Below are 288,358 nucleotides of genomic sequence, written 5' to 3'. Positions count from 1 at the left end.
GTCTCTGGGCACTGCGGGGTTTCAGCAGGCAAGGGAGGAAGCTTGATGGTTGCAAAAAACAAAGCGCATAGCTCAAGAAGCTAGATGAGGCTAGATTGCTTGGTAAAATGGCTAAGTGTGAGATTAGTGAAACATATGCAAACATTGATAGGACTCCACTGTAATCACACACAGACATGTAGACCATCCAAAATACGTAAAAAATAATTTCCTTGATGCAGCAACCTTCTTGACGTGAGCGTTGAGGTGAGTGTGAAACATGTCTATGTGATGACAACCACTCATACGCACACAATTCCCTTGAAGCAAGACAACATTCCCTTTGCATGACGGACAACAACCACTATGCCCGAAAATGACATATGCTACAAAAATATGAGAACGCGGACAACTCTTTAGGATCAAGGAGGGGAGCTTGAAATCATCAGCTTACCAACAAATGACCAAGGATGATCGATCACAGGATCCAAAGTAGGCTCTGAAATTTGCATGCGAGCCAAAATTTTGGAGGGTGGTTGTAGCCGCTACAAAAGGTAGGTCTGCTTATAAGGCTATATATGAAGGAACGCTTGATCCCTTTCTTAAAAATGGTGTGTTTTGCAGGTAAATCCTCTCTGTGGATAGAGACGATACCTCTGGCCCAATGAATGGGTCTAGTAACAAACGAGACAATCTACAAGAAACTTTCCTAAATTACAATCGAAATGAGAGAAGAGGAAGGAGACCTACTTCGCTCTGATGCTATAATGCACTCCTTTGTTTAATATCTTGATCAGTTGCTCCTTGGGCTCAATCCTTGCTGCTCACAGCATTTGAGTACCTGCACAAGAGGTCGAACACATAACAAAGCATAAAAGCACAATAGGCATAATCAAATGTAATCCACTTAACAAATCAGTGGGCATTAAGATAAATGAAGAATTGACACAAGGATTTATGGGAAGTGAAGCAACAATTGTATATATTAATAAACAAAAGAGGAAGCATACAACGCAGGCCTTGATGTTAGTAGCCCTCCTTGAGTGAATTTCCTCGTCCAAGCTCAAGCTCTCCAAGCACTCCTTCTCCAAGCCAAAGTGAATAGCATGTAGGCACTATCTCAGCATAAGGGTGCAAATAATTAGAGACCAACCATTTGGGAATGGAGGAGGATGAATTTATAGGCAGGGAGAGGGAGTTAGGATATCACCAAAGATAAGGGAAGGTCCTCATCTCAAGGAGGAAGCTCATAGGGATAAGATCAAAGGGTAATATTGGGAGAATTCGACCACATCCACAACAAACATCATCCAACTCGTCGTTCTGGAAGCCTCTAGATCACGAAGCTTCTCCTCCACTTTGGGAAAAATTTCCTTTTAGGGATCAATGTGAGTATCCACGCAAATTCTGCGTTGGTAGCACGAGGCTCATATGGTGAAACCTGCCATCAACATGAGAAGGCAGTGTCACAACCACGCTGACCCAGAAATTAAGGTTTTGAGCTCATTTTTCTCAGGAAAGGCTCAAGGCAACTTTTCATTAGTTCTTCTGGGAGGATCTTGACTGCATATCAAGATGGGTACACTGCATATTTGTCAAGGTTTTGGTATTCTGGGGTATGAGATAAGGAAGTACAAGAGGTGTGACAAAATACTCTGTAACAAATGCCCCCTAAAGCATGAAGGCAGAATAGGGAGCGATGGCTGAGATGTTTTACGAGCTAGTGGAAGGACTAGAACAAACATCGTTAGGAGACCTGCAAATCAAGGGCACATATACATATACATATCTGATAACTCTGTCATATATATCAAACCTGAATCCACGGTATGGACGCAGCCACCTGGATAGAAATGACCATGTAAAAATATCCATGATATGGGCGCAACCATCCGAATGAAAAGGATCGTCTAAAATTTTAAGATCCACAGTATGGATGCAGCCACCTGATATAGAGGGATCATCAACATCATAGATATAAGATCCCACAGTATGATCACAACCATCTGTATAGAGGAAACATGTATACAATCATGAATAATACATAACTCCACATAACCTGAGTTATATCAGACAAAACTCAGGGTCTTGCACTCCATCCCAACCCGATCAAAGTACGAATTCTAACATGCGAATGAATGTGTCGAAGTTGAACATGCTAGAAAACCACCTGATTACCAACCAATGATGTGAACCGTTAACAAGCACAAGAGAAACCACCAGTAATGACAATGGCTCTCAAGGTACGACAGTACAATTCGTGAATGTGAAAATGAAGCTAAAGTCAAACACTCAAACGATAAAGATTCAGTGAGGAGATCTCACGAAAGAAGGCAAGAAAATCTTCAGCTCATGGCGAGGAAAAGATGCCTCTAGTTCAAATATTTTGACAATTTCAGGTTGGACCGAAATGTCAATGGATGAAGTAGCAGTAATATTTCCCATATTACCTTCGGATAGACCTTCGTGAACCAAAATAGGTTTCTAAAGTGGATGCGTCAGGTTATGAGAAACAAAAGTCTCAAGACACGAAGAAATCTCACTAAGACTTGGAAGAAACAAGGAACGATGATGAGCATCATTCCATAGAGTTTCATCAAGAGACATGACCTCAACAATACTCTCATCGATGGGAAATATCTCATTTAATGGATCCGGAGAATCCTGAGAACCAAGCCAAGGAGATTATGAATACGTGTCCAGGTGCACACTGAGTGTAGTATGACTTTCAGAAATAGTCGTTGAAGCCAAAATAACTTGTTGATAAGCCTGTTCCAAAGAACTTAGTGGCATAACATCACCAAAAGAATCAACCTGATCTGGAGTAGGGATGATCCATGGATCACGTGAGGTTGAGATCATGTTGACCAAGGTGACATGCGGAGGTGGGAGAGAAAAACTTCCCATTAAAGCAGAATCTTTGAAAAGACCTACCCCCACATTCTCATAGGGAATATCGGTATTTCCCACATGCGGGAAATTGCCATTTGAAGAACTAGAGGAGAAAAAGGCCAATTGATCGATGGTGACGATTTTCCCTTCATGAGGAAAACGAAGCACACGGAACAAAGATGAAACCATACAAAACATGGCATGAGTCCAACTTCGTCCAAGTAGAAGGTTGTAATTCAGATTTTCATCTACGACTTCTACTTCTAATTTGATAGTTTTCCCTTCCAAGGTGATGGGCAAACTTGTGAGAATACCATAAGAATGGGATCCTCTGCCATCAAAGGCTTCTAAGGTGTTCAGAGACTGATTGAGAGGTGGAGAGTCGATGGCTTTCCAACATGAAATAGACATGATGTAGGTGGAAGCACCCTCATCAATGACAGTCCGATGAATCATCTTCCCTTTTATAATGACTTGGATTAAAAACACAATTTGATGGGGAAGACGAGGAACATGGTTTTCTATATCAAAAGTGATCAAATTCGAATCTGCAGGATCAATTCCTCCTATAGCAGATAATAATGATTTTCGTTGCGTTGGACAAGTTTGTAGAACTTCCAAGGCAGACATCGTTGAAGGCACTTAAGCTAAGTCTTCTACAATACCGTAATGTTGAGCATCTTTAGTGTTCGGATTATAAGATGACTTCTAAAGCACACCTTTAGGAGGCAGTCGAATGAAAGATTCATTATTAGGTCTCTCGATATGAAGAGAACCAGAACTGGGTGGAGCGGAAGTAGAAGGTGTATCAGTGGCCTTTGTTTCCACGGTCTTCTTTTGAGGAGTTTGATAATATTTCAACCGAGTGGTAACATAAATAGGCACTGTTCCACTCATGTAAACCTGAGAACCTAAAGAGGCAGAGGATTGTGGTTGTTCTACCAATTGGGTTTGTTGTGATGGGAATGGCTCTTTCAATACATTTGGGGTCACTTGAGGGCCTTTCAATAAGAGACTAACCTCCACATGACGGGGACAATCTTTGGTATAGTGATCTTCCTCACAAATGAGGCATGAATTGATCCGAATTGGATCCTAAAGAACTCTCTAAGTTTTCATAACTCTGTAAAATTCATGCCAAAGTTTCAAAGTCTTACAAAGGTCGAGCTTATCAGAAATATCCTTGAACAATTGTAATTTGTTAGCAGTGTCGAGCAACGAGGACCCTCGGTCAAGCACGCAAACCGTTAGCCCATGGTAATGCGCACTGCCACGAAACAGCAAAATGGGAAGTCTTTTTGAAAAACGGGGGAGGTTTCTGATATGTGATTGGGCAAAGCCCTTAGAGAAGAAAAAGCCCCGAGCGACCCAGACCCGAAAAGTCATAAAACAATACAAAATTCGCTGATCCCGTCAAAGGCGGGTCCCACACAAAAACCGGTAGGATATCGGAAGGGATTCAAGTGGTAAGCGGTTTCGACTGAGTCCCGTTCGATACCACACACTGGGTGCCACGCGTCCGGTGGAAGAGAGAGAAAACCGCTCACATCGGACGGGTAAACGTCATGCTACTTACCCACCCGATATGGACGGAGACTGTAGGATCTGGAGGCCCCAAATTGATGGCGGAAATGCGATTTGATGGATGACCGGATTCAACGAGGTAAACAGGCCGAGTTGTATAAAGGTTTGAAGTCCGGCATGAACGATGAGTTGGCAGAGGAATCATGTTCGCGGGCATTCTGGGAGTTAAACGGAAATAACAGTAGTTCAAACATTTCCAAGAGAACTGACACTCAGTTCGTTATGAAACAAGTGGCCACCTCCCTGTAAGGCGTTACACAGTGATGATGATGCAGAACAGAGGAATTCAAACAGACAGAGGCAGGGAAACCAAAAAGCAAGGAAGCATAAATGAGCAGTCAGAAAGCAGATTGGCTTTAAAGCCACGAACTGGAAAAAACAAAGGGGAAATGGTGAGAAAAGCGAGTTAAGAAAGCTAAGAGCAGAGAACAGAGGGAAGAAGCCGAGCTGACCTGAAGGAAACATCAAGCCAAACAGAGCCAGAGAGAGTCAAAAAGTCTGTGTACTCCAAAGAAGGCTTGAGAGGTTCAAGCGAACTCCTCTGTACATGCCTGTCATTTATGAGTCTCAGATTGGGCTCATACTACTGTGACCAATACAGGTCGAGTTTCAGTAAGGAGAGTCTGTGTACTCCAGATACTTGGGGGATCCAAGTCCAGTCCTACTGATTTATATCTGTTGAGTGAGACTCAAATTGAGCTCACTGTTGTAAAAAAAACTCTGCTTTGAAAACATAATAGAGAGGCCACCACTGAAGGCTGGACCAGGAGACATAGCCCACGAGCATTGGGTGAAGTCCTTATTAAAATTGTCATGTTTTCATGTTATTTTTTCTCTAACTGCTTCAGTGTTTATGTATTTCGCAATCTTATCAATCTGTTGCATAAAGTAACATAGGTACATCCATGCACATGAGTTTGTAATACCTTTAATTCTTTGTCCTGGATAAATTCGAGATCAAGTGGTATCAGAGCTCTAGGTTACTAAGGTTAGACAAGCTTGTGCTAGATTTTATTGTTGAATGCTAACTAGATCAATGCTTAAATTAGGAGGAGAGTTGGTTGAAACTAACCCTGAAATTGGAAGAGTCTATCCTAAGAGGAAAATGTCATAAGAAAGTCCCTTGGAATCAGACCCCCAGTTCATGGATAGCTTCATGACCATGAGAGCCATGGTAGAGGAAGTGTATAGAGAATTTTAAGAAAGGAGAAGAGGAAGATTCATCAAACTCCAAACGAGATAAAGGAGCAGAAGAATCTCTCCTCCATGACCACTCTAAAGGCAAAGGGAAAGAATAAAAACTTCCCACACCTCCTAGTAGCCCTGAAAACAAAAAGAAGACATCTTTGATTAAATTAGATGTTAAATTTGATTTACCAATATATGATGGAGAGTTGAATGCAGAGAAGCTGGATAATTGGATTAGACAGATTGATGTGTATTGCAGGGTGCAGAGCATTGATTCAGACAGTAGTAAGATTCAGCTGGCCAGCCTACGCCTTGGAGGCACTGCCTTGGTATGGTGGGAAGGCAGGACACAAGCTAACATGAAGAAGCATGGTAAAATTCTTTCTGTCTAGAGTGAATTTGTTTCTACAATTAAAAAGCAATTCTACCCACCAGCTTATATGCAGCAAGCCATGATGAGCTGGCAAACTCTTCGACAATTAAAAGGGAAAAGTGTACAAAGTTACACCCAAGAATTTAGGAAAAGAGCTTTGATTCTAGGAATTTCTTTAGACTCACCTAAAACTTTGTTGAAGTATATAGGTGGTCTACACAGCTACTTAAGGCACACTATTCTCATGTTTAATCCCACTAGCATAGATGAGGTATCTGTTCAAGCTAGACATATAGAGGCTAGAGGTAAGAATGTGAACCCAAAAGTTGGGGGATCATCAAAACCCACTGCAAGCAAGAATAAGGAGAAAAGAAAACAGAAATGGAAAGAGAGAAAGACAAATACTGTACAAAAGACCAAATCTTCATGCACTCAATGTAAGAAGGATGGGCATGATGATGAACACTGCTGGATTATGCATCCGGAGCTGAAACCTAAGAAGTACGATGGCAAAAAGAAGAAGATTGTTGCAGCTATTCAAAAATATTTGTGGTAAGACTCAAGAGATGAAACAACAATTGAAGCCACAGGTATAAAAGGTAGAAATTCTGAAGCATCTACTAGTAATTTTGCACAATCTACTGATAATGAAGAAAATGAGAGGAAAATACATGAGCTTTTTCATATTAGAATTGTTTCCAAGCATCAAAAGATAGATACTTTGTTTGACAGTGGCTCACAAGTAAATTTAATTTCTGAAGCAATTGTAAAGAAGTTGGGATTACTAACCACACCTCACAAAAAGCCATACCCATTAGGTTGGTTATGTGATAAAGCACAGCTACAAGTGACTAGACAATGTAAACATAGGTTTTCTTTTGGGTCAGCATTTGTAGATGAGGTTGAGTTAGATATTGTTCCCTTGGATATATGTGGAATTGTTTTAGGAAGTCCTTACTTGTATGACAGGAAAGCTATTTTATATAGAGATGAGAACAAGTATCAACTCGTTAAAGATGGAATCGAATATATTGTAAGAGCTCATAAACTCAAGAATAATTATACTCTCATAAACTCAGGGCAGATGAAAAGAATTGTAAATTCATACAAACAATTTTTACTGATGGTTGTAAAGGAAAAGAAACCTGACAAAACTAATCTATTTGAGGGATGTAATGTTAAACAGCAAGCTGATTTAGAAAAGGTTGTTTCAGAATATGATATACTATTTCAAGAACCTAAAGTTCTACCACCCAAAAAGGAAATAGTACATGATATTAATTTACAGCGAGATGCTCCATTGCCTAACATTGGAGTGTACAAGTTGTCTGCTTTAGGGAATGCAGAAATCAAGAAGCAGGTATAGGAGCTGCTCAAGAAAGGATTCATAAGACCTAGCACATCGCCTTGTGGGTCTCCAATTGTCTTGGTGAGAAAGAAAGATGGCTCATGGAGAATATGCATTGATTACTGAGCACTGAATAAGATAATGATCAAAAATCGTTACCCCCTTCCTCGCATAGATGATTTATTAGATCAGTTGAAGGAAGTTGTTTATTTTTCCAAGTTGGACTTTCATAGTGGCTATCATCAGGTCAGAGTTGCAGAGCAAGATGCATGGAAGACTGCTTTCAAAACAAAGTAGGGATTGTATGAGTGGTTGGTTATGCCTTTTGGCTTAACTAATGCTCTTGCTACTTTCATGAGAATAATGAATGATGTACTCAGACCTTTTATTGATGATTTTTTCATTGTATATTTGGATGACATTCTTATATTTAGTAGAACATGGGAAGAACATTTAAAGCATGTCAAGCAGACTCTAGATGTTTTGAAAAAAGAGAATCTTTATGTTAAGCTCTCAAAATGTGAATTTGGCAAAACATCTTTGAATTATATGGGTCATATTGTAGGGGGTGGTGAATTGTAGATAGATCCCTCTAAGGTCGCAGTCACTGTAAACTGGCCTAAACCCAAATCTACTACTGAAGTTAGAAGCTTCCTAGGAGCAGCACAGTATTGGAGAAAGTTTATTTCTAACTTTTCCTTGATTGCAGCTCCCTTACATGCTTTAACAGGATTGAACAGGGTGTTTCAGTGGGGAGGCAAACAGCAGAAAGCCTTCGACACCTTAAAGGAAAAGATTAGTACAGCACCAGTACTAGCACTGCCCGATCTTCAAAGACCATTCGAGATTGAAACCGATGCCAGTGACTATGCCATGGGAGCAGTGTTGATGCAGCACGGTAAACCCATTTGTTATCATTCTGAGACATTTAATTCTACAGTAGTTAACTATCCCACATTAGTACAGAGTGTGAAAAAGTGGAAACATTATTTAATGGGCAAAGAGATAGTTATACATACTGATCATCAACCACTTCAATATTTTCACTCACAAACTAAGTTGCAGCAATCAAGACACTATAGGTGGATGGGTTTTCTACAACAGTTTCATCTCATCATCAGATATAAAAAGGGCATACACAATAAAGTTGCAAATATGTTGTCCAAACCAATCATAAATGCATCCACTATACTTAAGCATAATTCAGTATTGCATGAAAGCTACATTGAATAGTATGGTCAAGATATAGATTTTAAAGATGTATATGCAGTTTTAAGTCATGGCAAATAAGTAGAAGAATTGGACTATCATGTTAAGGACCAACTCTTGTATCATTTGGGAAAGTTATGCATTCCTCAAACAAAAAGAGTAAAGATAATTTGAGAAGCACACACTTCTCTAATATCAGGTCACTTTGGTATAAGTAAAACAGTTGCATAGTTGCAAAGATTTTGTTATTGGGCAAAAATGCATGCGACAGTTTCTAGATATGTAAGAGGGTGTACCATGTGTGCTAAAAGCAAGCCCAGCAATAGAAAACTAGGCTTGTACACTCCATTACCAATTCCTTCTCACCCCTAGGAAAGTATTTCCATGGACTTTGTTGGGGGACTACCTAAATCTAGAAAGGGTCATGACTATTTATATGTTATTGTGGATAGGTTCAACAAAATGTGTATTTTAATACCTTGTAACAAACAAATTACAGCTGAACAAACTGCAAAGTTGTTCTTTCAACATGTATGGGTTCATTTTGTATTACCCACTTCCATTATATCTGATCGAGATACCCGATTTGTTGGGAAATTTTGGTCGAGTTTGTGGGAATTGATGGACACCAGACTGAAGAAGAGCACAACTTTTCATCCGCAAACAGATGGCCAAACAGAGGTAGTCAACAGGACAGTGATCCAGTTGCTCAGAGGCTATTGCAGCAAGCATCCCAAGCTTTGGGATGAACATTTATGTTATGTGCAGCATGCTTACAACCGAGCTAAACATTCTTCTACACAAAGATCTCCTTTTGAGACCTATTTTGGTTTCACACCAAGGTCTCCCTTGGATTTTGTCTTTGGTAAAGACATCATGGTTAATGAACACAGTGATGTGGACAAGGAAACCAAGTTCATTGAACAAATCCAAGAGATTCACCAGGCAGTACAGGAATAGCTGGAAAAGAGCCAAGCCAAGTACAAGGCAAGGCATGATAAGCATCGGACTGAGCATAGTTTCCAAGTTGGTGATCAAGCCCTTTTGTATACCAGCAAAGACAGAATGAAAGGTGAAGGTAAGATGTTGAAGCCAATAAGGTATGGACCTTTCAAGATACTTGATAAAATTGGTGAGAATGCTTTTCGCCTTGATTTACCAACTTACATGCACATCTCAGTTGTTAATGCAGATAACTTGAGACTATTTGAACCTTCATTGATTGAAGATCCCGAAGAGCAGAGTCAATTGCCTTCTATTGATGATCTGTTGCCTGAATATCTCAATGAATTGCAGGAAGATATAGTTCTGGACAGGAAGGTGAGAACCACGCACAGAGGGGATGTTGAGTACCTCCGGATTGGGCTCAAAGGTTCAAAACCAAGCAGTGCAAAATGGATAGAAATTGGACAAGCAAGGAATTTATACCCTCACTTGATTGATGCTTAAAAACCAACTTTTGGTGGTCCAAAATATTTTTCAGTGGGAAGGCCATGATCCGAATTGGATCCTAAAGAACTCTCTAAGTTTTCATAACTCTGTAAAATTCATGCCAAAGTTTCAAAGTCTTACAAAGGTCGAGCTTATCAGAAATATCCTCGAACAGTTGTAATTTGTGAGCAGCACTGAGCAACGAGGACCCTCGGTCAAGCACGCAAACCGTTGGCCCATGGTAACGCGCGCTGCCATGAAACAGCAAAACAGGAAGTCTTTTTGAAAAACGGGGGAGGTTTCTGATATGCGATTAGAGAAGAAAAAGACCCAAGCGACCCAGACCCGAAAATTCATAAAACCGTACGAAATTCGTCGATCCCGTCAGAGGCGGGTCCCACACAAAAACCGGCAGGATATTTGAAGGGCTTCGAGTGGTAAGCAATTTCGACCGAGTCTCGCCCGATGCCACACACTGGGTGCCATGTGTCCAGCGTAAGAGAGAGAAAACCGCTCACATCGGACGTGTAAATGTCATGCTACTTACCCGCCCGATATGGACGGAGACCGTAGGATCTGGAGGATCCAGATTTATGGCGGAAATGCGATCTGATGGATGACCAAATTCAACGGGGTAAACAAGCCTAGTTGTATAAAGGTTTGAAATCCGACATGAACGAAGAGTTGGTAGAGGAATCATGTTCGTTGGAATTCTGGGAGTTAAACAGAAATAACGGCAGTTCAAACATTTCCAAGAGAACTGATGCTCAGTTCGTTATGAAACAGGTGGCCACCTCACTGTAAGGCATTACACAATGATGATGACACAGAACAGAGGAATTCAAACGGACAGAAGCAGGAGAACCAGAAAGCCAGGAAGCGAAAACGAGCATTCAGAAAGCAGATTGGCTTTAAAGCCATGAACTAGAAAAAACAAAGGGGAAGCAGTGAGAAAAGCGAGTTAAGAAAGCTAAGAGCATAGAACAGAGGGAAGAAGCCGAGATGACCTGAAGGCAACATCGAGCCAGACAGAGCCAAAGAGAGTTAGAGAGTCTGTGTACTGCAGAGAAGGCTTGAGAGGTTCAAGCGAACTCCTCTGTACATGCTTGTCATGTATGAGTCTTAGATTGGGCTCATACTACTGTGACCAATAGAGGTCCAGTTTCAGTAAGGAGAGTTTGTGTACTCTAGAGACTTGGGGGATCCAAGTCCAGTCCTACTGATTTATATCTGTTGAGTGAGACTCAAATTGAGCTCACTATTGTAAATAAAACTTTGCTTTGAAAACATAATAGAGAGGTGATCCGGATTTAAACAGGAACGCAACAAATTACAGAGATAACCATATACACAAAGATGCAGCGGAAATAATACTTCATTTCATTAATGGAAAATACTGAAATATGCTTACAACCAGAAATGGAAATAAACCAGCTAGGGCGATGGTAGCTTATCTCTGAGAAGAGATGTGGTGGCTACATGCCTCTGAACTGTGTTACAATGAGGCTCGAAGGCCTATTTATTGTTGAGAAACAATGGAAAACCCTTAACATTCCAAAACCTAACCCTAGGAGATGAAACGCCAAACTGTGGGCCCCGTTTGGGGGTAAATTGGTACATCAACTTCCCGGGGTTGTAACTTTGGCATATGATCTCCGTTTGACGTGCATGATAGCCCGTTGGAAAGATCTCTTCGAGGACTACAACGGAAAAGACGATTTTTATCAGATAAATTGTTGGCGGTGGATTTCCCAAAAAAACGTCGTTTAGGGCCTCAAAACGGCTCCAGAAGTTCAGGACCCAAAAAACTGCTAAAAATAGTAAGTTGTGCTACAATTAAGGAAACTGAAAATGCTGAGAAAGACAATGGTGGGGGTCCAGGTGGACTTGGCAGGTGGCCACCAATATCCACCTGGATCATTCCTCCCCCCTTAGGAAGCAATGGTCCCCATTGCGTTGAGCTCCTCCATGAGATGAGGAAACTTCTGCTGAACTTGTTCCCTGGTGAGCCACTTTCCCTGCTGAAGGAGTTGGCCTGCTTTGACAATTCGATACAGTTGGATATTCTGTTGGCGAGTGTTCTTGATCTGTGTGTCCATGATCCGATCAGTTGCCGCTTGTTCCATGCAATCTGGATTTAATTCTGTGGGTTTGAGCTGTTCTGCAATGTCGGATGTGTCTAGCAATGGTGGAAAGTATGGCCGAAGGCGGTCCACATTGAACACTGGGTGCAGGCCAAGGAATGGGGGAATGCTGAGCTCAAATGCATTGTCTCCCATAGCCTTAGTAATGGTGTAAGGACCATATCGGAGTGGTCTCAATTTCCGATAGGCTCCAGTAAGGCGTTCCTTTTGCAAATGCAACCAGACTTTGTCGCCCACCTGAAACTTGTGTGGCACCCGGTGTTGATCATGTCGCTGCTTGTACTTGGCATTTGATTTCTCAAGAATGTCATGGACCTGCTGGCGAATATGTTGGATGCGCTCAATGAAGCTGGTGGCCTTATCTGTTTCGGACTGGACATGAGCTGAATTCATGTGAGTAGCTGCAAGGGGCATGGCCACATCAATGGGGCATAGTGGCTGGAATCCCAAACCCACCTGAAAAGGGCTATGGTCAGTGGAGCTGTGAAGAGCTCGGTTGTAGCTATGTTGAACATAGGGGAGGCTCTTGTCCCATGTGCGTGGATGCTTTGAGTTATACATGCGCAGAATGTGCACAATCATCCTGTTGACAACCTCTGTTTGGCCATCAGTTTGAGGATGGAAGGCTGTGGACTTCGTGAGTTTGGTGTCCAGCATTGACCAGAGACTGGACCAAAATGTGCTGAGAAACCGACTATCCCGATCTGATATGATAGACTGTGGGATCCCAAAGTGTACCCACACTCGTTCAAAGAAGATTTAGCAGTGGCTTCTGCTGTGATATTCTTCCTGCAGGCCATCATAATGGCCATCTTCGAGAACCTGTCGACGACCACAAAAACACAGTCATTTCCATGCTTAGTGGAAGGAAGGCCTGACATGTAATCCATGGAGATGGATTCCCAAGGTCGACTAGGGGTAGGCAACGGGGTATAGAGGCCGTGCTTCTTAATGGTCGGTTTGGCAATGGCACAGGCAGTACATGATCAGATGTACTTCCCAACATCCTGTCGAAGATTCGGCCAATAGAAATAATTTTGCAGTACTGCCACTGTTTTCTCGACCCCGAAATGCCCAGCGGCTGTGCTTCCCAAATCATCTTGGCACGCTCGCTTGAAGGAACACAAAGGTGCCCGAGGTGGCATAATAGGGCGTCCTGGAGGTGAAAATCTGCAACATGCCGACCCTCCAAGAGTGTCTGGTATGTGTGGCCGAATTCTGGGTCGCTTTTGTAGAGAAGTGGCCAATCAGCAGTCTCGTGCCCACAAGAGTTGAGCACGGTGGTTAGCGCCATGATCGGTGGCCGACTTAGGCAATCTGCAACATTATTGGTGCTACCCTTTTTATACTTGATATTCAAGTGAAATTGTTGCAGGTATGTAGACCACTTCTGATGGCGATCATTCTGCAATTTCCCTTGGGTCTGTATGAACTGCAGAGGTCGGTGGTCTGTGTGGATGACCGTTTCCTTCCCCAAAATGTAATGCTTCCATTGTCGGCAGGCCTGTACAATGGAATACATCTCTTTATCATAAGTGGGGTACTTCCGGACTGTGTCTGAAAGTGTTTCACTGTGATATGCCACTGGATGTCCATGTTGAGTAAGGACTGCCCCAATAGCATAGTCAGAGGCATCTGTCTCGACCTCAAATGGTTGTTGTAAATCTGGTAACGCGAGCACTGGTGCTGTGCAGAGGCGATCCTTCAATTCCCTGAATGCCTTCTGTTGAGATTCAGACCAAAAGAATTTTGCTTTCGCCCCGCCCTTGGTGACTTGACTCAAGGGCCAAGAAATATGAGAAAACCCCAACACAAACCTGCGGTAGAAGTTGGCAAGACCCAGAAAGCTGTGGAGCTCTGTTAGAGTGGTTGGAGAGGGCCAATCCCGAATGACTTGGATCTTGGCTGGATCAACATGTACCCCCTGCTCATCAATGATGTATCCCAGATACTGAACCTGGGTCATGCCGAAAGTGCATTTCTCCAAATTGGCACATAGCTTGTGTTGCCGCAGTGTTTGGAGAACCTGTCGGATGTGGTGGAGGTGCTCTTCCCAACTCTGGCTGAAGATCAGAATATCATCCAAGTATACTACTACAAAGGAGTTGGTGAATGGCCGCAAGATGTCATCCATTAGCCTCATAAAGGTTGCAGGAGCATTCGTCAATCCGAAAGGCATGACCAACCATTCGAAGAGGCCCTCCTTGGATTTGAAGGCAGTCTTCCACACATCAGAGGGTTCGATTGGTTCCTGGTGATATCCTGACTTCAGATCGATCTTGCTGAAATATTTCGCCCCCTTTAGTTGGTCTAGGAGGTCATCAATCCGCGGGATCAGGTACCTATTACGGACAGTGATCTTGTTCAGCGCCCGATAGTCAATACAGAGTCTCCACGTCCCATCCTTCTTCTGTACCAACACGATCGGGCTCCCACAGGGCGATGAACTCGGACGGATGTGACCTTTCTGCAGGAGCTCCTGAATCTGCCTCTTGATTTCATCGTTCTCCAGAACGGAGCGCCGATAAATTGGTCCATTGGGTAGCGGCGCACCTGGGGTCAGATCGATGGAGTGCTTGACTTGACAGTGCAGAGGAACCCCTGCCGGGGAGGTGAAGATGTCCTCGTACTCCTCCACAACCTTGTCCATCTGTAGTTGTCGTGCAGAGGGACCCCGTTTGGAGGCCGCGGCCACTGTCTTCTTCTTTCCTTGAGGGCGTATCATCAGGAAAACAAATTTCCTGGTTTTGGAAATGATCTTACTGCATTGTTTTGCAGTAATCAAAGAGATGGCGGCAGGTGGTGCTACCTCTGGTATCCTGAACAACTTATTTCCCAATGTAATAATAACAGCACGGGGCCTTGATTCATACACAGCATGTCGCTTCCACAAGTATGGTTGTCCTAGTAATACATCACAAACTTCAAGGGGAGCAATGTCACACAATACCTCATCCTTGAAGGGCTCGATGTTGTATGGAAGGCGACACTGTTGGCTTACGCGAAGATCTCGTCCTTGGTGAAGCCACCCAATGGTGTATGGTTGTGGATGTGCTGTGGTCGGTAAGCCCAACCGCTTCACGACCTCTGCCGAAATGAGGTTCTTTTGACTCCCGCTATCAACAATGAACTGTATCGAGGAGCCCTTTACCCACATCTGGGAGTGGAAGAGACGCTCCTCCTCCTCTGGATCTTCGGGTTCATTTTTCTGGATCTTTGTGGTAGCAACAGTGGCGCTGGGATCCGCATCAATGATCTGCTTCCCTTTTTCATACCCCTTATCGGGTTCTGACTCAGAGTCGGAACATGCATCTGATTCTGAAACCTTTAGCTCAGCCACCAGTGACTGCTTGGCCCGACACTCACTTGTGTTGTGAGTGGAGCTCTTATGGAACTCGCACCATTTTCCAGTGTCCTTTCTCGGCTTTGCGGCGCTGTTCTTTGCTTGCGACTACGGCTGGTTGTCTTGGGCTGTCCCGCCTTGGCTTTGTCCTTTGTTCTGGGGTTTAGGGGCACCTTTCCCCTGCTTTGGATTCGCAGATCCAAAGTCTCGTTTCTTTTGTTTAAACTTCTGCTCGACCTTGACGGCATATCGGTATGCTGCGCCGAGCGAGGGGATGTTTAGGAATTGTATTTCTTCCTGGATGTACTTGTGCAGGCAGCCACGGTATTTGAGTATCAAATGTTGCTCTGAATCCTTGATACTCAACTTTGTGCGAAGGGTATGGAAAAGATTGGTGAACTCCGGCACGTCTTGGTCCCTTCCCAGCCGCAGCGTGGTCCACTTGATGTATTCATCCTCATAGCTTCCGACAGGGTAGTACTGCTCCTTGATGGCATCCCGGAACGAATCCCAGGTGGGTGCGACTGAAAATAGTGAGCCAGTACTTTCATCCTTCTGCTCGCAGTAGGTTTCCCACCAGTCCTTGACGTGGGGGGCTGCTTTGAGAAGAGCAAAAACAATCTTTTCCCGACTCGAAAATTCATGAACAGAAAAATAACCCTCTAGCAGATTTAACCATTTATCTACGGCATCTGCGTCTATCTGACCCTCGAATATGGGGATTTCAAAATTAACTTGTACCTTAAAGGGTGTGGCATTTCCAGAGTAGCTGCTGGAAGCCGATGCGTTGCTTCTGGGTAGCCGCTGAAGGATCTGGGCAAAGCTGTCCATCATCGCGTTCCGTTGTCGCTCGAGGGCTTCTTCGAGCAAGATTTTGATGGGATCTCCTGCCCCCTCGTCTTTCTTCTCGTCCGCCATGGGAGGCCGTCGGGATTTGCGAGGCTGGTCTTGCAAAGGTTCAACCAGTTCAAGCCCTAACTCCTTATATCCCGACCTTGTTGGGGACATGCAAAGAAAAACAGAGAAAAAGCAGACTGCTCTGATACCACTGATCCGGATTTAAACAAGAACGCAACAAATTACAGAGATAACCATATACACAAAGATGCAGCGGAAATAATACTTCATTTCATTAATGGAAAATACTGAAATATGCTTACAACCAGAAATGGAAATAAACCAGCTAAGGCGATGGTAGCTTATCTCTGAGAAGAGATGTGGTGGCTACATGCCTCTGAACTGTGTTACAATGAGGCTCGAAGGCCTATTTATTGTTGAGAAACAATGGAAAACCCTTAACATTCCAAAACCTAACCCTAGGAGATGAAACGCCAAACTGTGGGCCCCGTTTAGGGGTAAATTGGTACATCAACTTCCCGGGGTCGTAACTTTGGCATATGATCTCCGTTTGACGTGCATGATAGCCCGTTGGAAAGATCTCTTCGAGGACTACAACGAAAAAGATGATTTTTATCCGGATAATCGCTGGCGGTGGATTTCCAAAAAAACGTCGTTTAGGGCCTCAAAACGGCTCCGGAACTTCAGGACCCGAAAAACTGCTAAAAATAGTAAGTTGTGCTACAATTAAGGAAACTGAAAATGCTGAGAAAGACAATGGTGGGGGTCCAGGTGGACTTGGCAGGTGGCCACCAATATCCACCTGGATCAAGAGGCCACCACTGAAGGCTGGACTAGGAGACATAGCCCAGGAGCATTGGGTGAACTCCTTATTAAACTTGTCGTGTTTACATGTTTTCCTATTATGTTTTCTCTAACTGCTTCAATGTCTATGTATTTCGCAATCTTATCGATCCGTTGCATAAAGTAACATAGGCACATCCATGCACATGAGTATGCAATACCTTTAATTCTTTGTCCTGGATAAATTCCAGATCATGGATACTTAGGCTTACATTTGGATACATCATCAGTAGATGACTTAGGAGAATCCTGTGTCGGGGTATCAGATTTTGCTTTTCATTTACCCTTATTTTTACCTTTTGAGGTTTTGTTTGTCATGGTAGACTGAACGACATTAACCTTAGAGGTTTTACCAGGATTCAAAGAGGATTTTAAAGGAGGATTGGATGTAGTATTTGAAAAGGATTTTTGCTTCGAAGAAGCTTTATTGGAATATTGAGACACTGATCTAATGATACCATCGACAGGTGGTACATATGGATATTTAGAAGATGTTGGATTCGTAGATGGCCTCGGAGCATTAGGAAAAAGATCATATAACGTGCCAGATTGGGAATATACCAAATCTAAATATGGGCATGGGAAAATGCTTGATCTTTAGTAACAAAACCTCCCATTTCTATGTCTGCAACAATTTTGTTGACGAATGATTTGGTAAATCATTTAATTAACAACTCATCAGGTATTTCAAACGTGATAAGGCAACACCAACATCTCCATTCATGGATGTGATCAGAGATGTGGATAGCAGTATCCTGTGGAGTCTCCATTTTGTTGTGTAGGTAAATCCTCTATGTGGACAAAGACTATCCCTCTAGCCCAATGAGTGGGTCTAGAAACAAATGAGACAATCTACAAGACACTTTCCTAGATTACAATTGAAATAAGAGAAGAGGAAGGAGGCCTACCTCACTCTGATGCTATAATGCACTCCTTTATTGAAGATCTTGATCACTTGCTCCTCAGGCTCAGTCCTTGTTGTTCATAGCATTTGAATACCTGCACAAGAGACCAAAGACACGACAAGCATAAAAGTGCAACAAGCATAATCAAATGTAATCCACCTATCAGATCAAGGATCATTAAGATAAATGAAGCATTAACACAAGCATTTATGGAAAGTGAACCAACAGTTGTATATATTAATAAACAAAAGAGGAAGCGTACAACCTAGGTTTTGATGTTAGTATCCCTCCTTGAGTGAATGTCCAAGTCCAAGCTCAAGCTCTCCAACTACTCCTTCTCCAAGCCAAAGTGAATAGCATGTAGGCACTATCTCAGCATAAGGGTGCAAATAAGCAGAGACCAACCATTTGGGAATGGAAGAGGATGAATTTATAAGTAGGGAGAGGGATTTAGGATCTCACCAAAGATAGGGGAAGGTCATCATCTCAAGGAGGAAGCTCATAGGGATAAGATTAAAGGGTAATATTGGGAGAATTCGACCACATACATAATGGACATCCTCCAGCTCGAGGCATAATCTCACTCCATCTAAGTAACCTCATATCTCTCGAAGTTGGATCGTCCACCTCTATCCACTGGTAACAAAACAGAGGCACACACTCCAATAAGAATATGACTAAGATTGATCCAAAACCAAACTAATTCAAACGACCTATTTTGCACTTGGTCAGTTGTCTTTTCACGTTAACTAGCGATCCTTCGCACTAATTAAATATGGTTGGCATGAGACAATCCACTGTGTATTGGAACTGAGATTTTGTTGCCTCATGCAACTCTTGATCCCCAGCTATATGGGCCATGGTATGTAGAATAGTCCTCAGGGGTAGATTATCAATGGTTGTTATCTTAACCTTTCCACTCATAGTTGTTTCTGGTTGTTATCTTAACCTTTCCACTCATAGTTGTTTCTACATCCGACCAATGCCTTCTGATCAGTGTGGTAGTGCTCTCTCCTCCAATGCGAGCTCTGAAGAGTTGAATAATCTCTCCTCTCCTGGACAATCTAGTGATGAAATAGATGTCAGATACCTCCATTTCAAGTTCTTGATCTCCAATAATGAAGATCTCGAGACCGGAATCCCATAATCCTATGAGATACTCTAGCAACTCATTATGAATTTTTAGTCTCATGGTCTAAAAGAACTTAAGCAATCCACAGTCCCTCAAAGTGTTAATACATGATGCGTTTTGAGAAACTTGGTGGTATTCTACCTCGTGGCCTCTCTCTTTCCATTCGATGGCCATATTCATTGAAATCTCCTACAAATAATCCACAAATAATATTTAGAAGCATTTCAATGGATTAAAATTTTGAAAAAAATCGATAAAGAAAGAGGATTTCTCGTTTTATTTTTTGCTCTACGCCCAGTGCGACTGTTCGAATTATTTTTGTGCTGGCAGCGCGATGGTCTTTGGGATATGGCGTGATCACTGCAGATCCCATGATGAGACTCGCATTGATCGCCCCCGATAATAAAAACAAAAAAAACCTCCTCTTAAACAATCAAAACTTCTATGAAATGGAATAAAAATGGTACAAAAATTAGGAGAAGGGGAAGAGCTCTTACCTACAACTGATGGTTCACGAAATGGTGTCCTGGATCTGCCACACCACTTGCCAAAAGAATTAGAGAAAATACGGTAAAATGCACTCTCCAAATTACCCAAAGTGAAAAGGTAAATTGTTTTTACTTTTTGTCTATTTACAAGTTTTCAAATACATTTTTACCAATATTTTATATTTTTCTCGATATCGATGATGTTTGGTTGTCTTTGTGCAGTTACAGTATCTTTTGGTGGTAACATTGATCATTCTTGACTGATTCAACGAGTTTTGTTTTATCTCTTTTTAGGACTCATTAAAAATAAACGAAAAAGGAACCCCCCCAAGTAATCTTTAAGTTCTTTTCTGACTCTCTAAAGATGAAAATATCATCGACTACTTGTCTTTTCGAACTCGTCAAATTAAATGAATTGACATCGTCTTAGTATACTCATTGGGCTAGAGGGATTGTATCTGTTCGCAGAGAGGATTTACTTGCACAAAAAAATGGCGATCTACAAGACACTTTCCTAAATTTCAGTCGAAATGAGAGAAGAGGAAGGAAACCTACCTCGCTCTGATGCTATAATGCACTCCTTTGTTGAAGATCTTGATCACTTTCTCCTCAGGCTCAGTCCTTGTTGCTCACGACATTTGAATACCTGCACAAGAGGTCAAAGACATAACAAAGCATAAAAGTGCAACAAGCATAATCAAATGTAATCCACTCAACAGATTAAGGAGCATTAAGTTAAATGAAGCATTGACACAAACATTTATGGAAAGTGAACCAAAATTTGTATATATTAATAAACAAAAGAGGAATCATACAACCCGAGCCTTGATGTTAGTAGCCCTACTTGAGTGAATGTCCAAGTCCAAGCTCAAGCTCTCCAAGCACTCCTTCTCCAAGACAAAGTGCATAGCATGTAGGCATTATCTTAGCATAAGGGTGCAAATAATTAGAGACCAACCCTTTGGGAATGGAGGAGGATGAATTTTTAGGTAGGGAGAGGGAGTTAAGATCTCAACAAAGATAGGGGAAGGTCTTCATCTCAAGGAGGAATCTCATAGGGATAAGATCAAAGGGTAATATTGGGAGAATTCGACCACATCCACAACGAACATCATCCAACTCACTGTTCTAGAAGCCTCTAGATCACGAAGCTTCTCCTCCACTGTGGGAAAACTTGCCTTTTAGGGATCAACACAAGTATCCAGGCAAGATCCATGCTGGAAGCGCAAGGCCATATGGTGCAACCTGCCATCAACATAAGAGGGCAATGTCACAGTCGCACTGACCTAGAAATTAGGGTTTTCAACTCATTTTTCTCAGGAAAGGCTCAAGGCAACTTCTCATTAGTTCTTTCAGGAGGATCTGGACTGCATATCGGAATGGATACACTGCATAGTTGTCAAGGTTTTGGCATTCCAGGGTATAACACAGGGAAGTGTGTGACGTGTGACAAAATAATGTGTAACATGGTGTTATCACTGATGTTTGTTAGCTTGTTGCTCCACCATATTCTGGGCCATTATTAGAATATCCTTAAGAGGGAAAATAATTTCAGCCAAACTATGAGGGATTTGTCCACCTCTTGCACCTTACATAGTTCTAGTAAGTAGGATAGTACTAACAGGGGATTTTTTCCACGGACATCATCAAAGGGATTCATTTGAGTGGCACCATGATAAGTTTTATTATACCACCATTATGCTAGAGGTAACCACTAAATCCAGTCGGATTGTCTCTCTAAAGTAAAGCACCACAAATATGCTTCAAAGCACTTACTAGTAACTCTAATTTGAACATAAGTTTAGGGTTGGTATTGCAATGTTAATATTCAATTTGGTGCCTTGTATTTAAAACAATTCTTACCAAAAATTGCTATTAAAAGTGGGGTCATGGTACAACACAATAGATTGTGGCATACCATGGAGTTTAAATATATCACCATAAATACTCAAGCAAGCATAGAGGCTTTAGAGGGGTGTTATAGAATAGAAAAAGTGAACATAGCTGGAAACATGCCCAACCATAACCATGATAAATGATTTATTGCTATATTTTTTAATCTCACATTAAAGTCCACATAAATGTCAATCCCTACAACTTCCAGAATTGGTAAATTTGTAGTTCACGTAAGGGTTTCACTATATCTCCCTTATGTTGTTGGTAAATATCACATTCTACCACAAAGGTGTTGATATCCTTTTTCATTTGTTAACAGAAAAGGAACATTTGTACCTACAATATTTTTAATGAAACCCTTGTGGGAGAGGCATATAGCTTAGATAGCACCCATGATTTAAATGCGGAATGCTTGTTCAAATGAAGATGCCCTTTGTAGTGAAGCTCTTCATTTTTCTAAGTCTAGCCCTAATATGCATGGGGTGCCATTTGAAGTTGTTCGATCATGTCAACAATCTTGGGATCTATTAATGACTTGTTATGGAAATTATTCAATCAGTTTATTGTCATGAAATAGTGTGAAAAGAGAGACCCATCCTCTTCATGCTTCCTAAAGAGAACATCTATTACCATATTCTCCTTACCATTCTTATAATTTATCTGATAATCATATTCCAACATTTTTGTGACCTATTTATATTGCTTGGGGGAAGAAATATTTCTCTATAGGAATTATTTTGGGCTATGATGTTTATTTTTAATATTGAAATGTTGTCTGAGTAGGTGTGGATGCTAGCTATCCACAAAATATAATTAAGCAACCATCTCCTTTTCATTAGTATATTTTTTCCACATGGATCTCACATAGTTGTTTGCTAGTAAAGACCAATGGCCATCCCTCTTACATGCATATTGTTTTGATGCCTTTACCTAAGGGGTCACATTATTCGAAGATAAAGTCTTACTAAATTCGCGTTAGTGCTAGTACTGGGGTTATACACACAACATTCTTCAAGTCTTGGAGGTTTGTTCTATGGTGTCATTCTAATTTAAATCATTTTTTAAGAAATGTTGTGAGGGGAGGCTAATCTTACCATCGTTCCCAATGACTTTTGGTAATAACCAATGAGACCAAAATAACCTCTTAAACTTTTAATAACTCTAGGGTGAGGCTAATCCTTCATTGCTTCAATTTTCTCTGGATCCACATGAACAACATCATCAATAACAATATGGCCCAAATATTCCACATCAGAGACACCAAAGACACATTTAGACCTCTTGAAAAAGAGTCAAAAATAAATAAGTAGTTGTAAGACCTTATCCACATGTGTGACATGGACTTGCCAATATTTATTGTAGAACGAGATATCATAAAAAAAGACAAGGACAAAATGACATGAAAATGGTTAAAATGTTTTATTCATGAGAATATAGAAAGTGGAAGGTGTAATGTAAAGTCCAAGGGCATAATCAATAACTCATAATGGCCCTAATGAGTGTGAAAATCAATTTTAGGAACAACTGCCTCCTTCATTTGAGTTTGTTAATATCCCAAGTGAAATTAAAGCTTGGTGAAGAATTGGGCACCATTGAGCTCATATAAAATATCATCAATGATTGAAATGGGAAACTTATCCTTGACTATTAATTTTTTGAGGACTTAGAATTCATGATACATGCATAAAGTTCCTTCTTTCTTGAGGACCATGAAGACTAGTGACGAATAAGGGATGGTACTAGTGCATATGACATCAATGGGTAGAAACACCAGAAAAATATTTTCTATTTCATAATTTTGGGCCAATGGATGGCCATATAGGCATACATGAGGAGGGAAGCTACCTAGCATGAGTGGAATAAAATTATCATCCTCACATTGGGAGGGTGGTAATCCTTGGGGACTTAGAAAAATTAATGTTTGGCCAAAACTAACCACATGTCAGGGTAAATGGGTTGATAACGAGTCTTAAAGGCTTAAAGGGCATTGAATTGAGACACAATACATGTATGTTATTTTTAAGAGGCTTTTTCATATGATGGGAGCTAGTGATCTCTATAGATCCAGTTGTGATTTCATTGAAAGTCTAGTTATGCCGCTCTTACTAAAAAAACATGTATAACTTACAAAAACACATGGTAATGGGCCCTAATGTCTATAACCATTCATCACCCCAGACAATTTCATAACCATCAATTTTAATAGCAAACATGAGAGTTTTCAAGGAATAATCACCCATTTCAAGCCTTGTATTCTCAAAATGACCACCAAATTTCATAGAAACTCCATTAGAAATCATGATTTGGCAGTTGTTTACAACGTGGATGCAATAATGTGTTTATCATGTTACACATAGATGAATGAAGTTATGGGTGTTACCATTGTCAATTAAGATAATGACTTTGTAGTGTTTGATGTAGCCAATCAAATGGAGGGTTTAAGGAGTAGAAATGGCAATCAAAGCATGTAAGGTTATATGTGTTCCACGTCCTTTATAGTTGATAAGGGGATGTCTTCAATAAATGGGTGAAGAGTCTCTAAAGGTATAGCTTTAGCTTCATCATTAGAAATGTTCTCCATAATTTCTATAAAGAGTTTTTTCTCCTTACATTTAATGAACAAAAAAAATACTTCTCATCGTAGTTGTAGTAAAGACCCTTAAGTTGGTGCGCTAGAATTTCAACTTGGATTAATTTGTGGATCTTGAGGGGGTGGCAAGGATGGAGATGGATTGGTAGGGGGAGAAATAGTGGGACGAGAATGGGGAATAAGTGTGGTCTTTTTAATTCAAGAATTCACTACCTTTTAGGCTTCCAAGGATCTTTGAGAGGCTTCCAACCAAATAGTAGGATGAGGAATTAAGACTTGTGCACATATATCTTCTTTCATACCACTAATAAAACATTCCATGAAAAGAGTATTACACGCACCTTCAATGCAGATGGTCAGTTGCTCAAAAGTGAATATAAACTCTTTAACTATACCAATTTTTTTAAGCTTGGTTAGTCATCCTGAATAATGAGTATTTATTTCAAAGCACTCATATAGGTTTGAGACAAATTGTGCCAAGTAATAAAATCCCTATGGAATTTCTTATGCCATTTCCACCCTTTCCAATATTCAGGATCAAAATATAAGATATCCACACAAAGTTTCACTAGGTCATTTGTGATGCCATATAAACAAAAACAATGTCTTAGTTGAGTTACCTAGGTGGGGGTTAGATCCATCAAATTTGTTGAGATCCACTCTAGGAAGCCTATGACACACTTGAGTCATTGAATCACAAACATGTGGGGTAGGGTAATGCCTAGTGGGTTTGGATGATTTAACCCCTTCCTTTTACGACTGTTGGTTTAACCATTGATAACCTAAGGATTGTGAAGTAAGGATTTTACTTTGCATCACCATGAGTTTGGACATCTAATAATGGAGTGACTATAAGTTGGCTAGCTTGTCACTCATGGCATCAAGATTTTTTTGAGAATAAGAGTGGTTGTGTCCTATCTTGTATTGTAACTCATCATAAAAAGTTTTTAGAGAGGAGATTTCAATAGATAGCTCCACCCCTCAAGTGTTGGCCACATAGATTTGGGTCCATAAAAAGAAAATTATTAAAGAGTGATACTAAGGCGGTGGCAACATAGACGAGAAATATTTCAATTTTTCTATCAATATTGCAGTTATGTGTCCACTAAGATAGTTTCTTAGTAGTGGGGTAAGCATCTCCACCCAAAAAGACTTACTGCAGAGTGGTACCACAATGATTGGCTTAACACAGAAAATTATTGAGAAAGGTCACAAATTAGGGTGTGAGTAGGACCCAATTTTTTTTTTGGGCTACTCTTGTTGGAGTTATACACCTGCTTGAATATCACTACATTGATGGAATTCCCAAATTCTCAATATAGAAAATTATGTAAGTATTTCATGGATTGATAGTAGGTGGCAAGGTTTCTATGGTTGTAAGGAAAAAGGAGTGCTAGGTGTTACAGCTCTCTAATATATGTGCAGGGTCCAACAATTGTACTTGACATCTTAGAGCACCAATGAGACTTCACTGTATCCTTAGCCATACTACTTGATTACCTAGTTACCAAAGAATAACCTTCCTAAGTGATGTTCTTAATGCACTTAGATACAAGATCATCTATCAAATTATCTAAAGTTTCTTTCAAGTAAACTAGGGGAACTACTAATACACCGAAGGGCACATGGAAGTGAAATTTCATATTTAGGTGTTTTCTAAATTGGTACTACTTGAAGGGGTACGAATAGCGCTTACAAGGGTGTCCAACTAGATGAAAGTTCTTGTATTTCCTTTGTGTATTCTTCCCTTAATGCATATTTACTAGTTAAATGAGATTTCATTTTGTTATTTATAGATGTAAAAATACATCTCTAGCTTGATTTTAAAAAATGGCACAAGAAAGTGCTATGAAACCACTTGTGGTGTTTTATTAGTCAAATAAAATATTTAGAGACGGAATAACATATCATTATCCATATTCATAGTAGAAATGATAGATTTAAAAAAAGACAATTGTGAAGAACCATAATAGCACAAATAGCAATACATTTATTGATGGAAATAATTTTCGCTTACCTCATTGAGGGGCAATCTTCAGTTGAGAAAAGCTCCAATAACAATATGCTTCACAAGACATATCATTACACTATTTGTACTTCTTTATATAATTCTATCTACCTCATATGAAATTTCTAGAGAAGGAACTATTTAGTAGGTGGAATATTTTAGTAAGCCTTCTTTCAATTGTTGCTTTCACACTATATCTAGTATACAAACCTTATTTGCTAGAGATGACCTCAATACATAACAACATATCTAACTACGTAAGGGGGTTGGGGCAGGACCCTAACATATTCACTAATATAAAGAAGTATAAACTTGGCAAGAAATGATTGATTTACCTTGGACATGTGATTGATGGAAGAGAATTGAAGGTAGATCTAACAAATATTGAAGCCATCAACAAGTGGTTGACTCCTACCAGTGTAACAAAGGTAGGAATCTTTGTGGAAGAGATACATTATTTATGTAAATTGATTGCATCATTTTTAGTAATCACAACTCCACTTCATGTTAATATAACCAAGCATAGAACCTTTTTAAGCAGCAAACAATAACAAAGATGTTTTGATGATTTAGAAATATAAAATAATTAAGAATTAGTTCTAACAATGCCCAATCTATAGCCATTTAGGATTGAAACTAATGCAAGTAGGTATGACATGGGGGTAGCTCTCACGCGAGGAGGAATACCTATGTGTTATGACCATGAGTTGTTTCATGGCGCAATGTTGAAGTATCCCATGTATGATCGAGAACTCTATGCCCTTGTACAAGTAATGAAGAATTGTAAGCATTGTATTTTGAGTAAGGAGACAATTATTCACACCAATCACAAACTAGTTCAATATTTACAAGGTCAAATCGAGTTGCAACAATCCATATATTACATGTGGATGTGAATTTCTATATAATTCCTTCTAGTAATCACATACAAGAAGGGCACCACAAAAAATGTTACAAACATAATGTTAAGACTACACATGCAAATATTGCAAGTGCGGGAGCAATATTACAACTTTGACCTTTCATCATGAAGTTCCATTGGGAAAATAATATATGAATGACGTGAATTTTGAAGGTAATTTTCACCAATTGAATAAAAGAACAATTGTTAAATCAAAAGGGAATGAGTCTCATCTCAAAGATGGGTTATTTTAAAAATTGGACAAGTTGTAGATTCCAAGAGAAAAGAGAATTTAATTATTCAAGAAGCACACACTTAAAAAAAACATTGGACATTTTAGCATTTGGAAAACAATGATGAATCTATAGAGGTATGTGTGTTAGCCCAAAATGCAAGAATAGATTTCCAAATACATTCAAGGTTGTGTTGTTTGCAGCACTAGTAAAGAAAGCAATGTGAAGCTTTGGATGTAAATGCCATTACCTGACCCCAACAAAGCATGGGAGAGTATCTCCATGGAATTCATCATGAGATTTCCAATGACCAAGTGAGGGCATGATTAGTTGTTTTTGGTCATGTACTATTTCAACAAAATGTTTGTGCTCATGCCTTGCAAGAAGACCATCAAGGGCCATGAAGTAATGAAATTAGTTTTCTTTAACGAATGAATACATTTTGGTTTTCTTTGTTTGGTTGTGTTTAATTGAGTTATGGGTTTTTGGGTAGTATAGGAACTAGTGGATTCAAATTTGAAGCATTCTACAACCTTTCATCCCCAACCCAATGGGCAAATCCTAATGATTAACAAAAGTGAAACTATTGAGATAGATCACAACAAGAAACATCCAAAGACCTAGGATAAACAATTGATGGACATAAAACACTCTTATAACAAGGCACTACATTCTTCCACCCAAAAATCCCCTTTTGTAATTTGTTATGGTTAATTGGTGTCATCACCTTTTTATGTTGTTTATGGGCACCATAAGGAGAATTAGCATTAAATGCATGAGGAGGAAAATATTGTAGGTGCATCTCAAGAAGAGAAAGTGCTAGAGCATCTCAAAAAGAGTTAAGTATAAACTTCACCATGACCAACACAAAACTAATCATTAATTATGTGCTAGACACAAGGTCTAGCTCTATCCCAATAAGGAGCACATGCAAGGGGAAACCAATAAGTTGAGGTTGTTGATATATAAACAATTCTAAATCACTAAGTAGGTTAATGACAATGCATTCAAATTAAATCTATCTCTATATATGCAAATGCATTTAAGGTAAATGTGGAGACTTAGAATTTGTATGGAGTATTTCCATCGTTTAATAGGGAGAAGAAGAACATGTTATACCCACAATGGAATATCTTTCACTACACACACTTGAAGAATTAGAGGAGGACACTATGCTATGAGAGAATATTTGAAATGCTCTAAGAGACCAACACATAATTTTGTAAACTGAATTCAAAGGAAAATCTATGTAACATACATAAAATATACAAATAACAATACATGATGTTGCTATTGTTGTTGTTGATGATGATTGTGGTAATTAAATAACCAAAATGCCATAATTCACCCTTGTGACCAATCAATGATATTTATACCATCATGAGTATTTTTATAAAACATCTTTGATATTATTAAATTACACACACATGTATGTATGTACATAGGTGTTTTATTATATTTAATGAACTAGTTTGGTTCATTACATTGCTATCAAAATCCAACTCGGACTGATATTAGGGATCACTCTAGCTTGACCTTTGCCCAAATTGCATTGTTCTTACCAACAAAACCACTAGAATTTGGCCTTTTCAAAATGTTGACTAATTACTCTATTGCAAAGAAAACTTGAAGGAACATAGAGAAAAATACTAAGAGAATCAGCAAAGTAGAATTTGAATTAATATCATGTGGCAATAAAGCTTAGCCACAATTATAAATGAAAACAAAGATGGAAGTAGAAGTCGAAGGGGTATCTTAATTATTAGGGGGGCATGTTGTTCTATTAAATACAAAACTTCACATTCTAATCCAACAACTACAAAATATAGGGATGTGCCTCTTGAAAATACTATCACCAAAGCCACTTAATCTTAAAACTAATTGACAAGAAGCCACCTAAATGAAAACAATAATTATAGCTGACATTAAGCACCAAAACCCACACACTATAGAACATGTGTCAATGGCCATCATATTATATTTAACTAACTGTTGTGATTCCATTTGATGCAATCTCATCCATTGGTGTGATCTTTGAAAATGGATGCTTGGAAAATTGATGTGTCTATAAGGTTTAGAATGATTAATGTGCAGGTTGGTATAACATTTGCAAAATAATTAACCTTGGAGTTGGAAATTACTTATTTATAGTGAAAGGATTATACCACATCCAATTATTAATGTCATGCACCACATCACTAGGGTTGTACCAGTGTGTATGTGTTAGTAGTGAAAAGAATTATAGAACTTCAAATGGGAAAATAAGGAATATATTCAAAAATGAAAGAAAAGAAGAATAAGTAGCTCACTCAATTCAAATGACTTTATATCACAAACTTTATTAGAAGTGAGGTAATAAAAGGAAAAAAGGATATGACTTAAGTTGTAATCCCCCCAAAGTTTGAAATGGAGATGGAAATGTCATTAATTGAAATAATTTTATGTGTTTGCAAGGTATAATTTAGGATGAGCCCATAAACATTCCCATCGACCTCTTTATAAAAAAAACTTCAGTGATGTAAATTTGGCAAATATATTACAAATTGTAATTAAGGAAGTTAAAAAATCTCAACACCTCACAAGATTATTAATTTATATTTTCATATCAATAAATTTTCAAAAATCCAAATTCAAAGTTGTACACATGTGTAAAGTTGATGCAATTCTTGGTAACACCTGGTTAAAATCCCTAGGTACCTTTATGATGAAAATATATAGGTGGTACATAACATTTGAGTTGTTAACAAAGAAAGTTCTTATTAACCCCTGGTTAATAGCCCTAGGTACTTTTATGATGAAAATATATAGGTGGTACATAACATTTGAGTAGTTAACCAAGAAAGTAATTACTTTGTAGGGAATCAATTCACAACATTATGAGGTTCTCTTAACAATTTTAGATTATAACCAATAATAAAATGACATCGATTCATAGGAAAAATTAAGAAATTTGAACAAAGTTTATTTTTTCGTGGGGTAAACACCCACAGGGGGGTTTGAACCTTGAATCTTACAATTTACATAACACTTCATAACACAACGATCATCAATTGAGTTGCTCACCCTAGGCTGAAATTTGAACGAAGTTATTATAGAAAAAGATGAAGAAATTTCTCCATTGAGGCATTGTAGTCAAAATTGACATACATATATCAAGAAACTAAAGAATGAGAAGAAGAGACAACAAAAAAGTCTTGAATAATTTGTCAACAAAGAAATACTAATTGACAAAGAAAGAATAACATATCTAGTTGGATTAGAGAAGTTTGCTAAGGTTAAAGTGAAAATCATAAATAAGGGATCTATAAAAAATGCAATTAAATTTGAAAATTGAATGAAGACTTATCTATATTGGATAGGACATCAATGGATAAAGTGACACTCATAGATTCAGTTATACTTGTAGTTTCATTTGTCACCATTAATGATCCTAATATATCATAAGGAACTACAACTATAAAACCCCATCATCATGTTGTACCTTTGAGATAATAGTGGTCAACTATCAATGCCAGAGCATCTAAGATAATTGTTTTGGGGGCTTTGTTTTAATTTTGGAGGACCAATGAATGAAACAGATATAGAATTGAAATACTTAATCCTTTGAATAATATTAATATATCAGCAAAGGGGTGCTATAAAGATTTACACAATGAAATAGCTTTGTGTGATGGTGAGCAGAAAACACAAAAATAATATGATTATCACAAGTTCCAGACTGAAAATTAAACAATCACAAGTTTGAAAACCTTTTAAACAACGTTTCAAACGTTCAAGGCAATATACTTAAGCTTACAAAAGATGTTGATGATTTATTGATTAGAGGGAATTAATTAAACAAATAGTTCATTAATCCCTTCTCTTTATAGATTATCACTTCAGAAGTTTATAGGAATAAATTGAAATACAACTATTCCTACCTAGTTATCTCTATAAGTCATAAGCATATAAAAATATAATGAGTGATTACTGGAAAAGCTTACAGGATAACACAAACTGTGCAAAACAGAATTCAAAATCCTTTGCTTTGTATTAAAGTTCCAGAAAAACTAAGTACATCAAATGCCTAGAAATGCTTCTTCAAGGGTGCAACCAGGTTCAAAGCTAAATAGTGAGTAATAAATAACGAACAATGAACCCTTGATAACTCCAGAAGAGAGTTATTTATACAAAAACAAGAAAATATCCTAAACTGTTTAAGGATTTATTCTAGGAAAAGGAAGAATCTTCATGCAAGAAGATAGAGACAACTATTGAACTACTTCTTGCTGTCCCTGTTATTTAGGTTCTGCTGGCTTTGGTTTTTGATATTTTTCCCTTTAAGCTGCTTGTCTGTTTGATCTTTACGCTGGATGTCATGTTCACTTATGATCTTTCATCTGATACACTTTGACCTCTGTGAATATCCTTTATTGTGTCCTTTTACCTTTACTGTACATTTCAAGATTTTACTGTATATTTCAACAGTAAGTCATTTAACTTTTATGTCTTAGCATCAAGTAGTTTGGATTTTGATTGTCTCATTTGTCCTTTAACTGTATGCAGGCTTTTGAATTCATTTTCTTGTAAACCTAGAACAACAGGTTTCGTATGATCACCTGCAAAACACAACAAATTTTAAGAAAAACACAGGTTGGCAGGGAGGGCCGAAATGGCTTCATTTTGAGTCGAAAGGTCTATGGAAGGAGTTTGGAGCATTATCGGAAGGTAAACAATGGTTATATGGGTTGCAGAGTCTTAGGGTGTGTTATGACTCAGATTTTCCCTGAAGTTGTAAGAAGAGGGAAAGGGGTCCGCGGTAACCACAAACCAACTTTTAAGTACAGAATCTAGCCAATCTGTACTCAGAGAGGGCTCTCTCTTTAAGATTTAGCTTTGTTTTGGAAGATATTAGGCTAGTTATGAAATCTTGGGGGTTTTGATTGTGTTTGGTGGTGGAATTCAAGAGCAGATGGATAGAACAGAGTAGATCAGGCCATTGGGATATGGAGTCAGCTGCAGATGGCTAAACTGGATTTGGATTATTCACCAAAGGAGGGCTTCACAGGGCAAGATAGCTAAACAGGGAACAAATGGTAACTTGAAAGAATGGAATGGTTTTGAAATGGATGAAGGGCAGTTAAGAATCCTTCAACAAGTTTCAAAAGGAGGGAAAATGAATGATCACTAATAAAAAGAAGTTAAGAATTTCTTATTAAATTACCATAATGATCAAGTAAAAAGCAAAAAGCAGTTAAGAATTCCTTGCCTATGATAGTTTAAAGGAAAACATTTAGAATAAAAACGATTTTAAAACAGATTGCAATTAAGTACTTTTTGAAATAGACTTTTTCGTTTTAATATTCAGATATGAAACACAAGTGAAATATTAAACCAGAAAACAGTGACACATGAGATATAGAATACTTATTTGTCCAATCTTTGACACATGAATCCTGTAAAAAGTCCCTTGCTTTATTTCTTCATCCAGCCAGCCATACAAGAGTTGATCACCAACTTTTCTTTTCCAAAATAATAAGTCTATTGAAATGTCTAAGAATCTACCCTCAATACACCGAATGAGGGAGTATTTATACAAAAATTTACAATAAAATATCTCATAACAGAGAGAGATATAATCTAGGAAAGCTAACTATATGTTACATAAAAGTAGAGACAGATGGTCTCGAATATAGAAGATAAATGTGAAATGATGGCTTGCTATCCCTGTTTTTGTGAACGAGCTGGAGGCAGGCCCTATGATTGAGCATCTTGCTATCTTCTTTGTAATTCTGTGCTGGTTGTTTTCTTTTCATCTTCTTACTGATGCACTTTGACCTGTTCTGATACTCTTTACCTACTTGATCCTTATTCACCTTCTTTTACCAACATTGATTGTGGGAAATATTGAAAATTTACTTTTTTACCAAGGTAAATTACGAAATTTCTGTCATGTCCATCCACCATTTTTCCTGTGGTATTCTAGTTCTTTGAAGTTTCCTGAAGATTTCATCAGCCTTTGTGTATTTAACAAAATTAGGCTAAACTGGAAACAAATGCTTTAACTCATGTTCAACATAAAAAAGGCTCTCTAGACTGTCATAGAGAACTCTGCTTGTAGGTAGTGCCTTGGGTGCAGATGCATTAGCTGATGAACCAGCTTGATTATTTGCATACTGAGCCAACTTGTCGACATAGTCTATGTGTCTCATCAATTTATCATTAATTACTAAAGGACTGGGAAGTCCTTTGCTCTGCAAAATACCAAACTTCTCCATAAAATCATTAATTTCTTCTTGCATGTTCTGGCATTTCCTTTCCAAATTCTGCATCAGAGACCTTTTGGTTAATACCTTCTTGACTTCTAAAATGGTATCAGTTATGTCTTCAATGCCCAGCTCTTCTAGCTGGTACTTATCTTTTCTATTCAAAAAATTTATTAGCCTGATAGCTTCCTCAGGCTTTCCTCCTAGCTCTTCTTTAGTTCTATGGATTTCTTCAAGAGCTACTTTTACCAAATCTGTCTGTTCAAAAATTATTTGTATTGATGGCCAAGCATCATTTATGGACTGAGTGATGTTGGTCCAAAGAATATTCCTAATGTCCGTTAACGGCTTGTCAAAGGTGAGGTCCTTTCCTAGTGCTTTCACCTGCTGAGCTAGGCCTTTATTCTCCATCACCTTTTCAACAAAATTAATTTTTGAAAGATCATATTTCTGTTCTAAGGTAACAAATTGTTCTTTTACCTTCTGTAATTAAGTGACGTGGAGTTTCATCTCCTCCGTGGATTTGATTAATTCCTCTGTACTCAAAGCTGAAGTTCCTGCTGGTGTTGTTCCTATACTTGTACCTGTGATTGTTTCAACTGTGACCAAAGGGACTTTGGGTACTAGAGTTGTTGCTAGTGTTGAGGGGACTGTAGTGGAGACCACTGGTATCACATTTGGAGGCTGAGAGGTTGACTCTCCTTGCTTGCTCTTCAATGATTTTTCTAACTCTTGTTCAGTCTCCTTCAACTGTTCATTAAGCTTGAGGACTAAGTCCATAAGCTCTTCTTCATATTTCTTTTGGATCACTTCAGCAATTTGTGGATGTCTTGATGGTGGCAACTTTAACTGCCTTCTTAAGGCAGCTATGTCTTCATCTTTCTTCTTTATTAGGGCCTCTGCAACCTTTACATCCTTTGGGTTATGACTTAATCCAATAACCAACTCCTCCAATGATTTAATTCTATTATCCTTAGCCTGTGAGGAGGCTCTTTCCAGCTGTAACTGAGCAGTTTTATTATTTAGAGAATTTTCTAATCTTTGGGCCATCATGGCTTTACTAGTCAATGTTGAATACACTATTCCCCTATTTGCTTGTGTAGTTCAATCTGATCTAAGGGGTGAATTTCCTTTGCCATGACCTCAAAATCAGTTTTGAGGTAGTTTGCAATTGATTGAGGTTGTTGTACTTTAGGCTTGAAGAAGCTCATCTACATATTGCCTTCTTTGATGTCATAGGCTGACATCAACCTAGTTTGATTTGTGGGGGCCATTTTCAAATACTGATCGTAGACTTGGGCCCTCAATGGATCATTTTTAGCCTTTATTTCTTTGAATTTCTTTTTAATATCTAGGTTCTCATTTCTTGGAGGCTTGAAGGATGACCCTTCAGCACTTTGTTGCCTTTCTAGTTCTTGTCTCTGTGAGCTAGAAGGTGTCCCACCTGCTGGGAATGTATGTTGGCTATCTGCACTTTCTTTTCTTTGACTCTTCATAGTTTCTTCAAAAAATTCCTCTTCTGAATGAGGATTTAGCCTGTGCCTCTTAGCACCAGGCTGGTCTAATGGGCCACTGGTAGGGGTAACTACTTCCTTGTCTCTCTTTTTGTTCTTTTCCTCATTCAGAGGAGTTTGTAAAATTGGGGGCTCTCCCATGTTGACTTGAGTTGGGGGGGCTTGTGTTTGAGCCTGCTCCTGAGAAGTTTGAGGCTACTTTGACATGGTTGATTGCTCTGTTGCTTGAGGGCTGGTCTCTTTTTCTTTTCCCGATGATGTCTCTGTAAGTGGTGCACTGGTCTCCTGTGAGTGCCTTTGAGAGGTATCAGCTGTTGAGACACTAGTCCTTGATGCTGGCTTTTGAGAAGTCTCAAATTGCACTTGTCCAAAAGAATCTAGGTCAAGTGTCTTTTCAAGATCCTTCATTACATTTTCTATGTTGACCTGCTCACTATCTGTTTCTAATAGGGTTCCTTCTCTCCATTCATCCATATTAGCAAATCATTCTATCTCTGGAATTCTATGATGCAAGTATGGTGATAGTCTATTTTTCATCCTTCTATCATAGATGAAACTATGGGGGTCATATGGAGTCCAACTAAAACTTTTGTTTAATTTCATATGGTCTTCTAGAATTTGTTCTGATGCTTTCCATGCTTCCCTAGTGTTGTAGACAAATGGGCCTAAGTGATCCTTGATTCTGAGTTGTGCTTTCTTCTTGGCCTTAGTAAAATGAATCAAATCTGAGTTTATCATCTGTCTATAATACTTTAATGCAAACAGTCTCATTGGAACATATCTAGGTAGCTTGAATGGGGAAAGTTCACACCCATATACCCTGATCTCTGTGTGGTTCTGGTATAAATACCAATCACCCACTCTGTGTTGTTTGGAGAGCTGGAGGATCCTCTTGATATCATCACTAATCCTAGGAGGGGAAATCCCTGTCAGCAAGGTAATAGCTGGGTGGACAAACTGATCAATGAACTCATTATATGAATAAGGGCAAGCAAAAGATTTATGGAAGATGGAAGTCCAAAAGATGACAAACCTTGGATTACCCTTAGTATCAAGTTTCTTGACAGAAAATGAGAATTTTTCTGATTGATAGTAGAGGATGAGGTGATATATGAAGGTGGAATACTTGAAAACCCTTTCATTCTCTAGTCTCATGAACTGGTCATGAATTTTCTCAGCAATATATGAGGCATAATCGTACTTGATAGTAGGAGGCTGGCCAGGGGTAAAGATAGACATCAAGACTAGGGTCAATTCATCTACATATTCACTAGTGTTGAATCCCATAACTGCAGATATCATATCAACTATGATTTTGCCTATATCCATGAAGAAAACTGACATATAAGGAGGGGGATCTTTAGGCTGATACTTTTGCAATATGAAAGTCTGACAAAAGCGATTAAGTTCAGATTGGGATAATTTAGTTGATTTCTCAAGTAAATTTCCAATGGAAATGGGGGTGAGGGCCTGAATAGGATGAAATTGCAGCATCTCATTAATTGATTCAACAGTTATTGTGAAGAGGACTGTTTGGTTGGGAGACATGATTGCTCTACGGTTGGGGTCATAATTCGCATGACACAGATGGATTATGTAGGGAAAACATGTACAGAGGGGAGAAAGTACATCGGGAGGTTGGATTCCCACAGTCCCATGGCATCATAGCCATTCAAATGATTATCTCGACATTGGAAAAAGACTTTTAGATGATTTTTATCAGTGGTTAGGTCTTTTATTTGAAAATCCTTATCTGCCAGAGGCAGATAGTCTAAATCACGATGAGGGGTGGTAATGGGAGCAACGTTTAGGGCTACCGGGGTTTCCATTCTGGTTCTTATGGATTCAAAAAAGAAACTGAGGTTTTCTTTGTAAAATTGGTGAAACCAAGGATCTGGGGGACTTGAATTACAAAAGTAGTAACAAAATTATGGTGAATTTTGGTTTTTTAATTAATTTGCAGTGGAAAACAAATAGTTGCAGGGTTTTATTGTCGGGGAATTGGTAAATACTTGCTTTTGGGGACGGGCAATGGAATGCAGGTACTGGGTGTGGCTGGATGGCTCTAGGCAGATTCGACTGCAAAGTTTGAAGTTGATTGGCGGCTGAAAGCTTAAGCTGGTTGACCTCGACGTTTTGTTTGCATGGGAGTACAAGTTCGCAGAGTAAAAAAACAAAAATGATTTGTTTTGTTTTATATACAAAGTCAAGGATTGGCGGGTTTCGGGATTTGGACGGGTGACGTCGACGGGCGAGCGACATGATGTTTTGTCGTTTAATTTGGAGGTGGTAAGCGGTTTATATCGCACCGCTTATGGAGAGGGGGCGGTATTTGGCCTTGAGCCAGCGATTCCATAGAACGAATGACGTGTGGCAGAGGTACTATGCACAAAACCGCTTTGTGATCATGCGCTAATGTGCGGTCGCAAAGGGTCGCGCGATATGCACAACAGCCGTTGGCTCTTCGGGGACTTGATCGGATGACTATCGGGGATGCAAAGTGATGGGGGTTTAACGAAGGCGGGCCCGATATAATTAAGGATTATTTAATCATATCGGGGGTGACAGGATTGGTCGGGAAGGCTATTAATTAACCGTGAGGGTTAATTAATCCCTTTTTAATGTGGCGGAGGGTCAGGGCTGTTAATTAGTTATTGATTAACTAATTAATCTCTATTTAAAACGTATTATGGTTATATTTTAACCAGGGGCAGGATATATAATATTTCGGGGTTATTATATAGTTACAATAATACGGGAGCGGGTAGATCTTTATAAGGGATTTATATATTAATATGTTAGTAGTTAATATGACATAATGAAATGGAAAAGCGCTGAGTATAAAACATTTGATGTGCATATTAAAACTTAGGTTGAAGTGTTAAAAAAAAAAGTTTTATGGAAAATATTGTAATTTTCTTATGTAAAATAGGATTTTACTTAGGAAAAACTTATCAAAGGAATGAATGATTTATGAATGGATATGATGATTAATGAATGGTCTTAAGTACTTAGGCTTTATAAATTATTGGATCGAGGGTCCGGTCCCTCAAGAAGTCAAAGAAATGCTCTGAGCCCCTCTAATTTGATAGATACTTTGGCATTTAAGGGAAATTAGTGAAAATTTAGGGGAAATGAGTAGGGGGAGTTAATTATTTTGACTTTGTTTGCTTGATATGTCTTTCATGTGTTATATGCCTTTGCCTTGTGATGAAAGTAAAAGATTTACACATTTACACTTATCATTCATCATATGTTATTCTGCAACCATCATCTACCTACCCTACCTACTTAACCTAGCATTTTTACTTCTTTATTAGGGTGCACTTAGACTAGCAAACCCTTATCAAACTTTCTTTTCTTTTACATGGTAATGCCTATCTAAGTCTACACTTATTACATCCAAGGGCTCAGATTAAACTGTTGAGCTCCTTTTTCACTCTACCTATCTACTTATCTGCCAAGATTACACTGTTTGGTCAGATCTTTATTCTCTATTTCTACAACATGAAATTGAAATATGAACTAGCCAAGTTTAAACTATTTGACTATTCATGAATTGTGGCATAGATGACAAACTGCACACAATTGTTTATTATACAAAAGTGAATAGTAGTGGCATTTAGATTTGCACACTTTCCTGGTCTTTTTTTTTAGGGGTTCATTTTATTTTTTTCATTTTTTGACCAACTCTTTATTCTTTTTACCCTTTCATTTTTCTTTTAGGGTATAACCTCTTTACATTTTTTTATTTTTTACAAATATGGAAAACCTTTGCAACAAGTAAAGGTATGAACATATTACATAGCTCATCAAGTCAATCATGATATATGACACCTATTGGTATAGGGGCATAACAGGGTGGTGCAGGAGGGTTATACAGGTTTTTATCTGTAAACGAGCAAAAAAAGTGAAGGTGAGGGTTTAACGTTTAAACAGGTATACGTTCAACTTTTCAAAGTTTTGGTGCAAAGCAGAGTGAATAAGGAATACCATGTTCGGGAGTACAGTGGAGTGGTAAGCAGTCCCATCGCACCGCTTTTGTGGTGAAGGTGATTTTTAGAGGAGGTCACTCGATCTACTCCGTTGGCTGACACGTAGCATGGGGGGGTCGGCGAAAAACCACCTTATCGGGCGGGTAAGGTTCGGTCATCAGGCCAACCCGATATGGATGTGGTGCATTGGATGAGGGTGCCTTTGATCTAACGGTGGTCGAGTGATAAAGCAGCGTGAAGGAAAAAGGGAAGAGAAATGGAGGGGCCTGGTGGGTTAATTACGGGTTTAAACTCGGATTAGACAATTGGGATGATTAACGGAGGTTTAATTAACTTTATCGTCAATCAATAAGTTAATGGGTTTTGGGTGAAATACATAGTTTTATAGTTAAAACAAGGTTTCAGGATATTTACGTAAAAGGACTTAATAATTTACGAGAATGGGTATTTTAGGGATTTAATATATTAAATTAAAAGTTAATACCAATATGAGCAGCAAGGAGATATGCAGTGAAACGTGATGTGGAGGTGACGTGGGGCGGAAATCTTTGGGAGCTCACTGCGGGGGTAAAGAATGTACGAGAGCTTTCAACGAGGTTGAACCCTCGCAATGATTTCAAGCCACACGTTGTGGTCAACCATGCTAACGTCATGATCAACTGCGGGGGTTGGGCTTTAATTAACCTTCGTGCTCATTGCTTCCCCGCAGCACACCTCAATGTACTTATTAAGCTATTACTTGATCGCGCCTCTTGAACCTGCATGACCTTTAGCATATGGCAAACGACGTGGATGTAGGAGATGATGTGGACGCAGAAGGAAGGCATGGGATGAATTGGTAAGTGGGAGAGAAGGTAAACGGTTGGATGAAAACCGCGTTCAGGAGTAAGTTCAGGTGGTAAGTCGTATCGCAATTTTGAGTCCCGAAAGACTAGAATGAGGGAAAAGTTGTTTGAAAGGGCAGTTTCAGAAACTGCCCATTTCGGACCCCCTTTCCCTCCCCCCCCCCCCCCCCCAGTCGATAAACTTCGGACGGCAAATGAGCGACGAAAGGGAGTGTGGGCCGTATGATTGCGGAGGAGTGTGCGGTATGAGAGGTGAGGTGGAGGGAGTTTAACATGTATAAGCGGGTAATGAATGGTGGGGTCATGATATGATAGGTGGACGCGGCGGCTGTGGGTTCGGGTTATTTAATGAATGAAGTGATAGCATATCACACATCGCACTTTCCTCCGCCCAATGGTTCATGCAGTTATGAATGATGCGATGCGATATGGAACTTTAGGAAATAACCATTCAAACTTTCACATTTCTACCTACCCTTCTATTCCTAACATTTTTACTTACCCTTCCAGAGTGCATTTGGACTAGCAACCCAATATTTTATTTTTATAAACAATCTATCTCTATACCTTATTTCTTTTATTGGCTCAGATTAAACTACTGAGCCAATTTATTTTCTACCTATGAAAATCAATTCAAAACAAATCCAATTATGATTAAACTGTATAATTGGATAAAATAACCTAGTGTGGCATCTAAACAAACTGCACACAACTATTATTTTTCAAAATGAATTTAGAACAAAGTAGTGGCATTTAGATTTGAAACACTTTCAAAGTTGATTTCTTTTTCTTTTCTGTCAAACCTAACATTTTATTTTTTTCCTTCCTTTTTTAGGGCATCTACCCTAACATTTTTTTTTATATGGACATATTTATCAAAATATTTTCCTAACATTTTTTACTCAACATTCTTTTTGTCCATATCCTATCTTAACATTTTGTAAATACATTTTCATTTTTTGTCTAATTTATTCTAACCTATCAAAACCAAAAAATGCTACAACATTAGCTCCAACTGGGGACTACTTTCTCCTGTAGAATGCAGAGAACTTGCAGATCCATGTGCCTTCTCCTTGGGCTATGGAGTCCTTTGTTGTAAAAAATCTCACTGACAGCTTTAAAAGTAAAATAAACCAGAGTATTTACAATGAAATGTATTCCAACTTCTCAGTATTGAATAAAATGTTTGATAAACTTTCCATTTGCAGGATAAGCGGAATATAGCCTCTCAAGATTTTGCAGCACAAAAGTGTTGTTACCCTTTACTTCAACAATTGCTAAAGGTCCAAGCCATAGGTTGTCAAACTTACCATGCTTTCCCTTTTCCTCTCTCGTGGAGTCCCATCTTAGAACTAGGTCACCTTCCCTGAAGTCTCTTTCCCTGGCTCTTCTGTCAAACAGGATTTTCATCTTATTCTGATATTTCTTCAATTTATATTGAACTTCATCTCTTTTTTCATTTAGTTCAATAATCTGATTTATCCTTCTTGAAAAATCATCAGGTTCATTTGTTGAGTCCTGCAAGAACTTTAAAACTAGGAAAGCCAAATTGGTGGGAAAAATTGCATCTTTCCCATAGACTAACTGGAAAGGAGATTTCCCAGTAGATCTTTTTGGATTTATTCTGTTTTCCCATACTACATAAATTAAATGAGTGTCCCAACTCTTTTTATAATCTGCTAGGGTCTTTTTGATTACCTTCACCAAACTTTTATTTGAGGATTCTGCGAGGCCATTACCTTGAGGGTAGTATGGAGTTGAATGATGTAACAGAATCTGATATTTCTGGCAAAACTCAATCATTTTAGCACTAGAGAATGTTGTTGTGTTATCTGCGACAATTTGAGTTGGGCAACCAAACCTAGATAAGATATTTTCTTCAATGAATTTAATTACCACTGAATCAATAACATTTCTTACAGGAATTGCTTCCACCCATTTAGTGAAGTAATATGTTGCTATGAGGATCCATATGTGCTGATTACTTGAAGTGGGATGGATTTCTCCAATAAAATCTACTCCCCATTGAAGAAAAGGTGCTGAAATTATTGATGGTACTAATGGAAGAGCTGCTAGTTTTTGCTTACCAGACAAGGAACACAACCTTTGACTTTTGCCCCTATGTGCAAGAACAATGTTGGCTAATAAAATCCTTCCCTTAAAATCTTGTATGTTGTTGCTCTCCAAGCATAATTTCCTCCACAAAATGTTGTATGAAACTGATCAATGTTTCCTTCAGTTTCTGATTCTATTAAACATAATAACAAAATATCCAGTGGATCTTTCCAGTACAAATTTGCATTTATGATGCAGTACTTGACTGCTTTCAATTTAAGAGTTTTACACTGGGCTTTGGAGAATGATGTTGGGCATTCGAAATGGAGCAGAAATTTATAATGTCTTGATACCAATCTGACAATAGAAATTTGTCATCAATATGTAAAGGGATGATCTGATCTGAAGGTAAAGGTTCTTGTGGATTCTTTTCTTCATGTTGAAGAGAAGGTTCTTATGGATTCTCCCCTTCTACAATGACAGAAGGTTCTTGTGGATTCTTTCCTTGTAAAATTAGGAAAGGTTCTTGTGGATTCTTCCATTGTACTTCTAAAATAGAATTGATTCCAAGCACTTTGCAGTTGGATTCAGCTAGAAGCTTGGCTAATCCTTGGCCTTTTACTAGCTTTGTAGTTTTGATAGCTAGATCAAACTCCAGTATTTGAGTGATCCATCTACCTCTCTTCCCATCAGTGTTTGGCTGGGTTAGAACAATTTTCACAGCACTGTTAGGAACATAAGCAGTAATGGGTGAATGTAGGACATACATCCTGAAAGATTTCAGGGCTTGAATGAGGGCATAGGCTTGCTTCTCAATTATGTCATACTTAAGCTCGACATCTCTCATAACCTTACTGAAAAAGGCTATGGGCTGGTCATGGGAATCTTCATTTTTCTGTAATAAAACAACAACAAGGGTTGTTTCTAAGGCAAAAGAAAAGATACTAAATGGCTTAGTATAATCAGGGCCGGTTAAGGTGGGAGCTTCAAAGATAGCCTTTTTTATTTTTTCAAATGCATGTATGGAAGAGACAGTCCATTTGACTTCATGGTTCTTTCGGAGCATGTCAGTTATATCCTTCACAATCTTTGCATAATTTGGGCTGAATCTCCTTAAAAAATAATCTTTCCTAGAAAAGATTGAATCTCCTTCTTGTTTCTAGGTAAGGTCAATGTTTCAATGGCAGCCACTCGTTTGCAGTCAATTACTACTCCTTCCTTTGAAATTATATGGCCCAATAGTTTTCCTTCTTTAATAGAAAACAAATACTTTTTAGGGTTCAATGATATCCCAAATTTTCTACACCTGTCAAAATCCTTGATCAAGTGATTTAGATGTTTCTGATCAGATTTAGAAAAAATAGTAATGCCATCAAGATAAATAACTACAAGTTTGTTTACCTGACCCATGAAAGCTACATCCATAGCTCTCTGAAATGTTGCTCCAGCTTTTGATAAGCCAAATGGCATTCTAGTGTACATAAATGTACCCCAGGGTGTAGTGAAGGTTGTCTTTTCCCTATCTATTGGATCAACATTTACCTAATTATAACCTGAAAAACCATCAAGCATAGAAAGTCTTTGTGCTTTTGAAACCATTTTAAGTAACTGATCCATTTTGGGCAAAGGGTAATTATCCTTTAATGATGCTTTGTTCAAATTTCTAAAGTCCACACAAAGTCTTATTTCTCCATTCTTTTTCCTAAAAGGAACTAAATTTGCAACCCAATTAGAATATCTAAGAGGGAGAATGATCTGAGCATCTAGCATTTTCTTAATTTCCTTTTTTACAATTGGTAGAAGGGCTGGATTAATCCTCCTAAGCTTTTGTTGATAAGGTACTGCCTCTGGCTTCAAAGGGATCTTATGATGTATCAATGAAGTGTCATAAGTTTTTAGATCAACATAGGTCCAAGCAAAAACATCCTTATAATTTTGAAGTAACTTAAGGTATTGAGTTTTAATCTCAGGGTCTAGAAATGCACAGATTTTGATGCTTTTGACATCATCATTTGTTCCAATGTTAATTTCTTCTATGTCTTCTTCCGAAGAAATGGACTGAGGATTTCAGAGGACATCACTTTGATCAAACAATTTTTCTAAAGGTATCAAGCCTTTGGGAATGAAATTGTTAGACAATTGAATAATATCATGATCAACAATTTTTGAATTGAAATCTGAAGTATCATTCTCACTTGTATTTTCATTTATTTTGGATCTATCTTCATCAATTTGTAGAACAGAAAATTGATCTACAAGTTGCAGAAAAGATTTCAAGTGTTCATCATCTTCAAATATCTGCCAGTGTTTTAGATTGTCTGGGATAGATGGTCTATATTTGACTTGTATTTGGTAGAGTAAATTAGTCTGATCAATAATTTTAAAGGAACTAGCAGAAACAGCTAAGGCATTAGCATGAATATTCTGATCTCTTGGAATATAAGTCAAATTAAAAGCATCAAAGAAGTTTTCAACTGAATCCCATACTTCATTTCGGTAAGACCTAAGTCCGGGGCGTTTAGTCTGGCAAATATTTCTAACTTGTTTGACAATAAGTTCTGAAACAGTAAAAACACTTAAGTTTTGAACCTTTAAGCTTTTGGTTAACTGCAATCCTAAAAGGAAAGTTTCATATTCAACCACATTATTTGTAACTTCGAAGTCTAGTTTACATGATTGGGTAATGTTTCTTTTTTTGGTGATATTAAAACTACTCCAGCTCCTGATCCATCTTTTGTACAGGAGCCATCAAAAAATAGTTTCCATATATCAGTTTGATTTGGTACCAGACTTCAATTACATCTTCAATTTTAACTTGTGTTTCATGCACTTGGTTTGAAGAGAGTTGAAAGAAGCCAAAATCTTGGTCAATTCATAAATGGGATGGTTCCTTGGTTGGTCAGTCTTACAAACAATATGTACAAATCTTTCTTCCCTATATAATCTTAATTGCTCTCCCCCATAAACTGGAATACTAGCATAAGACATATCCATCTGAAGGGTTCCCCCTAATTTGGCACAGCAAGACCTAGAAAGGAGCATTCCAAATTTGGGAGGGAAATTTGTGACAACTATATCAAGTACTACACTTTTTACTGGAGTTTGGGCAAGGGTGACTACTAAATCCTTAATCAATCCCAAACAGGGTACCCTTTAAGAATCAATGGTGTACATGTCATGGTAGGATCTAGTTATGTCTAGTTTCAAATGGTCCATGATAGTTTTTGGCATGAGATTATGTGATGCTCCAGAATCAAGCATACAATTATATAACATGGAATCATTTGTCTTAAGAGTTACATAGAAAGGAGGCATTATCTCATCTATCATGTTTGAGCTAGGACCAAAAACAACTGTTGATTTTTCATCTTGCAGACAAATGATATCACCTTCAACATCAACCGAGGTATTTTGAATCCATTTGGAGACTTGACTTTTGTAACCAAGGTTTTTAGAAAGTTTTGAAAGTGGAATTGGGATCTTAACTCTTTCTAACTCTTTTTCAACATTTAATGTTGTCAAAATGTTTTTATCAGTTTGAGCAGTTTCAATTGATTGGTCTAATGGTCGAATAAGAGTTGTTTGAGTTTCAACAGCTTTGGTGCGAGGTTCGACTACTGGAGTTTCCTTAGGAGGTTTTCTAGGGCCAGGTCTAGGCCTAATGTCATATCTTTTGTTCAACTCTGCAATTAGAAATTCAGAGAAGGCATGGTATTTAGAAACCTATGAAGATTCTTGATCTTCTTGAACCTGATTTTGTTGTGAGAGAGGAATGATGACTGTTTGATTGGAAGAAGTATCCATACTATTTATATCTTCAATAATTGTCATAGTATTATCATCAGGTTGTTGGTCATCTATCAATAAAGGAGTAGGAACCTATTGATCATTGCTGGGTCTCTGAAGAATTTGTAGTGGTGGATTTCTTTTATACTAACCTTGATTTTGATTTTGGGGTCTGGTAACTATTTGTTGAATTGTCCTAGATTGAGTCTCAATCTTGGAAATTCTATTAGATAGATTTATAAGAAGATAAGTTATTTCATTTATTTTAGAATCTTCAGTTTTAATCTTTGAGGAACTAGAAGCATCTGGTGTTGATTTGAGTTTCCTTTGGGCCTTTTCCTCTTTAGCTTTCAAAGAAGTTGAAGCAACCCTGTTTGCTTGTACCTCAATAGCATTTGTTTGCATATCTTCAAGAGTTCTTGAAGTTCTCTCTCTCAGCATAACAACAAAATCATTATCAAAGGATTTAGAAAATCTAGACTTTGTTGCTGCTACAGGGGGTTTACAATTAGGGGGCATTTTATGATAAAGCTTATTGAATCTTTTGATAAAGTTTGATACAGGTTCACCAAAATTTCTTTTAAGTTCATCAAACTCAGCGAGAAAGTAAAGAGGGTCTTTTTTCACACCCCACTATTTTTTAAATATATTTGTAAGTTCTTCCCAATTTCTAATGGAGTTTGCAGGTAACTGCCTAAACCAAATTCTTACATTTCCTTCAAGTGATTGACCAAATAACCTCATGTAAACATTTTCTTGCTCAATATTCATGTTATCTGCAAATTCTAAAAAGGCTTGAAGATTGTCTTTAGCAGAAGGACCAGTTTCTCCATTATACCTGGGAAGTTATTTCAAGTATCCAGCTGGGAATGCATCGAGATTAGGAGGTAAGACTAAAGTTGCATATCTAGCCTGTACAATATGTTGGAAAGCCATAGTGATAGGTGGTGCATGAGGTGTTTGTGTGGATGAAGAAGTTGAAGAAGATGAAGAAGGGGTTGAAAAAGGTGATTGAGGGGGTGAAGAACTAGTTGGAGGTGAAGAAGGAGGGGATCTCCTGAATGATTTCAAAGGAGTCTTAATAACTAACTTATAGACTTGTGGATGAATATCCTCCTTTGTTTTAAAGAGTGGACTCGAATACACAAAGAAGGTCTCTTGAGGTTGTTCAGAAGTAGAAGCTTTAGGTTGTTTAGAAGTGAGAGGAAATGAATAAGTGGTAGGGAATATGAAATCTGCTGGTTTGTATTCTGGTAAATTAACACCCAAGTCAGACTCAGTTTTAGGTGATCCTGGTGGTAGTGAGGGTTCTGGATGAGTTTCAAATGAATGAATGAGGAATGCTAATTTAAAATCAACTCCCCTGTTTAAGAGTTCAACAACCCTAGGTGATAGGTGGGAGTAATCTGGATTGGATGGAATATTACTATAAGGATCAAATGATGGTAAATATTCAGACTGCAAGACTAAAGAGGAAGAAGAAGATGGTTGATGTCCCCTTTTAGAACTGGATTTTCTCAGATTTTTTTCAGGGTCTGATAGAGGATCAACTAAGTTACCCTCTGAACGAGATCTAGTGTGCTTATAAGGTGCCAGTTTGGGGAGTGGAGTTGCTAGGTGAAGGATTTTAACCTTTCTAGACCTTTAATCACCTTAAAGGAATAGAGTGAATGCATATCATTATCCCAAGCGAAACTTAAATGAAATTTGATTCCCCGGCAGCGGCGCCAGTTTGATGTTGTACCTCTGAGATAATAGTGGTTAGCTATTAATGCCAAAGCATCTAAGATAATTGTTTTGGGGGTTTTGTTTTAATTTTGGAGGACCAATGAATGAAACAGATATAGAATTGAAATACTTAATCCTTTGAATAATATTAATATATTAGCAAAGAGCTGCTATAAATATTTACACAATGAAATAACTTTGTGTGATGGTGAGCAGAAAATACAAAAATAATATGATTATCACAATTTCCAGACTGAAAATTAAACAATCACAAGTTTGAAAACCTTTTAAACAATGTTTCAAAGGTTCAAGGCAATATACTTAAGTTTACAAAAGATGCTAATGATTTATTGATTAGAGGGAATTAATTAAACAGATAGTTCATTAATCTATTCTCTTTATAGATTATCACTTCAAAAGTTTATAGGAATAAATTGAAATACAATTATTCCTACCTAGTTATCTCTATAAGTCATAAGCATATGAAGAAAAACATAATGAGTGATTACTGGAAAAACTTACAGGATAACACAAACTGTGCAAAACAGAATTCAGAATCCTTTGCTTTGTATTAAGGGTCCATAAAAACTAAGTACATCAGGTGTCTAGAAATGCTTCTTCAAGGGTGCAACCAGGTTCAAAGCTGAATAGTGAGTAATGACTAACGAACAATGAACCCATGATAACTCCAGAAGAGAGTTATTTATACAAAAATAAGAAAACATCCTAAACTGTTTAAGGATTTATTCTAGGAAAAGGAAGAATCTTCATGCAAGAAGATAGAGACAACTATTGAACTGCTTCTTGCTGTCCCTATTATTTAGGTTCTGCTGGCTTTGGTTTTTGATATTTTGCCTTTTAAGCTGCTTGTTTGTTTGATCTTTATGCTGGCTGTCATGTTCACTTATGATCTTTCATCTAATACACTTTGACCTCTGTGAATATCCTTTGTTGTGTCCTTTCACCTTTATTGTACAATTCAAGATTTTACTGTATATTTCAACAGTAAGTCATTTAACTTTTATGTCTCAGCATCAGGTAGTTTGGATTTTGATTTTCTCGTTTGTCCTTTAACTGTATGCAGGTTTTTGAATTCATTTTCTTGTAAACATGGAACAACAGGTTTCATATGATCACCTGCAAAACACAACAAAAGTTAAGAAAAACACAGGTTGGCAGGGAGGGCCAAAATGGCTTCATTTTGAGTTGAAAGGTCTATGGAAGGAGTTTGGAGCGTTATCAAAAGGTAAACAATGGTTATATGGGTTGCAGAGGCTTAGGGTGGTGCAGGAGGGTTATACAGGTTTTTATGTGTAAACGAGCGAAAAGACCGAAGGTGAGGGTTTAACATTTAAACGGGTAAATGTTCAACTTTTCAAAGTTTTGGCGCAAAGCAGAGTGAATAAGGAATACCACGTTCGGGAGTACACTGGAGTGGTAAGCAGTGCCATCGCACCGCTTTTGTGGTGAAGGTGGTTTTTAGAGGAGGTCACTCGATCTACTTCATTCGCTGACACATAGCATTGGGGGGTCGGCGCAAAACCACCTTATCGGGCGGGTAAGGTTCGGTCATCAGGCCAACTTGATATGGATGTGGTGCGTTGGATGAGAGCGCCTTTGATCTAACGGTGGTAAGGCGATAAAGCAACGTGAAGGAAAAAGGGAAGAGAAATGGAGGGGCTGGACGGGTTAATTACGGGTTTAAACTCAGATTAGGCGATCGGGTTGATTAACGAAGGTTTAATTAACTTTATCGTAAATCGATAAGTTAATGGGTTTTGGGTGAAATACATAGTTTTATAGTTAAAACAAGGTTTCGGGATATTTACGTAAAAGGACTTAATAATATACGAGAATTGGTATTTTAGGGATTTAATATATTAAATTAAAAGTTAATATGAATATGAGCGGAAAGGAGATATGCAGTGAAACGTGACGTGGAGGTGACGTGGGGCGAAAAGCTTTGGGAGCTCACTACAGGGGTAAAGAATGTACGGGAGCTTTCAACGAGGTTGAACCCTCGTAGTGGTTTCAAGCCACACATTGCAGTCAACCATGCTAACATCACGGTCAACCACGAGGGTTGGGCTTTAATTAACCTTCGTGCTCATTGCTTCCCCGCAACACACCTCAACGTACTTATTAAGCTATCACTTGATCACGCCTCTTGAACCTGCATGACCTTTAGCATATGGAAAACGACGTGGATGTAGGAGATGATGTGGATGCAGAAGGAAGGCGTGGGATGAAATGGTAAGTGGGAGAGAAGGTAATCGGTTGGATGAAAACCGCGTTTGGGAGTAAGTTCAGGTGGTAAGTCATTTCGCGATTTTGAGTCCCGAAAGACTAGAATGAGGGAAAAGTTGTTTGAAAGGGCGGTTTCAGAAACTGCCCATTTCGAACACCCCCCCGGTCGATAAACTTCGGACGGCGAGTGAGGGCCAAAAGGGAGTGTGGGTCGTATGATTGCGGAGGAGTGTGCAGGATGAGAGGTGAGGTGGAGGGAGTTTAACATGTATAAGCAGGGAATGAATGGTGGGGTCGCGATATGATAGGCAGGCACGGTGACTGTGGGTTCGGGTGATTTAATGGATGAAGTGATAGCATATCACACATCGCACTTTCCTCCGCCCAATGGTTCATGCAGTTATGAATGATGCGATGCAATATGGAACTTTAGGAAATAACCATTCAAACTTTCACATTTCTACCTACCCTTCTATTCGTAACATTTTTACTTATCCTTCCAGAGTGCATTTGGACTAGCAACTCAATATTTTATTTTTATAAACAATCTATCTCTATACCTTATTTCTTCTATTGGCTCAGATTAAACTGTTGAGCCAATTTATTTTCTACCTATGAAAATCAATTTAAAACAAATCCAATTATGATTAAACTGTATAATTGGATAAAATAACCTAGTGTAGCATCTAAACAAAGTGCACACAGCTATTATTTTTCAAAATGAATTTAGAACAAAGTAGTGGCATTTAGATTTGCAACACTTTCAGAGTTGATTTCTTTTTCTTTTCTGTCTAACCTAACATTTTATTTTTTGCCTTCCTTTTTTAGGACATCCACCCTAACATTTTCTTTGATATGGACATATTTATCAAAATATTTTCTTAACGTTTTTTATTCAACATTCTTTTTGTCCATATCCTATCTTAACATTTTGTAAATACATTTTCATTTTTTGTCTAATTTATTCTATCTTATCAAAACCAAAAAATGCTACAGCACATCAAACAATCACAAATTTAGTCACACATAAAAAATCAATTCACATTTCTAAATATTGGAATGCCAATTCCAATCATTTCCAAAGGTATATGATGAATTACAGTCGAAGAAGTCCTAATAAAATATCACACCATACTTTGGAAAATCAAATTAGGATGGACTAAACTTTCACAATGCAAACTTTGTGTTCATGAATTCGAAGATCATGTCATTTAATCGCTTCAACTATGACAATGTCAAAAATATAGTATCAACTGATAGTACCACAAGTGGGAACAAAGACAAAGACTTTTCCAAACTATGCTTTGAAGACAAAACAACCTTGAAGGGGAAAGCAAAGTAGCATACATAAAATGTATAAAAACATCATGTAGTAGTTAATAATAACGATAATAATAGTTAAACAAGTACTTGAGGGACACTACCTTCACCCTCATGACTATTTTAATGATATTTATATTGTTTTGAGTGGTCTTATAAGTCATTTGGGTCTAGCTCGAGTAAATGTGTGATGGAGTGTTATCCTCCCCACTAAGGTTCTATTCTTGTAAGTGACATGATAAAGCTTTAAGCTTTTATAGAATCCAATGTACCTTAGGTATCATCCTTCAAAAGAGGGGAAGTGCTTATTGGGTTTCCTTGAGAAATGTATCACATACACACAAAAAAGTGGTATTATAAAACACCACTTATATTATTCAATGACATATGCATATATAATTGTCCTATATGAATTTGTTTATTGTATCCAATTTATTTATGATATTCAGTTGATGAACTAGATTGGTTCATTACAATCTTTAATGAGAGAAAGATGGTATGAGTGGGACATAGTTGATAAAATGGTCCACCATATTCTTAATTGTACTTTGGGGGACAAAATCCCCCCCAGTGGGGAGGAATGATATGAAAATGACTGTTAATATTACATAATGACTTGATAATAGATGACTTTATGATCAAGGACAAACTCTTGAGTTCATTGAGAGATGTATTCGAAATCCACAAGTAATAGAAGGCAATGCAAATAGACAAATGGTTCATAAGATTGATCCTTCTACGCTCCACCCGAGGAAAGGCACTAATAATTGAAGATGCATACGGCAGGAACTCACCAACAATCAAGGGATGTAGAGTCACCCCTTTGCCTTTTAGACACCATATTACTAATCTATGATTTAGTGATTTAGGAGCCAAGAAAACAAGGGAAGTTTTCGAAAAGGGTGGGGATAGATCCTACCCCTTAAAAAGTGAAAGTGTTATGGGAAGAAGGCCATATCGTTCCATCCACATCACTAGATCAAACTTAGATTAGACAATTGCTATTTATGTAGGGTTCTGAGGTCCCTCACTTGAGTCTGTAGGGTTTCAACCCCACACCAATAAACTCACAACAAGCATCATGGAGGTATGGGAACCAAAACTTGGTGAACTTGCATCATGTAAAGTTGCCATGTCAAGCATGATGCATGGTTTCCTAAGTTGACGACACTCACTTGGAGATGGAGGCATATGAATACATGGAGGATGTGTGGCCCTCTACCCCATGTTAGGGAAACTCCTTACACAACAGACCCCTTGACCTTTGAAACATGTTAGCACCCTTGACAATGAATTCGTCCATTCACAAAATTCATTGTAACCACATAAATCATGCAACCACCAAAACTAATATGTCAACCAAAGAAGGGGGGGCATTTGCATTGTGTGTCATTATGTATTTTCCTCATCACTTAGCCTTATGGAGGGATAAACATAAGAGTGGTGGATACATATAGAGGGAAAAACAAGGGTTGGATGGTTCAACATTTTGGGGTTTATTTTCCCACAATTTTTTTTTGAACCATAGAGTTTTTGAAGAGGAACTTGCAAGGAGGATGGGATTGGAGAGGCTCACATGACTAACAGTTCCAAAGAGAACCAACATTGGTTGCGGAGAAGGTTAACATAAAGCATAAGAATATACGACTTATATAAACTACGAGTCATTGACACATGAGATGAAGTTTTTTAGAGCCCTTTATAATCTACATTATTTGAAAATCCATCAATAAAGGGTTAACCAAAAGTTGAAATTTTCCCACATTCGATTCCTTTGAGATATATCTTCATATCCTATTATGTGTGATTGCAATTCTTTTTGTGCTCGTTATTTTGCATTTTGAATTCACAATCACTAATATTTTTCATAGTAGTAATTAACCAAATAAGAACAAGTTATTATTATTATTTTTAATTTAATGTCCTTGATAGTGAATCGACTCGACCATAGGTTGATTATCTATGGATCAATCATATCATGCATAGCAAAAACACTGTTATACAAACTAATGAACTCACACAACTTAAAAGAACGAGAAGAAAATTAAGACGAAAGAACATAAAATTTAACTTTGACCAAATATATATAGAATCCAAGGAATTCCAAAATTGCTATTAAGGTTTTAGGAATCTCAACAGTTGATATTACATAACAATATAATGTTTGCCTAATGACCTCATAATCTCATCAAAGTGATATTACATAAAGAGTACATTGGAGCTAGCATTCAATGGAGAACAAATATTCTTATTACTCAATTAAGAACTAACTCGCATCAATTACGGTGTGAAACAGGTTGGTGGAAAAGACCTAAAGAAGCTTGGGAAGAGCGGGTGTGTACTTTTCGCACTTATGGGACAGTGGAATTGGAAAAACATTTCATTTTGGAATGTGATGCTTTCAGAGACATTAGAGACAATTACAACAATATGTTAACATCGGTTCCTTGGCATTGTCTTTTCAGTGAGGGTATTGTTAGAAGGTTGGGTCAACACATCATTACTTTGAATAATAAAAGGATTGAATTGCAAAAGACAAAAAACAAAGAAGCTATTGGTCCAATAAACTATAGCTAATCTAGCGGACATTAAAATTTCATTCATTCATAACAATATAATGTTTGCATAGTAACCTCATTGAAAGAAGTAAGTTGCATAGCAAACCACAAACCATACTAAAAACTCAAACCACAAACAATCGTAAACTCCAAGTTGTGAAATTGAGTATTGTGTAACCGTGGCGGCCCTAATGACACCAGCCAAACCCACCTCAATCATTTAGTTTATGGTTTATAATCAACATTTCACAAGCACAATGCATGTTCTCTCTAAGACAAACCCTTTGGGCCCCAACCAAGCAAAGTCTAACGACGACGTAGGAATTTAAAAATTTAATTTGACGATATTAAAATTATATGGTATACTTAATTTTAGCATGTAAATTACATGGTAGAATATGTGTAGTGGCGTTTAGTCACGCATATGAAAAAGACTATAGAGATTCCGATTCCCTCGAAAGTGTGATCTACAGTTCTTACATGTATTTTTAATATCTATGATAGATAACAGGCGACAAGGAGACAGTAACAGAGGAGGCCTTACTCTGAGCATTCTGTAAATCACTGTTTCTGGAAAACAATTAGAACAACAAATCAGAAGCTCAGGGAAAATTTTCATTAGAACAAGAAATCAGAAGCTCAGGGAAAATTTTTATCCATAACAAAAGCATGGAGGTCGGTTTCTTGGGCTTGGGAATTATGGGCAAGGCAATGGCAGTAAATCTACTCCGAAATGGCTTCAAAGTGACCGTGTGGAATAGGACAATGTCTAGGGTAATGTTTGATTTATGCGCAACTTCTTTAAATTTTCTCTGCTTTATGGATGTTAATATGGGTAGTTTTGTATTCGGATTTCGTGACAATGGTGTCATTTGCTTTGGCAATCAAGAAAGCTATCGTTTTTTAAAATAGATTGAACCCATTTTTTCTATCAAACGATAGCACTCCACACTATGTGTCACTGCTCAGAGACTGAGAGATTGGATTAGCTTGCTTGATATAGATGCACTGTAATCAATCGGATGAAGTTTATTCAGACCAAGGATATATATATGTTGCCACCAATGTCACTGAACACTTGGCCAGTTATGTGACAATAGGTGCTTGGTTTCAAATCCTTGCTAGGTGAGAAGCACTAGTTGACACTGACAGGTTTATTATAGATGCCATCCACAAATGTAGAGAAGCATCCCTTGTGGATTTCTCTGTTAGGTTTTCCTTTATATGTGTGAGTGAGAGTGAGTATTGCAGACTGGGTTCTTTAGACTTCCTGCACAGAACATCCTGCGACTCTGAAAAGGAGTTCATAGTAGTTCATCAGGTATTCTATGTTTAGGTTTTTGTTTCGGATAAACTCAGAACAAGAAGGACTGTTGGAGTCTAATAGTAGTCCTGTGAGTTCTTTTGTACTGAGATTTTATATTTAACATTCATACTGAACTTTGTTTTTCACCTGTTAGCAATTGTTGATTATGACTATGGAGACCAACGTGCTGTCACTCGTCAATTCTAGTCCAAAATACTGTTGCACCCTGCCAGCCTGTGGGCAGCTTTGCTGGATCTTTTGGAAAGGGTGATGGGGGAGTGCCATGGGTCATTGAAACTGCTATGTTTTTTTTAAAGAAATTTAGGGTCTCTGTGTTGGTATGTGCAAAATAAGTAACACGAAAAAATCTGTAACACAAAATAAGAATGAAAAGTGTTGTCAAAAACCAGAGTTTTCATTAATAAAACATTGATAGTATAAAGTAAACTCCACTAAATGTGTGTAGCGGCATAAGAGCTCCTGCTGACCTCTGAAGTCATGTTGGGAACATGGGTACCTAATTAATATGGAGCTGTGTTTGAGCTTTAAGCTTTGCGAGCTCAAAACCAATAGCCAAAACCAGAATTTTCATTAATAAAAGACAGATAGTACAAAGTAAACTCCACTAAATGTGTTTCACTGCATAAGAGATCCTGCTGACCTGTGACGTCATGTTGGGAACATGGATACCTAATAAACATGGAGTTATGTTTGAGCTTTAGGCTTTGCGAGCTCAAAACTGATAAGATAGCCTATTATTAATAGACGTATAGATGCAGAACCATAGTTGGTCCCCCCAGCTTTGAAATACCATTTGTCAGGACCAACTAAATTGTTTGGCACATCTATTACAAGGGCTATTAGTAACAACCTTAAGATACGCTTCAATATTGAACGAAGCAAATTGCATAAGGCTCAGACATAAAAAGTACCGTTTTGGATATGATTTTAAGTACTCCTGACAAACTAACGTAGAATTGTGAAGACGATTCCAATCTAAGAGGATTGTGAAGTGTTGCTGTGCCTTTTGTGATCACCCGCAACCACTTTGATGTCCTGATGTTAATTCTCTAGGCTCTGATCTAAATTTATTTGGCCTGTAGTCTAACCTTCCACTGCAAGCCTCTTCCTAAGCTCATTGTTCAAGATTAGCACTACAAGACTCTTGCCAATGCCAGTTTGTAAATCTTATCGGAGTCAACTCTGCCCATAAGTTTTCTATAAGATTTCCACTGCTGACACCCAATTGATTAATCCCTCTCTCTAGGTTTATGATAATGCATGGGACCTCAAACACTTGTGTTTCAGAATACAGAAATAAATACATTCATTTGCCCGATTGAAATTATGCGTTCTGTGAGAACAAATACAGAAGTAATAAAGAAGCAGAAATACATTCATACACATGAGGGACTGCAAGGCTGCATTTTTGGCTTTTTGGTAAGCTAACCAAATTTTATATTAATAGAGAGTATACGATAAAATACAGTCAAGGCAAATTGTGGCCACTAGGAAAACCAGGACCATAAATATCAGTGTTTTTCTTTCAAGATTGCAACGCAGAGTCCTCTAAATCTAGACCCTTCGTAATGGCATGGCCTAGATAACTGCTAATGCAACATAAAATATAATTGACTGGATTCACATAACCAAACTAGGAGGTCTAATTCCTATTTGTAAAGCTAAAAAAGGATAACAGGTGTTGCTAACCCAGCAGTGCACATGCCTGCTTCTGCTACTGCTAAGTGTCCTCCTTTTCCTCAATATCTTCATCAATCAGGGTGGGGTTGAAAACGGTAGCTTTAAACTCCTAAACAAGTTCTGCTATTTTAATTGAGTTGGGATTAACATCCTCTGGGTCTGTCACAATGCTGTCAATCTTAAAAACTGGTCTGCAGATTACTTCAGACCTTTTATCCATTAATTCCAGTTCATGAAGAATTACTTGTTGTTGTTGACCCCTCTCTTCCACAACCTGTGTTCTGAAAGATTTGTTCAGCTAGTAAAGCTCTGTCAGCTTGGAAATGTTGGTGTCTCTGGAGCGAGAGGACCCCATTTCTGGAACCCAGTCCCTGAATTCTGCCTGAACCGGATCATTGGTCATTTTTTGCCTGACCAAATTCTCTATGCAGGGGACCTCCTCCTTGACGAGATTGGTGACGCAAAGCTGATAATTGGATGCAGTAGTCATGGCATCAGCCTAGGCATGAGTAGTTCGATGAGGGAGCTGTGGGTTCAGGGTTTTCCTGCTTTCCTGGTGCCCCTTTAAGCCCCAGGTTAGCTGGATTTCAGATGAGTAATACCTTTGGGATTGAGCATGTTCGCCCAAGGACAAGTAACAAAAAATGGATGAGGGTAGGTTGCAGAGAAGGATTGAGAGAGGCCACTGGAATCGTGGGAAAGGTATCAAAGCCAGGATATCAACCACCCATCTGGAGAGGAGAACCAGAGAAGGATACCCCAGGTTGTCCAACAAATTTTCACCTAACTGTGGAGGGAGAGCCTTGCCTTCACAGGCCTGGTGGAGAGTTGAGATAGAATGAAAATTAAACCAGCCTGATATACTGAAAAGACAACGTGAAAACAAACCAGGAGTACAGAACTTTGAAGTGAGACAAGAGCAGCAGCAATGTGCAGCTTTCCTTGATTCCCCAATCTTTCTCCATATCTGCTCCCCAGGTAAACCATTAAAAATTTAGAAGCTAGAGCTTTCATTGCTGCTTCAAACATAATGCTGCGGATGGTAGGAGTAATGGTAGAATCATGCAAACTTTACTAATTGGACTTCTGCAATGAGAGCTCTTGTCCAGGCCACTGCCATATTCATAATCCACAACATGAATGAGCCCATGCAGTTGTGTTCTCAAGTGCCCTCTGGCATCTGTCCTGTCAATCCTCCCAAGCACCCCATCCGGGAGACTGCAAGACTGCATTGAATAAGCAGTGAGAATTGATATAATGTAGTTCAAATATTTTCATGCCCAATTGGAATCCCTTTGATCGTTTTTTTTAACTTGGACAAATTAGATTACCTTTGGAATTCATTGAGGGTACTGACACTGGACAGTTAACTTTGGCAACTGTGGAGAGTGCATCAATTCAGCAACAAATAAGGATACGAACTGTTGTTCTTTATCCAAATTGCAAGAAACTGAATTCATAACCATGCTTCAATTATGCTTTTTTGACACTATCACAACTGATTTATGCAAGTACATTTCAGAGTGTTTTAAAGTACAAAACATAAAACAAACATATTGCTTTAGCCTCATGAAATCCTTGCAATTATGCTTTTCTGAAGGTTCTACTTTCACATTTATTAGTTGATAATTTATATCTTATACTCAGATTATATCTTGTTGTGGACTGGGCACTTCAAAAGTAGGTAAGCTCATGTCTAACTTTGTTTCTAGTGCATAATTCACACATTCAGTTCCTACGTGCTTAAAAAGTAGCATTGACAGAATACAATGCATAACACTGAACATTTGGCCCAACTCTAGGAACAATTATCCTTCCACAAATTATTTTTTGAAGGGTAATCGTAGCTGGCATTCCCTGGTTTCTTCACTGTGTGCTGTCTATATTTTATTATTTTGGCTTTGGGACCTATACTTTGTATGCACGAGATGAGTCCATTAAAATGGATCTGTTCACCACTGGGCACCAAGTGCTAACCATTTTACTGCATTAGACCCGACACACTCTGGAATGACATGGCATGACATGAAATACAAAATTTAAGAATGTTCTCTAACAAAACCAACAGTCAATAGGACTGTAATATGACAAAGTATTGGGAATACCTAATACATCTATAAAAATAGTGATCAGCTGTATAGGAAAGTGTGTAGAACATGCCACTAGTTTCAGGAAGCATGCCTTGTAAATTCCCGCAATGCGAAAGTGGTGATTGGACACAGCATGTTGCATAAGTGGTTTCCCTGCTGTAAGGAGGTACAACATAATCATTAATTAGCATATCCTACTTGAAATATCTTACATAAAGATATATGTTAAATTTTTACTACATGATGATGATGATGATGATGGTTAACGTCCACTGAGACCAAATTGGTCTATTAGACCTATAATTTTCTTAATTTTTACTTGTCTGGCTCCTCGTCTTTCTTGGCGAGATTGGTGTTGTATCTTTCTTTTTTTTCTCTACGGTCTTCCAACTTCCTTTATCTTGCATCTCTTTCATCTCTTCTGGTTCTTCGGACATTGGTGTCTTAGCTTCGCGATCTATTGTGTTCGTTCTTTTGAAAATAGTCGGAGAAGAAGTTTGGTCTAGGAGATCTGCTTTGCTGTTAAATGAAGATTTATTTTCTGCGGTATTCGAATCCTCATAACTGTTGATTTGTTGGGGCGGGCTTTCTCCTTGCTTGTCTTGAGAGTTGTTTCTTTCTTCCCTGATTTCTTGTGACTCAGAGTTTTCTCTAGAATATTCTTCTTTGATGACAGTGTAGTGTTCTTTTTGTGCTCCTTCCCACCATGTAGATTTGTGGTGGTTTTTTCTAGCAAAATTTTTCTCAGAGGCTTTTGGGCAATTTTTGGCTAGATGCCCTGTCTCAAAGCAGGATCGACATCTGAAGAGGACACTTTCATAATCAAGTTTCTGGTTCCACACATAGTCTTTACTTGTTAGGTTTATTTCAGCTGGGAATCCGGCACTGAAGTCCATTTCCACACAGATTCGTGCATAGGTGGTTCTGGCATATTCCTCTGTTTCTGGGCACCTGCAGTAAAATTTCCCAATTGCATTTCCGATGGCTTTTAGCGAGGAGAGATTCCAAAGATGCAAGGGTAGGCTTGGCAATCTCACCCAAACTGGTGCTGAGGTTATCACTGTTGTGGAGGGATCGAATGATGGGTTCCATGGCTTCATGAATAGGCCTGATTTTTCCCAAAACCAAGGGCCGGAATCTAGAATACATTGTCTGCTTTCAGGATTTTCAAAATCTACTATGAAGAAACCCCTAGCACAGGGTAGATATTAATTTCATCAGAAATGACAGGCTTCCATACCTCCGAGATCCAATTGTGGAGTGCTATCAGCGGCGACCAAAAACCATTGAACCGGCAAATTAGGGCACTTTCGGAGAACTTCAAAGCTTCATCGAGTGAGGCCTGGACTACTTGGATAGTGGGAGCTGGGGCTTCACTGACGATATGGGCAGGAGATTGCCCTCCAGAGGCAGATGAGCCATCAGTTATTTTTGCGAAGCTCGGAGCCATATTTTACATATATCTCATCTATTTTTTCCAAGAAAAAAGGCGTACCTTATTTGTTTCGAGTAGAAAAGATAAAGTTACATTCTGAAGGTGTCTCTGACACATGGTATTGAAGAGCGTAGACCACAATATGCTACTAATATCAAAGATAATTGATTCAATAGCTTAAGTATTTTTATAATTCTAACCTCTTTAGAGTCACCATATAGGTAAGATAAGATAATTTTATTAATATCCAACAAATGATCACAACAGTTGGTCAGTGGGACTAAAGGATACATCAAGTGTGAATACAATGTGGATTGCAAAAGCAGCTCCTATATACGGATATCTAAGTATCAAAGCTAACTACACTATGCAAAATCATTTAGGAAACAAACATATTATCCCTTCTCAAGAGAGGAAAATGATCAAAACTAATCAGGAAATACTCATATAAGATCAGAAACATAGCAACCTGCCACCAGATAGTCTGCATGAATGATTGAATCTAGGCAGAAAACTGTTGATGAGTTGGAGGAAAACTACACCTTCCCTAGTTTCAGTTACTACAAGCAAATCCAGCCTGTCCATCAACTGCCTCTTTGGACAGTTTATCTGCTGGTTCATTGAGTTCCTTGAATATGCATGCAAAGAAAATGAAGCAAACCTGGATATGAAATCTGAAGCCACCAGATGAGAATGGCTAATTTTTTGATTTCCAAACATGCCGTTGAGCCAGTTCACTACCATAAGTGAATCACCATAGCTCTGGAGCTCTGTTATCCTCCTGTCTAGTGCCAGTCAAACCAGAATAGCAACAGCCAGTAATTCAGCACTGTTGTTGTTGTCCCTATCCAATCCGCATTTGAACTCTAGACAAAAATTATCGGTGGAAATAATATATCTCCAGCTCCACTTAATCCAGGATTTTCAAAAAAGCCCCATTGCTTAGTCTTGTTGATATCTAGGGCACCCACCAGCCTGGGAGCTTTAGTCTTCACTTGCTGCTCCAGTCCTCGATAAGCAAACTGGATTTTAAATAATGTGAAGAGGTGTTATAATTTGATCCTCAAATATCATTGAGTTTCTGGTGAGCCACAAAGCCCAACAGGCAGTCAGTGGAAGGACTCTATGAGCTTTCGCCAATGGATCATCCCACCACTTCTTGAATACATTCTCCACCATTTCACTCTTCCAGAAGTCACGTTCACTTGTATTACATTTATCTAATCAATGATCCAACAGATTATTTTGGTCATTCTGATGTCAATATATCCTTCATTATTGTCATAAGGCTTACAACCATAAGGCAATTACTTGGGTATTATGATTTATCAATTCCATTTAGAAAACAACAGAAAACAAAGCAAGGCTAGTCAGAGTTGTGAAGAATAATAGCTATCACATAGAAATTAAATTGAAAATTTAATCAAGTCATCAAGTGACTAAAAGCTGTCAATGGGACTGAATGATTGGCATGTACGGTTCAGCAATGTGGGAATGCCTGATGCTGTGACTCTTGGGAAAATTACCCTTAGGGTGCAATTCTGAGTTAGGGTTTTTAATAAATCATGAAAGAATTACATTTCATAACAGCAATGCAACATTCCTCAATTCATATAACAACAACGATCCTTTCAGTTAATGTACCAATGGTATAAACGATACTCGAACAGCCATATGTTCTTCAGCAAATGACTATAAATCAGGGCTAATTGACCAATAAACAACGGACCTATATAGCACAATGATCCACCAACAGGGCTACAATTTCAATTAGTTTTATGTTTACAACTAGCAGTATTTATTTATGTCACACAACGGCTGGCTTCCACAACTTTTCTAACCTCAGTTTAACCAAGACTGATCGATTTGCCGCTGTCCATGCTGCTTCTGTACCTTTGCAATTCTATAATGTGCTGCTTCTGTACCTTTGCAATTCTATAATGTCCCTAATTGCTTAGGAGGCATAAGATAGGGGTTCTGCTAGCCTAATAAAGTTCCCGTAGGCTAAGGTGAGAATTTTTTTAATAAGGGAACATGACTCGCGTAGGAAAAACATTATAAATGTTTAAGGGGTGAAAATTGGGACATAACTAACTTAGGCTAATGAAAACTCATTTTCATTTTATAAAGTGAAAGTTCCTAAAGTGAATTTATAAAATTAGAAAGGTAAAATGGCGGCAAAAATGGCCACTAAATTATAAAGGGGGAAAAGTGAAGAGTCTATCCTCATTTTAACACTTGCTATTTGAGAAAATAAGCTTTTGGAGAGTTTTCGAGAGAAACTTAGGGCTTGGGAAACCCTAGCCTCCATTGCTAGTTTCGGTGTTGAAACTATACACTCTAGTTGGTTTAAAGAGCAAAATCACTTAGATTTCACCATTGCATCTCAAAGAAGAAGAAGATTTGTAGAAGGTAATGGGGGTAAAGGTATTATCAGTTGACTTTATCCTCTAATATGGAGTATTCTATCTCATTTGACAGGCTGGAAATACCCATGAGTATAGTGAGCTCCCAAGCTTAGTTTGACAACCAAGTTCTGAATCAGTGAACCAAAGAAGGTCGTGTTCCTTTGTCTAAAAGAGGTCGAGTTTCCTTAAAAGAGGGGTTGAGTCATAGCACTGTTCACCTGTTGCTAAAGGGTTGAGTTATCTTACTATTCAGAAGGGTCGAGTCTACCATTCTCAGGGGTTGAGTTATCTTCCTTCCTTGGACCGAGATCTGCTAGTTAATCAAGAGAAATTGAGCTGGACCTTTGGAACGAGCTGTTACCTTGCTGACTATGCTATATATTCCAAGAAAAAAGCTGTATATCTGTTTAAGAGGGTAAGGCTTACCGTGGATTGTTGGACGAGTTTATTTGCTTCATTGAGTTGGACAAGATCATCGGGGAGGACATCTACAGGCAGTTTGTCTAGGTCAGCTGGGTCAATCCTCCGGGAGGGTTGCGCCCAAAGATGGCCTTTCTTGGAGTTGAGAGACGGGCTCATTATTCGACCCCAATATACGTTTCACCACTAGATGCATGCTCTTCGCATTCCTCTAGGCCACTTCATAGTAGGTTCTCATAGACTTTGGGTAGAGACGGACCACCAGATTGATAGACTAGACAAAATTTGTCAGGTATGTCATTTACAGGAAGTAGAGACCGAGGTGCACTTCATTTTTGGATGCTCTATCTACTATGAGATCAGAGAAAGGTTCCATTGCTTGTTCAAAGACTCTCAGACCCTCACAAACGTTTTTAGGTATCTTGATCAGAGATGTTTGGCCCTATATATGTAGGAGGCCCTTAGGTTCCAAGTGCATATTCTTCAGCCTCCCATCAGACTAGACCCCACATAGGGGATCACAACATTTTTTAGGGTACTACCTTCAGACAAGGGCACAAAGAGAACGATTGATACCGTTTCATATCCAGAGTCTAGACCAGTGAGGATCCGTGGGATCTCACCCTGCAACACAAGACCTCAACAACTAAACCGTCTTAGATCTATTCCTCGGAGACGGACTAGGTCCTCCAAACCTCAGCAGTGCACAAACTCCCCCAGACAACGAGTTAGTGGACAGTCCGCACCTCCCACTGACCCTTCATCAGGCCAACAAACTTTGTGGAATATTTTTCAGTGCTCTTTAGTCAGTCTTGGATGTTAGAAGAGATGGGTCTGATCCTCTTCATTAGTGCATTCCATACATTGTATCTTTTATGTTCCTGCATTCTACCTTTTATATTTATGTATTGTATTTTTTATAGGAGACTATTTGGTTCTCCCGCATTTTATGGACATCTTTGTACTCAACAGTCCCTTTGACCTACTTTGTGGTCATTAGTTGGACATGAAGATAATTATCTTATCTTATACTCCTCATTTTAGGTCGAGTTCATACAAAAAGAAGTTCTAGTTACCATCTCTTTGCGTGGTGACTGATATATATGTCAACGGGTATGAGTTCTTTGTCATCATTGTGGTTGAGCATAACTCTGGGTATAGAGCAGATTATGGGCACTTCATTGTAAATGTGATAGATTTACCTCCATATAACTGAATCTATACACCTGGTTCTTGACTTCTATACACAATGTTGTCATCTTATATGATTGTTATCAGTATAGTTGTCTCTTGTATTTGTCTTTGTTGAAGTATATATATAAATATCAGTGTGTCCTCTTTTGGAAACAATATGAGTTGTTGGTTGTTATTATCTCTTGTAATCATACATAGTGAAGAGGAAATATAAACACATGTTCTTGTCCAAGTTATATGTTATGGTCTGTGTAGGAATTTACAGGGTAAGTTCCTCAGACAGAACACCAAAGGACACCGCTCACAAACAGATCGCAGATCAATACACCAGTACTTTTGACGTGGTTAAAACCCTCAAAGAGGGAAACAGTCCACGGCCTGAGCCAACGTGGCCACTTCAGGCAATTTATTAATAAAAGAATGAAAATTTACATAAGCTTCTCTCATGAACGGTTAACTTACAAATGACCCTCCATGCTCTTTAAATAGAGATCATGGACCAATCGGGTGTTAAGCCACGGATCAAGTGTCGATAATACCGAGGAGAGAATGAACCGTCGGATCACTACTGTCGGATTGTAAGTTACAAAATGTACATAGTAAAGAAACACACTTTACCTAACTCTATACTAGACCAAGTTATACTTAACTATTTCCTATGTGTCGGAATATCCTAACATCCCCCCTTAAGAACAACTTGGGATAGGATTGAAGGATTTACAAATATGACACAATAGGAGAAGGAAGGAGGCACTAGAGCCTATCCCCCCTTAGGAACAACTTCCTGAACTCCAACCATAAATCGAAGTTTAGTGAACTTCGCCTTTGTGAGAGCCTTTGTAAAGATGTCTGCAACTTGATCATCTGTTGAACAATATTGCACTTCAAGAACATGGTCGTGGATGAGCTTTCTGATGAAGTGCATGTGCAGTTCAATGTGTTTGCTGCGCTGATGTTGGACTGGATCTTTGCATAGTTGAATGGCACTTTGATTATCACTCCAAAGTGTAGTCGGATGCTGCTACTGAAAGCCAAACTCTGACAGGATCTGACGAAGCCACAAGGCTTCCTTACTAGCTTCTATGGCACCACGATACTCTGCTTCTGCTGAAGAAAGAGAAATGGCACCTTGTTTCTTGCAAGCCCATGTAATAGGTCCTGAACCAAGAGTGAACACATAACCTGCAGTATACTTTCGATCATCAGGGTCACCAGCCCAATCGGAATCAGTGAAACCAACCAATAGAGGAGATGCTTCGGCACTGTAATGAATCCCAAACTGAACTGTACCTCGAACATAACGAAGTATTCTTTTAGCTGCTTTCCAATGACTTTCACGTGGGTTTTGCATAAAACCGAGCAACAAGACCAACAACAAAGGAAAGGTCAGGACGAGTATGGGTTAGATACAAAAGTTTTCCTACAAGTTGACGGTATAAGGTAGCATCAACTTCAGGAGAAGTACAAGTGACTGAAAGTTTGACTCCAGACTGAAAGGGAGAAGGGGCTGGCTTACAGTCTTCCATGTGAAAATGGCATAGAACATCACAAGCATACTTGGAATGGGAAAGGGAAATACCTTCCTTGGATTGAAAGACTTGAAGACCAAGAAAATAATGTAAGTGTTCTAAGTTTGTCATTTCAAACTTCCTTTTAAGGCTAGTCTTCACATGGTTTATAAGGTTGGGATCACTACCAGTCAAGATAAGATCATCAACATAAAGAACAAGAATGATAAAAGACTTGCCCACTTTCTTGGTGTAGACAGTATTGTCAGAATGACACCTAGAAAAGCCATTTTCTAAAAGAAAGTTATCCATTTTGGCATACCAAGCTCGAGGAGCTTGCTTGAGACCATAAAGGGATTTCTTAAGCCGACATACAAGGCTGGAGTCTGTTTGTATAAAGCCAATAGGTTCTTCCATATAGATTCCTTCATGCAAGTCCCCATGCAAGAAGGCGGATTTAACATCCATCTGATGGACTTCCCATTTGAAAGAGGCAGCAAGGGAAAGAACAAGGTGGATAGAGTTCATTTTGGCAACAGGGGAGAAGGTTTTAGTGTAGTCAATGCCTTCAACTTTTGAAAAACCCTTAGCAACAAGACGAGCTTTATGTTTATCAACTTTCCCATCTAGTCCATACTTGGTTCTGTAAACCCATTTGCATCTAACAAGTTTTCGTCCCTTTGGTAAAGGAACAAGATCCCATGTATCATTTGCCAATAATGAATGATATTCTTCATTCATAGCTGCTTCCCAATCTGGATGGCCTGAAGCTTCTGCAAAGGTGTCAGGATCATAATTCACTGAAGCTTGAGCCAGTAAAGAAGAGGCTCTATCAAACTGAGAACATGTACCTCGCTGATCTGTAGGATCACCGGCAAGATCTCCTGCTGCATCCCGAGTAGCATGGACCCATTTTGGAAGCTGAGGAGCTGAAGGAGGATCCTGAGAAGGTGGGGGAGGATTTTCATCCTCACTTTCATCACCTGAAGAAGAAATATTTTCAAAAGTAGAAGAGATAGGGAGAGGTGGCACATCTGCCGAACTAGGCTCGTAGGCCGATATATTTTCAGCAAACTTTACATCTCTTCTAATGATAACATTTTTGGACTTAAGTGGAATAAGTCTATATCCTTTGACATCTTCAGAATATCCAACAAAAATACATTTTTCACTCTTAGGTTCTAAAGCTTTATGTTTCTCATCTGGAATATGGGCCCATGCTTCACTTCCAAAAACACGAAAGTGACTTACATCTGGTTTGATTGAGCTCCATGCTTCTTCTGGAGTGATATTCTTTAAAACCTTAGTAGGAGTGCGATTTATTATGTAATTTGCACAGTTAATTGCTTCTGCCCAATAATTAAGACTAAGTCCTTTAGATTGAAGCATACAATTAGCCATTTCCTTTAAGGTGCGATTCTTCCTTTCAGCTACACCATTTTGTTGTGGAGTATATGGAACAGTATGTTGCATTTGAATTCCATTCTCAGTGCAAAAGTTGATGAATTTGTTGTTACCATATTCTTCGCCATTATCAGATCTTAGCTTAAGAATTTGATGTTCAGATTGTTTTTCAACAAAGGCCTTAAAGGCCAAGAACATGTTAAATACTTCACTCTTGAGTTTTAAGAAGTATACCCAAGTGCGTCTGGAGAAATCATCAATGAAAGTTAAGAAATACTTGTAGCCAGAGAATGAAACAACTAGAAGTGGACCACATAAATCACTATGCACGAGCTGTAAGGGGGTTGAGGCGTGCCAAGAGGCACGCTTTTCAAAACTGTCCCGATGATGTTTTCCAAGTACACATCCGGAACAAACACCATCTCTGCAAGATACCATTGGAAGACCTATCACCATATTTTCTTTACATAGATTCTGAAGAGAGCGATAGTTTAAGTGACCAAATCGCTCATGCCAAAGTTTGCTCACTTCATCATTATGAGAAACAAATACTGAGGGAAGATTTGATGACCCAAAGTTGTGAAACTTATACAACCTTGTAGAATCATCAGCAATGCCAGTAGCTAAAATCTGTCTAGGATCTCTTAGGTCCTTAATTACAACATCGTGAGGTGAAAATTCAACGATTTTACCTTCACCTGAATGGGTTATCTGATATACAGATAGAAGGTTGTAGGATAAGGTTGGAACACATAATACATCATTAAACTGACCATTGTCTATATGAACAGTTCCAGTCCCTACAACACTAAGAGATCTATCATCACCAACATATATATTTTTGGTGTTACAATCATTTAAAGAAGAAAACATGGCTTTGTTTTTGGCCATGTGATAAGAAGCTCCAGAATCAATGAGCCACTCATGAGAATGAGAAGAAGAAGATACATTTAGTGCATAGCCAGACCGAGATGCTTGACAACCACATGCAGAAAGTGCCATTCCTGAAGATGAAGTTGAAGTTGAAGAGTGCTCCAAATGGATGTTATGCTTCTTCATTGCTGCTTCCAAGGCTTCCATCTTCTTAAAGCATTTAGATTCTAAGTGGCCATCTCGATTACAAAAGTTGCAATGTCTATCAGTCTTCTTCCCTTTGTTTTTATTTGTCTTATCATTTTGTTGAAATGATTTTTCATTTTGAGGCTGAGATTGCTTAGGACCCTTGTTTGACTTAGGACCATTCCTTTTAGGATACAACTTCTTAGGATTCTTTGGATTTGGTTGCTGTTGGGTGGCTAACACTTTCTTAGAAGAGTTTCCAAGATTAAGAAGACCAAGGTGTAAGAGTTTTTCTTGTTCTCTTATTAAAGAATCACAAAAAGAATCAAAGGAAGGGGACTTGTAGTCTTGTCCTTGAGAAATGAAGGCTTCTCTTGTAGAATGGAAGGTGGAAACAAACACAGAGTAGGCTGGTCCCAACTTAGTAAGAATGAAATAGATAAGGTTACTATCTTCTTTCTTAACCTTAACACCTTCCAAGAGAAGTCTAAGGGTCTTGAACTTGGACAAAAAATCTTCAATGCAAGAAAAATTATTGGGGTCCAACGTAAGCAACTCATTTTCAAGTTGATGGGCTCTAAGTTCATTTTTTATTCCAAAAACTTTAGTAATCTGTTTCAATGCTTCATCAGGAGTATCAAGTTCTGCAATATGGAATCTAAGATTTGGAGAAATAAACATCCCTATCAACCCACGTGCTTGATCTTGCCTATTTTCCCATTTAGCTGCCTTATCTTCATCTTTCGGTTTGGTTTCTTGGCTTGTGGCTATTCTGTAGAGACCTTTACTTCTAAGTAAATCCACAATGTAGGACCACCATTGGAAGTAGTTGGTGCTGTCAAGAATAACTTGGCATGGACTTTCCATTTTAATAGAAACTGAAGCTATAGGTGCTGAAACTAAGTGTTCCAATGGAAAGATCTCTAAAAATTAGGCTGTTTAAAAAAAAACGGTTCTGAAAACGGTTTCCGGATGAAGAAGTTATGGCTTTTTGAAGAAAATTTGATGAAGATGTCGACGAAGTGCGGAAATGAAAAATCCGCCCCCACGAAAAGGAGACTTGAACTCAAGACCTCTACTCTCATAAATTAGCTTTGGACCAAGTGAGCTATACAAAAAGTTTGAGAGAGAGAGAGAGGGGGGGGGGGTTGAAGCTTTGGGTTGCGTGCTTGCTTTGAGAAAGCTCTTTTTCCCTACAAAACAAAAAACAAAAAACCCAACATGGATATACAACAAAAAACAAACCTTGCGGCCCGAAGTTAGCTTTAGCCGAAAACTAAATATTTTTCTCAATGATTCTGATTTTCTGAGATCACACTAAGGCGCAACGGAAAAGAGCATACGCATGAGAAAAATCATTCCTTTCTGTTTTTGATTTGCCCAGATCGCATAGAGTCGCGGGGCAAAGAGCATACGCAAAAATGGAAGGTATAGATCCGGTAATGAAAAAAGGCTAAATAAACCGAAACCGAAATAAACAGAGAGAAAATAATTGTAAACTGCAAATAAACAATGTATACCTCCAGATCTTAAAAATGACGTAGCTAGGGCTACCAGAAATCTTTTCGCGTGAAACGAAAGGGGTTCCTCATTGGAACAGATGCTCCCAACACAATAGAGCAGTCCTCTCGGCCCGAAAGCAGTCAGAAACAGTAGATCTAGGAAACGGTAGTCAGATGCAGTTCTACCGGCTTCAGATTTGGATCACCAACGGACGCGGCCCTCAAATAGCTCTGATACCATGTAGGAATTTACAGGGTAAGTTCCTCAGACAAAACACCAAAGGACACCGCTCACAAACAGATCGCAGATCAATACACCAGTACTTTTGACGTGGTTAAAACCCTCAAAGAGGGAAACAGTCCACAGCCTTAGCCAACGCGGCCACTTCAGGCAATTTATTAATAAAAGAATGAAAATTTACATAAGCTTCTCTCATGAACGGTTAACCTACAAATGACCCTCCATGCTCTTTAAATAGAGATCATGGACCAATCGGGTGTTAAGCCACAGATCAAGTGTCGATAATACCGAGGAGAGAATGAACCGTCGGATCACTACATATCGTGATTGTCGGATTATAAGTTACAAAATGTACATAGTAAAGAAACACACTTTACCTAACTCTATACTAGACCAAGTTATACTTAACTATTTCCTATGTGTCGGAATATCCTAACAGTCTGATTATTTTTGCGTCAAATATCTCTCAAATGTTGTTGTTAGGAAGTCTTTGGAACACATGTGTGGTATTGTGCATATATCATTTTAACTTAAACAAAACAAAAGTGTACCTGTTACCCACCACCTGTGGGTGACTCGTGACCCCATAGGAGAAATTTTCTCCTTGATTTGTCTTCAACTGGTAGCCAACAACCCCTGATAGCCACCGCTGTAGCCGATGTTGTGCCAGATATCTCTGCTCCTTGAGCCAGTCATATGTCCCCTCGCCCATCTGTCGAGATCATATATTTGAAGGTGGTCCATCCAGTCCTAAAGGTATGATTTGTCGTTATGTAATTGGGTGCTTATGCTTGTTTTTTTTGGGCACACTTCGGTATGGATTATTGGGTGACTTGGAAGGAGGAAGGGTTTTAACTGTAGTCTTGTTCCCTTACCTTAACTGGGGGGTTAATCCTCAACCCTAGTCCTGTGGGATCTCCCCTATTGGCTTATAACTTTAGGATGGGCACTACTTAGGAAACCCTAATTTTGGTAGTTGGGTCCTGTTTTTCCGTTCCACATTTTTCACTCCCCTCCACACATTACATGCCTTATTTCATCATTCCCCCCCTTTGGGTCCACATAACCACTGGGTCCACAAGACTCTGTTAACCCCCTTCCCTTGTCCACATGTCTGAGTTGGGCTTGGAACAATGCCCCGAAGGTTGATGCAACTAAAAAAAAAGATAAAAGCATAATATTGCCACATACAAAAGGAAATGTACCACAAAATGCAAAAGATGACCGGGACAATAAAATTTAGCACGTGGGCAAAAACCAAACATGAGCTTTGTCCCTCATCATTATGGCTATCACCCTAGTTCCTAGGGCCCCTATGAGTGCGCCTTGCATCACTAATGAATCCATGTATGTCCCAACCCCTGATGGGTGATGAATTTGCTCACCTTAAAAGGGTAATAACTGCTATATCATACACATCATGCTCTCATCCCCTGGAGCTTCGAGTAGTAAAATAAAAGAAAAATAAATAAAAGGAAAAGACAAATGAATAAAGGTGGAAAAACAAAGGCTGGGGTAACTTATGTACCACGATTGCTCCCTCCTACATTCATGTACCCAAATATGTGGACATCCCTCACCATTACCACCCTTGAGCCCATGGCATTTGGCCTTGAGACCCCTGTGTCCCCATCCACCTCTTCATTATTCACATGACACCTACCACTTGAAGGATGTATCTTGAACATGTCCTTCCCTTTACGGGACGGGAACACATAATAGGGTTGTCTATTAACCACTCCTACCTAGGGAGGTAACAAGATTACATGCTCAAAGCCCCAAATCTGGAAGGGAAACCCACTATGAAGTCCCCACTTTTGCCCTTGATTAACGAGCTTATTCACTCAATTGCACTTATTGCATCTGGAGGTGAGGAGACGCGTTGGATCTTATACAGGATTAGTAGATGGTTTCATTTTGGGCTTGGCCTCCCTATACGGGATCGAAGCTCACTAGAGGATCATATTGACACTTATAGGGGAAGCGTTGAGAGCCATGGGTTTCCATCACGTGACAGAGCATTTCTCATGCCATGGGCAGCCTCAATACCTTCAACAACTTGTTCGTTGCCCACATTATATGAGAGGTGATGCACTTGGACCAGTAATGCACCCAACCGACTTAACATTGTATACATGGTTTGGCACCTGATCTGAGACCCAAAGGAGGTTTGTCTCATCCTTGAGACATGGGAGGGCAAACACCATCTTCTATGCCCTCATTCAGAGCAGTCTATAGGCTTATTTTACACCAAGAGACCCATGAGACCACTAGAGCCACTTTGGAGCACCACATGATGTTTCACTTGGAGATCAAGGGGCCACCCCTTTGACCATCATTCCTGGAGCCCTCTTCTTCATCACGACACCTTGAGGTCTCGATTAAGCTTTCCAACGACCCTCCTACACCATTGTTTCATCATTTCGACTTCATTTTGGATGGCTTGTTGTTAAAATTGGCAACTAGGGCCAAACTCCATGTGGGTCATCTTATATATGGAAGCTGATATTTTTCTTGGATCCCTCTCATCGAGAGGTGTAGGATTGATCTAAAGATCATCCGATTCCGATAAGCAGTCATGGAGATATGAATTTATTTGTGTTATGGGACAATTCGTCAAGGTCGGCCAACAACCAAATCAACCCCACATGTGCTCAACGTTTTAGTATAAAAGGAGATGACTTGAGAGTCATTTCCATCACACACTCTTGTGATCTCTCTTCATTCTGTTTTGGGTTTGATGAAGAAGAGATCTAGAGGGAGTGCCCTAGGATATATGCTGGCCTAATGATGCCCTAACGCTGCCATAAAGAGCCCTAGACGTGGAGAAGAAAAAGGTCTTCTAGAAGCACCTACGCTGCCCTATTACAGTCAATGAAGCCAGCCCTATGGACGCTGTCCTAGAGGAGAATTATCTCATCGAAGAGAAGCACCTACGCTGCCCTAAAGGAGGTTCCTAGCCGCAGAGGAAGAAGGGTTTTATCCACAGCTAGCCGCAGTCCTAAAGGGAGATCCTAGCCGCAGTAAGGATGAGCCTTAGCCACAGAGATCAGGCCGCTATCCTAGAGAAGAACCCTTGCCCTAAACGCTGTCTAAGGGAGCTACAATGCACAGCCTAAAAGGGTCCCCTAATCCGTAGTCTATGGGACACTTCATCTGCTGTCAAGTCAAGCTCTAAAGGAGCCCTAAACGCAGGTCTGTAAATCACCTTCTATCCACTGTCAAGGAAGCCATATCCGCAGACAAGAGGAGGTTTCCTAAAGCTGTATGTTGGAGGCTCTACTGAGACCTAGAAGGAAGCCCTAATCCACATCTATTAATGATACTAATCTGCTGTTATATATGGTTCAGATGAAGCCCTAAAATGCTGTAAATGGAGGTCATTATGTTCAACCTGAAGTAGTCCTAAAGAAGCACTCATTAATAGATATGTTCACAACAAAGGTGGTTGTAAGGAAACATCCTATCACAACATTAATACATGTTTGCTGTAGGTGACTATGGGATGAAGGGAGCTGGTATAATCATGTCCTAAGGACTGTTTGATAAACCACAACCTTAATGTAAAGGAAAGGGTTGAAGTCTGCTCCTTGGAGTTGATGATTTTACTTCAGAATTGCTATGTGCTAGGCCATAGGCCATAGCATCATAGCAAGGGTTTATTAAGAACTGATCCATTGAGACTAGTGCCCTCATCAGATCAGCTTCATAGTGATAATGAAGTGCAACATAGTGATAGCATGACTGTAAGGGACAACAGTATGGTACTTGGTGCAGCAAGTACACAAAGCAGCAATGGTACAACAAGCACATAGGTGACAACATGGTGCAGCAGTGGCACAAGGTACAACTGTGCTAAACACTGGGACAACAGTCCAACATAAGGTGCAACAGTATGATGTGTACAACTCGGTCATGAAGTCCAGCATTGTGATGATGGGTGCAACTTGGTGTAGCACGGTGAGGTGCAACATGATGACGAGATGCAACACAATGATAGGTGAAGGAGTCACCTTGGAGAATCAGTTGAAGCAGCATGTCTTCAACTGATCTCATGTGTCATCTTCTTAGAGATGATCTATGCTCTTATCTAGATAAGTCAAAGTGTTGACTTCTGTTGTAAATGTACTCTCTCTCTCTCTCTCTTTGTGCTGAACTATTGAAGAACATAAAAGAAGAATTGATCAAGGGTTTCCCCACATTGGGGTTTGTCCCTGGCTAGCGCCACATCTATGCTCTTATCTAGATAAGTCAAAGTGTTGACTTCTGTTGTAAATGTACTTTCTCTCTCTCTCTCTCTGTGCTGAACTATTGAAGAACATAAAAGAAGAATTGATCAAGGGTTTCCCCACATTGGTGTTTGTCCCTGGCTAGCACCACATCTTGTGTCCTCTTGTCTTGGCTTGTCTTATGAGATTTATGTTTATCTTCTATCTGCAGTTTACTTTAATGCTGATGTGATTTCTAATCTGGAAAAAATATTGAGATAACTATGAAAATTGAAATAAATTGCTCTAAGCATAGAACATACCTAAACTTAACACTTGTTCTACACTTTATGAGCTATTTGGTGAGCTTGTCACCAAAGTTATGTTATTTTGCACATTAAGATATTTTTAGGGGCATCTTAGGCTAATTTGAACTCTTAGAGGCTCATATAAATAAAGCTAAGCCTCATTTGTATCAAACATCACCATCACACTTGGATCTATCTCTCTAGAGAATTTCACACTTTTTCTTGGTTGTCTATTGGAGATTTCTTGATGCATTTCGATATATTTGGGAGCTGAAATTTCGTTCATTTTTGGAGTGATTTTCTTGATCTTGGATTGGATATATCTCTTATTATCTTGTAAGTGGTTTTTGTTGAAGATTTTTTCATGAAATAATGTCTTATGTGTGGAATTATTGCAACTAGCTAGTTCTTTTGTGCCCTAATTGATTGAAAATCATTGTAAAGAAGGTTAGATTGTTGATTGCACATGTTACTTATTGCATGACAAGTAGATGAATGTTCCTAGTGGATTGAAACTTGTTTTTTTTCCATGTAAGTCCATAGATCTTGAGTGGGTAAATGTTAAAAAGTAGTTGCTAGGGCATTGTGTTTTAGCCTCCTTGAAGACAATTTTGGCCAAATTTTGAATCACATACACTCAATAATTCAAGGACTAGGCACTCATCAAGAAATTTGGTGGTCATCCTCCTTATCCTTCTCTTTTTCTCCTTTTTCTAAATTTCGGCCCCTACCCTAGACAACTAGCTAGGGTTGTCTGCGAATTGCATTAGAGGGCTGAACTTGCAAAACCGTTTTGATAGGCTAATGCGCTGGTGTCTCCTCTAGTGATCCTCCAAGTTTGGAGCAATTCCCAAGATGGGTTTATAAGAATACTCAAGCCTTAACTGCATCTTTGGAAGCCATTTTGAACGTCTATGGTTGGTGGTCTTCTTGAGGGTCATTTGCATTTAAAAATTTGAGAAATCAATCATTCTTGACCCTTTCATATCCTAAGCTTGACCTAGTGATCACATTGGAGGACTTCCTCCCACCCTTACTAAAAAACCCTAGGTTGTATAGGTTTCTTTCTAGGTATCTCTAGTGGAGCTAAAGTCTTATTTGAAGAATAATCATCCTACAAAGCCCTTCGAGAGGTCCTTCCTCATCTTGGAATTCTTGATCCTAGGCATACTCATTATTATTTGAATATCCCTAGCCCTAGGTCTTGGTCTTCCTCATAGGTCTTTCTTGGAGAGCCCTGAGCTTCTCTTGAAGCATTGAGCCCTAATTGAGCCTCTCCTTTGAATGGGCTTTGGAATCACATCATAACTTGTCATTGATCCTTTCATTATTGGTGATTTCCCTCATACCAGGCCATCTCCCATCAGTGCAAGTTCGTAAAGAGTAGGGGACACTGACTGAGGTGACATTGGGTCTTTGTCCCATTGTTGTCATTTGGTTTAGTAGTTGTTCCTTAGGTACCCATCCTAGGACTTGTTGTCGCCCAAATTGTACACCAAATGCGACAACGCTCAGGGTAGGGGTTGTCACTCTGATCCCTGTCCTAAATGCAGGCTAAGGGGGGTAGTCCCTATAGTTGAGACGATGAGAAACCTGCTGGCAACCAACAAGTCTAGGAGATACAACAGAATGTCCTAGCAACTTGAATTAAAATCAAGTGACAAGTAAGATTAGTAAGCACAAGATTAGATTTCTTGAGATTATGAATTGAGAGACCAATGCCTTGAAGTCAATTACTTGGACCATCAAAATTAAGATGTCAAGTTACCAAATGAACAGTTGTTGTGGGATGCAAAATCTATCCTAAATGAAGTGCTGGACCTAGGGTAAGGTGAGATGCAAGATCTTAGTTAATTTTAATTAGATGCCTAATCCAAGTGAATCCTTCCTCTCAATTATTTGAAGCTAGTCTCGAACACAAGTTGTAGAGAAAAGTCCACGAGAAGGAGACTAAGGCCTCATTAACGATACCTCCCCTGGAGTGCTAACCACCCAGATGTTGGGATATTTCGACATATAGGAAATAGTAAAGTATAACTTGGTCTAGTGTAGAGTTAGGTAAAGTGTGTTTCTTTACTATGTACTTTTGTAACTTACAATCCGACGTCGCGATATGTTTTAGACATGAAGTGATCTGACGGTTCATTCTCTCCTCGGTATTACCGACACTTGATCCGTGGCTTAACACCCGATTGGTCCATGACCTCTATTTAAAGAGCATGGAGGGTCATTTGTAGGGTGATCGTTCATGAGAGAAGCTTATGTAAATTTTATTTCTTTTATTAGTAAATTGCTTGAAGTGCCCGTGTTGGCTCAGGCCATGGACTGTTTCCCTCTTTGAGGGTTTTAACCACGTCAAGAATACTGGTGTATTGATCTGTGATTTGTTTGTGAGTGGTGTCCTTTGGTGTCTTGTAAATTCGTACACGGTATCAGAGCTATTTGAGGGCCGCATCCGTTGGTGATCCAAATCCGAAGCCGGTACAACTGCATCTTACTATTGTTTCCTAGATCTATTGTTTCTGACAGCTTTTGGGCCGAGATGAGTGCTCTATTGTGTTAGGAGCATCTGTTCCAGTGACGAACCCCTTTCGTTTCATGCGAAAAGGTTTCTGGTAGCCCTAGCTACGTCATTTTTAAAATGTGGAGGTATACAATCTTTATTTGCAGTTTTAGTTATTTATCTCTTTGTTTATTTCAGTTTATTTATCTCTCTGTTTTTTATTACCAGAGCTAACCTTTCATTTCTGCGTATGCTCTTTTCCCCGCTACTTTGTGCGATCTAGGCAAATCAGAAACAAAAAGGAATGATTTTTCTCATGCGTATGCTCTTTTCCGCCGCGCCTTAGTGTGATTTCGGAAAATCAGAAACATTGAGGAAAATATTTAGTTTCCAGTGAAAGCTAACTTCAAGCCATAAGGTTTGGTTTTTTTTGTATGTCCGTGTTGGGTTGTGTGGTTTTTTGTTTTGTAGGCAAAAAGGGTTTTTTCAAGTAGGCACGCACCCCAAAACTTCAGTGACTAAAAAAAAACCCCTTCCCCTTTTCCAAAAATTACTAACCTTTTAAACTAGTTCACTTGGTCCAAAGTTACTTTATGAGAATAGAGGTCTTGAGTTCAAGTCTTTTTTTTTGTTGAGTTATTTTTTCAAAAAACACATATAACTTATGTTTTAAAGTTACTTTATGTAAAAGTGTTCTCACCCATTATAAAAAGTGAATCACTTATAATTTTAAAGTCTTTTTATCTTTTATTTAAGTTACAATTTAGTGGGTAACTCATAAAGTACCATTGTAAAAGTGACTTTCACTTATTTATAAAAGTGGGTCACATAATTTTTTTTTGTTAAATTAAGTGAGCTAATTAGATTAAGTTTGGAAGGGGATGCGGGGGTTTAAAATATAACATTATCATTCACTTCCGCACATTCACGCACTTTGTCGGCATCTTCAACAACTTTTCTTCAAAAAGCCGTAACTTCTTCATCCAGAAGCTGTTTACAGAGTCGTTTTTTTGGAATCGGCCTAATTTTTTGAGATCTTTCCATTGGAGCACTTAGTTTTAGCATCTACAGCCTCAGTTTCTGTTAAAATGGAAAGTCCGTGCCAAGTTATTCTTGATAGCACCAACTATTTCCAATGGTGGTCCTACATTGTGGATTTACTTAAAAGTAAAGATCTTTACAGAATAGTCTTAGGCTAAGAATCCAAACGTAAAGATGAAGAAAAGGTAGCCAAATGGGAAAATAGGCAAGATCAAGTACGTGGGTTGATAGGGATGTCTATTTCTCCAAACCTTAGATTCCATATCGCAGAACTTGGTACCCCTAATGAAGCAATGAAACAACTCACTAAAGTTTTTGGAATTAAAAATGAAATTAGAGCCTATCAACTCGAAAATGAGTTGCTTACGGTGGACCCCAATAATTTTTCTTTTATTGATGATTTTTTGTCCAAGTTCAAGACCCTTAGACTTCTCTTAGAAGGTGTTAAGGTTAAGAAAGAAGATGGTAGCCTTATCTATTCCATTCTTACTAAGTTGGGACCAGCCTACTCTGTGTTTGTTTCCACCTTCCATTCTACTAGAGGAGCCTTTATTTCTCAAGAACAAGACTACAAGTCCCCCTCTTTTGATGCCTTTTGTGATTCTTTAATAAGAGAACAAGAAAAACTCTTACATCTTGGTCTTTTTAATCTTGGAAACTCTTCTAAGAAAGCCTTAGCCACCCAGCAACAACCAAGTTCAAAGAATCCTAAGAAGCAGTATCCTAAAAAGAATGGTCCTAAACCAAACAAGGGTCCTAAGCACTTTCAGTCTCAACAAAATGAAAAATGAATTCAACAAAATGATAAGGCAAATAAAAACAAAGGGAAGAAGATTGATAGATATTGCAACTTTTGTAATCGAGATGGCCACTTAGAATCCAAATGCTTTAAGAAGATGGAAGCCTTGGAAGTAGCAACGAAGAACCATAACATCCATTTGGAGCACTCTTCAACTTCAACTTCATCTTCAGGAATAACACTTTCTGCATGTGGTTGTCAAGCATCTTAGTCTTGTTATGCACTAAATGTATCTTCTTCTCATTCTCATCAGTGGCTCATTGATTTTGGAGCTTCTTATCACATGGCCAAAAACGAAGCCATTTTTCTTCCTTAAATGATTGTAACACCAAAAATATATATGTTGGTGATGATAGATCTCTTAGTGTTGTAGGGACTGGAACTATTCATCTAGACAATGGTCAATTTAATGATGTATTGTGTTCCAACTTCCAACCTTATCCTGCAACCTTTTATCTGTATATCAGATAACCCATTGAGGTGAAGGTAAAATCGTTGAATTTTCATCTCATGATGTTGTAATTAAGGACCTAAGAGATCCTAGACATATTTTAGCTACTAACATTGCTGATGATTATACAAGGTTGTATAAGTTTAACAAATTTGGGTCATCAACTCTTCCCTCGTTATTTGTTGCTCATAATGATGAAGTGAGCAAACTTTGGCATGAGCGATTTGGTCACTTAAACTATCGCTCCCTTCAAAATCTATGTAAAGAAAATATGGTGACAGCGCTTCCTATGGTATCTTGCAAAGATGGTGTTTGTTCCGGATGTGTACTTGGAAAACATCATCGGGATAGTTTTGAAAAACGTGCCTCTTGGTACACCTCAGCCCCTTTACAACTTGTGCATAGTGATTTATGTGGTCCACTGTTGTTTCATTCTCTGGCTACAAGTATTTCTTAACTTTCATTAATGATTTCTCCAGACGCACTTGGGTATACTTCTTAAAACTCAAGAGTGAAGTATTTAACATGTTCTTGGCCTTTAAGGCCGTTGTTGAGAAACAATCTGGACATCAAATTCTTAAGCTAAGATTTGATAATGGCGAAGAATATGTTAACAACAAATTCATCAACTTTTGCACTAAGCATGGAATTCAAATGCAACATACTGTTCCATATACTCTACAACAAAATGGTGTAGCTGAAAGGAAGAATCACACTTTAAAGGAAATGGCTAATTGTATGCTTCAATATAAAGGACTTAGTCTTAATTTTTGGGCAGAAGCAATTAACTGTGCAAATTACATAGTAAATCGCACTCCTACTAAGGTTTTAAAGAATATCACTCCAGAAGAAGCATGGAGCTCAATTAAACCAGATGTAAGTCACTTTCGTGTTTTTGGAAGTGAAGCATGGGCCCATATTCCTGATGAGAAACATAAAGCTTTAGAACCTAAAAGTGAAAAATGTATTTTTGTTGGATATTTTGAAGATGTCAAAGGATATAGACTTCTTTCACCTAAATACAAAAATGTTATTATTAGAAGAGATGTAAAGTTTGCCGAAAATATATCGGCCTACGAGCCTAGTTCGGCGGATGTGCCACTTCTCTCTATCCCTTCTACCTCTGAAAATATTTCTTCTTCAGATGATGACAGTGAGGATGAAAATCCTCCCCCACCTTCTCAGGGTCCTCCTTCAGCTCCTCAGCTTCCAAAATGGGTCCGTGCTACTCGGGATGCAGTAGGTTCTCTTGCAGGTGATCCTATAGTTCAACGACGTACACGTTCTTAGTTTGTTAGAACCTCTTCTTTACTGGCTCAAGCTTCAACGAATTATGATCCTGACACCTTTGCAAAAGCTTCAGGCCATCCAGATTGGGATGCAACTATGAATGAAGAATATCGTTCATTATTGGCAAATGATACATGGGATTTTGTTCCTCTCCCAAAGGGAAGAAAACTTGTTAGATGTAAATGGGTTTACAAAACCAAGTTTGGACTAGATGGAAAAGTTGATAAACATAAAGCTCGTCTTGTTGCTAAGGGCTTTTTACAAGTTGAAGGCATTGACTATACTGAAACCTTCTCCCCTGTTGCCAAAATGAGCTCTATTCGCCTTGTTCTTTCCCTTGGTGCCCCTTTCAAATGGGAAGTCCGTCAGATGGATGTTAAATCTGCCTTCTTGCATGGGGACTTGCATGAAGAAATCTATATGGAACAACCTCCTGGCTTTATACAAACAGACTCCAGCCTTGTATGTCGGCTTAAGAAATCCCTTTATGGTCTCAAGCAAGTCCCTCGAGCTTGGTATGCCAAAATGGATAGCTTTCTTTTAGATACTGGCTTTTCTAGGTGTCATTCTAACAATACTGTCTACACCAAGAAAGTGGGTAAGTCTCTTATCATTCTTGTTCTTTATGTTGATGATCTTATCCTTACTGGTAGTGATCCCAACCTTATAAACCATGTGAAGTCCAGCCTTAAAAAGCAGTTTGAAATGACAAACTTAGGATACTTGCATTATTTTCTTGGTCTTCAAGTCTTGTAATCCAAAGAAGGTATTTCCCTTTCCCAGTCCAAGTATGCCTGTGATCTTCTACGCCACTTTCACATGGAAGACTGTAAGCCAACCCCTTCTCCCTTTCAGTTTGGAGCCAAACTTTCAGTTACTTGTACTTCCCCTGAAGTTGATGCTACCTCATATTGTCAGCTTGTAGGAAAACGTTTGTATCTGACCCATACCCATCTTGTCCTTTCCTTTGTTGTTGGCGTTATTGCTCGGTTTACGCAAAACCCATATGAAAGTCATTGGAAAGCAGTTAAAAGAATACTTCGTTATGTTCGAGGTACAATTCAGTTTGGGATTCATTACAGTGCAGAAGCATCTCCTCTATTGGTTGGTTTCACTAGTTTCGATTGGGCTGGTGACCCTGATGAACGGAAATCTACTGCAGGTTATGTCTTCACTCTTGGTTCTGGACCTATTACATGGGCTTGCGAGAAACAAAGTGCCATTTCTCTTTCTTTAGCAGAAACAGAGTATCGTGGTGCCGTAGAATCTATTAAGGAAGCCCTGTGGCTTCGTCAGATCCTGTCAGAGTTTGGCTTTCAGCAGCAGCATCCGACTACACTTTGGTGTGATAATCAAAGTGCCATTCAACTATGCAAAGATCCAGTCCAACATTAACGCAACAAACACATTAAACTACACATGCACTTCATCAGAAAGCTCATTCATGACCATGTTCTTGAAGTGCAATATTGTTCAACCGATGATCAAGTTGCAGACATCTTTACAAAGGCTCTCACAGAGGCGAAGTTTACTAAACTTCGATATATGGTTGGAGTTCAGGAAGTTGTCACTAAGGGGGGATAGGCTCTAATGCCTCCTTCCTTCTCCTATTGTGTTATATTTATACATCCTTCAATCCTATCCCAAGTTGTTCTTGAGGGGGGATGTTAGAATATTCTGACACATAGGAAATAGTTAAGTATAACTTAGTCTAGTGTAGAGTTAGGTAAAGTGTGTTTATTTACTATGTACTTTTGTAACTTACAATTGACGGTCACGATATGTGACATGAAGTGATTCGACGGTTCATTCTCTCCTCAGTATTACCGACACTTGATCCGTGGCTTAACACTCGATTGGTCCATGATCTCTATTTAAAGAGCATGGAGGGTCATTTGTAGGGTGACCATTCATGAGAGAAGCTTATGAAAATTTTATTTCTTTTATTAATAAATTGCATGAAGTGGCTGCGTTGGCTCAGGCCGTGGATTGTTTCCCTTTTTGAGGGTTTTAACCACGTCAAGAATACTGGTGTATTGATCTGTGATCTGTTTGTGAGCAGTGTCCTTTGGTGTTCTATCTGAGGAACTTACCCTGTAAATTCGTACATGGTATCAGAGCTATTTGAGGGCCGCATTCGTTGGTGATCCAAATCTGAGGAACTTACCCTGTAAATTCGTTGGTGATCCAAATCTGAGGAACTTACCCTGAGGATCTCAAATTGTGTGAAGAAGGTGTTCCTATATCTCTTACAACCAAGTTTGGAGGTGAGTTTTAACAATGCACTTCTAACTTAGAATGATGATGCAAATGCTGCTAAGATTTGCTTCAATGAGATTACAAATATAAAATGCCTCAATATGACAATGTTAAGCCACTTGAAATCAAGATGCTCACAATGTTACTTCTCAACAAAAGATTACAAGATGATAATATCAAATGAATGAAGCACTTTAGAGAACACTTTGGAGATTATCCCAATGAAACAAGATTAGCAACAATGACTACTCAATGATCCAAGATGCTACTTAGAATTCCTCTTATTCATATTGTAATGATTAATAGTAAGAGAAACTTAGAGCACAATAACAAGAGCAATATCTTCTTATCACTTATATTAGAAACCATAGATATTTTCAATTTTCATTTAAGCACAATAGCAACAAGAACCAGTTGAGTAATGAGATTACTAACAGTGATATACAATGTTAAAAATGAGATCAACAAATGCAATTGACCAATTATGGATGCTAGAAAGGGAGACACAATGCAATGATGCAAGAATGTGAAGATGCAAGGTACTAACTTTATCCTCAAATCCAAAGAGAGCCTACTACAATTTCTTGACCAATATTCTTATCATTCAATGACCATTAAAAGATGCACCGGACTTAAATATAAATCAGATCAGCACACTGTCACTATGAAAACAGTGCCAAAAGTCACTTGTAAGCAAGCTAGATTAAGCCCTTGGTTAATGTATAATGCTCCTTTAGGTTCTTAGGCTTATATTAATAAGTTTTAGTGCTTCTTTAAAGTGATTATGAGATGATTATGCCATTGCTATGTTAATCTTCAGATTTGATTGCTTATGACAGTCAAGGAAAGAGAGTAAAGGGATGAGAACAAACCCTTTAGGCCTTGTTACCGCTCAATCTAGCAGGGGTCCTAGGAGAGGTTCCTATAGAGCAACTGCTAGGTCAAGGGGCAACAAGGGAAACAATGGAGCAGTAGCCCACTGTCACCTCAGCTAAAGCTCCCTGCTTAGTAGCCCATTGTCACCTCAGCTAAAGCTCCTTGCTCTTTATGGACTTTCACCGATGGGAGGAGCCCCGGTATTAGGTAAATCACTAAGATTAATGTATCAATGGTGTAGAGGTAGTGATTTCAATAGCCTATTCAAAGGAGAGACTCTATTGATGGGGTTTACTTGCTTAAGAAGCGAGGTGAATGGCTCACCAAGAAGGGCTAGAGGGAAACCTAGACCTAGGATTGAGGAGTATTTCTTGATATGAAATGCCCTAGACCTAAGAATACTAGGGGAATAGGGTCTTCTAAGTAATCCTTGTGAAATTGAAACGACAAGGTTGCAGGACCACAAAGAAACCCAAGTGGACTCTGTTACCACTCAAACTAGCAGGGGTCCTAGGAGGGGGTCCTAAAGGGCAGCTATGAGGTGAAGGGCAATAATGGAGCGATAGCCCACTGTCAACTCAGCGAAGGCTCCTTGCTCTTTACAGACTTCCACTGATGGGAGACCCGGTATAAAGAGGAATCATTAGATGAATAGGTTAATAAGAGGATGAGGAGTGATTCCCAAGGCCTATTCACAAGAGAAACTCAATTGTATGGCTTTCTTGCTTAGGAAGTGTTGACCACTACGTGTCAATGACCCATAGTAGTACAACCCCTTTTTTCGCAAAAGGGATAACACTTGATCGATATGTCTACGTCGTCCACCTATTATCATCAGCCTGATTGTCATGTTATAATATAAACCCTTTCTGCACGTGTAAATTGTAAATAATCTCAGTAGATCTGTGTCGTGTATCTAATTGCTTAGGTAAATCTAATTTTCTGGTGACGATCTACATTTCGGGAGTTTTTTTGTCTCACCGATCTATTCTCGGATGGTCCGCAGAGTTTTCCTTCAGCCTTACCCCAAAGCCGGAGTGGATTTTGTTATTGGGATCTTAGGGGAGTCCTAGTGTTCTAGATCGAGTCTCTATGTCAAAGTGATTTGGGAATAATTCTAACTATTTGATTAGGTTATTTTATTACAAATTGCTTGGTTTGCTGGATTATATTTGTGTTTGTGTTGCAGAATTTGGTAGTCTGTGAGGGTCTTTTGCAAATGGGTTTTTCCCCTTGAGATGTAAAAAATGTGAAAATCATGATGTAAAGTGTCCTGAGGGTTGGAAAAATAATTTATCCCCTCATAGGTTAATTAATTAAATTTTCTGGCCAAAATTAATTAAAATCCTAAGCCAGAAATTTAATTAATTCTAGGTCCTAGGTAAATTTAAATTCTCCGAAGGCAAAATTCGTCGATGCTTAAAAAAATTAAATTTTAAGAGGTCCAGGGACTAAGGTAAATTAATTATTTTGCTAAATTTTAAGCCCTTGGTCCCTGGGGTTAAGTCAAAGTCAAAATTTTGAGGAAATTAATTCAAAAATTTAATTTTTGAATTAATTAAAATACATTTAATTGAAAATTTCGAATTTCCTCAATAATTTAAAATTTCGATGGATGAGATTAAAAGAAATTTTGATCCTCATCAACAGTCGAGATTGCTTTGACGTGGATCACTCGAACTAGCCGTTGGAGGATTTATCTTTAAATAGGAGGTCATTTTGTCAGTCAGGATCATCCGATCTTTGAATCGTGTACTAAGCTCTCAAGCTCTCTTGTATACTTTTTTGAATTAATGCAAAAGTCTTTGGGGTTTCAACGTGCTGTAGTGTTCCTCTTCATGAATTTATGGTAACATTGTTTTAATTTCTGCTTAATATTATGTGAAAACTATCAATCAATAGGTCTCTTAGAATAATCTGAATACAGGTACCTTATTCAGTTTGTTGGATCTAGGGTAACCTTTTTAATTTTGATTGAAGTAGCAGGTATCTCTATTTCTTCAGAATTTTATTACTGTTCTATTTCTCTACTTGATTTGATGGTCGATCTAGTGTTTGCAGAAGATCTCTCAGGTTCTCATTGAGCATTTGGGGATAGTTCTCGGTTGAACTAGCCAACTCTCAACACATATTTTCTGAAGAGCCTACTTCATATAAGCCTCAAGATTTATCTAAGGATAATCTTTTTCTTGCAGGGTGTTTTTGGGCTAGTATCTCTCTAAAATTTCAAAATCTTTTAAATATTTTGTGGAAATTTTGATAGATCTGGCTATTAAGAGCCTTAGATTATCAGATCTGGGAGCGGAGTGGGACTCATACTCGTCAGATCTGTAAATTATTTGTATAGATCCGTTATTTACTTGTGTAGATCTGAAATTTTGTAACATAATTTTGAATTTTAACACTTGGGTTTTTAGGATTTTCTCTATTTTTGTACATATTGGGTATTGGGTTTTTCTCTTTTCATTTGTGCAAAAATAGATCTGAGAAATTAGCCAAGAAAATCTTCAGATCTGAGTTAGATCTAGACTCTGGAGGGCAAGGTCTGGGCTCAAAGATTGTTTGCAAGAATAGATCTGAGAAATCAACCAAGTAAATCTTCAGACTTGAGCTAGATCTAGACCCTAGAGGGCAAGATCTGGGCTCAAAGATTGTTTGCAGGAATAGATCTGAGAAATCAGCGAAGAAAATCTTCAAATCTGAGCTAGATCTAAACCCTTGAGGACAAGATCTGGGCTCAAAGATTGTTTGCAGGAATAGATCTGAGAAATCGGCCAAGTAAATCTTCAGATCTGAGATTTTTCAAGCAGATTTGGGGGTTCTGAGACAAATCTAGGCCCTGGAAGGCAATCTCTTATCCCAAATCTTTTTACAAGGTCATCCATTAAAGATTTTGCAATAAATTTGAAGATCTGAAGCAAAATATTTTATTTTATTTTTTTTAAGAACGAGGGTTTCAAGTTTTGGGGCTCCTAAGCTCATATCTGCCTTCTCCTTGCCCAACGCTAGTTCTATTGGGCCTAGTGCTAGCTCTCATTGGCCCTAGATTCCCTTGCTCTTTTTCTGATTTGAATATTTGATTTTCTGAAGCTAATCATTAGTGGGTTTTTGCAGAAAATTTGGTAAAAATTTGTGTTTCAGATATTGAATTTTTTTTGGCAACTTGGACAAGTGATCTTCAAGGCCTAGGGCCTAAGGGTTTGATCTCTAAACCATCTTTTTCCTCACTGTTTGCTACAATAGTCATATAACTTTCTAATAGTGGTGAAAAACATATCTAAGTGGTTTGAAATTAACTAAAAATTTGCTAAATACATTAATAAGCTATTTATGTTTGATGTGTATCAAGAATTTCGCTTAGATCTACATTTTGGGTCACTGTTATCTTAGAATAATTCTGTTTCTGAAGTCTGAAATATAACAGTGGAAAAATTTCATGTGGGTTAGCCTAAAATCAATTTCTAAGTTGTCTAATACATTAAGGAATTATTTTCTTGAGTTGGGCATTCATCATTGAGCTTATTTCATGTTTTAATTGTTGGCTGTAATAAGTATATTAGATCTGATATAATTCTGGAAATCACACCACAACAGGCTGAAATTTTTTGATAATTCATGTGGGCAAGTTTGTAAAAATTTCGGTAAATTTTTGGCATAAAGATACCATTGATAGCTTACTGTTTTCATTGTCATATTGCTGTTGTCATAAAGTTTTTCTTACTGCTGTCCTAAAAATTAAGTACTCTGTCATGGAATTGTGATAAAATGCATATCCTTTGTTTCATAAACAGAGTATTTTTTTGAGCATCTGTTGACATTGATATCGAATTTCATAGTTCTTTTTGTTCTCTTTGAGCTCAATTGTATCAAGAAGATTTGAAATAAGTTGGTGTTTTAACTATAGTATCTTCAAGAGTTTATTTTCTAAGTTTTCATCTAAAAAAAGGCAAGCATTTCATTGGGTAATTGAGGGCTTTTGCGGCAAAAGTGTTTTTCCATTCTCGACTCTAACTTCATCTCATCTTCCAGTGCATTTGCATATAAGTTAACTTTGCATAGATAAAATTTACTTCCAAGCATAAGCTTGGTCGATAGACAGATAGATCTCCATCCATCTTTTCTTGAGAAGCTTGTTTTAATAGTACTTAAAACAGTGACCTTGCAGTCGTCAGAGCCACAGTTCTCTGCAGCGCCGAAGGCACCGGGTATGTTAGAATTTTAGTAGAGGTATCGTTAATCACACCTTAGTGTGCTTCTCCTAATCTTCTCTCTGCTAGTTACTACGAAATCAGGCTCAACACGGAAAGGATTGAAGGGTTCACATTTAGATAGGCATTTAACTAAAATTAACCAAGATTCTTGCATCTCACATTAGTTTTAGGATCTGCATTTCATATAAAATAGTCATTCATCTAAGCAGCAGGTGCTAATCGATTACTTGGTCTTAATTTCCCTAGCAATATCGTTGACTCCATAAGGCACTGGTATCAATCGTTTAAAATCTAATCAAATCCTATAAGTCTTACTAAATCTTAATCAAGTACTTGATCGCTTCATTGTGTCTCCTGAGCCGGTTGGTTCCAAACTAGTTCTTCTTTATTCCACTTTTCCATAGGGTCTACCCCCCTTAGCTTGCTGTAAGGAGACAACTTAAAAGGAGAGATTGGGGATCAGGGTGACAACCCCCGATCTGAGCCGTTGTCACGATGCCTAGACATTCTGTGCGATAACAAGAAGCAAGGTAATAGGCTCTCTAGGAAGGGCTAGAAGGATTCCTAAGGCTAGGGTTTGGGAATGTATCCTGAAAAGATGATCCCTAAGCCTAGAAACTTTTATGGAGACTTGGTCTTTGTGTGATTTTTGTGGAGTTGGAGTTATAAAGTTGTGGGATCACACAGGACCAAGTGGACCTAAATTAGGTCAAGGAGGTGGATTTGATCACTCAAGGAGGGGCTTGACTTAATTGTGGAAGAGGATCGATGGAAAAATCTTCTTAGAATAGAATGCAATGATCCAAATGAGGTCACTAGCCAAGGGAAACCTAGGGCAAGAGACGATTCTTGGGCTAGGGCTTGCAATATCTCGAGATCCCACCGTTGGAATTTCGTGAAATTTGGAGAGCCTCTAGAGAAAACCCTAGCGCAGTAGAGGACAAGAGATCAAAGTCTTTTGATGGCTAGAATGTGAGATAATTGATGCCCTAGGTGACCTATGGAGGCTAGACCTAGAGAGAGAGAGAGAGGTGAGAGAAATAAGCTTTGAAAGTGACCACCTATGGAGGATTAGTGCCTTGTCCTTTGGGAGAGATGGATCCAAGGATATTTTAATATTTGGAGACAATTCACCATTTCAAGGAGGCCTTCAAACAACTTTGCATGGCATTAGGGCATGAGAGCAACTGCTTCAAGGGGTTTATACTTCGATTTGCAATAATTGATGACTTATCTAGATGTATTTAGCACAGATTATCTCTAGGAACATTCACCCATTTATACATGGCCCATGACATGATGAAACACTATAAAAGAGCACAATTTCCACCAATTCGTATAGAAAAACAATAAATTCCAGACTTGTATAGTGAAAATCCCAACAACATTCATGTGACAAAAGTAATTAACAAGAATAAGCATGAAAAGAGAACTTATATGTACAAAAGAGTATATCCAATCATCAAATTATGCCAATAATGAAGCTCCAAGACAAGAGAGAGAGATCTAAACATCAAAATTCTTCTATATCATCCAAACTCGTCCTCGAAAAGGGATAACGAAAATCTCACAAGAGCTAATAACCCAATCCAAATGATGATGATCAAAATGAATCATCTCACTTCTATTTATACAATCACTAAGGAGTTCGATTTGCCTAATATGGCCTAATTAATGGCCAGCAAACGACCACAAAAGTAGGACAATGGGGCTGCTAAGTACAATAGTGCCAATACATAGTGAGAGCACGGGTAGTGGCTTCTAAAGAAACAAAATGCAGAAAATAAAATACAGTGAAGTACTGCTCTAAGTAAATATAATAAAATCTGTGCCCAGTTCTAAGCTAAGGCAAACAGAGCACTGATGGCGGAAAACAGATTTAGGAGAAATGGATCCAACATCTGGAATAATGTAGGGCTGTCAGGATCTTCTAGCACTAGCTCCACTAATACCTGTGGTTGAATGGAGGAAACTTTGGATAAAATGCTGTCTAGAAGAGGCGCTGGAAGATAATCTGGACTGTGTACTATGTTGCTGCCTGGATGAGATCACCCATTGCTCACTCTTGGGTGGTCCCATCTGACTATCAGAATAGGGTTTAGAACGACATTGATGCTGAGGTCTCTGGGAAGTAGAAATAGTCCCTTGAGCTCACATTATCCCTTGGTACCCTTAGTAGAAGGGGACACTGGAAAGGAGGAGGTGATCAGCCTAGTGGATACTGGTATACAGGGTGGCCATAGAATGTGGGACTGGAATCTAAGGGTCTTCTGCATATATAAAGCTAGGCAATGTTGGTTGGAAAACCGAAAGAAGCTGCAAGGAGTCTGGACTCCTTGAATAATTGGTTGAACCACCCTTGATTCTCATAATAAATGTGGCAGAGGAAGATGAAATGCTCCTCACTCTCAACCTCTCAAAGATGGCACAAGTTGCAGATATTGTCTGACTGGTTGAGCTAGTGCTTTTCTTCACCTGAAGTATATGCAAACTCATTTTGCGCTGACCTAGAGGGATGTAGAGAGTGTGCATCTAGTGATGGCGAGTGTGGAAGTTGGACAATGAGCTCGTTCCTCTGCTCCGTGAACTGCTCTACATAAAAAGGCTATTTTTGAGCACAAATCGGTTGGTAGTGATATGAGTGTACTGCTTGTAGATGTCATTTCGAATGATCCTGTTCAATTCCTGCCTATTAGGTAGGAGTCGGCTAGGTGCATCAAGTATTTGAATGGAGGGAGCTAAACTATTATAATACCCACAGACTCCAGAAGATTTGAGACCCCTGCAAAGTGAGCTTGTATTGGGTGGCTAGCTAAATCAACGGATTCTGAAGAACAGTAGGCCATGTACGCGTACTTATCCCTATCCGTTGCTGAGTTAGCATAGCCTTGAACGCGACAATGGAGTGATATTGGACCAAAAACAATCTCAAGGCTGAAAGGGTAAGGCCCTGAACTCAGCAGGGAAGATGGGTGTGGAGATTGTCTATTGCATCTAATGAAAGCATTGATGAAGACAAGTCTGCATTGAGAGCTGAACCCTCAAGTAAGTGTATGAGCTGTTAATCATGATCTCCTCCCCTCTGAAAAGGAAATGGTAATCTGAAAAGACTCTTTTTGACTTGTTGAATATCATAGCCTTGGTTTTAGGGCAACAAAGACAGAGAAACCGATTAATCTATATTACTGCAACAAAAAAACAGTAAAATGGCCGTGTAGAATGATTAAAGAATTTATAAATATATGGAATATGATAGTTGAGGATTTCCCTTTACACTTTTTGTTATTTCAGGCTCTTAGCATTGAGTTTTACCATTTTAGTTGGCTAATTAACATATTATAATTATTCTATATTAATTTTGTTCATTTCTTCTGATTGGGTGCAGTGTGAAGAACTTGTTGAGCAAGGTGCTTCCATAGGAAGCACTCCTGCCGAAGTTGTAAAGAAGTGCAACTATACCATAGCCATCCTCTCTGATCCTCCTGCTGCCCTCTCGGTGAGAAATTTTTGGATTCCCATTGTTCATTAATTGAATTCTTTTCATGATACTACCTATTGGTTTGAATTTTCAACAGTTTGTTCTGTATTTTCATTTGAGATAATATATTTTTTGTTTAGTTTATTAATATTTGTCAATGATCTTCTCCGCAACTATTTTGCAGGTGGTTTTCGGCAAGGATGGTGTCCTAGAGCAAATGTGTACAGGAAAAGGATACATTGACATGTCAACAGTTGATACTATCACTTCAACAAAGATCAATGAGGTTTGTGTTTGTGAGGTTTATGTTTAAGTTATTATCTTGAAGTGAATATATGCTGAGAAGTTTCGTGGTTATCATATCTATGCTTATATTTTTGTACAAAGTACTAATCTTGGGTCACATAGTACAAATCCACAGCTTTGCCTGTATAAACAATTATGGCGACAATCTGAATACAGTCTATACATGTTAGAATGTGTACCTCAGATAGCCTTTTATGGGTTGGAGTCTGGACCACGTACAGCAGATCTGAGCATCTTCTGTAACCGCAGCAGTTGACCTGATCTGAGATGAGGCCGTGGCATTAAGAAGACCAGAGAGCAAAGCACTAAATTTGGCTTGCAACAGTAAGGGCGCATGAACGTATGCATGAGCTTTAGATAGGTTAAGGATAGGATAAGGTTATCCTTATCTTTAACCTCAAATTAGACTATATAGAGTGCTGAGTTTGGTTCAGTCTTAGCTTTAGCAATTTATCTATTTTGGAGTTTGATTTTATTTAGGGCACAGATGCCTAGAGAATCTGAACTCTTTATTTGGAGTGTGCTACCTCATTCTCATGCAGATCCATAGATCTAGGTATTAGATCTAATTTTGAACATCCTAGTAGGGCTTTTTTCATCTCTATAAATGAAAGGCAGGGGTATGGATCTGACAGAGCTTTTTTGTGCTCAGCAGTTAGCAGCTTAGTGTTTTGCTGTAGCAGATCTTCGTATTCAGAATTAATAAAAAACAGTGACAGGTTTTGAAAGTCAGCTATTGAGTTTTTGTAGTATTCCCTCTTGGAACAGACGCAAAGGTACCACAGTGTTTTTCTGAGTTTAATGGAATTTCTCAGTGAAGAGTTTTGTCAAACATTTTGATTGTAGACTGCTGTAGGTGCAAATTTTGTTTGTTTTGTTTTAAATAAAATATACAATAGCACAAATATGTAACCAGGCTTCAGTCAGCTACCGATAAATCATGCAACACTCAGAAATAATGCTATTCACTGATAAACATGTGCATTTTTTAACAAGCTGGCAGTAGTAGAGTCGTTATATAAACTCAGTAAAGGAAGCAGAGTCATTATATAAACTCAGTAAAGGAAATTCATAACAATAGTATGGCAGAGGAACCTTATAACTCATATGCAGCAGTGAACTCCCAATTCAATGTTCATTCCTGTTGTCGCCCAAATTGTACAAAGAATGCGACAATGCTTAGGGCAGGGGCTGTCACTCTGATCCCTGCCCTCTCGTTTAAGGTACCTCCTAATGCAGGCTAAAGAGGTAGTCCCTATGAATGAGATGATGAGAAACTTGTCAAGAATCAACAAGTCCAGGAGATACAACAGAATGGCCTAGCAACTTGAGTTAAAAATTAAGCGGCAAGTAAGATTATTAAGCACAATTTGATTAGATTCTTTAAGATTATGAATGAGAGACCAGTGCCTTAAAGTTAATTCCTTGCACAATATAGATTAATACTCCAAGTTACCGTATGAACAGCTGCTGCGGGATGCAAAATCTATCCTAAATGAAGTGCAGGACCTAGATCTAATGTGTCATGCAAGATCTTGGTTAATTTTAATTAGATGCTTAATCTAAGTGAAATCTTTCCGTTCAATTCTTTTGAAGCTAGTCTCGAACGCAAGTTGTAGGGAGAAGTCCAAGGAAGGAGGCTAAGGTTTCCTTAATGATACCTCCCATGGAGTTCTAACCACCCAAGTGCCTCCGTTCCTACAAGGGATTGCCCACAAGAGAACTGCAAGGTCACCGTGTTAACCGCAAATGAGGGCAAGACTTCTCAAATTGTGTGAAAATGGTCCTATCTAGTGTTGCAGGAACCCATCCCTTGGCCACATGTTGGGGTACAAGGGTAGCTAGTAAGAGTGTAATATCCTGTTTCAGAGATATTCCCCAAACCCCAGCAAACTCCAACCAAATACGTACAAGAGATATAGTAACCGGGAAGCTCAAAGTGATAAAAATAACAGTGGTGCAACATATAATAATGTAAACATGAAATATAAGCAGATACTCAAGAAATGCAGAGAGAAATGCTAAGCCATTTTATTATACTGAGTAATGGAATGAGTACAGGAGGTGATCAAAAAGATGGCACCTCGACTTGCACCAGGCAAGTGAAGAAATACACTCAGAACAGTAAAGGAATGGCCTCTCTCTGAACTGCGTCCTAGCTGCTGGAGAATTGTCGTGTTGTTGCTACTACTGGAAATCAAATGAGGATTTGGGGCTGTTCCCCTCCTCAGAAAATGCTGAAACTCTGGAATCAGCCTCTACTCAAGAAACCCAGAAAAACCCAGAAAGCTTTTCTGAAATAGCTGACCCCCGAAATTCGCCCCCTTGAGGATCCACGCAATCCCTCAAGGCTCTGCGCTGCCACTGAATAAAATCCCTCCAAAACTCTGCCTGAAACTCAGCCAAAATCCTCCAATATACAAGGGCTGATCCCTTGCACAATCTCCCAGCTCAAATCCTCCTCAAAACCCCCAATCCGGAACTCCCACCAGAAGAACTGTGTCCCTCTCTCTCAAGACTGCGCAGTCCCCAAATGCTCAGCTCCTCCACAATGCCAAAGATCAATCCTACTGCAAAAGACTGCTGAAAACTACCTTGCCCGAGTAGGCACTCGAAGTCCCCCGGGGCTAAGGGTGAGATCTCCGAACGGAGACACTCAATGCACTAAACAGTGCTGCAGACAGGCTAAACAACCAGCGTGCTCCAAGTCGAAATGACTAGCTCAAATGCACATAATCGAATGACAAAATGAGGAGGCTCCTCTCTCCTTTATAGCGTTGGCCCCTCTCAATCCCAAGGCCCACCTCCTCCAACGTAATCCCTCTCTTGCCACGTGTTCCTTTCCATCTGCGCAGTCCCTCCAAGTGTCTGCGTGGACCCCATCTCTGCGTGGTCCTTTGGCTCCCCTTGGCTCGCCTTTAAGTCACAACGTTGTGCTACTAGGGGGTGACTTTCTTCTAAAAGTGAGTTATGTCCCCTTTTCCTCATCTTTTTATTTATAAATAACTATAGAAGGCAAAATTGAGCAAAATCGAATATTCCAATTGGCCATGACTAATTAGGAATATTACAGTCTCCCTCCGCAAAATGTTGCTTGTCCTCAAGCAATTGAAGTGATGGATACTGCAAAATTTTCTCACTCTCCCAAGTGGCATCCTCATCCGGTAAATTCTTCCACCTCACCAAGAATTCCCGGACCGTCCTGCTCCGTAGCTGCCTCTCCTTGGTATCAATAATAGCCTCTGGCTGCAACACCAAATGCCCCTCATCATCCGTGGGTGGTAGCTCATCTGTCATTGTCACATGCTGCCCCAATGCCTTTTTCAGGTATGATACATGAAAGACGTTATGAATCTTGCTGCCTTGGGGCAGCTCCAACTCATACGCAACTTGTGCAATCCTGCGTATCACCCTGTATGGCCCATAAAAGCGGGGCTTGAGCTTCTCAGCCCCCTTCTGCTTCACTGACGACTGTCAGTATGGTTGTAATCGTAGGTAGACCAAGTCCCTTACCTCAAATTGTCTCTCCACCCGACCCCTGTCGGCATACAGCTTCTGCTGGTTCTGTGCTGTAGCCATATTATCCTTAAGAGCTCGGAGAATATCCTGACTCTCCTGGATCCAAATCTTGGCTCTTGGAGCCTTGCTAGCACCAAACATCACGTCAGCAAAAGATAAGGGATGATATCCATACAAAGCATAGAATGGTGACATACCAATGGACATGTGATGTGTAGTGTTGTAGTAGTACTCCCCCAGATGCAGCCACTTCAGCCATGCTCGCTGCTGCCCACTGACATAGTTACGCAAGTAGCCCTCCAGCCACTTGTTAACTATCTCTGTTTGCCCGTCCGTCTATGGGTGATAACTGGTACTCGGTGTCAACTCCGTCCCCACCAACTGGAAAAGCTCCTGCCAAAACCCGCCCATGAAACGGTTGTCCCTGTCACTGGTGATGGTCTTAGGAAGACCATGTAGCCTGAAGACCTCTCTGAAGAATAACTCGGCCACCTGCGCTGCTGTGTAGTGTGCGGATATGGCGAAAAAATGAGCGTACTTTGTCAGTTGGTCAACGACGACAAAGATGCAATCCTTGCCCTGTACCATGGGCAACCCTGTGATGAAGTCCATCGAGATACACTCCCATTTCCCCTCCGGAATGGGAAGAGGCTGCAATAATCCTGCGGGATGGCTCATCTCCCCCTTGTTCCTCTGGGAAACATCGCATTCCCGGACATGCTGGAGTACGTCCTCCTTGAGACCCTTCCATGAGAACCTCTCTCTAATGGCCCTGTAGGTTTTGGTAAACCCCTGATGGCCGGCCAATGGTGCGTCATGTGATGCCCGAAGTATCTTCTTCTTGAGCTGAGATCCCTCAGTCAAGAAGATCCGGTCCCTGTAGTAGATGATCTCATCGACCACCCTGTACCTGTCATCTGCCACCTGCCCATCCAGAACCTCACATGCAAATCTGTCCTTGGAGTACTCTACTAAGAGTCAAGCCCTCCTGTCTGCGTCCAAGCTCATAAGAGACAACGTGGCTGGTCTACGTGAAAGGGCATTTGCTACCACGTTGTTCTTACCCTTGACATACTCAATGTCAAAGTCATATGCTTGGATCTTACTGATCCACTTCTGCAAGCCTCTCCTGTAGTTGCTTTTGCTCCAAAAAGAACCTGAGGCTGTTGTGATCAGTCCTCACCCTGACCTTGTTACCCACTAAATACTGCCGGAACTTGGCCAGTGCATGCATGATGGCCAACATCTCCTTGTCGTATATAGAATACAACCTCTCGTGCGGAAGGAGCTTTCGGCTCTCAAAGGCTATAGGGTGACCTCCCTACATCAAAACTGCGCCGATCCCCTCTCCCGACGCATCACACTCCAAAACAAATGGCTGCGTAAAATCTGACAATGCAAGCACTGGGCAGCTGCTCATAACCTCCTTGAGCCTGTCAAAGGCTTGTTGCGCTGTATCCGACCAACTGAATGCCCCCTTCCTCGTCAGATTTGTCAGGGGTGCAACAAGCTGTGAGAAACTTTTGATGAACTTCCGGTAGTAAGTACAAATGCCAATGAATCCTCAAAGTTCTGTCACGTTCCTCGGCTCCGGCCAATCTCTGATGGCCCTGATCTTCTCCTCGTGGACCCTCACTCCGTCCACCCCTATGATGTGTCCCAAGTATAACATCTCCGTCAACCCAAACTCACATTTGGAGAGCTTGGCATAGAACTGCTGCTCCTCCAAGATGCGCAATACTGTCTCAATGTGTTGGAGATGCTCCTCCCAAGTCCTGCTGTAAATGAGGATATCATCAAAGAACACCAACACAAACTTCCTTAAGTGACCGCGGAAGATGTGATGCATGCAAGAGTGGAATGTAGCTGGGGCGTTGGTTAGCCCGAAGGGCATCACCAAAAACTCAAAGTGCCCATAGTGACACCTGAATGCAGTCTTGGGAATGTCCTGTTCCCTCACGCGAATCTGATGGTACCCAGATCTCAAATCAATCTTTGAGAAGAACCGTGCTCCTCTCAACTCATCCATCAACTCATCGATCCTGGGTATGGGGTACCTGTTCTTCAGTGTCTTCTTGTTCAGGGCCCTGTAGTCAATGCACATCCTCAATGTGCCGTCCTTCTTCTTCACCAACACCACCGAAGAAGCTAAAGGACTCGTGCTCGACCGAATGTGCCCAAGAGCCAGCAACTCCTGAATGGCCCGCTCAATCTCATCCCGATAGGCCTTGGGATGCCTATAGGGGATAGTAATCATTGCCTGTATGCCCTTCTCAAGCTCAATGGTGTGCTCAAACCCCCGGTCCGGTGGCTGTCCTGGCGGAATCTCCCCAAATACTGTGGCATACCGGTCAAGGATGGACTGTATCTCTGGGTGCACTGTCTGCCCGGTAGTCCCTGCCTTTGATGCATGCAGCTCCACTGCCCATTCTATGTCTCCCATCCGGAAGACTGCCTCCATCTGATGAGCCGAAATAGTCTGAGGCAGATATGTGTGCTGTCCTCGTATCTTCTCATACCTCCCTGTCTTCTCATCATCCCACTCCATCTCTAGGGCCTTCCAATCTGTCATGACCTTCCCTAGAGTGATAAGCCACTGAACACCCAGTGTTACGTTGGTGTTCGGATTATTGACCACGAAAAAGTGGTTAGTCAGTGTGTAGGTGCCCATCGTCGCTGATAACTCTGGAACATAACGAACACACACCATGGTCTGATCTCCTGGGACCAAGACCGAAAATCCATTGAAGCTCTCTGTTTGTATACCTCTCCGCTCAACCATCTGTGCATCGATGAAGTTGTGGGTTGCCCCACTGTCAACCAAAACTGATACTCGCTGGCCACGTACTGTCCCCCGTACGTGCAACGTCAAATACTTGGGAACTCCTCACAATGCTGCAAGGGCTCCTTCGGTAGGTGCAAAAGCTACATCACCTGCTGGTGGTGGTGGAGGCAGCAAGGGACCCTGCATGGCACGACTATCTCCTGCCTCTACATCATCCTCCTCATCCTCTTCCCCGTTGCTCTCGGAGAAGACCTCAATAAAATGTGCTTTGCCAGCAACACATCTATGCCCTGATGCCCACAGCCCCTGACAGGTAAAGCACAACCGCTTCTTCTTCAACTCCCTCCTGGCATCATCATCAATCTGTGCCCGTCTTGGATTGAACTTTGAAGGCGGAATCCTCACGTCCTTCCCCTTAGGCTGTAAAGCTTGTCTCTGGGGCTAAGGTGTCCGGGTCCTGGGTAAAGCATCTTGTAAGTCCCGGGTCCTGCTGATAGCATCCTGGAGTGTGGCTGGTCTAGTGGACCTGACTAGACCCCGAAGTGGCTTTGCTAACCCCTCAACAAACATGTAGATCCTCCGTGTCGTGGATAGATCTGGCACCATCACCGAAATCCTCAAGAAGTCTGCAATGTAGGTCTCTGGGCTCCCTGTCTGTTTGAGCCTCGTCAGCTCAACAAAGTGCTGCTCCGGATCCCTCTGGTCAAATCTCTCCATCAATCTCCTGGTGAACTCGACATATGTCGTCACTGTGGAGTGTCCGAGTGTAACCATCCCATGGAACCACCAATCCTGGGCCTCACCATCCAAATGTAATGTCGCCACCTTGATGGCCTCTGCCTCCGACATCTGGTTAAGCTGGAAATAGATGTCCAGCTTCTCCACCCAAGACCTTGCCGAACTGTTTGATGAACCATCAAACGTAGGCAAGTGGAATCTACTAGCTGTGCGGTGGGTGTCTCCATTGTGATAATGTTGGTGTCCTCTGTGATGGTCGCGAGGTCTACTATCCCGCTGGAGCTGAACAAAGTCTCTGAATGAGAGAGCATCCCTGAACTCCTGCCCATAGGCCTGGTACTCTGCAAAATAATCACCCATATGACCGGGCTCTGCCTCCTGCTAGGCTCCAGCCCCCGTATCTGCTCCTAGGAAAGTGGGCATGGTAGAGCGTGTAGGGGCATGTGAGGCCATCTGCTGAGTAGTATCATGCTGAGTGGCACCCTGCTCTAGAAAATGGTGGGATGTACCCGATCCCTCATCAACTTGGAAAACTCGTGGGTTCTCACGATGTCTAGCCTCTACTGCCGTGAATCTCTGCCCCATCACCTCGATCTGCCTTGACAGATCCTGCACTGATTTGAGGAGCATGTCCACAAATCTCTTCCCGTCCTCATCTGCCATCAGATCTTCCTTCTCTGCATCCACCATAGGCTCCTTGTGTTCTGCGTCCACCACAGGCTCCTCCTGTTCTGCGTCCACCACCGGAACACAGTCTCCCTCTCCGTAGGTGTTCTCCAACCTACGACTAGTGTCTCTGTATCTCCTACCTCTGTAACAGATGTAGGGCTTTTCCCTCGGTGTCATAGATTGCTAGCTCCATAGGCTGAGCTAGATCCACTGTAATATCCTGTTTCAGAGATATTCTCCAAACCCCAGAAAACTCCAACCAAATACGTACAAGAGATATAGTAATTGAGAAGCTCAAAGTGATAAAAATAACAGTGGTGTAACATATAATAATGTAAACATGAAATATAAGCAGATACTCAAGAAATGCAGAGTGAAATGCTAAGCCATTTTATTATATTGAGTAATGGAATGAGTACAAGAGGTGATAAGAAAGATGGCACCTCGACTTGCACCAGGCAAGTGAAGAAATACACTCAGAACAGTAAAGGAATGGCCTCTCTCTGAACTGCGTCCTAACTGCTGGAGAATTGTCGTGTTGCTGCTACTGCTGGAAATCAAATGAGGATTTGGGGTTGTTCCCCTCTTTAGAAAATGCTGAAACTCTGGAATTAGCCTCTACTCAAGAAACTCAGAAAAACCCAGAAAGCTTTTCTGAAATAGCTGACCCCCGAAATTCACCCCCTTGAGGATCCACACAATCCCTCAAGGCTCTGCGCTGCCCCTGAATAAAAACCCTCCAAAACTTTGCCTGAGACTCAGCAAAAATCCTCCAATATACAAGGGCTGATCCCTTGCATAATCTCCCAGCTCAAATCCTCCTCAAAACCCCCAATCCGGAACTCCCACCAGAAGAATTGCGTCCCTCTCTCAAGACTGCGCAGTCCCCAAATGCTCAGCTCCTCCACAACACCGAAGATCAATCCTACTGCAAAAGACTGCTGAAAACTACCTTGGCCGAGTAGGCACTCGAAGTTCCCCGGGGCTAAGGGTGAGATCTCCGAACGGAGACACTCAATGCACTAAACAATGCTGCAGACAAGTTAAACAGCCAGCGTGCTCCAAGTCGAAATGACTAGCTCAAATGCACATAATTGAATGACAAAATGAGGAGGCTCCTCTCTCCTTTATAGCGTTGGCCCCTCTCAATCCCAAGGCCCACCTCCTCCAACGTAATCCCTCTCTTGCCACGTGTTCCTTTCCATCTGCGTAGTCCCTCCAAGTGTCTGCGTGGGCCCCATCTCTGCGTGGTCCTTTGGCCCCCCTTGGCTCCCCTTTAAGTCACAACGTTGTGCTACTAGGGAGTGACTTTATTCTAAAAGTGAGTTATGTCCCCTTTTCCTCACCTTTTTATTTATAAATAACTATAGAAGGCAAAATTGAGCAAAATTGAATATTTCAATTAGCCATGGCTAATTAGGAATATTAGAAAGAGGGAAACCCACACTTGGGTATGTAATGTTTAGGAGGGAGCAATCGTGGTACATGAGGTGCCCCAACATTGATTTTTCCACCCTTCTTTATATGCCTTTTTCCTTTTATGATTTTTATTCCATTAACTGCTCGGGGCTCAAGGAGTAAGAGCATGATGTGTGAGATATAGCAATGGATATCCCCTTTTAAGGTAGCGCAGTTCATTTCCCACTAGGGGTTGGGACAATCATGGTTTCCTATATGATGAAAGAGGCTCATAGAACCTTTAGGAACTAGGGTGATGGCCATGATGATGGGGTAGAGCTCATGTATCGGCTTTTGCCCACGTGCTAAATGTGTTTGTCTCGACCATCTTTTGCATTTTGTGGTACATTTTCCTTTTGAATGTGGCCAATTATGCTTTTACTTTTCTTTTCAGCTGCATCAACCTCCGGGGCATCATTCTAGGCCTGACCCAAGGTGTGAGCAAGGGGAAGGGGAGAGGTAGCCCTATGCGGACTTAGTGGAGGAATGTGGACCTAGGTGGAAGAAATGATGAATGGAGTAATAATGAGTGGAAAGGGGGTAATATATCATTATATGTGGATGAGGGTGCGGGACCACGCAACCAAAATCAGGGTTTCCCTTGAAATATCATCCCTAAAGCCAAATGATCAGTAAAAGAGATCCGACGGGATTAGAATCCAAGGTTAATATCCAAAAGGGGTCTAGGGGACAAGAGCACATACCTAGCCCATTCTTTCTGCCGAATCCCCCCATTAATCCATGCCCAAAAGTGTCAATGATAAGCAAACTACAATACTCAATTACCAAATGTCAAGGAATACCTTTACATTTGGGAGGCCCACTTTCAAACATACGATCATAGCAGATGGGTTAGGGACCACATGGCTGGCTTAGGCGGCAAAGAAGTGGCACAACGAGCTAGTTGGTGGTTTGTAGCATAAAAACTATGCTGAAGCAAGAAAACTAATATCTTGTAGACTTGAACGTAAAAATACACAGGTATTTAATAATTATAATTTACTATATATATAAAATTGTATAAGATGATATAAGATTTACAATGAGGCCCTGCTTTTATATCTCAGCAGGTGACCTTTCGTGAATGGGCATGTCTAAAAGACACGCCTTTTCACTTAATTTAACGATTATTTAACCTAAATAATATTTAATTATTTAATATTTAAATTTATTTTATTTATCTAACTGTTATGAATTATATTCATAACATAGCCTCTCCCTTCGGAAGCTTTGTCCTCAAAGATTTAATGCTGGGGGTTTTCTTCACTTAGTGTCTGTCGTCTCGTTGTGTACAATCTGGTCATCGATTCGTCATGTAGCTTATCAATACTATTTCCTTGGATTTTTTTTTTAACTCTATATTTTTATTTATTTATAATTTGTATATATTATATAATTATCATATATATATATTATAATTATAATTTATATATATTATAATTTAAATTATAATTTATATATATTATATAATTATGATTATTAAAAACTTATTTTCGTCCCCACCACGAAGGAAGAGTCACGACCTATCAAGCATTGATGACAGCGGATCAACTGTAAAATAAAGGGAGTCACAGTTGCTTGAACTGAACGACGCTGACAGATGCTGACCGTAGCACAAACGTTCCACGCCAGAACCGCACCGCACACACACATTGTTCAGCCCATCGTACATTCTTTACGTCTGAAGGATGTGTTTAAACCAGAGCGCGGATGCCCTGGCATATCGCTTTAAATGGTTGTTCAGATCCACATAATACAAACCAAAGCGATATGTAAATCCAAATGACCATTTCAAAATCATCCATTAGCGACCAAACCAGATAACCTCGAACATCCGATCCAGCTCTTATCGCTTCGCGTAGATGTGATAAATGTTGATAATGGTACTTCACTCGCCCGGGATCGTTCATTGCTCGGGCAAGCGAGGTTGTGCCATTGTCGAAATCGGCATATCCAGTCTCAGTAATGTATACGATAGGGTTGTTATAGCGGTTCTTTGTATAATTTAGTAATTTGCTCAGTCCAATGGGATAAGATTTGAAATCATTATCACCTTCCGTTGATCCAATGAAAACTCCGTTTACTTGATAGGTTACGTTGGCGTGGGCATCAAGAATGTAGTCAGTGTGTAACAGAGAATTTGGTTGAATAGGATTGTTAATACAAAATTGCGTGATGTAGTGGTTAAAACCAATAAAGTCGAATGAGCCTTTCAGATCTTTCGCCTCTTCACTGCTAAATCTTGGCAAACCTCTTCCCACTAACCTTTGCATGGATTCAGGGTATTTCCCGGATGTCAATGGATCCAAAAACCACCCTAGTCTGAAGTTAATTGCTCTCTGGGTCGCCCTCTTATCAGACAGAGACTTTGAGAATGGCACCATCCAGTTCGCTACAAGCGCAAAGCCTATGGAACCTTTCTGTTTCTTTTGGTATTTAGTCCTATTCACAGTATCAAGCTCTGAACTTGTCACACGTGCAGAAATTTGAGAGCAAAAACAAGTCATCAAACCATCTTCCACTACTCCTTCATCAGGCACATTAAGATCAATATCTAAATGTAGACGACTCTGAATGTCACTTACACCAATAGTCACACTAATTGCAGTAATAATTGAACTGCCTTTACCCACCATCCTTGTTTTCTCGAAGGTATTCACATTCTCCATATCTTCAAGACCATGATTTTTCTCAAGAGCCACTGATGGCAGTTTTTCATTGTCAACATCTTTTTCATTGTTATGATATTGTACATCTCTTTGTTTGTCAAGATAATCCTCATCTTGATCTATATCAACTTCATCAAAGTCATCATTTAGATCATTTTTTGCGACATCTTCATCTTCAACATTAACTTGATCTAGATCATTTTCCTTGTTATCGATTTCCTTTGGACATTCTTTAACTTTTGCAAATGATTTTTCTAAATGCTGTAATGGTTCTTGAATACTAAACTGTTCAACGTAATCAAGATGTGAACATAATGGCACATTGTGCGGCGAACTACGTTTAAAGGCCCGCATGATTATATCGTGTGCCATGGCTCTGATACCACTGTAGCATAAAAACTATGCTGAAGCAAGAAAACTGATAGCTTGTAGACTTGAACATAAAAATACACACAGGTATTTAATAATAATAATTTATTATATATATAAAATTGTATAAGATGATATAAGATATACAATGAGGCCCTGCTTTTATACCTCAGCAGGTGACCTTTCGTGAATGGGCATGTCTTTTAGACATGCCTTTTCACTTAATTTAATGATTATTTAACCTAAATAATATTTAATTATTTAATATTTATATTTATTTTATTTATCTAATTGTTATGAATTATATTCATAACATGGTTGCAAGGGGCTGGTGGCTGCCAACTGAGGACCATCGTGGAGCATTTTTTTCTCCTAGGGATATCACCCACAAAATTGTGGGTAACACGCTCCAAGCCACATGCCACAGTACAAGGGTAGCTAAGATAAGGGAATCCCACATTTGGGTGTACGAGTGCAAGAGGGAGAAATCATGGCACATGAGTTATCCCAACCTTTGTTTTTCCACCCTTCTTCATATGCCTTTTGCCTTTTGTTGATTTTTCTTTTAAAACTGCTTGGGGCTTTAGGGGATGAGAGCATGATGCAAATGATATAGCAATGAATACACCCTTAAGGTTGGGCATGTCATCGCCCAGCAGGGGTTGGGACAATCATGGGTTCCTTAATGATGTGGGGGGAGGGGGGCCTAGGAACCAGGGTGATGGCCATAATGATTGGGGTAGAGCTCATGCTTTGCCTTTGCCCACATACTAAATTTGTATGTCCTGGCCATCTTTTGCATTTTATGGTACATTTCTTGTTGAGAGTGGCCAAATTATGTTTTTTACTTTGTTTTTTGCTACATCAACCTCTGGGGCATCGTTCCAGGCTCTAACCAAAGTGTGGACAAGGGGAGGGGGAGGCTAACTCCTTTTGGACCCAATGGATAAATTTGGACCCGGATGTGAAATATGTGAAAAGGGGTTATAATGAGCGGAGGGGAGTGATGTATGTGTTGGCGGGAAGCAGGACGACAAACAAAATCGGGATTTCCCATGTAATGGCACTCCTAAAGCTAGTAGCCAATAAAGGAGATCCCACAGGATTAGGATACAAGGTTAACCACCAAATTGGAGAAGGGTATAAGAGTGCAAACCGAGCCCATTCTTTCTGCTGAATCCCCCCACTAATCCATATCCAAAAGTGTCCATGATAAGTAAGCAAAAATATCGAACTACATAATGAAAGCTATACCTTCAGGGTTGGAAGGCCCACCTTCAAACATACAATCATAATAGGCGAGGGCAAGGAAGCATAATGGTTGAATTAGGTTGCAGAGAGAGATGATGGCACATCGAGCTATCTAGTGTCTTCAAGGGGTTGCTGGTTGTCAATTGAAGTTAATCTAGGAGAAAAATTCTCTTATGGGTGTCACCCATAGGGGGTGGGTAACATCTGGCTCCAACTGGGACATGGTCTCTCAATAGAGTGCACGAACATACTCAAACAGGGAGGTCATGAGAAGACCAACAATATCTTGGGACTGTTGACCTGTTACCTGCACATCAAAGACTAAGCACACGGGGCGTCATGTTTTTGAGGCGTCTCACGATCGCCCATGTTTATGTTAGGTTAATAAAATCAACAAGAAATAAAATTTAATTCTAAATCCAATTCCAATCTAAATGCACCTAATCTACCAGGAGAATATAATATGATGTTAGTTTGAATGCAAAATTAATGTGCAATGCATCCTACTCTAATATGCATATTATGTTATTTTGATGCTAGGTGTAATCATACAACTAGTGCAACTAACATATCATTAGATCAATATAAGAATTCTTGCCCATATGATTACTTATGCAACAAACCCAAAAGCCAACATAGAAATAAACACATGGAGGATGATGCGGGTTGGAGACAGGAAAATATGATATCCATATGATGTAGAAAGGAATCCTGGATGAGGGAAGGAATACCGATTTAGAGGTTCAAAGCCTTTCCAATAAGCACAAAATGGAAAAATAAATGACCAAGCTCAAGGACTCCCTATCATGATCATTTTTCATAACTCCATGCTTCGTGGTCACGTCAAGGTCATGATGGGAAGGAAAAGGGGACCTGGGACAAGGAGAGACACAACAAATGGATTGCTTGATATGATGGTCACATTGAAAAGGGGCAACGTTTTTGTGCTCACAGTCTTCAGGGGTATGACTGGGGAGAAGGGATACATCCAATGAGTGGCTCTTTCTCAACATCATACTTAGGAGGGGGAAAGGGTTCATAAATATTGGTGATGGTATGAGAAAGGGCAAAGCAAGGGCCATTGGGATCTTGGAGAGGGCAAGGGAAAGTAGGGCTCTTGTCAGGGCATTGTTGGTATCATAAATGGGGCTAGCAACATCCAACAGATCCTCCTTTTCAACGGTGCAAATAAATATGTCATTGTGGGTAGTGCGCTGAAGAAGGAAAGACCAACCACAACCTCATCTTCTTTGTCGATATCATAAATAGGGTCATTATTGAAATGATGGTTAATATCCCATTTTCCCTCATTTATGTAGAAGAAATTAGAAATGTTAGCCTCATAATGAGCTACAATATCCCTATCTTCTAACACGCTTTCTTGAATGAGTGGCCCTACTTCATCATGTTCATCCTTAAGGACTTCGATGGGGTTTTCATTCATGCCATACCCACACCCAATTCCCCAATTAGCCTTTCCAAAATCGTCTGTAGGTTCTTCATTTTCTTGGTCATCATGATTTTCCTCAAAATCATCCTTATTGGTAGGAAGGAAAGACTCTTCCTCTGGGGCTTTGTCATACATAATGAGAGAAGGACTATCCCCGAGAATCAAAGGGACACTAATAGCCTCACCCTTGAAGGTGTATCCCACATTGACATTAAGATCCCCTTCAAAATTACTTGTCCCATTACTTGAGTTATACTGATCAGACATAAAGGTGTTGCGAAATCCTAGGAGTTTGCAGTTTAAGCGATTTCCCTTATTATGACATTAACTAGTGATGTTTTCATTATTAGTATTAGATCTCTTAATTATTTTTTTATCATCAAGATTAATGCTAAGCAACAAAAGAAGAGAACGTTAGATATAGGCACGTTGCTAGGGAAAAACCCCCCTCGAGGGGAAAACCTAGTCACAAATTTTTCCTTCAGTAGATTCAAAAGATGAGATGATCAAGACCCTTACAATCTAGACTCGAGACTACCTCCATCAAGTCACCCTTCTTCCTTTCACTGTGTTAGCATCGAATGCTTGCCATTGAGTTTTCACTGAAACATCATCACTGGAATATCTCTGAGGTCATAGCAGTGATAAACTTCATTTCTGTGATGACACCGGGCCCACCATACTGTAGTTACACCAAGATAATATTGGCACTGAGACTGTATTATGTGATAGCATCAAAACGTGGGAGCACAAAACTGTGGTAGACTTAACAATCCACATTTCCTTAACTGTGATAGCATCGAGGGTATGTCTCACTGAGATCCGAACTTCTCACTATAATTAGCATCCAAACTTCTTTTTTGTGATCAACGAATTTTTTTTCTTCTGAAATTGCGAGCTCTAAGTTGATAAAATGCGAAGATCCCAGGCTGGTATATATAGTGGCTTCTCCGTCCTAAATGAGCCAACATGTATCATGAAGAGATGTGTCTTTTAATTGCGCTGACATGTGTTCTTTTGATAATAATTCTTTTGAGGTCGACTTTGAAGAGGCTGTCTTTGATGAGTAGATGACTTGATGGAGGAGTCAAACTATAAACGACTTTGACAATAATTTAACGTCTACAATGGAGGCTTGACCTATAATTGACCCAAGCATGAAACCCATGCTTTAATAAGTCAATTCAATTTAATAATAAAATTCTTTTCACTTTCCTTTGACAAATAAATTACATTTTGACTCAAGTACATTAATGAAGACCGAACCTAGTTACATTTTCCAACACTTCCTCTTAACTAGGGGGGTATTCATATTTACATATAATCACAGAGGTACATGGAAAATCTCAACACATCATCTATGAAGAAGTTTAAGCACTGCAATGCCATGGACTAGATTCCTGACCAGGGCAATCTATCCATTGGTTTCTCAACGATATAGGCACCACAATGCCACAGACTAGATTCTTGACCAGGGCAATCTATCCGAGTGGGAATAAGATGGACTCAAACTCTCAACCTCTCTAGGTATCATCAGGCTTACTTGCTAACCATCAACCTAGAAATCCAAGTGCGTGTCAGAGCTCAATGACCAATGCCACCCTTCCAAATTCGGGACCTAGACATCAACACAAAGTGCCAGCCAGATGTCCTCCCAGGCAATGCTTCACTCGCAAAGCCTTAACACCCCTTGATCCAATAGTTCAAGGATAACCAATCTCTCCCAATCAAACTCATTGGTAACCAACATGCTATCAAAACCTTCAAGAGATTCACCTGTACAAACACAACCCCAATTAATAATACTTTAATATGTACACAATCAAATATAAACCTCCAGGGTCTTCCAGACAACTTGATGTTGCTTCTCAACTTTTCATAGTAGGACTATCAACTAAATCTCTGACAGAAGATTCCTCAATCATACACTTTCCTTTCCTACTTCTCATGTAGCAACATATCGTCCGAAATTCATTCTTCAACCAAATCCAAGCTATGCCCTCCCTCTCAACCGGTGATCATCTCTTTATCCAAACTCCCTCTTAATCTTAGGGAGATCAGCTTCTTCCTTTCGTCATTGGAGAAATTTCGGAACTCGGAAATTTCAGATCTATTGCCAGATATGCCCAGAAAACATCACACATGTGAAGTCAATGGAGAGAGAAAGTGTGAGGTCAAACTTGGAGACAAAAATGCTTCTTCTTGTCTTTGTCCTTGTCTTTTTTGTCCTTCGCATAGATCAGAAGATGTCTTGTTGTGAGGTTGAATGATGCCAAGAGGAGGAGGCCAAATGACTTAAATATATGCATCTTAGGAGGCCAAATAGGTGCCACAAAGGGGTAGGGTCGACTTGACTAAGTGGAGGCCGACTTGACTTCTTTAATATCAAAAAATTTAAAATAAAAAAATTCAAATTCTTTCTTTTGAGAAAGACATGAAGAACATGTCTTGAAATACATATTTTAAGGGCTAAAATTATACAGTATGAAGATTGACCATAGCTACAAAAATCAAACATTCTAGGGGTTGCATTATAGTGTGTTGAGATGCTATCCAAAGAATACATTATTGAGAGGATTTTTGTTGTTGCTAGTGTGTATCAATTTCATGTATCGTTGAGCAGTGTTGATATGATGCTAGGTTTTGGCAATATTGATGTATTGGGAAGAGATATGGCATGTATTGCAAAGAGGTTTTTGTATATTCAGCAACATTATGACTGTGTTATGACAATCGGATAGAAGCATAGGCAATGTAGGAGTGTATTGGTGGTAGTGGTGGTTGAGCAGCATAATCATTGTAATCAGTCATATTCTTTTATCTTCTATCTTCAGGGTGGCAGGGTGGTGCTAGGGAAAGTTGGAGCTTGCAAGGGCTTGAAGCCTCCTTCCAGTTGAAGCTGGTAAATCAAGGTGTTGGAGCATCCTTTCAGTTGGAATTGATAAAACCAGGGTGTTGGAGCTTCCTTCTTGTTGGAGTTGGTAAATCATAGTGTTGGAGCATCCTTTCAGTTGGAGCTGATAAATCAGGGGGTTGGAGCCTCCTTTTAGTTGTTGCTGGAGAATTTCGGAAGTTGGAGCTTCCTGTTTAATGGCAGAAGTGTCCTCAGACACGTAATTTTATCAATCAGAAAAAAAACAATTACATATTTGATTTTGCAAGAGTTTACACCCGAACAACCAAACACTCTTGCAATGAGCTATTTATAAGCTCAATGTCCTAACTATCTCTAATTATGGATCACTTATTAAATAACAAGTGTCCATTTACAATAAATGCTATTCAAAACAACTAACTAATTAATCTCCTAAAATAGAGCCTCAGATACAACACATTTGGAGAGTCATATCTTGTTACAACAATATACTAATTCTAAATGTCTCCATTGAATAATTAAACATTCTAGAATAATAATTATTAATTTAATATCTTAAATTAATAATTATTTTATTCCAACTTTATAACCTATGATAATATTTTATTTTTGGATCATCTAACATGCCCCCCATGATCCAAAGATACATTACAACAGATACCAAGTTCATCCCTGAACTTAGTAAATTTTATTCCGCTAAGTGGTTTGGTGAAATGTCAGAGATCTGATCTTCGGAAGGACAATAAACTGGGTTGAGGACATCTCTGGCAATGGGAGATTTGATATGATGATACTTGGTGTCCACATGCTTTGTCTTTGAATGAAAAACTGGGTTCTTGGCAAGTTTGATGGCTGACTGGCTGTCAATGAATAATGATGTAGCTTCTGCCTGAGAAATGCCCAAGTCCTGCAAAATTCGGTGCAACTAAACAATTTCACATGCTACTTCCCATGCTGAAATGTATTCTGCTTCTGCTGAAGAAGTGGCCATTGTAGCTTGTTTCTTACAACTCCAAGATATTGCTGCTGACCCCATGTTCATTAAATAACTTAGATGTTGATGCTCGATCATCAATACTTCCAGCAAAGTCGGCATCGAAATATCCACCAAGTACAAAGTTTTTAGTCTTTGTGTAAAGAAGACCAAAATCTTTTGTTCCTTGGATATATCGAAGAACTCTTTTGGCTGCATTCCAGTGGTTGTCTCGTGGTTCCTGCATAGAACGTGAAAGAATATTGACTGCATAAGATAGATCAGGGCGAGTATTTGTCAAATAAATCACGCTGCCAATCAACTGTCTGTAAGTAGTACTGTCCACCCCCCGCCCCCCCCCCCCTTCACATTTTGAAAGTTTCAAGTTTTGCTCCATGGGGGTGAGAACGGGCTTGCAATCCTGCATGCCAAATCGTTGAAGAACCTCTGTTGCATACTTACTCTGAGAAATGAAAATATGATGTGGACGTTGGAAGACTTCAACTCCAAGATAGTAGTGAAGTAATCCCAAATCTGTCATCTTAAAACCTGCATGTAACTCCTTTCTCACCTGTGCAATATGATCATCATGGTTGCCAGTAATGATCAAATCATCTACATACATAACAAGAATTACCAGATATTTTCCTTGTTGTCGCACATACAAAGTATCATCAGATTTACTCGTTGAAAACCAACTTTCGTAAGGTATTCATCCATCTTTGCATGCCAAGCTCGGGGAGCTTGTTTTAATCCATATAAAGCCTTGATCAATTTGTAGACTTTATGTTCTTGCCCTTCAATTTCAAAACCTAGTGGTTGTGTCATATGCACTTCTTCCTGTAAATCCCCGTTGAGAAAAGCACTTTTGACATCCATTTGATGAACTTTCCATCCTTTCTGAGCGGCCAATGCAAGTGTTAATCGGATGGTGTTCCATTTAGCTGTAAGAGCAAAAATTTCCTCATAATCAATGCCTTCTTGCTGCGCAAAACCTTTAGCGACAAGTCGTGCTTTATACTTTTCAAGTTCTCCCTTTTGATTATACTTAATTCTGTAAACCCATTTGCATCCTATGGGTTTAACATTTTGTGGACAATCAACAAGTTTCCAAGTGTTGTTATCAATTACTGCTTGATATTCTTCAACCATAGCCTGTTGCCATTCTTTATGTTTTACTGCTTCTTTGTATGTGGAAGGTTCAGTAAAATAATTTGCTAACAAGTCAAAATTGCCTTCACTTCTATGTGACCATCTGGTGCCTGTTTTATTCTGCTCATCAGGGTTTACATCTTTCAAAAGTTGAACTGCCCATTTTGGTAGTTGATGCTCAGTTGTTTGAGATTCTGAAAAGTCTCCACCATTGTAAAGAGGATTAATATAAACTGATGTTCGTCGTTCAGGTGAAGAGTCTGGAGAATCACTGTCAGAAGAACTGCTGCTGCTTGGAGATGCGGATGAACTGCTAGAAGACCCAGATGATGTTGTTGAAGTAGATGGACTGGATGACTCATCTTCAGAGGAAGGAAAATCAAGTTCATACCAATTTGGTGAAGTTGGTTGACTTTGCATTTTTCCTTTTCTTTTACTGCCCTTAGTTTCTAACTTGTGAAGAAGATTTTCGATTTCTTCAGCACTCTTACTCTCTGTTTCATAAAAAATGACATCCCTACTCACAATGAATTTTCCATTGGTCAAAAGACGATACCCTTTCTTCTCATCAGAATAGCCAATCATTGTGCATTTCAAACTTCTTGAGTCAAGCTTAGTTCGTTTTTCTTTCGGAACTAAGGCATAACATACTGATCCAAAAACTCTAAGATGTTTAACTCGAGGTTTGAAACCAAACCAAGCTTCATAAGGTGTGATTTCGCCTAAAGAAGCAGTTGGAAATCTGTTTCCTAAGTAGACAACTGTACATATTGCTTTTGCCCAATATGTTGGACTTAACCTCTTGAAAGTTAACATGGATCTCGCCATTCCTAACAAGGTGCGATTCATTCTTTCAACTACTCCATTTTGCTGTGGAGTGTAAACATTTGTAAGATGTCGTCTTATGCCATTTTCACTGCAATAAGTTTTGAATTCATTTGAAGTGAATTCTCCCCCATTATCTATCCTGAGAGTACCTATCTTTTCTTTGACTTCATTTTCAACAAGTTGGCGAAAAATTTTAAACTTCTCAAATGCTTCTGACTTGTTCTTCAAGAAGTAAATCCAAGTCATTCTACTGAAATTGTCAATGAATAGTAAGAAATATTTGCAACCACCAAATGAAGTTTGTAGTGGTCCACAAACATCACTGTGAACTAGTTGTAGCCGCCTGTTTGCACGCCATGAACTTGTTGGAAAACTTTCTCGACTTTGTTTGCCATAAATGCAAGCTTCACATTTTGCATTTTCCTTTTTGAAAGTTGGCAGTCCCTTAACCATCCCTTGTTTCTGCAATTGAGAAAGACTCTCAAAATTTAAATGTCCATATCTTACATGCCATAGTCTTACAGGTGAAATACCTGTAGTCACTGCCCCTGCAAAATCAGAATGCCTTGGAATAACTATCCCTTTCATCCATAACAATTTTCCATCTTCATAACCTGTCATGACAGTTTTCAAGCTCTGTTTGACTAAATTAATCTTCACTAAACCATCTTCCATAATCACATGATGTCCTGCTTGTCGAATCGTGACTAAAGAGAGCAAATTTTTCTTTAAAGTTGGTACATACCATACATTGGAAATCATTTTTTCTCCAATGCCAGGGAGAAAAACTTTAACTGCTCCTTTTCCATAAGGAGTATGTTTTGTATCATCAGCAAGAAAAATGGAATTAAGTTGGCAATCTTGAAAATTCCAAAAACAAAATCACGTCGACAAGTCATGTGCTGAGTTGCCCCTGAATCCAATATCCAGGCATTTTTATAATCACTTCTACGCTGAGAAGAAAATTGTGATGCTGGCGAGGAAGTAAAAACATATTCTGAGTTATCATCATCTTGATCATTTGCAAATTGCGCTGAGTGCTGCTGAAACTTGGGAACTTTATTAAGAGATGTTCAACAATCTTCAGCATAATGGCCAACTTTGTTACATCTTCGACACACAATTTGACGTAAGTCTCTTCCTCTTCCTGAAGATTGTTCTCTGCCTCTGCTTTGACTTCTATTTTGAGATTGTCCTCTACCTTGATTATTATTTCCTTGTCCTTGAAAATTGCCTCTTCCTTGGTTGTTTCCTCTACCTTGAAAATTACTCCTTCCTGAACTGTTGCCTCTATTAAAGTTGTTTCCTCTGCTTTGGCTTCGACCTCGACTTTGTACATTATGTGCTGCTTGATTTTGATTGAAATTCCCTCTGCCTTTGCCTTGAGAACTGTCTGCTGATGATTTACTAGTGCTGGCCTCTGTGAAAAAAACATCTTCACCAACTTTCTTCTTATTCCCAAAGGTTTTATCATGTTGGGTCAACATTTCACAGAGCTCATCAAACTTCAGTTTCTCTAATTTCCCAGTGAATTGTAGAGTCTCCAAAAAATGAGTGTAGGAAGAATGAAGTCCAACAATTACAATTGTGACCATAAAGGTATCATCTATTGCTGGAAAACCAACATTAATGATTTCCTGCTTAATATTCTTAAGTCTTGAGATATATTCAAGAACATCACCTCCTTCAGTGAATTTGTGTTGCAACAATTTTAATTGTAGATCAATTTTCTTTGATTCAGGCTGAGTATCAAAGAGGTCTTTAAAAGTTTTCAAAGCAGACCATGCATCTGTAGCATTTTCTATATGGACATACATTTCATCATTAACAGAAGATTTAATAAGAGCTAAGGCTTTGACATTCTTAACTTCCCATTTTGCTAGTGTAGCTGCATCTGTGGGTTTATTCGGCTTAATATCACCATCACATATACCCTGCCATAATTCATTATAAATGAGAGTGCTTTCGATGAGGCAGTGCCATGTTTTATAGGATTTTGTGCCTTCAAGTTTGTCGGAATCAGAAAACAAATTAATCAACTTTGACATTGTAGCGTTGAAGCTTCGCACCAAGAATCAGAACAAAAATGTCAAGATGGGCAACACAACATGCAACACACCACGCAAAAACACGATCTATTGGGGCTTGGCCTTGACCCTCGTATAGTCGTTGAAACAGGAGAAAAATGACTGAACTTTGCACTTGGCTCTAGTCAATTTCTCAGATATTTACAAGGTAACTTTCAAAATTTGACTTTTACAATGATGCTCTTGCAAAAACTGGTAAAAAAATATGTAACCCCCGCTCAAAGTAAAATTACTTTGAGTTACAATGCCACACTTATCTCTCCAAAAACAAATTACAAATAAAATCTCCTTATTACTCCAAAAAATTTACTACCCTAAATATTTACAAATAACCCCTCACACCTTATTTCTCCAAAAATATTATTTTACAAATAATAGAAAATTCCTTAACTCTCCAAATTACAAATTACAAACTATATATATATAAAATAAAACCTTATCTCTCCAAATTACAAACTATAAAAAAAAACTTTATTTCTCCAAATTACAAACTATAAAAAAACCTTATTTCTCCAAATTACAAACTATAAAAAAAAAACCTTATTTCTCCAAATTACAAACTATAAAAAAAACTTTATGATTCACCTTATCCCTCCATCTTTTCTTTAAAACTCCCATTAAAAAACATAAGTGAATTTTACGTGAACTTTAAAGCATACATCATGCTTTTTTTAAAAAACCACATCCTTTGACCATTTAAAATAACTCACGGTGCATGCTTTTAGCAATCCATGCTGGCTCACACTGGCTGGCTTCTTGCTGCTGATTTCACTTTCCAACACTTTTGCTTTGACACTTCTCTCTGGCCGACTGTCTTTTTGTTTATCCACGCAGGTAATCTTCACTAATTCAACTTTAAACTTCCAAATAAAAATTCTTTAAGCCGCTGAATATCTCTTTAGGCTGTCCTCCATGCTGGTAATACAAAGTGCTGGCTGGCTGTGTGATTGGTTGGAGGGACTTTGGAGAAGATAGTTTCGGCATATGAATCTGTTCACGATTGCCGATTGAAGGAGGATGCTATTTTAGTTAAATGTAAGGCTGCTGCCAGCTATGTAGAGAAGATGGAAAACGATGTCCACAATGGCTGCAATTTTGGAGATATGCAAGAATCAAATATGGTAGAGGAATTGCGGGAAAAGAACAGTCTTTTGAGGCAACACATTGAATAGCTTGAAAGCAGTGAAATGGTCAGGGCACAACAAAAAAATGATGGGCCGTTATTCTGTTGAGTACGCTGGCTTCACGGACAAGAGCAAGAGGGCTGTCCCAACTGCACGAGGAGAGATTAAATGTCGCGGGTTCTGCTTTCAGAACTGAAGTGATTCACATTGTTTGCTTGAGATCTTCGGGGCCGAAAATGGCAGGTTCTCTGGCTCTGTCTATAGTCATTATTATCTGCGTTTGCAAATATTCCACCACAATCACAGGGCGATAGATTCCTTGGAGTAATCAGGAGCCAAAGGCCTGGAGCGTATTGTACAACAATTCTAATTATGGAAAGTCTCAGCTTAACAATGGAGTCGACCAAACATTGTAGATGCGATGGAGAATTGATTCTTTGATCTCATTTTGGGGTGGATGAAGTGGCATAATAACAAAAATTTAAGAAACAGAGGCAGATTTTTTTTTTAGTAATAATAAAAAATGCTTTTCAGATTTAACAAATCTAAAATCAATAATAAAATTTATTTTCCTTAAAAAAAACTGGACAATTTCCATACCAATCATTTGCTGAACAATTCAATGGAGTTTTCCAAAAACTTGTAGAGCTGGAATCTCCTCCTCACATCCACTGCAGCATTACTGGAGTTCCAATACCACAATAATGGCAAAAGTGTCCTCAGACACGTAATTTTATTAATCAGAAAAAAACAATTACATGTTTGATTTTGCAAGAGTTTACAGCCGAACAACCAAACACTCTTGCAATGAGCTATTTATAAGCTCAATGTCCTAACTACCTCTAATTATGGATCACTTATTAAATAACAAGTATCCATTTACAATAAATGCTATTCAAAACAACTAGCTAACTAATCTCTTAAAATAAAGCCTAAGATATGACACATTTGGAGAGTCACATCTTGTTACAACAATATACTAATTCTAAATGTCTCCATTGAATAATTAAACATTCTACAATAATAATTATTAATTTAATATCTTAAATTAATAATTATTTTATTCCAACTTTGTAACCTATGATAATATTTTATTTTTGGATCATCTAACGCTGTTGATGTAATCTTTAAGACCTATATTAAAAAGTGTTCGGTGGTTTTTATCCTGGAAGTGTTTCAACCTAAAAATTCTTGTGTACTGTCTTTGATGTTGTGCATTGTTGAATGTGTAATTAACTGTGATGTGATGCTGATTTATGCTAATGTTGTTTAATGCTCTGTTAACTAATTGAAGTGAAACACTGATTCACCCCCCTATCAGTGTTTCCAATAGACCTGTCAAATATAAGCATGGCAAAATCACTTTTGGTTTTTAAAAGATTAATAATTTCGTTTGGATTCTTGACTAATAATTTATTTGCTTGGTAAGAGTTCAAGGATTGCATTGCTTGTGTATGATGCTTTAAACCTTTTTCTTAATGTAGATCAGTCCTTCTCGTATATACATGGGGCAGAGGGGGAGGCTCTTCATGTTGACCCATAGTCCAAATGAGAAATGAAAATAACAAAAGCACTGAGAAATTTCTCTAGTTAATTCGGTCTTGTCAAATGTTTTCAGTTATCTTTCTCGCAGTGTCATCTGGCTGAATCTGATTTCTTATTTTTGCAGGCAATCATTGAAAAGGGGGGGAGATTTCTTGAGGCTCCTGTCTCAGGCAGCAAGAAGCCCGCAGAAGATGGCCAACTGATTATTCTTGCTGCTGGTGATAAGGTATAATGACACATTCTCAGGAAATTAGAGTAAATGATGTTAGAGGAAAGTGAATGTGGTTTTTATCTTCATAGTTGAATAAAGCTACCTCAAAAAATTAGAACACACACACACACAGTTCTTATAATCTAGCTAGGCAAGAAAAACATACAAGTACGCATACAGGAGGATATTGGAAAAAACAGGTGGCAAAATGGCATACCACCAAGTTGCCGATGAACCCAAGGTCAAAATCTAAAACTAATACACTGCAAACCTATGTTGCATGAAACTTCTAAGAACCCGACGTTTCGGGCCTTACCCGTACCCGAAACTCCGAAACTCTGCTTGATCGAAACTCAACCATCATGTAATCATCTATGAGAGTTAATATAAACTTGGTTTTCCTTCTGAATTGTCATCTATGGGCCTTATTCCCTTTTTACTTGCAAGATAATGTGTTATTCACTTATTTACAACTTATATGTATATATATTTATATATACATATATGAAGTTACAGTCTGCGTTTTTGCTGAAGTTTCCATTTTTGGGAGGTGACGTTGCTAAACGTAGCCGTTTCAGAAACTCCGAAACATTTTGGCATTTTGTGCAACTTAGCTGCAGACAAAAAGTCTGAATCAACTAATCTGGAACTTATTAACTAGAGAACTGCAAAACTTCCCGTTATAGGACATGCCAGGGCAAAACATGGACTCAAAGCTATGACTAACAGATTGGACAAACTTTCCCTTTACAAAAACACAGGGTGCCATATAAAGGAACAGCAGGATTATGGTTGCAGATCTGAAGCTATTGCTAAGCCGCTAAAAGCAGAGGTCTGAGATTCTAAACTTCACTTGTAGCCTTGTAGGCTGTTGTAGCCACTGAACCTGAAACTAGAAAATCAGCCTATCCAAACTGCCTTCTAGGTGTGCTGGGAAACAAACACTTCCCATAGCTAAGAACATGAAATCAAAGAAATTTTAGCAACTGTACTTTCTAACTGGGATAAGCTAAAATCCTTTCTTCTGGCAGCCAAGAATCCATCTTCACGTTTATGTTCAATGCTACTCCATGAAAAAATGGGCTATGCCGCCCAGACATCAGTGAACCACTTTATTTTCTCCATAGGTCTGTCTCGTCTCTTGACCTTGGGTCCCTCCCATAGCTCTGGGAGCCACTGGGAGTGACCTGCCAATAAAGCCACCTGCCATAGCATTCCATTACCGGCCATACCACTCCATTACCGACACAGATGCAGGTAACCTGCCATTGCCTCAAGCCAATTCTTGTCAATGCGAACTGCTGTCACCATATTTCCTTTCTTGCAAAAAGATCTCCATGCGACATGAAGGAGACTCCTAGGCTCAGCCCTTAGCCTGAACAGAGATTCTTCTCTGTTGGTCTCACTGCCAGCCTGTCATTTCCTTTATGCTTCTCAAACACTACTAGGGTTTCAGCTGGAGCTGCATGGGTCAGAGGGAGGCAGGCTCGTCTGAGTCCTCTCCTCTTCCCTCCAGTTTGCTCTTCCTCCCTCTGCCATAGGTTATATGGCGTTAATATGTACCAATTAAACTCAGCCAGCAGGTTGGAGTTGTTGTTGCAGACTGAAAATAAAAGGGTACAAGTTTCCTTCCCTTAGGATGCCAAATGATAGAAATTAAGAGGAACAAGTGAAGCAGACCTTTGCATTAGCTCCTTCATAAGCTGATTGTTGATTGTGGTGCAAGGGAAGGTAGATCAACACATTGTAACCTCCTTTATGGCCCTCCACACAATGACAAACCACACTCAAAACTCTTCACAACATTAGTAGGTTAGAGATCAATCATCAAGCTCATGAGAACATATAATAGCCATTGAAATACATATTTTAATGGCGGGAAAGAGAACCTGCAACTCTGTATTAATGGGAAAATTGGGGAAGAAGATTACATAAAAAACATTGTCACCTATGAGGAGCTGTGCAGATGGCCTTTGAGCTTTCCCTTTGGGGGGATCCTCCCCTCTTTGAGGCTCTCTCTCTAAATGGTGATGGTAGATGGAAGAAACTCTCTCCTTGGTGAATGAAATACAAGATACTCAATGCCATTCCAACGAGTGGTAATCTCAGTATGCACCTGTGCAGCATAATCTTACATTCATTGAATTCCTTCAACTCATGAGAAACCCTTGTATTTATGAATTTTTGTTGGAAAATGCCATGCATGGGAAGTGAGATGTTTTCCAAGTTTGGCCATGCAATTGCCTTTATAGCTCCAGTATTTCATCATAATTGGTAGAAGACGCAAGCTTATGATCTTTTTCCAGTTTTAAGTCTGCAAGGAGACAACTAGATCATGTAATTTGATGTGCTAGTGCTATATAGCAAGACTGTGTGAATATGAACGATTACTTGCACACCTTGCACAGAATATTTAATTGAAGAAAAACCATGCTATAAGTTTGGTCAACTAGATGATTTGATTTTGGTTCTTCATAGATAACTAAGGTATTTCTCATGTTTTAGTGTTTCCTTGTCTTCTTTGTGCTGTAAGTGGTCATAACCAATGTTGAAAAAATTGACATCAGGATAGAATCAATGAGGGACCGAAAAATGAAAAAGTTTGTTGACACCTAATCATCAGGATTGGGTGAATAACTGAAATCGATGTAAATAAATAATAGAGAATATGAATAGTCATTGGGAGATGAAATGAACAGTGTCTCCTTCATGTATATAATAAAGACCAACCTAATTGAATATCAACGAATTGTTTTTGAGGAGTTACTGCTTGGTCTGACATGGTATCAGAGCCAGTGCCATTTTTGGCTTCCCTCTGCTTTGTAACTCCCTATTCTGCCTATGTTCTGCTTTGCATACAAAACACTGCTCTTTGTCTTTTATTCATATTCATATTCACCCGCATATAAAAGCGCTGCTCCTTTGCTCTGCTCTGACATATAATACGCTGCCATGGTAAACGTTGTGGTACGCTACTGATGGTGTCAGTTGCCTGAAGCTTGCTTCATGCACAATGTACGTTTTATTCCTGCAGTGAATAGTCCGCCCTCCAAACCGTTCTGTTGGGTGAATATCACTGGACGAGCACAGTTACAGTGTCTACCTTTTCATAGACCTTTTTTTTCCAGATTTCTCAGCGCCACATTGTAGCCCCGTCTTCAACACTTTAGGGTTGTGATTTGTATCATGGGGTAAGAGTTCCATTGTGATTCGGTGGCCACGGTCTAGGCGTGTTCTTGTCCTGAATTTTTTTTTCTTGCTAGCTCCTGTATTGCGCGAGCCTGTTTGAAATAGATGATATTTGATGCATTATAGTGCATTGCATTGGTAGTAATCAAAAGGACGTCCTTCTCAAACTGTTCAAAAGACATGTGCTCCTTTTGAAAGCTTCTTCCGTATTGTACCAAAATCCATTGGGTTTTGTATGATTTCATGGTAATTTGTGAGCTCGTTGGGATCCACAGGCTTAGCAAATACACCATAAGTATCTTTTTTTGAAGCTTATCAAGGACAAATTCAAGCAATCCATTCTCTGGCATAGGTGTTTCGGTGTTGCATCTGCAACAATTTTGTTACTTCGGGATTTTGATTTTGCTTTTCTGCCTTAATACTACACCTTCTGAGAGCAGATCCCCCGGGAACAGCGTGAAACGAGTCCGTTGTGAGAGACTGTCGTGATAATAGAGCGTGATCAATGCACTTAACTATAACTGCGTGCGGTGAAGAGCGTGATAATATATATTGCCCGAGATGGTGCTGGTGGCGACGACAACGGTGGTGGGGGCAGCGGTATCAGTGCGATGTCAAGGTGTAAATGGTATCAAAACGTAAAGCATAGAATTTGAGCTTTCATGCATTTGACCACTCACTTATGAGAAAAGCATCCGTCCAAGTTTTTTTTTGACAAATTCCGATTTACATTAGAATTCAAGTTATGGTAGGTGTTCTTTAGCTTTTGAGCAATTGATATTGTTTCTCTTGAATTGCAACCATATTGTAATAAAAAAAATGGTGATATTCTATATGCATAGAATATAGTTTTGATCTTTGTATATTAAATCAAGAAGGAAGAATAAGGCTGCATTATTTTTGAAGCACATTTTCCCAGCAGAAGTATTTTTTACAGTACACAAATTTTTTTTTTTTTTTACAGTACACAAATTTTTTTTGCCAGCAGAAGTTTTTTTTTACAGTATGCATTCAATCATATCTATTGTGGGAATAGTTCTTACTGGTAAGGAGAACTATCATAAGTGGTCCCGGATGATAAAACACACCCTCATTTTCAATGAGTTGTGGAAAGGAGTGTGTGTTGGAGACAAAGACAAAGAGCTAGAACAACCTACCTCAGACAAAGAGCTCGCCATTTGGGAAAATAAGAACAGCAAAGCCTATGCATTAATTGCAGCATCTGTAAGTGAAAAGGTGAGTCGCCATATTTCGCCATTTTCAACTGCTTTCAAAGCCTTACAAAAGATGAAAGAACTCTATGACTCACATTCTGCACTTGAAGTTGTTCAACTGATGATTAAACTCTTCACTCTTGAATTACAAAATAATGATCCTCTTGCTCTTGCATTTGAAGTAAAATCTATAATGCATGATATCAAAGCCACTAAGGTTGAATTGGATATTCCTCTTATCACTTTTCTCAAGGCACTTTATCCTACTTACTCCAATTATCTTAAGGCATTGCAAGCAAATGGAAATCTCAAAGATATTACCTTTGACTCCCTTGTGAAAAAATTTGCTAAAAGAGAGAAAGCTTTTGGAAAGAAGGCAACCCCTGAATCTTTTGAAGAGGCTGTGTGCCTTGCTCATAAAGAAAAGAATCTTGCCCAAGATTCTTCCAGAGGAAGAGGTGGTCGAAGAGGAAGAGGAAGATATTTCAGAGGAGGGGGGGTAGACACTTTCAAGGAGAAAAGTCAGATTTGCACTGCATACGCTACAAAAGAAATGGATCACATGATGTCTCTACATGCAAGTTACCATGGGACAAAATTGAGCAGCAAAGAAACCAACAGAAAGGTAAAACTAATGACACAGACAAAGGTAAAGCACCTGAATCCGCTCATTATGTTGTGGCACAATGTAATATCGGAGTAAATGAAGATTTATTTAATGCTTCACTTGCTTCTTGGAAAAATGATTGGTTGCTTGATTTAGGAGCAACTTACCACATGACTCATAGAAAATATTTCTTTGAAGAATTTACTAACAATGTTGATGGAGCAGTATACTTTGCAGTCCAATAAAAAATCAAGCCATCAGGGCTTGGCACAATCAGGTTCAAATTGCTTGGTCTTCCAGACTTTCTTCTGCATCATGTTCTATATCTCCCACAGTTGAAGAGAAACTTCTTGTCCTTGGTCCACATCCGCTAGCAAGGTCACTCCATTCATATGTTTGATGGCAAGCTTGAGGTGAGAAAAGCATCTGACCACTCACTTGTCATGAGGGGAATAGAAGAAGAAAGGCTTCTCAAGCTGCAAGGTACCTTTGCTCGTGCACAACATTTCTCATACAATTCTCATTATGAAGAAGGTACACTTCCATCAAGTTTATTATGGCATGCTAGATTTGGACATTTGAACTATGACAGCCTCCGCTTGTTGAAGAAAAATGGTGTTGCTAGTTTGCCTACAATTCCTAGGAAACTTAAGCAATGTGATGCTTGCATTCTAGGAAAGCATAGCAAACAGTCTTTTCATGATTCACATTCAAGAGCACATAGAAAACTTGAACTCATTCATTCAGATTTATGTGGTCCAATGCTTGTTCCTTCTGCAAATGGAAATAAATATATGATAACATTTATTGATGACTACACTAGAATGTGTTGGGTTTATTTATTGAAGAAAAAATCTGATGCTTTTCAAACATTCAAGAGCTTTCATACATGGATTGAAAATGATACACAATCTCATATTGGCTCTATTCGCACTGATAATGGAAAAGAATACACTTCAAATGAATTTAAAAACTATTTTCGCCAACATGGGATCAAACATCAAACAACTGTGCCTTATAATCCCCAACATAACGGTGTAGCTGAAAGAATGAATAGGACAATCTTAAATATGGTGCGCTCCATGATGTTTTTCAAAAATGTAAAGTTGATGTTTTGGGCTGATGCAGTTCTATGTGCTGTATATATAAAGAATAGATGTTCATCTAATGCTATTAGAAACAAGACTCCATATGAAATGTGGCATGGGCACATTCCTTCGGTAAAGCATCTCAGGGTCTTTGGTTCCACCTGTTATGCCTTGATACCAAAGGTACATAGAAACAAACTTGGTGCAAGAAGTCGTAAGTGTATCTTCCTGGGGTATTCAAACACCTCCAAAGCATACCGTCTCTATGATGAAGTCAATAAAAAGTTTGTTGTATCTAGATATGTAATCTTTCTTGAATCATCCAAAATTGACAATGTTGTTGAGCGGCAACTTGATCGCTTGGATAGATTCGCAAATGCAAAATCATTTCAAGAATTTGATAATCAGAATCCACATCTAGAAGGGGGGATTCCTATACTAGATCAACATGTGGAATCTTCTTCTGAAGAACTCTCTCACTTACATGAAACTTCAACAACGGATGATACTTTAAGTGATGTGATAGAATTGGGAGACTCAATCTTGATTCAATCCCAACTCAATCAACGGAGCAGCCTGGACCATCTAAGAAAGGTCCCCCAAAGTGGCTGACAAAGACACTTGAAAGTGTTCATCTTGATGAGGTTGGAAAGACAGGAACTAGAAATTCAAACCGGCAAAATGGAGGTGATGTAGATGACTCTAATTCACCTGTTGATATGGATGTTTCTTATTATTGTGAATTGAATTTGTCTACAAATTTCGAACCAACTTCCTTCAAAGAAACTGCTTCTCATGATGAATGGAAAGAAGCGATGCAAAAGGAGTTTGATGCCTTGATAAAGAATGGCACTTGGAAGTTGGTTGATCCTCCATTAGGAACCAAACCAATTGGCTGCAAGTGGGTCTACAAGAACAAGTATAAAACAAATGGCTCACTTGACAAGTACAAAGCCAGGATTGTGGCAAAAGGTTTTGCACAGAAGGAAGGGGTCGATTATGAGGAAACTTTTGCCCCCACAGCAAAATGGGCTACCATCCGGACACTCTTTGCCCTAGCAACTTAGAACGGTTGGAAAGTCCATCAAATGGATGTAAAAACTGCTTTCTTGAATGGAGATCTAAAAGAGAATGTTTTTATGTCCCATCCTGAAGGATTTGCTGTGAAAGGACATGAACATAAAGTATGAAAACTTGTGAAATCATTGTATGGCCTCAAACAAGCACCGCGAGCTTGGTATGAAGAACTAACTGAGCATCTTCTGAAATTCAATTTCAAACATTATGATCTTGATGATGCAACTTTATTTGTCAAGAAAGTTGGCAAAATAGTTGTGTATCTTGTGGTATATGTAGATGATCTTTTGATGACAGGGAACAATGAAAGCTACATTGCATCCATAAAGAAGGAATTGGGGAGAGGTTTTGAAATCACTGATTTGGGCTATGTTCATTACTATCTTAGTATTGAAGTAACTCAACATCTGAAGTCCATATTTCTTTCTCAAAAGAAGTACATTGGAGATTTGTTGAATAGGTTTGGCATGACAGAATGCAATCTTCTTATTACTCCAATGGAACAAACTTAAATCTCACATCCATTGAAGGAAAAGAATTTGAGGATGCAACAAAGTATAGACAACTTGTAGGAAGTCTCACTACCACCAGACCAAACATTTCATTCGCTGTTGGAATCCTCTCCAGGTTTATGCAAAAGCCTTGTGAGGGACATTGGTCTGCTGTAAAAAGAGTTCTAAGGTACTTGAAGGGAACTCAGGACTTTGGAATCAAGTATACACAGGTGGACGACTTCAGCTTGATTGGATACTCTGATTCAGACTTCGATGGAGACAAAGAAACTGGGCTATCTACTTCAGGTTATGTTATGAGTCTTGGATAGGTGCTGTCTCCTAGAGATCACGCAAACAATCAGTTCCAGTAGATTCCACAACAGAAGCAGAATATGTGGTAGCAGCTGAGGCAACAAAAGAAATTGTGTGGCTCAGGAAAATTCTTGAAGATTTGCAGGTAAAACAAGTACAATCGACTCCACTCATGATTGACAATACCTCGGCAATAAGGCTGGCCAAGAACCCAAAGTTCCATGATCGAACGGAGCACATCAATACTAAATATCATCTGATTCGTCATCATGTTGAGGCCAAAACAATCCATCTCTGCCATTGTTCCACTAATGAGCAAATTGCAGACATCTTCACCAAAGCGCTTGGAAGAGAAAAACTTGAAAGATTCAGAACAATGCTTGGACTCACCAACATCCCTTCAGATTAAGGGGGGGAATGTTGACAACTAATCATCAGGATTGGGTGAATAACTGAAATTGATGTAAATAAATAATAGAGAATATGAATAGTCACCGGGAGATGAAATGAACAGTCTTTCCCTCATGTATATAATAAAGACCAACCTAAATGAATATCAACGAATTGTTTTTGAGGGGTTACTGCCTTGTCTGACAAAGTCATAAAAATCGACAAACATTGGCAATTTTTTTCAAAGTGACTTAAATTGCCCCATTGTTGCACAATGTCAACTTTTTGGATCAAATCATGATTTTTACGACTATATCGTGATTTTTTTGGCTGAAAAAATTGATGCCCAAAAATAATTGCGATGTTTGCAACAATGGTCATAACTAATGTTTTTGATGGAAACCCCCTCATCTGTGCAAGTAGACAAAAATGGTGTGATAACACCCTCCTAATAGAAGAAAAGTTACTATACTCACTATTGCTTCATAATCTTCATGTTATTCCTTTCCCTGGATAGATGGTTCACAAATGAAAGTTAAATAACCTATCTCACACTAAACTTTAATGGCTTCTTTCATTGCACTCTCTTTTCATATTGGTTCTATGACCTATGGTACACATGGTTCTAAAAAAGTTTATTGAGAATAGGAACATTATCTTAGTCACAATGCATCAGACCCTAATTAGATATATTATAAATCTTTTAAATATTCTATCATGTTATGATCATAGCCATCATAAGTGATTGGTTTAGATCAGAATAGATTAGTTTGAACTTTGGACTAGCCCACCCCTTCTAGGTCTTCAACGACCCACTAGATTGGATTGGCAGATAGGTTCAGTACCAAACCAATTGGTTTAATATAGAACTGGTCCACAACATGTATGGGACCTATTACTGCAAAATCTAGTAGGCCTAGTGCAAAACTTCACTAGGCAACCCAGGTCTTATGGCAACAAGAGATCAACCACCATTGTCACCTCAGTGGCACATATCCCCACAAGGGAGGCTACCCTATAGAAGATCACAAGAAATGTATTCAATGAAGGAGGGCTCAATGATGATGCAAGGTTTAATGTTTGAAGGAAAGGTATTGACAAAGCCTTGAAAGGCTGAGATCAGAGTTTCCCAAAGTTCAAGTACATTTCTCTAAGACCTTTACAATTTAGAAGAGTTGTTATAGGTTAAGGTTTGTATAATATGCATATTTAGGGCACATGATGGTATATAGTGTTGAAGAATGTAACTAGTGTTAGTCTTCATAACTGTATTTGAGTCAAGATGTAATGTATTTGTCAAAAGAAAGAAAAATAAATTTTAGTATAAAAGAAATTGACCTATTAAAGCATGGGTTTCATGCTTGGGTGAATTGTTTATAGGTCAAAGCTTCCATTGTAGGCTTCTAGGGTTTATGTCAAGTGTCCGTGTCCATATCATAATGTAATAGACCCTTCTTGGGCTTCATCTGTCAAGAAATAAATTTGTTTCTATGTGTTATAGATCTGATCTTCAAATATAATAAAAATACTGAATATGCTCTGATACCATTTGTAATAGATTTGACCTGAAAATATATGAGAAATATAAATATACCCAAGAAATAACAAGATCTGAATAGATAAACCTACACTATGTAAATTAGGTCTTCTAGGCCTCCTCCACCAAGTCGGCCTCAAATTGGATAAGTCGGCCTAATTGAGGGGCAAAATATCCTATATAAAGGCAACAACTCAACCTCATTTGGAGCACTTACTCATCAAGTTTGATCTACAATTGTTGGGGGTAGTAAAAAGTGCAAAATTCAAGGAAAAAGGTGGAAAGGGCTAGCAAAGGAGAAGGATGTCTCTATCAAGCACAAGAAGTCGAAATTCTCTCTGTCTCTCTCTCTCACATGTGAAGTTGCTAAGTTGTTGGAAGTGCCAAAATTTCTGAAGTTTCCAAGGTCAAAGTTCTAGACTGTAGCTAGGCTGAAATTTTGAAGTTGTTGGGGGCCAAAATTTTGGGTTCTTGCTAGGCTGTAGTTGCTGGACAAGAAGCGACCTACTGAAGTTTGCTAAATCATATTGGAAGGTTGACTTGACTAATTATTAATGTCTAAGGCTATCTCCTTAGACATGCCTCTTTGTTTAACTAATTATTAATTAACTAATCATTATTACATTTATTTATATATATTTTATTCATAACATTGCCTTCCTCCTCAAAAAAACTTTGTCCTCAAAGCTTGTTGATGCAAAAGGCTTGATCTCTTTTTCAGTTTCGAATGTCTTCTCGTCTCAGCACTGTCATCTTCATTGATACAAGTTGATATGATCTTCTAAGTGACAAACAAAACTGTCGCACTGAGAAGGGATCAGACCATCCTAGATTAATCTTCTGTGGAATATTTTGATCACTAGAATTTTGTAATGAATTGTCATCATAACACTGGATTGAGGTTACATCAATATTCTTTGGAACATCAGTTTGTTGTTTCTGTTCTGAATGGTCCCGATACATAGCTTGGTTGAGTTGTCTACTCTCATGATTTGGATGTCGATAGGGAACTTTTTTGGTTTGACTTTCCCTTATTAGGTGTGTGGAATTTTTTTGATTTCCTTCTGGTACTACGGTTGTTGAGTTACGTACACAATCTTCGTTTGGAATTTTCATCATTTGGATTGTAACATGTGAGAGTGTTTTTCCTTCAACTAATTGATCCTCTTCTTGAGTTTTGCTATTGACTGGTTCGGTATTTATTTCTTTATCTTCAACTGGTGATGTTACAATTGGCGACTTTGATGCTTCCTCTTGAATACAATGTTCTAACTTGTCTTTTAACGACTTATTGTCCTTCTTAAGCTTTTTAATTTGTGTTAGTAATTTTTCGCTATGATCCTTAAGTCGCAAGATTTCTTCATTTCTATCAGCAATGATTTTTTCAATTTCATTTTGCATATTTTGTACTACTTTTTTATCTTCTTGAAAAATTACTTTTGAAATATCTTGGATGTCTTCTGGTGTTACTGAATTTGGCTTCACGGTGACATCCTGTAGTGTTATTTTTTTTCTTTTTGTAAGAAAATGTCAAAAACTTCTTTTTCGTATTCAGGATGAAGGCACCAAGCGTTTCCGTCTAGGGTGAACCTAAAATAATGTCACTTTGATCGCTCCATAGGGTTTGAATTGAGAATTGTGATATGAATGTATAATTTGCAACGTTTAATTGTAAATTGGTTATGTCATATATTTTGTTGTTAAAATAGTCAAATTTTTCATTTATATTTGACTCGGGAATCACTAATTGGTTTGCGATTTTAAGTTTTATATAATTTTTATTTTCGGCTGTCGAGATAGCGATAGTAACATCATTTTCCGTAATAGACCCTTTAATTCTAAATAGCACTGAGGCATAGTTATATTTAGTTTCTGGAAATCTTCCTTCCTTCGATTCTGAATTAGATTCCATTTTTATTTTTAATCAGTAATAAACCTTCAAACTTATTATTCCTTAAAACCTTAGTATTGAATCCTTAACAATTTCCCCTTTATCTTTCTTTAGTCAAATGTATAAACTTTATAACCCCTTATATATTATTTTCCTTGTATAACCTTTTATATCTCTTATAAAAATATCCTTCTTGATATATATATATATATATATAGCATTTTATATCTCTTATAAAAATATCCTTCTTTATATATATATATATATATATATTCCCACTTTAAAAAAGTTAATTTAGCTTCAACATTTAAATAAATTGTTCCTTATATTTATTATAATGCTTTTAAAAAATACTCTTCCTTTGTTATAACTTGTTATCCTTATGTCTCTTTATAGTTCTAGATTTAACCTTTTATATACTTTAATATGTGGATCTTTTAAGTAACATTCTATAATAATACTGACCTTGTACTTATATATATTTTCAATAATTTTATGATTTGAACTTTTCTTTAAAACACCCCTTTATAATATAAAACTTCTCTTTATATATCTTTTATTTATAATCTTTTCTTTTTCTTTTTGAAAAGTTACAACCCTAGTGAAATGTGTTGTGGAAAAACTAAGAGGGGGGGTGAATCAGTATTTCTTTTCAATTGTTATTTTTACCAGTTAAGTCATTTATATTTAGAGCATAGAAATAAATAACAGGAATAAATGCTTTTATTAATATAATCTTTGCAATAAATCAAGTACAATGTATTTAGGGCTTCAACCAGTGGCCAAGCACCAACTTGGACTTTTTGCGAGGCTCCAACCTCCAGAGCACCAACCTTGTCTTGTCAAGGCACCAACCTTGGATTTAGGAGCACCAATTCCCAAGACACCAATCCTTCCAGTTCTGAGGCACCAACCCCAAGGGCTCCAACCCTCTGCTGTAAGTTGTCTGGATTCGTTTAGTAGTAATTATCTGCTCCCAGCCCTGCTGGAACTACGACTTACTTCTGTCCTCTTGCTTCTTCCACGTCTACCCGACCTTCGGCTTCATCTGTTTCTTCCAGTTCTCCTCATTTGAACTTTTCTTGTTCTCTGTTATATATCTTTGATACCACTGACCTTTGGCTTCCTTTTCGCTTGCTTGATCTTCAGCTTCCTCTGTCTCTTCGAGTTCACTAATACTCAAAGGACACGTTCATTCGGAAGAGAGGCCATATTGGAGATCCCACGTGCCACATCATTCCTTTAATCGCAATCGCAGCTTCCGGAGGTCTTTTACAAGTCGTGCCCATAACATACTCTGTCCTCCGATATCAACATCATCGATCTTCATATTTCTACATAGTTAAAAAACATATAATGGGTGGTCCCACCAGCCACACCATCACCTTAATCATAATCGCAGTTTTTCGGAGGTTTGCACATAACACAGTGATTCCACTACTGCTGACGGAGCGGATGCGATGCGATCTTAAGCAATTTTTAATAAACCTGTCGGGTCCACAACCTTATCGCAATCGGCAGTAATCCATCGTTACATTTCTTCAAGTCTTGCGACATATGACAGATGCGATATTTCTTTAGGAGGTATTGTAATGGTGCAGCGGGTCCGCATATATATCGCAATCGACCGATTTAACATGTCATCCTTTTTGAACTTTGCGATTCAACGGATGCGATCTTACCTTAGGGCTGTTAGTATAACCTGTTCGGGTCCGCATGTATTATCACAATCGCAGTTTTAGTGTGACATTCCTTTAAGACTTGCGATGTGAAGGTTCCGATACACGTGGATGCGATATTATAATAGGGTGGTTTATAATGGAGCGATCGGGTCCACACCTTCTATCACAGTCAGGGGATTCAATGTGACAAGCCTTTCATAACTTGCGATGCGGTATTCCAATAGGCTTCTTTTGATAACTCAACCGGGTCCACAACTTTATCACAAACGATGGTTTGCGAGACTTCGACTGGCATATGGATTAAAACCGCCCTTAACCCCCACAGTTGACCGTGATCTCAGGGTTGACTATGAGATCGACGGTTACGATTGAGTGCGGGACTTCATGAGTGCGGGACTTGAGTCATACTTTCCTACCCCCGCTCTTTCTATCGCTGTTGCTCCTGTTGGATCTTTACTCGTTGCGTGTTCCTCTTTGCTCCTTCTGATGAATTCTTCCTATCGGTTCTTCTTGGGCATATATTACATGCGATACTCCCGATATGGCTCCTCCGATGTTAACTCTTCTGATACTCTGCACTACTTTGATATTCTCTGTTAGCTCCTCCGTTAACACTGTTTATGCACCTTCGCCGATGTGTTCCTCTTTGCTTCTCGTGGCTTCCAATGACCTCTTCCGATGGCTTCCCTGATGGCTTTGCTCCTTGGCTTCTTGCTCCTGTTTCTTCACGGATCTACTCTGCTTCTCCTTGGCTTCATATCATCATTTAGTATCCTAGAATATTGCCATATTGACATTAATGACAATCTAGATCAACAATCTCCCCCTTTGTCATTGATGGCAATATTCTTCTTCTCTCCCCCTTTGACATCAGTGGCAAAGGAGTGCATAAGAACTCCCCCTGTCGAACTGCTCCCCTTGTCATGCAACATCTTTATGAATCAACTTAAAGTGATGCTAAAGAAATAACCCCCATCTTTTGACGAAGATGTTCAAATGCTTCTCGCGGAAGGGTTTTTGTGAAAATATCAGCTATCTGCTCCTTAGTATTGATATATTCCAAGATGATGTTTTGTTCAGCTACTTGTTCACGAAGGAAATGATACTTGATTGGTATATGTTTGGTCCTTGAGTGCATCACTAGGTTTTTGCTGAGGCTGATATCACTTGTGTTATCACAATAGATGGTGATTGGTTGATTTGTACCTATGTTGACATCTTTCAGAGCTTCCTTCATCCATAATATTTGAGTACAACAATCTGCGACAACTATATACTCGACTTCAGCTGTAGATAGTGAAATGGATGTCTGTTTTTTGCTGAGCCAAGATACTAGACAGTCTCCCAGGAAGAATGCATTTCCACTAGTACTTTTTCGATCATCGACACTTCCGGCCCAATCAGCATCGGTGTATGCAGTCACAGTAAGAGTTGAGCTCTTAGGATACCAAAGACCGAAATCAGGAGTTCCTTTCAAGTATCTAAGAATTCTTTTTACAACCAACAAATGGGATTGTTTAAGAGCTGATTGAAATCTTCCCACCATTCTTACTGCTTGCATAATGTCGGGTCTCGTAGCAGTTAAGTATAGAAGGGCTCCAATTGTTGACCTGTAATTAGTTGCATCTACTGGAGGAGAATCATCATCTTTGCTTAATTTGCAATCTGTGGTCATAGGTGTGCTCATGGGTGTACAGTCTTCCATTCCATATCTTTTAAGCATGTCTTTAAGATATTTGGCTTGAGATATGAACATGCCTGCCGTGGTTTGAGATACTTGTAGTCCAAGGAAGTAAGATAGCTCTCCTATCATTGACATCTCGAACTCTTTTGACATATTTTGAGCAAACTCATGGCTCATCTCATCATTATTACTAGCAAAAATCAAATCATCAACATAGACTAGTGTGACTAGTAACTTATCCTCATTCGCCTTTATTTAGAGATTACTTCCTGCCACCCCCTTCTTGAAGCCTTGTTGTTGTAGATTAAACCCTTCTGGTTGCTCCATGTAGACTTCTTCCTTGAGTTCCCCATTCAGAAATGTTGATTTTACGTCCATTTGATAGATTTTAAATCCTTTTTAGCAAGAAAATGCCAAGAACATCTTGATAACTTCGATACGAGCTATCGCTGCAAAGGTTACTTCAAAGTCAATTCCTTCAATTTGTGAATAGCCTTTACAAACAAGCCTTGCCTTATTTCTGATGATTTGTCCATCTTCATTCATTTTGTTTTTGAACACCCACTTGGTTCCAATTATAATTTTACCCTTTGGACGAGGTACTAGCTCCCATGTCTCATTCTTCTCGATTTGAGACATTTATTCTTCCATGGCCTTTACCCAATAAGGATCCTTACTTGCTTGAGTAAATGTTTCTGGTTCTATCATGGATAGAAGAGAAACATCATTTTTCTTTGGTGTACTTGTCATCCTTCTTCGGGTTTGCATCCCTTCATCTATATTGCCAATAATCTGCTCTTCTGGGTGATGTTTTTGGAGAAACTTCATCTTTGAAGGGGTTTGAGATGGTTCTTTTTCCTTGTGTTTTTCTTGATCTTTTTCTTCTTTTTCAGGTTCTTCTTCAATGAGAGGGTCAACTTCATGTTCTTCAATTTCTTTTTCTGGAAGGTCTTCATCAATCTTCACATCAATGCTTTCCACTATTTTCCGTAGTCGATTATTGTAGCACTTGTAGGCTTTGCTCCTTGTAGAATATCCAAGGAATATCCCTTCGTCAACCCGAGAATCAAATTTTCTTGGTGAGCCATCATTGATTTTTATGAAGCACTTGCTTCCAAAAATCTTGAAGTATTTTACTGAAGCAGGTGAAGTATTTTACTGAAGCAGGTCTTCCTTTCCATAATTCATAAGGAGTCTTCTCATTATTTGGTCTTAGTTGAGTTCGATTCAAGGTATAGATAGCTGTCCCGACTGCTTCTCTCCAGAATTTTGGCTGCAAGTCAGCTGCTATTAACATTGTTCTTGCCATTTCTTGAACTGTTCAGTTTCTTCTTTCAACTACCCCATTTTGCTTGGGTGTTCTGGCAGCAGAGAGTTCTCTTTCAATTCCATGTACTTTACAGAATTCATCAAATTCTTTTGATGTGAATTCTCCCCCTCTATCTGTTCTGAGACATTTAATCTTAGAGTCCTTTTCATTTTCTACAAGAGCTTTAAGATTCTTAAAACACTCAAATGCTTTGGATTTATATTTTATGAAATATACCCACATCATTCTAGTATAGTCATCAACAAACAAAGCAAAGTACCTTTCTCCTTGGAGTGCTGAGTTCTAGTTGGTCCACATAAATCAGCATGGATGATCTCCAAAGGCTTTGATGTAGAAAACTCATTGGTCTTGTGGCTGGTTCTGGTTTCTTTCCATGTTGACATGGACTACATACTCCTTGATTTGGCTTGAATAACTTTGGGATGTCTTGTACTGCATTAATCTTGTTGATATTGATCAAGTTATCGAAGCTTGTATGTCCAAGTCGCTTGTGCCACAGCCAACTTTCGTTTGTTTGACTTAAGTAACATTTTTGGACAAGTGTGAGGCAAGTATTGGATTTCACCAAGCCCATTTATCACATGATTCGGTTTGCAGATACAGACAAAGCAGTGATTGGCGAGGTGTATGAGCAGATGGATACCATGTTGGGGCAAATAAAAGATATTGTTCATAACAGAGATCCCGACTTGTACAAACTGATTCATGATTGTGTGTGTGAACGGTGGAATAGACTTAATATTCCACTACATTGCTTGGCGTATATCCTTACGCCAAAATACTACTCTACATCTTGGTTGGGCCAACCTGCACCTGGGGGTGGGATTAGGACCAAACCCCATTTAGATGCAGAGGTAACTAGTGGATATTTGCAAGAATTAGAAAAGTTGATACCTGACAGGGAGGAATGTGCAGCTGTGCGCCTTGAAATAGGCAAATAATTCAGTGGCACTGGTTTGTTTGGTATCTTCCATGCAATGGAAGACAGAGACATATTTGATGCTCTCACATGGTGGGAAACATATGGCGGCCATGGACTTTTGCCAAAATTGGCAAAAAAAGTTCTATCACAGGTTGTGAATACCAGTGTTGTTAAAATCGCGACTTTATCACTATCCCGCTTAAATCGCGATTTTTATCCCAAAAAATCGCGGGCTTTTTTTTATAACGATTTTTTTCCGAAAAAAATCGCGATTTTTATTGAAAAAAGTGCCGAGGCGCGGGGCAGCGGGCTTTAAGTTATGAAAATCGATTTTTTATTAAAAAATTGAAAAAAAATGAAAAAAAATGAAAATTTTTGTGCCAAACGCTTTTTTCCCGCTTTTGCCGATTTTTTCCGCTTTTTTCCCGGCGCCAATTTAATCCTGATCGCGCTTTTAACAACATTGGTGAATACTTCTTCTACAGAGAGGTGTTGGAGCACCTACAGCTTCATACACAATGTGAAAAGAAACAGACTCAATGAAAATCGAGCAGAAAGCTTGGTTTATGTGCACTACAACTTGAGGTTGTTGAGTCATTACTGTGATCGGGCTTATGAGGATCCCACATATAAAATTTGGGACAATCACCCAGAGGATGACAATTTGGAGGATGGTATAGTGCATCTTGAAGAACTGGAAGAGGAACTTATAAGGGATGAAGATGAAGCGGCTGTAGCTGCAGTAGCCATGCCACCTCCACCTCCACCATCCAGTAGCAGTGCTCGAGGTCCGAGTCTTGTTCCTTTGCTGTCGCCACCTCCATCTACATCCTCACGTGGAGGGCATGTGCCTTCTAGTTTTGGTCGTCGGTCTGTGCGAGAGACTCTTAGAAGACCACCACGACCTGCTTATACTCCTGGAGAATCTCGTGGCAAGGGCCACTGTAGATTTACAGTTTACTTGTCTTTTCTAGTTTCTATTAGTTTTCATAACTGTTGAGTCTTGAGTCCTTGACTCTTGACTCTTGACTCTTTCATATCATAATGATATTTTTTGTAAACAATATATGACTGTGACAATGAAAATTTGAAGTTTGAAGTTGGCAATTATAACTCATTGGTAATGATTGTGAATTATGAATATGATGCTTCGTGAAAGACTAAAGTTGTTTCATTTCATTTCATTATTCATGTTTCATTTTATAACATTTCATTTCATGTTAACAGTTAGAAGTTAGGACTTAGAAATATCTAAGATATTACTTCTTGTAATGGTTAAACTTAGCTTACAAGTACAACTTTGGTGACCAATGATGATAAATGTTATATATTGAATTTTCAATTTTGAAAGCTTGAAGTTGAAACTTTAAGATTGAATTTGATGAATCATGATTCACGAGACTCAATATGTTGCAGTTGTAATATGTATTTTACTAACTTGTGGACATGGTTGATGAAGATTATAATTTCTAGATGATTGATGTGATATGATTCAATGATCAACCTATGTTTTTTATATCTAATTCATCATTTTACATGTTTTTGTTGACATATATGTATCAAAAATAAAAAAATAAAAAATATATATATATATATATATTTTTTTAAAAATCGCTCCTAGATTCACTCCCAAACCGGGAGCTTCTGAAAATGGTCGCTCCCGCTCCCGTTTTCACTCCCGCTCCCCGCTCCTACTCCCGCTCCCAAGTAACATTGGTTCCAGGCATCTGTGCGGGCTATGGAGTAAACCAGTGTGCATGCGCTTTGTTGCTAAGAGGTAAGTGTGCATATCTGCGCACTGTGCCTAAAGTAAAAGTGCGCACAACGGGGAAATTCAAGAAAAAATAAAAATAAACCAAATCCAGCCCAAAATCCAAATTTCTAAACTTTCCAGACACTCAAGTAAGGCTTGTGTAGTAGGTTGAAAAGATCAAACAAGGAAAAAGATAGAGATTGAAACGATTCCCCAGTGGAGTCACCAATTTGTTATGTGGACAAATCCCTCTTGCGGACAAGAGTGATCTCCCTAGACTTCAAAGAACCCTAGTAACAAACACATAGTAACTGCTACCTTTCTCTAAGTTCTGATTGTTTGAAAGCAAATAGAATGAAAGAGGCCTCTTATCGGTTTAATGAACTAATTGATGAAGTCCCTCAAAGCTTTCGATCACTCACTCTTTGATGCTCTAAATGTCCTCTCGTTGCTCCTAACAACTTCTCCGCAATGTCCTGAAAGAGATCTGCAAAGACAGAGACAAACAAGAGATCAAAGTATACAACATATAATCAAAGAGATAAATGAATTAATTAACCAATTATACATGTGAACTGATCAATTATACAACCAAAACTCATGTAGGTGATCAAGGAATCCTACAAATTAAATCAATGAAGATGTAACTGAGAAAGAACAATTGCTTATATTCATAAAACTGGAGAAAAGCCTTACAACCATGTAGCCTTGATGTAGCAAGCCCCTTTTGCAATCTCCAACCCTCTCCCTTGCAAGAAAAGCCTTCCAACCTAATCTCAATAGCATAAACCTACTTCCAACAATGCTCTCCCAATTCTTAGACCTGTAGTGGCTTTATATGCCAAGAATGGGAAGTTATGGATCCATTCTCCAAGGGATGAGATCCACTATTAGTGGGATAGAGGTACCACAAAGGAAGGGGAGTTACTCCATGATGGGAGGGATCAACACTGAATAGGCATTCATTCGAAGCTTGTTGGTTGGAATAGATGCTACAACAATGCTACTAGACTTCAAGTCATGTTCACAAGTCATAGTGGAAGACAGTGCATACTCATACGCAGATAATAATGATCTTCGCTGCATATGCGTAGGAATCAACTAGGTAACTGCGAACATAGCCAAAATCAGGGTTTTGTACCATAGGATCTAGAAATTCCACTTTCTTTGGGATAATTTAGTTTCAAACTTTGCAGGGTAATATTCGGAACACGTGTGGATAGTGAGAGATCCAAATCGATGGTCATTTGCCTCACGCGACAAATTGACGTGTAACAGTGGGAGTAGTCATAGGTTTGGAATCCATCATAACGAATCTTTGTAAAATATTGATTATATATTTTCCTTGACCCAAATATATTTCTCCAGGTTTCTGCCAGACTTCCAAACCCAAGTAGTTGTGCATAAGTCCTAGATATTTCTTTTCGAATTCAGCTGCTAGCATCTTCTTGCATTCTTGTATTCTACGCTCCACACCTATTATAAAGAAATCATCTACATAAAGTAGTATAATGACTGGTTCATTGTTCACTACCTTGATCTAGAGATTTGGATTTGCAAAACTTTTGACTAACCCAATTCTTAAGAGATATGCATCCATCCTTGTATACCGTGCCCTATGAGCTTGCTTTAAGCTATATAGAACTTTCTTAAGTCTGCAACCATGTGTGGCCTTGCTATTTATTTCAAGGCCTTCCATTTGTTCAATGTATACTTCTTCATCAATGGTCCAATTCAAAAATGTTGTTTTTACGTCCATTTGATGAATATTCCATCCCATTGTAGTAGCTAACGAAACCAACGATCTTATAGTAGTATATCTAGCAGTAGGTGCAAAGGCTTTTCATAGTCTATACCTTGCTTTTGAGAGAAGCCCCTTGCAACAAATCTAGCTTTCAATTTATCTATACTTCCATCAATAGCATGTTTTATTTTGTAAATCCATTTTGAAGTGACAACTGATTTGTTACATGGCCTAGGAATGATTTCCCAGACTCCATTCTTCATGATGGATTGATATTCTTCTTGCATTGCCTTCCTCCATTTTTCTTGATGAGCAACTTCAAATGTAGTCGGTTCAGATTCCATCAATTTTGTCATGTATGTTGCATATCCTAGATATCTTTTTGGTCTTTTTCTTTCTCTAAAAGTTCCTTTAGCAGCTCCATGTCCTTCGACATCTTCAAGAGTAGATTTTAACCAATTTGGCCTCTTCCTTGTTTCGGGTATGATCATAGGTTGAATCGGCTCACTTGGTCCTTCATCTTCTTCTTCTTGGTTTGGAGTTGTCTTATCATGATGTTTTTCTTCTTCAAATAATGGTGTATCTTTGTCATCGGAATCAATTGGAATATCCTTGGATCTTTTGTAGGCACGATTCCCTACAAAAGATCCCTGCACGTATATAACATCCCTGCACGTATATCCTTGGATCTTTTGTAGGCACGTATATAACATCCCTGCTTACTTCAATTTGTCTTCCTTCCTTAATGTAGATTCTATATGCCTTTGAAGAAAGACTGTAGCCAATGAAGATCCCTTTAATGCTTGTAGAATCTAGTTTCTTTCGCTTGTCCTTTGGAACATGGATGTATGCGGGACACCCAAAGATTCGAAGATGGTCCACACATGGCTTCTTCCCTGTGAATGCTTCTTCAGGTGTCATATTCTCAAGGATTTTATGAGGACTTCTATTTTGTATAGATAGTGCTATCATAATTGCTTCATCCCATAAAAACTTTTGAAGGTCTTGATCAAATATCATAGTTCGTATGCATTCTTCAATTGTACTATTTTTCATTTCTGCAACTCCATTTTGTTCGGGATTGTATGATCCAGGAGGATCCTTGAAATGCTCAAAATTTTATAGTCTCAGATGCTCATGAAACTAGCGCCAAGTCAAAGAGCTCGTCGCGCTGATTTCGGTGGTATATTCGGTTTGCAAAATGGCCTTCGTATGAGGGAGAAAATGCGTTTTGAAGTTTTTCTCCACCAGGCAAAAAATGGGCCTTTGCAGGCCAAGTGGCAGTCTCAGAACATGACACGTGGCAGGTCAAAGTCAAAAATGCAGGTCAAACTACAAGGTCGGGGTCGAACTCGCGACCTTGATCTCAACACCACAAAATATTACCATAATCCCACGACTTTGTTTTATTAATCCAATGGTGGTTTCTTATATTTAAGTTTCATTGTGTTTGATGTGGTAAGGGTTGGCGGAGCCTGCCAAACTGGCGGCCCCGCCAAACCCATGGATTATTTTGGCACCGCTCCAAATATGTTACTGACGCTACCAAACAACATACCAATCGGCGCGCAGTTCAAACCATATGCCAACCTTCGGATATGGCGCGGATTCCAAAGCCTAAGTTTAAACTATATGCTATATATGTCAATACATATAGCCGCCGGTTCAACATTGCTAACCATATTATATCATTGGTTGAAGGGTTATTGCGGGCATTGTATTGTTATGTTAAAACGTCGGTTAGAATTATATGTTAAAAAATGTGCCACAGGTCGATAATTGTAGCCGCTGAGTTTAATGTCAAAACGGTCACATGCCACGGGTTGAAGTTTGATATCGTCGCCAGTCTGTCCATACCCGCCGACCTATGGTTGTAACTTTGTTAAAACAAATATATGATATATATGGTGCATGGTTGTAACATAGTTATAACCATTTGCTATGTATTACAACGTTGTTACAACGTTTTTCTATGTATTGACAGTCTGATCTCGAGAGGCCCGCGGGTTTGACCCCGGGACCTCCCATGGGCAGTATAAAAGAATTACCAATGCACCAGAGCGCATAGATTTGAAAGGTGTGTCAGTGGATTTGTTGTTATTTGTGTCTGTAATATGCCTTTTGAGCATAACTTGGCCAATATCGAGCCTTTTTGAGATTTGTAAGTTGCATTGGGACGCTGAGGTCGAGGCCTATCTTCTGACAGTAGCCATTGATGCCTGCGTGCACAGTCCAAAATGGTGAAATTTGATGTAACGAGACTTTATGAGCATTTTCAATACAACGAACGCCCATTGGAAGCGGACCCAGAGATGTAGTCTAGGAGGGATGAACTCCGTCATCAAATATTTTGTGTTTGCTTCTTATTTCTGTTGTTCATGCTTAATTTCAGATTTCAAATTCATGTTTAAGGCACTTAAAAATCAATTTCCTCATTTATTCACATAAAAACAACCTTAGTTAATATTTGGTGAAAATTTTCAAATAGTCAATTCTGCTCTTTTCAGATCTATTTTGGTATCAAAGAGAGGTTGATCATGTATAAGCAGGATATTTGCCAATGTGAATGTTGACTAGATCCAGGTTGCGACATGGAGAAGGGAAACTTGAGAAGATAAATCCAGAGATTGGAAAGAGGAAAGTCTCTCAAAAGTAGAAGATGGGAGAGCCAAATGAAGAAGAAGCTCCTGAAACAAAGGTTGTTGGAGGGGAGCAATATCAACAAATGTTTCTTAATATGCAAAGGATGATTGCAGAACTTTATGAAGACAAGAAGACTAGAGATGCAACTTCGTCTTCTAAAGGAACGAAAGATAAAAAGGGCAAGGAAAAAGCTGATGGTAATGAACCTTCTCCTCCATATTCATCTTCTTCTTCTTCCATATTCTCTTATCATTCATGTTTAGATTCAGACTCACAAAAGAAGCGAAAGAAATCTTTTTTTTTGAAGCTTGATGTTAAGTTTTAATTGCCAATATATGATGGTGAAATGAATCCTAAAAAGTGAGATAACTAGATTGTTAAAGTTGGCAACTAGGGCCAAAATCCATGTGGTTCATCTTATTTATGGCAGCTGATATTTTTATTGGATCCCTCTCATCGAGAGGTGTAGGATTGATCTAAAGATCATCCGATTCCGATAAATGTTTATGAAGTTATGTTATAAAACAAATTGTCATGTCGGCCAACAACGTGAGAAGGTTCAGAAGCCCAATAGTCATGTCTATTCATCATCTACGTTTTAGTATAAATAGGAGAGAATTTGAAGTCATTAGAGACACACTCTTTATGTGATCTCCTCTCCACGTCTTGGGTTTTTGGAGAAGGAGAGACACTAAAGAGTACGCTGGCCTAGTATGATGCCCTAGCTGTAGCACGATGCCCTAGACGCAGTGAATCTAACCGCAGAGAGGATGATGCCCTAGTCGCAGCCAAATGGAGAGCACTAGCCGCAAATTGAAGGAGATCTATCTGCTGTCTTGGGGAGCTGCAATACGCAGTCTAAAGAAGCCCTAATCCGTGGACTAAAGGAGGCCCTAACTGCCGTTGAGAGGAGCCTAATCCACAACATGGAGGAGGGCCTTATATGCAGGTCAAGAGGAGACTTAAACACAAGTCCTAGCCGTCTAAATGAAATCCCTAACTTGCTGTTCTAAGCCACAGTCATAAAGGGGTCCATCTACAACTATAGGAGGCATTACACAGTTTGAGGTAATGTGAACTATACGCTGACCTTATACATAGTCATACGCTGTCCTAAATAAGATTATACATCATTGCAAGGAGAAGCTCAATACGCTACCTTAATACGCTATATAATGAAGCTCTAAAAGAGCCCTAACTGTTGTCAAGAGGAAGATATAATCTCACAATTATACGCTGCTTATGGGGACATATATACGCAGGTCATGGAGACAGTTATACACTGTTCATGAAGACATATATACATAGGTCGTGGAGACAATTATACGCTATTCATGGTGACTAAGTGCTATCATAGAAGAACTTTAGACAGCATGGACTTGACAGTGGTGCAGCCTCAAGGACAAGCTATTCAAGAGGCAAGAGGTTTGCACTAACAGTGTTGGAACCTCTCTTGGATCAATGAGAACAACTCAGTGATATTTTGGTACAACACTGAGATGATGGGCATGTTTGTAAAGGGCAACATAATGATGTAAAGGGTAGCATGATCAGTAATGAGACTGCATGATGCAGCATAATGGGCATGTTAAGTAAGGAGCAACATGATGATGAATAGGGTTGCATGATGATGGAAGATGCAGCATAATGGGCAGCATGATGATGAGAGCAGATGAGAGCAGCTCAGTCATCAAGGTCCAGCACTGTGATGGTACAACATGGTGCTACACGGTAAGGTGCAACAAATGGACGAAATGCAACACTACTAGGTGAAGCCGTCACCTTGGAGAATCAGTTGAAGCAGAATGTCTTCAATTGATCACATGTATCATCGTTATTGGAGATGATCTATGCTCAGATCTATGCAGAGCCAACAAAGCTGAGCAAAGCTGAGCAGAGCAGTGCAGGGCACTGATGGCAGAGATAGTGCAGTTGGACATATGGATCAACGGATGGAGTTCTCCCTAGTTGAGAGGGAGTGTTAAAATTGGCAACTAGGGCCAAACTCCATGTGGGTCATCTTATTTATGGCAGCTGATATTTTTATTGGATCCCTCTCATCGAGAGGTGTAGGATTGATCTTATGATCATTCGATTCCGATAAGTATTTATGAAGTTATGAATTTATTTATGTTATAAAACAAATTGTCAAGTCGGCCAGCAACTTGAGTAGCCTCAGAAGCCCAATAGTCGTGTCTATTTATCATATATGTTCTAGTATAAATAGGAGAGAATTTGAAGTCATTAGAGACACACTCTTTATGTGATCTCCTCTCCATGTCTTGGGATTTTGGAGAAGGGGAGATACTAAAGAGTACACTGGCCTAGTATGATGCCCTAGCTGCAGCACGATGCCCTAGCCGCAGTGAATCTAACCACAGAGAGGATGATGCCCTAGCCACAACCAAATGGAGAGCACTAGCCGCAAATTGAAGGAGATCTATCTGCTGTCTTGGGGAGCTGCAATACGCAGTCTAAAGAAGCCCTAATCTGTGGACTAAAGGAGGCACTAACTGCCGTTGAAAGGAGCCTAATCCATAGCACGGAGGAGGGCCTTATACACAGGTCAAGAGGAGACTTAAACACAAGTCCTAGCCATCTAAATAAAATCCCTAACTCGCTGTTCTAAGCCGCAGTCATAAAGGGGTACATCTACAACTATAGGAGGCATTACACAATTTGAGATAATGTGAACTATACGCTGACCTTATACATAGTCATACGATGTCCTAAATAAGATTATACATCGTTGCAAGGAGAGGCTTAATACGCTATATAATGAAGCTCTAAAAGAGCCCTAATTGCTGTCAAGAGGAAGATATAATCTCACAGTTATACGTTGCTCACGGGGACATATATACGCAGGTCATGGAGACAGTTATACGCTGTTCATGAAGACATATATACGCAGGTCATGGAGACAGTTATACGCTGTTCATGAAGACATATATACGCAGGTCATGGAGACAGTTATACGCTATTCATGGTGACTAAGTGTTGTCATAGAAGAACTTTAGACAACATGGACTTGACAGTGGTGCAGCCTCAAGGACAAGCTATTCAAGAGGCAAGAGGGTTGCACTAATAGTGTTGGAACCTCTCTTGGATCAATGAGAACAACTCAGTGATATTTTGGTACAACATTGAGATGATGGGCATGTTTGTAAAGGGCAGCATAATGATGTAAAGGGCAACATGATCAATAATGAGATTGCATGATGCAACATAATGGGCATGTTAAGTAACGAGCAGCATGATGATGAATAGGGATGCATGATGATGGAAGATGCAGCATAATGGGCAGCGTGATGATGAGAGCAAATGAGAGTAGCTCAGTCATCCAGGTCCAACACTATGATGGTACAACATGGTGCTACACGGTGAGGTGCAGCAAATGGACGAAATGCAACACTACTAGGTGAAGCCATCACCTTGGAGAATCAGTTGAAGCAGAATGTCTTCAACTGATCTCATGTATCATCGTTATAGGAGATGATCTATGCTCAAATATAGATAAGTCAAAGTGTTGACCTCTGTTGTAAATGTACTATCTCTCTCTTTCTCTGTTGAACTTTGAAGAACATAAAAGAAGAATTGATCAAGGGTTTCCCCACATTGGGGTTTGTCACTGGCTAGCACCACATCTTGTGTCCTCTTGTCTTGGCTTGTCTTCTGCGATTTATGTTTATGTTCTATCTGCAGTTTACTTTAATGTTGATGTGATTGCTAATCTGGAAAAGATATTGGAAAATTAAAATAAATTGCTCTAGCACAGAACATACCTAAAATTGACATGGATAAAGCAATTTGAGGTGTATTGTAGAATTCAAAATGTTGTTGATGATTCTACAAAAATTCAGTTAGCTACACTTAGAATTGGGGGAACAACTTTGATTTGATGGGAAAGACTCAATCCGATTTGAAGCGAAAAGGTAAAATTATCTCTTCATGGTCTAAGTTTATTAAAGCTCTTAGAAAGCAATTCTATCCTTTAGGATATATGCAACAGGCTGTAATGGATTGGCAACATTTAAGGCAAGGTAAAGGACAAAGTGTGCAAGAGTTTACACAGGAATTCAGGAAAAAGGCATTAGCACTTAATGTTCCATTAGACACACAAGATACTTTGTTGAAGTATATTGGAAGTTTGCATTCTTATTTGTGACATACATTGCTTATGTTTAATCCAACTGACTTTGATGAAGTGTGTGTACAAGCCATTCATATTGAATCAAGTGGCATACCTTTTTAGTCAAACTTTTCAAAGAAACCATTCAAGCATTCAGAGAACAAAGATTCCAAAGAAGGCAAAGGGAAGAGCAAGTTGAAAGGGAATAAATCGGCAACAACTAAGAAAGAAGGAGAAAGGCCTACTTGTACTCATTGTCAGAGGGTTGGACATGATGAATCCAAATGTTGGAAGCTTCATCCTAAACTTAAGCCAAAGAAGTTCCTTGAGGAGAAGGGTGAGATGAAAGTTAATGCTATAGTCCAACAAGATTTGGGATCCGACTCCGGTGATGAAAAGAAGATAACCACTATGGGTCTGATAGGTAATCCTTTTGAATCTAGCTTTATTTCTACTTGTTTTACATTTTCTTCAAAATCTAATGATGTGATTAAAGAAAAGAAGAGAGTTGAATTGTTTCACAGAATGATTATATCCAGGCACACTAAGATAGATACATTATTCAATAGTGGATCACAAGCAAATCTAGTATCTGAGGAACTAGTAAGGAAATTGGGATTGGAAACTAAAAATCATCCAAAACCATACCCTTTAGGATGGTTGAAAAAAAACACTGAAATGCAAGTCACAAAACAATGTCATTTAAGGTTTGCAATTACAGCTAATTTTGTTGATGAAGTTGAGCTAGATGTGATTCCTTTAGATATATGTGGAGTTGTGTTGGGTAGTCTTTATCTCTATGATCGAGATGCCATATTTCACAAAATGGAGAATAAGTATCATCTCTTTATGTTAGCCTCACTCTCATGTGATGGAAACAATTGTAAGTCCAAAATAATTAAATTAATTAAAATCATGAAAGTTAGGATTTAATCCTACCTTTCTAGATTGAGTTTGTTCCTCATGGGTAGGAGTCAGTTTAGGCTTAGTTGGTTGAGAGATTCTTTCCAACTAGTTTTGCTCCTAGATTAGTGTGTTGTTGAGATATTTTCGCCAGTGTTGATAATATCGGTATCGGGAAAATATCGGCGAGGGTCTAGAAAATATCTTATCGGCAATATCGGCGAAAATATCGACAAATATCGGCAAGCATAAAAAATGCATAAGATATTCATTTTTTTTCAAATTTTTAAACATATAAAGTAATAACAACATGAAATAAACACATTGGCACATAAATATGAAGAAAACACTGATATATATGATGTCAAATAGAAATGATACATCAAAGGCGATACCAAATCCTGCTGATCCTTGATAATTGTCCATTCAAGGACTCAAATGTGGAGAACCAATACAAAATAACATCACATATATAAAAGTATCTCATCATCATGAGTTATATGTAGCATAACAAATAAAACTAGTAGCTATCTATCTGAAATCACCGCGCTCTCCCCCTTTTACAGGAAAACACGATGGGCTGTTTGCCAGGCTTGCCCCTAGTAGTAGGAGGCCCTGACCCTGCCTCTGCACCTAATGTCAAATAATGAGTGCTAGGTATGGGGCTATGCTCTCCTATATCTATAGCAGATGGTGTTGATGCTGATGCTCCCGCAGTGTCCTCCTCCTCCTCCTGCTCCTCCTCTGAGTGTTGCTGCTCCTCTGACTCCGAGTCCTCCTCTTGCCGCCCCTGCTCTAATGGATCATCTGCCACTGGCTCTAACCATGAAGGTGACTCCTCCAAGAGGAGCTCCTCAGACTCCACCCTCCACGGAGACAATACATCAATATTGTCTAAGCTAAGTCACATGACACGAGGACACGAGACACGGAGGACACATAAATACGAGTATTCAATACAAAATGCAACGACCTGGAAACAAGACACGGGGGACACGTTATATATATATATATATATATACACACCGAAATATAGTTTTTTATCCATATTAAAGTGCAGGTTGCAGCTTATCTAATCAAATTAAAATATAATTACTTCTCAAAGTTCATAGTTCACTTTCAAAAAATAAATAGAATCAAAATTTACTATTTAGAAATTAGAATGTGATATGCTTGGTCTTGATTCTTGAATATTCAATGTTCATTGTTCATGTACAACTTACAAGCACATAAGAAAATAACTAAAGTCTAATCCTATTGATTTCCTTTGCCCCTCTTGCGAGAAAATGCCACAGCTTTCCCTTTCCCTCTAGATGTAGATGCTGGTGCTGGTGGAGTTGGTAGTGGAGTTTGCTATGCTCTAGAAGCTGAAGAACTAGAAGTAGAAGCTATAGGAGGCAGATCACGTCCTCTACTGGTGGCAGGGGTAGCCTGGGCAGGTGGTGTCACCTGGAAACATTACAATCTCCCAATCCTGAAATCCTAAAAAACTGATAAGTCTGCTGCATTTTGAATGAAATCTAAAATTCTACTTTCTCCATATGAAATCCAATGAGGCCGGAACCACTCTCAAACATCCTGAGTCATTTCATGGTAATGTTAAAAATTTAAGTAAAATGATGAAAATGAAGATTAAGCAGAATGTCACTTTTACTTTAAGAATTTAACATTACTATGAATAACATATCAATACTAGGGCCTAGAACGCTCAAACCCTCCTTGGCAACAACCACATAGCTCTCCCCTTCCTTCTCCAGCAATCAAAAATGAAAATGATATGAAAACAAACCAAAATCGGATTTTTGTAGGCCATGCGGAAATTTTTTACAGTCACCAGGCAATATTTTTGATCATCGCGCGATATTTTCGGAAATATCGTGATATAAAATATCACCGAAAATATCACGATATTTTGTAGGCGATATTTCGGCTCGCCGAAAATATCGCGATATTTCCGAATATTGCCGATATTTCGGCGATATTATCAACACTGATTTTCGCAACCATAGTGTCCAAGATAGATGTACTATCTTGAGACAAACTTCTTCATGTATTTATTTGTACTATTATCATTATTTGTACATTGGATTGCATCATGAGAGGAATATAGTGAGGTTGAGGCCTTTTCCGCCATTTCTATGTCTCTGGTATTTTTTTTGTGCGTTAATTGTGTTTAGTATCCTACATGTGTTATCGGAGCTAATGGAGATCTTAGACTTAGAGTTGGAACATTGTGGAACTGTTGCGTAAAGATTACGTGTGGATGATGAGGACATAAAAGAGTGCGCAAAGATTGTGTGGTTGAACTGAAAGTGGCCCGACAGGTTCTGCGGATTCACCCCAATGAAGGTTGCTGCCGTGGGTGAGCCTGATGTGTTCCCTGGCTTGCGCAGCACCGATGTCACGAAGTGTTGAGCAGTCACTTTCACGGGATCCAGACACGGCAGTCCGTTGGTAAAAACGGATGACTGGGTGTCTGCGACGCAGAAATCCTGCAACAACTCTGGATCTCCCCTCACTCCCTTCATTAGCGCTAAGAGGAAGAGGATGCCCATAGTGGCTCTGCCCACGGAGGAGATGAATGCACCTAAACCCATTGCAAATATCAAACAAGCTCCACGGAAGCTGAAACGGAACGAAGTGACATATGCTTTTAGCAAACCCATGAGTACATGCATTTTTTGATTCAATATAACAAATTATCAATTGCTGACAGTATCGTTGAGGCACGTCGTCCAGCACAAGGATGGCCACATTCGTGCAACTCAGACACACATGGTGTCGTCGGTGATAACCTTTCAAGGGACTGATATCAGCCTCGCAGCTTGACACTTGACAACGCAACACAACAACTTTGGCCCGTTTTCGGCTCAATTCCTCCTCCATGTTGTCCATTTTGGGGCAAGCACATGGCACCCGCCTCGCTAAGAAATTCGAGTAGGTAAGTCGAGGGTCCCGTTTGCAAATCCGCTCGGACACAACCTCCTTCTCATCTTCCTCTGCGTCGTGTGATTGATTCCTGGGAGATGCATTTTGCACCTCCCATACTTGCTGAACTTCAAGGGCCTGGGAAGCTAATAACTGTTCATCCGAGATGAAGCGAACAAAGTTCCGTCTACAGATTAATTATTCCAGAAGACTTGGAATATGAAGTTATCTATTGAGGATATAAATAGTATATTAAAATGTGTGAATAAGAATAAGAATGATAATGATTTACAATGAGAACGAGAGGCTTGCTTATATATTAGGCAAGTGTCTCTTCATGGAGAGTCATGTCCTATTTAGACATGCCTCTTCAACCTAACTACGGATTATTATTAACTAATCATTATTACAATTATCCTTGTTACTTATATTTATATTATTTATATATTTTATTTGTAATACGAGAGTTCTTTGTACTGCCAAGGCAAAATGTGACCAGGGAAAGTGCCGAGCGAGAAGTCCAAAACGCTGTCCCAGTCCCCTGCATCTAAAGTCGAAGCCACAGGATCATCCAGCAGATCCGCCATGGCTGCTCTTCTTTCGCTTTGCAGCTTCTGATTACATCGGGGTTTCAAATTGTTAGATTGTAAATGAGCTTTTCCACCTCTAACTTTTTGTTGTTCTTCGAGGTTCGGTAGCTTAGGATCGCATGGATATTTCAATTGGACTGGTTGTTGGGCATATGCAATGAATGGGAGGATGCCCGTGGCGAGGATTAGCGATATTATGGTAAATGGACTACAAGACTTCATAGTTAATTTGGGCGTTCGATGCTGAGTAGCTTGTTGGTGCTCTTAATGGAGTTTAAGAAGGTGATTTTTTAGTGGAGAGGTAGCGTATTTGAAGTCATAAGTGAATTTTTGTATTTGGAGTGATAAGTGAAAGTCATTATTGTAATTCAAAGTAATATTTTACTTTGAGAGCAATTGAGTCAGTGCAGGCAGTTTTTGAAGACAATTTGCTTCCAAAGTTTGCAAGTGTGACATTCTCATTGAGAAGTTTTCATGACAAAGTTGTGACATTGAAGAAAGATGTACTCCATTAATTAATAAAATCATAATTTTTGTGGTGCTTGTGTCCTAGATCCACCCGAAATTGAATAAGGGGATCTTAGATACACCGTGTGTAATGAATGCGTGTGCATGACTTGTGTTCAAATTATCAAAACGCTCTCTTTGTATTATGCTTAAACAACTACATGCACATAAGCAAGCTTAAGTATAAGAACTCTTAATCAAGCTCCTGTAATCAAACTTAAGTACACAAGCACAAAGCGTCACATCATCAACTTGATAAGATGTTCTTCCAAGCAAGCACACTTCACATCATGTAATCAAAGCAATCAAGTTAAGGACGCTACAAAATTAAGCATTTCAAGCCAAGACGACATCAACATCATCAACACTTTTTGTATCACTTGCAGATAAACATTTTTTAACTGAATTGTACGGGTGCATTCTTAGTTGTAACCGACACCCTAATTTGAATTGTTAAGGTGAATACATTAAGTCAAGTAAGTCTTCAACTGAGTCATCAAGATTGAACTTGTCATTTGTCTCTTGGGTGCATTTTCGATAGTGTTCGACACCCTTCCTTTTTTAAAAATCAGCACATTCAGTGAGTACATTCAAGAAAGCACAAAGTGTCAGTAATCAATCAAGCAAGTTCAAGCAAGCCATCTAGCAAGCAATCATCATCAAATGAGTGTGAATTCTAGTATTTTATTCTTCAAGTGAGCATCAAATCAAGCCAGTGTTTAACGCAAGTGCAATAAGCAATAAATCAAGGGAGCATGTCATTCAAACAACAAAACAAGCGAGCGTGTCATTCAAACAACTAAGCAAGCGAGCGTGTCAAAATCAAGTGCGAACGTTCAAAGCACGACATCTACAACAAACGAGCTAGTGTGAAGTTGATTGAAGCATTCACCAGGTGCCAGTGAAGCATTCAAGAGAAGTGATCATCATCAAGCGAGCGTGAAATCAAGAGTTCAAGCAACCAAGTTATAAAACTCTAGCAAGTATTTAAAGCATCAACAATAAGCAACAGTACAAGCGAGCTTGAATTCAAAGTGAACAAGCTAACATGGTGACACACATTCAATTGTCCCAAATTCTTAACAATTTGATTTTATCATCAGTGGGCGACATGGTGAACATTAGCAAGACAACTCTTGCTGATATTCAAGTGCATATTCTACATGCACGTGAAATGATTGAGTTCCTTCAACTGGAGTCACAACTACAAAGAACTGAGTTGCTAGAGAAGAGTGATGCTTCCAAGTCTTTGAACAATACAAATACAGCTGATGATTCCAAGTCACTGATCCAACCAACTTCAAGTGTCAAAGTGGTCCCTGATCCAGTTCAACTTTCTTCCAAACCAATCATCAAGCCATGGGAAGAAATCCAAAGTAACAGAAATCAACAAGGCTTAGGATATGTCAAAGATGACGCCAAATTGCATATCCCAGATTATTCAAGGCCCATTAAGTTTGTCAATGCATGGTTTCTTGCACAAATCACATCGGCTAGTTTTGAGAAAGTTGAAGACAAACAAAAATACACACAAACTGAAGTTGCAGACAAACAGACATGCGCGCAAACTGAAGTTGCAGTCAAACCAAAATTCCTTCATTGTCAAAGAACTGGTCATCTGGAAGATCAATGTTTTGATCTCCATCCTTGTCACCATTGTGGAAAGTCAAATCATTCATCAGCACAATGCAGCAAACAACAACAATCAACCAGATTGAAGATCAATTATTCATGGATTGATCCCTGGGAATGGTCATCCACGGTCAGAAGATTGTATAAGTTTTACAATCGAATTCACTCACACATATTGCAGCCAACAGTAAAAATGAAGATGGTACTCTCGTGCAGTTGAACGGGGGAGTACACCAGTGAAACACTCCTACACCTGAAAGGGGGGAGTTCAGAAATAATTTGAAGAAGATTGTCTCTCCTTTCAGCTGACAAAGGGGGGGAAAATGTCAATGAAATTGACAGTGGTTGTCAGATTAAAAGTCTCGACAACATCAGCGAAGCAGCCAGTGGGCATTTTCATCAGTGAGTGAGCATCAACAAATTCGCCAGTGGGCGATCGACAACAAAGTCAGCAGTGAGCAGTTTTCAAACACAGCAAAAGCAACAGTGAGTTGTTTTTCAACGTCATCAGCTAGTGGGCGATCATCATCAACAAATTCGCCAGTGGGCGTTCTCAATATTTTGTCAGTGGACAAGCAACTTCACCAGTGGGCGTCATCAACATTTTGTTAGTAGACAAAGGATGCTGATTGAAAGCAAAGGACAGATGGATCCTTTTGCAGCTTGGCACATGATGGAGTTGAAAAGCAAAATTTCAAAGATGACTCATACTTGTAGCTGACTCATGTTCTCTTTAGATTAGAGTTTTTTCAGCATCCAGCTTTGGCGGTTTTTCAGGCAGCGTTTTTGAGGATCAACATGAGAACTTGGAAGATGGTTCCTCATTCTTATTTTGGACTTATCATTGAGGGGGGGAATGTTAGCCTCACTCTCATGTGATGAAAACAATTTTAAGTCCAAAATAATTAAATTAATTAAAATCATGAAAGTTAGGATTTAATCCTACCTTTCTAGATTGAGTTTGTTCCTCATGGGTAGGAGTCAATTTAGACTTAGTTGGTTGAGAGATTCTCTCCAACTAGTTAGGTTCCTAGATTAGTGTTGTTGAGATATTTTCTCAACCATAGTGTCCAAGCTAGACATACTATCTTGAGGCAAACTCCCTCATGTATTTATTTATACTATTATCATTATTTGTACATTGGATTGCATCATGAGAGGAATATAGTGAGGCTGAGGCCTTTTTCGCCATTTCTATGTCTCTGGTATTTTTTTATGTGTGTTAATTGTGTTTAGTATCCTACACTTAAAAGATGGAATTGAATATGTTGTCAAGGCACATAGAATTAAGACAAACTTGGATTTTATCAATGTTAGTCAAATGAAAAGGCTCATAATTCAAGTAAAAAGTTTATTCTCATGATTGTTAAAGAACAACCTAAAGATAAATATGATGCTTTTCAAGGGTGTGATTCTCAGTTTAAGGACAAATTGGTTGAAATAGTAGATTCTTATATGGAATTGTTTAAAGAACCAAAATGTCTACCTCCAAAATGAGAAATACAACATGAGATTCAATTACAATCTGATGCTCCTCTCCTGAATATTGGCATGTATCGTATGTCAGTCATAGAGAATGAAGAGATTAAGAAACAAATTCAGGAATTGGTTGATAAAGTCTTTATTCGACCTAGTTCTTCTCCATGTGGATCATCGATCATATTAGTCCCAAAGAAAGATGCAGCGTGGAGAATGTGTGTTGATTTTAGAGCCTTAAATAAAATCACCATTAAGAATAGGTATCCTCTTCTTAGAATCGATGATTTGCTTTATTGGTTAAAGAATGTTGTTTACTTTACAAAACTGGTTTTAAGAAGTGATTATCATCAGATTCGTATTGCAGAGAATGATATATGGAAAACTACATTTAAGACTAGACAAGGGCTTTTTGAATGGTTGGTTATGCCGTTTGGGTTATGCAATGCTCCAACAACTTTTATGAGAGTGATGAATGATATTTTTTGTCCTTTTCTTGATACGTTTGTCATAGTCTATCTGGATGAGATTGTTATTTTTAGTTCAAGTTGGGAAGAAAACGTAAAGCATGTTAAAAAGTTTTTGATGTGTTGCAAAGAGATAAACTGTATCTCAAACTTTCTAAGGGTGAATTTGGAAAAACTTCCTTAGTATATCTTGGTTACATAGTTGGAGGAGGTCAACTAAAAATAGATCCAACTAAAATTGAAGTAATTATTAAGTGGACAAGACCTCAAAATGTGACGGAAGTTAGAAGTTTCTTGGGTGCAGTTCAGTATTGGAGGAAGTTTATTTCTCATTTCTCTTTTATTGCATCACCACTTCATGCTTTAACAAGTTCTAAAGTCTCCTTCCAATGGGGAGGAAAACAAAACGAAAAACATTTGATACTTTAAAGCATAAAATTGTTACAACTCCAATCTTGGCTTTACCAAACCTTCAACAGCCATTTGAAATAGAAACTGATGCTAGTGGGTATGCAATGGGTGTAGTGTTATTGCAAAAAGGAAATCCTATTTGTTTTCATTCAGAAACATTTTCTAAAGCAGTTGCTAATTATCCAACTTATGATAAAAAATTATTTGCATTATTGGAAAGTGTTAAAAAATGGAAACATTATTTAATAGGCAAAGAAACAGTGATTCATACAAATCATCAACCACTTCAGTACCTTCAATCTCAAACTAAGTTGCAGCAGTCTCGACATCATAGGTGGATGGGGTTTTTGCAACAATTCCACGTAGTAATCAAATATAAGAAAGTTACCACCAATAAAGTAGCTGATATGTTATCAAGACCTTCTTTGAATGCTTCAGTTATTGTGCAAAATAGTTCTTTAGCACTTGAAAGTTATATAGAATATGTTGCAGATACTAATTTCAAAGATGTTTATGAATCACTAACTAGTGGTGCTTAGGTGGAAGAAGTGAATTATCATGTTCATGATAGGTTATTGTACCATCTTGGCAAGTTGTGCATACCACAGGGAGAAAAAGTGCATGTGATCAGGGAACCACATTCTTCTCGTGTTTCAGGGCATTTTGGTGTAGGTTCTTCTACTAGTAGATCTCCTTTTGAAACATGTTTTGGGTACCTGCCAAAATCACCAATGGAATTCATTTTTGGTGAAGAAGCTAAGGAGGATGGACATGAAGATGCTAACAGAGCAATCAAGTTCATTCAAAGAATCCAAAATATTCATGAAGCAGTGCAAGATCAATTGGAGAAAAGTTTGGCCAGGTACAAAATGCGTCATGACAAGCATCGGATGGATCATCACTTCCAAGTTGGTGATCAAGTATGGCTATACATCAGCAAAGAAAGGATGAAAGGTGAAGGTAAAAAGTTGAAACCTATAAGGTATGGTCGTTTTAGAATTGTTGAAAAGATTGGGCGCAATGCATTTCCGTTGAATTTGCCTCCATACATGAACATATATTCAGTTGTAAATGTTGAAAATTTGAATTTGTATGAACCTCCTATGATCACGGATCCAGAGGAAAATGCTCAATTTCCAACTGTAGATGATTTTGCACCTAAATGTATGATTGAGTTACAAGAAGATACCATCTTGGATAGGAATGTACGCACTTCTAGGCATGGAGATGTTGAGTATCTTCGAGTGGGACTCAAAGGCATGAATCTAAGTAAAGCAAGGTGGATGGAGATCAAAAGGGTGAGGGAGCTGTACCCTCACCTCATGTTTGCTTAAAACCAAACTTTTGGTGGTCCAAAAGCTTCCAGTCGAGAGGAATGATCCAGGAGGATCCTTGAAATGCTCAAAATTTTACAGTCTCAGATACTAATGAAACCAATGCCAAGTCGAAGAGCTTGTCACGCTGATTCTGGTGGTATATTCAATTTGCAAAATAGCCTTTGTATGAGGGAGAAATGCGTTCTGAATTTTTTCTCCACAGGCAAAAAATGGGCCTTTGTAGGCCATGTGGAAATCTCAGAATAGGATACGTGGCAGGGTCAACGCATTTGGCAGGTCAAAGTCAAACAGTGCAGGTTAAACTACAAGGTCGGGGTCGAACCCGCAACCTCCATATCAACACCATGAAGTCTTACCATAAGCCCACGACTTTGTTTTATCAATCTAATGGCAGTTTCTTATATTTAAGTTTCATTGTGTTTGATGGGGTAAGGGTTGGCAGAGCTCGCCAAACCCGTGGATTATTTTGGCACTGCTCCAAATATGTTACTAGCGCTACCAAACAACATACCAATTGGCGCGCAGTTCAAACCATATGCCAACCTCCGGATATGGCACGAAGTCCAAAGCCTAAGTTTAAACTATATGTGATATGATAATCACCCTATGAGTGACCTCAGTTAAGATTTATTAAATGAAAGTATTACAGACTCATATGTTGGTGTGCGTGTCTATGTTATCCGAGCCATGGATCGATCAAATTGCAAATACACAGACACTTGAAATGGAAAACATCAGAGAAACATAGTAAGCAAATACAAGAACACAAAAATTTAATAAGTAGTTCACCCTATCCTTCCAGGGCTACATCTCCAGTCCAGCTTTCAATGGTGGCCTTCTTTTATTGTGTCTTGAAGCAAAGAATTACAATGAAGGAGCTCAATGTGAGTCTCCTGAAACGGAATTTGCTTGGCAGGGTGGTTCTTGGATTCCCCAAGCCACTAGAGTACACAGACTCTTTTCCTTACCAGCTTTGTGACCTTCTGGTCTATAATGGAGAGAGCCCAATGTGGTGCTCAGTCCGGACAGATCCTCTCTGGGATGGCTTGAATCCCTCAAGCTCTCTGGTGCTCGATGCTGCCTTTGGTCAGCTTGGCCCTCTATCTTCCGTTCTGTTGTTGCTTCACTGTCTTTCTTCTCTCTATTCTTCCTTTTTGTGTTCCGTCCTCCTCTCGGGGTTCTAGTTGTCTTTCTGCTTTTCCTGTGCATGGCTTTAAGGCCATTCGTACCCATGGCTGTTCGATTCCTCTTCCACTTCCCGTCGGATCGCCTGCTACAACTTTGCTTGGAGTTCCTTGTTCGGCGTCATCATCAGGCTCACAGGGAGTGGCCACATGTCCACCTGCAGCTGCGCCAATTCGCTTCGTCGGTTCGGTTTTCCGTTATGTTGTGGGATAAGTCTTTTACCACCTTGGCAGTCAAATCAGACGTCAAATCTTTACAAACTGCGGCTTAATCCCTCGTCGATTTCGCTTTTTCATCGGGCGCGATCTCAGCCGTTAGATTTGGGGCCTCCAGATCCAATGCCATACGCATGTTTCCCGCGGTTGACTTGCTTGACCGTTAACGCGCGATGAGCGACGGTTTTCTCTCTCCTCTGCTTGCCACGCATCAGGCGTTGAGTGGAATCACTTTTTTTCCTTCGAAACAACTTACCGCCCATGGACACCCTCGATCAATACCGCCGGTTTTTGGAGCGGGTCTTGCTTTTAGCGCTTTAGCCTTTATCCCACGGTTTTCTCGGCTCTCATGCGACTAAGCGCTCGGGGCTTCTCCAATTTGGGGTTTTTCACCCAGTGATGTGCGATTAGCGCATCAAAAGCTGCTCTGTTTCCCAATCCGGGCCTCCCAGGGGCTAAATTCGCCTCCCGCACAATCTCCATGGGCCTCGCTCTACGCACTTTGACCGAGGTCCTCGTCGTTCCACGCTGGCTACCATTGCCACTGGTTTAGAGGTGTTTTTGATCATTGTTGTAAATTTTTTGAAGTCTGTCCCGACCTGGTACAACTATGGCTCTGTTTAATCATTCTTTATGGATCCAATTTGGATCATGGCCTTCCCACTGAAAAGCTTTTGGACCACCAAAAGTTGGTTTTCTTTCAAGCATCGACTAAGTGAGGGTACTGCTGTCTCACTTGCCCAATCTCAATCCACTTTGCACTGCTTGGCTTCGAACCTTTGAGTCCAATTCTGAGGTACTCAACATCTCCTCTGCGCGTCGTCCTCACCTTCCTGTCCAAGACTGTGTCTTCCTTCAATTCACTAAGATATTCAGGTAGCAGGTTATCAATAGAAGGCAATTAGCTTTGCTCTTCAGGATCCTCAATCATTGAAGGTTCAAACAATCTCAAGCAATCTGTATTTACGACTGAGTAGATGTACATGTAAGCTGGTAGATCAAGGCGAAAAGCATTTTCACCAATCTTCTCAAGTATCCTAAAAGGTCCATACCTGATAGACTTTAACTTTTTACCTTCACCTTGTTGGCATTATGATGCATGTGTTGTGCTTGATGGCAACCCACTCATAGAAGAACATCTCACTTATATACAATCAGATGAATCTACAGAAGAGATATCAGATGTGACATAATACATGGGATGCAGGATAACTCAAAGGAATCAAATGACAAGTCCTTAGTATGACAAGTTAGCTTTGCCATCAAGTCCAAAGGGGGAGATTGTTGGCATTATGGCTCAAGTAACTCACACAGATGTCAGATAATAATGCAGCAGGTCAGTAGCAAAGAGTTGATGATCAGATTACAAAGAATGAAGAAAATATGTATATGCAGGTTCATTGTGACCTAGCCGCGTATACACGCGGGTTAGTCGTTGAAAAGACGCGTATGCGTATTCACACATTTTCATGCAAGAGAAGGCGTGTATATTGAGTTTTGGTCCATGGAAGTTAGTCCTTGGGATTTGAACCTATGGTTTTGGACCATAGTATCTCGTCAGATGTGTTGATCCCAAGTATTGGGTCCATGGTATTGGTTTGTTATGGTTTTGGACCATGGTATTGAGCAAGGCCTAAGACTATAAAAGGAGAAGAAGATCATTAGGCAAGGGCATCGAAAAAGTCTTGAATATCTGATGAATGATGAGATCTAGTATGCAGGTTATGGGTTGATGATGCATTGCTTGATCTGAGCTAAGGAGGGATCTCACCGGTTGATGGAGAACAAGATCTAAGGATAGATCGGGATCAAATGGTTTGAAATGAACTATCTCTATATGATTGATTATGTTTATTCTAGATCTGTATACTGACGCATGTAATGATCTGAACTGGGTATAACTTAAGTTTGAAATCGCTGCAAGTCATGATTGAATATTTATAGATCTGTACGCGGGTTGGCTTTGGTGTAAGCGCGTATGTACGCGGGTTTGGTTCATTGTAGTAGCGTATACCATTTGAGCTATGATGTCTGAAGTTACAGGTGGTTTTGGTTGTTGATGAGTTCTGATGACAGTTTAATGGTGTCAGTATTCTGCATATCCTGTTTGATTGACTGTGTTTAGCTTCAGTATTGATGGATGAGAACTAATATTGGATCAGGATCATAATGACTCATATTTATGTGATCTGATGGACTAGATCTGGGTGCTAACACACATATTATCCTTGTATATGTAATATGTCTGAAGTCAGGAAGTGCATCAAGTTATACGTAAGTAATTGATGACATATACGCTGGTTCACCTTGGTGAAGTTGCGTATACACGCTGGTTCAGCACTTCCAAGTAGCGTATGCACTCTGATGCATGATTTTGATGATACAGTTGGTTCTGAATATTGTTGCAGAGTTCAGTGTTCTGCTCTGTGTTCTGGTGACTGTGTTGTTGACAGGGTTTCAGTGTTTCAGTGATTCAGAAATTGATGATGCTAGTATTGATTGTTTTGTGCTTCAATGATATTGATGGGTCTAGTATGAAAATTGGATGAAACGTGGCCTTCAGATTATAGTGTTGTGCTTCAGGAGTATCCAGTCTGAAAATGTATGAAATGTGGTCCCTGGAGGATGAAAGGAGATTGTAGGCCGGTGCCTACGTACTAGTACATCAGCTAGTACAAGAGCAAAGGGGGTGGTAGCTCCCTTCCAGTAGCAGCTAGAAAACTAGTGAAGATTGGAGCATTCAGTAAGCAGGCACCTACGTACTAGTAAATGGATCAGCTAGTGCAAGAGCTAAGGGGGTTGTAGCTCCCATCCAAGAGAGTCTGGAGAACGAGAAAAGGTTGTAGCCTTTTGCAGGTAGAAGCCTGTGTACTGGTATAAGACTGCACCAGTACAAAAATATTGTAAAATGAAGTTTCTTATCAAAGGAAGATAGAGATGACTTGCAGCAGGTGGTTTTCACCCACATTGTGTTTCCACCTTATATCATGGTGTTCATGTGTGCTTCTTGTGTGTGATGATCTGTTCTGTTTTACTGCACCTGCTTACTGTTCATATGGTCGATGAAATTCTGATGCACTAACTAAAGGTCAACATTTAATGGATTAACTGAATCATAAGTATTCTGGATATACGCTAGTTGCATTAGACACAGTTGCGTATACACGCGGGTTCCATTAACTGAAGTGGCGTATATGTATCTAAGTATGGAAATGAAAAAGTTTTATTGATTTGATAATACTGATTCACCCCCCCCTCTCAGTATTATTTCCAACACACCTTGCATCCTGTCCTTGCTGATATACAGCCAGACCTGGTTTCCAACTTGAAAACTATGCTCCATCCGATGCTTGTCATGCCTTGCCTTGTATTAGGCTTGGCTCTTTCTAGCTGTTCTTGTACTGCCTGGTGGATCCCCTGGATGTGTTCAATGAACCTAGTTGCCTTGTCCACATCACTGTGTCCATCAACTGTGGTATCTTTACGAAAGACAAAATCCAAAGGAGACCTTGGTATGAAACAAAAATAGGTTTCAAAAGGAGATCTCTGTGTAGAAGAGTGTTTTGCTCTGTTGTAAGCATGCTGCACATAACACAAATGTTCATCCCAAAGCTTAGGATGTTCGCTGCAATATCCCCTGAGTAACTGGATCACTGTCCTGTTAACTACTTCTGTCCGGCCATCGGTTTGTGGATGAAAAGCTGTGCTTTTCTTTAGTTGGGTGTCCATCAACTCTCACAGACTTGACCAAAACTTCCCCACAAATCGGGTGTCTCGATCAGATACAATAGAAGTGGGTAATCCAAAATGAACCCATACATGTTCAAAGAATAGTTTTGCAGTTTGTTCAGCTGTAATTTGTTTATTACAAGGTATCAAAATACACATTTTGTTGAACCTATCCACAACCACATACAAATAATCATGACCTTTCCTAGATTTAGGCAGTCCTCCAACAAAGTCCATGGAAATACTTTCCCAAGGGCGAGAAGGAACTGATAATGGAGTGTACAAGCCTAGTTTTCTATTGCTGGGCTTGCTTTTAGCACACATAGTACACCCTCTTACATATCTAGAAACTGTCTCATTCATTTTCGGCCAATAACAAAATCTTTGCAGCTGTGCAACTGTTTTACTTACCCCAAAGTGACCTGATATCAGAGAAGTGTGTGCCTCTCTAATTATCTTTACTCTCTCAGTTTGTGGAATGCAGAGTTTCCCACAGTGATATAAGAGTCGGTCCTTTACATGATAATCCAATTCTTCTACTCTCTTGCCTCGACTCAAAGTTGCATATACATCTTTAAAGTCTATATCTTGAGCATATTGTTCAATGTAGCTTTCATGTAGTACATAATTATGCTTAAGTATAGTAGATGCATTTATAATGGGTCTAGATAACATGTCTGCAACTTTGTTATGTATGCCCTTTTTATATCTGATGACTAAATGAAACTGTTGTAGAAAACCCATCCATCTGTAGTGTCTTGATTGCTGCAACTTAGTCTGAGAGGGTAGATATTGAAGTGGTTGATGATCAATATGTATTACTGTCTTTTTGTCCATTAAGTAATGTTTCCAATTTTTCACACTTTGAACTAATGCATACAATTCTTTATCATATGTAGGATAGTTAACTACTGCAGGATTAAAAGTCTCAGAATGATAACATATGGGTTTACCGTGCTGTGTCAACACTGCTCCCATGGCATAGTCATTAGCATCTGTTTAGATCTCAAACGGTCTTTGTAGATCAGGTAGTGCTAGTACAGGTGCCGTACTAATCTTTTCTTTCAAGCAAGGTTGCACAAAACGGGGAAACGGGTACGAGTTTCCAAAACGGGAAGCGATACGAAACGCGACCTCCCCAAATTTTGGAAATGGGGAAACGCGAATGTATATATATATATATATATATATATATATATAAGGACATTTAAGAAATATGTGCAATCATAAAGCATATATGATACGTTCTAATTTATTACATTATGATAAAATTGTCAATTGTCAATGCATAAACTATAAGTATCTAAATTTACATCACATTTACTCATGAATAATCACATAATGAAAATAGAAATATCCAAAATCAGCCACGAGAAATTTTTAATTTTTTGTCTCGTGATTGATTGAGAGTCTCCTCCGACATAGTCGAATGACCTTAGTGCTCTTGATTAAATACAAGTTTCATACCCTAGTACCCTACATTCTCTTGATTATTGGGAGTCTCCCCTGCATAGAGGGCTTTGTTCTCTTGATTAAATACAAGTTCCATACCCTATTACATGATAAAATCCAATGGAAACATTGCAATCCCCCAAATCCTGAAATCCTGAAAAACAGATAAGTCTGCTGGATTTTGAGTGAGATCTAAAATTCTACTTTCTCCATATGAAATCCAATGAGGGCGAAACCACTCTCAAACATCCTGAGTCATTTCATGGTAATGTTAAAAATTTAAGTAAAAGGATGAAAATGAAAAATAAAGGAGAATATCACTTTTACTTCAAGAATTTAACATTACCATTACCATGAATTGCATATCAACACTAGGGCAAAAGTTCACTTTTATAACTTTAGACAGGCATATGTAAGCAATTAGAAGTCACTAGGCTAACGTAAGAATAGATTACAAAACAAATAAAAAAAAAAATTAAAAAAACACAAGTAAATGCTGAAACGTGGGTTGTACGGCCCTGAGACGCGTTTCAGGCCGTACTGGCCACGTTTCAGTTTCGTGAAACGTGGCAGTACGGCCTGAAACACGTTTCAGGGCTGTACCAAACGCGTTTCAGCGTTTCGTACTCGTCTCCGTACAGAAACGCCCTCCTACCCCACGTTTCTTGCAACATAGCTTTCAAGGTGTCGAAGGCTTTCTGATGTTTGCCTCCCCACTGAAACACCTTGTTCAATCCTGTCAAAGCATGTAAGGGAGCTGCAATTGACGAAAAATTAGAAATGAACTTCCTCCAATATTGTGCTGCTCCTAAGAAGCTTTTCACTTCTGTGGCAGACTTGGGTTTAGGCCAGTTTACAATGATTGCCACTTTAGAGGGATCTATTTTCAATTGACCACCCCCTACTATATGATCCAAATAATTTAGATATGTTTTGCCAAACTCACATTTCGAGAGTTTAACATAAAGTTTTTTTCTTTTCAAAACATCTGTCTGCTTAACATGCTTTAAGTGTTCTTCCCAGGTTTTACTAAAAATCAAAATGTCATCCAGATACATAATAACAAAATCATCAAGAAAATGCCTGAGTACATCATTCATTAATCTCATGAAAGTAGCAGGGGCACTGGTCAAGCCAAAAGGCATAATCAGCCATTCATACAATCCCTGCTTTGTTTTGAAAGCAGTCTTCCATGCATCTTGCTCTGCAACTCTGACGTGATGGTATTAGGCCCCTATACTACTAGTGTAACCCCTTATTGTTATTAGTATAACCCACTTATTATATTGATGTACCCATGTAGTGCCCATATTGTTACTATTGTGCCCCATAGAAGCCCACTATTGTTATTATTGTGCCCTTACATTATTATTGTTATGTCGGCTCTGATTATGTTATGACCCCTTAGACTCTTATATATAGAAAGGAGGTCTTTTCATTTGTATCATCCAAGAATTGTTAATTTATGTAATGTAAAGGAGGTTGCCCACTCGAAGAGGCTGAATTCTAAGGCGTTGATCTATCTTTTCTTGAGCTGGTTTCATAGCATTTGGTATCAGAGCTTTGGATTCTACGGTTTCGCTTCTCCAAACAGGTCATCGTGGCATTTTCGCTATAACTTTTTTTTCTGTGACGTTTCAGAAGTCGCAAAAAAAAACCCATTTGAGAAGAAATCGCGCTGAACCTTGGGTCCGAATTTCAGAGCTTTTTGCGCGATATTTGCGGAGATATGATCTGAGGAAGTTGGTCTTTTTGCAGACTCCTGAATTACATTCAAAACATGTGACCTGGGGAAAATCGTCATAACTTTCTCTCTGGGGATCAGATTGAAATTTCGTAAGAAGGTACAGAAAGAGGACGAACTGTAGTTTTTTGTATATCTTTTTCAGATCCAAAGGTTGAAACAATGACACGTGGCACTTCATACAAGTTCGCTCTTCTGAAAAGGTCTATAATCAGGTCATCTTGGGAGATTGTGCATAACACTTTCTTAGAGAATCCAATTTGGATCAGACTGGTGGCATTGGAAAGAGGACACAGAGGGCTACTATAGGTCGCATTTCTAGAACTTGAAGATTTGAAAGTACAGAGTTACAGTCGTTTCAAGGTCGAGCTCCTAAAATCAAGAAAAAACAAGATGAGGAAGTTTGATGGCAAGGATCCGGTAAATTGGATACTTCAGATGGAACAATATTTTGATCTACATGGTGTACAACTGTTACAAAAGGTATGTATTGCATCTTCATATTTAGAATCAGATCAATTTTTATGGTATGAAGGGCTTTGTTCTCGTAAACAACTTGTTACGTGATCAATTTTCACGGAGGAAATGATAGCACATTATGAAGATACAAAGAGCAACACCTTCTTTAGAGCAACACCACAACAATTGGAAAGAGTAAAAGGGCTTTGTGACATAGTGGAAAGAAAAATTATGGAAACCAGGAAGTGTACCCCTCACAACTATAAAGATGGGAGTGTTGTTTCTCCTAGCCTTCCACAACCTACAAGGGTTACACCACAACAATTGGAAGAAAAAAGAGAAAAAGGGCTTTGTTACAATTGTGATAGCAAATGCACTAAAGGTCATAAGTGTGCTGAGAAGAAATTGTTTTACATAGAATATGAAGAGGAGGAAGAAAATGATCAAGAAACATCAAAAGAAGAAGATATACACCAGGACCCCACCCCAGAGAAAGAAGAAATGAATCAGACCATATCTTGTAAAGCATTGGCAAGAATTACCACTCCTCAAACTCTCAAGATAGAAGGACATATCAAGAATAAAAAGGTGCAAGAAGTGAAAGATCACATCGAGAAAGAAGAAATGAATCCAACCATATCTTGTAATTCATTGTTCGAAATTACCACTCCTCAAACTATCAAGATAGAAGGACATATCAAGAAGAAAAATGTTCAAGAAGTGAAAGATCACATCGAGCATCAAGAAATGAATCCGACCATATCTTGTAAAGGATTGGAAGAAATTGCCACTCCTCAAACTCTAGAGATAGAAGGACATATCAAGAAGAAAAAGGTTCAAGCAATGAAAGATCACATCGAGCATCAACAACAAGTTCTCCAACTTTTAAAGGATAACGCCACTTCGTTGCAAAATCAAATGAAACAACAGGTAGATAAACATCGTAGTGAAAAATGTTTTGATGTAGGTGATTGGGTATTTTTACTGCTACATCTCAAGCAAGCTATTTATGAGAAGGAAATGTTGGCAATTCTACATGCACTTAAAAAATGGCGACCTTACCGAATGGGAAGACTTTTCAAGGATGAGGATGTGGAAGCATTGTTTTGTGCTATTTATATTATCCAACCAGATTGGATAAACGAAGCAAGGGATGAATGGAAGAAGGACGAAGAAGTATGGCCACTTATTCAAAAGTTGCAAAAGATCCCAATTCAAACAATATTGCCAGAAATTGAAGAGGAAGGAAAAATCATATTGGAACCTGGAGCAGTCACAGAAACAAGAACCCGACAACTACGAAATCGATCAATTTCAGAGTATCTCATCAAGTGGAAGAACTTACCCGCTGAAGATTCCACATGGGAGGCCAATAATTTTATACAGAAGCATCAAGAACTACTCAAGCGTTGAGGACAACGCTTTTTGAAGGAGAGGGGCATGTTAGGCCCCTATACTACTAGTGTAACCCCTTATTGTTATTAGTATAACCCACTTATTATATTGATGTACCCATGTAGTGCCCATATTGTTACTATTGTGCCTCATAGAAGCCCACTATTGTTATTATTGTGCCCTTACATTATTATTGTTATGTCGGCTCTGATTATGTTATGACCCCTTAGACTCCTATATATAGAAAGGAGGTCTTTTCATTTGTATCATCCAAGAATTGTTAATTTATGTAATGTAAAGGAGGTTACCCCTCGAAGAGGCTGAATTCTAAGGCGTTGATCTATCTTTTCTATCTTTTCTTGAGCTGGTTTCATAACATATCCACTGTGCAAATCCAGCTTGGTGAAATAAACAACTTCTTTCAATTGATCTAAAAGATCATCTATGCGATGAAGGGGATAACGATTTTTTATTGTTATCTTATTCAGTGCTCGGTAGTCAATGCACATTCCCACGAGCCATCTTTCTTTCTCACCAAAATGATTGGTGACCCACATGGTGATGTGCTAGGCCTGATGAACCCCTTCTTGAGCAACTCCTGCACTTGCTTCTTGATTTTAGCATTATCTAAAGCAGACAACCTGTACATTCCAATGTTAGGCAATGGAACATCTTGCTGCAAAATAATATCATGTACTATTTCCTTTTTGGGTGGCAGACCTTTAGGTTCCTGAAGCAGAACATCATACTCTGAAACAATCTTTTCTATATCATCTTGCTGCTTAGCATTACAGCCTTCAAATACATTGGTTTTATCAGGTTTCTTTTCCTTTACAACCATTAGTAAGAATTGTTTGCATGAATTTATCATTCTTTTCATCTACCTAGAATTTATGAGAGTATAATTATTCTTGAGCTTGTGAGCTCTCACAAAGTATTCGATTCCATCTTTAACAAGTAGATACTTGTTCTCAAATCTATAGAAAATAGATTTTCTATCATACAAGTAAGGACTTCCTAAAACAATTCCACATATATCCAAAGGAATTATGTCTAACTCAACCTCATCTACAAATGCTGACCCAAAAGAAAACTTGAGTTTGCACTGTCTAGTCACTTGTAGTTGTGCTTTATCATTCAACCATCCTAATGGGTATGGTTTCTTGTGAGGTGTAGTTGCTAATCCCAATTTCTGTACAATTGCTTCAGAAATCAAATTTATTTGTGAGCCACTATCAAACAAAGTATCAATCTTTTCATGTTTGGAAATAACTCGAATATGGAAAAGTTCATGTCTTTTTCTCTCATGTTCTTCATCAATAATAGTTTGAGCAGAATTACTAGTAGATGTTTCAGAATTCTTACCTTTTATACCTGTGGCTGCAATGATTATTTCATCTCCCGAGTCTGACCCCAAATCTTTCTGAATAGCTGCAGCAGTCTTCTTCTTCTTGCCCTCAGACTTCTTAGGTCTCAGCGCTGGATGCAGAATCCAACAGCGCTCATCATCATGCCCCTCCTTTTTATAGTGAGTGCATGAAGCTTTTTTTTCTGTGCAGTGTTAGCCTTCCTTGCTTTCCACTTCTGCTTTCTTTTCTCGTTGCTCTTGCTTGCAGTGGGTTGGGATGGTCCCCCAGCTTCTGGATTTCCATTCTTTCCTCTAGCTTCTAGATGAGTAGCTTGTACAGATACCTCATCTATACTAGTGGTAGTAAACATGAGGATGGTATGCCTCATGTCGCTGTGTAGACCACCAATGCACTTCAAAAGAGTCTCTGGTGAGTCTAAGGAGATCCCTAGAATCAATGCTCTCTTTCTAAATTCTTAAGTGTACCCTTGCACACTTTGCCCTTTCAATTGCCAAAGAGTTTGCCAACTCATCATGGATTGTTGCATGTAGGCCAATGGATAGAACTGCTTCTTGATTGCAGAAACAAAGTCACTCTAGACAGAGATAGTCTTCCCATATCTTTTCATGTCATCTTGGGTTTTGCCTTCCCACCAAACCAAGGCAGTGCCTCCTAGGCGTAGGCTTTCTAGCTGAATTTTGCTCTTGTCTGAGTCGATGTTTTGCACTCTGCAATACACATCAATTTGTCTAATCCAATTGTCCAATTTTTCAGCATTTAGCTCTCCATCATATATAGGAAAGTCAAATTTAACATCTAGCTTGATCAAAGATGCTTTCTTATTATGCACAGGGCTATTAGGAGGTGTGAGAAAGCTTTCCCCTTTCCCGTTTCCTTTTGAGCGGTCATGGGAATGAGACTCATCTTCTTCTTTATCTTGTTTAGAACCTGATGAGTCTTCATTTTTATGCTTTCTAAAGTCCCTATACATTTATTCTACCATAGACTTTATAGCTAGGAAACTCTCTATGAATTGAGGATCTGGCCCCATAGAACCTTCCTCTGACATTGTCTTCCGAGGATAGACTCTCCCAATTTCAAAATTAGTTTCGACCAACACTCCTCCTAATTTGAGCTTTGATCTAGTGAGCATTCAACAGCTAAACCAACACAAGCTTGTCTAACCTTACAGCCTAGAGCTCTGATACCACTTGATCTGATAATCACCCTATGAGTGACCTCAGTTAAGATTTATTAAATGAAGGTATTACAGACTCATATGTTGTTGTGTGTGTCTATGTTATTTAAGCAATGGATCGATCAGATTGCAAATACACAGACACTTGAAATGGAAAACAGTAGAGAAACACAGTAAGCAAATACAAGAACACAAAAATTTAATAAGGAGTTCACCCTATCCTTCCAGGGCTACATCTCTGGTCCAGCTCTCAGTGGTGGCCTTCTTTTATTGTGTCTTGAAGCAGAGAATTACAATGAAGGAGCTCAATGTGAGTCTCTTGAAACATAATTTGCTTGGCAGGGTGGTTCTTGGATTCCCCAAGCCACTAGAGTACACAGACTCTTTTCCTTACTAGCTCTATGACCTTCTGGTCTATAATGGAGAGAGCCCAATGTGGTGCTCAGTCCGGACAAATCCTCTCTGGGATGGCTTGAATCCCTCAAGCTCTCTGGTGCTCAATGTTGCCTTTGGTCAGCTCGGCCCTCTGTCTTCTGTTCTGCTGTTGCTTCACTGTCTTTCTTCTCTCTAGTCTTCCTTTCTGTGTTCCATCCTCCTCTCAGGGTTCTGCTTGTCTTTCTGCTTTCCCTGTGCATGGCTTTAAGGCCATTTGTACCCATGGCTGTTCGATTCCTCTTCACTTTCTTCGGATCACCTGTTACATCTTCGCTTGGAGTTCCTTGTTCGGCATCATCATCAGGCTCACAGGGAGTGGCCACATGTCCTCCTGTAGCTGCGCCAATTCGCATTGTCTGTTCGATTTTTCCGTTACGTCGTGGGATGAGTCTTATGCCACCTTGGCAGTCAAATCGGACGTCAAATCTTTACAAATTGCGGCTTAATCCCCCGTCGATTCTACTTTTCCATTGGGTGCGATCTCAGCCGTTACATCTGGGACCTCCAGATCTGACGCCATACGCACGTTTTGCGTGGTTGACTTGCTTGACCGTTAACGCGCGATGAGCGGTAGTTTTCTCTCTCCTCCGCTTGCCACGCGTCAGGCGCTGAGTGGAATTGCTCCTTTTCCTTCGAAACAGCTTACCGCCCATGGACGCCCCCGATCAATACTGCCAGTTTTTGGAGCAGGTCCCGCCTTTAGCGCTTTAGCCTTTATCCCACGGTTTTCTCGACTCTCATGCGACCGAGCGCTCGGGGCTTCTCCAATTTGGGGTTTTTCGCCCAGCGATGCGCGATTAGCGCATCAAAAACTGCCTCTGTTTCCCGATCCGGGCCTCCCAGGGGCTAAATTCACCTCCCGCAGTCTCCATCGGCCTCGGTCGGCGTGCTTTGACCGAGGTCCTCGTCGTTCCACGCTGGCTGCCTTGCCACTGGTTTAGAGGTGTTTTTGATCGCTGTTGTAAATTCTTTGAAGTCTATCCTGACCTGATACAACCATTGCTCTGTTTAATCATTCTTTATGGATCCAATTCGAATCAATATGCTATATATGTCAATACATATAGTCATCGGTTCAAAGTTGGTAGCCATATTATATCATTGGTCGAAGGGCTATCACTGTTGGGCATTGTATTGTTATGTTAAGAAGTTGGTTAGAACTATATGTTAACAAATGTGCCATGGGTCGATAATTGTAGCCGCTGAGTTTAATGTCAAAATGGTCACATCCCACGAGTTGAAGTTTGATATCACTGCTAGTCTATCCATACCCGCCGGCCTATGTTTGTGACTTTGTTAAAACAAATATATGATATATATGGTGCATGGTTGTAACATAGTTATAACCATTTGCTATGTATTACAACATTGTTACAACGTTTTTCTATGTATTGACAATCCGATCCCGGGCGGCCTGCGGGTTTGACCCCGGGACCTCCCTGTGGGCAGTATAAAAGAATTACTAATGCACCAGAGTGCACAAAGTTGAAAGGTGTGCTAGTCGAACTGTTGTTATTTGTGCCTGTAATATGCCTTTTGAGGGATAACTTGGCCAATATTGGGCCTTTTTGAGATCTGTAAGTTGCATTGGGAAGTTGAGGCTGAGGCCTATCTTTTGACAATAGCCATTGATGCCTATGTGCATAGTCCAAAATGGTGAAATTTGATGTAACAAGACTTTATGAGAGTTTTCAATACATCGGACGCCCATTGGAAGCAGACTTGGAGATGTAGTCCAGGAGGGACGAACTCCGTCATGGAATATTCTGTGTTTGCTTCTTATTTCTACTGTTCATGCTTAATTTCAGATTTCAAGTTCATGTTTAAGGCACTTAAAAATCAATTTTCTCATTTATTCACATAAAAGCAACCTTAGTTAATATTTGGTGAAATTGTGCAAATAGTCAATTCTGCTCTTTTCGAATCATTGTAGGGAACAATGAGCTCCCTCTTAATACTTGCTTCTTTACAATATGCAACCAATTCTTTTAAAGTGTATTCCCCACAATTGTCGGATCTCAAGGTCTTTATCTTTCTTTCGGTTAAGGTCTCCACTTCAGATCTAAACTTCTTGAAATTTTCAAATACTTCATCCCTTGTCTTGAGAAGGTAGAGCCATGTCTTTCTAGAGTGATCATCAACGAAGGTCACATAATAAAGATGGCCTCCAAATGATTTGTTAGAGATAGGCCCACACATATTGGAATGAATGAGGTCTAATATTTCTTTAGACCTTGTATCACTGCTTGTGAAAGGCTTCCTTGTATTCTTTCCCAAAGCACATCCCTTACATACTCCTTCACGATCTTCCTTGATGTTAGGGATGCCATTTACCATTTGATTGAGAGAGGGAAAGCTCTTGTAGTGTATATGCTTATATCTTCTATGCCATAGTTTGATAGGATTTATTTCCATGTGAATTAGGGCTTGAGGAGATGGTGTTATAACTCTATATAGTCTTCCTTCACGAACTCCAATAACCTTCTCCTTTTCAATGCTTGAATCCTTTCCCCAAACCAAGACTTTACCATCTACAAAGGCAACCCTATCTCCTTAACAAGAAATTGAAAGTAATTTTTTTTTCAAACCTGGAACATAGAGTATATTGTTGAGGTGTAGCTTTGTTCCATTTTCCAGCTTCAAAGATGTAGATCCAAGGCCCTTGACTGCATAATTGTTGTTGACTCCTAGCTCCACTGCATGAGATAATTGTTGCTTTGATAGAGTATGAAGTTGTCCGCTTTATCCTGTCACATGTCTGGATGCTCCACTATCAATGACCCATGCATTGTCATCATCAAAAGTATCTGTAAGTGAAACCAAGAACCCTTCGCTTTTGACTTTCTTAGATAAGTTGTAGATGATCCTTCCAATCCAGCTTCCTGCAATTCTTATGATATTGAACCCCATCTTCAAGTAACTTGTTATAGAGGGAGTAGCCTTCTTTTTCAAGCCAACAAAGTGATCTCCAACCTTTTTTGACCTTAGCTTTGATACCATGTTGAGAAATCAATGCTAGTAGTAATTAGGGTTTGATTTCTTCTTCTTGATAATTACTTGTGAATTATGTTGGCTTCTTTTACTTCTTTATTATATTATGTTTCATCAAGCAATTACCAATTTATGTGTATATGAAGATCACAAGAACAAGAGACACAAGATGTAGGCGGACAACCAGGGAAAAACCCCTATAAGGGGAAAACCCAGTCAGAACTCTTCCTTTAGTAGATTCAAAGACAAGATGAGATAGTCCAAGACTCTTTGACCTAGACACAGACTTCCCCCAATCACCAAGTCAGCCCTTCCTTCTTCTCCAAGTGATAGTCTTCCAGTAGCAGCTTCGACCTAGAGTTTCGACCTTGCAACAACAAAATTTCGGCCTCCCCATTAGCAAAACTTCAACCCCAACAACAGATCTTTGACCTGTAGTAGAATTCAGAATTTCGACCCCAACAATAGCCTAATAACTTCGCACGTGTGAGAGAAAAATAGCCCAAAACTTCGATTTTTTCTTCTCTTGCAATCTTCTTCCTTCTCTAGCAACTTCGCACTTTTTTTGCCTCTCTTTCTTGTGTATCGAACTTGTTGAGTGAGTGATGCAAATGGATCGAACTGCCTCTCTATATATAGCCTCTTTTGTGGGTCGAATTGCCCTAATGTAGGCTGACTTCATCAGGATAGGGCCGACTTGGTGTGGAGGTGTCAAATGACCTATTTGACTCAAAAATAATTCTTTTTACATGATACAAAATCCCAAGAAGGGTCTAATAAAATTGACAATGACTCTATTGACTCAATATAAAACCTAGAAGCCTACAATGGAGGCTTTGACCTAAAAAATGATGACCCAAGCATGAAACCCATGCTTTAATAAGTCATTTTTATTAATAATAAAATTTCTTTTGACAAATAAATTACATTATACAATTATGAAGACTGAACCTAGTTACATTCTTCAACAATGTATAACAATTTCGATTCATATAGATGCACATGAATTAAATGTTTTTTTCAAAATTAGAACATTTGATGTATTTTTGATCGACCAATGTTTTGGTCTAGTTGAAGATATTGTGACATTTTCCATCAAGCAAACAAGGGGAAATTTGTTGTTTCATTGCCATGATTCATCTCATGAGATACATTTATTTTTGTTTTGATATGATTTTGTATCATTCTATTAGATCTTATGACTTAGCACAAATATCATATTCCGATATCGAAGTCTGATATATCACTTGACATCTTATATATCAATTTTATTTTCATACTTATGTAACAATGTGTTTGTTTGATGTTGATGTTGTGTTAGAAGTCAAAACATTGAGAAAAAATGATTATTTTTGTATTTTTTAAAGTTTCCCGATAATTTCCAATATTTTCCCCGATATTTGTGATAATTTAAATTTTGGACCCTCGGCGATAAATTGCTGATAACGATAAATTTAACGTTGGCTTAGTTCATAAACAACACACATATATTTAATTCAATTCTCTCTTAAGGTATAAAATATGCTTCTATCGTTTCTAGTATTAGATGCAAAACAATCTTGCAAACATCATATTGGCGAATATATCGCTGAGGGTCCAGAAAGGATCTTTTTATTAACATTGGGGAAAATATTAGAATTGACAAACTTCAAAAATAAAAAAGTTTGCATTTTTTTTTCATTTTTTAAACATTTAAAGCAGCAACAATATCAAATAAATTCTTTGCCACATAAATATAAGTAGAAAATTCATATGGAAGATTTATAGGATGTCAAGTGATAAGTCACATATCAACATTGAATCTGTCCTGGGCCCTGACTCCGGAGTCTCTAAATTACATCAAAATATAATAAATTGGACTTCTGCTCAAACTGAACCCTTTCCTGAAATGCATAATATCTCTGGACTCCATAACTCATGTACAAGAATTTTCTGTTAGTTTACAACATTTTTGAATTATCTTCTTGACTCCTTATTGATCTGAGTCTGCATGCTATGACCAATGGGGATTTTTGACTTCCAGGGAATACTGCAGGGGTCAACTGGTGGCAAGATAATGAATTATCCTTTTCTCTGGATCACCTGTTTCTGCTTTTCAAAAGACTTGAAAGAGATAAAAATATGAATTTTATAGGCAACTTGTTGTGGACATGTTGATTTTTTGTTAATACATTGTGATATATTCGAGGTCCAAAAAAATCACAATTTTTATATTCAATAATATTGCTGTATATTGCTCTGTTGCTGATTTATAACTTGTAAGTGATATTTGCAACACATATGAACCCTAAGTAAATGTTCTGAGATTATTTTACATTGAGAATATGCAATTCTATAGGAAGAAGCTGCTTGTTAAACATTTTCATTCATATGTCCTACACTTTGTGGACTTGTGTTTATTACTTTTTCATGATTATTGAAAACTTGAAATTAATTTACTAGCACTCTCCCTTCGTTCAATTTCAGACTGTCACCTGTTTTGATGTATCTGTTGTGACTGCAGACCTTGTATGATGAGATCATACCTTCCTTTGATGTAATGGGGAAGAAAGCCTTCTTTCTAGGGGAGGTTGGAAATGGAGCTAAGATGAAGCTTGTTGTCAACATGGTTATGGGCAGGTGAACAATGCAGTTTCTTATATTATTAAGTACATGCTTCCTGTGTCTTATAAACCCAAAATTTCTGTGTATAGTTCTTTATGTTATTGTTTCTTCTACACAACAATTTTTTTTATTAGCATTTAAGCTCAAGGTTACTTGGGAGCGGAAGCAGAGAGTGACATTTTCAAAAGCTTCCGGTTCGGGAGCGAATTTTTATATAATATATATTTTTATATATTTTGATGCATTTATGTCAACAAAAGTATGTAGAATGATGAATTAGATATAAAAAACACAAAAACATGAATTGAACCATATAACATCAATCATCTAGAAGTTATAATCTTCATCAACCACGTCCACAAGTTAGTAACATACAACATATCGAGTCTCATGATTCATCAATCTTAAAGTTTCAAGCTTTCAAAATTCAATATATAACATTTATCATCATTGATCACTAAAGTTGTAACTTGTACTTGTAACCATTACCATTACCAAGTAACCAAACGATAACAAAGAATATCTAACATGAAATGAAATGTTTCAACTTTCAACTTTCACGAAGCATCATATTCATAATTCATTACCAATGAGTTATAAATGCCAACTTCAAACTTCAAACTTACATTGTCACATATTGTTTACAAAAAATACCATAATAAATATGAAAGTATCAATAGTTATAAAAAGTACTAGAAACTAGAAAAGACAAGTAAATCTATTATCTATTGTTTGACCCTCTTGCCACGAGAAATTTCTAATTTCTTGTCTCGTGCTTTATTGGGAGTTTTCTCATGCATTGTCGAACGACCTTGGTGCTCTTTATTATTAGGAATCTCCCATGCATAGAAGGCTTTGTGCTCTTGATTAAATACAAGTTCCATACCCTAGTATATGACAAAATCCAATGGAAACATGGCAATGTCCCCAATCCTAAAATCCTGAAAAAATGATAAGTCTGTTGGATTTTGAATGAGATCTAAAATTCTACTTTCTCCATATGAAATCCAATGAGGTCAAAACCACTCTCATACATCCTGAGTCATTTCATGGTAACGTTAAAATTTTAAGTAAATGGATGAAAATGAAAGATAAAGGAGAATGCCACTATTACTTTAAGAATTTAACATGACCATGAATTGCATATCAACACTCGGGCGATAGGCTTGAACATTAGGCTGCCTCACTCAAAATTTTTATTTCCAATCTTCAATAACTCCCTCTATCACTCTCGAATAGGCAGGGAATGAATTTTTTTTAGGGAGCGTGTTCTCGCCCGGAGCACGCTTCAGGAGCGGGTTCAAGAGGGGGGGGCGCTCCCTCGTAACCCTGTTTAAGCCATTGGCTCTTACGTGCAACGAATATGATTGGGATAAAAGACAACAAATTTCTAACAGAAAGGACCTAGAATTCTATTTTAGAATTGTTACCCACCAAAATGGGTAACCCCCAAGAGAAAGTTTTTCTCTCATATTCTTCACATCCAGTCGGCCAGCGAGCAGCCCTAGAGAGCCACCACTAGCTAATGACATGTCATTATATCTCCGCCACCTGCATCAGTTATATGCTTCTCACCATCCAACATAACACATGGAGGAAGGTGGGCTTCCTATCAAAAGTTACTTTATTCATTTTGAAATTTGGTGCTTATGCTTGTTTATATTTGGGCATTTAATATGGATTATGGGTGAACTGGAAGGAAAAGGGGCTTTTGACCATGGTCATGTTCTCCCACCTTACATTGGGTGTTAATCTTCAACCCTAGTCTAGTGTGACCTCCTCTAATGGCCCAATGGGTATAGGAGGGACACTACTTGGGAAGCCCTCATTGATATAGCGCAGTTCCATCTATCCCTATGTCATACTTACCACTTTCCATCATACACTACAAGCTTAGTTTCACCTTCATTCTTCGAGTTCAACTGACCATTGGTTCCTTGGGAATTGGCACCCATACATCTGCATACTTGGGTAGGGCCCAAAACTTTTCCTTGGGAGGTTGATGCAACTAAAAGAAAAAAAGAGAGCATATCATGGCCACAAAACAAAACAAAAGGAAAGAAATCAAAATACAAAAGATGGCTAGGAAATTTGAATTAGTGCGTGGAAAAAGCCTAACATGAACTCTACCTTACTCATATGGTCATCACCCGGTTCCTGGGCGCATGTTTCCTTATTATGTCATAAAAGGAACCCTTGCATGTCCCAATCCCAATGAGCAATGAGCTGCCTCATCATTAAGGGGTAAAACAATTGCGATACATCATTAAAAGCAAGCTCTAATCCTTGAGCTATGAGCCATAATACAAAGAAAAATCAAGAAAAAGTAAAAGGTGCACAAGAGGGGTGGAAAAAAAAAATGCTGAGTTGGTAGCTCATGCTTCCATGATTGCTCCCTCCTCACATCTATACACTCAGGATGTGGATCCCCATCATGCTAGTCCCATTGACCAAGGCACTTGGTCCTATCCCCTCCGTACCATCGTTATTATTCACTAGAATAATCAATATCCTAGCTAGAATAATCAACAATTGTTCATGCTTAATGTCTCCGGAGGCTAAAGACCGTATATTAACACAACATTTAGAGGCAAGATTTAAATGGCCAAGTGACCATATATTTTAAATTTCTATTTATATGACCATCTCATGTATCCATTTGACAAATTGAAAAGTGTTATGCAACAAACACTAATGTTATTTTTTGGCACCTCATCATTGCTGATTAGAGTAGAGGTAATGGTTTTGCTTGTTTAAGTTCTAAGACTAGCAGAAGAACCCAAAAGATTTGCTACTTTAGCATAATATTAATTTATTTAACTATTTCATAAAGCTAGACTTAGGAAAATTTAAAATTCCTAAGTTAACTTATAATTTAATTTCAACCATTGATCACGATTTAATCTCAAATTTTGAGAAGGAGATTAGTATTGAGATTGAAATTATAAGAGGAGATGGAGCTAGTTAGTGGCAAATCAGTTGGGCAAAAGCAGTGTGTGTCAGATTGGCGAAGGAAGAGCCGAGGGTTTTGGCAGATCACAGTGATTCAAGATCAGAGAAGAAATTGAGTGAGGGCAAAGCTCTTACAACCCCAACGCAATCATACCATTCGCTCGTGCGCGCATGAGAGAGGATTTGCACTTGCACGCGTGCGCAGTTTAGTTGATTTGCATAGGGATTAGGCAGATCTAGTGTGCAAGAAGGGGGCTCAATTCATCTTGGAGGGTTTATTAGTTGTTCTTGTGATAAAAGGGAAGTTTCTCCCTTGTTGTAATTCTCAAAAGAAAATTTGTTGCTAAAGAAAAATAATAAAAGACAAACAACGTTGCAAGTTTTCACCAGAGTTGGTGTTTCCTGGGCATATCTTGTGTTCTATGCGTTGATGTGTTCGTCTTCTGATTTATTTTTCTGTTGTGCATATTAAGCTAGAAAACTTAGTGTATTTGTGATTTAATTTTCTAGAATATCATTTATTTGTGTTTCTGGGATTTTACACTTAGAAATTTGCAAATCAGTTTACTGGGTTTTAAGGAAATCTAGCTTGGTATCAGAGCCCAGTTTGTGATTGAAGACCAAGCACAAATTTTGTCTTTAGAAGCAAATTTTGCGATTTAGAGGGAGCAAGTTATTAGATTAATTTGGCCAATAGGGTTTTGAGCAATGCACATTGATTCTACCAATACGACTTGTATTCAACAGTTGATTTGGCAGTATGGCATATTGGTGCCTCAGATTTGAAAACAGATTAGACGGTGCATCCAACTTTTGTTCATGTCATGAAAGGATAGCAGTGGTGCTGGAGGAACAAGGGGTTTGAGATTTTGTTGATAACGTCTCAACTTCACCTGCAAATCTTCAACAATTGGCTTAGCATAATAAAATGGATTCCAAGGCAAGAAGGATTATCTTAGAAGGAGTCAAAGACCACATTATCCCTCACCTGACTGGGAAGAAGAAAGCCAAAGAAATGTGGACTACCATCATTGGTCTCTATCAAGATTCGAGAGGCCAGAAAGATGGTACTGAAAGACAAGCTTAGGAGCATTAAAATGTCCAAGTTAGATTCAGTGGTTTCTTACCTTGCCAAGTTTTCCAAGGTAAAGGAAGAGTTGGCTGGTGTGGGTGAGACATTTGCAGATAGAGATCTGGTAAATTTTGCTCCATTGGATTTCACCAAGTCATGGCAAGCCTTCACGGATGGGATATGTGGCTAAGAAAACTTTCTAGATTAGGAGCGTTTGTGGGGTGATTGCATCAAAGGGAGATTCATAGACTAATTGAAGCTAGGTCTCATGTTAAAAATAAAGAAGATGAAGAAAATTTCGCTCTAGTCAGGAAAGGGACCAATTCCAAGGGTAAAAAGAGAAAAGGTAGTGGTGAGCTGAGTTCTAAGGGAGAAAAGAAGAAAAAAGATCTTAGCAAGATTAAGTGTTTTTCATGCTACCAATTTGATCATTTTGTTACTAAATGCTCCAACAAGAAGAAAGGATCCAAGAAGGACCAAGTAGTAGCCTCTACAGAGATAGATGAGTTCTCTTTCATTTGGAGGAGTTTTCTCTCATTGCCTGTATGGGAAATTTAGTGGCTACTAGTTTATGGTATGTGGATAATGGTGCATCCTGTCATAAGACGGGAAATAAGAGGTATTTCAACAAACTGCCAGAGAAGAACATGTAGTTTGATATTGAGATGGGAGATGATAGGAAATATCGGGTCAAGGGTACTGGTATAGTTCGTTTTGCGAGGGAGTCTGGAAACCCTCTATATCATAGAGATGTTCTCTATGTACCTGCGCTCAAGAAGAATCTCGTTTCAATTTCAACATTTAAAAATTTCCTTGAAATGCAACAACCGGAAATTATTCTTCTAATTGGTTAATTATTAAACAGTTTATTTACTACAACAAACAATGAATAATTCACACTGCAATTTCTTCACAATAAAGACGTTGCGGAAAATAAAAAATGGAACTGAGAAATCTAGAGCGCACCCACACAAAAATGTGATACCATTGTTTTTGGACAAATGTTCCCAGAAAAACACAATGCGAGAAAACTAGTGCAATAGATGAGGGTTTTATTATGTAGCAACAAAAATTCTGAGTACAAATCTGGATGTCAATCTGGCTATCCTCCAACAAAATATACTACCACAGTTATTTTGAGGAAATTCCTCTCTTCTGCAACCAGACTTTTGGCCCCTCAAGCCCTGCTCGCACTTCCTCCCAACAACTCGCTGTTTGAAATACTAAGAGGGGGGTGAATCAATGTTTCTTTTACATTTTATTTTTTATGCCAGTTAAGATCACTTATAACTTGAACATAAAATGAACAATGATATAAATAATTTTATTAATCAATGAAGAGGACTCCAAAATCAAGTACAACAATAGTTTAGGTCTCCAACCCTAGATGAAGACTCCAATCTTCAATCATCCAGGGTCTGACCTGCACTGTGCCAAGCTCCAACTTGGACTTCAACGAGGCACCAACCGCTAGGGCTCCAACCCTATCCACTGGTCCAGGCTCCAACCTCTAGGGCTCCAACCCATTGCTTTAATTCTTCAATAATGAGTACAAATAGTTCTTCAAGGCTTCCCAAACACTTCTGCAACAAGCCTTGCCAATGTCTTCAACAATGCTCTCAATCAATCTTCAGTAACCCTGTCATTCATCAATGACAAGTTTATGGTCCACAAAAGGTATCCCCACAACTCTTCATATTCCCTAACAATTTTCTCCAAGGTTACATCATGAGGGCTTCAATCAAGGTCTCCAAGAATGTCTCCAAGGTAACTTCTAAAACAATGTCAACGACACCAGTTCCAACTAGATGTCCTCAAGGTCTGCTTCAAGAACAAAGGCTTCCAAGCCTGCTTCAACTGATTACCAATATACCCCAAGGAATTCTTCACGGACTGGTTCAGAGTAGCTTGAAATCCTGTCCAAAATTGCCTTTCAAGTTTACTTTCCAATGTCTGCGACAATAGTTGTTCTTCAATTCTGCTCAAAGGGACTGCTCAAAGAAGTCTTCAATGATGGCCTTTTAGATCTGCTCCAAGGGTGACTTCAGTGATACACACAAACTGCTGCTACAGAATTCTTCAAAGAACAACTTCCAAAGCTAATTAGGTCCTGTACAAATAGTTCTCTTGTCAAACTGTTCTTTCCACAAAGATGTCTTCAAAGACTGCTCTAAGAGGGATCCAAATTCTGCTCAAGAGAAGGCTTAAGATTCCTAACAAGACTTAGTTTTTGCTGCTTCAATTCGGTATTCTGTTGCCAACACAGGTCCACATGTCTGCTCAAGGTGTCTAGTCTAAATCTGCTTCACGATGGCTTTCCAAGGTAACTTCAAAGGTTGTCCCAAAAGAAGAGCTTCAAGTGATGCCTTCATTCAGTAGACAAGATCAATTTTAAGGATTGTTCCCAAGCTTTAGTATATTTTCAAATGTAGCTTCAGAACTGGCCCCAAACTCAGAAAAGAAAACTCAAGCCTGCAAAGAGATATCTATTCCATGAGCCCAAAAAATTGAATTCTCCACAGGTCTAAATGTCCCTTCACAAGCTCATACAAGGCCGATATTCTGCTCCAAGGAGGTGGCCAAAGGTCTGAGATTCAGCTCCACAGAAAAGGGCCGAAGTTACAGTCTCCACTGCAGGCAGAATTCACAGAAATATTCACAGGTCTGAAAAATGAAATTGCAGGTCCAAATTCTGTTTCACAAGGCCAAGGCAGTGTTTTAAAACTCCGACTCCGACTCGGCCGAGGGTCGACTCCGACTCCGACTCCGACTCGGTATCGACTCGGCCGCTCGATTTCAATGACTCGGTTGTTGTAAAAAATACATTAAATATTTATTTTTTATAAAAACACATAATTTTAAAGATTTTCATTCATGTTTCCAAACACACAGCATTAGAATATAGATAGAAGACAACATATGATCAAGATAGGCTCATGAATATATCCATTATATCAAAATGGCACCCAGTGCATTGCCCAATACATACACGATGATGATATAGAGATCAAAACAAAAACACATAACCAAGGAGGCTATGAAAGGCCTCTACAACAAAAGTCTGTGACCGGTACTACTGGCTACTGCTAGAGTTTCCAACATCATCTGGCTCATTGTTAATTGGGAGCAGGAGCGAAAGTGGGGAGCGAGAGCGAAAACGCGAGCGAGAGCAACATTTTCAGAAGCTCCTGGTTTGGAAGCGAATCCCAGAGGAGTTCGACAGCCAATGTCACTAACATCAAGGTACATAGAGGGATTGGTGCCCTTGATTAAATACGAGTTCCATACCCTAATACATGACAAAATTCAATGGAAACATTGCAATCCTCCAATCTTGAAATCCTGAAAAACTGATAAGTCTGCTGGATTTTGAATGAAATCTAAAATTCTACTTTCTCCATATGAAATCCAACGAGGCCGAAACCACTCTCAAACATCCCGAGTCATTTCATGGTAATGTTAAAAATTTAAGTAAAAGTGACATTCTCCTTAATCTTCATTGATGAAAATGAAGATTAAGGAGAATGTCACTTTTACTTTAAGAATTTAACATTACCATGAAATTTGAATAGCGATCAATAGTAGAGAGCATTTGAATGTGTTAAATAGGGTTTGGGAGGGGGAAATGGACCCCAAATAACATTTAACTAATTCATAAAACACATTGGAGTCCAAACCAATCAGCAAACACTTCAAAATTTCATTAAAAAATGTCAAATCGCTGTTTTGATGGGGTTACAGGCCACTGGTTATGACTCGGTCGAGTCAATACAAAAAACGGCCGAGTTAGCCATGACTCGGCCGAGTCATGGTTGACTCGGCCTACTGAACCGTTTCCTCCACCAAGTCACATTTCTGGGCAATGAAACGGATCAACTCGGCTGTTTCCGTTTCGAATCGGCCGAATTTTAAAACTATGGTTATAACTAGCCTAAAATTCACATAAAACAAAGCTAAATTTTAGAGAGTGATCCCTCTCTGGAGCTTGCAGGGCTAGATCCCAGCTTCCAAAGTGGTTTTGATGTTGTCCTATGTGTTTACTCCTTCAACCTCAAAAATACAAAACGATAACAGAACCCATTAAAAATAATTAATTATTTTAATAAAATTGTCTCTGGGTGGAATTTCCTAAAACGCTTTCTAGGTTCTTTGGAATACATGTGCCCAAGCCTCCCTGCAAAATTTGAGACTTAGAGCACATCCGATGCTACCAGAAACCAACATTCCCTCTTAACGAGAAATGTGATCTAGCAATGCCTCCCACTGACACTGCCACTATCAACACTGCATCCATACTACAACTCCCTTTGAATTTTTGCATCTGTGTCGCTGTTGGCATTGCCACTGCCAACTGCCCCTGCACTGCAAATTGTTGTTGCTACTGCTCAACAACGAAAAAACATCCCAAATCATTGAACAAGTGTTCAGTATAGATGCATCTCGATGCTGAAGATCCGACTGCTGCTAGTCTCACGCTATCCCTTTGAAGCCACTGCACTCCTGCTGCTACTACACTATGCCTGTCTGCACTGCTGCAACTCTGCACTACGCTGCTCAGACTTGGCATTCGAGCCACTGCATTTGTCGCTCCAACATTCCTCTACACTAAATGACACTGTTTAATCCTGCTACTTCTGATCTGGGCTCCTGTAGCAAGGAATTGATCCGAGAGGTGGGCTCCTCAAGGATCCTGCCCATCTGTAGCTCTTTCGAACTACAACTCTAAATCAGCCCACCTCCCTCCTGGAGGTATCTCGGTTGTCATGGCAAACTCCTCCTCAATCTTCGCGAGTACAGCGTTCGGATCGTACTTCTCATCTTTGTCCTTCCTCCTGAGAGGACACTGTGTTGTGTAGTGACCCATTTAACCACACCTAAAGCATTTGATCTTCGAGACGTCCTCCTTTTGCCTCCGCTGCTCTTGCTACCCCCTGGATGCAAGGGCTGCATTCTCTTCCTCCTCCTTGGGCTTCGACCCACTGCTGCTGCTTCCATCAAGCTTACACTTGACTAGATCTCTCCTCAACTCTTCCTGCTTAAGAGTTGCCCACATACTATCCCAGTCTGGCAAAGCCGCCCTGCCCAGGACGCTCTGTACAAAGACTTGCCATTCTTCTGAGACTAAGTTTAGGGCCAGTCTCACCATCTCGGAACTTTGAGGTGTAGACCCCACAGCTGCTAACTCGTCATGGGTCTCCTGAAGCTTCGTGAGGAACAAATCTATGCACTCCCCCTTCTGCATTTGTGTAGATCTCAATTCCTGCTCTAAGTACATCTTTCGCTACTTGGAAGATCCTTGATATAGCGTTGCCAAGGCATCCTACATCTCCTTAGCAGTCCCTCTTCTAGTGATGTGACATACCACGTGAACCTTTATTCCATCAAGGATCATCCTCTTGGCCTTCGCTATTTCTCCCTTGTACTTCTTTAGCTGATCTGGATCCGCAGGCTCAGCCACCACGCTGACGACATAAACCTTGAGAAAATGCTCATCCAGAAGGCATGACATCCTTGCCTTCCAGATCACATAGTTGAATGCCCCATCCAACCTGTCCTGATCTCTCAGTCGACTAGCTACCATCTCTTCCACGAAAATGTCAAACTGCTCCTCTCTGTTTCATACTGCTGCTACTCAGGCAATAAGAAAACAAACTTCTTGGTGGGAAGTCTACTAAGGAAAAATTCCCTCATTATGCTTCTCCTCTCTTTTTTGACGATTTTCTGCCCAACAAACTACTTGTAGAAAAACTACATCCCACCAGCAATTCCTAACGCTGAAGCTCTTTTGCGCTGCTCCCTCTGGCACGAAAAAATTTCGATCTGGAAGCCCTTCCTCTCTGTCGACTCACTCAGAGAGAGACTTTCCTCGAAAATTCAGCCCCCCTGACTTGGACTGTGCAATCCATCAGGGGGTTCGAACTGTTGCCTCCTATAGCTATTCGACCTCCTTTTATGCTCAGCGTTGGGTTCTCTGGCTCTGCTCTTCTTGATTAACCTGCAACTCCGATACCATGTGAAAATTCCTAAACCTGGAATCCCTATTACAACAACTGATGATATTTCTTTTATTTGTTAAATTCCTTTAAACAAATTACTTGCAGTTTCCTACGGAAAATATTGAAATCCATACACTGCAACCTTCACTTAATTAAATTATATGCAGAAACAAGAAATTGAGCAAGAATGAAAATACAACACAATAACACCTTATTTTTGGACAAATGTCTTCGGAAAAACCTAATGCGGGAAAACCGGTGCAACAGATTTGAGGGTTTTATTATTATGTAGTAGTAAAACTGAGTACAATTCCTTGGATGCTCAACTAGCATTCCGATACAGAGAGAAACTGGACAAAAGAAATAGTGAGATGCTCTCACCCTATCACTAGAAGAATTTGAGTCTAATCACGCTGGACTGGAGCCTCTGTGTGGCCTCTGCGCAGAACTGCGTAAGCCTCACGCAATCTCTACGTCACCACTGCTGGGAATCACGTTGCTCCTCCTTCTGACCCTATGCTGGCTGGAAATTCCAAAAGCCTCCCAGTCTCACAACCCGGCTCCCGGCTTTTGAAACTCAATTTCCTCAGCAGGAATTCGATCTCCCTCTAAGGCCTGTGTTGCCACTGCATCAGCGCTGTGTGGGCCGACGTTTACCTCTCTTTGGATGTCGTTCTGCCCTCTCTGCCTTGTACTCTCTGGCCTAGGAAAGCTTCCTTCTTCTGGATACTATCTCTGCCCTTCACTGCAAAAGATCACTTCGATCACTCCTCTAGCAATTGTTGCGCTGCCCTCTCTAAGAAATTCGATCTTTTTGATCTCTCTCGGTGTGTTTCCCAAATGACCCTCAAGCTTCCTTAAATAATCTTCTCGTTGACATTCAATGGCCCAGATTAGAAGCTAATCAATGGCTAAGATCATTTCTGCTTGATCCTCATCTTCTTTTAGAAGTTACACCCATAGTTAGATTAATACCCATTAATTATTTTAATTTCCTAAGTTTAGACTTAGGGACTCATTAAAAATAATTATTATTTTAATAAAACTATTTATGGGTGGAATTTCCCAAGACACTTTCTAGGTTCTTTGGAACACATGTGCCCAGGCCTCCCTGCAAAATTTGAGACTTAGAGCACATCCAATGCTACCAGAAATCAACACACATTCTCCTCCTTCACCTGCTTCTGCCCGTTGCTTTTGTCACTGATAAAGTTCTTTAGAAGAGCTCGCCTCAATTCCTCTTGAGGCAAGTCAACCCACATCCTGTCCCAATCTGGTAGCTTGTCTCTGCCCAATATACTTTGGACAAAAACTTGCCACTCCTCAAAGACGCCGTTTAGTGCCAATTTCAAAAGCTCTGTGGGTTGAGGTGCTGCCACAACAACTGACAACTGGTCTCAGACCTCCTAAATCTTGGTGAGGAAGGGGTCTATGCCTTACCCCTTTTGCATCCTGATGCATCTCAGTTTCTCCTCTCAGTACATCTGCTGCTCGAAAGTGCCCTGATATCGTGTGGCGAGAGCATCCCACATCTCTTTGGCAGTATCCTTGTCAGCTATGTGTGAGACTATATGGCCCCGGACTCCATCCAAGATCAACCACTTCGCCCGTGCCATCTTCTTTTTGTAATCCTCAGCTCATCTATGTCCTGGGGAACTGCTACAACGTTGTCTATATAGAGTTGTAGGCCATATTCATCCAACAGGAAGGACATCCTTGCCTTCCAGATGACATAGTTGGATTATCCATCCAACCTATCTTGATCTCTCAGCCCAATTGTGGCCATCTCAACAAAATGTCGAAATCCTCTTTCGTTCTGCTATTCACACTCTCTTCTGGAGTTAGAAGATCTGCTCACAATGACTACTGCTCTACAAGGAAAAATCAAACTTCTTGAGACAAGAAATTCCCTGAGGAAAAATTTCCCTCTATGTGTGCTCTTCTTCCTTCCACTTGATGTTGGCTCTACTCTAGCAAACTGTTGCAAAACCACTGCGTCCAACTAGAGATTTACTCCATGAAAATACTAAGTTGTTCCCTCTACCTCTGGAATCACTCAATCCAGAGAGATTGAATTTTTCCGTCCCTCACTCAGAAAAATCGAATCTCCTCAAGCAACTCGGCCTCTTGGCAAAGTGACTGCGTTGCCCCTGAGAATTTCGATCTGCCGCTTGTTACCCACCATTTTCTAGGTGATATCCCTAGGAGAATTTTTTTCTCCAAGATGGTCGTTAGCCTGACAACAGTAGCCAACAACTAGCTCATTGTGCCATTTCTCGGCCACCTGAGCCAGCCATGTGGTGCATCGCCCATCTACCATGATCGTATGTTTGAAGGTGGGTCTCTCGAACCTAAAGGTATGCCTTGTCATTTGGTAATTGAGTATTGTAGTTTGCTTATCTGGACACTTCTGGTTATGGATTAATGGGGGGATTCGGTGGAAAGAATGGGTTAGGTCTGTGCCCTTGTCCCCTAGACCCCTTTTGGATATTAACCTTGCATTCTAGTCCTGTGGGATTTCTTTACTAACCATTTGGCTTTAGGGATGAGATTTCATGGGAAACCCCGATTTTGGTTGCGTGGTTCCACTCCCTTATCCGCTTATATTACCCTCTTTCCACTCATTATTATTTTGGTCATCATTTCTCCTTCTTAGGTCCACATTCCTCCACTAGATCCACATAGGGTTAGCTCGCCCCTTCCCCTTGCCCACACCTCGGGTAAGGCTTGGAATTGTGAAAATTCCACAACAAGAATCCCCACTGCAGCAACTGATGATATTTCTCCTATTTGTTAAATTCCTTTAAACAAATTACTTGCAGTTTTCTACAAAAAATATCGAAATACATACACTGCAACCTTCACTTAATTAAATTATAAGTGGAAACAAGATACTGAGCAAGAAAGAAAATACAACACAATGGACACTGTTATTTTTGGACAAATGTCCCAGAAAAGCCCAATGTGGGAAAACTGGTGCAACAGTTCTGAGGGTTTATTATTATTAAGCAGTAGCAAATTCTAAATACATCTTTGAATACCTCTCTGGTAATTTAATTACAGAGAGAAATATTGGCAGAAAGATTTGTGAGATTACCTCACACTGTCACTGGGAATCCTGCCTGATCCAGCCCTAGAATGATTGCCCGCGGTTTTTCTAGCTGCCTCTGCGTAGTATCTGCGTCAGCCCAGCGTCAAGCTCTCTAGGGCAATGTTTTAAAACTCCGACTCGGCCGAGGATTGACTCCGACTCCGACTCAGTATCAACTCGGTCGGCTCGATTTCAATGACTCGGTCGTTGTAAAAAATACATTAAATATTTATTTTTTATAAAAAAAATAATTTTAAAGATTTTCATTCATGTTTCCAAACACACAGCATTAGAATATAGATAGAAGACAACATATGATCAAAGTAGGCTCATGAATATATCCATTATATCAAAATGGCACCCAGTGCGTTGTCCAATACATACATGATGATGATATAGAGGTCGAAACAAAAACACATAACCAAGGAGGCTAGAAATGGCGTTATCATCCAAAATAGATTGTAAGCCATCAAGGAACTAATAAAAGGGTCCAAGAGTGTTCCTCACTCAAAGAAAGTCCCAAAGTGCATGTGCACATCTTCAAAAGGTGCATCCTCCACCATGATGTCATCTAGGAGAGACCCTATGTCACCCTTTTCAAGCATGTGAGTGACATGGCACCCCTAAGGGTAAGCATTGGCATCAAAGAGGAATGTGCTAGCCCTCCTAAGTCATCTCAATGATAACCATCCTCATCTTGCTTTGGAAGAAGGCACCATCCACCAAAATAGGGTCAAGGCCAGCCAGGGGGCATCTTCAGTCCATTTGGGCATATCATCAAATAGTCCAACGTCCAAGCTTTTAAGTTTAGTGTTTTAGCATTTGGAGGTTCATCAAGGGGTGTAGCATCACGTGGAATCAACTCAAGGCTCGATGCTTATCTTTGGAGGGCCAAGGTTGGGGCCACAAAGTTAGGTTTGCTTTAAGAAATGAGCAAAGAACCTATTGGAAGGTTTTGAAGAAGAATGAAGCTATCCCTTAAGGAATCTCTACTACATATGTGATACCAACTAAACAAACCTCTCAAGATCAAGCGAGATAAAACTATTTGGGGACAAAAAACCATTAAAGTATCATCGTGAAAACCTTGGAGTCCCCCAAAAGAAAAAAAGAAAAAAAATTAAAAAAAATCGTTGTTTTTAATTCACGAGCCACTATCATCCAACCCGGCCAAGTAGGCTCGCACTCGGCCAAGCTGACCGGGTTATACCGAGCCGGCCGAGTTGTTAGACAACTCGTTTGGCTCGGTAATAACCCAGCTGGCCACACCAGTTCGACTCGGACCAACTCGATCGAATTGGTTCCGAGCCGGCCAAATCTTAAAACATTGCTCTGGGGACAACGTCAATCCTCTGGCTGGTTGATTTGTTGCCCAAGAGATTCGATTTCTGCCTCCCGGTCTCACACCTCGGCTCCCGACTTTTGAAACTCGAATTCCCTTTACAAATTGCGGACTCCCTCTTGGCTTCTGCGTTGCCTCTGCGTGGCTCTGCGTCAACCCCTCTGGCTCAGCGATGCCATTGCTGGATTACTCTCTGCCTCTCTTTGCTGAAGATTCTCCGGCTGAGAAAATCTCTCTTTGGATGCTATCCCTGCCCCTCAACTGCAAGAAATCTCCTCGATAAGAACTTCCTCCTGAGAACTTCTCACTTCAGAGATTCGATCTCTTGATTTTTCGGTGTGTTTTTCAAATCACTCTCAAGCTTCCTTAAATAGTCTTCTTGTTGACATTCAACGACCCATATTAAAAGCTAATCAATGGCTAAAGATCATTAGCGCTTGATCCCTGTCTTCTTCTAGAAGTTACACCAAATTAGATTAATACCTATTAATATTTTTAATTTCCTAAATTTAGACTTAAGGTCCCATTAAAAAATATTAATTATTTTAATAAAATTGTTTCTAGGTGGCATTTTCCAAAACTTTTTCTAGGTTCTTTGGACTATATGTGCCCAAGCCTCCCTGCAAATTTGAGGCCTAGAGTACATTCGATGCTACCCCAAATCAACAGGAATGATGCCTCAGAGGTCGATGCAGTTAAAAAGAAAGATAAAAACATATTTGGCCACATTCAATAAGAAAATGTACCACAAAATGCAAAAGATCGTCGGGCAAACACATTTAGCTTGTGGGCATAAACCAATACATGAGCTCTACCCCATCATTATGGCCATCACCATGATTCCTACAGGTTCTATGAGCCTTCATCATCACATAGAAACCCATGATTGACCCAACCCCTGGTAGGCAATGAACCACCCTACCTTTAAAAGGAGATATTCACTGCTATATTTTATGCATCATGTTCTTACCCATTGAACCTCGAGCAGTTAATCAAAGAAAATCATAAAAAGACAAAATGCATATAAATAAGGGTGGAAAAATCAGGTCAGGGCACCTCATGTACCACAATTGCTCCCTCCTATACATTATAAAGCGAAGTGTGGGCTTCTCTTTTATCAGCTACCTTTGTACCCCAACATGTGGCCCAGGGTTGCTCCTTCTCATCCCCTACTTCATTCAGCTATCTGTCACATGCCAACACCTTTTGAAGAATGTACTTTGAACATATTATCCCCTTTAGAAGTAAAAACCACCTAATAGGATACCTGGTTAACCCCATTTGGAGTTTAGGAGACATTGACACATTTCGAAGCACATTATGGAAGGGCAGGCCATTATGGAGTCCCCACCTGTGGTCCATGGTTGGTTTTCTCTAATGACTTGTTGTACTAAAAGGCTAGGGGACGCATTGGATCTTATGCAAGATTGCAGATGGTCTCCATCTTGGGTTTGGTCTCCCTATACGGGGTCCTAATCCTCTAGAGGGATACATTGGCACATTTAGGGTGTCCGTTGAGAGCCATGGGCCTCCACAACAGTAGACAGTACTCCATGGATCCTCGAGGATGTTCAGAGATGCTCGAGATTCACCCATTGGACGAGGAAGATGCACTTGGCTCACCTTTGCCCAGTGTACCCCACAGATGTACCATACACTTGGTAGCTGGCCCAGGACTTGTAGGATTATGTGGCATCACCTACACCATCATCAGAGCCCTTGCGGATGATCTATAGGCATCTTCGACTCATTCGGAGACCCATGAGGTTATTATTATGCCGCCACATCCACTGGGAGCACCACAGGTTTATTGTTTGGAGAACAAGGGGCCAACCCCTTGTCCATCACTTTTAAGGGTCCTATTCCTCATTATGGCACCTATAGATCTCATCAAGCCACTTGGAGGGCCCTATAACATGTATTATTCATCATCTCACCTCTTAAGAGGCTTATTATTTCATTTGTGAGCTAGTTTGGTGGGCGTCACCAAAATAAGACTAATTCGAACTCCTCATTAGTGTATAAATACAAATGTGATGAGTTCATTTGCTCATCATCACTTTGGATTGGATCTCTTCTCTCTCTTGAGAATTTCACACTTTTTCTTGGAGAATGAATTGGAGCTTTATGGATGAATTTTGATGTGTGGATTTGGTTTATTTCGTCTTGGAGCTTCTCTATTGTCAAATTGTTGATGGTTGGATATACTCTATTACATGTAAGTACATGCCTTTAATGTTATTGTTGTTTTAGTTTGTCATATACATTGTACTGAGGTTTTCACTATTTTTAGGGCTAATTGTTGCATGCATTTACTGCTTGAATTGTGGAATTTTGTCTTTATATAGCATCTCTCAATGTATTGGCCATGTAATGTGAATAAAATCTCTTAGGAATAATTCAATCAACAAATTTATCTTGATAAGCCATCACCTTTTGCACATCAAAGTATAAAAGTTGCAAGATTGCTTCTCTTTGACCTAAAAGGCTAGCGAAGCAGTCTTGATGTCTCATTGACTAGGAATTAAAGGTCCTCACTCATATTCATCATAGAATCCATTCTCCCAAGACTAAGGCACTGATCTACCAAGAGGTGGTCACCTAAAATCATATCTTTTTCACCTTTTCCTAGGTTTAGCCAAGTTAGGTCACCTAGGGCATCATTTTCCCAGCGAATGATTCTGACGGTGGAGTTGCGAGAAAATCCAAGCCCTAGCTTTGAGATCAAACTTTGCCCTTGTACCCCCAAGGCTAGTATTTCATAAGGATCAATTCAATGCCTTTAAGTGAAAATTATTTCTTTTATCCTTTCCTCCACCTTGTCCAGGGTAAGAAATTATTGGTTGCCATACTCTTTCCTCCTACCCTAGACCGGGTCCACTTGGTCCTGTGTGGTCCCGTTCCTTAAAAAGACAATTCTTCAAGAACCATTGGGATACCAGTTTCAATCAGTGCTGTGAAAATCGCGATTTTTCGCTGTCCCGATTTTATCGCGATTATTATAGGAAATTTATTAGAATATTCATATTTAGTATTTAATGCTCAGTCTTTTAGCTGTTGCTATTTTTATTCTTTTAGCAGTTTCTTAGATGAAATTGTTTGTTTCCATATTCTACATAGAAACCTGATGTTTCTATTATTGTAAATATCTTTGTATTATCATTGAGCTGTTTGCTCATTCCAAATTAATTCATTCGATATTCTTTTATGGTATCAGAGCACAGGAATTTTTTTTCGAAATAATTTTTCATAGTTTGAAAAATTCAGTAGTTCATTTCGAAACTGCTCTCAGGATCTGTAGATTTCTTGATTAGCTATCCTCTTCGTATCCTAACCTCTTGAGTTCCTTCATTCCTTTCTAAGGTCGAGCCCTCTGTAAGCCAGGTAGCCTTCACTGAGTCTTAGCCTCGGCTTTGCTCACTGTGATAAAAGCTTACAGTCGCCAATCTCGATACAGAAAGGGATTCTTCTCCTGCTTTATCACTTTATGAGGAATTTTGTAGCAGTGCTCGGAATCGTAAAATTGCTTTGGAAGGAACAGTGTAAAACCCGTATTCAGTTTTTTTACCCTCGCTGTAATAGCCATCCTCTGCGTTTTCTGTCGCCTTCCCCATAGCCAGGCTTCTTTTCTGTTGAAAACGAATTCCCCATCACCGTTTTTTTCCAGCCGCGGGTCTCTTCTCTGCTCTCGGGGCCATTGATGCCACTATCGTGACTCGAATCTCACACAAAAGGCTCGGGGTCACTATATATGTAAAGGAAAAGCGTCAGTGGAAATCGCGTTCGAGTATCGAGAGCCTGTGTATCAGAACCGGAAGCGGAACCAGATCGAGAAGCGGAAAATCGTTTTCCTTTTGCTCACGAATTTTTGGCTCATTCGACAGATCGAGATTACAGTGCCGTTTTCACCACGTAAAGCATTTTTTCAGTGACGACATTTTTGTTTCAAAAGGTATCACGCATTTCTCAGATTACAGTTTGGCATCGACGGAAACAGTAACTAAGCTCAGACTCGAACTGTGGATCTTCAGTGTGTGAGACTAACGTGATAACCATCTACACGGCATTACAGTGACGGCATTTTTTTTCCAGTTCAAGTTCAGATATATATCACGTGACGGCATATAAATCACGTGACGGCTTTCTTCAGTTCCAGTGACGGCTATCACGCATATATATCAGTTCAGATTATAGTGACGGCTTTCTCCAGTTCAGCGTATATATATCACGCATATATAACAGCATATATATATCACGGCTCCAGATTATAGTGACGGCTTTCTCCAGTTCAACGTATATATATCACGCATATATAACCTCATATATATATCACGCATTCAGTCTACGCATATATATATATAATCTGAACAGAACAACGTATATATCATCAGCGTGTATATCGATACATGTGACCTCTTGGTCTGGTGTGTTGATCTGGTACAGATCTGAGTCATTGTGAAAGCCTATTTTCTTTCAAATCAGAATTTGTTAAGGTTTGGTATAATCATTCTGCAAGAGGGATTTTAAGCAGACAGCTATATTATTTTTTTCAGTCTTCTGTATTGTCTTTGGGAAAATGGCCACGCTCACCAATCTGATGTTAGAAGGAAATCAACGCTTTAATGGCAGCAACTATAACATTTGGAAACAAAGAACGCTGACCATTTTTGAATACAGGCGTCTTGATCAGCTCATTTTGGGCAAAGAGTCTCGTCCCGGTAGAACTGGTACCGATCAAGATAAATTTGATGATCGAAATCGAGAAGCTGTTATGCTTCTCAAGCTCTCTGTCGCTGATGATCAGTTACCTCAGATTCCTTCTGGCAAGACCGCTGCCGAAATCTGGCAACAATTGAAAGAACTGCACGAGACATCTGACAAAAGCAGAGCATTTTTTCTCAAAAATGAGTTGTTCTCCATCATGATGGATGAACATATGTCTTTACAGGAACATCTCAACAAAATTAAAGACATTCGAGATCAACTCGAAGCCATTGGTCGGACCATGGAGGAAGAAGATATGGTAGTCATTACTCTGAAAAGTCTACCAAAATCTTATGAACACTTCATAGAAACTCTCAACATTACGACCACAAATGTTGATCTGAAGTTTCCAGATTTATGTACCAAACTTCTGCAGCAGGATCGGTGGAAACAACAGTTTGGTAGTGGTGCTTCATCAGTGTCCTCAGAAAATGCATTTACTGCAAAATACCAGTCCTCTCAGTCCTTTCAGCAGAAAGGCTCTTCTCAGTCTTTGGATCCTGCTAGGAAGAAAAGTGTGCAGTGTAATTACTGTCATAGGTTCGGTCACATGAAGAAAGATTGCCGACAGAGGATTGCTTCTGAACAGAAGAAACAGGGAGGGCCACATCAGACAGCCAATGTTGCAGAACATTCCGAGCAGACAGATTCTGCCTTTTACGCCTTTATGGCTAAAAGGTCTTCAGAACATGTTCCTTCCTCTGCATGGTACATTGATTCTGGTGCATCACGCCACTTCTTTCACAGGCGTGACTGGTTTATTGACTTCTCACCGTTCAGTGATTCCGTGGTATTTGGTGGAGGTGAAAAGTATACTGTAGCTGGCAGGGGTACAGTTCAAATTCAGTCTGGTGGACGCACACTCATATTTCTGAATGTATACTATGTTCCTGGTATGGAGATTAATCTGCTATCTGTTAGCCAGATTATGAAGAATTCTCCTCAGCTTGATGTTGTGTTCAGTGCACACAAGTGCTCCATCATTGACAGGGAGATCAGTCTAACAGTTGCTGTTGGGCTAGAGGACCATGGTCTATACAGGCTACTTGACACCGGTGACTCTCCAGAAGTGGCTCTAGCAGCACGTGTCTCTCCCATCAGCACTCTGTGGCATCAGCGATATGGGCATCTAAATATGCAATATCTCTCTCAGCTCTCTCGGGAAGGACTTGTGTCAGGATTACCTGATATTCAGACTCAGCAGTTGGGGGTATGCAGCGCCTGTCAAGCAGGAAAGCAACATCGGTCTTCATTCACAAATGGAGAATCTTGGCGAGCATCTAAGGTACTTCAGTTACTTCATGCTGATATTTGTGGTCCTATGAATACAGCTTCTATCACTGCTTGCAAATATTTTTTACTTATTGTAGATGACTTCAGTAGAAAGATGTGGGTGTATTTTTTAAAAAATAAATCTGATGCTCTTAGTACCTTTCAGAAGTTTAAAACCTTAGTTGAAAAAGAATCTGGTTGTAATATCATGACCCTTAGGACCGACAATGGTGGGGAATTTTGTTCCTCAGCTTTTGCCAACTTTTGTGATATTCATGGCATCAAACGTCAATTAACCACCCCTTACACTCCCCAGCAGAACAGTGTTGTCGAGCGTCGCAACTGCACGGTTGTTGAAATGGCTCGTTCCATGTTACAACACAGGAGTGTTCCAAACAAATTCTGGGCTGAAGCAGTATTTACTGTTGTTTACCTTCTTAACCGATCACCTACTCAGGCTGTTAAAGGGAAGACTCCTGAAGAAGTTTGGTCTGGTCGCAAGCCTAAGATCAGTCACCTCAAAGTTTTTGGCTCAGTTGCATATGTTTGGATTCCATCTGCTAAGCGCTCTAAGTTGGATTCCAAAAGCCAGAAACTCATGATGACAGGTTACAGTGATCATCTCAAGGCCTATAGGCTGATAGATATAGCCACTAGTCGTCTTAGCTTCAGTCGAGATGTTGTATTTGATGAAGACAGGATTCTTTCAGTCTTCGTCTTCTGAGCAGCGTTCTGAGGATCAGTCTCACAGTGTTCTTCTTCCGGTCGGTCCACCTGATGGGAGGGATGATGTAGCATCAATATTTGATAATACTCTATCTGAGCTTTCTCCAGAAGCTAACCCTCCCCTTGCTGTCCCTATTGCTCTTGAGTCTTCTCCATCTCCTCCTGATATTGGTTCCTCTACTCCTGATATTGGTTCTTCTTCTCTTCGGCCTAAATGGTGGGCTAAAACCATTGGTGATCTTCGGGATGATGAGCTCCTTGAAGGTAGAACTTCTAGACATAAGAACAGACAACAGTCTACAGTCAATTTTGCTCTTATGGCTAACCTCCACAGTATTTTTGAGCCTCAAACCTATTCAGAGGCTAAGGGTACATCTGAGTGGGAGCAGGCTATGGAAGCCGAATTCCAGAGTCTTCAGAAGGAATCACACCTGGACACTTTCTGATCTTCCTGCCGAAAAAAAGCCCATAGGCTGCAAATGGGTGTATAAAGTGAAATACAAAGCTGATGGAACCATAGACAAGTATAAAGCTCGTCTTGTGGCTCGAGGGTTCTCACAGAAGGAAGGCATCGATTATGAGGAGACTTTTGCTCCTACAGCCAAGATGAGTACCATAAGGCTTGTCCTTGCCCTAGCAGCTTAGTTCAATTGGAAAGTCCATCAGATGGATGTAAAGAGTGCTTTCCTAAATGGTGATCTTCAAGAAGAAGTCTACATGACGCAGCCCCCAGGATTTAAGGTTCCTGGTCAAGAACAGAAAGTGTGTCGGTTAGCTAAAGCAATCTATGGATTGAAACAAGCTCCTCGGGCTTGGTACATGAAAATTGATCAGTACCTGACAGATCAGGGTTTTCAGCGGAGTCCATCTGATGCAAACCTGTATATCAAGTATACTGGTGATGATATCTTGTTTGTGGTTGTCTATGTGGATGACCTTATCATTACTGGCAGCTCTGCACATTTGATCCATGGGATCAAACAAGATCTATGCAGAACTTTTGAGATGACAGACTTGGGACTTCTTCATTACTGTATGGGGGTTGAAGTTTGGCAGACTGAAAATCAGATCTTTCTCTCTCAGTCCAAGTATGCCAAAAATCTTGTGGAACGGTTCAGAATGCAGGATTGCAAACCGGCCACGACTCCTATGGAACCAGGGCTCAAACTTTCAGCACAGTCATCCTCTCCCCTTGTGGATGAAACTTTATTTAGGCAATTAGTGGGCAGTCTCATCTATCTTACTGCTACCAGACCTGACATCAGTTTTGCAGTAAGCTACATTTCTCGCTTTATGTCAGCTCCTAAATTTGATCATTGGATAGCAGCAAAGCGGGTGCTACGATATGTGCGTGGTACTTCTGATTATGGCCTCTTATATACTCGCAGCTCCAATCCTATTCTCAGTGGCTACACTGACTCTGACTGGGCCGGTTCGGTTGATGACCGTAAATCTACAGCTGGGTATGTATTTAGTCTAGGATCTGGTGCTGTTACTTGGACTAGTAAGAAGAAACAGGTAGTGGCTCTCTCCTCAACAGAAGCAGAGTATCGGGGAGCAGTTAAGGCATCCTGTGAGACAGTTTGGCTTCGTCGTATGCTTGCAGATATGCATGTTTTCCAGACAGGGCCTACTTTTTTGTTTTGTGATAATTAGGGAGTGCTCAAACTTGCCAAGAATCCAGTCTTTCATGAACGAACAAAGCATGTGGAAACTCATTGCCACTACATTCGCCAGCTGGTTGAAGATGGCTCAGTTCAGTTGCAATATGTTCCCACAACAGAGCAGCCCGCCGACATTTTCACCAAGCCTCTTGGTCCTGACTCCTGATAAATTTGTAAAATTTCGAGGGTCTATTGGTGTTGTAAATAGATTGAGCATTAAGGGAGGGTATTAGAATATTCATATTTAGTATTTAATGCTCAGTCTTTTAGTTGTTGCTATTTTTATTCTTTTAGCAGTTTCTTAGATGAAACTGTTTGTTTCCATATTCTACATAGAAACCTGATGTTTCTATTATTGTAAATATCTTTGTATTATCATTGAGCTGTTTTCTCATTCCAAATTAATTCATTCGATATTCTTTTAAAATTATCGCCGATTTTTTTTTTTGGCCCATTTTTTTGAAATTATCGCGATAAAAACAGAAATAATCACGGGGCTTCGCGGCAGCGAGGTTTTATAACGTTTTTTTGGTTTTTTTATGAGCTCATTTGGACAGTCGCGCATGGAGGGCAGAGGAGAGCTGGGAGACCAAGCTAGAGAGGGTTTGAAGCTAAATCTAAGTGCTTAGAGGAGAAAATCAAGAGGAGACCATCAATTTCTGCATAAAAACGGTATGTGGATTAATTTTTTTTTGTTTTCATTGTTTAAAAACATTGTTTTTGGTTGGGTAACTTGGTATGGGCACCATTTTTCTTTTGTTTTCATTGTTTTTAAATATTGTTTTTGTATTTCTTCATTGTTTTTGGTTGGGTAGCTTGGTATGACTATGGGAACCATTTTTTTTTTTGTTTTCATTGTTTTTAAACATTGTTTATGTTTTTTTCATTGTTTTTGCCATTTGGTTGGGTAACTTGGGTTTGGAATGGTTGGGTAACTTGTGTTTGAAACTTTGAACTTTGGAATGGTTGTTTTAGGTTGGGTAACTTGGATTTTCATTGTACAATGTAAAAATTAAAAATTAAAATACTAAATTGTAAATTTGTAACTTGTAATTTTGTAGATGCTAAATTGTAATCCTTATTTTCCCATAAGTTCACAACTGCACCAAAACACCATTCAAGACTTCAAGTTTGCAACTTCAAAGTTCAAAAACAAACATGCCAAGGAAATTGGATCCTTTTTGGGATTATGGTGTACCTGATTCTCCAAATGATAGACTAAACTTGAGTTGCAAGTTGTGTGGCCACCCTATGTTCGGGGGGGTGTACAGGTTGAAGTTTCACCTTGCAAAAATCCCTGGAAAAGATGTGGGGCCTTGTAAAAATACAACTCCTGAACTTGTCCAAAGAGCCTTGAGAGCATTGGAAAATTTAGAGTAGACTAGAGAGGCCAAAGAACTCAAAAGGCAACTTAAAAGGTCAGCTGAAGGAAGTGGGCAAAGTGGCACTGGTTCTACTGCAGCATCAACCAATCCGATAGCTGCCACATCATTTTTTGTTCCTCGAACCACACCTGGTTCACAGCCATCTATCGGTTCAATGCTAAAAAAAACTGAGAAAGAACAAGCTGACAAGTTGCTGGCAAAATTTCTCCTCTGGAGTGATATTCCTTTCAGCATTGTAAGGAATACTCCATTTTTCCAACCCACTGTTGATGCTATTGCCAGTGTTGGCCTAGGGTACAAAATCCCTTCTTATCATGATTCCAGAGGTCGGATTCTTCAAAATGAAAAGCGTGACTGCACCCAAATATTGGAGGATTTTAGGGCATCGTGGGCACAAACAGGATGCACTGTTATGTCAGATGGTTGGACTGACCAAAAGGGGAGAACCCTTATAAACTTCTTGGTTAGTTGTCCCAAGGGGACTATGTTTATCAAATCTGTTGATGCATCTGCACAAATCAAAGATGCAAGAACTTTATGTGATTTGTTAGATGTGTTTATTTTGGAGGTGGGTGAACAAAATGTTGTCCAAGTCATAACGGACAATGCTGCAAATTATGTTGCTGCTGGCAGGATGCTTATGGACAGACATCCTACTTTATTTTGGACACCTTGTGCTGCACACTGTATTGATTTGATGTTGGAGGACATAGGGAAAATTCCCTTTGTCAAAGATATTGTTGATTCATCCAAAAGCATTACAAAATTTACATATAACCATACATCTGTTCTTAGCTTGATGAGAAAATTCACCAACAACAAAGAGTTGGTGCGCCCCGCCATTACACGGTTTGCCACCAATTTCATATCTCTTCAATCCCTTTTGAATTCTATGTGGGATGTGAAGAGAATGTTTCTTTCAGAGGAGTGGCGTGCTTTGCCAATGAGCCACAAACCAGAAGGAGAGGCTGTATGCAGACTAGTTACATACCAGGAACACTTCTGGGTGGGAGTGCAGGAGGTGTGTGCCGTTACTGAACCTTTGGTAAAGGTTCTTCGGTTGGTTGATGGTGAGAAGCCCGCAATGGGTTATTTGTATGAGGCCATGGACAGGGCCAAAGAAACCATTCGGGCCTACTATGATGATAAGGGAGATGATGGGTTTCAGAGACAACTCCTCCTATGGAGAGTGATTGATGAGCGATGGAACAACACACTCCATCGTCCCATTCATGCTGCTGGGCTTTTCCTGAACCCTACATTTTCTTATGCATGTGGGTTTGATTTTGATGCTGAGATCATGGATGGATTCTTATCCTGTGTCCAAAAGATGGTGTGATCTCCAGAACAACGTATAGAGATCTCTAAACAAATTGAGACATATAGGATGGCAGGTGGCACATTTGGCTTTGAGATGGCTGTCAATGATAGGACGATTAAAATCCCAGGTATTTTTTAGTTTGTAACTTTGTTTCAAATTTCATTCTCTTCAAATTCCATTTTTTTCTTATGTTTATTTAAAATTTTATTTGTAATTTTGTTGTAGATGCATGGTGGAAAATGTATGGTGGCAGGGTACCCCTTCTGCAAAAGCTTGCCATTCGCATCCTCAGCGAAACATGTAGCTCCTCAGGATGTGAGCGCAACTGGAGTGTATTTGAAAAAATACACAACAAGAAGCGCAACAAGTTAACACAAAATATTGCAAATTTCCAAATAAATTTTTGAATTCATTAAACAATATTTTTTTATAATTATTAATTCATGATCTTTGTACAGGTTGGAGTCCTATTTTCGATTGTGGGTGAGGCAACTTGAGAGGACACTTGATGTGGATGCCATTTCATTGGATGGGATTGACACCACTGCTGCATGGAGGGTTGAGGCCGAGAGGCCTCTCATGGAGTCTGCTGATGATTGGTTAGTGCAGGATGTAGTGGAGGGGGAGGAGGAGGAGGAGGAGGAGGTGACACCACCTGCCCGAACTACCACTGCCACCAGTAGAGGACGTGGTCAACCTCCTATACCTCCTACTTCTAGTTCTTCAGCTTCTAGAGCACATCAGACTCCACTGCCATCTCCACCAGCACGGGCACCAACATCTACATCTAGAGGGAAAGGAAAAGTTGTGGCATTTTCTTGCAAGAGGGGCAGAGGAAATCAATAGGATTAGACTTTCATTTTATTGTATATGACATTATGACATGATGAGATACATTATCATATTTTTTGTTGATATTTTGAAGCTGAGTTGGGACTCAGGAGTCAGGACTTACTATTCAGGACATGATTAAATGTTATGTGTGATTTTAGCGCTAGAAATGATATTAAACATCTTATATATTAGTTTTTTTATCATATTTATGTGTCAATGTATTTATTTTATGTTGTAAATGGTTTAAATCAATGTTGCAAAAAGCGCGAGCGGGATTTAATCGGCGCCGGGAAAAAAGCGGAAAAAATCGTTAAAAGCGGGAAAAAAGCGTTTGGCACAAAAATATTCATTTTTTTTCAATTTTTTTCAATTTTTTTAATATCTAAACCATCTACAACATAAAATAAATACATTGACACATAAATATGATAAAAAAACTAATATATAAGATGTTTAATATCATTTCTAGCGCTAAAATCACACATAACATTGAATCATGTCCTGAATAGTAAGTCCCAACTCAGCCTCAAAATATCAACAAAAAATATGATAATGTATCTCATCATGTCATAATGTCATATACAATAAAATGAAAGTCTAATCCTATTGATTTCCTCTGCCCCTCTTGCGAGAAAATGCCACAGCTTTCCCTTTCCCTCTAGATGTAGATGCTGGTGCCCGTGCAGGTGGAAATGGCAGTGGAGTCTGATGTGATCTAGACGTTGAAGAACTAGAAGTAGGAGCTATAGGAGGTAGACCACGTCCTCTACTGGTGGCAGGGGTAGCCCGGGCAGGTGGTGTCACCTGGAAACATTACAATCTCCCAATCCTGAAATCCTGAAAAACTGATAAGTCTGCTGGATTTTAAATGAAATCTAAAATTCTACTTTCTCCATATGAAATCCAATGAGGCTGGAACCACTCTCAAACATCCTGAGTCATTTCATGGTAATGTTAAAAATTTAAGTAAAAGGATGAAAATGAAGATTAAGGAGAATGTCACTTTTACTTTAAGAATTTAACATTACCATGAATAGCATATCCATACTAGGGCCTAGACTTGATCATTAAGCTACCCCACTCAAAAATTATTTGTTTCTTTCAAAAAACATTGCATGAAAAAACCCAAAAAAAGTTATAAAACTATGTTGTCCTGAGCCCCCATGATTTTTTCGTTAAAAATCGCGCATTTTTCGAAAAAATCGCGATTTTTTGAAAAAAGCGCGATTTTTTCAATAAAAATCGGCAAAAAAAAAGTAGGCGATTTTTTCGTATAAAAATCGCGATTTAAGCGGGAAGGGGAAAAAATCGCGATTTTCCGATAAAATCGCGATTTTAACAACACTGGTTTAGATATTAAAAAAATTGGAAAAAAATGAATATTTTTGTACCAAACGATTATTTCCCGATTATTTCCTGATAATTACAATTTTTTTCCGTTTTTTCCTCGCGCCGATATCATCCTGATAACGATTAATGCAACATTGGTTTCAATAAGGATTTTAAGGATTGGGAAACTCTTTCACGAATCATATCCCCTAAACCTAACCTCGAATCCCCTCATTCCTCTCCTAGAAGTCATTATACCTTGCTTAGAAAACAAGCAAGATCTATCCTTCAACCTCTTCTAGAAAGGGAATTATTTGGGTCACTCCACATCGATTCATTGATTTATCCTTCATTGGTGACTCCATGATATATCGGGTCCCCTCCCATCGGTAAAAGTCCATAAATAAAATGGAGCCTTAGCTGAGGTGACAATGGGCTAAGTCTCCATTTGTTGCACTTGGTCTAGCATTTTCCCTTTAGGGATACCCCTTAGGTCCCTTGCTAGTTTGAGTGGTAACACTGCCCACAATGAATAGCGAAATCCATTCTCTTCACCTCTGAGCTCTCTGACTGATCAATTGTGCTCTGATACCATGTGAAAATATCGAAAACCGGAATCCTATTGCAGTAGATGGAAATTATTCTCCTAATTGTTAATTTAATTTAACAATTTATTTAATGTTTGCTACAACAAATACTGAATAAATCACAGTCCAACCTACAAAAATAAAACTGCAGAAGAATTAATGCTGGAAGAAATGCTAGCACACACACATGAAATAACACGATTATTTTTAGACAAATGTTCATAGAAAAATCCAACTTGGAAAAACCGGTGCAGCAGCTGAGGGTTTTATTATTATGCAGAAGTGAAATAATATGAGTACAACTGGATGCCAAAATTGGCAATCCTACAGAGAAATACTGGCAAAAAATCTGGAGATAAATTTTCCTCACCCCACAGGCAATCTCCCGGCACAATTTGCCTTCAGAATTTCAACCTCTGAGCCTCTGCGTAGCTGGATGGACGTCTAGCTTTGGACTGGACTTTGATGAAGTCGTTTTGCCTTCTGCTAATCAGAATGACGCTTCTCCGACTCTCTTGGACTCCTTCTTGGCCTTTGGAACTGAAAAAGTAAATCTCTCCCAACAAATCGACTTTGCCTCTAGAGGCTATTGCGTTACCCCAACATCAACCTCTCTGTGGCTCTCTTGCCTGTCTGCAAATGCACTCATCGGATCTGGAAAGCTTCCTCCGACTTCACTGTCTCTACCCCTCTCTCACTGCTTCGAGCTCACTAGCTCTCTCTCTGGCAACTGATTGTTGTTATTTTGGAAATTGATCTGCTCATGAAATCGAACCTCTCAAGTGTCTTCTCCGTCACCACATCGACCTCCTCTTATAATCCTTTGTTGGAGCACCAACGACCAAAATTAAAACATAATCGCTGGCTAGAATCATCTTGGAGTCGATCCATGTGAGTTTCTAGATCATTCACGCCTTGACTTAATTAATTATGATTAAATTAACCATATTCCCTAAGGTTAGGTTATGGCAAAATCTACAATAAATAGCATAAAATATCTTGGATATCATATTCCTAGGGTTAACCTTTATACCTATTAAATTGAGAAAGCAAGATATCATTTTATAAGCAATTTTGAGCCACCTTTTTAAGGTTAATGTTAGGGTATTGTATCTGTTTTATGCATTTTCAGCCATTGAAAAATTGGCACAACCTTTTCCTTTGATCACTTATTCAATAGATTTGCGTATTTATTGCTTATCACTAATTCTTTCTGCTATCATAAATTTTGCATGTTGTAAATTGTGCTTATTAAAACCCTAATTTATAACAATAATCATTAATTTCAAGGTAACATGTGTTTGGGATCTATTTGAGCCTTTTCAGGACTATCTAACCCAATGTTTTTAAAACCGGAACCGGTGACCGGACCGGTCCACCTAATGAACGGTTTACCGACCGGAACCGGTCTAACCGGGACTGGTTTGGTCTAAACGAACCGGTTTTAAAAAAATATATTAAATAATTAATTTTTAATGAAACAAAACTATTTTTAAGATGTAAAACCATGATTCCAAGCCAATAGAGACAAAATATGCAAAGTTTGCTCATTTATATACCATGTAAAGGTGAATATATCAAAATGGCACCGAGTGCAATACATATCATCGACAAAATAGCAAAATACATAAGAAATGAGGCTCTAAATGGCCTATAAAGTCCAAAAACAATGTTGCAAGCTATGAGGCCATTGGCCTACTACAAGTCTACAGTGTACACATGATCAATCATCAAGTTCATCACCACTACTAGACACAATATCATCATCAGGAGCTACATAGACATCATCTGGTTCAAAGTCTGAGGATGCCTCAGCTGATCTACAACCTCAGTATCGATGCCACCAATGACAATAGAAGTGGACCTAGTGGAAGCACGAGTTTGTCGACCTGCATGACTAATGCCTTCCATTGGTTCTTTGCCTTTCCTTGATGACGCTACTGATCCTGGTTCTGATGCCACCACATAATCTGCTTCATCCCCCGCTAAAGCCATGTCGATATAAAAATCAGCGTCTAAAGCCATGTCGATTCCATATCAAAATCAGCGTCAAACACAGGTTCTTCAGTCTCCTCCACCCATTCTGATGTTGGATCAATATCGTCCAACACAATGGGATCTAGATCGGGAGTTTTGCTCATCATTTGGAGCTCCGATTGCATTTATTGTTTACCCCCAAACCATGAAATCCTGAAAACCATTAAGTCTGCTGAATTTTGAGTGAAATCTAAAATTCTAGTTTCTCCATATGAAATCCAATGAGGTCGAAACCACTCTCAAACATCCTAAGTCATTTCATGGTAATGTTAAAAATTTAAGTAAAAGGGTGAAAATGAAAATTAAAGGAAATGTCACTTTTACTTTAAGAATTTAACATTACCATTTATTGCCAACATTGTTAGGGTTGAAACACCCTTAGTTTCCCCCCAAAAACCCTAAAACACAGTCAGAAATATGCTTTTTTAACTTTACGGTGGGCGTGCCTAAAACTGGCCGGTTTAGGACAAAACCGGCCGGTTCCGTCCTAAACCGGCCGGTTTTCACCGGTTAGGGCAAAAAAATGGAGAAATGGGCATTCAAACCGGGTTTTTTGGCCGGTTTAGACCGGCTGGCTTGCTAACCGGCCGGTTAGACCGGTAACCGGTTTTTAAAAACAGTTTTTAAAACATTGATCTAACCCCTTTAGATTTAGCCATATATCCTTTGAAATCATTACCTCATCTCACCCAGAGGCCTATTTCGTTGAATATTATCCTCGGGTGCTTATTTAGTAGAATCCTTAGCTTGGGAATTCTTGGGTTACCTAATCTCTGAGATTTGCTGGGGAAGCCTTCATTGTGGAGATAGTATCCATCCATAGAAATGCATGGGAGCAATTACTAAGGTGACGGTGGTGGTTGATCCCATTGTTGCCCTTAACATAGAGTGCTTAGTGAGGATTTGCACTTAGGTGCTAAATTTTGCGACAGTAGGGTCCATAACCCCCCATGAGTGGAGGCACCTCTCATAAGTTGTGTATAAATACACACCTTGAATCTTTTGTATCATCATCTTGGATTTATTTGTGATTGATTCCTTTCCCTAAGGGCACCATATATTTTGTTCTCTTGTTCCTGGGTTCACTTCTCTTTATGTGAAATGTCTGTTCAAGGTTCATGCTGCCTTAGCATTTGCTGAAGTGTTCATTGTTAATCCATATCTCTTTATTATCCCAACACTTTTCTGTTATGTCTACTGCGTTAGAATTGCAATTAATTGATGATTCTCTCTATGCTTTTATTTGACTATGTTTTACATGCCTTGAATCCAACTGCAGCATGATGAATGCATTTTCTGAAGGCCTTGTCCTAGCTGATAAGAGTGGATTAAGCCAGACAACACTATTAGATGTCTTGGTAGGCTTCTTTACAAAGCCTTTGCTTACATATCTATTTCTTGATCTGCAAATTTTTATTAGTTTAACTTATGCCAGTAGTATGGTTGCAATATGCAATGCTACAGATATGATAGTCCAGGGATGCAAATATTTTGTGACAGGAAATAGGCACTTTTTTAAATTAAATATTTCACGGCAGGAATTAGGCGCAATTGCTAATCCAATGTTCAAGTTGAAAGGTCCTGCTATGATTCAAGAGAAGTTTCCCGCAGCATTTCCTTTGAAGCACCAACAAAAGGATATGCGATTGGCACTTGCTCTTGGAGATGAGGTCGAAGTATCTATGCCTGTAGCTGCTGCTGCTAATGAGGTATTATAACTTTATCTTCCTCCCTAAATTCTTCCGTAGCAATTTGAAGACTGGTAGTAGTATTTGTTTTCCTTGTTTTGCGGAATTTATATTCAAATGGGACCAATAACCTTCAGTTTTTCTCAATTTTCCACTAACCTATTTTTTTGTTTCTTTTAGGCTTTCAAGAAGGCCAAAAGCTTGGGGCTTAGTGATCAAGACTTTTCAGCTGTGTATCAGGTAGTGAAGGAACCGAGTGCAGGAACTAAAGTCTAATGGGGAATCCATGTATTGGATGATTATTACTGTGCAATGCTTTTGTCTTGCATATGCCATTTGCCTCTTGAGCATTTTGCCTTCAGGCAAATTAAAGATAATGGACATGCAGATGGCATGGTTCTTAGTATTGGAAACTTTGTAAGTCAGAAAGTTCAGTTGACATGGTTGAGTTTCAGAGAGTCAGTTTCTAACTTCCTTCAAATGTTTGGGACAGTATGATTTATGATCTTTATATTTTGTGTTTGCATGTATGCATGCCATCACCTTCTATCTTTAATGAATATTTTGAGTATGATTCAGCGTATCCTGAATTATTTCAAGGCATTTTCACTTGAATCTGTCACCGCTTTTGTAATTAACAACCAAGGCATAGCTAGGATATGCATGGCACTAAATCATGTGGAAATATATTCATCTCACTGTTTGCCAAGTCTGTCGGCTCCTTTCCAACTCTAGCCATCTTTCTGTCAACTAATAGACTCAATAAAGACTTTTGAACAAATTAACTAGCTAATTCAACTTGAATGACAGGCCCCTGTTTGGATGAAAGGTTCACAGTGACCACCTTTAAATTCCATTTAAGTGGTAATCTGTTCAGGCAACTGCTTTATGAGAATGAACTGAAATTCTCTCAGAGCTTCAACAGAAGATATGAAAGTAGGCAAAGAACAAGGTAAAATGCTGAAAGAAGGCTTTAGATTTTATCTGTTCATCCATCTATCTATCTACAATGTGCTGTTTACAATACCTTTACAGGGAGAATAACAAAAACATGAGTCACTAGAAAGTTGCAATGTATGTTTCTGTTTTAAAGTGTAGCAGAAAACAAAATTGAATAATGGTAATCTAGATAAAAAGGAAGCAATAACAGACAATAATAATAAAATATGGCTGCTTATCAATTTCTGTGTATTTGTTGTATTTAAGTAAATACATCTTTGGTACTGTTAATGGGGACTTCAAAATTTTGCAGTTAACAACATAAGCTCCAGATTCAATAATGTCCTATGGTTTCAGGCTACAGCTGACAAGTCATTAATTTGCTACAGTAACAGGCTGCTATTTCAAGTTAAGGATATGGCTTTGATGACTTCAGTAAAATATGATGGCACTAGTATCTTTTTTATCATTCTATAATTGAGTTGGTCTCAAAACATTTTCTTACAGAACAATATTGATCTTACCTGAGTTAGATCTAGAAAGATCTTACTTAAGCTCAGGTCAGGTCATAGTCCAACTTGAGATTAAGTTATAGAGAGGAAAGTGAGAACTAGTAATTGGGGATTTGTTATGGATAAATATATAGGAAATAATGCAAATAATAATAATCATAAATAATGATTAGTTAATTAGTAATTAGGTTGAAGAGTCATGTCTAAATGTCTAAATGAGACATGACTTTCCATGAAGAGACGCCTGCTTAGTATATAAGCAAGCCTCTCACTTTCATTGTAACATCAATCTTATTCACACATTTAATATATAATATTTGTATCCTCAATAGATATCTTCATATTCCAAGTCTTCTGGAGTATTTAATTCGAACAACGAACTTTGTTCGCTTCATTTAGTATCAGAGGAGTTCAATCCTTTGGTTGCTTCACTGCTGCATAGAGCTCGTTCTCCCACCCAAGTCTTTGGCCATCAAGGTTTTATCAACATTGTTGCTGTCAACTACAAAAAGTTGGAGTTTCTCCATATCGCCAATCAGGCCTTTGGCCATTTAAAAAAAAATACAAAAAAAAAAACAGTTGTATAATAAAAAAACAAAATAAAAAAACAACAAAAAACAAATATTTAATAAAAAATAAAAGAGAACTAAAAAAAGAGAAAAAAATAAAATTATTGAAAAAATAACCTTAAAAAAAACAAATAAAAGAAAAATAATTTTAAAAATGAGAATTTAAAATATTCAATATATATATAAACCGTTTATAAAAAAAAATATAGTTAAAAAAGGAGTTACTAAAAAAAAGAACAATATTAAAATAATTAGCTCTTGCTCAATGGGTAAAAGGTATGCCAAAGATAACAGGCTGGCTCCTCCAAAGACCTCTAATTAATATAATGGTTTAGCACCTTGATCTAAACTTATCATATCCTGGCATTGAAAGGCCTCTAGGGTTTGGTTGTATGCTGATTAATGAGGTGCACAAAATGGGTTTAGAATGTTGTGAAACAATTTGGTTCCTATTCGTTGTTGGTTTGAAGGGAGAACTATGAATAGCCAACCCTAGTATGAGAGGATTGGATTGGACCACCTGTGGCGTACCAATCTCAGAGTGTCGGTTAGCCACTTTGATATGTAATAACCACTGAAAGCATCTTAGTGGGAAATCCTTCTTTCGACAAGTTCTTGTATAAATTTTTAGTCGTGAGGTGTAACCACAATGATGCAATTATCAGGGGCACAATCTAATATATACTACTAAGCTAAAACCCGATCATGCATGCTTTCCCATTAGGGAGTTCAGCTATACCAAAAGAAAGAGAATTTTTATTCCTCTTTTACCTTTCGTCACTGGACCATGTTCCCATCCTGACCAGCTACTAATGTGTTCAGGAAAACAATAAATGTGATTCTATCAACTTGTTCTAAAGTGGAAGTTCATGATTTTGGCCTTACATCATATCAAGAAACAAAAAAATTCTTCCATCTTCAAGCTTAGGTCAGATGTGACTTCCTTCCTTTGGGTGTAGAGCAGTATCAAACCAAAATGTGCAACAAGCATTAGCTCTCTTTTGAAAAGGTGCTAAAGTCATTTCTGTTATAATTTTCTCTAGACTCCAAGGGAAGAATTTCCTTCTGATCTCAAGCACAAATACTCTCTGATTTTCAATTTTAAACAAAAAAATTCTAATCATAGAATTAATCACACAATGGATGGAAAATAAATCAGTGGACGTAAAATAAATTTCCAAATACAAAGATAATTTTTCCTGCCCTTCAAATAAGTTTTTCATTAAAAAAAATTCCAAACATACAGGGCTTCCTATAATGGATTTGGGAAAACTCACCCACTGAAAGAAACTACAGCAAAACCTGGCTGTCCCATGACCCTGTACGGCTCACTCATACAGCCTCTTGCTGATCCGAATTGTATGACCTCCTAGAAATCGTATGGCTGAATTCTTGCTAAATTGTATGGTCGAATTGGTGGGTCGAACTTCTGTAACCTGTTGTTGTTGTTGTTGCTTCCAATTTGTATGGCCCCCTTCACTGCTGGATTGCACAGCTTCCATAAATTGGCTGAAGTCGATTTCCTTGCTGCTATTCTGTTTCCCTTTCTCCTCCTAGCTTGCACTTTGTGCAACTAAGTTACTGTGTTTGCCACCGTCTTTTTTTATCACTTTGCTCTTCCTCTATAATTTTGAGTTGATGACTGAATTTGGCTAATCCTATTCTCATTTTGAAATCAATAGCTGAGATTAAATCTCAATCTCACTTGAGATCAGTGGTTGAGATTCATCTAAATCACTAGTGTAATTAAGTTACACTTTATAGACTTTTCATAACTTAAAATTAAAAAGGCCCTTCACTTTAATAATTTACTTTAATAAAAGTGAATTACACAATAGAAATTACTTTGGACGACTTAACACATGTTTGACATGACATGTGCGGAAGTTCCTATCCCAACAACAATCATCAACATTCCCTCTTAGCGAGGAAGGAATTATGCACCAATGCAAGTGTCTCTAAGGACTTCAAACTTCCCTTTGGCTAAGGACTTGGTTAGAATATCCACAATTTGTTGATTTGTGGAGATATATTGGAGCTTCATTGCTCCGTTTTGAATCTTGTCTCGAATGAAGTGGTACCTAACCTCTGTGCTTGGACCTATCATGGAACACTAGATTCTTAGAGAGCTTGATACAACTTTGATTATCATAGTATACTATTGTAGCATCGAACTGCAGATCAAACAATCGTGTAGGTAGCTTGTGAAGCCAAATGGCCTCACAACTTGCTATATTTGCTGCCATATACTTTTCCTTTGCTAAACTGAGTGCCATAGAAGCCTACTTCTTGCTAAACAAATATATCATTGTTGATCCCAAACTAAAGAAACACTTTGAAGTGTGCTTCTTGTTTGCGACATTGCCTGCCAATCTGAGTTTGTATACCCTTGCAACTTCACTTCATCATCTCCAAGATACCTCAAACCATAATCCATTGTGCCCATCACATATCTCAACGCATGCTTTGTACCCAATGCTAATGCCTCAGTTCCACTGTTGATTAACTCAAGGTGTTGATTGTTGTTGTCGCTCAGATTTTACAGGCACCGCGACGACGACTCAGGGTGGGGGTTGTCACTCTGATCCCCACCCACTCCGTTCTAGTTGTTTCCTAACAAAAGGCTATGGGGGGTAGTCCCTATGGAAACAAGATTATGAAAGACAAGTTGGGAATCAACTTGTCCGAGAGACACGATTGAGTGGCCTAGCTACTTCGTTAAATTTAGCAAAATTCAATGATCAAATTAGATTCAAATATGAGATCAGCGCCTTATGGAGTCAAAACTCTTGTTTATTACAATTTAAGATGAAGTAACCGGATGGACGACTGCTGCTTATATGGTTAACTAACCTATATGCTATGAAAATCCTAAGACCTAGGCATGATGCAAGGCTCTTGGTTAATTTTAAATTAGATGCCTATTCTAAATTGAATCTCCATCTTAGCTGTTTTGAGATCAGTTTTTAAAGTAGGTTGTGGGATGTAAGCCAGCAAGAAGCAAGCAGAGACTTGATTAACGATACCTTCCCCTGTGTTCCAACCAATCAATGCCTCTGGTGATACAAAGACTGTGGCTCCGACCACTGCAAGGTCACTATGTTAACCACTAGAAAGGTGTTGAATCCCTCAAGCTAGGTGAGAAAGGGTGGCCCTATGAGTCTATCAACCAAGCTTATGCTTGGAGGTAAATTATTAATGCACTTAGGCCTAGAATGCTTATGCAAGGAATGTGAGTGGGTCTTGAGTTAAGATTGTTTATGTTCTTTAAGTACTTGATGTTAATCACCTTATAGCAAGAGTACTTAATAATGAATTGAAAGACAATCTTAAAACAAGACAAGTGCTTAAAGATATAAGTGTCAATGTTAAACAATAGATTAATCCACAAGATGCTTAGCAATTTAGAACAATTATCTAATTTAACAATGATTACTTGGGACCATTTAAGATATGCCAATGACCAATGTTAAGAGATGCTCACTTAGAATGATAACCAATGAAACTTGAGATGCCAATGCTTAAGATAGACAACAAATTTACCAAAGCTTCTTAGAGCAATTATCCAATGAATTCTCAACAATGCTTCAATTAGATGCTAAACACAAAGATGCCAATCAGATCTTAATACTCAAATAACTTAAACCATCAATGAAATTAGAAGATTTAAAGCTTAGATGTTTGAGTGATTTTAGTCCCAAGTTAACAGATTTTGATTTAAACACATTAGAAGTAAATATTAGACATCAATAGCATAAACCACAATGAGCCAACTTGATCATGAAAAAACCACTTATAATGATGTATAGGACAACAACAAGTATGTCACTTCAAACCAAGAAACTGTGAAGCATATAAACTAAAATTGACCAATGACTTGCCTAATGACTTGCCAATTGAGAAAACAACCTTGCCAATGTAAAATGATAAACTTTTAGCCTTTGTAAGATGTTATATTCAGAAAATAGCAGATCTGATTATATTTTTAATGCAGAGATATCAACAACTATAAATTAGAGATCTATGCCAAAAGATGCGAAAATTCCCAATTCTCAGGGAACCCTACTGCAGCAAATCTGATCCACTTCGCCTACTTGATTTTAATTACATTCATCAAGTTATTCTTCTGATTACTGCAGAAAATTATTTATGCAACCTACACTTCTTTAATATTTGAATACATGAAACAGAAAATTGAACAAAGAACAAGATACATAGGACAGTGATTTTTGGACAACATAGTCCCCGGAAAAACCCAATGCGAGAAAACTGGTGTAGCAGCTCTGAGATTTTTCTATTATTAAGCAATAATTCTGAATACAAATGTTGGATGCCCTCTCGGCAATCCAGTGAGAGAGAAATACAATGGCGGAAAATCTGAATGAGTTTTACCTCACCTCACCCGGCAAATTCCGGCTGATCCGACAACAAAATTGGCTAACCCCGGTTGTCTCTACACCGGCCCTGCATAGGATTTGCGTCAGCCTTATAGGCTCTGCGTCAACTCTTTTGGTCACTGCTTCAACGTTCCCGTCTTTTACGGTTGTTCCCCGACAGTTCCGACTTTCTGCGTGGAAGACAATTTTCTCCTCTACGCTGGCCCTTTTGGCTCTGCGTCAAGGCTGCGTGGGCCCAGATTGGTCTAGCGTCAGTCCTTCTGGCTATTGCGCTGCCTCCACAAGCTCCTCTCCACCTCTCTGTCAGTATTCCCGAACTATCCCTGCCCCTCTGCTACAAGATCTCCCCAATCGATTTTCCTCCTGGGAACTTCTCACCTAAGGAAATCGATTTCTTGAATCTCTGTGTGTGTTTAAATGAACCCCAAGCCTCCTTCTTATACATTTCCTATTGAGACTTCAACGACCGAGATTAAGTCTCTAATCAAGGACTAAAATTAAAACATGACTTGATCCGCCTTCCAGATCATTTTCACCCATATTTTGATTAATACCCATTAATATTTTAATTTTCCTAAGTTTAGACTTAGGAACCCCATTAAAAATATTAATTATTTTAATAAAATACAATCCAGGTGGAATTTCACCAAATGGTTTCTGGGTTCTTTAGAACTCATGTGCCTTAGTCTCTCCACCAATTTTCAAGGCGAGAGCACATCTGATGCTACCAAAAACTAACAAAAGATTGATGCCCAAGACACTTAGATGTTATAGCAATATGCTAGACATCACATCAATCAATTTTATGCCCCTTAAAGTTTTCTTTTCAGATTATATCAGATCTGATCTAATTGATTACGCGGAGATATTCCAAAAAACAAATTATTAGATTGAAGCTAGATATTTAATGCCCAAGTAGCCAAAACACTAGCAAATTTTTACTATGAAATTATTAGTGTTTAGACTATTTAGAAGTGATTTTTAAAGCATTTAATCATGAATTTTACCACTATTATGAAATATTTAGAGAGTTGTAGCAAACCAGTGACAAAGTAAGGTTTAGAGAGAAAACCCTAGGCCCAATGTCTTGTAGATCACTTTCCCAAGTTGCCAAAAGTTTTCCAAAGCACTTGGCACCTGTAAACACCAACTTTGAGCAAATTTCTCCCTGCAAAAACCCACGAATCTTCAATCCAAGAATTTTAGAGATGGGTATAGGGCAAATTAGGGCCAAGAAGCGCTAACGCTAGGCCCAATAGGGCTAGTGTTGGGATGGAAGATGCCTGAAGGCCTAGTGGCTAGCGGAAATAGGCCAGGAAGGGTTGAAAGGGGGCAAAAGGAGGGCCAAGAGGAGAGCGAAGGCAACAAAGGGCTGAAGGAGGGAGGCCGAAGTAGGAAGGAGGGAGGATGAGAGAAGGAAAGGGCTTGAGAAGTCCACGACAAGCCTAAAAGGCTATCGTCTAGGGTCAAGAAGGGGGGCCGAGGGCTCTAGGTTGGGCTTAAAAGGCCCAAAAAAAACTCAGATGCAAGGGCAGAGGAGGAAGGCCGAGGCCCTTTAGGGTTTGCGGCCAGCCTCTGGGGGGGTTGGAAGGGTGATGTTGGCCTTGGAGGAGGACGTTGGGCTAAGAGGACCCTAAAAAAATGAAACCCTTGCTCCAAAAAATCAATTTGCTTCAGATCTGCAATTTACTACAAATTTTCTTCAATAGCTGACCTGACACAAATTTTGGAGACAAAATCTTACCCTCAAGGGCCTATATCTAGCTCTAATCCAACTCTTCTCACTTGATTTCACTTGCGCAAATGAATTTACAAATACCCAAAACCCCAATATATACAAAAAAATCTCAAAACCCCAGAACCCTAGTTAGAAAAGAAATTAATTTACAAAATATATTATACAAATTTATTTACAAATGTACAAATATACAATGATTTTAAAAAGAATTTTAAGAAATATTTTTTTTAAGGTTTTTTTATAAATGGCTAAGTGTAATTTGAAGAATAAATGCAAGCTACAGTCTTAGCAAAGTTAGATAAACCATAAAAATAATTGAGGTCCAAACAAAGTGAGCCTATGTCCACAATTTGTGAACTTGGAGCCCAAGGACTACAGAACCTGCAAGCACTATATAATTCTTCACATATAAACCGTTAGAACAACAATGAATCAAATCATCTAAGATAAACCCAAAACTTCTCAAAAGAGTGTTCCTATCATCTACAATGAAATAATAATTTAATTAAAATTTAAATACAATATAGGAATGCCTATACCCAGCACATACTACAAATCAACACAACAAACACCATGAATTGCACCCCAAAGTCTTTATTATGATTCAAAAAAACGTTCCGAGTGGAACAGTAGCCTTACATCAGCTTTTCTGCAGAATTACATTAACCAAACATCAGATGGCTTTTGACACTAATGACTTCTAATTTATAGATGAATCTTCCAAGTGGAAAATAATGGTTGATTGGCTTGATCCCCGTCAAAATAATCTCGACTGTCGATAAATCCTTAATGATCTTTTGATCTCTGTTCTTGAAAATATTTATTTTGAGGAATTTTCAAATTTATCATTAAACTCATTTTTTATTAGCTCAAAAATAATTATTTTGAACTAATTTCTTAAAAAATTGACGTTAACTTAACCACCAAAGCCCAAAGGTCCATTTTTTCTTGAAATTTCCAATATTTCCTTGGTGGGGACCTCCAAAAATTAATTCTTTTAAGGCCTGCGAAATTTCTCACTTGGAGAATTTAATTTCTCTAAGACTTTAATTTTGACTCTAATTAATTAATTTTCTGGCTTAAGATTAATTTAATTTTTGCCAGGAAAATTAATTAATTGACACTTGAGGGGATAAATATTTTTTCCACCCTCTAATATTTTAGCCATGGTGTTTAAGTATGAGGGACCATGCACTAAAATATTTTTTACATAAGATAATTACAATTCAAACTTCAAAAAGGGAACACCCGTTTAGCATAAACACTCAAATTACACACCCAATTTTGCGACAGAATATGATCTAGAAGACCAAGCGATTTGTATTAAAATAATTTATCCAATCAGCTCAAATTATTCCCAAATCACTTTTACATAAAACTCGACTAGAACGCTAAGACTCACCTAAGACTTTGACGAAGAATTCCACCTTAGCTTTGGCAAGAGGCTAGAGGGAAAAACTCTGTTGACCATTCGTGTTTAGAAACACAAATGAATCAATGAGACGAAAAACCTCTTAGGATGAAACTTTTGCCAAAATAATAGGCTTAGCTAGGTTGTTACATACATACATGGTCTTACTAGCATCATTTACATTATAAATTTGCAGAATGGGTTTACAAAGACTCAATAAATTGATGATTGATGATTTGATCATTTAAAAACATTTTGGCATATCTGCTTCCTTGGAACTTTGACAAAAAATGTGCAACATCTAGCTCCATATGGAGACACGTTGCTTCCATGAAGCAGCATGAGAACCCCAGAATCTTGCATCCTATTAGGCACACATGAATGTGAACAATCATGAATGATATAATAGTGAATTGCATTTCTTATTAACATAGATGCACATTTATAATACATTGGTGTGACCGTTGGATTCCATATTCCAAGGTCTCTTAGACTCCCTTTGACCATTCAACGCCCACACCTTAACCCTTGGCGGATTAGGTGTCCAACATTCCCCCTAATCCGAAGAGGTGTGTATGAGTCTAAGAAGAGAGTTGTAATACAAAATGTGCAAAAATGCATGGCAACACTAGCTTGAATGTGTTCTCTGAAATGTTGGCATAAGGTGGTGGTTTAAGGATGACCACCAACACTGGAACGCTTAGTGCAGTTCCTAGAATTCTTCCAAATTTGGCAAGAAGTTGAAGTCTTCAGCTAGAGGAAGTACTCCTAATGCTTTGAAGAGGGAGACCTTCAACCTGGAAAAGGGAGGTCTGCAACCTGCATAAAAAGGGAGAGCCTCAACCTGAAAAGGGAGGTTCAACCTGCGGTGGTTTAAAGATGACCACCAACTTTGGAATACTTAATGCAATTCCTGGAACTCTTCCAAAACTGGCAATAAGCTAAAGTCTTCTGTTAGAGGAAGTGTCTCCAATTCTTTGAAGAGGAAGAAGCTTAACCCGAAAAGGGAGGTCTCCCCCTGCATGGATGGTTTAAGGCTGACAACCAATGGCATGCTCAGGGGCATCTCTGTCTCTGGCTACAACTCTAAATTTTGTATGGTAGGTTGTGGCTCAGGCTCGCTTGATGTGGCTTTGAAGCTTGCAGATGACTATCACTTCCCAGCCTATCAAATACAAGTTGAGAAGATGGAGAAATTTCAACTGCAAGACTGTTCAATACTCTAGAACAAGTTCAAACATATGATTGAAATATCTTCTTGGTTGTTGAAGCCCATTGCCAAGAAGCGATCCATCCAAGATGAATTGGTGTTCTTGCAGGAAGCTTGTTTTTGAAGCATCTGTTTGAATGATGATTACGCTGACCACAATGCTTGCATGGGTGAAGATAAAAAAAATGATCTTTCACATGGCCATCTCTATCACAATGTTGGCATTTGACTATCTGTTGTTGTGGAGGAGGAGCAGGATCTGAAAGAGGTTGTTATGAATAAATATATAGGAAATAATGTAAATAATAATAATTAATAATGATTAACTAATTAGTAATTACGCTGAAAAGTCATGTCTAAATGAGACATGACTCTCCATGAGGAGACACCTGCTTGGTATATAAACAAGCCTCTCATTCTCATTGTATCAATCATTCTTCACACATTTAATATATAATATTTGTATCCTCATGGATATTTTTATATTCCAAGTCTTTTGGAGTAATTAATTTGAAGAAGGGAACTTTGTTCGCTTCATTTGGTATCAGAGCAGTCGATCCTCTCGCTGCTTCAATATTTAGTTTAACAAAAGCAATCACATTGACAGTAACTGTAGATAGAATATGAATAATAAAATGCAGAAGACAAGAGGACACTAGATTTCAAAGATGGCTAGGGAAAAACCCCAAGATGGGGAAAACCCTTTGATCAATTCTTCTTATTATTATATCAAATGTTCAATAGAGAGAGAGTACAAAAATCCAAAATTGACTTGCCAAATCAAAGCCAAAACAACCCTGTCAAATCTGCAGTCAACTCCAGTCAAATTCAGCGCTAACCAGAAAGTCAAAGATGGTCAATGCAACAGCAAAACATCTTCTTTGAAGCTCGGTCAAAGGTAGTCAAACTCGACCTCCTTAGCTGGTCAAACAACAGTCAAACTCAGTCAACCTGAAGTCAACTCTATAGTCAAACAAGCCTGCAATCAATGCAAGTCAAAGTGCCCAAAATTTCTCGGTTTTTGTGCCAAACAGTATGGCCTGCCAAAAATGAAATTTTCCCACAAAAATTGTAGTCAAAGGATGACTCAAAGTCCCTGGTCAATGCTGGTCAAACCTTGCAACAGCTGTGAAATTCCGGCCATGTAATCTGCCTAGAAATTCGTCCTTCTTTCCAACAAGAAGTGTGAGATGAAGAGCTGCCCAATTGTTGTACGCACCAATCAGATGAGGAGAGAGAAGAATGTGCGAGTGAGTGAGATGCCAAATGAGGATGGAGGTCACTTATATTTATACAACTCGTTGAGGGTGAAGTGACATGTCTCTTGGGCTTCATGAGCCTACATGATGATGTGGCCGAGGTTGACAATTTGCACATGTGTGGGCATAAATTCAAAAACACATTTCTACTTGTCCAAATTTGATGATCCTTAGATCAATTTTGGCCCTCTCGAAAAGAGGAATTCAATGCAATCATCATCTCTATCAAATGAGCTGTCCAAAGTGGAATTTGGCCCTAGTTGCCAATTTTAACACACTATAGCTATGATGGTCTTAATAGCATGATATACAGAAAATGGAAATGTCATAATAGCAAGGTATGGTACTTTTTGGCAGCTGGAGAATGCTGTAATATGTGGATGCAACATAGTTATGGCTATAAGAAATACAATGTATGAGAAACTTAGGGGGATGATCTCTGTTATATGTACTCTCTTTTTTATCTAATGAAAAGAAAGCATTTTTTTCTCCTGAAAAAAATATGTATGTATGCATGGTGTGTGTAAGGGGATATCCAATGGCTAGACATTATAATTCAATGCTTCGATTGCAGTCTGGTGCTTATGTGCCCAATAATCACTCAACATGGTTGAATTGGTCAGTTGCAGTTTGGTGCTTATGTGCCCAATAATCACTCAACATGGTTGAATTGGTCAGCTGCAGTTTGGTGAACATGTTCTGTGGTGGCTGCCACTAGTTTACGGTGCTTGGGAGATTTACTTTCTGCGACTGACTTACTTTTAGGATAATGAATACATCTCTAAATTGGAATAATATGTTCCGCTGTAGATAGTTCTAGGATTAGTGTGCTGTTATCCCCACTAAGATATATGTTACATGAAATTATAGCCAAATTTTTGCCGTTACTAACATCTACTTACCTCTTATCAGAAGGGTTGAGATAACCTTGGGACAGGAATAGCCTTCACTACTAAATCGCCTATGGTGTCTGGTAAGTGCTGGCCACAACTAAGATAACATGAGACTACATGAGTTTATATCGTTACAACACTTAAATAGCTATTGTCCAGTGGCATGCAGATGTAACCAGAAAATCTTTTAACCCATCATCGATGTCTACAAACATATAACATTTCGTGCATAACACTACCTGACACATGAATGAATTTTTTCATTTTCACCACATGTTTATAAGAAGGATGAGATTTATATATAAATCCCTCAACAGTGAGGCAAGCAATGCCTTTCTAGCAACAATAGAATTATCATTCAAGACAACTAGTACCATCTTCAAGCAAAACTTCTTAAGATGATAAACTTAGCAAAATTCTCTTAAAGCACAAATACTAATTTTCTTGAATATGCAAACGTGACAGAAACTCTACCTGGAAATGTAATGGATTTTTTCGTAGAAACTCCTTTACACAAATCTCCCTTTCTCATTATCTTTTCTGTTTCTGTTTTCATAAAACATGCCAGCGACCTGTTATGTCACCAGAATATCCATGGAGATAATTGTCAGCATTGCTGCAATAAGCCCCAATATCAATACTCAAAGGACCAGTCTCACGGCTCAAACTTAACTTCGTGCTTCTGGCTGGACCCAAATGGAACCTTATTCAAGTTCTGGTACGTTGGTATGCACTTTGCAATTTGATTCCATGACCAATTTGAAAGAGTAGTTGCATCTTGGAGTGGGATGGAAGAGCCAGTTTCTAGGCTACCTGACCAAAGTGCTATTTGATCTGATAGGGGCCCTATCATTGAACTTAGGAGCTAGCTTCTGGGGAATTATTTTGTCTTTGAATGACGTCCATTTATAAGGCTAAAGATGGATGAACACTTATCCCCTTCAGCGAAAAAAGGTTCAGATGTATGCTGATCAACTTATTGTTTCATTTGATTTTGACCCATAAGCAAGTTGTCTTGAGGAAACGGATAATAGCTAACTTCTCGAGTGTGAAGTGTTCTATCTGCTGCATGAACTTTCGCCATCCATGGTACATAAGATACCATGAACATGGGTTTTTAGCCCTAAACCATTTCATATGGTGTCATTTTAATACCTCCATGATAAATGGTATTGTAACACCATTCTACAAGGGGAAGCCATTGTGCCCACTAGTGCAGGTATAAATAGAATTATCATTCAAGATAACTAGTACCATTTTCAAGCAAAACTTTGCAGGATGATAAGCCTAGGAAAATTCTATTGAAACACAAGTACTTATTTTGTTGAATATGCAAAGGTGACAGAAACTCTACCTGGTAATGTAATGGATTTTTTTCGTAAAAGCTCCTTTCCACAAATTTCCTTTTCTCATTCTCTTTCCTGTTTCTTTTTTCATAAAACATGTGATCGACCTGTTAAGTCATCAGATAATCCATGGAGATAATTGTCAGCATGGCTGCAATAAACCCCAATGCCAATACTCAAAGGACCAGACTCGCAGCTCAATCTCAACTCCATGCTTCGTCTCAAGATCTCAAAACTCGGACATCCAGATTTTGTTAACCTGACATCTATGCTTCTTTGTATTTCCTAGGAAAATGTTTTGTATGAACAAAGAACTAACCATGCCCTCCAGACTTTTTCAAAATCAGATAGTTCTGAGCACTTAAAAAGGCTAGATATTGTAAGCAAATGCTGCATGTTTACTTACACGTGAAACTGCACTGTCACTTCCAGATAATTTGCTATTCTGGGAATGCGCAGCTGGCACGTAAACATTTTTGGCAGTGACGTTAGAAGCCTATCCTGGACTCAATCATTTGTCCTCTTTCATGCGTGGGGGAGGAACTTTTCAGTATGGAATTTTGGTTCAAAACTTTTTCAAGCCTCAAGGGTATACTAATATATGAGCGCACCCTTTCATTAGCCTAAACACTCTTCTAGCTGCATCTAGAAACTAAGAATGTCCCCGTCTATTTAATGCTCTCGTGTGTTTTGGGGGCCGGTTAAATTTTTCTATTTTCCTTTTTCATGAAATAGTCTATAACGCGATTTTTTGAAAAAAAATTCGGCGGGTTTTTCTGGTCGAAATCCGGCAGGAATTTATTGGAATCGCAAGTTTGATAGCTAGTTTCTGCAAAATGAAAGCATTCCAGGGGTTTTCGAGGATGCTGAATCCAAATATGCAGTAAAAAAACCATTTTAATTGCAACAAATCAAGATTTAACCTCAATTTCTTCCACGGGATTCCGTCACTGAAATCTCCAAAAAATCGTATTATAAACAACTCCTTTTTCATGATCTTTTAGGTTAGATTTTTTTTTTAAACTCTAGATTTGTTTTCCTTTCAAACTTTTGAGCAGTTGCTTTATGTAGTTTTTATTTTGTCATCTATATGATGTATATTTTCGAGTATTTTCGAGTTTCATATGGAGAGGAGTTTAATTTTTTTTTTTTTTTTAATAATTTCCAGTGAAGTCGTATGGCAGATTACTGTTAGTTAACATAGCGAATATTGTAATTCCATTTTTATGGGATATATCATTTATTTTAATTATACATAATATAGTTATAGTTTTTTTCCTTTTGGAAAATTTTTGGTTACTGTTATTTGGAAGATGATATATAAAGTAGGTACCATAGATTTAGTGTACTTGATTCTTGATTTATAATAAGTAAATTGGAAAATTTCGTAAGGGTTAAATTATCAACAATATTATGTTAATAATAATAATATTAACTAATTAAATTATTTTCCAAATTAATTATAATAATAGAAAAAATTATATGAATTTTAAATTAAAAATAATAATAATAAAAATAAAAATATTACCATTACAGCTTATATATATATATATATATATATATTTTAAATTAATAAGATATTCATAAAGATAATTTTTTTGTAATAATGAAAAAGGACAATCTTGATGGGAAAAACATTTAATATTAGCAATGTCATAGAAAGGGAATCATTGCCTCTACAAATACTAAAGTCATGAGATACATGAGTTCTCTATACTTTGTGTTGAATTTTGAGGAGTTGCTATTTCATCCATTTCTAATTTTGAAGTTGTCAATATCCCAATTTGTGCTTAGATACAAGAGTTGTCCTTAAATTGTGGTTGAGTTTAAGGATGTACCTATTGATCCATTTATTATTATGAATGGTCAATATTGAGTTTAATATTGCCATGGTAGGAATGAGAATTGAACTTGAGAGGAATTCATTGAAATACTATAAGTGGTAACTTAGAATTCCTATTGTCTATTTTAATGTTCAATGCTATAAATTTAAGATAGTTCTAGTTGGGGATTTAATTCCTACTTGTCTTTTGTATATTGAATGATATTTGTAATCATAAAATATAATTGTTATGTGAGTTGTTTGATTGTTAGTTAGTTAGATTTGAAAGGTTTAGTGCAACTAAAATAGCTCCTAGTTTAGTGTTTGGTGGAGATATTTTCTTAATTAGTTAAGTTGTGCGGTTAATATAGTATTTCTATCTTAGACCAATATTATGTGTTTTTAATATAATGCAAACATGTGTATGCAATATTTTTTTAAATTGGTACCAGAGTTGGAGCTCTAGGGTGTAACTCCCTCATGAGAGGGCCCATAAATATGTGAGGAAAATACGAGATTAATTTACTATAGAAATGTATTAGTGTAAGTGTGTGAAGTTTTTTTTGGTGTGGCGCATGGCCTTGTGTGGAGTCTGTGTGCAGACTTATCATTATGGGCAAGGTTTCCAAAGTTGGTTGTCACAACACAAAAAAGGTGGCTCTGCGCATTTGCAATTTTTTATGCATTGTTTGTAGGAAGTAAGGAGTGAGCACACAACTCTCTGTACATCGCCTTCTCAACAGTCTAGTGATGTGGGGTTGTGATGGAGTACAATAACCAATAAGAAGTTGCAATAATTCTATTTGTTGGGACTTTGCATTAGCATTCTCACCCAAATCAAGGACTAGAAGAGTTGGAAGTAGTCATGGATTTTATGAAATTTGTATATGAATAGATCGAGTGGATGAATTTGCAATTATTCTATTTGGTATGTAGTTCCATTTGATGTTGTCGAATAAACTAAGAGCCTCTTGGGTTGCATCAAGCTTGGCAACAATGAGAATCAATGATTGAATATAGTAATGTTCCATACGAAAGAGGGATTTTTCTCCTTACGGTAGTCACCAATGTTGTGCTCATGATTAGGTCACTAGGAGGTGTCGAGTTTCCTTTTCAACAAGTGGGTGGAGCGGAATGGAGTTGTGGATTGGATAAGATAGTTTATATATTTAAGGAGTTTAACAATTCCTACAACACTCAAAGTTTACCTTTATTTGCGGCGAAGTGTTGTTGGGAGGAAAGACATATTTGCAATTGTTGAGTATGTAGGTCGTAAGTGTTATCCTATTAAGTTTATGTTTGAATAATTAAAACAATGATTTTTTTTAGAAGAATGGATTTATATATTTAAGGAGTTTAATAATTCATGCAACACTTAAAGTTTACCTTTATTTGCAACAAAGTTTTGTTGGGAGGAAAGACATATTTGCAATTGTTGAGTATGTAGGTCGTAAGTGTTATCCTATTAAGTTTATGTTTGAATAATTAAAACAATGATTTTTTGTAGAAGAATGGATTTGTGACCTTTGAACAAGGTGACATGGTCAAAGAATTTATGTTTCTTGGTGAACATGGTGTTGTAAAAACATTACCACTGGTTGTGTCTACAGTTTTTACAATGGGTCTAGAATTGTGATCTTTGTGTACCTATTAGCTTATGTAAATAAATGATGATGAATATAGAGAGGTCATTTTGTAAAATTGACTTTGGATATATTTAGTATATAGAGTTCTTACCTAGATAATTGGCGAACATAATGGATTGCACCCATCTATCCCGATAGATGGAAGCACATCCATAGAATGATTAGTAGTTCATCCCTTTCAAACAACAAATTGATTTAGTGGTATGAAGCAATTTATAGAAGGGGTCAAGTGGAAGTAAAGCTCAAGATGAATGGTTGTCCACTTAGTTTTAAAATTTGTAGATCTAGGGAAGAATCCCTAAATAAATGTTAAATACATGAGGTTTGTCTACTGGTGAGGTTATGCAAAATCTTGAGCATGTTGTTTAGTAATTGAATTAGTGAGATTCGTGATTCAGGAGTTCAAGAGTGGAACTCCGGAATTCAACTTTCCAACTACACCTTTATGAAGGTTATGAGACAACTTAATGGAGTTCACAACTTCACTCTACATGATTTCAAAAATGACTAGAGATGAAAGACTTCACAAAAAAGAAGATAAAAAACAAGTACTCAGTAATGGAGGGTGTTGGAGATTTAACTCCTACTTGTCTTGTGTATATTGAATGATACTCATCATAAAATATAATTGTTATGTGAGTTGTTTGATTGTTAGTTAGTTAGATTTGAGATACTTAGTCCAACTAAAACAACTCCTAGTTTAGTGTTTGGTTGAGATCTTTTCTCAGCTAGTTAGATTGTGTGGTTAAAATAGTATTTATATCTTAGCCCAATACTTGATGTATTTATATGTGTGTTTAATATAATACACACATAGTTTTCTGTGTCTAGTAATTTTTTTAAATGTTCAATGTAAAGATTTATTAAATTATGACAAATTTGTGTATTGTTACGATAAAGTTATGAAGGTATCTATGTAAGTCAGAACAATGTTATGCAAGAGATGTAACACAAACCATGCTACTAATAATAAAAGAGATTATATGCACAATGATTTCACTAAGGTTTTAGAAAAGAAATATACACACCTTTGTACAAGAGTACATGATCATCACTTTAACATTGATTTTAGTACATGCCAATATTTTTATATGGAAACAAAATTATAATATTTATTCTTTGATAGTAAACTATATAGCAGGGTGACTAAATATATAAATGTTGAAAATACACAATGATGCTAGGAGCGGGTTGAATTAATATCACCCAATTTCAAACTTTTTCACTTTAATAGTCTTAAAAATAAAATCTCATCACATAGTCAATCATCGACATAATGCTTGAACACAAGAATTAAAGTTAGAATCTAAACTTAAAGAAGAAATTATTTTAAAAGAGCCTTCAATTTATTGCAACTAGTTATGAGCACACCAATCATCTGTAAGCACCTACTTACAAAAATAGTAGGTCCAACCTGTCAAGAAGACAAGGACACCAATCCTCAGTAAGTAACAACTTATAATTGTTTTACTATTCAAGAGACAATATTTAGGCTTAGAACATAAGGTCTTCCCTCTTGGAAGCTTGTACCCAACTCAAACTAGAATTCAGCCTCTATAAGGACTGCAACTCAATCTCCAATGAAGCTCGGCCTCCAACCAAAACGGTTATGTAATTCAACTTCTAACCCAAACTACAACTTAGCCTCTAACCATGACTACAACTTGCCCTCAAACCAAGATAGAAACTCGGCCTCAAACTAAAATATATCCAAAGAACTCGATCCAACTTCCCCTGAACTCAACCTCCTTAACAAAAGAACATGGCCTCCTTAACAACAGAACTTAGCCTCAACAAGCCTCAAACAAAATAGAAACCCTTCCCAAGAATTATACGAGGTCCCTTCCAACTCGAATTTACTTCACTTGGTTCATAATGTATGAACCTTAGACCTATTCCTTCATTAATCTAAAAATAGAATCAAATTACTTGAGTGAATGAGTATCTAAACTCCTCCATATAATGCCTATTTATAATGCACTTGGGGTATATAGTAGGGGCGACTTGTCCACTGGTTTGGTTGGGTTGACTTGCGTAACTGGAAAAATGTATAATGAATATTCAAAAAATCATTTATCCTCAATTAGAAGTTAAAACGTGTATCACATATCGTTGGAAAGGTCTTCAAATATGCTATTTGATTATGTGTCTCCTCTTTCATTTAGAAAATCTTTAACACCAATACAACTGTTTTCAACAATAAATCCATTTTAACTTTGAATTTATCCAACTCGAAAAAAAAATTCATTAAAGTCTAAACTTTATATATTTTGACCCACAAAATATTCTACAGTTCTAAAAATTATTTTATTTAATTCATATAAAATTAAGATAAATATAAATTCATATATAACTATCTACTTTACTTTCACAAAACACACCATTTAATAACGTAAGACCAATTACATATGATAGAACTGTTAAACCTTTACACTCTTCCTTATAAAACCACATGCCTATTAACTAACCTTTTGATATGACTTAAGTTATTTACAGTATTCTTATATTGCACTAACTAAATCATTTATCTTACGTCAACATATAACAATCCCTTCTTAAGTGACCTCTTTGAATATATTTCAATTTGATTTTTATTAACATATCCTACATTAAAATGAGATTACCATTAAGCATAAATCTAATATTTATGGCACAGCATGATTTGATACTTTAAAAACATTTAGTTGAGAATCATATTTTGCTTTATATAGGATTATAACGACCATCTTTTATAGACTTAAAACTTATGTTAATCAACCACATAATTATCACGGAGGATATGTATGTTCAACTTTTAACTTAAGCCATAGTCATGACAAGAAATAAAACTTATGACAAATCAATAATTTAACAAACTAATATACACGGTCAATATCAAAATCGAGTATGCTCGTTAGGATTTTTCAACAAACTAATATCTATACAAACATTATCAAAAGAATATACTTATTGTATTTTTAGGTTAGGTTATCATTATAACAAACACTATAACTTATCATATAGAACTATACTTAATGAACTAATTTCAAAAATATATTATTAGATATTTTACTATTAATCTAATTTTACTAAACTTTAATTTTAATAAGTTAATATTTATAAAATATTATTATGCAAACATCAAGCTTAAGGGTTAGTTCAATTAGTCGAGTTTTTATCACTAAAACATCTTGTTAATTGGAGGTCACAGGGTCAATTCTCTTCGATACCCTCACGGTTAGGTTCTGCGAATAAACAAACAAGATGTGATCTCTTGAGATAGATCTACTTGGATCTTTCCTAAAAACAAAATTCATATAAACATGTTTATTAAAATTTTAATTTTATTTATTATCATGACAAACTCTTATTACAATATATGCTTGTTAAGGTTTTTTTATATATAAAAACTTAAAACCTTTAACCATGCTAATAAAATCCACTAAACTTCAATTTAATAAATTGTTATTCACAAAACATTATCATATAAACTTGAGTAATGTTTGTTAAGCTTTTTCATATATAAAATCCCAAAACCTTTAACAGTGCTCATCATTTAGGATTGTGCTTTAAATCAAATTAATGCATGTAATGTACTCATGCATGAACTTTTAATAAATGTCATTATCATGACAAATGTGATCACAAAAGTGTTGAAAATATTCATTAATTTATCTAAGTCATTATAGTCACTCTTGATTAATTCTCCCCTAATGGTAGTATTTGTTTGATAAAATTGATCTAGTAGGTGGGATCCCTCATCAAGAAGACACTCTTCCAAGGGATATAAGATCAATATCCACCTTAGTTGATGGCTTGAAGGTATCTTGAGTTTCCATGCGTGAATTGCATGAATGTTTGTGGTATCTCAAAGGTTGAAGGTCTTCTGAGATCATATAACATTATTGGCTTTATAAACCTGGAAGGGGCACATTTTATGGATAAAATATTAATGGTTATATAAGTACTTGGTCTAATTGGAGGTTTGGATATAAAACAATCTTTGAATACATAATACATTACATGGTGTGTATGTATATATACAAAATAGGCATATGTAGGCGTTGTTGAATGAGATGAGAACACCATTATGATTTTAAATGTTGTATTGAGCAGTGGTATATGTTTCAAATCCTAAGTGCGACATATGCATTTCTTCTAACACACACACACACACACACATATATCGAGTATGTTTGTGATTTGATGTGATACCACAGGGTATAATGTTCAAGTTTAATACTTTGAAATATTAATGCTTGATCTATCCACCAATCGCGTTGGTAACGGATAACAATTGATGGAAATTGGTCACCGACAATTTGATTTGATTTATACGCAACATAACCAAGGTGGTGGTATTAATAACGGGAGATTAACCAGAAGATTTTGTACAATGCCCCAGGTTGTAATGTTTATGACCAATGCTTATGTGTAGACAAATCTATTTGTGATCATAACCATGAAGGATGATATGGATCGTTACGTGGAATTCAGTCAAAATATCATTGGTTTGCTCAAGTTTTAGTAGTGCCTCACCTTGGTGACTCATACTCCATGTTGGAGACGTTTTCCGCATCTCGGATTTATGTATTAAATGATTTTCGACAACACCAATGTAGGCGTTGTTGAATGAGATGAGAACACCATTATGATTTTAAATGTTGTATTGAGCAGTGGTATATGTTTCAAATCCTAAGTGCGACATATGCATTTCTTCTAACACACACACACACACACACACACACACACACACACACACACACACATATATCGAGTATGTTTATGACTTGATGTGATACCACAGGGTATAATGTTCAAGTTTAATACTTTGAAATATTAATGCTTGATCTATCCACCAATCGCATTGGTAACATATAACAATTGATGGAAATTGGTCACCGACAATTTGATTTGATTTATACACAACATAACCAAGGTGGTGGTATTAATAACGAGAGATTAACCATAAGATTTTGTACAATGCCCCAGGTTGTAATGTTTATGACCAATGCTTGTGTAGACAAATCTATTTGTGATCATAACCATGAAGGATGATATGGATCGTTACGTGGAATTCAATCAAAATATCATTGGTTTGCTCAAGTTTTAGGAGTGCCTCACCTTGATGACTCATACTCCATGTTGGAGACGTTGTCTGCATCTCGGATTTATGTATTAAATGATTTTCGACAACACCATACCCTCCATACTTTCGAGTCACCTCTACTAGGGCATTGACCCTGCCATATTGACTCTTTCCTATTGGATTACTTATGCCAACCGAGTGACATGGCATGATGTTTTAATATGTTTTGGTACTTGTCATACCAACCTACATTCCAAATTCACTATGGCATTAACTCACCTCCCTTTTCACTGATTTTCTCTCCTGCATTTACTACCCCATCATGTCTTTGCCTCAATTTTCCTCTTTCATTTTCATTCTCCTTCCGTGGGATTTTGATTTTGAGGGTAAATTGTTTGATTTTGTAGGGAAGAAATCATGCTTCAAACTAGAAACATAGGCAATAGTTCAGACATATTTCATCACAATCAAGCCTTCTTCCATCTCCAAGGAACATTGGTTTCGTAGGTATGTTTTAATGGGTTTTCTTTCATTGATGAGTTCGGTGATTTTTCTATGTCGATTCTTTCATCTTTGCTTCTTTTCCCTTTTCGTTACGTTGCTTGGCACAACCTTGACTTGTTAGCTCAGAGTCTTGTGTTACGGTAAATTCTTTAAATTGTTCTTTACTACTAGTTTTTACAGTGAATTTTCCATTTTACTCTAATAAATAGAAATGAGGTGGATTGTTTTGAACACCCGTGGTCATTTTAATTTTACCCTCATGTTAGTCACTTGCGCACTTGAGCTATGATCTCTTGAGGAATTTCCTTCGGCACAAAATACCCAACATTTTCCAAATTATAATAGGTTTACGGAGGCAAGCCTCTACGTTGTTGCATGAAAAAATATTTTGTTACATTCAAACTATATTACAAGAAAAGAGACCATGTTTTGAATCTCTTTAAAGAAGTTAGTTTCCTTGTTAAACCCTTTCCCAATTATTTAATTTCATGATTAGTTTATTATTATTTATAGGGGTTTATTACTAGTAATTTAAAAATTCTTAATTTTGTCAACCTCACCTATCAAAGTCGTAAAACCCTAACCACGTCCATGGGAGCCTTAGAGATAATTAGCCTTGGGAAAAAGACCATGCGATGATGTAAGTGCGCCAAGATTACCATCATTATTTTAGCCATATCAACATAATTCTTTCTTTCATAGTTGCAATTCATGGGCTATATTATCACTGGCCTTATCATAGTTGCAATTCATGGGCTATATTATCGCTGGTCTTATGCACTCCATTTTTGGCAATTACATTAAATCAAAACATGAAGGGGACAAAACACTCTTTCCCTCAGGTATTTCGACTCCCCTTTTCATAATATTTATTCCTTGTCTATAAAATGAAACATTGTCGACTTTCCTCAGCCTTGTCTCAAAATTAATTGTTATATCATTTGGTAAAAAAATCCATCATTGAACTTACATTCTTTGTCCAATACGCATGAAGGTTTCCTTGTGTTACAGTCTTCATATTACTTTCCCTTCGCTCTGTATTTCCTATCGCACTCCAGATACAAAATGAAGCTCTCTCCAAACCAGTTTGATCATGTTCTATTGTTGTGTTTTTAATATACATATATACACAAGAATTTGGATTCTTATATTGATACTTTCTTGTTAAAAAAAATTCTTGCCAACCTAATCGGCCATTCTTCAAAGCATGTAACTATTCCTCAACCTGACACAAGTAATAAAAAAACAAAATCCCAAGTTACTCTCTTTAACACTTCACATGGCTTTTCACATTTTGTCACATCCCACCCTTGCTAGGAAGAGAAACAGGCAAATAGTGCTCCATCACACAGGGCGGGACAATAATTTATGGTTACTTGCAGTATAATTTTGATACACTTGTGGATGCTATGGAGTTTTTTACCATTGTTTGGTTGATATGTATATTGGTTAGATGATGCTACTACTGCAGTTTTTGTTTGGGCACTTCATGACATATATATACATGTGGATAATTTATGATGTTTTATTTATAGCATGGGTTTTTTCATGCATACAACTCGCTATTTATAAATTTTGATGGCATATTTGATATATATATGGACTATAATTGTTATGAAGAAATAAGGTGTTTTGGGAGACCCAAGGGTTTATTTTTCGTGATGTTGATCTGATTTTCTTTTTCTTGATATCATATGTGAAGGGAGTTTGATAATGTTGCATATGTTTGGGTGCTTTCAAATATGACTATGATATGCCCCTTTGTGATATGTTATATTATGTTATTATGATTATGGTTGGATATTATGTGACACAAAATATTTGATTACAAAGTTTCCTTGTTTACATATTAAAGAGAAGGAATTGTTAAACCCAATTAATGAGGAGAAGGTTCCCACCTACTACGATCAAGCATAAAAGTTTCATAAATCAATTTTGTTATGCCTTTAGAACATCTCTTCCTCTCGCTTTAATCAATCAAATTAGAAAATGAAGTATAATACAATATTTTAAACATAAAAGCTTCTTAAAATTGTTTTCAAGTCCTTCAAATAGAGATGGGATTTATGAAGGGAAAGAGAGAGCACTGTGAAGAGAGGTATGCAATAAAATTTAGTTGTCATTCTATCATCTGATTTTATTTTCTTAGAAGTTGGAAGCTAATCTTGATGGTGACATCAGTCTCATTTCACCACAAGGAGACAAATTAGGGTGATTCCATTAACATTTTTCAAGGAATTCTTCAAGTATCTTGTGTCTTTTTGATCTATTTTATTGTTGTTTGAAGGTCTGGTCATTTGTAACCAGTACTAACAACTATCCTTTTGTAGAGAACAAGTTGCCCATAATTGTACTTGCTTGAAGGACTTCAACTAGTTGCCATCCTTGCTTGTTTTCTGAGCTATTGTATATGATTTGATTTTACATTCCAGTAGTTTTGTGTTGAGACTAGTCAAAAACTTTTGCAAAATTTTGTCTTTCAAGATTTTGGTTGTACTCTTTACCATTAACAAAATAAGCCTTTGCTTTACAACTTTGTTACTGTGCATATCTCGGTCTTTATTTGTATATATTTTTATAACAACCATCTCTCTTTATTTCCTTCAATTGTGACAACTTATGCTCTACATAATTGAGGGCCATCAAATCCAAATTTTGATTAGCTCATTGCTTTAGCAAAATCTAATTTTTATTTTAGTTTTATTTTGTTTCCTTTGTTTATCAATCACTTACTTTGTTGTAAATATTATATTTTTGTTATGTATATTTTATTTTCCTTTTATTGATGTAAATTCTTCTTTCCTATTAACTTAAACCATCATCAACAAAAGGTATACTTAGTTTTATCTAAACCTAAAATCTTAAACAATGTTATTTACTTTTGTCAATTAAATTATTAGCAAATTATCTTAGTCATTCAAGTCAATGAATAAAGTATTTTGTTAACAATTTCAACCCACTTCATTTTATTAATTTATAATTAGCATAAAAAATATTAACAAGATAAGGCGGATTTCATATTATTAACAGATTATCTTATCCATTCCAACATAAGGTAATTTGTTAACAATTTGAGCCTATTTCAATCTTATCAATTTATGGTTAGCATGAAATACATTTGCAAGATGATGTAGGTTCATATTGTTAATGAATTAGTTTACCCATTCATGTCATTACCTTATGTCTGAATGACTAAGGTAATGGCATGAATGGTAAGGTAATTCATTAAGAATATAATCTTTCCTCATCAGTATAATTAATAAGATGAAGTAGGTCTAAATTATTAACAAATTACTTTATCCATTCCACCCATTGTTGATAAAATAAGTTGTTAATTATTTGTCAACAAGTCTAATATGCAACCTTGCCTTTAATGCAAAATTATTTAAGAAATTAGTATTTAAAACACTTTCTAAAATGGTTTTTTATTAAAATTATAGAAATTTAGAATCGCTGGCAACTATCTACATGTCATTCTCTTGTGCAATGTTATGAAACTTGGCCAATAATTTGCTTTTTAGATTTTTTTAATATATTTTTATATCTTATAATTCAATTTAAAACTACATAAAAATAGCCGTCAACCAATTAAAAAAAGAAAATTACACTCTAAAAAATAAAATTTCTTTTTTAATATTTAGTTTAATATTTTTTTTCCAAAACTTTAATAAATTTTATAGATTTTTTTAGAAATTTCAAAACTAATCAAAGTCAATTTGGTAGGTATAATAAAGATGAGTAACAATGCTAAAGGTTTTAAGTTTGGATAAAGCTAAGAATACTATTGTGATAGCATTTTCCACAATAATGAAATAAATTAAAAGCTCAGGTATACATCTTCTACATGTAGTGAATTGATTTAAGGCATAGTCCTAAGTAACGAGCACTGTTAAAGATTTTAAGTTCATATATATGAAAAAGCTTCATAAGCGCGCGCACACACACACACACACACACACATATATATATATATTTCCACGGGTGGGAAAATCTATTATAACTCAGTTGTCAAACCAACAGTAAGGACAACCATCTCTAATTGTTAACCGTGAATGCATGCTTACTCATCATCGTTATTCAAGGAAAACCATGCCACCTGGAATAATCCGCTGGTAATCCTTAAGGGGGCAGGCTTTCACTCTTGCCAGATGCCTCTCAGTATTGGGCCATTAACCTATTTCCGTAGGTCCGAGGAAGACGAAATTTTAGCCAAATTCATAAACATATAATGCGATAAGAATTTGTCATGATAATTGTTTTAATCTATTTTTAATAAGTATGCTTATGTGTTAATGTTTTGTGAATATTAATTTATTAAGTTAAGATTTATTCGATTTTAGTTAAAATTCCAATATGTAATGATGTATTTTTTATATTAGTTCATTAAATATGTTTGTTTTAGTGAAAATTATATTGTTTACTATTATTAACAAGATAAAAAATCCAACAATTATATTCTTTTGATAATATTTATATAGATATTAGTTAAAACGAATAATATCTATGTAGATATTAGGTGCCCCAAACGTTTTTGATGGTGTTGAATCTATTTCTACCGTCAAAAACACGATTCAAATAGTACCTCTACAAGATTTTTTGAATTTTTTTTGCCCCGCCCATTTTTGACCGTCCAACGACTCCATTTCTTTAATAAATCTTAACAAATATGTTTTATTTTGATAACAACTTTCTAAATATTAATTTGTTAAATTATGTGTTTTTCATAAATTATACTTATTACCATAATGACGAGTTAGATTAAAAATTGAATAGAAAATACTCCTAACCAACCAACATTGATGTGCTTGACCACATGTTTTGAAAATTCTAAATATTAATTTGTTAAATTATGTGTTTTTCATAAATTGTATTTATTATCATTCTAAATAGTAATTTGTTAAATTATTGTTTTTCATAAATTGTATTTATTATCATAATAATGAGTTAGATTAAAAGTTAAAAGAAAATGTAGGGGCTAATCCCTGAAGAAGCATGTTTTGGACCCAGAATACATTATATACACTATATACATCCATCACATCAATCATATGATACCATTATACAATCACAATGTTTACATATTGCTGCCATGCAACACCACCATAATGAGATTCGAACGCGGCCGGAAAGCATGACATCCGACAGCCCCGACCGCAGCACCATTGAACAAGTATATCCTCTATAATATTTATACGATCAATCCACATAGGTTAAAAGTCCATAGAACATACTCCTTATAATCAACCAAAATTAATGTGTTTGACCAAATGTTTTGAAAATATAAAGTCAGGTTAATGCCATGAACATTAATATCCACAAATAAATAAATAAAAAACATGATCAAAATGGAGCATGCTTGTTGGAATCTATTTAACAAACGAATGCCCACAAATACATTATTAAACACGGTGTTGGTGCTGAATTTTTCATTTAGGTTATTATTGTTGGAAATACTGAGAGGGGGGGTGAATCAGTATTTCTTTTTCCCACTATTGTTTTACCAGTTAAAACATATATATTCAGAACACAATATGAACAACAAGAATAAATGCTTTTATTAATATAACTGTGCAGTAAAATAAATACAATATATAGATGGTCACAATCGGTTGCCAAGCTCCAACTTGGACCTTGGTGAGGTTCCAACCTCCAGAGCACCAACTCTATTTTCCCAAGACACCAATCTTGGACTTAAGAGCACCAACTCCCAAGGACTTGCACTAACCCTAAGGACTCCAATCCAATCTCACTTCTGAGGCACCAGCCTCAAGGACTCCCATCCTTCTCACTTTTAAGGCTCCAACCCCAAGGACTCCAATCCTTCTGCTCTCAGAACTCTTCTTTGCTGAGTTCTGTCTATTTACAGCTTCACTGTAGTCTCCAAACTACAATATCAATGACAACCATGTCTTCTTATGGATGAGTCTTCACAGCTCTGCACACTGCCAACGCATAGTCTCCAATAGCCTTTTCTGCTGCTGCTGCCTCTATAACCTCCGCTGCTTCTGCAGCCTCTACAGCCTCCGTTGCTTTTACTGCCTCACACTCTGGTTCTTCACCCCCACAACAGCTCCAACAGTGTTCAACAGCCGCAGCAGTGTTCACTAGCAAATTCAAACAATGCTCCACCACCTCTGCTGCTTCTGCTACCTCATATTCTGGTTTGTTTTCAACAACCATCACACACATGCAGTCCTCTATTTACTGTTTTATGCATACCTGTCTTTGTCCATTCGATTCCTCTTTCTCGCTGGCTCTTCGGCTTCCTTCTCGCCTGCTTCAGCTTCCTCACTTGTTGGCTTGTTTGTCGCTGTAGCTTCCTTTGTCCATTCGTTTTCACAGGACACGTTGAATCCATGAGCAAGGATCGAGTCATCCGTAGAGAACACAAGTTCAAAAACTTGTAACAGCACTGCTTTGCCAATAATTGTGGGCATACACAGGGATGGCATTTTTTATCGGACAACCACATCCTTATCATAATCATAATCGCCATGATTTGGTTTCTCAAGCTATCGGGACTGTTCCTTACAGTATTTTTGCCTCCATACTTAAGAATCGGAGCCACCCTTTTATCACTTCTTTTATGTCTATCAAAAGCTTTCCTTAGGCTATGTGCCTTCTATAAACCTTGGACTTACTTAGAATCAGAGCCACCTTTTTATCGGCGCTTTTAATCACGCATCGGAAGCCACCGCCCAACCGCGTGTTAACTATCGGGCTAAGCTTTAAAGCCCCGCGGAAATGCACATATACAAATATATGGCCAACACTATAAAACCCCGCGGTCACATATATTTTAATACACGGGAAACCCATGTAATTCCGCTCAATATGAACATTCGCGGATTTCAAATCTTATCCGCCCGCCTTTATAATTATCGGCGGGTCCGGATTTCGGCGGTCTCAATAAACTCTTAACTCCAACCTCCGACGCCCTTGCGGACCCGATATGCCGATTACATCCCTTCCTAAAATGACTTCGGGTCCGGGATGTCGGGGTTTTCGTGGCCTCTTGCGATGCGATAGTTCTGCGGACCCGACGACCCTCTATACTCTGCTTCTTAATGATTTCGGGTCCGGCTTTTCGGCAGGTTCGCATCGGCAGTTTTGTAATACAAAGGGTCTGCGGACCCGACGCTCCTTTAGGTTCTGTTTTATAATATTTCGGCTCCAATTATCGGCGATGTCACATATCGCTTCCTCCGAAATGATACAAGTCCTCCGCAGACCCGATATGCTTTCTATTTTGCTTGATAAGAGTTTCGGCTTCGGGTCCTTCGATTTCGCTGATCGCTACCTCCGAAATGATACAAGTCCTCCGCGGACCCGATATGCTTTCTATTTTTCTTGATAAGAGTTTCGCCTCCGGGTCCTTCGGCGATTTCGCTGATCGCTACCTCAAAAATGATACAAGTCCTCTGCGGACCCGATATGCTTTCTATTTTGCTTGATAAGAGTTTCGGTTCCGGATTTCGCTGATGCGATAAGGATTCTCTGCTCCGCGGACCCGATATGCTTTCTATTTTGCTTGATAAGAGTTTCGGCTCCGGATTTCAGAGCTTGCACCTTGAATAGTTCCGACGACTCCAAGGGACTTTCGCCGATGCGATAAGGATTCTCTGCTCCTCTGCGATTTCTTCTGGACCGTTGATCTGGCAGATCAAACGGCTCCTATGTATTCTCCCGCTTTGATGAAAGTTTGGCTTGAAACACAACTATATATATATGAAGTATTGTCTTCGATATGGCTCCTCTGCTCTGACACTCCTTCGATATGGCATATATATATGCTCTGTTCCATTTGCTCTGTTTGCTCCTGTATCTCCGCTAACTCTGTCTGCTCCATTGCTCCTCTTCTTTGGCATATATGTATGGTCTATAGGTATGGCTCCAATAGCTCCTCCGATGGATCCTCTTGCTCCTGTAGCTCCTCCGATGGCTCTGTGTGCACCTCCTCTTTGGCATATACCGATGGCTCTATATATATTGCTCCTCTTGGCTCCTCTTGCTCCATCTGCTCCTCTCGGTCCATTTGCTCCATTTGCTCCGATATGCCTGTTTTACAGGCAGTGTTCCTCTTGCTTTGACATGGCTCTCCGATGGCTTAGTGGCTCTGTCTACTCCTCTCGTCTCCATCTACTCCTCTTGGCTTGGCAGTGTCTTTCAAAGACCACCTCCTTGCATATATGTCAGGTTCCGCATATATATATATATATATATATATATATATATATATATATATATATATATATATATGGCTCGGCTATCCTGATGGCCTTTGCTCCTGTCTCTTCATGAATCTGCTCTGCATCCCCTTGGCTTCATGTCATCCTCTAGTATCCAGAATATTGCCATATTGACATCAATGACAACCTAGTTCAACAATTATGGTGACAATTTATCACTAAAAGTGGATTAATATCCCAAAAAAATTATTATTATATATTAAACTTTGAACATAATTCTTCAATAAATTAATATTCACAAAATTATCTTCACATAAACATATTTATTATAATTTTAATTTTAATTTAAATCATTATTATAATTAACACTAACTTATTTTCGTACCGTTAATTTATGTCGTTATGATAAAAAAATGCTATGAGAAAAGTATAACTAGGCACTCTACCCTCTTAGAGCCTTTATCAATGTTACCTCCATTTACCATTCAAATTTGTAACAAATTGCCTTATGGATTACCCCACTCGATCTAAATAAAAGGTAGTGGAATTTATTTTTTAAATGTCGTGAATCTCCTTTTAGTTAACATAATGCAAATTTATATTAGTGTGACTATTAATTGGAATTATCTCTTTTATCTAAAGAATTAGAGTATTGTTTTTTTTAACAACCTAAGTAAATTTATAGGATAAAAAATTAATGGAAAATGAATTTATATAAATTGAGATGAGAAAATATAATTAAAAAAACGATTACGAAAAATAATTTGGGTTGAAGAAAGTAACACATGATTATAGCTTCATCAAAATTCACAAAAAGTGGTCGACTTCACTCTTATAAAGGTTGTATTATTCAATGATTAAACTATCACAACCATTGAATTATATAAATTGGTTACATATATAATAATGTTAATGGCATCTTTTATGTGAATAATGACAAATATTTATAATGTATATATATAAAAAACACCTAGTACTTTCAAAATGAACAAACAAATTTAGGAGGATTAAATTAGAGGATGGGGAAGTTAGAAACGAAACTAACTAAGTTATGGAGAAATGAATCAAACATGAAGAATAAGGAGAAAGATTAGAAAAATAGAGACCTAGTTGAAAACAAAGAGATAAAAACACTGAATTTAATATGAGGGTAAATTATATAGAGGAGAAGCTGAAAACAAAGAGATATAAAAACGTTGAATTTAATATGAAGTTAAATTATATAAAGGAGAAATTGAAAACAAAGAGATATAAAAACGTTGAATTTAATATGAGGTTAATTATATAGAAGAGAAATAAAAGTGAGAAGATTAGCAGTTCAAAAGTATATGGAGTGATGTATTGTAATTTGCATGAAATATAATGCAAAATCTAAGAACACAAGAAAAAGAGAGATAAACCCCAAAAAAGATCCATTTGATAATAGAAAATAGAAATTTATTTTCACTTATTTCTTTAAGGGGGAAACCTCTAAGAGAAATACTCAAAATACAAACACAATTCTTGACAAAACATTATATAACCTTCTACTCAATATATCTATCCATAGAGAATATTAACTACCTATGGGCCCACTTATATTCAAAGCTTACTAACTAAATTGGGCCTTATTAACAAAGATGACATTTTTTACAATGAGTGATTATTAACTAACTATTTAATGGGCCACATACATTAATAATGCATCTAAGGGGGTTAGTGTAGGACCCTAACATTTACCTCCCCCTTTGAAAGCAGTGTTGTCCTCAAAGTTGAAAGTAAGGTGTTGATGGTGTTGGAACCCGACAACATGCAATGAGGTCTCCCCGATGTGAAGTCCCAATTAGTCTTCACACCGTTTGGTATAGGAGCCCTTCTAGAAATAAGGATCGACTTCCATTTTCTTAAATATTTTCCTTGGTTGCAATAGTTAGCATAAGAGAGCAATGTACACGTACTTTTGAATGAACAACTAAGTATGCATTTTGAAATGTTCAGTTGCAGAATGTATCAAGGTTCTTTCACTGGGGGAAACGAAAGTGAGCCTTTAAGAGAAAAGTAATGGTAGTATTCTAATACAGACACACACACACATACATATGAAAGAATCATTAATCAAACAGTGAAATAGTTCACATAGAAGTAATGATCATTAAAACAAGTACAACACACATTCGGCCCCAAGGGATAGCGTAGTTGGTCGAGTTATCATTGCTAAGTACCTTACCAATTGGGAGGTCATGGGGTTAAATCTCCTCGACGCCCTTGGGGTTAGGCCTGACATATTACGCCGACGAGTAGATCCCTTCGGGTGGATCTGCCAGGATTATTCCCCGTGGATGTAGCAGCCACTTAGTGACCGTGAACCACAATTGAAAAAAGTACAACACACATTCAACAAAGTGAGCACCAAAGCCAATGAAATAGTTCAATTTCTTTAGTAAAAATGAGAACAACATATACCACAAACATTTAAAGAATAGTCTTACAACATTTACGATATACGCATGAAAGTGTGTTGGCTCAATGAGCTCCGAGTATTAAGCAAACGTTCCAAAATACATCAATACAATGAACACCACCAGCTCCAATAGTAGAGCATTAAGCTGTCACTTTCTCTCCAAAAGAACTATCTTCCTCTTTAATGCATGGTTGGAGAAGCCAAGGTGAAAAGTCCTTTGCTTGGGCTATGAGGGTGTATATATACAAATGAGGTAACTCTCCACCTCCCTAGAGACTCTTGAGCTTGCCTCATGACTCTTGACCTTCCATGTGAGTTTTCAAATTCTCATGAGACCTTTTGACTTCTACATGACATTTCACTTTGTATAGGTGACCTTTGGACTTCCACCTCCTTTACATTTCTCATTTTATAAAAAATGCATATTTACATCCACAAATAATGTGGAACATGATGACTCATATGACTCTTGAGATGACACTTTGATAAGACATGTCTTGACACTAATGACATGGACTTGATGGAAGTCTGTCAATGTCAGGCTTCTCCTCTTGCTATTATCCTTGTGTCTTCATGAAAGATGTTGCATGTTCTCTTGATTCCTTCTCTAAAAGGCTTGAGGGTAAGGAGTATTCACTATGATATTGGTTCTTCATCTTTTGTCGCAATCTAGTGTCCCTTCATCTTATTCTTCAACAACCATCTTGTGTTTACAACTTCATAAGTGTCTTCTAGTATAGTCTCCTTCTCCTCCTTTCTGAGCATCGTTCTGTCATGTCAAGATATGGTACTTGTAAATGAAATTTGCTCATGACAAGACGACATCAGTTTAGAAATATACTAGTCTAGATTTCTTCATGAAAATCATTGATTGACATGGAATTGAGTATTGAAAGGGAGAAAGGCTCAGGGATTGTGCAGTGCGCATTTCCAGAGGATAGGAGTGAGGGATTGATGGTAGTGACTACGCAATGCATAGTACTGGAGGCTTGAGAAGAAAGGTTTCGCAATTGAGGGTCACAGTGAGGTAGGCTTGACCACTGTAACTGCGCAATGAGTAGTTCTAGAGGGAGATTAGGCAAGTATATTACATAGTTGCATAGTTCAGGGAGGAAGGGTGATAAACTATTGACTAAAATTGTGCAGTATGTAGAAAGAGGTTGGATGGGAGGCGGGATTGCATAGTTCTAGGGAGCAGGAAGTTGTTCTTGAGCACTATGACTATGCAATGCATACTCCTTGGAGGTAGTGACTTTGCATTGCTCAGTTCCAAGAGGAAGGGATTTAGTGTTGAGGCTTTCAATTGTGAAATGTTCAGTTCAGAGGGATAGAGTGAGTCCAGGTTGGTCGGGCATGAAAATTTCTGGAATTTGGCTAAGTGTGGGATGGGTGAGACATAAATGAAACCAAGATCGATTTTGAACATGATAACACGCTTAGAAAAATAAAATACACAACACTGAACACTCATTAGTTAGAATTAACATAACCCCTTTGATGTGACGACAAAACAACACTTTCCCCCAAGTGTGACACTTAAGATACTCTTTGTGACGTCAAGGACGACACTAACAAAACAATGCATAAAACTTTGGGAGTGAGTCTAGTACATGTCTACATGATAAATAGGACCCATTGGTACTAAATTTTCCCCTTACATTGAACCACAACTTTGCTTTTACAATGTGTGACACTTCCTATGCCAAAAGACGACACTTGGATTTTATTCCAAAAGGGACTAGAAAACTTAGAGAATTTATGTGGGATGACTCTTGCTACTAGAAACAACATATCACAAGGTAAAAGTAGGCTCTAAAATTTGGATATAGGCCAAAATTTTATAGGGTGTTATAGCAACGACAACACTTGGTGACACACTAGTAGAACTCCAGCTTCTATGCCTTGGTCTAACTTTATGCACAAGTTCTAGTTTCTTAGGAATTATTGATTCATCATGTGGATTACTCTGGTTTTCCCAGTTAACCCAGTTATAAATGTAGTACCCTTCATCCCTTTCTCAGTTATACACATTCACAAAGCTAGCTATATCACAATTATTTCGATTCAGGAGAAGGTAATATATAATGGCGAATTTAAGATAATCAGAGTATGAAGTTTCATATTTGGTATTTCTCCGCTGCCAATGAGCCTGTTCAGTACTCGAAAGAGTCACTATAGGAACACAAGCATTACTTCGCTATGAGCAGGCTTGGTCAGTACCCCGACGAAGTTGCTTGCTTCACCTCTCTACGCTGGAAGCCTTTCTCTTCTTTCACTTTATTTACTTTATTTATAGAACTGTGCTTAGGCACTTATTATTTCAATGGGGTGGAAGAGGGATCCTGACTTATTGAGAGCAGAAGAGGTTGTTACTTCATAGAAGGATATATATATACCTTTAATGTAGGTTTTATCTCTATATATTTTCCCCTTTCCCTTCTCTAATTGATTGGATTAGCATGCGAAACACTGGAACATTACAAAACTGAACTTAGAAATGAGGTTTCTAGAATAGATATGGGAATCATGGTTCTACCAAAGATTTCCCCGTGGAAGGATCATATTTTCTATTAAAACATCATTGACCAAAATGTATAAACCAAGATAAAGAAGAAATATTTAAGGTTAGCTAAACGTTGTAGTGTCACAAGGACCTTTCCCATTTTGTCGCTTGCATTGGAACCAAACAAAACACTTTCATGCAAGGTTTTATTCACAATGACAACACAAAAGACAAGGGGACAAACTCAAAATAGCATCAACAAATAGACAAACTAAAGACAAGAAAAGAAATGTGTACATCAGGAAAGGACACAACCCTAAACTGTTATTGAAATAGTGTTTAATGTCTTGGCCATTGAAAGAAGTAGAACCATCTTCCCATCTAAGGATTGAAGATGATAAGTATGATGGCCAAGCTTGTCATGAAAAAAATATGGTCTGATCCATAGGGACTAGAATCTAGTGTGCTTCCCTTTCTCTTCGTGGGCTTTATCCAACTTCAATACTAGGTCTCTCCAACATTGAATTCTTTATTCCCCATAGACTTCTTATCAAACCATCGCTTGATATGATTTTGATGGATAGTATATTTTTCTTTCACTTTCCTCCTTTCTTCATGTAGCTTCAAAAGAGTGTATATCCTACTCTGAACTGTAAGGCAATGCTTACCCTAAGACTCTTAAGAGAGTTGAAGGGTTTGGAGATATATTTTCAGATGTAGGATGGATTATTTCCCATACACATGAAAGTAAGGGGAAGTTTTCGGAGAGGGATTAGGTGTAACATGGTTGGTCCACAAAGCATTTGCCAAAGCATTGTGTCAATTCCTTTGTTAAGAGCATATCGTTTTCTTGATGATACAAATCATATTTTTATTGGTTGACTCACCAAGACCATTACCCTGTGGATAATAGTTAGATTAATGTTTCAAAACAATTCCATTCTCTAATGAAAATTCATAAAGTTTAAGCGATGAAAAATAAGTTGCATTATAAAAAACAAGTGACCTAGGAATGCCAAATCCGGTGATGATATCCTTTCTGAGAAAAATGATGACTTCTTGTTCATTCACTTGTTTGAGAGGAATTGCTTCTGTCCACTGTGTGAAATAATTTGTATCAGTTAGAATATGATGCAAGGTTACCCCTGCTTTCACCCACAATATGCATGTCTTATGCATATATTCGATCTGTCCGAGGAATTTTAACTCACTAAGGAGTCAAATATTCAATTCTTAAGGTTTAAGACCCCTTTCTTAAACTCTCTTCCTCATCCCTAAGGATCCTCTCTAATCCATAAAATCATGAACTAACTCTTAATCAGAGTTTTACAATTAATTCTCAAATCCTCTCATCTCTCAATTATCCTAAATCCCTCATGCTCTCCTACATTCGAGAACATTTACAAATATGCCTCACTATATTCAATTAAATCCTATTCTCATTAAAATCACTCAAAATCCTAAATAATTACATTAATTAACACTTAGGAGACCAACTCCCTTGAAAACAAAATACCCCTATTTCTACTAAAATACAATGACATTATTGGGCCGAATGCTCCTGCATCAGATTATATCGGTGTTGTTTCGATGAGTGTGGAAATATTTCTCCAATAACATCCAATCCCCATTGTTGAAAAGGCTCTTCTACAACAATGGGCTGCAATGGGGCGACCGAATTTCTATCACGGCCAACACATTTCTAAAAAATTGAGCACTTGCGAGCATAATCATGAGCATATTTGAAAAGTGTGGGTCAATTATAACCACCATGCATGAATTTGTGTGTAGTAGTATCACCCACGTAATATCCACCGATTGGTCCATCCTGAAGATCCTGTATCACCCTTTTTGAATCTGGTGCTTCCAAACATCTGAGTAGGACCCCATTATGGTGCTTCCAAAAAATCATTCCATGTACCAATTGATATGATAGAGCTTTAAGTCGAATAACCCTCTTTTGTCATGTTGATAAGTGTGAGGGAAAGGTTCCATGCTCAAGATATTATCGCACATTTGCATACTAAGAGGTGGATGCATCAGTGGGGGTAACTTGCTTAATGTTATACATTTCAAATTTCCTACTCCCGCCCAAAAGACTCCTATTTTGGTGTGTTAACTACTTCTGTTGTGACCTGACATAGACCATGGCCTTTTATAGTGTGAACTAGCTTAAATTCAAGATCATACCTTTGAAAGCTTGTCATCCAGTTCACCCTTGTTTCACCTAGATAATGATGTGATTCTTTAGAAGGTATGTCATGAAATGTTTTACTGCATTGTACACTACATATGCTTATTTATCAATAGCGGGGTAATTTAACTTAGGTCCTTGTAAGCCAACACTCATAAATGAAATATGTCACTCATTACCTTGTTCATCTTTTTGTGTGAGAACAACTACAATAGAAGTGTCAGAAGAAAAAGTATACAATAGGAAAAGTTTGATGAAATTTGGGCTATACAGTGTTGGAGCTTCAACGATTGCTTAATTGATACGGGTGAAGGCACATTTTTCCCTTTTATCCCACTTATAAGTTGCATCTTTATTAATCATCACTTGTAATGGTTTTACTATTTGTGCATAATCAGAGATGAACTTATGGAGGAAATTGATTTTCCTTAAGAAGGATTGCATAGCTTACTTGTTCACAGGAAAGGGAATCTGAGTGATAGCTTTGACCTGTTCTAGGTCCACTTTAATCCCATTTTTTACAATAATATGGCCTAAGATATTTCCCTCAGACACTCCAAAGATGTTCTTTGTTGGGTTGTGTTATATTCTTTCCACGAATAACCTACGTAGTGAACCAAGGGGTTAGAGGGGGGTGGAGCCACCCCTTCGTTGTGCCGATTGTGTAGCGGGGGGGTCACAGGGGGGGCAGCAGCCCCCCTTGTCCAAGGGGTTTGAGGGGGGCAGGTAGCCCCCCTCTACGGGGTCCGGGGTAACGCCCCAGGAAATATTTTTTTTAGACCCTATATTAGGTTGGGCGAACCTACCTATGGTTTTCGATCCATGGTTTTGGACGCAATGGCTTTTAGTCCATGGTATTGGATGCTTCGGCATGTATATATATTTATTGTAACATTGAAAGGAATATAATGAAAATTCAAGCTGGTAGTCCCGGTTTTTGGATCCAGGGGAAAATCTCTATGTATATGTGTTTTATGTGTTATGCTCTCGCATTATTTATTTTATGTGTTTTAGAATTCGTATGCAGGTAATTTCTGTATGGGGTCAAAACCTACATTTTGTATCGGAGCTGTTTTGGCTTCAAGGGGACACCTTTGTTGCTGAGGGGTTTCGCTCGGGCCTGTGGTAGACCCCGTTCAGTGGGAGATCTGCGAGATTGATTCTGGTGGTGAAAGAAGATGACGAGCAGTGGAAAGATAGAGATCAAGAAATTTAATGGTCATAATTTTTAGTTGTGGAAACTCAAGATGGAGGATCTGTTGGTGGATAAAGATTAGTGGATCGTGGTAGATCCGGGTACTAAACCAACGATAATGTCTGATGAAGAATGGAAGAAGTTGGATCAGAAGGCAAATAGCACAATACGATTGTGTGTTTCAAATTCAATATTGCTGAATGTATCAAGGGAAGCTACAACGAAGGATTTGTGGGACAAGTTAGGGACTTTGTACCAATCTAAGTCTCTGGTGAATAAACTGTTCTTGCGGAAAAAGCTGTATAACCTGAGGATGAAAGATGGAGACTCGGTGACAGAGCATCTGAACGCATTTAATACTGTGGTAAGTCAATTAGCATCTGTTGATATTAAAATTTTAGATGAAGATAAGTGCATTAGTTTGTTGTGTACTCTACCAGATTCGTGGGATAGTCTAGTTATTGCAATAGGTAGCAATGCAACTGCCTTGCATTTTGATGAAATAGTCTCATCCTTGCTGACGGAGGAGATGAGACGGAAAAATATGGAGAGCTAGAATGGTGATGCCTTGTCTATACAAGGACGGTCCCAGAAAAAAAACAAAAATAAGTCATCGATTGGGAGATCTAAATCTAGAGGGAGATCTAAATCTCCAGGAAAACCTGTAAAGGTGGTGTGCTGGAAATGCGGAAAGGAAGGGCACTTCAAAAGGGACTGCAAATCTAAAGCTCTTGATAAAGGAAAGAGGTCTAATGATGCTCCTTCTGTAGGGAAAAACCCACCTCAGATGAAGGTGGGGATGTGTACTTGGCTTCTTCAAGTACACATATAGATCATGAGGTATGGTTGATTGACTCAGGTGCATCATTTCACTTCACTCCCCATAGAGAGTGGTTCTGTGAGTATGAGAAATATGATGGTGGTGATGTCTTCTTGGGGGATGACAAGAAGGCTAGAATCATTGGTCACGGAAAAGTAAAGTTGAAGTTGCAAGGTGGAAGGGTTAGAACATTTCTGGGTGCTCTACATATTCCTGCATTGGCCAGAAATCTGATTTCTGTAAGCAAGTTAGATGATGCAGGTGTAAAAACAGTGTTCGAGAAGGATACCTGCAAGATGGTTCGGGGAGCACTGGTATTGATGTGGGGAGTTCAGACTAGAACTCTGTACAAGCTGCAAGGTAGCACTGTTGTTGATGGGTGCAACAGTTCTATGGTTCCTCAAAGTGGAGCAGAAAATCTAGTGGTCTTTGGTGAGAAGACCATGATATGGAATCAAAGGCTTGGACATATTGGAGAGAAGGGACTTCGAATACTTCATGATAAAGGTATGGTAGAAGGTATGAGTAATAGTTCTCTGGACTTTTATTTCTGTGAAAATTGCGTATATGGGAAGCAGAATCGGGTAGTTTCCCCTCTGGTGGTAAGAGGGTCAAACATATATTAGAGCTTGTGCAAAGTGATGTGTTTGGACCTGTGAAGGTTCCATCACTGGGTAAGTTTGTGTACTATGTATCATTTATAGATGACTTCTCAATGAATACATGGATATATTTCCTTAATAAGAAATCTGAAGTCTTTGACAGGTTTAAATAATTTAAGGCTTTAGTGGAAAACCAGATAGAGAAGAAGATAAAGGTGTTGAGGACAGATAATGGTGGAGAGTTGTGTAGTAAGGAATTTGAAGAATTCTATAAGAAGTGTGGTATAGCACAACAGAAGACTACTCCATATACACCTCAGCAAAATGGAGTTACAGAAAGAATGAACAAGACGTTGATGGAAAGGGGAAGAAGCATGCTCAGTGGTGTCCGGTTAGGACATGAATTCTGGGCAGAGGCGGTGGAGATAGCATGTTACCTGGTCAACAGATCACCTTCATCAGCGTTGGAGAATAAGACTCCACAAGAGGTATGGACTGGTAAGAAACCCTCTCTTTCACATCTGAGGGTATTTGGATGTGATGCATATGTACATGTTCCAAAGGAGAAACAAACCAAGTTGGATAGTAAATCTAAAAAGTGCATCTTTATTGGGTATAAGGATGGTTTAAAGGGTTATAAGCTTTGGAACCCAACAACAAGGAAGGTTTTGTACAGCTGAGATGTGGTGTTCAGAGAGGTGAAAGATGTTATTAAACATGAAGTCCAACGAAAGGAACCTGAGAAGACAGAGTTTGAGCTAAAGGAGGAAGAATCAAACTCTACAGCAGAGGAGGAATTAGAAGATGAAAAGCCACAAAATCTGGGTGTAAGAAGATCAGTTCGAGAAAGAAGGCAGCCAGAAAGGTATAGTACATCTACTTTCTATTCAAATTTTTCTTTATCTATTACTAATGATGATCCCATAACTGTGAAGGAAGTAGTAGATTCAGAGGATGGAAAACTCTGGAAAGAGGCCATGGTTGATGAAATAACATCTTTGCACAAAAATGAGGCTTGGGATTTGGTGGAGTTGTTGGCTGGAAGGAAACCCATTGGCAGCAAATGGGTGTTCAAGAAGAAGACAAATGCAGAAGGAAAGGTGGAGAAATACAAAGCTCAGTTGGTAGCAAAAGGTTATTCCTAAGTGTCGGGAATTGATTTTGGTGATATTTTTTCTCCTATTGCCAAGGTAACTTCTATTAGGTTACTTTTATTTGTTGTTGCTGCTTTTGATTTTGAGGTAGAACAGATGGATGTGAAGACAACATTTCTTCACGAGGATTTGGAAGAGGATATCTACATCAAGCAACCTGAAGGCTTTGCAGTGAAGGGTAAGAAAGACCTGGTATGCAAGTTAAAGAAGTCTATGTATGGGTTAAAACAGTCACCAAGGATGTGGTATCAGAAATTTGATACATTTATATGGGGACTTGGCTTCACTAGAAGCAAAGCAAATCACTATGTGTATTTTAAATTAATTGGTGACCGTGTTATTTATCTGGTCTTATATGTGGATGATATGTTGCTGGTTGGAAATGACAAAGAAATTATCCAGGATTTGAAGACCCAATTGTCCAAATTCGACATGAAAGATCTTGGTGCTGCAAACTATATTTTGGGCATGGAAATAAAAGAGATTGGGAAAAGAGGAAGCTCTGGTTAAACCATAGGAAGTATGTTGAGACAATACTGCAGAGGTTTAATATGCAGGATAGTAAACCAATGAAGTTTCCTATTCCTGTAGGTGTAAAGCTATCTGCTAAACAGTGTGCCAAGACACAAGAAGAGGAAGAGGATATGTCATGTGTTCCATATGCAAGTGCAATCGGTAGCCTGATGTATGCAATGGTCTGTACTAGACCAGACATTGCACATGCAGTGGGAGTATTGAGAAGGTTTATGTCAAAACCAGGGAAGGAGCACTGGACAGCAGTGAAGCAGGTTTTCAGGTATTTTCGTGACACTAGTGATTATGGTTTGTGCTACCAAGGAAGACCAAGATTGGACAAAGTGTTGGATATTCATGGCATTGTTGATGTAGATTGGGTTGGAGATCTGGATTAGAGAATATCTACAAGTGGGTATGTGTTTAACCTATTTGGAGGTGTAGTCAGTTGGATGAGTAAGAAACAATCTGTAGTGGCACTATCAACTACAAAGGCAGAATACATGGCAGCCACTCATGCAAGCAAGGAAGCAGTTTGGTTGCAGAGATTGTGTTCAAGTATGGGGTTAGTACAGGGAGCTATAAGGATACAATGTGACAGCCAAAGTGCAATTTTCTTGGCAAATAACCCTCCTTACCATTTAAAGACAAATCACATTGATGTTCAGTATCACTTTGTGAGGGATATGATAGAAGACAAAAGGTGTTGTTGGTAAAGGTGGACACTTTGAAGAATACTGCTGATGCATTGACAAAATCTGTGAGCTTTGAGAAGTTCTCCTGGTGTAGAGAAACAATGGGCGTTTCAGGGCTGGAAAAATGACTAAGCTCTTCTGTGGTCCCTTGTGGAAAGAAGACAACAAGTGGGAGAATGTTGGGTTGTGTTATATTCTTTCCACGATTAACCTACATAGTGAATCGGGGGGTTAGAGGGGGGTGGAGCCCTCCCTTTGTTGCGACGATTGTGCAGCGGGAGGGTCATAGGGGGGTTTTGAGGGGGGCGGGTAGCCCCCCTCTAAGGGGTCCTGGGCAGCGCCCTGGGAAATTTTTTTTGGACCCTATATTAGGTTGGGTGAACCTACCTATTGTTTTTGGTCCATGGTTTTGGACGTGATGGTTTTTGGTCCATGGTATTGGATGCTTCGGCATGTATATATATGTATTGCAACATTGAAATGAATATAATGAAAAATCAAGTTGGTAGTCCTGGTTTTGGGATCCAGGGGAAAATCTTTGTGTATATGTGTTTTATGTGTTATGCCCTCGCATTGTTTATTTTATGTGTTTTAGAATTCGTATGCAGGTAATTTCTGTACGGGGTTAAAACCTACACTCTTCTTAGAATTTAATGATATCCCGTATTCGCGACATCGCTTGAAAATCTGCCTCAGATGGCATAAGTGATCAAATCTTTTCTTTGACAATATTTCACATCATCTAAGTACACCACAACACTTTGTTCAATCAGACTGTAGAATGAGATGTCCATAGCTTGTTGGAATGTAGCTCCTGCATTGGTAATTCCAAAAGGCATTTTCTTGAATGAAAAAGTACCCCACTTAGTCTTGAATGTGGTTTTGTGTCTGTCGATTTCTACTACTAGAACTCGGTTGTAGCCAAAAAAACCATATAGTAATGAGAACATCTCTGACCCTGATATTGTTTGAAGAATGTGTTCCATCGACAACACGAGATAGCTATCCTTGTTTGAAGCCCAATTTAGATTGAGAAAATCAACACACAGGAGTATCTCTCTGGAATTATTTCTCACGGGAACTAGATTAGAGATCCATATCAAATGATGAACTTTGAATATTATCTGAACATCCAAAAAAATTCTTAGTTCTTTCTGAATAAGGGGTTCAATTGTAGGGTTCAATTTTCTCAGTTTCTACTAAAAAGGATTTACCCCTTCTTTTATGGGAATCACATGCTGGATTATCCATGTGTCATAAGCTTTTAGGTCAACATACATTCATGCGAACACATCTCGATAATGTTTAAAGAGGTGGATGAAAGCTTGATGTCCTTGAGGTGTGGAACACGTACCAAGATTTACATACTTCAGATCCTCTTTCATGTTGAGATTCACTTGTTCATGTGAGAGAGTAGAACTATGAGTCTTCTCATTAACTAGTCCCTTGAAATGATTTTGCAGGTCTTACAACTTTTCCAAAGATACCACACCCTTGGGCACGTGGTTTCCTTTATTCGCTTGAGGTGATCCCTACAATGATTTTTTGTGCTCGTCTTCATTGTTGGTTGCATCCTTGAACATATCAACGTTCTCCATAAATTCTAATATTTGTTGTCTGTCATTAAAAACACAATTTTTTTTAATATTGTCGAGCACAGATGACTTATAAATAATCTCAATTAAAAAACCATCCTTTAAAGGTGACAACCTGGTAGCAACATTAGTTAATGTATCAATAACAATTTTATTAAATTCGAGGAACAAAATTAATATTAAAATATTGGAAATACGAAATAAGATTCCATACCTCTTGTTAGTAATTTCTAAGATTGGATGAAACACAATATTGTATTACGTACATGGCGTGTAATAATTTCTGAGTCACCTATTTATTTAAGTGCTTCAACCTTGAGGTCGATAAATTTCTTTAAACCTAGAATGAGTACTTCATATTCAGCAACATTATTAGTGCAATCAAATTCCAATCAACGTGAGATTAGATGTTTTTTCTATTGCAGGTCTATTAAAATGCAACCAACTCCAGGACCCTCCTGCATCTTCAAACCATCAAAATACAATGTCCAAATATTAGTAGTACTAGAGTTAGTTCCTACAATTATACTATTTACATCTATAATACAAGAGTCATTTGCACCGATTGGATTTCGAGGAAGGAATTGCAATTGTGTATAGGGTGCTATAAGTGAAGGTTGTGCTAGATAACATTTGTGATCTACTTCCAAAAAGCAATTTCCAAAAATGACATCTTCAATTTCCACCGGCTCGTTGTGTCCCTCAAGTGGTGTCACGGTATACTTCATATAAGGCTCTCTTTCTACTCGAATATAATTGTTTCTTCCCTTGTAGGAAGCCATAAATGTGTCAAGTCTGTTGAGAAATAACCTTGCAGTTTACTAGACCAATTTCTACTTAAAGTAATCCATAGCCTTCAGGAATTCCCACAATAACAATGTTAATGCACTGGTGAACTTTATCATCCAATTGTTGGAAATAATACTGAGAGGGGGGTGAATCAGTATTATTAGATCAATAATTTTTCATTTCACAAACAAATTTATATACACTACTTCAGTGAAGTTAACTAGCATGTATACCCAACTGTGATTAGAGAAACCAGCGTATACCCAGATAACTTGTGATTTAGACAATTTATCATGTGTTGATCTTTAACCAGTGCATCAGTAACTTATTAAACAGTGTAGTAAAAACAAAATAAGCCATCATGCATAAGAAACACACATGAACACCAATATTTAAGGTAGAAACCCAATGTGGGTGAAAACCACCTGCTGCTCTTATCTATATCTTCTTTTAATAAGAAAATATATTTACAATCTTGTACTGGTGCATACTCATACCAATACGCATGCACCCACCTACAGAAGGCTACAACCTTCTCTTGTTTTCTAGCTTCTACTGGAAGGGAGCTACAACCCCCTAGCTATTATACTAGCCAATATGTTTACTAGTACGTAGGCGTTGACCTAGAGAAGGCTACAACCTTCTCTCTTGTTTTATAAATTTTCAGATTGGATGCTCTTGGTATACAAAAATACACATGAAGTCCTCGTTTCATCAAATTTTCATACTGGACCCATCAAAACTTTCAAACTGCATCAACCAATACTCAGTTAATCTGAACAGTCAGATCACTGTCACTAGAACACTGTGTTGAACTCAGAAACCTACATTAACTTTCAGGACCAGTTGCAACCTAAAAAATCATGCATCAAAATGTATACGATACTTTACTGAACCCAAACTGCGTGTATATGCTACTTCCTTAAATCAAATCTGCGTTTACATTCAAAACTACTAAAACATAAAACTTCTGATTCAATTCTATACCAACCAACAATATACTAAACATATACTGTCAATTTACAGAGCTTTACACAGGCAGTAGCAGAGATCACCCTTCTCACTTAATCAATCAATCATATACCAAACTCCTTATGCATTCAATTTTACATTCAGATCTAAGACGACTTCATTGACAGTCAGTAGTAAAACAACAGAACTGATCAGATAGATCAATCACATCTAAAGAAAAATCCTTTTCTTTTGTATACGCTACTTGGAAGAGAAGAACCTGCGTGTACATGTGCTTTTTTTGAGATGAACTAGCATACAGATTTGCAAATATTAACTCATAACGTCACTGCAATTCTCGACTTCAGACAAACCCAGATCATGACATTTAAATAATAAAATAGGTGTACATAATCAGATCTTGCCCAACCAATATCAGATCATTCAATGTTAAGTCATTTCAGGTCTCATTATCCTAATCCAACATTGAATTCAAGGCACACAAAATATTTCAGATAAAATCACAAACATAACCCCTACAACATAAAATATGCTTCAGATAGAAGTATTCCTTAGAAACCCATTCACTTGCACACTTTGGCCTTATGATCTTCTCCTCCTTATATAGTTTTTGGCCTTTCTCAATACCTTGGACCAAAACCACTTAGGACTTGTGGTATTCTTGGACAAGATCAACTAGTTGTTACTCCGCTCAATATTGTGCGTTAATACCATGGTATTGACCCCTAGTATTCTCTATGCTTGAAATTCCTTGATTTTCCAACATGTACATGCTTTTTCTCTTGTGAGAGTGTGTATATACGTATACGCTCTTTTTGTTCTGTGGACCAGTGTGTATACACTATTTTGACTAAGTGGAATTGCATATACTTCTTAAACTACTTTACATCAACCTTTTTCTTCACCTTCTTTATTCTGATCAGTAGACCTTAGTTCCATCTTCCTGTTCTTTTGTACCACTGCCATGTTACCTCTGAATATAGCTGTGCTGTGAGTTTCCTTTTATCAAAATTGAACTGACCTGTGAGTGAGTTGCCATCGAGGACAACACTTGTATCATAATGCCAACAATCTCCCCCTTTGGACTTGATGGCAACCATGATGGTGTTGATTACTGCAACTTGTAGAAACTGTTAGAGATAACATGCAACACCAAAATACTCTTCCCCTTTGAAATCAAGGGCAAAGGGTGGACCAAGATACTTTCCTCCTTTGATATACATTATGTTGTCCATGCTCCCCCTGAGTACATTCCGAGTCTGCAGAGATATGATTCAAAAGAATAACATGACTCTATAACTCAACTAAGTGAGTATGACCTCCTTATGACCAATGACTCATACATACATTAATCACCCAACCAAGTGGGGATACACCACATTTGACTCATCCATCCAACCAAGTGGGGATATACCAATTGTTTATAAAAGAAAAAAATACAAAAAATATTACATCATCCATCCCATGCAAAGTGGGGATACAAATAACATCATATGTCTAATAGAACTCATTCAAATATAGACTATGACTTAAAGAAGTCATAACACACCCTAGATCTTTACATGACATAAACAACAAATGATATAAATATCTAAAGCCCTAATTGAACTCAACAAGCATAATTCCAACAATGCAGAATGTGTGAGAAGGCTAATGCTCCCCCTGAACCTGTGATACCCGTGCATTGTCAACAAGTCATCCATCAAGGCATCTTTGTCAGTCAGATAAAAATCAATGAACAAATCATATCATTAGACTGTAATCATTAATATAAGACAAAGCAGGTCCCATATCAGAGTCTCACCAATTGTTTTTCTATCAGAAAAACATATACGCCCCTTCAACCACATAATCCTGCTTGTATACGCGACTATATTTCATGAAACCCGCATATAATAACCTTCCTCTGAAAATTGGATTTTAATAGTAGGATGATGCAACAACTACTCCCAACTTTTGTCTGAGATATTCAAATATTTCTCTGGGAAGAGGTTTAGTGAATATATCAGCAACTTGTTCTTTGGAGGGAACATATTCCAATTTAACCTTTTGTTCAAGCACTTGTTCTCATAGAAAATGGTACTTAATGGGTACGTGCTTGGTCTTGGAGTGCGTGATAGGATTTTTTGAAATACTGATGGCACTTGTATTATCACATAGAAGGGAGATGGGTGGAGTGCATGTGATCTGAATGTCTTGCAGTGTTGGCATCATCCAAAGTAGTTGTGTGAAGCAAGTTGCAATAGTAGCATATTCTGCTTCCGCTGTAGATAAGGCAATCGAACTTTGTTTCTTGCTGAACCATGAAACTAACCGAGAACCCATATAGAATGCACCTCCACTAGTGCTCTTTCTATCATCAACATTTCCTGCCCAATCTATATCTGTATATGCATGAAGGGTAAGGTCTGTATATTTGGGATGCCATAGTCCAAAGTCCTGAGTTCCTTGAAGATATTTGAAAGTTCTTTTGACTGCTTGGAGATGTAATTCCTTTGGATTTGCTTGGAACCTTCCAACAATTCCTAATGCATGCATGATATCAGGTCTAGTGCCTGTTAGATAAAGCAGATTTCTATTCATAAATATGTAAGTTGGTTGGTTTACTACTGGCGATTCATCATTATAACTAAGACTGCATCCTGTTACCATTGGAGTACATACTGGTTTAAATCTTCCATTCCATACTTCTTCAAGATATGCTTGAGATATTTGGTTTGTGAAAGAAAGATACCATCTTTTGTTTGATGTACTTGTAGACCAAGAAAATAAGTAAGTTCACCAAGAAAAGACATTTCAAATTCTTGCTGCATTACTAAAGAAAAATTCTGACTCATGGCTTCTTCATTGCTACCAAAGATGACATCATCAACATACACAACAATAATTAGCAGTTTATCATTTTCAGTCTTTGTGTATAAATTTCTATCCACAGAACCTTTTGTGAAACCTTTTTGTTGTAGATATTTATCAAGGCAGTAGTACCAAGCCCTTGGAGCCAATTTCAGACCATAGAGAGCCCTTTTGAGCTTTCATACGAGTTTTGCATCATTTCCAAGAATGAATCCTTTTAGTTGTTCAATATAAAATTCTTCTTCTAAATCTCCATTAAGGAAAGTTGATTTTACATCCATTTGATATACTTTGAATTTTTGAAAACTAGAAAGGGCAAGAAACATCCTTATGGATTCAAGTTTGGCAACAGGTGAAAAGGTTTCTTCAAAATCTATACCTTCTTTTTGAGCATACCCTTTAAAAACAAGTCTTGCCTTATTTCTAATAACTTCTCCATTTTCATTTAGCTTATTCTTAAATATCCATTTTGTTCCTATAACATTTTTATCATGAGGTCTAGGAACTAATTCCCAAGTATTATTCTTTTCAACTTGTTCTAATTCTTCATCCATGGCATTGACCCAACATTCATCTTTCCAGGCTTCATTTACATTCTGAGGTTCTGTGGAGCATATTAATGCTAGATAACTTGAGGTCCCTGTAAGAGTTCTTCTTGTTTGTACTCCAGACCCTTTTTCTCCTAGAATTTGAGATTCTGGATGATTCTTCTAAACATACCTGGATGTAGTCATTTCCCTATCTGTTGTATCTTCTTCTGCTGCTTCATTGGTTTCTTCTTCAATATCATTTTGATTTGATGCGGGAAAGCATTCCCCATCTTCCTCATTGTCATATTCCTCTATTGATTTCATCTGTTTTAGATTTCTGCATGCTTCATCAACTACAACATCAATGCTTTCAACAATTTTCTAAAGTCTTTTACTATAAAATTTGTATCCTTTACTTCTGGATGAATAACCAAGAAGAATACCTTCATCTACTCTGGGTTCAAACTTACCAAGTTTTTCATCAATTATTTTCATAAAAAATTTTCTTCCAAAAACTCTAAAGTGTTTACTGTAGGAGGCTTACCATATCAAAGTTCATATGGAGTTTGATTGCTATTTACCCGAACATTCGCTTTGTTGAGAATAGTCACGGCAGCAAATGCAGCTTCACCCCAGAAAGTTGTAGGAGTTCTAGATTCATCTAGGATAGCTCGAGCCATTTGTTGAACTGTTTTTTTCATCCTTTCTACCACACCATTTTCCTGAGGAGTTCTCGCGGTGTATAATTGCCTTTTTATTCCATGTTGTTCACAAAAGTCAAAGAATTCATCTGATATGAATTCTCCCCCTCGATCAGATATGAGACATTTGATTTTCCGATATGATTCATTTTCAACTAGCTTTGAAGGATTTAAACTTTTCAAATGCTTCATCTTTATTCTTTAAAAGACCTATCCAACACATCCTGGAAAAATCATCAATAAATAAAATAAAGTATTCTTCTCCATGAGGTGACTTTTTCCTTGTTGGTCCACACAAATCAGTATGGATGAGTTTAAGAGGCTTACTTTCTAACCCTTCTTTTTCAATGAAGTGAACTATGGTTTTCTTACCAATTTGACATGGTTTTCATACGGTATTTTCTAAGATGCAGATATCTGGAAGATCATGACCTCCCTTGAGGCTGCATGCTTTTCTTATTTGAGAAAAGCTTAGATGTCCCAATCTTCTATGCCACAACCAGTTTTCATCTGTTTTTCTTAGATAGCATTGTTGTTGTCCTCCTTTGAGTATGTATAAGTTGTTTGGAGTTCTTGTACATTTGATCATAGTATTTCCTATATCAAGCTCATGAACAACACATCTGTTTGATCGAGACACCACTTCATTTCCTTGATCACACATTTGACTGACACTCAACAGGTTATGCTTTAAACCATCTACATACATGACATTTCTAGCCTTAACCTTTTCTTTCAAGAAAACAAAACCTTTACATTTAATGACAACACGAGTGTCATTTCTAAATGAGACATTCTTTTCTTTTTCTAAAGTATTATATGAATGAAGTTTCTCTTTATCACCTGTCATGTGTTTGGAGCATCCGTTATCAATGTACCACTAATTTTCTTGTCCTTCTGCATATAGAGCTATGCCACATCTTTCTTATTGAGATTCCTTCCTTCTCCATATCTTCGGATTTAATGGTGTTTGATCCTTTTGAAGTGTTGGCCAAATTTTTCTCCTACATTCATATTCTTCATGACCAAAGTTGTTACAAATTGAACATTCTATTTCATTTTCAAGAGGAGAAAAGTTATTTGTTATGTAAAAATTAGTTAATATTATGTAAAAATTAGTCAGTGTAGTTTATTAAGCAAAGGGCATGATCAAATATCATGCCCGTTGACCAAGAGGCACCTAAGGCAGTATATAGCTCGGGCCTCTCACAAAAATGTAATCATCATCATTCAATTATTAATAAATATTTACTTATTTCTGTTATTTACAGAAGTTAGTTACTTCATTTGGTATTAGAGCCCGGAAGTTAGTTACTTCATTTGGTATCAGAGCCTACGCCTCTCGACCTACAAACCCTTGCTGTTCTGTTGCCTTCAACCTGTAATCCATTTTGCTACCCCTTGATTGTTGTCCCTCACCGTCAACCAATTTCATCCGCTATTTCGGTTGTTCGTGCATCCATGACCACCACATCGCTCATCTGCACAACTGTTTCATTGTTCCGTCTGTCCCTGTGTCCATGACCACCTGCTTTGTTCTGTTGCAATGTCCAGATTCCTCCGTTGTTGTTCCATTGACTGCCATCCGCCTGTCCGACTGTTGTTCCCTCCGCTGCCCCGTCGCTTCCACTTCTGTCCACAACCCCGCACTGGTTTTCCACACCTCTCCGCTCATCATTTTTCCTGCCGACCATCCGTTGTACGCCATTCCCCACACGTCGTCCGCAACCAGTCCTTAAACCTTGATTCTGGCCACGTCTGCAGCCAAACATCGTGGCCATTGACTCTCGGTGTGTCGTTTCATTTAAATTCGGTCGTGCCATTCATTTCATTACATATATATATATATATATATATATATATATATATATATATATATATATATATATATATATATATGTATGTATATATATATATATATATATGTATGTATATATATATGTATGTATATGTATATATATATATATATGTATATGTATATATATATATATATATATGTATGTATGTATGTATGTATATATATATGTATGTATGTATATATATATATGTATGTATGTATGTATGTATATATAGATATATGTATATATATATATATATATAAACTAAATTATATTAAATAGTTATATATTATATAACATATATTATATATAATTTATTTATATATACATATATTATATAGTTTGAAAACTATATGTCATATAATTAAATTAATTAATTTAATTTAATTATTTTAAAAAATTATGTTGGCAGACAAATTTACACCCCCACAGACTCATTCAATGTCGATGTCAATGGCCGATTTCAATAAAAAATTGATTGAATTAGAGAATAGGATTACTAACCACTCCGATGATTTCAATAAAAAATTAGCTGACTTCCAGAATAAGTTTAATGGGCACTCTGACGATATCAAGAGGCTTTAGGACACGAAAAATCGAATAAAACAACTGATGGGGCAGAACCATAGGCAAACCGAAATAAATCAAAAACAAACCTTGGCATTGCTGAACCACTTATGTAGAAAGCGTGATATTACACCCGAAAAACTACTCCAAGAAGATGGAGAAAATCTAGAGCACAATTCATTAGACTCAACAAAATCAACAGATTCTCAAAAAGTTGAATCTCCAAAAAAATCAGCAACGCCCCACCAAGAAAATAGTAACATGATTTTTTCAAATAAGCAACTCTGGGATACATTTCCCAATCAACATCCTTTTTTCGCTCAACCATTAGTGACATATCAACGAAGGGAAAAATTCAAGATGCCTAAATTTGATGGAAATGAAAAATACAGTGTTGCATGGATAAATAAAGCAGAAGAATACTTCGAGATTTATGACATCAACAATGATGACGAAAGGCTTAGGCACACATCCATGAAAATGGAAGGAGAAGCATATAATTGGTATATGTGGTAGAAGAGGACAAAAATCGCCATTAGTTGGAGGAAACTTAAAGAGGTATTCTTTAAAAGATTCCAAGGTGTATGGGAAGAAGATTTTTTTCATCACTCATCAAATTACGACAAAAAGGAAGTGTGGATGAGTACATTCAAGAATGGGAAACCTTAGTGACATGAGTACCTGGGTTATCAGAGTCTCATCTAGTTCAATCATACATCTCTGGACTTAAAACTCATTTACAAGTAGAACTTGACCTTCCTGACATTAAGACAATAGAAGTAGCAAGACGAAAAGCAAAAACTACTGAAAAGAAATTTGAACAAATACTGTGGTCAAAACCGGAAAGGTATATTCAAGACGAAGAGTGCCCCAGTCTGTGGATTCAAATAAAACAAGATATGTTCCACCACATCGTCGTGAATGTGAAAAATCTAATGTGGAAATACAAAGGATAAAAGAAGGCAAATGCAAACATTGTGGTGAGAAGTGGGACCCCAAGCATAGGTGTGCTAAGGGAAAAGAACCAAAGAACCTATATAATTGTGAACCAACTAATAATTCAAACAGTGAAGATTCTGACATAGAAGAAACAGAAGATGCCCTAGAATTCTCACCAGAATTAGATGACGGAAGTATTCCGCAAGTGTCACTATCAGTTATGACAGGTATATCACAACCTCAGACCTTAAAGTTAAAAGGACACATAAAGAAGAACAACATAGTGGTTCTCATCGACTCTGGTAGCACACACAATTTTTTAGATGCAACTATGGCAAAGAGACTCAATATTTTTTCATTTCCCTTACCAAAGATGAAGGTGATGGTAGCTGACGGTAAGAAGATTGAAAAGGTGGGGAAATGCCATAAGGTCAAATTGCATATTCAAGACTTTAATTTAGAATCTCCATTCTTCACTGTACCATTAGGTCGAGTAGATGTAGTCTTAGGTATCCAATGGTTATGAACTCTAGGCACTTATGTTGCCAACCATCAAGTACAATTCATAAGATTGAAATGGGGAGGTCAGAGGTACAAATTACACAGATTCCATGTTGGCATTATGAGACAAGTATTGTCCTTGATGGCAAATCACACTGATAAAAAATCATAGTGCAGAAGGATAGCAGCAAGGAATTGATGATCAGTCTACAAGTATGAAGAAAAATATATACACGCTGGTTCACTATATACCAAGTCGCGTATACAAGCAGGTTCACTATATACCAAGTCGCGTATACGCAGGTTCGCTATATACCAAGTCGCGTGTACACGCTGGTTGGCTTCAGTAAAAGCGCGTGTATGTGGAAAACTTATCTTTGGTCCACGGCGGTTATTCCTTGGAAGTTGTGCCTATGGTTTTGGACCTTGGTGTCTCGACGGACGTGTTGATCCCTAGTTTTGAAGATGATGGTATTGGATTTCTATAGTTTTGGCTCTTGGTATTGAACAAGGCCTAAGGCTATATAAGGAGAAGGAAATCATTAGGCAAGTGTATCTGAAAAGTCTTGAATATCTGATGAAGTCTTAGATCCAGTATGCAGGTTATTGGTTGATGATGTATTGCTTGATCTGAGCTAAGGAGAGATCTCATCGGTTGATGGAGAACAAGATCTAAGGAGAGATCGGGATCAAATGGTTTGAAATGAACTATCTTTATATGGTTGATTATGCGTATTTCTAGATCTGCATACTGACGCAATGTTATATTCTGGGTATAACTGATATCTGGTACAGCTGCAAGTTATGAAAAATTATTTTTAGATCTGTACGCAGGTTGTCTTCGGTAAAACCGCGTGTATACGCGGGTTGCCTTCATTGAAGTAGCGTATATCTTTTGGAGCTTGATTTTTGGGTTGCAGCTGGGTCTGACTGTTATTGCAGAGTTCTGTAGTTTGCTCTGTGCTCTGGTGACTGGGTTTGACAGGGTTTTAGTGCTTCAGTGATTCAAAGATTGTTGATGCGAGTATTGGTTGTTTTGTAATCTGCTATGAAAGTTGAATGAATTGTGGTCTTCAGATTGTAATGTTGTGCTTCAGGAATATCCAGTCTGAAAATGTATGAAAAGTGGTACTTGAAGGAAAGAAGATTGTAGGCCTGCACCTACGTACTAGTATCTTAGCTAGTACAAGAGCAAAGGGGGTTGGAGCTCCCTTCCAAGGAAGTTTGGAGAACGAGAGAAGGTTGAAGCCTTCTGCAGGTTGTAGCCTGCGTACTGGTATAAGGCTGCACCAGTACAAAAGATTGTAAACTGAAGTTCTTATTAAAGAAAGATAGAGACGACTTGCAGCAGGTGGTTTTCACCCACATTGGGTTTCCACCTTATATCATGGTGTTCATGTGTGTGGCATTTGTGTGATGATCTGTTCTGTTATACTGCATCTGTTTACTCTTAATATGATGAATAATGTCCTAATGCATTTAACTGAAGATAAACTAACTGAATTATAAGATTTATGGTTATACGCTGGTTTCTTTAGACACAGTTGCGTGTACACGCTGGTTCACTTAACTGAAGTAGCGTATATGTTTCTGAGCATTGAAAAAGTTTCATTGATCTGATAATACTGATTCACCCCCCCCTCTTAGTATTATTTCCAACAATTGGTATCAGAGCAGGTCCTTCAGAGAAGCTTGATCGCTTGAAGGTAGATCATTCATCATGAGCAACTACGAGAGAGAAGCATCAATCAGGCCACCGGTTTTTGATGGGACAAATTTCAATTATTGGAAGGTAAGAGTTACAGCCTATCTTCAATCTCTTGGTACAGAAGTTTGGGACATCGTAGAGACAGGCTACACTTTTCCTTCAGCTACTCCTACAGATGCAGCCGAGAAAAAGAAATATGAAACAAATGCGAAAGCAGTTAATACTCTATTGGGATGTATATCTCAATCAGAATTCATGAAGGTAATTCACTATAAATCTGCAAAAGAAATATGGGACAAAATTGTCACGAGCTATGAAGGAGATGAACAGGTAAAGCGTGCTAAACTTCAAACTCTCAGGATTAAGTATGAGACTCTCAGAATGTATAATGATGAAAGTGTGGCTAACTATTTCCTTAGGGTAGATGAGATTGTTAATTGCATGAAAAACTTGGGTGAAGAAATAAAAGAGGCTATTGTGGTTGAAAAGGTTCTAAGATCTTTGTCCCCCAAGTTTGAATCTAAAGTGTCTGCCATAGAAGAAAAAGAAAATCTGCAAATTCTCACTATGTCTCAGCTTCACGGAATTCTAACCGCTTATGAAATGAGAAAGGGAGGTCCATTAGACAGAAGAGAAGCTGCCTTCAAGGCTTCAGGCAAAGAAGATTATTATGAAGCAAGTCACGTGCCAGAAGATGAAGAAGAGGAATCAAATTTTGTCAGAAATCTTCAAAGGGGTTCTGGAAGGTTCAGAGGTAAGTTACCTTTTAAATGCTTTGCTTGTGGAAGAGTAGGTCATTATGCTGCCAGATGTCCTCACAAAGATAAGAACGACAAGGGAAAGGAACCTGTTAAATGGAACAAGAAACAAAATGAAAAGAAGAAAAGCTATTACACTCATGAAGATAGTGATGGTCTTTCAAATAGTGATGAAGATGAACAAGGTAATAGATATAAACTTTTAATGGCTTTTGAAGATGATGACTATATGGATGCTATAGATGTAGAAGGTTTTTGTGAAGAAATGAAAGATCTCAAAGTTTGCTTAGAAGAGAAGAGTGCTATTATTGATTCTCTACAATGTCAACTAGCTGAAAAGGAAAAACATCTTGAAAAATTGGAATGTGAGATTGTTTGTCTTAGAAAGGAGATTGAGAAAACAAAAGCGATTAATCTTAAATTTGTTAAAGGATCTGAAACCTTGGATAAGATTATCAATGTGCAGCGATCTCCTCTGATCAAGACAGGTCTTGGATATAATGGAGAAACATCTCAAGCATCTACCTCTAAAAGCTATCTTGATGCAGCAAGGAGAAGCGAGCAAAGGCCAAATAAAAGTCATCAGGTGAATCAGGGACAATTTACCTCAAGAACAAATAAAGACCATCAAGAAATTCGGGGACAAACTGCCTTAAGGACAAACAAAAGCTACAATCAGCCTCAGGTAAAATCTTCCCAATTTGCTCCAAGAATGAATGTGAATAGAAGCTACAATTGGTTGGATGATAGATCTGATTATCGCAGAAGTTTCTTTAATGGCCAATGCTTTTCTTGCCATAACTTCGGTCACAAAGCAGCTCAATGTGTTGCCTACAAGACAATCATGACTAGAGAAGCTCAAAAGCAAGGGAGAATGACTGGAACCATAAAAAGGACTTATAACAACTTTTCGGTTCTTGAAAATGAAGTTGAATGCTCTATTTGTAATAAATTTGGTCATGAAGACTCTGAATGCAGGAGCAGGTTCCGGAAGACAAATCAGAAGGAACAAACCTCAAATGTCAGAACATGGAGAATAAAGGAACCGCAACCAGAAAGATGTGGGATAGCCTTTTATGCAGAAGGTCAAGAAAGTCTATGGTACATTGACAGCGGATGTTCGAAGCATATGACAGGGGACAAAGAAAAGCTTGAGTCATATACCGCATTAGAAAAGGGGAAGAAAGTTTCTTTTGGAAACGATATCTCTGCAACCATAAAAGGAAAAGGTGTTGCTCCATTAAAAGAGAAGGTCAAAGCTGGAAATGTTTTGTATGTTGATGGATTGAAGCATAATCTTCTGAGTGTCAGTCAGATGTGCGATCAAGGAACATAGGTAATATTTAGATCAAATGGATGTTGTGTTCGTGACCTTGATACAGGTAAAACAGTGATCAAAGGAAGAAGGACTCCAAATAATCTATACATATTTGAAGAAGGACCACAACAATGCTATTTGAGCAAGGATGATGAACACTGGCTATGGCATCGGAGGTTGGGGCATCTAAGCTTTTCACAAATAAGGAAAGCATGCAAATATCAGGCAGTTCGTGGTCTTCCAGATATCAAAATTCCAGACAACACTATATGCAAATCTTGTCAGTTTGGAAAGCAAACCAGAACTAACTTTCCAGAGAAGGAAGGATCAGCCAACATACCTCTTGAGCTAGTCCATGCAGATGTATGTGGTCCATTTAGGAAAAGGACACCTCGAGGAGAAGAATATTTGATATTATTCATTGACGATTTCTCCAGGTTTGTCTGGTTAGGGCTTATGAAGCACAAAGATGAAGCATTCGAAAAATTCAAATCCTTCAAAGCTTTGGTTGAAAATGAATCACGACACAAAATTAAGTGCCTCAGATCTGACAGAGGTGGGGAGTTTACCTCAAACGAATTTTTCGATTTCTGTGAAGAACATGGGATAAGAAGAGAATTCTCTACAGGTAGAACTCCTCAGCAAAATGGGGTTGTGGAAAGAATGAACAGAACAATCCAACAAATGGCTCGTGCTATGCTCGATGAATCAGGTACTCCCGAAACTTTCTGGGGTGAGGCTGCACATGCTGCGGTTATTATTCTTAACAAAACAAATGTCCGAGTAAACAGCACTCAAACACCTCATGAGCTCTGGAGTGGTGAGACACCTTCGGTGAAGCATTTCAAAATCTTTGGGAGCAAATGTTATATTAAGAATACTGATGAGCAACTTGGAAAACTTGAACCAAGAGCAGATGAAGGCATTCTTCTTGGTTATTCTCCACATAGCAAAGCATACAAGTGCTACAACAAAAGACTTGGCAGAATTGTTGACAACATTGATGTAGTGGTTGATGAGAAGGGATATATTCCTAGGCAAGTTCATCATGAAGACATTGAAGAAGATGAAGGCTACCCTCAAAGGCAGAATGATGAAGAAGAAGAACCTCAAGAAGAAGAAGGACCTCAAGAAGAACCAGAGGAGCAAACAAGAATAGAAGAGAAGACTCCATCCAGATATGTTCAAAAGAATCATCCAGAATCTTAGATTGTTGGGCAGAAAGAAGCAGGAATACAAACAAGAAGAAGAATTGCAGAAGCTTCAAGCTATTTGGCATTACTCTCTTCCACTGAACCACAAAATGTGAAAGAGGCATGCAAAGATGAATGTTGGGTCAAGGCAATGGATGAAGAACTTGAGCAGATCGAAAAGAACAATACTTGGGAATTGGTTCCTAGACCAAAAGATAAAAATGTCATAGGGACTAAATGGGTCTTCAAAAATAAATTGAATGAAAATGGAGAAGTAATTAGAAACAAGGCCAGACTTGTTTGTAAAGGGTTTGCGCAGCAAGAAGGAATAGATTTTGAAGAGACCTTTGCTCCTGTTGCAAGACTTGAGGCCATCCGAATGTTCCTTGCTCTCTCAAGCTTTCAAAACTTCAAGGTATTCCAAATGGACGTGAAATCAGCCTTTCTAAATGGAGACTTAGAAGAAGAAGCATATATTGAGCAGCCAGATGGTTTCATTCTTGGGAATGATCCAAACCTTGTATGCAGATTGAAAAAGGCTCTCTATGGTCTCAAACAAGCTCCAAGGGCTTGGAACTATCGTCTGGACAAATATCTTCACAAACAAGGTTTTTCAAAAGGATCAGCAGATAGCAATCTCTATATGAAAGTTGAAAATAACAAATTGCTAGTACTTGTTGTGTATGTAGATGATATTATCTTTGGTAGCAATGAAGAGGCTATGAGTCAGAACTTTGCCTTGGTTATGCAGAAAGAATTTGAAATGTCATTACTTGGAGAATTGACATACTTTCTTGGATTGCAAATCCAACAAAATGAAGGAGGTATTGTCTTGTCTCAAACCAAGTACCTCAAGCAGATCTTGAAGAAGTATGGCATGGAAGATTCAAAGCCAGTTTGTACCCCCATGGTTACAGGATGTAGCCTCAGTGCAAATGACGAATCAGCAACAGTTCACCAACCCACTTATAGATCCATGATTGGGAGTTTGCTTTATTTGACAGGTACCCGACCAGATATTATGCATGCAGTAGGAATTTTTGGAAGATTTCAAGCCAACCCAAAGGAAACTCATCTTCAGGCAGTCAAAAGAATCTTCAAGTATCTTCAAGGGACCCAAAACTATGGCTTATGGTATCCTAGAGATACAGATCTCACTCTTCATGCTTATAGAGATGCAGATTGGGCCGGAAGTGTGGATGATAGGAAAAGCACAAGTGGTGGTGCTTTCTTCATGGGTTCCAGATTAGTATCTTGGTTCAGCAAGAAACATAGTTCGATTGCCTTATCTACAGCTGAAGCAGAATATGTGGCTGCGGCATCTTGTTGCACACAACTTCTTTGGATGATGCAGACCTTGCAGGATTTTCAAATCACTTGCACTCCACCAGTCTCTATCTTATGTGATAATACAAGTGCAATCAGCATTTCAAAGAATCCAGTCATGCACTCAAAGACCAAGCACATACCAATCAAATACCACTTTCTTCGGGAACAAGTGCTTGAGCAGAAGGCCAAGCTGGAGTATGTTCCTTCTAAGGAACAAGTTGCTGATATTCTCACAAAACCACTGCCCAGGGAAACTTTTGAATATCTCAGACAAAAGCTGGGAGTAATTGATGCTTCATCCTACTGTTGAAGCTTGTCTGTTCTACAGAAAAGTTGGTATACGCAAGTTACATAAGGGATATCTGCGTATATACGCCGATTTATGCTGGGAAAGTCACGTGTATGTTGTACGCGTGTTGCAGAAAGCATATCCGTGTGCATACGCTGTTTTATGCAGGAGAAGTCGCGTATATGGAGTTCTGAATAGCAAGGGCAGAATCTGGTTGGAGAAGGTCTGAGATAGGTATGCCAGAATTCTTCAGACTCAGTTTCAGGGGGTGCAGCAGGCACAGGTTCAGGGGGAGCAGCTTAAAGTCTCATAAAGCATTGTTGGCATTTAGATGCTTTTGGTTCTAGTACACAACTATTGTTGGTTTCAGGAGAAGGAGCTCAGAAGGAAATCTTGGTTGCTGATCTAAAAAGATGTTTATCAGATGCTGCTTGTGACCTTCATAAGTCTTGGTCTAGATCTGTTGTCTCTATGTCATGTATTTTTTTTTTGTGATATCTCTTTTATGGTGTCAAGGTCATGTAACGGCCTATGTTGGTTTCCCCACTATGCCTGGGATGAATGATGTAATATAATTGGTTGTTTCTGATGTATCCCGTCTTGGTTGGGAGTATGGATTGAGTCTTTTGGTGATAGGAAGGTCCCTTATGGTGTATAAGTCTTGGTTCTTTTGAAGAACATATTTTGCAGATCTTACCTACAGTTAGGGGGAGCATGTTTCAGCACAGCCAAGCAAAGATATCAGCATGTACTCAGGGGGAGCACAGCCCTTTGCCCTTGATGACAAAGGGGGAGAGTGATTTGATTTGGATTTGGTGTTGTTGCCATCAAGTCCAAAGGGGGAGATTGTTGGCATTATGAGACAAGTATTGTCCTTGATGGCAAATCACACTGATAACAAATCATAGTGCAGAAGGATAGCAGCAAGGAATTGATGATCAGTCTACAAGTATGAAGAAAAATATATACACGCTGGTTCACTATATACCAAGTCGCGTATACAAGCAGGTTCACTATATACCAAGTCGCGTATACGCAGGTTCGCTATATACCAAGTCGCGTGTACACGCTGGTTGGCTTCAGTAAAAGCGCGTGTATGTGGAAAACTTATCTTTGGTCCACGACGGTTATTCCTTGGAAGTTGTGCCTATGGTTTTGGACCTTGGTGTCTCGACGGACGTGTTGATCCCTAGTTTTGAAGATGATGGTATTGGATTTCTATGGTTTTGGCTCTTGGTATTGAACAAGGCCTAAGGCTATATAAGGAGAAGGAAATCATTAGGCAAGTGTATCTAAAAGTCTTGAATATCTGATGAAGTCTTAGATCCAGTATGCAGGTTATTGGTTGATGATGTATTGCTTGATCTGAGCTAAGGAGAGATCTCATCGGTTGATGGAGAACAAGATCTAAGGAGAGATCAAGATCAAATGGTTTGAAATGAACTATATTTATATGGTTGATTATGCGTATTTCTAGATCTGCATACTGACGCAATGTTATATTCTGGGTATAACTAATATCTGGTACAGCTGCAAGTTATGAAAAATTATTTTTAGATATGTACGCAAGTTGTCTTCGGTAAAACCGCGTGTATACGCGGGTTGCCTTCATTGAAGTAGCGTATATCTTTTGGAGCTTGATTTTTGGGTTGCAGCTGGGTCTGACTGTTATTGCAGAGTTCTGTAGTCTGCTCTATGTTCTGGTGACTGGGTTTGACAGGGTTTCAGTGGTTCAGTGATTCAAAGATTGTTGATGTGAGTATTGGTTGTTTTGTAATCTGCTATGAAAGTTGAATGAATTGTGGTCTTTAGATTGTAATGTTGTGCTTCAGGAATATCCGGTCTGAAAATGTATGAAAAGTGGTACCTGAAGGAAAGAAGATTGTAGGCCTGCACCTACGTACTAGTATCTTAGCTAGTACAAGAGCAAAGGGGGTTGGAGCTCCCTTCCAAGGAAGTTTGGAGAACGAGAGAAGGTTGAAGCCTTCTGCAGGTTGTGGCCTGCGTACTGGTATAAGGCTTCACCAGTACAAAAGATTGTAAACTGAAGTTCTTATTAAAGAAAGATAGAGACGACTTGTAGCAGGTGGTTTTCACCCACATTGGGTTTCCACCTTATATCATGGTGTTCATGTGTGTGGCTTTTGTGTGATGATATGTTCTGTTATACTGCATCTGTTTACTCTTAATATGGTGAATAATGTCCTAATGCATTTAACTGAAGATAAACTAACTGAATTATAAGATTTATGGTTATACGCTGGTTTCTTTAGACACAGTTGCGTGTACACGCTGGTTCACTTAACTGAAGTAGCGTATATGTTTCTGAGCATTGAAAAAGTTTCATTGATCTGATAATACTGATTCACCCCCCCCCCCCCTCTCAGTATTATTTCCAACATTCCAAGCATGAAAGAATCAAATTGTATCATCATCTCAGATGATGAAGATGATTCGAAAAGGAGCACCCGCTTATGTAGTACAACGTCACCAATTAGAAATGTTATCTGCAAATATGATTAGTGAAGAATCACTAGAGATACAAGATCTAATTTAGAAGCATGAAAAATCATTTCAAGACCTACCTATGAAAATGCCTCCTAACAGGGAAATTGAGCATACAATAGAAGTCAAAGCAGGGTCAGACCCCGTCAACATCAAGCCATATCGATATCCACATCACCAAAAACAGAAATTGAGAGATTAATCCAAGACCTTTTAGAGTGTGGGACCCATCTTGAAAAGTAAAAGTTCATATGCTGCTCCAGTGCTATTGGTAAGGAAGAAGGATGGTTCATTCAGGCTATGCATTGATTATAGAGGATTGAACAAAATAACAATTAAAAACAAGTTCCCAATTCCCTTTATCGACGAAATGTTGGATGAGCTACATGGCGCAAAATACTTCTCAAAATTGGACTTAAGGTCAGGCTACTATCAAATCAGAATTAGATTGGAAGATATACTAAAAATGACATTCCAAACACATGAAGGTCACTATGAATTTAAAGTAATGTCGTTTGGGTTAACCAATGCACCAGCAACATTTCAAGCAACTATAAACGAATTATTTCATCCACATCTTAGGAAGTTTGTATTAGTATCCTTTGAAGATATTTTAATTTACAGTAAAACTTGGAAGGAGCACTTACAACATTTGGATAAAGTTCTTACACTACTAAAAGAGCATCAGTTTTATGAAAAAAAATCCAAATGCACCTTTGGAAAGGAAGAAGTAGAATACCTTGGACACATTATATCCCATGAAGGTGTAAAGGTGGACCCTAATAAAATCAAAGCTATAAAAGAATGGACCAAACCTGTTAATGTATCCAAGCTAAGAGGGTTCTTAGGTTTGACTGGATATTACCGAAGGTTTATTAAAAACTATGCACATATAACTACGCCTCTGAAAAACCTTTTAAAGAAGAATTCATTTCTATGGGATGAGGAAGCAGGAAGGTGTTTTGAAAAATTAAAGGAAGTTATGTCTAACGCCCCCGTATTAGCAACACCATATTTTTCGAAACCATTTATCATTGAGTGTGATGCTTCTGGATTCGGTATAGGTGTAGTGTTAATACAAGAAAGGCATCCAATAGCTTTTGAAAGTAGGAAGCTCAATAAAAGAGAACTCCTCTTGTCCATATACAACAAAGAAATGCTCGCTATTATGCACGCACTAGCTAAGTGGAGGCAATATCTTTTGGGAAGTAAGTTCTCCATTCGAACAGACCATAATAGTCTCCAACACCTCCTTCAACAAAAAACACTTTCCAAATAACAACAAAAATGGATTGAAAAAATTGCCGCCTTTGACATGGAAATACGACATAAAAGGGGAAAAGACAATGTAGTAGCAGATGCCCTATCTAAGAAAGACGAAGAACCAACACTACTTGCAATCTCGGTTGTTGTTCCTGAATGGCTTAACGAGATTCAAAGTGAGTATGCCAAGGATCCAGAAATAATGACGATAATCAATAACCTTCCCAGCAACTCAAAATTTGAATGGAAGAATGATATTCTATGGTACAAGGGATGAATCTATCTAAATGAAAATTCCAAGTTTAAATTTAAGATACTCAAGGAATCACATGATTCACCGTTAGCCGGACATGTAGGATTCTTTAAGACTTACTACAATGCATGTCAATCCTTCTTTTGGAAAGGAATGAGTTGCGGTATTCAGAAGTATGTAGCAAAGTGTGACACATGTCAAAGGAATAAAAGTGAAAATATTACGACACATAGATTACTTCACCCTTTTAACATTCTGAATCAGAAATGGGAAGCAATTTTGATGGACTTTATTAAGGGATTACCTATATCTGAAGGCAAGGACAAGATTTTTGTAGTGGCCAAAAAACTCACCAAATGTGCTCACTTTATGGCAATAAAGAAGTCATACTCAGCTAAACAAATCGCTGAAATATTTTGCAAAAATATATATATAAATTACACGGTTTTCTAAAAGTCACTGTGAGTGATAGAGATGCCAAATTCAAGGGTAATTTCTGGAAGGAGTTTTTCAACCACATAGGAACCTACCTAAATATGCGTTCCGCTTATCACCCTCAAACAGATGGACACACAGAGGTTGTCAATAAATGTTTGGAGGCCTACCTAGGTTGCTACGCTACAAAAAAACAAAATAAGTGGGCTCAATGGTTGCATCTCGCTGAATGGTGGTGTAATTCTACTTATCATATGTCAGCAAAAATGATGCCATTTCAAGCCTTGTATGGATATGAGCCCTCAAAATGGAAGGATATAGCTATTGTCCAGACAAATCTACCTGTTGTTAAAGATCAACTAGAATAAAACCAAAAAATCATCCAAATACTAAAAGAAAACTTGAATAATGCGAGGAATCGTATGAAGCAACAAGCAGACCGAAACAGAACTAAAAGAGAGTTTGAAGTCGGAGAATGGGTGTTTGTCAAGCTCCAACCATACAAACAATTTTCCTTAAAATAGAAAGGAAAAAACAAATTGGTACCAAAGTTCTATGGACCTTATCAGATCAACAAAAATATCAGCAAAGTTGCGTATGGTTTAAGCCTTCCAGAGAAAAGTCATGTTCACAACGTCTTCCATGTCTCTTGCCTTAAAAGGGCACTAGGCGACCATCAATCAACGCAAACAATGCTTCCATCCCTGGATGATGAGGGAAGGGTCATTCTAGAACCAGAAGGTATTTTATCTACTAGAGAAAGAAAGCTTCGACATCGTACAATCAAGGAATACCTGATCAAGTGGAAGGACTTACCTGAAGAAGAAGCTTCTTGGGAGAATTAATCATTTTGTCAACAACATCCATCGTTACGTATGATTTGAGGACAAAGCATTCTTTTGAGAGGAAGGCAATTTTATGTAAAAATTAGTTAATATTATGTAAAAATTAGTTAGTGTAGTTTATTAAGAAAAGGGCATGATCAAAGATCATGCCCATTCACCAAGAGGCACCTAAGGTGGTATATGGCCCGGGCCTCTCACAAAAATGTAATCATCATCCTACAATTATTAATAAATATTTACTTATTTATGTTATTTACGGAAGTTAGCTACTTCATTATTATAGGAACTTTTCTTGATTCCCATTACACTCCTTTGATTTCTAGCTTCTCTAGTCATGATGGTTTTGCAAGCAACACATTGAGCAGCCTTGTGTCCAAAGTTATGACATGAAAAACATTTCCCATTAAATAAATTTTTGCGATCATAAAATCTTTTGGCATTGTTTACTTGTTGGTTGACGCTTCTACTGATATTTACCCTTGGAGTAAATTAAGTATGATTTACCGAATGAGTAATTTTAGGACTTTGCTGACAATTGACATGTTGTTCACTGGTCTTTGCTGCATCAAGATAGCTTCAAGTGGAGGTTGATGACTTCTGCGATTGAGATGATTCTTCAGTATATCCAAGACTTGTCTTTAACAAAGAAGAACAATAAACTTTTATGATTTCATTTAACGTTTATGATCCTTTAGCAAATCTAAGATTAAGAGATTTTGTCTTCTTAAGATCTTAGATCCACAATTTCACATTCTAGATTTTCATTGTGTTTTTCTCTTTCAGCGAGTTGGTGTGTCAAAGTATCTATGATCATATTTTTTTCTTCTAAACAGATTTTGAGTTTAGTGATTTCTTCAAGAAAGTATTCCTCTTCTAATGCATCCAAAAAATCATTATTGTCATAAGTCATGAGTAGTCTACAATCTTGTTCAGTTTCATATTCATCACTATTAGATAAACCATCACTATCTTCATGCGTATAATAACTCCTTCTATTCACAACATGTTTTCTATTGCCTTTTGCATATTCCTTTCCATTTTCATATTTATATTTATGAGGACATTTGGCAGCATAGTGACTGACTCTACCACGAGAAAATAATTTGAAAGGTAGCTTACCTCTGAATCTTCCAGAACTCCGTTGAAGCTTCTTGACAAAATTTACCTCATCTTCTTCTTCTGAAATGTGTCCTGATTCATTATACTCTTCTTTTTCTTTTCCCTTTGTTGATGCTTTAAAAGCGGCTTCTCTCATATCTGATGGACCTCCTTTTCTCATTTCAAAGGTGGTTAGGATTCCATGGAGTTGAGTCACTGTAATAGTCTGAAGATCCTGTTTTTCTTTTATGGCAGACACTTTTGACTCAAATTTAGAAGACAAAGATCTCAAAATTTTCTCAAATAATGTAACTTCCTTTATCTCTTTGCCCAGATTCTTCATACAATTAACAATCTCATCTATACATAAAAAGTAACTAGCAACACTCTCATCACTATGCATCTTAAAAGCTTCATACTGAATTCTGAGAGTTTGAAGCTTAGCACATTTTACTTGAGAGTCTCCGTCGTAGCTGTGAATGACTTTGTCCCATATTTCTTTAGCTATCTTGAGTTGCATGACTTTGACAAATTTTGGTTATAATAGACTTCCCAATAATGTTTTGAAAACTTTGGCATTGGTTTTGTATTAACTTCTTACCTGCAGAGTTAGTAGGAATTGCTGCTGGAAATTGATATCCTCCTTCCATAATTTCTGAAACATCTCCTCCAAGCAATTTTAGATAGGCTCTGGTTCTTATTTTCCAATATACTAAGTTGCTCCCATTGAAGATTGGTGGTCTGATGGATCCCATGCCTTCATGATTATTCATCTTGAAAGATCTTCCTCCAAGCGATCAAGCTTCTTTTGAAGGACCTGCTCTGATACTAATTGTTGGAAATAATACTGAGAGGGGGCTTGAATCAGTATTATCAGATCAATAATTTTTCATTTCACAAACATATTTATATACGCTACTTCAATGAAGTTAAATAGCATGTATATGCAAATGTGATTAGAGAAACTAGCGTATACCCAGAGAACTTGTGATTTAGACAATTTATCATGTGTTGATCTTTAACTAGTGCATCAGTAACTTATTAAACAATGCAGTAAAAATAGAATAAGACATCACACATAAGCAACACACATGAACACCAATATTTAAGGTGGAAACCAAATGTGGGTGAAAACCACATGTTGTTGTCGTCTCTGTCTTCTTTTAATAAGAAAGTATATTTACAATCTTGTACTGGTGCAGACTCATACCAGTACACAGGCACCCACCTGCAGAAGGCTACAACCTTCTCTTGTTTTCCAGCTTCTATTGGAAGGAAGCTGCAACCCCCTAGCTCTTGTACTAGCCAATATGTTTATTGGTATGTAGGCGCTGACCTATAGAAGGCTACGACCTTCTCTCTTATTTCATAAATTTTCAGAGTGGATGCTCTCGGTACACAACAATACACATGAAGGCCTCGTTTCATCAAATTTTCATACTGGACCCATTAGAACTTTCAAACTGCATCAACCAATACTCAGTTAATCTGAACAGTCATATCACTGTCACCAGAACATTGTGTTGAACCCAAAAGCCTGCATTAACATTCAATACCATCTGCAACCTCAAAAATCATGCATCAAAATGTATAAGCTACTCTACTGAACCCAACCTGCGTGTATATGTCACTTCCTTTAATCAAACTTGCGTATACATTCAAAACTATTGAAACTTCTGATTCAATTCTATACCAACCAACAATATACTAAACATCTACTGTCAATTTACAGAGATTTACACAGGTAGTAGCAGAGATCACCCTTCTCACTTAATCAATCAATCAGATACCAAATTCCTTATGCATTCAGTTTTACATTCAGATATAAGAAGACTTTATTGATAGTCAGCATTAAAACAACAAAACTGATAAGATAGATCAATCACATCTGAAAAAAAAGCCTTTTATTTTGTATATGCTACTTGGAAGAGAATAACTTGTGTGTACACGCGCTTTTATCGAGACGAACCAACGTACAGATCTACAAATACTAACTCATAACTTCGCTGCAATTTCGGACTTCAAACAAACCTAGATCATGACATTTAAAGAATAAAACACGTGTACATAATTAGATCTAGCCCAAACAATATCAAATCATTCGATGATAAGTCATTTCAGGTCTCATGATCCTAATCCAACATTGAATTCAAGGTGCACAAAATATTTCATACTAAATCACAAACATAGCCCCTGCAACATAAAATATGCTTCAGATAGAAGTACTCCTTATAAACCCATTCACTTGCACACTTTGGCCTAATGACCAAAACCACTTAGGACCTGTGGTATTCTTGGACGGGATCAACTAATCGTTCCTCCACTCAATGTTGTGGGCTAATACCATGGTATTGACCATTCATATTCTCTACTCTCAAAATTCCTTGATTTTCCAACTTTTACGCACTTTTTCCTCTTGTGAGAGTGCATGTATATGTATACACTCTTTTTGTTCTGGGGACTAGCGTGTATACGTTGTTTTGAATAAGTGGACATGCATATAATTCTTAAACTTCTTTACATCAACATTTTCCTTCACCTTCTTTATTCTGATCAATAGACCTTAGTTCCATCTTCTTGTTCTTTTGTACCACTTCCCTTTTACCTCTACATATACCTATTGTACTATGAGCTTCCTTTTATCAAAACTGAACTGACCTCTGAGTGAGTTGCCATCAAGGACAAGACTTGTATCATAATGCCAACACCAATGAAAAACGAATGATAACATTATTGAGTTCACCAATTTCTTTTACTAATGATATGTCCAACTGTATGATTTGGGCATCAATATTTTCCCATTTAACATTAATTTTCTTGGCAACATATAATGGCATGACATTCATGAGTGCACCAAAATCAACCAAACATTTATGGAAATTAAAATTAAACATTTGAAATGTTAAAAGAAATGGAGGGAAGGGAGTGTTAGTATTTAAATTAACAACATTTGCTACAGATTCAAAAATTTCACCAGACTGGCCAGGAAAAACTTGAGAAGCAGAAAATTCATTACCACAAGGAGGTTTCCTTGCAAGTGCTTGGAGTATCATCTCATGCTTTCCTGTTATCTTTGCAAGATCAAAGATTGAAATTTTTGCACAAGCTCTTTTAATGTCTTCGACAATGTTATAATCAATAATTTTGTTCTTAACATGTTGTGCTGATGTATCAAGTGGTGTAGCTTTGTTTGAAGCTTCTGGAGTGATGTAATTGTTATTATTATTCATGGAAGTGTTCTTAGAAGAAGGAGCACTTCCAAACTTGTTTAGAAAATTCTGAGCTAGATTAGAAGGTGGTAAAATCCTTCTCAACAACTTCTTTTTAAGATCTTGCTAAAAAACATGTCCTATACTCCTCAAATTATATCGATTGGTTGGTTGCTGAGGAGGAGAGTCACTCACTGGTAGCTTATCAACACTTTGTTTTTCAACATTATATATGACATGAAATACATTAACAAAGTGTCCAACACCAAAATTTCCTCAGTTGCAGCAGGTTCACTTGCTTCTTCGAGATGCTTAGATTTTTCTTATGCTAATAACATGTCTACAAAGTTAGTCATCATAACAGTCATATCGTGATTCCATTGAGGACCTATCTTCTTTGAACGTTTCTCCTGATGGAAAGTAAAAAAATTATCCATGCCCCAACTTTCAACATTAAACACTTCATTATAACTTTGAGCATATTTAGTTGGTTGAGAGTTGTTATTCCTTATAAAGAAAGGTATCCTAACAGACTTGTTACTGGTAGATGCCTTGCTTGGCCTTCTTTTAAATTCATATACTTTATTCATAAGAAATTTTAAATACTTAGTCAAGCTTTCCATATCAAATGACTCTTTCTCTTTGGATTTGGTGAAAGAGGCTTGGTTTTTCTTGCCAGTTTCCTTGGAGTCTTTAGGATCTCCAAGGTCTTCAATGACTCTAATAGAACGCAGATCCTTTTCAACAACAACAACTTCTACAAAGTTTAAAGCCAAAGTCTCCTTTGCATTTCTTTTAACAAATACAAAAATGTTAGTTGGCAAGGCAATTGTATAATAATATTTCATAATTGAATCATGCAGGTGTACATCAATGGGGAACTTATTCAACAAACTGGTAAATCATTGGTTGAAATATTTCACTCTTTCCTTGTCCCCCAGTTTTAGATTCCCGAGTTCTTTTAATAACATGGTGGGATTTTTATTGTTAGTGAAATTTTCTAAAAATAAATTCTTAAACTCCCTCCAACTATGGATTGAATTGGTTGAAAGACTGTGATACCTTACTGACGCTCTACCCTCTAGAGTGTACAAAAAAATTCTACAAGAAACGTCATCAAACATACCTCAAGAATTTGTAAATGTATCTAGAAATCATCAATATGGTCTTCAACTTTGGCCTTCTTATCAGGATCAAACTTTGACAACAACTTTTTTGGGTGTTTAGGCATGCGGTGAAGATTATCTGGAAGAGAAAGTGGCCCCTGGGCCATTCAATCCAAACCGGTATCATCCATGTCTTCTTCTTCTTCCTCCTCCTCCCTTTCCAAATCAAAAGAGCCTTATCCTTCACCATTGAATTCTTCGTTATAATCAGGGTGCTCTTAGTCTCTCGGTTGTTTTTTGTTAGAAAATTGAAAATATTCCCCGTCAAGATCCAAATCCTCATCAATAAGTGGAAGAGTCGCTTGTTGATTTGTTCTTTTCGTGGAATTAACTAACTCTTCAAGGGTGGAAATAACCAAATATTCCACCGAAGAAACCAATAAAACTAGGATTTGTTTCTTTCTTTGTTGGCTTGTGAGGAAAACTAGCAGCAATGGGAAGTAACCCAAGAGCTCTCACAAATTGAGGAGTGATAGAGTGGATTATCTGTAGTTGATCATAAGTAACTTTACATGATTGTTTTGGACCAATATGAGAAGATCCCCCTACCTCAGGAGTATGAACTGGAGTGGAAATCAGTGCGTTATTTCCTTTCATGGAAGATGAATTTTTCAGATGTGGTGAGTTATTAGCCATAAAAAGGTGGTTTCCCTTCTTCTAGTGCCATAATGTTGACGATGCTAAAAATCATCAACATGCAAGGGGGTATCCCTGATGTGAATTACCAATTAGATCTCATGTCATTTGGTATAGGATTCATTACAAAAATAAGGCCTGACTACCATTTTCTTAAAGATTTTCCTTGGCTGCAATAATTAGCACAAGAGAGAAATGTACATGTACTTTTGAATGAACAAGTGAGTATGCCTTGTGAAATTTTCAATTGCAGAATGTATCAAGGTTATTTCACTAGAGGGAAATGGAAGTGAGCCTTTAAGAGAAAATTAATAGTACTATTATAATAAAGACACACACACATACATATGATAGAATCGTTAATCAACCACTGAAACAGTTCACATAGAAGTAACAATCGTTAAAACAAGTACAACACATTCAAGAAAGTGAGCACCAAATCCAATGAAATAGTTCAATTTATTTAGTACAAATGAGAATAACATACATCACAAACATCCAAAGAATAGTCTTACAATATTTACAATATATGCATGAAAATGTGTTGGCACAATTTAGCTTCAAGTATTAAATGAAAGTTCCACGATACATTGATACAATGAACACCACTAGATCCAATAGTGGAGCGTTAAGCCACCACTTTCTCTCCAAAAGAATTATCCTCTTCTTGAATGCCTAGTTGGAGAATCCAAGGTAAAAATTCCTTTTCTTGAGCTGTGAGGGTGTATATATAACAAATGAGGTGACGTTCCACCTCCCTTAATACTCTTGATCTCCCCTCATGACTCTTGAACTTGCATGTGAGTTTTCAAATTCGCATGAGACCTTTTGACTTCTACATGAATTTCACATCCTATAGGTGACCTTTGGATTTCCACCTCCTTTACATTTCTCATTTCAATGAAAATTATATAATTACATCCATAAATTATGTAGCACATAATGAATCTTGAGATGACACTTTGACAAAACATGTCTTCACACTATTGACATGGACTTGATGGCAGTGTGTCAATTTCAAGCTTCTCCTCTTGCTATTATCCTTGTGTCTTCATGAAATATGTTTCATGTTCTCTCTCTTCCTTCTCCAAAATACTTGAGGGTAAGGAGTCTTCATTATGACCTTGGTTCTTCATCTTCTATCGCAATATAGTGTCCCTTCATCTTCTTCTTCAACAATCATCATGTTTTCACAACTTGATAAGTGTCTTCCAATATAGTCTCCTTCACCTTCTTTCTAAGCATCATCATGTCATGTTAAGATATGGTACCTACAAATGAAATTTTCTCAGGACAAGATGACATCAGTCCAAAAATCTCCTAGTCTAACTGTCTTCATGAAAATAACTAATTAACCTGGAACTAAGTACTAAAAGGGAGAAAGAATCAAGGATTGCACAATGTCAAATTCTAGAGGATAAGAGTGAGGGACTAATGGCTGTGACTGCAAAATGCATAGTACTGGAGGCATGAGAAGAAAGGTGGAATTTTTTATGGTCACAGTGAGGCAGGATTTCCCACTGTAACTGCACAATGCGCAGTTCTAGAGGGAGATTGGGTGACTGGATTGCGCAGTTGCATAGTTCAAGGAGGCAGGAAGATAAACTACTGATTGATGTTGTGCAGTGCGCAGAAAAAGGTTGGCTGGGAGGTAGGATTGTGCAGTTCTAGGGAACATAAGGTTGTTCTTGAGCACTATGATTGTGCAATGCAAAGTCCTTGGAGGAATTGATTGTGCATTGTGCAGTTCCAATAGGCAGGGATGCAGTGTTGAGGCTTGCAACTGTGCAAATCACAGTTTAGAGAGGCAGAGTGAATCCAGGTTGGTCAAGCATGAAACTTTCTAGAATTTGGCTAAGTGTGGGATCACTGAGACAAAGATGAAACCAAGATAGAATTTGAGCATGATCACACAATCAGAAAAATTGTTGACACAATGTTGAAGACTCAACAGTTAGAATCAACTTAATCCCTTTGATGTGATGACAAAACAACACTTTTGCCTAAGTGCGACACTTCATACACACTTTGCGACACCGGTGACAACACTAACAAAACAATGCATAAAAATCTGGGAATGAGTCTAGTACATGTCTACACAATAAATAGGACCCATTGGTACCAAATTTTCCTCATACGTTGAACCATAACTCTGCTTTTACAATGTGCGACAATTCCCATGCCAAAAGACGACACTTGGACTTTCTTCCCAAAGGGACTAGAAAACTTAGAGAAATTACATGGGATGATTCTTGCTACTAGAAATGACAACTCACAAGGTCAAAATAGGCTTTGAAATTTGGATATAGGAATTTTTTTGGAGAGTGTTGTAGCAATGATAACATAAGGAAACTATTGGAGAATCATTGTTGGTTCCCATTTGGCATCTTTTGGTTGCAAATATTTCCACTAGAGCAATACTTCCTTGATAGTGTGTTAGCACAATTAACACCCTTTAGCTTCCAAGGCTACTTTTGGCTGGAGACAAACAAATAATTATTCAACAAGTTTTGGTAGGTTGGTTTTAACTTTCCAATTTGATCCCACAACCTTCTTCAAACACAACACCTGAAAGACTAGATGATCTTGAAGTGGGATGGAACTGCCAATTTGTAGGCAACTTGGCCAATGTATTGTATGATTTGTCAGGGCCCATAGAACTTAGGAGCTACCTTTTGGGGAACTTTGTCTTTGAGTGATGTTTGTTTATAAGGTTGAAAGTGAATGAACACTTGATCCCCTTCAAAAAAAGAAGGTTCATATCTATGTTGATAAACTTGTTGTGTCATTTAGATTTGCACCATAACTAACTTTTCCTTGAGGATATAGATAATAGCTTCCATAGTGTGAAATTTTTTATCTATTACATGAACCTTGGACTCTTATGATACATAAAATGCCATAAACAGGGGTTTTTGGCCATAAACCACTTCATATAGTGTCATTTTCATAGCTCAATGATTGATGGAATTGTACCACCATTCACAAAGGAGAAGATATTGTGCCCATTGGTGTGGATTTTTAGAAGAAAATAATGTCAAATAGATTTCCAAGAATTTGTTGACCACTTCTATTTGACCATCCATTTGAGGATGATATGTAATGCTCATATTCAACTGCGTGCCTTGAAGTTTAAATAAATCTTAAAAAAAATTGCTGGTAAATGTGGGGTATTGATCTAAAACAATGGAAGTGGGAATACTATGTAGCTTAAGATCTAATCCATGAAGATATAGGAAATCGAGGAAGGAGTGAAAAGATGATCTAGGAAGCGCAAATGAGAAAATTTTATAAGATGACCTTGTTACGCGAAATTTATGATTGCAGACAAAGGTGAATTCCTAGACCTATTGGACTGGTCTAGAACAACAAAACACAAAGAATATAGATTTTTCCTTGCAGAAGTTAGAGAATGGGAAAGAGGCCTACCTCAGATATGTAGCAATATTTCCTTCCTCGCTTGTAAGATCCAATTGTTGCTCCAAGTGCTATAATTAGAACCCGCACACACGACTAAAACAGGAAAACAATCCACAACGACCAAGTATCATATTCTAACATCTATATTCAATGAATAAGCAAGGCATTGAAATACATGAGCGCAAACATAACACAAAAAATATAGGAAAACACGATACTCTTTGTATTAATAGAAATAGGAGAGAGTGTGCAACCATAAAAGTAGATGATATTGTAGATGTCTCCCCAAGTTGACTTGTCCTTCCTTGTCACAAATCACACCTCAATATCAACCCTAATTCATGAATATGATGACTCTTTTAGGTTCAAGGAAACAACATAAGGGCATAATCAATCTCCAAAATCCCACTCTAATGCTATTGATGGTAGTAAATTTATAGGAGAGGGGTGGTAGTTTAGGATTTACCATAATGGGCTTGAGATATACCTATGATGGGAGGATGATATCAAGGGTTAAGAGGTGAAGTCTCCAAGACAGGATTAGATAGGATTTGAGCTAACAAGTCCCAAATGCAATACACATTAGAGTGCATAGAGCTGACGATGTTCAACTGGAGTGAGGAGTATTGGAAAACATGAAGGAACAACTCACTAAGGCAAAAGATGGGAAATTGAAAAATTTGGGTATGGTTCCATTTTGATCTCATTCGATTTCGAGAGGATTATGTTACTTTTTCCACAACATATCTCACTTGAGCTTCTAGATCCTAGAGCTCCACGGATGATGCGATGGGTAGACCTCATGTCTAGACATACAGGTCCCTACTCCATGAGTTTAACACATGTCTTCTTTCGATGGCTACACATGTAGCTCATTATGGTTAAAGACTATCCATATGTAGGGATGGACAACCACAGAGATCCAGAGCTCATGCTATGTGAAGGCAAGCAATGGAGCACCATAGGTAAATCAAAATCATTTTGATTGTTTTTATTTTTTGTTTTTGGGTTTTACAATTTTTTTGGTATTTTTCATGTATCCAGATTAACTATCGATTTTTAGATGTAGACATTGGACCCATTTGACCAGTGGGTTTGTACTAACTTCAGCGTGATGGAGACCCACAACAGGCATAGATTGGAGAACATTTTATTGCATGGACACGAGAGGTATTGCAGGATCTCAATGTGGCTAAGACTCTTGCAAAGGTAGAGCAGCATATGGAGGGATTGACCTAGGGTATACCAAAGACTAGAGTCAATCATATCCCTATGAGACTAGAATGCCATACTTTTGTGCCTAAGTGTATTAGCCAGCTGTTGTGCAAAGTAGCTCACATAGTTTCTTGTTATCATGATCACCATCAGGATTAGTCTACTAGGAGGCTTATAGAGCCATATTTTGATTACATGTATTTTTGGATATGATAGGCCATATGGCCATATGTGTCTTGGGCACATCTTATTTTTAAATCAAACTTTGATATATATATATATATATATATATATATATATATATATATATATAGCTATCTACTTATCGATGTTTCTTTATGTGTTCTATTATCCTCTTCGATGTATGTGATGTGAATTGAATTGAATTTACATATGTTGCAAATATCTGTCTAAAACATGATTTACCAATGCATTTGTCAATGCGTTTAGACTTCTAGGAATGTGTTGATATTGGATATAATCAAAATGTCTTTCCTGAAGGCAAACCCTTAAAAACATACGAAGCATAGTTGGACTTCTAACTGAATAGACATTATTCAAGTGTAGGACTACAAGTCTTGCTTCAAGTATGACAACTATACGATGGATACCATGAGAAATAGCAACATACAATAGCTCAATCTATACAAATCCCTTGTAAACTCACTAACTCGCCATTCGTAGCATATATAGCCCACGCTGCAGAGGAAAGGTTCCAAGTACTACGATTAGTGCCATCAGCATAACCAACATATGGTTGTAGGGACGTCAACATATGCAAACCAAATGTAAAGAAATATTAATGGAGACAGTAGGAAACTCTGAAGGGAACACATTGCAAACGCACTCAACACACATATAGACAATATGTACATAGTGAACTATGTAAAAATGACTTAAGCATAATATTTTTTGAGGTACAAACCATTTCTAGGTTGCTTCAATGGAACTCCATTGAAATCAATAAGCTTGTATGCCCCTTTAGCAAGAACACGTTTGACAATGTACGGGCCTAACCACATTGGCTCGAACTCCCAGAACCTAACTTATTAGACTCTTGATCATACAATATGATAAGGTCACCTTCTAAGAAGGCACGAGGCTTAACATTAATATTGTATTGCGCCTTAATTCCTTTCTTGAGGGCCTCATTAGCCATTGTGGCATCGTGCTGGGTTTCATCTAAGCGTGGAGATGAAAGAGACACTCTTCTGCTATGGAAGTGGCAACGATGATTTCGACAACAAGTTTCAAAGATGGAATTTTGCACTCAATAGGAAGGATTTCTTCCAGACCATACACCAATTGAAACAACATGAATCTGGTAGCAGTTTGAACAGAGGTTCGATATTCCCAACGGCTGCATAAAGGATAAGATACCAATCCAATTTGTGGATCCCTATCAAGCGTTGAAGCATCGTTTTCAAGACTTTTTTGATTGCTTTGACTTTCCCATTCGACTATGGGTAGTAGGGAGTTGAGCTTTCATGGTGAAGGTCCAACTTGGCAGTGAGCTCAGACATCATGTGATTATGGAAACGCTTCCCATGGTTTGTAACTATAGCCTTTGGTACACCAAACCTTGCAATGTTGTGATTGAAGAGAAAGAGAGAAATTGTTTTTCTAGTGTTATTTTAAGTAGGCATCTCTTCGGCCCACTTGGTAAAATAGTCTACCGCCACAATAATGTAGCCATGCCCTTTGGTTGAGTGAGGGTTACATGTCATAAATTCAATGCCCCATTTCACTAAAGGTATAACGATGATGACAAGGTGTAAAGGAACTGGTGGAGCATGGGTTTTACGTTCATATATCTAGTAGGCATGACACTTTTGGACCACAATGATACAAACATGAAACATAGTAGGCCAAAAGTAACCATCATGTAAAATATTCTATCTGGTGGTATAACCATACATGTGTCCACCACATTCTCTAGCATGGCATTCATTTAGAGCTATCTAGGTCTCCTCATGAGTGAAGCACCATCGAAAAATTGTATTGAAACCACAACGATAAAGGGTGTCACCAATTATGATATAGTTTTTAGTCTGATATTGGATATGTCACTGCTCATAGCGAAAGGTATCAGATTAGAAAGTTTGGGTTTGGAGATATATGATGATGTCTCCATAACATGGGTCAAATGAATCTATTAGGAACACTGAATCGTCTGGAATAGAATCATTAGATGTTGTTTCAGTTTCGAGAGTGCAAAGGTCGCAGACCAGTTTGACAAAGACTAAGGATTTATTGGATTTGGATTTGATGAATTCAAAATCAAATTCCTGGATGATGAAAATCCATTTGGAATACTTTCAATCTATCAAATGTCGTGATAAGACGTATGTCATGGGATTGCAATAAAAAACAGACATATTCTTGCGAAGCGGGATATGATGATGAAACCTTTGGACACCTTAGATAGTAACAAAAGCTAACTTTTCAACGTGAGTATATGTAATCTCAGTATCTTTTAAGTTTTGACTCAAATAATAAATGAGATGTTCATCCCCAACATCTTCCTCTTAGACCAATACCATGGAAATGGTAGTGACTCCAATGGCGAGGTACATGAAGAAATCATGTTGATAATTTGGGGGATACAACAATGATACATGAACCATAACACCTTTCAAAGCATCAAACACCTTTTGGGTAGTTTCGTCCCAATGAAAAGGAACCCCTTTCTTCAACAAACGAGTAAATCCTTGGTCAATTCAACATAATTGGGAACAAATCTTTGTAAAAAATTAGCCTTCCTTTGGATTCGTTGTAGCTAAACAAGAGAGGAAGGAGCAAGCATATCCTAGATCGCATGGACTTTCAAGGGTTCTATATGAATTCCTTGCTTCGACACAACGAAGCCGAGAAGTCGACCGAATTGCACATACAATATGCACTTGTGTAGATTGAGCCTGATGTTATAATGTTGACAATGTACAAATATAGCTGTAAGATGCACGGGATGATTTGCATGATGTTTAGAGTGGGAAGGTAGGTCATCCAAATATGATTGTACAATGTGTTTAATGTCATGAAAGCATAATTCACTACCCTCTGAAAAATTTCCCCAACATTTTTCAATTTGAAAGGGAGTTGTCAATATCCAAATGTGCTCCATGGAAAAATAAATATGGTTTGATTTTGGTCTGATGGGAGAATGTTTAACTGATTATAGCCAGAAAAATTGTCCATAAATGAAAATATTTCAATGTCATCACAATCATCAACAATATGATCAATAAACGGGGTAGGATAGTTGTCCATAGGACAAGCGCGATTGATATCCCAGTAATCGACACACACATGTATTGTTCCTTATTTATTCATGGCAGGAGCAATGTTTGACACCCAATCAATTAGAGGTACTTGGTATATGAAGCCAACATGGAGAAGTTTTTCAACATCAGCATTAATAGAAACAACCTTCTTAGGATGGATCAGATGTAGGTGCTGTCGAAATGGTTTAGCATTGGTATATTTTCTAATTTTGTGTACAAAAATGTTTGGATCTATACTTGGCATCTCTTCATATGACCACGTGAAAATGTCTCGAAATTCCTGGAAAAGGTATTTATAGATCTTGATCTCATCAGGAGAGAAAGATGCACCAATATGTACATTCTCGACAATTCTGGGTTTGATCAAAATATCAAAAGGTATAATCTCTTCAATATTCAACAAATTCTTCTCAGAATCAATAGCATGGATAGATATGGAATTCACAGATATCTCAATGACATTGGGTGAATAAATATCACTAATATTATCCTTGGAGGAATCTGGAAAGGAGGAATGATGATGATTCTTGTCCCATGAAGCATCATATGGTATCATGATCTCCATGATGCTTTCATCAGTAGAGAATGTACTAAAGAAAGGATCAGAAGACGTACCATAATCTAAGGAATGATCAACCCATTTGATCGAAGAGAAAAAATCAGAGTGTGTCGAACAAGTTAAATAGATGGCTTCATATTCAAGCTCAATAGGACTTGTTAGGGTCCTATGTCTAGGAATCATGCTCATGTTAGTCTTGCTATGTATCTAAGGTCAAATTTGTAAATATTAGTCATGATCACCTCACTATTATTGTTCAAAGAGGTCTAGGTTTAGATTTGGTGTCATGTAAAGGTGTTTATTTTGTTAAGAGTCCAATGTCTAAAGTCATGTGTTTTCCTTACAAAGGGTAATCATGGGAAGTCTTTGGTCACTTTGGAAAAAGTACAAAAATCATGTTTTACAAATCCTTGGTTATTGTGAGTTGGTCACCATTCTAAGTCATTGTTAGTAGGTCACCTAAGTCTAGAGGCTATGTTTACATCAAAAAAATTCATGAAATGATCTTGGCACAAAATTGGAGACTCTTTGGTATTCAGTTTGAATGTCATTTTAAAGGGACAACTCATGATATCAACAGGGAATAACGGTCAGAAGGATAGTCCTTCCTTTTCCCATTGCGCTACGTTTTTAGAAAAGTGTTGTGCATTCGTGATTTTCTTTCTTAATCACAATTAATGCCTTCATTTCTGCTCCAGGCCATTCCACGTGATCATTTGAAATTTCCTCTTCATCCCATATCATTCAAATATTCATCATCTGCATCAAAAATCTTGGGTTTTTCATTTCAATCATTGTGAATGGGAGGCAGGGGTGCTACGAGTTCACACAACGCCCAAATTCTTGCATGTCAATGGTCAAGATTCCCTCATAGGTGCA

General features: G+C 38.3%; 1 protein-coding gene and 1 long non-coding RNA gene across 3 annotated transcripts; one reads left to right on the top strand and one right to left on the bottom strand.

Moving 5' to 3' along the window:
* Nucleotides 1–54,056: 54,056 nt before the first annotated feature.
* GLYR1 (glyoxylate reductase 1) lies at nucleotides 54,057–206,675 on the top strand. Of its 2 annotated transcripts, XM_089424739.1 has the most exons (9): nucleotides 54,057–54,257; nucleotides 54,295–54,412; nucleotides 91,238–91,348; nucleotides 91,515–91,616; nucleotides 117,253–117,354; nucleotides 173,932–174,047; nucleotides 205,684–205,762; nucleotides 205,943–206,113; nucleotides 206,273–206,675. In XM_089424739.1, the coding sequence occupies exons 2-9, from the start codon at nucleotides 54,308–54,310 to the stop codon at nucleotides 206,366–206,368; spliced, it is 882 nt and encodes a 293-aa protein (XP_089280865.1). In that variant the 5' UTR covers nucleotides 54,057–54,257; nucleotides 54,295–54,307; the 3' UTR covers nucleotides 206,369–206,675. The 2 variants fall into 2 exon arrangements, with proteins under 2 accessions (XP_089280865.1, XP_089280863.1); XM_089424737.1 differs by having other exon boundaries at nucleotides 54,061–54,412.
* On the bottom strand, nucleotides 58,443–220,699 carry LOC149173791 (uncharacterized). Its single transcript, XR_016259155.1, has 2 exons — nucleotides 220,375–220,699; nucleotides 58,443–58,891 (listed from the first exon to the last, which is right to left on the bottom strand). It is a non-coding gene; the product is annotated as an uncharacterized LOC149173791 (long non-coding RNA).
* Nucleotides 220,700–288,358: the final 67,659 nt, after the last annotated feature.

Source organism: Pinus tabuliformis, chromosome 4_2 (assembly GCF_031772625.1).
Source record: "Pinus tabuliformis cultivar Carrire ecotype Pingquan chromosome 4_2, CPIR1, whole genome shotgun sequence".
In the NCBI taxonomy this organism is placed as follows: Eukaryota; Viridiplantae; Streptophyta; class Pinopsida; order Pinales; family Pinaceae; genus Pinus; species Pinus tabuliformis.
Note: the sequence above shows the minus strand (reverse complement) of the source record. Positions and strands in the feature narration are given on the sequence as shown.

What these genes read in the sequence shown, in the direction of transcription:
- GLYR1 (XM_089424739.1), top strand. Translation starts at nt 54,308, where the DNA reads ATGGAGGTCGGTTTCTTGGGCTTGGGAATTATGGGCAAGGCAATGGCA. An exon ending in CTTCAACAAAGATCAATGAG is followed by an intron (nt 91,617 to 117,252) that starts GTTTGTGTTTGT and finishes TTATTTTTGCAG; the next exon opens with GCAATCATTGAAAAGGGGGG. An exon ending in CAACACTATTAGATGTCTTG is followed by an intron (nt 205,763 to 205,942) that starts GTAGGCTTCTTT and finishes ATTTCACGGCAG; the next exon opens with GAATTAGGCGCAATTGCTAA.